This window comes from Saccopteryx bilineata, chromosome 1, assembly GCF_036850765.1.
Source record: "Saccopteryx bilineata isolate mSacBil1 chromosome 1, mSacBil1_pri_phased_curated, whole genome shotgun sequence".
Classification (NCBI taxonomy): Eukaryota; Metazoa; Chordata; class Mammalia; order Chiroptera; family Emballonuridae; genus Saccopteryx; species Saccopteryx bilineata.
Genome location: NC_089490.1, coordinates 308,265,609 through 308,537,625, shown reverse-complemented (window position 1 = coordinate 308,537,625; position 272,017 = coordinate 308,265,609). Strand labels below are relative to the sequence as shown.

General features: G+C 39.8%; 3 protein-coding genes and 2 non-coding genes across 12 annotated transcripts; 3 read left to right on the top strand and 2 right to left on the bottom strand.

Moving 5' to 3' along the window:
- The first annotated feature begins 1,455 nt into the window (after positions 1–1,455).
- Positions 1,456–22,526, top strand: LAYN (layilin). Of its 4 annotated transcripts, XM_066247056.1 has the most exons (8): positions 1,456–1,699; positions 2,286–2,309; positions 4,972–5,269; positions 11,586–11,743; positions 15,340–15,372; positions 16,591–16,674; positions 19,884–19,986; positions 21,648–22,526. In XM_066247056.1, exons 1-8 carry the CDS (start codon positions 1,615–1,617, stop codon positions 22,012–22,014), a joined length of 1,152 nt encoding a protein of 383 aa, XP_066103153.1. In that variant the 5' UTR covers positions 1,456–1,614; the 3' UTR covers positions 22,015–22,526. The 4 variants fall into 4 exon arrangements, with proteins under 4 accessions (XP_066103153.1, XP_066103162.1, XP_066103171.1 ...); XM_066247065.1 differs by lacking the exon at positions 2,286–2,309; XM_066247074.1 differs by lacking the exon at positions 15,340–15,372.
- Positions 22,527–104,643: 82,117 nt separating this feature from the next.
- Positions 104,644–269,229, bottom strand: ARHGEF12 (Rho guanine nucleotide exchange factor 12). 5 transcript variants are annotated; one of them, XM_066247014.1, is made up of 41 exons: positions 268,260–269,229; positions 203,143–203,166; positions 201,799–201,884; positions 200,174–200,230; positions 182,873–182,971; positions 182,200–182,249; positions 180,183–180,240; positions 177,991–178,169; positions 176,003–176,080; positions 175,696–175,815; positions 173,377–173,514; positions 166,594–166,668; positions 156,005–156,097; positions 153,694–153,804; positions 153,325–153,423; positions 150,121–150,163; positions 149,737–149,842; positions 149,205–149,342; positions 148,675–148,707; positions 148,223–148,337; positions 146,200–146,305; positions 143,736–143,948; positions 137,295–137,427; positions 136,961–136,996; positions 129,196–129,350; positions 128,135–128,281; positions 126,169–126,254; positions 124,490–124,615; positions 122,864–122,978; positions 121,187–121,287; positions 118,060–118,137; positions 116,542–116,617; positions 115,879–116,046; positions 114,567–114,654; positions 113,692–113,778; positions 113,476–113,555; positions 112,956–113,189; positions 111,513–111,983; positions 110,373–110,689; positions 109,234–109,303; positions 104,644–108,719 (listed from the first exon to the last, which is right to left on the bottom strand). In XM_066247014.1, the coding sequence occupies exons 1-41, from the start codon at positions 268,289–268,291 to the stop codon at positions 108,709–108,711; spliced, it is 4,632 nt and encodes a 1,543-aa protein (XP_066103111.1). In that variant the 5' UTR covers positions 268,292–269,229; the 3' UTR covers positions 104,644–108,708. The 5 variants fall into 5 exon arrangements, with proteins under 5 accessions (XP_066103111.1, XP_066103124.1, XP_066103114.1 ...); XM_066247027.1 differs by lacking the exon at positions 175,696–175,815; XM_066247017.1 differs by lacking the exon at positions 200,174–200,230.
- LOC136321126 (U7 small nuclear RNA) lies at positions 121,485–121,547 on the top strand. The gene has a single exon (XR_010728420.1). It is a non-coding gene; the product is annotated as a U7 small nuclear RNA (small nuclear RNA).
- On the bottom strand, positions 210,217–211,504 carry LOC136320467 (triosephosphate isomerase-like). Its single transcript, XM_066253647.1, is given in 2 exon segments — positions 210,217–211,443; positions 211,445–211,504. Coding segments are annotated over 2 exon segments (765 nt in total). The 5' UTR covers positions 211,469–211,504; the 3' UTR covers positions 210,217–210,702.
- On the top strand, positions 216,974–217,049 carry TRNAG-GCC (transfer RNA glycine (anticodon GCC)). Its single transcript has one exon. It is a non-coding gene; the product is annotated as a tRNA-Gly (tRNA).
- Positions 269,230–272,017: the final 2,788 nt, after the last annotated feature.

The window sequence follows — 272,017 nt, the reverse complement described above, 5'->3', positions numbered from 1 at the left end:
AGGGCACAATTCAATTAATTGGACCAAGGCAACAGCTTCTCTAAGTTGTAATAAATGTAATATTGGGAGTAAATCTTTTGCAATTGACATTAAGTGTCCAGCTTTCTACACACTTGAATATCTGTTTGCCTTATCAACCCTTCACAAAACTTTAAAGGCCACTTCTAGTGTTACCAAGATTTAATTGAAACTTAGGCAAAAAAATTAAAAAGAAATTCCTTCGCAAAGGCCATACAGACATTAAGTAAAGAAAAGCAGGACTGGAAACAGTATCAGATACCAACCCTGGGGCTGAGTTTCATCATAGCAGCTGATTGTTTGGAGAATAAGAAATTCCTAGAAAGACTGTATGTTGGATACAAGATATTCTAATTTGGAAATAAAAACTAGCTGTAAATGAAATTCCCATAAATTGCTGTTTTCTGCAGTAGCAGAGCTTCCCCATGTTATCAGCTGGTCCTGAAGCAGGCCACTCCCCTCACTGCCTCCACCGCCACCCCAGCCTGTACTCAGACCTGCTGGTCTAGAATTGCAGTGGCTCAAGCTGAGACCAAAGCCCAGAAGCGGGTAGCCCTGATAGAGCTTCTGGAGGAAGCTTTATGGAGGAGGACAAGGCAAGATCAGACCCACCTTTGGCCACTTAGTACCTTCGCTTTTACACAGGAGGCTAATGTTATTGTCGGGATATATTTGAGAACACTTTGCCTACTGTAAGAGGCAAATGTAAAACATAACTACTGTGAGAGTTTAGAAGAAGGAGCACACTTTGATGAGGCAAGCTTTTCCAGAGGACCTGGGATCACTCTGTGCTGGGGAAACAGTCATCTCCTATCACAAGTTCAGGGCTGAACAATCCCCCAGCCTCCCAACACGTGCCTTACAAAAGCAGTACAATAGTATTTCCTTGCTGAATTCAGGTGACTCTGAATTTAGTCTCTGGAGGAGATGCTCTCCTCTCAACCAGAATTCCAATTCTTCCTCCTTCTCTGGACGTCATCCACCCTGTCCCATAACTTGTCTGGCCAGTGGCACACGACCTACCTCAGCCTCTGCTCTCTGCATGCACCACGCCTTTCTCAGGAGTAGCCGCGTGCGCCTGCCTGCACCCCACCCTTCCCCCAGGTCTTCGTGCCTTGCCACTCCCATTGACCCACTCTGCAGCGCTGAGTGAATCTGGCTATGCCCCCAGAAGTGGGGCGAGATGAGTCCTGTTTTCAGCCACAGCGCTCTCTCCATCAGATTTCAGATAAGCCACACCGAGGGTTTCCCAGCCCTGAGTCCTAGGCAAACACAGGATCTCCCCGGGAAGCCCGTTGTGGGGCGGGGAGCTGGCTCCCTCCGCCAGCTCGTCTCTGGCGGGCGGGTTTCTGGCGCCGAACACGTTAGAGAAGGCGATGGGGGCGGGCCAGCCGGCGAGGCTGCCCTCCGCCTGGTGACGTCCCAGGGGGCGGAGAGCGACTGGCTGGCTCCGCGCCCGCCCAAGCCCGTCCGGTGCGGGGTCCGTCGGTCCGCCAGGGATGCTGCCGCCGCCGCTGCAGCTGTGCACAGCGCTGAAGGTTCGTCCGCTGCACCGCGGCAGCGCCCGGGCGGCCGAGGGCGCCCCAGAGCCGGGCCATGCGGCCGGGAGGCGCGCTGCCGGCCGTGCTGCTGGCGGCGCTGCTGGCGGGGCTCCGGGGCGCGGCGAGTCGCCTGCTAAGTGGTGAGTGCGCCGGACGGGGCGGGCTCGGCTGACCCCGCACTGCGCTTTCGGGGCCGCTGCGCTGCTTCTCTGGCCATTCGTGGCCTGAGCCCACCCTGCTAGCGGACTCGGCCGTCCCGCGCACGCAGCGTCTAGGGGAGCGGTAGCCCCGTGGCCGAGACCCGCGCCGGCTTCCTGCGTACCTGCCTCGCTCGCAGTGCGTTCCCGGCCCGAGGTTACGAGACTTCGGGGGACGTAGGCTGAGTGAGGCAGTGAGCACAGCTGCCTCAGTGGGCTCCCCCTCCACTAAGTGCCGCACGGCCGACCCCGGCACCCCCATACAGGTGGGACTCGCCAGCTCCCTTTTCCTGCCCCCCACCCGGGGAGGTCTCCTGACCCCAGAGACGGCGGGTACAATGGGAACTCTGGGTCCGCTGTGCCGTGGAAACCTAGCCTGTTACTCCTGGTCTTTTGGGGCGTGGGGGGAGGGATGGCTGAATCCCGTGCTTGGAAGATTGGGAAAAAAGCCTAGTTTGCGCGGGACGAGTCCCGCCTGACTCCAAGGAATGACTCTCTCTGCTTCCTTCCTCCTGCCGTGTCTCTGCAGCCTCGAACTTGGATCTCAAACGAGGTACAGTGCTTTGCTTCTCTCTCGCATGCGTTCTGCATGGCGTGCGTAGACGGACCGGGCCCCTTTCTCTCTCAGGTCCGCCTCGCGGCGACTGACTGGCCAAGAGGGATGGAAGAGAATGGGAACATGCGCTCTGTTATTGTGCTTGAGCGGCTGATTTTAAAAACCTGAAATTGGTTTCAGGCTGGAGTGGGGTGCTGGGCGGCAAAAAGGGAGGTACTGAATTGGGCTGCTTGGCTTCTGCCGTTGATCCTAGGAAACAGGAGGCCCTCCCCTGCCCGCCCCCTTTCCTGCAAATAAGAAGAGAAAGACACTTCCTGAAGGCAGGGGAACCAGATGTGCCCCTGGGCCACCTGCCAGCTCTGGCTCTCTCTCTGGCACTTGTCAGCTGACTTGGGATATGTGGCCAGGCTGGACCATACAGGAAACTCCTTTAAGGTGTTATATTTTCCCTTGATAATCCAACAGGGTTTAGCAGTGACTACCAGTAAATTCAACTGCAGTTTATGTTTTGCTGGTCACTTGTTTTGGGGTTCCTGGGGCTCATGCTTTGTCCTGTGCTGGCTCATGTGGAGTTGCCTGTAAGGACTCATAAAAGCTGGGCTGTCCCAGCCTTCTCCCCAGGGAGCAGCCCAGCCACAGCCTCTCTGGAATACCTCTTTAGCGACAATGCCCCACTTCTGAGGCCTCCTATTTCTCTGGCACTCCAGTCCTATTAGAGTTTATTTAACATAGCAGAATGACACAGAAATAAAGAAGATGCAAAAGTCTTATAACTTGTTGCTTATTGAGAATTTCTTTACCAATGCGATGAAAGAAGAAACAGAAAATAAAAGCACAGGTGCTCTCTGTACTATCTGGATGTGCTCTGTTCCCACTTAGCATGGAAAATGCAGTTAACTGGCCTTTGGCCCTGTATTCTGGGCAGGGTTGACAATAATAAATGCTATCTGGCTCCCTCTACAGCTACAAAACAAATTAGGAAAATGAGAACATTCCATAAGGTTTGGAAAGAGGTTCCCAAACCAAAATCCTTTACCCCTTGCTTATGGCAGCCATTCACACCCCCAGCCCACGAGTTGGCTCTCCTCTTGTTGAAATTTGGTTTTCATTTTGTACATCTGGATCCAGAAACCTACTCTGTCTGACCCTGAGGGCTAGGAACTGGCATTTGATTCCATCTTCCCAGCACTTGATCACAGTGCTAGGCATAGACTATGCAGTCAATACATGTTGATTAAACAAAGAAATAATGAGGCTGTTTCAGGTGCAGCAATGCTTCAGGTACCCAAATACTAGCTAGGGCAGTGAACAACTGGTTATTTGCTCCTCAGTAGAATTTCACTTCTGTCCAATGTACTCTTCCACCCTACAGGTGTCAGTCATATGAAACACATTACTGCGCTCCCAGTGCAACCCAAACCTGGGGGAGTGACCAATACAGTTCACTGGTTACTTGCATGCTTTTGTAATTAAATCTGGGCTCTGACTTAGGCAATGCTGCTGATAGCTGTGTGACCTTAGCCAAATTCTTTAATTTATCTAAGCCTCAGTTTTCTCATCTATAAAATGCGGCATAAGCAATATCTACATCATGGACTTACAATGAGAATTCAATGAGATAAATAATGTATATAAATATAAAACACCTTAGCATAGGTCATGGCACATACTGAGAGTTCAGTAAACCTGCGCTGTCTTTAGGCAAGATCAGCAGCAGAAAACCTCACGGATTTGATGCTCGTAGCTTCTGCTTATTAAACCATGGATTGGGTGAATTCTCATTCCAGCCACATAGGCAGAGAGATACAGGGTAGAAAAGCCCACACTCAATTTCAGAATGCCTGTCTTTTCTGAAGGGAGCATCAGAGATGACTCACCTAAAGCTCCAAGACTCCCTAATAGCATGAAAGTGATTTGTGTGCCTTTAAGTGAAACCTTAAGTTTTCACCTACCTCTCTTTTAAAGGATAGTCAAAAATGTCTGGCCCTGGCCGGTTGGCTCAGCGGTAGAGCGTTGGCCTAGCGTGCGGAAGACCCGGGTTCGATTCCCGGCCAGGGCACACAGGAGAAGCGCTCATTTGCTTCTCCACCCCTCCGCCGCGCCTTCCTCCCTGTCTCTCTCTTCCCCTCCCGCAGCCAAGGCTCCATTGGAGCAAAGATGGCCCGGGCGCTGGGGATGGCTCTGTGGCCTCTGCCTCAGGCGCTAGAGTGGCTCTGGTCGCAACATGGCGACGCCCAGGATGGGCAGAGCATCGCCCCCTGGTGGGCAGAGCATCGCCCCTGGTGGGCAGAGGGTCGCCCCTGGTGGGCGTGCCGGGTGGATCCCGGTCGGGCACATGCAGGAGTCTGTCTGACTGTCTCTCCCTGTTTCCAGCTTCAGAAAAATGAAAAAAAAAAAAAAAAAAGTCTGCTGTTCAAGAATCTGTAATGGAACAAACAAAACATGGAGTCCCTACACAATATAGTTTAACTCACTGCATCTTCATGCTGTCAGGGTTATGAATTTGCTCTGAGTACCCTAACTGACATTACAACAGTCCACAAATGAGTAATCAGAATTCTTGCCCTAGGGGATGGCTTCATTCACATGACTCCAAGCATCTTGCCCTGGTACCCTTTGGAGAACACTGAAATAAGTTGACTTTTTTTTTGTTCTCTAGGGCAGCCAGTCTGCCGGGGTGGAACACAGAGGCCTTGTTATAAAGTCATTTACTTCCATGATGCTTCTCGAAGACTGAACTTTGAGGAAGCCAGAGCAGCCTGCCAGAGGGATGGGGGCCAGCTAGTCAGCATCGAGTCTGAAGATGAACAGAGACTGATAGAAAAGTTCATTGAAAACCTCCTGGCATCTGATGGCGATTTCTGGATTGGGCTCAGGAGGCATGATGAGAAGCAAAGCAACAGCACAGCCTGTCAGGACCTCTACACTTGGACCGATGGCAGCATATCAACTTTCAGGTAAGTGTGTGGAACCCACAGTGGCTAACTCACCTGACTTAACTAAAAAAAGGAAGCAGGCGAGCTCCAGGGTGTTGGGGCATGAGGAAGAGGAGAAGGCCTACCCAGGCAGCAGGCCTGAAGAGATGACAGCACCAGAACAGCCTTGACAAAGCAGTGTGGTGAAGGTGGTGAGTCAGCCTCCATCTGGGCCGGACTCCTCCTATCCAGAGAGCCCTGCTCAGGAGGGTGTGGCCCGGAGCATTGTTTCAGTGGCGTGCAATGCTTCAAGCCAATGGCTCTGGCTATCTGGCTCTTCAGACTAGAACTCCAGTGAGAGATTGAATGTCTGGGGGGCTAAGATTTACGCTAGGACCTCAGACCACAGCAATCATAATGACGGGCAAGAAATCAGAGCCAAGACCTAATTCTACATATTGGCCAAGAGAGGACTTAAGGAAGCCGGGAGTTTGTAGAACCCTCCTAAACCCACAGCATCAAGACTGACTCATTTCACAACCCACCCTGGACTATGGCATTGCTATCGCCTCCCCACCCCCACACACCCCAAGAAATGCAGTGATAAGGACAAACATCAAAAAATATCAAATTAAAAGGCAAACACAAGGCTGGGGAAATGTTGTAATAAATTTAACAAGGAGTATCTGTTTTATGAGTTTATATAAGTCAATAAAACACTAAACATCTACTTAAGTTAATAAACCCCAAAGATAAAGAGTCAAAGGACCTAAGCAAACATTACAGAAAATACAAAATCTAACTGGCAAACAATCATATGGAAAAAGAAAAGTTTAAACTCAATCAAAAGAAGGAAGGTTAAAATATTATCTTTTTTTTACCTATTACATTTGAGACAGCATGTCAGCATCTACTAAAGTCTGGCCATTATGCTGATTAGATCCACATCCTCATCTAAGTTCCAGGAGTACCTCCTCCATGATTCTCATGGGCATTTCTTCCTGGGAGAAACTTAAAAAGGACGGTTAATAGACAGACTGCATTCTCCACCACTGCAGCTGGTTTCACGGCCACAGTGAGAGTTAGTCTTCTCTGCTGTCCATTCCTCATCCCCCTCACGCTCTGCTCAGGAAGTGGGAGGCCCAGTCACCTTGTACTTCTAAGGCTGCGGTGATGGCACTTTTCCATTAAACATCAAAATTGGGCACTTGAGTACCAACAGGTACCTGAGTAAATAACCTGAGTGCCAAACATATTTCTTTCTGCTCATAACGTGTAACAGCAGACATACTTCCTCCTCATGATCAAGGTCAGTTACCCTCTGCCAAGATAATGAATCCTACCTGCTGGTCCCTAGGCACAAGGATCCCAGAGTGCCCAAGTGGCAGCCATGGCTCATAATTAATAAGGTTCTTGTTATATTTTCTAATGAGCACCCTTTGGGTATCAGGACCTTTAAACTCAGAGAGCCCAGCATTGCAGAGACCAGAAGTACAGATTCCCCACCACTGCAGCTGGTCCCAGGGCCACAGCTGACATTTATCCATGTCCTTCCTCTACTGTCTGGTGACAGTAATAAAGCTATTGCTGCTTCTACCCCTAGGCTCCCAGACCCATGGATTCTTACTCTCGGGAACACAAGGTGATAACAAAGGTCACAGATGCAAAGTGTACACTGCATCTTGGAGGATGGTGCTCTGTTCTCACAAAGTCTTGCCCCTAAGCTAGTGCTTCAGCTGTGTTTTCAACAGCTCTGTCAAGCTGGCAGCTTCAGGAGAGTGTGATATATGATACGACTAGCAAATCCCACTCCTTTACTATAAAAGTAGACCCCTTGGTCTGATGAGATGGTACTTGGGATTCTGTGCTGGTAGATAAAATACTGTGTAAGCCTTTGGACAGAGATGCAGACTAAGGCCCTGAGGCAGAAAAGACAAACCCATACCCAGACTCTGTGTCTATTCCTGTCAGAGTGAATCACCGTAAGGTGTCCAATGGAGTGAACTTGCTACCAAGTGCCAGGCTGGGCTCCCAGGGTTGGAGCTTTTTCAGGAACTGAGCATCTGTCTCTATTGCTGACAGATTAGATGTTTAGCAGTTTCTAGATCATCCTTGGAGAGTAGAGACCAGTAATGTTGACTCCATGCATGGCTTCCATCCCTGCCACCATGGCTATTCTAGTAGATGTCCACTGCACCAGCACTGGGGCAGCTGGTAACAGGCTGGCTGACATCTACTAGCTGAGTCGTTGTGTCTCCCTCGTTGTTTAGGGCCTCTTCCATGACAGATGCTTTCTCATGGCCTTTACCATGTGACAGTCTCTTACTTTATGCCTATTTCCATCTTTCTTGTCATATCACTTTATCCAATAGCTCCTTATCCCCATACTTTTACTCTTTTTCCTTTTAGAAAAAAAAATTTTTTTTGATCATCTGGCCAAGCTCTCTGCTTAGTCTCTGAGTTCTTCTATAGTCTAACTTCTATTAACTACCACCTAAACTCTGGACATTGGGAGCATGTCCTCGTAACATTTGATCTTTCAAGATCACTTTTGAGTGGGGCTATGGTGCAGCTGTTGTCCATCTGAGCTGTACTCCATACTTGGCTGACCTAGCCACAAACCAAGCTTGGGCTGGCTCTGTCAACTAGATACCACATAAGGGATAGATACCACATAAGGGATCCTCTTATACAGCTACAGGTGTAAGCTGAGGAGGAGACTGTGGTGCAACAATGGGAGATGTCATGGCAGTCTGCTGTACCCTCTCATACAGTGCCCTGTGGTCCTACTCATACAATGCCCTCAGTCCTATATAAACCTTTTCCATCTTCTAATGGATTGCTTCAAGGCCTGCCTGACCTGTGACTATGTGTTTCTGATAGTTCCTCACTCATGATGGGCAAGTTGGATTAAATGGTCTCTTGGTGCTCCTTGCATAGTAGCAAGCCAAGTGATTCTCAGCTACAGATGGAATGGCTTTGCTACAAAATCCTAGGGGTTTGTGTTGTGATTCTCTTCGTTGGGGCTTTTCATAAACTCTGCATGGTATTATTTTTCCTACCACTGATACCTCTAAGAATAGGGTCTACTTGGTCATATGGTCCAACTGGCAAGTCTGTTGGAACCACAGCCCAGACGTGCTTCAGAGTCCTTTTCAGTCCAGGACCCCACTCAAAACCAGCTGTGTTTGTGTCATTTGGTTTTTTGGACCAGAGCTGTATTCCCTAGGTGTGAAAATGCTACATCTAGAACCTAAAGAGGCCAGCTAGGTGCCATGCTTCCTTCATCAAGTTATTGCAGGCTGCTTCAAATTACTGCATGAACTCCTTTAATTTGAAAGGTATGTTCTGGCATTCCCTAGATCACTAGACACCTATACATTTTCATGAAGTACCAGGTTTCTGAATCTTCATAAGGTTTATCTCCAACCTTTGGAGCACATGAGTCTTACTAAGGCCTCCAATATATTAAATGCTTCTTTTTTTCTTTTAATAATTTATTTATTGGTTTTAGAGAGAAGAGAGAAAGAGAAAGGGAGTGAGGAGGAGCAGGAAGCGTCGATTCATAGTAGTTGCTTCTTGTACATGCCTTGATTGGGCAAGCCCAGGGTTTCTAACCAGCAACGTCAGCATTACAGGTCAATACTTTATCCACTGCACCACCACAGGTCAGGCCCAACTGCTTCTTGCTCATCTGATTCAATGAGCATGGTGTCAGCAATATAGTGGGCCAGTGTGATTTTCTGCAAGATATCTAGGCAGTCTAAGTCTTTTCACATCATATTAGTGCAGGGGGCAGGAAAGTTTGTATAGTCCTGAGGGAAGACTATACATGTGTACTGTTGTCCACTCCAAATAAATGCAAACTGTTTCTGATTCATTTTCCTAATAAAGATGGGAAAGAATGTGTCCATTAAAGCTGCATACTAGGTGTTGCAAGCCAGTGTGACTCGTAATTATGCAGGTCTCCAGTAAGAATGGTGGAGGATTAGAAAATAAACACAGAGAAAAAAAGGATGAGATTGGGAGGACTCATTGCCATGACTGATGGTCTTCAAGAGTGAACCTGCACCCCCAAAGCACTTTATTTATAGTGCAGAGAGAAAAGCCATTTGCAAAACAAAGAGAGCTCAGACACAAAGTCACATTTCCAAGGTAAACCAAGAATTCTCACAAGTGTAGAACCCCCCCCCCCACCATGCATAACATCTTAACTTCATAAAACAAAGGGTAAAAAGAAAACTGCCTCCAGTATCTTAAGGGACATGGGGAATGAGACAAGTAGAAACCGTCAGCATTATAGCTAACATGGAGCTGTGATGAAGGGCATGTAGATTGCCTTTACCGACTTACTCAAACCATCAGAGGTTGTGGGGAAGAGCTTAGCCCTTTGGCTTAAACCTTAAACTGCGAGGACTTTTGTCAGCTTGCAGTCTCCCATACTAGGTACCAAGGGCATGTTAACCTGCTCTAGCAAAGATACCACGTAAGGTATAGCCACTGCAGTTGATCTTCTACTGGCTTCAGTATTATCACTGAGGATTTGCCTGTTTTGTTTTTTTGTTTGTTTGTTTGTTTTTTGCAGAAGGCAGACTAGTGAATTAAACAAAGATATGATAGAGAATATCACCTTTGCATTCTCTACTTTCTCTACTCACTATTTTCTGTCATCTCCCTCTGAATAAGACATTGTTTTTATTTACTCTCTTGAAGAGAGCGGGGAAGAGTGTAGTTTCAGAGGCTTCCACTTGGCCTTCTCCACTATTATAGCTCTTACCCTATAGGCTTTCAATTTATATATTTGAGGGCTTGGGAAGAACCACTCAATGCTGGGTCCAACTGTGTGCTGGTACCAGGCCAGGATTCCACTTGATACGTGCACCCAATATGATCCCACTCTAATGTGTAGCTTTGATGAAACCTCAAGTCTTTGGATATCAATGTCAACTTATACCTTGTGTCCAAGTCTTTATAATAATTGGGTTTTTTTTTTCTCAGTGCTTGGTTATTGGAGTAAGTGGCTATAGGTCCTTTTTGGAGAACAGGGGAAATTATGACCATATGCACTGCCATGGTGTTGCAGGGTCTTTCCTCCTTGGAACCTAGCCTCTCCTATCAGTGAGTTCCAAGCCTTAAAGCTGGCTCAAGTCCAGAAACCAAGTGCCAGCTGTAATAGTCCATGTATTCTATCATATGTGAAAAGAAATGACATAAAGCCATAGGCCAGTGGGAAGGAGAACAGACAAGTCAGTGTAGGAGGCCCACCAGTGGAGTTAGAAAATAGCCTGGAGGTAACTAACGAAGTGAAGAGGCCAGCCCCAGACGGGCGCCCACTGTCCAAGCATAGTGTCCAAGCAGTGTTGCAAAGTGAGCTGTTGTCCAGGCACAGAAAACCCAGGGGGTACAGCAGATGATGTTCCTTTTGGTAGATGTCAACATAGCACTCAAGCAGAGCCATAATGGGGTGCTATGAGGAGACCTGTTTCTTAGTTATCTCCTAAGGATGATCTCTGGCAAGAGTTATGCAGAGTAGCAGGGCTCAGCTAATAATTTGAGCATCAGGGCAAGATCTGAATGCTGGAAGGAAACAGCTTGGGTGGTAACAGACAGACTAGAGCCCAGCCTTGGGTCAATGTATGGCGTGGGTGCTCATAACACTTAGACTCTCTATGGAATCCAAAATCTGGCACCCAAATTTCCAGCTGGATGGCAGCACCATTTATTCCAAGTACCACTGGACTGTGGAGCCGAGGCTGCTAATGCAGCCCATCCAGGATCCAGGGAGACAAAGATGAGAACTATAGCAGTGGAGGCTGACAGAGGGGCTCATCTGTCTGATGAACTAAAAGCAACTAGACAAGGCTACATGGCCCCCTTCTCTCGTCCCTGTCCTTCCCTGCTTTGCCTGCCTCTACATTTTGGAAAGTCTTCCTAGGACTGGAAAAGTGTGAGGAGATAGGAGCAAGGTCAGTTCTGGATGAGATACAGCCTGCCTCTTCTCAGTGCATCTGATTTCTAAACAAACCCAGTTATGAAAAAGCAAGAAAGAAATAAGATATCCAGGCTGCACCGCTAGCTGCTTTTCCTCATAATTACTCTGCAGACATCATATGGTAATTTATTCCTCCCTCCCTACAAAGAAGTTGTGGCGCATGTCAGATGATTAGTTGTGATGTCCTTATTATAACACACGTGACTGTTCTCACTGGCAGTACTTCAGTTCCTCCCTCTCTCTGCATCGTGTTCTAAAGCAGAATCTTAAGTTCATGGCTCAGTGGAATCTGATGGGGAAACAAAGGCTTTGACGTCATGTGGTATCCTTCTCCAGTTGCCTCCACTTTTGACCCCTTTCCTACAGGAACTGGTATGTGGATGAGCCTTCCTGTGGCAGCGAGATCTGCGTCGTCATGTACCATCAGCCATCAGCACCCAAGGGCCTCGGGGGCCCCTATATGTTCCAGTGGAATGACGACCGATGCAACATAAAGAACAATTTCATTTGCAAATATTCTGATGGTATGAATCTTCTACCAAGTTATGTGCCTGAATCTCAGTTTTCTTTCCCATTTCTTTTTTTTTTTTTTTTTTTTTTTTTCATTTTTTCTGAAGCTGGAAACGGGGAGAGACAGTCAGACAGACTCCCGCATGCGCCCGACCGGGATCCACCCGGCATGCCCACCAGGGGCGACGCTCTGCCCACCAGGGGACGACAATCCGCCCATCCTGGGCGTCGCCATGTTGCGACCAGAGCCACTCTAGCGCCTGGGGCAGAGGCCACAGAGCCATCCCCAGCGCCCGGGCCATCTCCGCTCCAATGGAGCCTTGGCTGCGGGAGGGGAAGAGAGAGACAGAGAGGAAAGCGCGGCGGAGGGGTGGAGAAGCAAATGGGCGCTTCTCCTGTGTGCCCTGGCCAGGAATCGAACCCGGGTCCTCCGCATTCTTTCCCATTTCATTAGCAGCTGCTAGTTTCAAGAACTTACGTGGTCTCTGAGAAAGCTTCTTGCAAATGCCAGCAATATTAAACATTGGGGATTCTTGTAAAGGAAATGTAGTGCCCCTTCCTTATTGAGGAGTAATGTTAGCAAAGGAGAGGGGTGTCAGGTTCTAGGAGATGGGATGAAGAAAAGAAGGGGTCTAATTTAAGTATAATAAAGCAGAATTGTGAGAACTTCAGGAAACAAAAGAACCTCTACATGGACAATTGCAAACTCTTATTCTTTCCTCATGTGGTGTTGGCTGTAGGAGTTTGGAATAAAGAAAAAAAATATGAAAAGAAGCTGGCCATTGCTCCTATAAGTCTTCGAACAGCCATTTGAGATTATTTTCTGGGGCTTTAAGGAAACAATAATGATCAGACGTGATAGATGATAAAAAAATAACACCAATTTCACAGACTTTGAGCAAAGAGCAGAACATCAGTGAGCTCAGATTCCCAGGCCACCCCCTGTACACCTTGCAGATTCAACTGGCATTTGCTTCTAGATCTGTTAAGGGTTTTCACTGTAAGACTATAGTCTCATTCTGCTGGAGTTTCCCAAACTCCTGCACTATATCTGACTTGGATCTAAACTTGAAGGGATTTTTGGTCTGTCCTTGAAGTTTCTCTACTCCCTAAAGCCAACTGCTTGGCTCCAATTCTACATCCTTTCCTGACAGGAATAGAATGGCTTGTTTTATCTAGTTGGTTACTAAATATTTCTATCGTTTTTAAATTGTTTGAATTGGACTATGCTTTTGAGGCAATATTTGCTATGCAAATATTTCTACCCCCTAAAATGAATTCTTTGCTCTGGAGTCCTGGCCCTCCCCACTATACAGTTATCTTAGGCAGGGTGATTGCAAAGACAGAGGCTGTCTTAGTGGGTACCTTTCAGAGCAATAAAAAATGAGGAGGGGAGAGACTAAAGAGAACAATTGGCCCTGGCCGGTTCGCTCAGTGGTAGAGCATCAGCCTGGCTTGTGGAAGTCCCGGGTTCCATTCCTGGTCAGGGAACACAGGAGAAGCACCCGTCTGCTTCTCCACCCTTCCCCCTCTCCTTCCTCTCTGTCTCTCTCTTCCCCTCCTGCAGCCAAGGCTTCATTGGAGCAAAGTTGGCCTGGGTACTGAGGATGGCTCCATGGCCTCCACCTCAGGAGCTAGAATGGCTCTGGTTGCAACCGAGCAACAGCCTAGATGGGCAGAGCATCACCTCCTAGTGGGCATGCAGGAGTCTGTCTGTCTGCCAACCCACTTCTCACTTTGGAAAAATACAAAAAAAAAAAAAAGGACAATTAAATGAAATATAAAATGATAACATCTGGGTGGAGAATATATGAGAATTCTTTGTACTATTGCAAATTTTCATAAATCTGAAGTTATTTCAAAATAAGAAATTTTAAAAAAATTTCATCTGGAAAACCTTCCATTGCCTCTCAAAACTGCCTATTTACAAGTTTGTCCCCTTTACCACATGGTTGGCATGAGGTCTGAAACACATGTGTTTGGCCAGTTAATCCCTGCATGTGACCGATTCAGGGAAGGCTATTCAGAGTGGTTCAAACAGGATGGCACACTATCCATTATGCCAGAGTGGCAGGGACTGATTGAAACACCTAAAGCTAGATTTGACAGCACGGCCACAGAGTAGTAGGTGGCATACTAGCCAGCTCTGAACACTTGGTAACTTCTGGGGTAAGCTAAGGCATGGGCAGACCCAGTGAAAATCAGAGACAGGTTTTCAGAGGCGAGAGAATCAGAGACAGGTGGTCAGAGACGATGCCTTGCAGATATACTGTGGGACTAAAGGAAACACTGCGTTAATGTGCTGATTGCTGCAGCTTGCACAGTGAATTGGGCCATGGAAAAACAGGACAATGAGTAGATCATGTGATGTTATTGAATTACTTTGTATTGTAACATCAGCAAATCAGTATTTATCAATATTGTCCTGTATGTCCATATCTTATGGCCAAACTGTAGAGTATAAGAACCTTAGATGAATGGGGCCATTTCTCATTTGCTATTTCATCTTCATTAGCTAGCACAGAGTTTGTTTCCTTGTGATTTTAATTTTCATTTGAATTTATTTAATTCAAATCCCAATTCAGCTACTACTTAGTAGCTGATTCGAATGAGTTGTGCAACCTCCCTGTACCTTGGTTTCCTCATATACAAAATCAGAGTAGTAATAGCACCTACCTCATAGGCTGTTATCAGGATAACTTGTGTTTCTTTCCAGAAAACACTTGGAGCATGATGTTTCTGTCATATAACATGCGCTATAGAAATGTCTTTTTTAAAATAGATTAATAGATTTCCATTACTTCTACAAATTCATGAATATATGAGAAGATGATTAAAAGTTTTTTTCTCTCTGAATGGCTTTGGCATTCTGGGCTTAGAACTGTGAATTCTGAAATCTTGCCCTTCGTGACCCCATCCCTATAAATCCTAGAGCATCTGATTAGCATAAGAAAGTGACTGCCTATACAAGAAGTTGGCACACTCACGGCCAAAAGTAAAATCATTTGATATAGGCTGTCCATGCAACCTGACTTTCCTGAGGCTCTGAAATAGTTAAAATGACTCAGGGTTCTAGATCACCAGTCTCTACTTAGGGGTTGGCCAGTGGTCTGCTTAGCCCCTCAACTACTTCCATTGCTTGGAGTTCAGTGTTTGTTGCTTCCTAAAACATCCCAGTAAGAATAGTTAAAATGTCTTAAATTGCTTTAAAATAACTCAGGCCTTAGTGGAGTGGGGGAAGAGTAGAGGTTAGTGTTGAAACTAGAGTAGCCATCTGTTGATAAGAGTTGCCGCTGAGTGATGGATGACTTACTGAGTGAAGGTTCATTATACCAGTCTTTCTATTTTTGTGTATATTTGGAAATTTTCATATTTAAAAATTTCAAAATACTTTTTAAAAAATAAAAAACATGCCCAAGCAAAGCTGGGGAAAGCTGGCTTTGTGCACAAGTGATCACTTTGGTTTACTAACTTTCTTCCAGGCATCTAGTAAGACAAAGGCAGTTTATTGCGTAACTGAATGAGCAAATAAATGCATGCCAGGATCTGATTGGTTTCATTCAGATGGAAATTTAGTTATTATATTCATTTTTGTTTCCTTCTGCTACAGAGGAACCAACAGCTCCTTCCATGGGGCCAGGAGGTAAGCCTGTGTTTTGGTCTAATTCACAGCCCTTCTTCATAGGTTTAGAACCATATGGTCTTTCTGTTGGATGGTCTCTGGTGTTAACCCAGAACATGTAAACAGGCATTTGCCACATCAGCAGTGACAAGTAATTCATTAATCTTGCTCTCCAGCATCAAGTATTTCTCTCAAAGCTAAAGTGTAACAGTTGCAAATTTGGTTATGGATGTTACTTGTCATTATTGACAATATAAAGGGAATAACTTTGTCTAATGAAACAAATGAACCAAACTGATCAGTTATGGTCCCAGAAGTGAGTCCTCGACTCTTCCCCTAGTATCGTATGAGCCTTACTGCCAGCCTGATAACTTCATTCAGTCATGCAATAAACTACCTTTGTCTTACTAGATGCCTGGAAGAAAGTTAGTAAACCAAAGCGATCACTTGGGCACAAAGCCTAGCTTTTCCCCAGCTTTGCTTGGGCATTTTTTTATTTTTTAAAAAGTATTTTGAAATTTTTAAACATGAAAATTTCCAAATATACACAAAAATAGAAAGACTGGTATAATGAACCTCCATGTATCTTCCATCACTCAGTGGCAACTCTTACCAAGGCTTCGGTGCATGAATCTTGGCAGCAAGAGTCTCACCAGAAAGATAAAGACAGCTAAACCTCTAAGCCAACAAATCGTCCCCTTTGTTAGGTCGCCAAAGGAGGGACTCACAAGTCCTAATGAGTGTTATAAGAAATGTACTTATGCATCTGCAGAACAGATGGGCTGAGACCCTAGTGGCGTCAGCAGCCAGAGGAAGAGAAACCTCAGCCTATCTAGGATAGGGTTTGGCGGTATTTCCCACCGCAGGGGGAAGACTTCTATTACCTGTGGCAGTTAAACAATGGGGACGGGTGCTGACTAAGTAACTGAATGTTCAGAGAAGTGATGGGGGATGACTAACTGGCAGGATGTCCTGTCCTAGGGTCAGGCAGAGTTAAGATAGTAATCAGGATTGCTCAGGTGGAGAGTCACGAGAACTGCTCTGGCCCCCGGTCACCTAAAGTTCAACCTGGCTAGTTGAGGCTTTCGGTAAGGGGTCCTGGACCTGAACCTAACACCCTTTATTTTTCTATGTTTCTAAATGGCACTGGTCAAACTGCTTGAAACCGGTAGGACCTCAGGGAATATTTGGATTACGGTACCTTCCTCCAGGTTCTCAAGTTCGTGTGTCTGTCTTCAGGTGAAAGAACAGAGCTAGCCACACCCAAACTTCCAGAAGACACAGAGAAAGAAGATGCCAAAGAAACATTTAAAGAAAACAAAGGTTTGTACAGGACTCTCCAGGAAACATAGATCATGGGACTCTCTTGATCTAAAATTACCCACAATTGCATTCCTACTTTCTTTTTTTCCACAGCTACTTAAGAACGGAACTAGACAGGGCATTTGTGACTTCGCAAAAACTGCATGAAATGTTAGATGTTGTCACTGAAATATGCAAGTGGAACTATTCTAAGACAATGGGGAGATTAAACTACATGGGATAAAAAGTCTGCATGGAGATAGAGCCTTGGGAACCACCCAGAAGTCCTGGGAGGGGGATGGGCAGAGACTGAAAGAATAGCTGTAGAGAAATAAGAGCGGGCCCTGGCCAGTTGGCCCAATGGTAGAGTGTTGGTCTGGTGTATGGATGTCCGGGGTTTGATCCCTGGTCAGGGCACACAGAAGCAACCATCTGCTTCTCCACCCTTTCCCCTCCCCCTTCCCTCTCCCTCTCTTTCTTTCTCTCTCTCTCCCTCTTCTCCTCCCACAGCCATGGCTCAATTGGATCAAGAGCATTGGCCCTGGGTGCTGAGGATGGCTCCATGGAGACTGCCTCAGATGCTAAAAATATCTCAGTTGCCAGAATAGCCCCAGATGGGCAGAGTGTCAGGGTTGCCAGGTGGATCCTCATCAGAGCGCATGCAGGAGTCTATCTCTCTATCTCCCCTCCTCTCACTTGGAAAAAAAAAAAAGAAATAAGAGCAGAAGGACCCAGACCATGATGCATAATACACATAATTAATATTCATTTGTGAAACAAAAAGAGGAAATGGGCAAAAACATTTCAAAAGTTAAATCATAAAAGATAAAAATGAATGGGATGATAAACTGGAACACTAATGGACTTTCAACCTCGACTCTCACCTTGAGTTTCAAGAGGGAGATCCAGTTTTTGTCACTGGGCAACTATAAGAAAACCACTTAAGTTCTCGGTGCTTCAGTTTAATCATTTGCATAATGGAAGTAATAATATTTTTCTCACCTACCAGAGAAACTGTGTCCATAAAATAAAATAGGATATTGCAGTACTACAGTTAAATTCAGACACTAGCCACCCCAAATTAGCCCACACCCTACAAGGTTGAGGACTCAGACTCCAACAAGACTGCTTTCACATCAGACATCAGCCACAAGTTCTGGGATGCTTAGGCTACCTGCACATCTAACCAACTGACTGTAAATCCAGGGGGTGCCTGCAACCTCTTCTGGTTCAGTAATTCGGGAGAATAATTCTTAGGACTCAGGAAAATGCTATACTGATAACTACATTTTATAATAAAGAATACAAATCAGGATCAGCCAAATGAAAAATACATAAGGTAAGGTCTGAAAGGCTCCCAGTGGGGAACTTCTGTGTCCTCTCCCTATAGAATCTGGATGTGTTCACCAACTAGAAAGCTCTGTTGAGCTTTGGTGTACAGAAGTTTTATTGAGGTATCATTACTTTAGCATTATTGATTTGATCATTGGCCATGTAATAGAACTCAGTGTCGAGGTCCCATTTCCTCTCCACCTGCCCCCGACCTGAGACATCTCTGTCAGCATAAACTCTGATATGGTCTGAGGGGATCATGAATAACAGTCACTCTTATTATCTGAAAATTTCAAAGATTTAGAGCCCCTCCCTTCCAGGAACCAGGGACAAAGTCCTACCAAATTTGTTATTCCACAAAAGATAGTATGCAAAATTGTTTTGATAGAAGTACACAGTGCTCTGCAGGAGGTGGTTGGAATTTTTATTGCTCTTTGTTGTTATGGTGGTATTTAAAGTGGGTTTTATTTTGTGTGTAGGGGGGTTCAGCTTCACAGAAAAACAAAACAGCAGCCTCTGGATGGGTAGGAATCTTGGACCAGTAAGAGTAGGAAAGGGGTCTGCCCTCAATCCTCGATTCCTCCCAAAGCCCCTTGAAAGAAAATTTCTCTTGTTCTAGGACTTAAAGGACAAAAGAGGTCAGTAAAGCAGACTTTGAAGCAACTTCCACTCCTCCCCCCTCACTTCTCTTGGGCCCACTTGGACCCAGTTAGTCTCAGTCAAAAATGAGGGGAAGGTTCTATAGTCTGGTCCATGGGCTGCCTGTGACTTTCCCCTTCCTGGTAATAACCCTGAGACTCCTAACTTGCTTCTTTTACCCTCCCTGTCCTTCGCCCCACCTTGGGAACTACCATTTCTGTCTTTAGAGTCAAAGACTTCAACTGTGCCCAAGCAGTCCCTTCCTCATTAAGGGAGAGAAAGGATAAAGAGAAAGAATATCTTTTCTCTAGAATAAAAATTAATTAACAAAACTGCCCTTCTGATATTTTACATGAGATTCCAGAATTTAAAAAAAAAATTTTTTTTTAACAAGAGAGACAGACAGATAGGAAGGGAGAGAGATGAGAAGCATCAACTCATAGTTGTGGCACTTTAGTTGTTCATTGATTGATTTCTCATATGTGCCTTGATGGGGAGAGGGGGCCTCCAGCAGTGCAAGTGACTCCGTGTTCAAGGCAGTGACCTTTGGCTCAAGCCAGCAACCATGGGGTCATATCTATGATCCTATGTCAAGCCAGCGACCCCACACCCAAACTGGTGAGCCTACACTCAAGCCAGCAACCTCAGGGTTTCGAACCTGGGTCCACAGTATCCTAGTTTGATGTCCTATCCACTGCGCCACCACCTGGTTAGGCCAAAATTTAAATTTTTTTCTCTATTACCAAGGATAATAGGACAGGTAGAAAGTGCTCATTTTTTAAAGTAGATGCTCTTTGCCTGACCAGGCGGTGGCGCAGTGGATAGAGCATCAGACTGGGATGCAGAGGATCCAGGTTTGAGACCCCGAGGTCGCCAGCTTGAGTGTGTGCTCATCTGGTTTGAGCAAAAGCTCACCAGCTTGAACCCAAGGTCACTGGCTCGAGCAAGGGGTTACTCGGTCTGCTGAAAGCCCACGGTCAAGGCACATATGAGAAAGCAATCAATGAACAACTAAGGTGTTGCAACGCACAATGAAAAACTAATGATTGATGCTTCTCATCTCTCTCCATTCCTGTCTGTCTGTCCTTGTCTATCCCTCTCTCTGACTCTCTCTCTGTCTCTGTAAAAAAAATAATAAAAAAAAAATAATAAAGTAGATGCTCTTTGGAATACCCTGTGTTGATCATGTTGGTTATGCTTTTTCTTAAGCCTGTTTTGAAGTATGTAAAAGCATCACTAATGTGTGGTTTACTTTTCAGAAGCTACCTGGAATCTTACCTATATCTTAATCTCCTGTGTTCCCCTTCTCCTCCTCCTTGTGGTCACCACAGTTATATGCTGGGTTTGGATCTGGAAGAGGAGGCAAGTAAAACCTTCATCGGGTAATCCTTTGTGTCTTCTGCACTTTGAGATTTGGACATTGCCTCCTTCACTTAAATTAAAAGCCATGGCATGTCCCAGAAACCACCACTGCATATTTAAGAGTAAATTCTCTGCCATGCTCAGGACATTTATAAGTACCAAGATTTCTGCTTAGATGTGATTGAAAGTGATCTTGCACTCTTAACTCTTTTATATGATTTGAGGGGTAAAACTGTGTCATCTATATCAACTCACCCCTCAATGAAGTGCTCTCTTAAATGCATGCTCTCACTACAAAAAAATTTCGTTGGGTGAGTGAAGGAATGGATGGTGAGCCATAGGAAAAACATCTCTTTCAAAGCATTCTGGAAAACATATGAAACTAAATCCCTTTTATTCAAAATGAAATAGCCAAATGCTCTTAATTGATTTTTCTTTCCATTGGATACTTAATTAAAGATTGCTATAAAATAGCTATACCAATAGCTTAGCGCCACTCTGTGGTTCATGTGCTGAGATTATTTAAGTGCTCACAGCCTTTTAATTCCCCATTACTGTGGTACACATGGGAGAAGACTAGACTGGTATGCCCACTTTATAACTGGAGAACTAAGGTCCAATTTAAAATTTGATGCCCTTTGATGACCAATTTAAGATGAATTAGTCAGATTCCAATGTAGAACCTTCTTCATTTAATAACAACTTCCTTCTAGAATTATTGGTAATAAAGCAGTTAATACATGCAAAATGGGCATATAGTAAGCGCCCAAAACTGTTAGCTCTTACTATTTTAATCTGAAAATAGAATTCAGTTCAAAGAATTGCAGATATGTTTTACCTCTGTTTACTTTGCATTGGTTCTGGCCCCTCCTTACTCCGTCCGTTCAGCACCCGCCAGGACTTGGGGATAGTGACTCTGAAGCTGGGGTCTTATTTCAGAGGTTGTAACGTTTTTGTGCCACAGACCCCGGTAGCAGTCTGGTGATGTGTATGGACTCCTTCCCAACACAATATTTTTAAACGCATAAAATAAAAATACATTGAATTGCAAGGGAAGCAATTATACTAACATATAGTTGAGCAAAATATTTCCAGAAGTGAATGTGATATAGTAATACATGTGCCTCTTTATTAATGCTTCTTTATTTAGTGGTGGGTATAATGATCATAATTTTGAAGTAGAGGTAAATGTAAACTATTTTAAAGCATCTGTAATAACTGTGATATGATATGAAAATATCTATGATTTCTATTGTTCATCAAGTCGGGGATATTACTAATTCTACTCCGGCTTATTGCCTATATTTAGAATTGAAGAACATGCTTAATTTCACTGACAGGAGAAGTGGTATTTAATGTGATATTTCCCCCCATCATATTCTATTCATGGATCTTTTGGGGTTCTGAGGATCCCAGGATGAGCGCCTCTCTTCTGTGCTGTAGCAGCCAGCAGTGAATGGTGGTTATACAGTCACTTCAAACATAACAATACTGTCCTGTTTTGTCACCCTACTCTACCCAAAGCCCTGACCTGTTAAATTTAGATAGGTGAGCTGTGCAGCTTGTGACTGCCCAGGATGACTTCCTCCTATCTGACCAGGAGGCACAGGGGTACTCTCAGTCCCCTTGTCTAAAGTACTCAGCCCTGTTTTCTCTCCTAGGAAACGGGAGCAGCCAGGCCCCAGCACAAAGGAGCAGCATAGCATTTGGCCCTCTCCTTGCCAAGGGCACAGCCCAGACCTAGAGGTTTACAATGTCATACGAAAACAAAGTGAAGCTGATTTAGCCGAGACCCGGCCCGACCTGAAGAACATTTCATTCCGTGTGTGTTCGGGAGAAGCCACTCCTGATGACATGTCTTGTGACTATGACAACATGGCTGTGAACCCGTCTGAAAGTGGATTCGTCACTCTGGCAAGCATAGAGAGTGGCGGTTTTGTAACCAATGACATTTACGAGATCTCTTCAGACCAAATGGGGAGGAGCAAAGAGTCTGGATGGGTGGAAAATGAAATATATGGTTATTAAGACACAAGAAAAACACTTACACTGACAAGAACGGGAGAGAAAAGAGCAGCAAAATTCTTCTATTGTCTATAAGGTAAAACACTCAGAAGCACTATGAAAATGCTGTCAGGTCCTGAAGCCAACCCTGTGACCCTGTGATCCCTGTTAGCCCTCATTGAATCCCCAAAATGTGGCTTATCCTTATCCCAGTTTGTCCTTATGAGAGAGCACCTTGCCCAGGGTCTGGCACATGGTAGATAATAAGTGTCAGTCGCTTGGTGATAGCTGACTTGCAAGGGAAAGTGCTGTCATGGGCAGGGATGAGGCTGTGGCTGGGGGACTTCGGACACCCACTTCCCTCTAGGTTCTGCTTTTCTTCTGCATGCAGCAGCCCATGTTATCACAAAGGCGGAAACTACAGACGATTTCAAAGGCCACACATGCTAGCATTGGGCTGGCCTGCACATCAACAATTCTTATATCTCTTTTTGTCAGAGAATCAGAGCAAATAAAAAGCAGGATGCAGAATGTGACGGTGTGTCGACAGCCCTTCCTCTGCCTGTGGTCTCATGGAACCTTTTTAATTGATCCTGACATCCAAATTTGAAAATTCTTTAGAAACTAAAAATGATATTTGAGTCTTGGCTTGTAGGCTTATTTGTGTTCCCAGCCCTGACACTGCACGTTGTTCTGTCTGTGCATTTGTTTTAGTGCAACATTGACATAATATTACTAATAATGATAACAATTCTTCCTTTTTATTTTAGGAACTTGACTATTTCCAATATTTTTTTTACTCAAATCCAGAGAAAGGTTCGTGGCCTAACATCAGTCATTTACCCTTTGAAGGTCTGAAAGCCATTATAATTTTTTTTAAAGTGAGAGTTGGGAACATAGACTCCCACATGTACCCTGATCAGGATCCACCAGGTAACCCCCATCTGGGGCCAGTGCTTGTATCAACTGAGTGATCAGCACCTGAGGCCAATGTTTGGACCAACCAAGCTATCCTCAGCACCAGGGCAACACTCAAACCAATTGAGCCACTGTCTGCAAGAAGGAAAGAGGGAGAGAAAGGGTGTGGGGAGAGAAGCAGATGGTCACTTCTCATATGTGCCCTGACTGGGATTGAACCTGGGATGTTCGCATACTGTGCTGATGCTCTATTCACTGAGCAAACCAGCCAGGGCCCTGAAGGCCATTATTTAAATCACCAGCAACCTCCCTCTATCAGTTTACTAATCTTATTATTTTAACCATTTCTCATATATATTATTTTAAAGAGTTTAAAACTTTGATTCACATATAGAACCCCAAACTACATAAAGTTAACTAGTCTGGGTGAGAGCCGTATTGAATACAGTGGATTGGAACCACAGCCCAGTGACCTATCCTACTGGGACAAGGAACAAGATGTATACAAAAACATCATTTATGGTCCAACCAGGCGGTGGTGCAGTGGATAGAGCATTGACCTGGGTCGCTGAGAACCCAGGTTCAAAACCCCAACGTCATCAGCTTGAGCATGGGATCATCTAGCTTGAGCATGGGCTCACCAGCTTGAGTGCAGGGTGGCTGGCTTGAGCATGGGATCATAGACATGGGATCATGCCACGACTGCGAGTTGATGCTTCTCATCTCTCTCCCTTCCTATCTGTCTCTCTCTATCTCTCTTTCTTGCTTTAAAAAATAAATCATTTATGCCTGCTTCAAGGAAGTGAAATTTGTGGAATTACATTTCAAGCAAAAACAGTGACCACGTGGACTAAATGACTCATTCATTGCTCTGAATTATTGAAGTCCCTGTTTTGCTTCACACACCTTGGCTCTGTGCTCTGTCTCTTCCTCCTCTCCTGTACTCCTCGACCCTGGACACAATTAGGCTGAAAACGGCAGGTCTAGGGTCCTGCCTCCCTTTCAGCTTTGTACTTCCTGCACCACAGACAGCACCTCACACTGAGTGGACAATCCATCCTTGTTGACTGGATGAACAAGCCATCTTTCAGGCTGATTTAAAATAGTCTTAATATTTCAAAAGTTTGTAGGACCTGTTTTTACACTCCACCTGGTTTGGGAGGTAAGTGATTTAAGCACTCCCACTGCCTAGGAAGAAGGAAGAAGCTGGTAACTTGTGTTAACAACTTGCTTAAATTATGTCACTAAAACTTGAGATGAGGACCCATTCCTAAGGTTATGATCAGAGTGACCTCTTCAACAACTTCTCATTTCATTTGTGTGTTACCCACCCTGGGACCCACAAGCTTCTGCCCTCTGGTTTGCACGCAGCCAATCTTAGCTTGCTTTTAAATTATTCTATTTCTCTTTTCCTCCTCAGATTTACTAGCCTAAATTTATCCAACCCATTTCTATCTCTAATAATTGCACTTTATTAATTTAACAAACTTTTACTAAGTGTTTATGTTCAAATTGAACATTGGTTTATTTATCTAAATATCATTTAAAAATTTAGTAAATCTGTTTCATCATTTAAAACCATAGTTCCTTTTTCCCTGGCTGGATAGCTTAATTGGTTAGAGCTTCATCCCAAAGCGCAGATGTTGTTGGTTTGATTCTGGTTCAGGGCACATACAGGAAGAGGTTAGTGTTCCTCTCTCTCTCTCTCTCTCTCTCTCTCAATTTAATAAATAAAAATTGTTAAATAAATAAATAAGTCATAGTGCCCAGGGGTTTTTTCCCCCACTGTGACACACACAACAGATGAAATGTGTATATCAAACAATTCTTTGTGTCTATCCACTTCAAGAGAATTTATTGAATACCTATTATGCACCATACACTGTGCTAGATGTGACACACAGGCCAAGGCTTGGATAAATTGGGTTGTAGGTTATGTACATTTGTTAACATGCTAGCTACAAAGCTCTTTTTTCTCATGTTATTCATTCATTTATTCAAAAAGCTTAATCATTCCTACTCTGTGTCAGGAAATATGCTAAGTGCTAGGTATGAATGGTAAATGAGACAGACACAGGCTCATCTTATAGACCATACATTCTAATGAGGAAAGAAAATACACCAAAACATAAAAGAGTAGGTGGACCCTGGCCAGTTGGCTCAGTGGTAGAGCATCGGCCTGGCGTGCAGAAGTCCCGGGTTTGATTCCCGGCCAGGGCACACAGGAGAAGCGCCCATCTGCTTCTCCACCCCTCCCCCTCTCCTTCCTCTCTGTCTCTCTCTTCCCCTCCTGCAGCCAAGGCTCCATTGGAGCAAAGATGGCCCGGGCGCTGGGGATGGTTCCTTGGCCTCTGCCCCAGGCGCTAGAGTGGCTCTGGTCGCAACAGAGCGACGCCCTGGAGGGGCAGAGCATCGCCCCCTGGTGGGCGTGCCAGGTGGATCCCGGTCAGGCACATGTGGGAGTCTGTCTGACTGTCTCTTCCCGTTTCTGGCTTCAGAAAAATACAGAAAAAAAAAAAACATAAAAGAATAGGCTCTGGCCAGTTAGCTCAGTCAATTAAGAGTGTCGTCCTGAAACAACAGGTTGCTGGTTCTATCCCCAGTCAGGGCATACACGGGAAGTAACCAAAAGCTGCATGACTGAAATACTTCCCTTCTCCCTTGCTCTGTCTTTTTAAAAATCAATAAAAATTGCCTAACCAGGTGGTGGTGCAGTGGATAGAGCATCAACCTGGGACCCTGAGGACCCAAGTTCCAAAACCCCAAGGTCGCCAGATTGAGTGCAGGCTCACCTGGCTGGAGTGTGGGTTCACCAGCTTCAGTGCAGGGTTGCTGGCTTGAGCCTGGGATCATAGACATGATCACATGGTCTCTGGCTTGAGCCCAAAGGTCACTGGCTTGAGCAAGGGGTCACTGACTCTGCTGGAGCCCCCTGCCCCAGTCAAGGCACGTAGGAGAAGCAATCAATGAACAACTAAAGTGCTGCAACTATGAGTTGATGCTTCTTATCTCCCTTTTTGTCTCTTTCTTTCTCGCTAAAAAACAAAACAAATGGAAAAACATAAAAGAGTAGAGGAGACTTTGCTATAATTCATTTTTAATTCTGTACAACTCTTTCTATTCTCCTTCCCTTTCCCTTCCCTTTCCTTCCTCTCTGTTCCTAGAAACTTCAGTGCTAAAGCCATTAGTAGGTAAGTCAGAAGAGGTAGGTGAGGGGACTTGGTAGCTCATGATGGGGTGCCAGGCCTAAGCAGGGTGAGAAAGGCAACCATGCAGAGGTCAACCTGGCTCAGGGTGGCCCGAGTAGGTGAGGAGGCCATCAACACGGCGCTTGGGGCAGCCACATAGGGAGGTTGGTTACATTTGGGGGACTGAAGAATAAGTAAGTGTACTAAGGGAAAGAAGAGCCTGGTTTCTCACTTCAGAGACAAGAGTCTGCTGATACAAAAAGGGAGAAAACTGGAGTGGAATCTGTAGTATTAAACTGAAATTAGAAATATTGGTGTGACCTCATGGTTTTCAATATGGAGTATATATATATGCATATATATGTGTGTGTGTGTATATATATATATATGTGTGTGTGTGTGTGTATGGATATATATATATATATATATATATATATATATATATATATATCCAAATCTAGCATTCAGATTATGGCTTCAATGTAACATTCTCTATGAAAACAAGACAGAACTCCTTGAAAAAAACAGCTAACGCTCTGACTGGAACAGGAAAACTCCTGGATTATCTAAGAAAATAAGTTTGTGCCAGAAAGCAAGGAAGCTTTCAAGAATGATAGAAACATATCAATATATCACAGGCCAGCTTACAGTGGCCCATATTGGCAAAACATGGGACAGCAGCAAAATAATTATAGCAATGGATTAACCTATTGAATAAATAGAAAGCCATGAGTCCACATTGATATAAAAGAATAAGTTGAGGCTCTGGCCGATTGGCTCAGCAGTAGAGCATCAGCCCAGCATGTGAAAGTCCCAGATTCAATTCCCGGTCAGGACACACAGGAGAAGTGCCCATCTGCTTCTCCAACCCTCCCCCTCTCCTTTCTCTCTGTCTCTTCCCCTCCCATAGCCAAGACTCCATTGGAGCACAGTTGGCCCGGGCACTGAGTACAGCTCCATGGCCTCCACCTCAGGCACTAGAATGGCTCCAGCCACAACAGAGCAATGCCCCAGATGGGCAGAGCATTGCCCCACAGTGGGCATGCCAGGTGGATCCCAGTGAGGTGCATGCCGGAGTCTGTCTGACTGCCTCCCCACTTCTAATTTCAGAAAAATACAAAAAAAAAATTTTTTTAAAGAATAAATTGATATTTTGATGAGGTTTGGAATATTTACATAATTTCAAATTATTCCTTCCACAAAATTCTTACTCATTACAAAGGCAACACTGCATACAGACACCACCTTAAGTTAAATGATTAATGTGAACATTGTCAATAGTGGGAGAAATTGAAATTGCATACCATTTATCAGATATAATGAGATGAACACAGCATCACAGTTGTGATCTTTCTGCCAAAGATGCATAGTCTGAATCTAATTATGAGGAAACATCACGCGAAAACATTCTCTAAAATAACTGCAAAATTTACATCTCAAGGTAATGAGAGCAGAAAGCCTGAGGAATTTCTCTAGAGTGAAAATCACTAAAGAGTTGACAAAGGCACCAAAGGCACTGCTTGATTTTGAACGGAGTCCTTTGCTATTAAAAACGTTTTTAGAACATGTGGCAAAACTTGGGTGGGGTCTGAGGACTAGACAGCAGTACCGTTTTGGGTTTAGTTTCCTGATTTGTTGGCTATATTGAGGTTACTTGAGAAACAGAGGTGGATTAAGGTCAGTTGAGGCCTCAGGCGCAGAAGAAAATATTGGGTCCCTTAAAAAAAAGAGAGAGAGAGACAGGGAAAATAAATGTTAACCATATTTTTAAATAAATAAAAAAATATTATGTATTATTAAATGTTAAAGTTGGGGTTTTGCAGGGCCCTTCAGAAGTCAGAGCCCAGGGCGTACAGCCGGTGCGCCCGCCGTTAAATCTGCCTCTGCTGAGAAACTGTCCTTGTTTGTGGGAAACACACACTAGAGGATTAAGGGATGATGGAACATCAGGTTGGCAACTTACTCTTAGATGGTTCTGGGGCGGGAGAGAATTTCTTCATACTGTACTTACAGCTTTTCTCTTAGTTTGAATATGTTTGCGTAAAAGCATTTGCAAACATGGCACTGTAATTATGAGGAACATATTACAGGCAGGCTGCTGATGTTGTGGTTGAAATAATTTGATCCAAGACTGAAATGAATTGACTCTAAAGCTGTCCATCAGTAAGTACTCCCGCCTCAGGCTAAGGCCCACATCCCACATTGGTCGTGACCTAGCAGGTTACAGGGAGCCATGATGACTACTTTCTGATTAGAAACATTACCCTCCAAATGTCAATGCAGCCACCCCTTTCTTCTAAGCTTTCCCATAATTCCCTGTGAAAACACAAACAAGGTGTTATCTAGACTAGATAAGCCAGATGGTGTCTTCCAGCTCTAAAAGTAGTTGATTTCTTTTTTTTTATTTTTTATTTTTAATGGGGTGACATCAGTAAATCAAGATACATATATTCAAAGGTAATATGTCCAGGTTATCTTAAAGTTCAATTATGTTGCATACCCATCACCCAAAGTCAGATTGTCCTGTCACCCTCTATCTAGTTCTCTTTGTGCCCCTCCCCCTCCCCCTTCCCTCTCCCTCTCCCCCCTCCCCCCGTAACCACCACACTCTTGTCAATGTCTCTTGGTCTCAGTTTTATGTCCCATCTACGTATGGAAAAATGCAGTTCCTGGTTTTTTCTGATTTACTTATTTCACTCCGTATAATGTTGTCAAGATCCCACCATTTTGCTATAAATGATCCGATGTCATCATTTCTTATGGCTGAGTAGTATTCCATAGTGTATATGTGCCACATCTTCTTTATCCAGTCATCTATTGATGGGCTTTTTGGTTGTTTCCATGTCCTGGCCACTGTGAACAATGCTGCAATGAACATGGGGCTGCATGTGTCTTTACAAGTCAATGTTTCTGAGTTTTTGGGGTATATACCCAGTAGAGGGATTGCTGGGTCATAAGGTAGTTCTATTTGCAGGTTTTTGAGGAACCACCATACTTTCTTCCATAATGGTTGTACTACTTTACATTCCCACCAACAGTGGATGAGGGTTCCTTTTTCTCCACAACCTCTCCAACATTTGCTATTACCTGTCTTGTTAATAATAGCTAGTCTAACAGGTGTGAGGTGATATCTCATTGCAGTTTTGATTTGCATTTCTCTAATAACTAAAGAAGATGAGCATCTTTTCATATATCTGTTGGCCATTTGTATTTCTTCCTGGGAGAAGTGTCTGTTCATATCCTCTTCCCATTTTTTTATTGGATTGTTTGTTTGTTTGTCGTTGAGTTTTATGAGTTCTTTGTATATTTTGGATATTAGGCCCTTATCTGAGCAGGTGTTTAAAAATATCATTTCCCAATTAGTTGGCTGTATGTTTATCTTGTTATCAATTTCTCTTGCTGAACAAAAACTTCTTAGTCTGATGTAGTCTCATTCATTAATTTTTGCTTTCACTTCTCTTGCCTGTGGTGTCAAATTCATAAAATGCTCTTTAAAGCCCAGGTCCATGAGTTTGGTACCTATGTCTTCTTCTATGTACTTTATTGTTTCAGGTCTTATGTTTAGATCTTTGATCCATTTTGAGTTAATTTTAGTACAGGGGGACAAACTGTAGTCCAGCTTCATTCTTTTGCATGTGGCTTTCCAGTTTTCCCAGCACCATTTGTTGAAGAGGCTTTCTTTTCTCCATTGAGTGTTGTTGGCCCCTTTATCAAAAATTATTTGACTATATATATGTGGTTTTATTTCTGGACTTTCTATTCTGTTCCATTGGTCTGAGTGTCTATTTTTCTGCCAATACCATGTTGTTTTGATTGTCGTGGCCCTATAATAGAGTTTGAAGTCAGGTATTGTAATGCCCCCAGCTTCATTCCTTTTCTTTAGGATTGCTTTGGCTATTCGGGGCTTTTTATAGTTCCATATAAATCTGATTATTTTTTGCTCCATTTCTTTAAAAAATGTCATTGGAATTTTGATGGGAATTGCATTAAATTTGTATATAGCTTTGGGTAATATGGCCATCTTGATTATATTTATTCTACCTAACCAAGAACAAGGAATATTCTTCCATCTCATAATGTCTTTTTTGATTTCCCTTAACAATGGTTTATAGTTTTCATTCTATAAGTCCTTTACATTCTTTGTTATGTTTATTCCTAGGTATTTTATTTTTTTTGTTGCAATCGTGAAGGGGATTATTCTTTTGAGTTCACTCTCAAATGTTTCATTGTTGGCATATAGAAAGGCTATTGACTTCTGTATGTTAATTTTGTATCCTGCGACCTTACTGTATTGGCTTATTTTTTCTAGAAGTCTTTTTGTGGATTCTTTGGGGTTTTCCATGTATAGGATCATATCATCTGCAAAAAGTGATACCTTTACTTCTTCTTTTCCGATATGGATGCCTTTTATTTCTTTGTCTTGTCTGATTGCTGTGGCAAGAACCTCTAGTACCACATTAAATAAGAGTGGAGAGAGTGGACAACCCTGTCTTGTTCCTGATTTAAGGGGGAAAGCCTTCAGTTTTGTGCCATTTAGTATGATGTTAACTGATGGTTTATCATATATGGCCTTTATCATGTTGAGATATTTTCCTTCTATACCCATTTTGTTGAGAGTCTTAAACATAAAATTGTGTTGTATTTTATCAAAAGCCTTTTCTGCATCTATTGATAATATCATGTGGTTCTTGTTCTTTGTTTTGTTGATATGGTGTATTACGTTAACCGTTTTACATATGTTGAACCATCCTTGAGATTCTGGGATGAATCCCACTTGATCATGATGTATTATTTTTTTAATATGTTGTTGTATTCGATTTGCTAGTATTTTGTTTAGTATTTTAGCATCTGTATTCATTAGAAATATTGGTCTGTAGTTTTCTTTTTTTGTGCCATCCTTGCCTGGTTTTGGTATAAGGGTTATGTTTGCCTCATAAAATGTGTTTGGAAGTATTGCTTCTTCTTCAATTTTTTGGAAGACTCTCTGTAGAATAGGAACCAAGTCTTCTTTGAAGGTTTGATAAAATTCGCTGGTATAGCCGTCTGGGCCTGGACTTTTATTTTTGGGGAGATTTTTAATGGTTTTTTCTATTTCTTCTCTACTAATAGGTCTGTTTAGGCTTTCTGCTTCTTCTTGACTCAGTCTAGGAAGGTTGTATTGTTCTAGGAATTTATCCATTTCTTCTAGGTTGTTGAATTTAGTGGCATAAAGTTTTTCATAGTATTCTACAATAATTCTTTGTATATCTACGATGTCCGTGGTGATTTCTCCTCTTTCATTTTGGATTTTGTTTATATGAGTTCTTTCTCTTTTTTCCTTGGTAAGTCTTGCCAAGGGTTTGTCAATTTTGTTGATTTTTTCAAAGAACCAGCTCCTTGTTTTATTAATTTTTTCTATAGTTTTTCTGTTCTCTATTTCATTTATTTCTGCTCTGATTTTTATTATCTCCTTTCTTCGCCTGGTTTTGGGTTGTCTTTGTTCTTCATTTTCTAGTTCCTTAAGGTGTGAAGTTAAGTGGTTCACTTGGGCTCTCTCTTGTTTGTTCATATATGCCTGAAGTGATATGAACTTCCCTCTTATCACTGCTTTTGCTGCATCCCATAGATTCTGATATGTCGTATTATCATTTTCATTTGTCTGTATAAATCTTTTGATCTCTGCACTTATTTCTTCTTTGACCCATTCATTCTTTAAAAGTATGTTGTTTAGTTTCCACATTTTTGTGGGATTTTTTCCCTCTTTTTTGCTGTTGAATTCTAGTTTCAAGGCTTTATGATCAGAAAATATGCTTGGTACAACTTCAATTTTTCTGAATTTGCTGATGTTGTTTTTGTGGCCCAGCATATGGTCAGTTCTTGAGAATGATCCATGTACACTGGAGAAAAATGTATACTCAGTCACTTTGGGATGAAATGTCCTGTAGATGTCTATCATATCCAGGTGCTCTAGTGTTTTGTTTAAGGCCACTATGTCTTTGTTGATTCTCTGTTTGGATGACCGATCTAGAGCCGTCAGCGGTGTATTGAGGTCTCCAAGTATGATTGTATTTTTGTCAGTTTTTGTTTTAAGGTCAATAAGTAGCTGTCTTATATATTTTGGTGCTCCTTGGTTTGGTGCATATATATTAAGAATTGTTATGTCTTCTTGATTCAGTGTCCCCTTAGCCATTATGAAATGGCCATTTTTGTCTCTGAGTACTTTTCCTGTCTTGTAGTCAGCATTATCCGATATGAGTATTGCTACACCTGCTTTTTTTTGGATGTTATTTGCTTGGAGTATTGTTTTCCAGCCTTTCACTTTGAATTTGTTTTTATCCTTGTTACTTAGATGAGTTTCTTGTAGGCAGCATACAGTTGGATTTTCTTTTTTGATCCATTCGGCTACTCTGTGCCTTTTTATTGGTGAGTTTAATCCGTTTACATTTAGTGTAATTATTGACACTTGTGAGTTCCTCATTGCCATTTTATAGATTGCTTTCTGTTAGTTTTGTGCCTTGTTTGATTCTTCTCTTTCGTTTTTCTATCTTTTGTTTTTATTTGGTTGTGTTCCATACAACTTTCCTCTATTGCTATCTTTTTTAAATCATGTGCTTCTGTGGTGGTTTTTTCAATGGTGGTTACTATTAAGTAATGAAAAGGGTTCCTACCCTGTTCATTGTAGTGCACTATTTTGTGAGTACTTTTGCCCTCCATCGCCCTTTGCTACTGTTAATCTTCATCCTCTCCCCCCCTTTCTTATTGTTGTCACAGTTTAAAGTTGGTTTTGTTATGTTCTTCTTGGAGCTTTTACTTGTGGCTTTGTTGTTGTTGTTTTTTTATTCTTTGTATCTGATTGGAGAACCCCCTTTAGTATTTCCTGGAGTGGGGGTTTTCTGGTGATAAATTCTCTCATCTTTTCTGTATCTGTGAATGTTTTTATTTCTCCTTCATATTTGAAGGTTAGCTTTGATGGGTATAGTATTCGTGGCTGAAAGTTCCTCTCTTTCAAGACTTTAAATATTGGGGTCCACTCTCTTCTAGCTTATAGAGTTTCTGTTGAGAAATCTGATGATAATCTAATGGGCCTTCCTTTATATGTTGTATTCTTCTTTTCCCTGGCTGCCTTGAGAATTTTTTCTTTGCAGTTGGTTTGTGCCATTTTTATTATGATGTGCCTTGAAGTAGGTTTGTTGGGGTTAAGAAAACTTGGAGTTCTGTTTGCTTCTAGAATTTGAGGTTTTAGTTCTTTCCAGAGGCTTGGGAAGTTCTCATCTATTATTTGTTTGAGTATGTTCTCCATTCCATTTTTTCTCTCTTCTCCCTCTGATATACCTATTATTCTTATGTTATTCTTTTTGATGGAGTCAGATAATTCCTGTAGGGCTATTTCATTTTTTTTAATTTTTGAATCTCTTTCTTCTTCTCTTTGTTGAGCCTCAAGTTGCTTGTCTTCTATTTCGCTGATCCTCTCTTCTATCTGGCCTGTTCTATTAGCTAAGCTTGTTACCTCATTTTTCAGCTCATGAATTGAGTTTTTCATCTCTGTTTGATTTGTTTTTATAGTTTCAATTTCCTTGGAGATATACTCTTTGTGTTCATCGAGTTGTTTTCTGAGCTCCCTAAATTGCCTTTCTGTGTTTTCTTGTATATCTCTGAGTATTTTTAGAATTTCTATTTTAAATTCTCTGTCGTTTAACTCCAAGGTTTCCAATATCTTAAATTTTTTCTCCATAGATTTTTCCTCATCTCTCTGTGTTACTTCTCTATCGTTTGTATCCATGATATTCGATTTTCTCTTCTTTAATGGCATCTGAGGGTGATTTTCTTGATAGTATTAATGAGATTTTATAAGGAATAAAAGGATAAAAAAATAAAAATAAAAATAAAAAATTGCACTTTTTTTTAAAAAAATTAATCATTAAATAAAGAAAAATAAAATAAGATAAAAATTTGAGGGGAAAAAAGGGAATAATTCCTTCCCCTCCTTTTTTCCTCTCCTCTCCTCTCCCCTCTTTTTTGAGAAAATCTTGTGATGAACTGTGAATTATATTGTACTAAATAGAACAAACAATACCTGTAGTGGAGGGCCTGAATTGGGGAGAAGTAATATAGGGGTAAAGGAAAAAAAAAAGAAAAAGAAAAAAAAATACAAGAAAAAAATATTTATATATAAAAAAGGGGGGAGCAGTATAGACCCACAAAAAGCAAATTAGGAAAAAATTTGGGTCAAGAATAAAATGTTTTGCTTTTAGGTGTTGGCTGACTCAGAGATATGATGAGAGGAATAAGAGGGAAACAGGAAAAAAGGGTGGAAAATTAAAAAATTACTATTGTATTTAGTGGAACAAGAACTAGATAAAATGGAGAGCCAGGGATGGGAGCACTGCTAATGTGTTAAAAAGGTGAAGTAAAAACCCTCCAAAATGCCACAAACTTAAGTTTGAGTCCCAGATAAGATAATTTGTTCGTTATTGAAGTTTGAATGAGAGAAGACGTAAAGGAGAGAGGAAGAGACTAATATAGAGGGAGAAAAGAGAGAGAGAGAGAGAGAAAAGATGGAACCACTTAAAGAAGAAAAGAGAAAAAGGAGGAGAGAGAAAGAGAGAGTTAGGGGTTTTGGATTGCAACCCTCAAAGAGAGAAAGGAGGAGGAAAGAAAAGATAATGTGAGATGTAACACTTATGGGTAGTGTAGTTCAAAGAGAGGCGAGAGTAAGACTGAGAGAGAATTAAATGACCAAATTGGAGTAGAAAAAAAAATCAAGAATGAAGAAAAGAGACACAGACGAACAAATATAATAAGATGGGATAGGTTATAAAATCTGCAGATTATTCTTGATTTTGAGAGGTTGTCGTCTTGCTTTTTCTTTTCTGTCTTTCTGGTCGGTGACTTTGTACCCCGGGTTCTGCCCCTGTGGCACGCTCTGGAAGAGGTTTGCAGTTGATAATTCTCTATGGCAATGTCATGTATTGGGCTTCAGTCTCATTGGCAGCCAAGGTTCATTAGTGTTTATAGGCTCCAACAGAGAGGATCTCTCACTGTGAGAGTGTTCCTGGAGCCTCTCTCCTAGTCTTTCCTTCCACAATTAGAAGCCTGATAATCCAGTTATGGGGTTGCTGCTGCCTCTGCCTGGATAGTAAGAGTCTCAAAGAGCTGGCAACTCCCCACTCTGTTCCCACTCAGCACAGGGCTCTGAGTAAGGCTCAGTCAGTCAGACCTGCCAGCATAATCAGGCGTGGCTTCCTCTCACTCAAAGATCTCTGGCTCTGCCCCTCTGTGGGATAACTCGAGTGCCCACTCCTGAGGCGTTCGGAGGAATCTCTAGCCAGACAGGTCACACTTCGAGTGAAATCCCTACCCACACGGAAAAGATCGAGCTTTGGAATTGGCTTTCGCTCTATCCTCATGCGGCTTTCCCAAGGGGCTAGGGCTGCCTGAGATTCCGCTCCTGGCCCGCTCACAGACCTGCTCCTCTGTGGGAAAAACACGGGCGCCCACCTCTGAGGAGTTCGGAGGAATCTCCTGTTCACTCTTCCTGCGTGCGCACTGACCAGATTTTGAGGCTCAGGCGTCCGGGACGCCTCTCACTCCAAGAAAGCCCTCTGCCCACACGGAAAAGTTACTGGGTTGGAATTGGCTTTCGCTCTGTCCCCGTGCGGCTTTCCCAGGGCACTGGGGCTTCCGCTCCTGGCTTGCTCACGGGCCTCTGATTCTGCTCCTCTGAGGGAAAACACGAGCACCCACCCTTGAGGAGTTCGGAGGAATCTCCTGCCCCCTTTGCGTGCGTGCGCACTGACCAGATTATGAGGTTCACACGGGACGCCTCTCGCTCCGCAAAAGCCCTCCTCCCGCACAGAAAAGTTCCGCCATTGGAGTTGGCTCCAGCTCCCTCCCCGTGCCCGGTCCCCTCAGGGCGCTGGGGCTCCTAGGAGATGCTGCTTTTTGCCCACACAGAGGCCTCTGACTTTGCTTCTCTGTGGGTTAGCACGGGCGGCGCCCACCCCTGAAGTGTTCGTAGGAATCTTTTGCCCACTAACCACGCCAACCAGGAGATGCGGAAAATGGCTGCCCCACTTGTCTTTCTTTGTCTGGGTTTGGCGCGCGCGTGTTAGCTTGAATTGCCCAGGTTTTTCCACGGCTTGGATCTCCGTGCCACCGCCTGATTTGGCTGTACCGCAGCCTGGAACTATTCACTCCCTACGCCCGCCTTAGTTTCTATATTCTCAATTCTCAGTGAAAGCCATCCTGTTTGGATTAGAGAGGAAGGCGAAGCATTTCTTACTCCTTATTTCCCCCGAAGTTTGACCATATATTTAGCCAATCTTTCGCTTGATCCTACCTTCGGGTGTGTTGTGAAGCATCTGAAGACTCCAAGGATAGGTTTTTCTGTTTCTGGTTGAAGTACTTGTTGAGTTTATGGGGAGATTTCCGGTATCGCTTCCTACCGCGCCATCACTGTGACGTCCGAGGAGAGTTTAGTAGTTGATTTCAAAATGGTTTTTTCTTTAACTTATTGTTAAATATGGTATGCCACATTATTTGTGAATTTGTGGCATGACATACTGAATGTTAAATGCAAACTGTAGATAGAGGTGCCCAGCAAAGGCCTAGAGAATTGCACCTAGGAAAAGCAGCAAAACTAGTTTTTCCATACAGCCTCTCCTTGGTTCTTTTCAAAGAATGAAAGCTAATTAATCTTGAGGTGCTTTTGAATCCTGAGTTTGCATAGCAGAAGGAAATGTCTATAACAAGTCATCAGAGCAAGGGCATCAGGAGAAACCAGTTTATCAAAATAGAGTAAGATCAGTTTAGGTCCTGAAAATATACAGCTTTTGAAAATATAAAAGTGTTCAATATATATTATCACAAAACAGCTACTCACATTTTCTATGGTGGGTAACATTTTAATTAGCAAAATTTACATCCCTTAGGGGGCAGTAAAATTTAGATCCCTCCAGAACAACTCAAAATGTGTGTTCTGTTCTTATTTTCTCATATTACTTGTGTTTGCTTCAAAGCAGAATCAAATATAATTCATAATTGCTTGACAGTATTGGTGCTATTAGGAGGAAAGTGTTACCGGAACAGGCTGGATTTGAGGCAGCTGGTCATAATCAAAGAGATGAACCAGACTGAGTGTATAAGAGTGTCTTTAATTCAGAAATACCCTGAGAAGATAGGGGAGTCCAGTCCACCAAGCTGCCTTAACACTTTTCTGGTGCTGCCGGTATATATAGGGTTCAGAGGGGAAAGAAAAAATAATAAAAGTCCATGCGGTTCATCACATAACAATGTGCTAGAGGTGGGGTTCAGCTGCAGAAACACTTCCTCTGCAAGTTCTTCGGATGTAGCACAGATCCAATCAGCATGGTCCTATCTGGCATCCTTGGTAAATCTTCAAGACAGCCAGGGTCAGGTGTCTCCCAGGAACAGCTGGGATCTGGTGCCTCTCAGACCATCTGCCTCTGGGAACTGTCTGTGAAAAGACTCCCTGTTTTCTTAGGATACAAAGTAAAGATTTAAGATTAGTGAACGGAGTGTCTAATTAATATATAGGCCCTAACTTTTCACAGTAAATCCTGTGACTGGGCTTTTACAAACAACTATTGTGATTTAAACTCCTGTGATTATCAGGTCCTTCCCTAATGTAAGCTTTCTCCCACATTCCTGCAAAGGTAAACTTTTCATTACATTTCAATGTGAAAGCCAGGGAGCCATTAAAAGAGAAGAGCAAGTAGATTAACTATTTCCTAACCCTTACATATCTCCTATTAATTACAACTTAAAAGCTACTATTACCGAAGCCAAATTTCTCATGTGGGGGTTCCTCTTTTCAAAAGGCCAGCAAGCACTTCATGCAATGCAAATTTTACTGGCAAGTTAGAAATGGGTTTTAATAGTTTTCACCACCAGGTGTCAGTGTTAGAGTATCATAGAGATTACTGCTCAAGTTCATTAATTTCTAGCAAGTAACTTCTGCAGTTATAAGGGAAGGGGAAGTAAAAATGATATAAGCAGACATAATACATTATAAAGAAGTCGTTAAAATCCTGGGTTCTGGATTCAGTGTCTACATTCTAAATCCTGTTTCTGCCACTTACTGGCTGTGTAATAATGAACAAACTACTGAATTATTTAAGCTTGTTTCTTCAATTTCAAAATGAGGTAATATTACCTACGTTACCTACCTAAAAGTGTTGTTGTGAAAATAAAATCACAAAATATATGCAAAGTATTGGCACATGTTATGGGTTGAAGTCCATGTCATGTGTTGAAGTCCTAACCCCCAGTATGTCAGAATGCAATCTCACTTGGAGATTGGGTCAGATGTAAGTAGATAACGTGAATAAAGTCATTCCAGTGGCCCTAATCTAATATAACTGATGTTCTTAGGGCACAAGAGAGATAGCAAACAGGGAGAACATCTTGTGAAGGTAATGGAAGAGATTGGGAGGATGCTTTTACAAGCCAAGGAATACCTAAGATTGGTGGCAAACCATGAGAAACTAGCTGAGAAGCCAGAAACAGTCTCCTCTGCAGCCCTTGGAAGGATCTGACCCCGTTGGCATCTTGGTCTCAGATGTCTAGCCTCTAGAACTGTGAAAAAATACATTTCTGTTGTTAGAGCCACTCAGGCTATGGCACTTGGAAAAGCAGCCCTGGGAAATACAAAACACATGATAAGTACTAATTTATATCAGCTAGTATTAATGCTATACATATTAAATCTAATTGTATTGAGGCAACAAGACTCTACTGTAAATTAATATGCTATTTCCAGGTATTAGAGATTTATACCCCTACCCCCCAAAATTGTTATATTCTGTGGAGCAACAGAAGGCAAAACTGTCAACAGAGAGGGAGGTTTCAATGGAACTCAAGAAAATGCCTGCTATCAATGAGAATTATAAGGTCTCCCCTGAAAAGGGGCACACAGAGGCCACATGAGCCCTTAAAGGAATAGGATTTGGAGCCTCAACATGTGGTTTTGAATCACTTGGCCAACTGCTTACATAAGTGTTAGTTCTTATTATCAGAGAGGGCTCCTGCTGGTTAAAAGTTTAGATTTTATAACCTGTAACATCCCTCTTCATCTCAGAGTATATATTTCAGCCATTTTCCTTTAACTCTAAAGAAGCTGGAAATGGAAAAGAAGCAAAGAAGTTTGGTAGTGACTACTTTTTTTCTTCTTTGCTATGATATAGTATCTCTAACAGGTAATGCTATTAAAGACTATGTGCTTATAAAGGTGTCAAGTACAGCATTGTTTGGAATAACTTTTTTTAAAGGGAGAGGCCAGAGGTCTATCAATGGGGAAGATTTTAATAGATTTTTGTGTGTGTGTGTGTGTATTTTTCTGAAGTTGGAAACGGGAGGCAGTCAGACTCCCGCATGTGCCCAACCGGGATCCACCTGGCATGCCCACCAGGGGGCAATGCTCTGCCCATCTGGGGCGTCGCTCTGCCGCAATCAGAACCATTCTAGCACCTGAGGCAGAGGCCATAGAACCATCCTCAGCGCCTGGGCCAACTTTGCTCCAATGGAGCCTTGGTTGCAGGCGGGGAAGAGAGAGACAGAGGAAGGAGAGGGGGAGGGGTGGAGAAGCAGATGGGTGCTTCTTCTGTGTGCCCTGGCCGGGAATCGAACCCCGGGACTCCTGCACACCAGGCCGACGCTCTAACACTGAGCCAACTGGCCAGGGCTTAGATTTTTTTTTTTTATTTAGACAGTTAAATTTGACAGGGTGACATTGGTCAACCAGAGTACATAGATTTAGAGAAAATATCTCTACGTCACTTGGACAGTCGATTATGTTGTATACCCATCATCCAAAGTCAAATCATCCTCTATCACTCCATACATGCCCCTCTCCCTCCCCCACCCCCTCCCTCTCCTATCAACCCCTCTTCCTGGTAACCACTACACTGTTATGTCCATTAGTCTCAATTTTGTGTCCCCACCTAAGTATGGAATCATGCAATTCTTAGTTTTTTCTGATTTAGTTATTTCACTCAGTATAATATTATCTAGGTCTATCCATGTTGTCATAAATGATACTATGTCATCATCTCTTAAGGCTGAGTAGTATTCCATAGCATATATGAACTACATCTTCTTTATCCAATCCTTTATTGAAGGGCAGTTTGGTTGTTTTATGTCTTGGTCACCGTGAACAATGCTGTAATGAACATGGGGGTGCATGTGTCTTTATGTACCATTGTTTTCAAGCTTTGGTGGTATATACCCAGCAGGGGATTGCTGGGTCATATGGTAGTTCTATACTTAATTTTTCAAGGAAACACTCTACTTTCTTTCATAATGCTTGTACTAATTTACATTCCCACCAAGAGTGAATGAGGGTCCCTTTTTCTCCACAGCCTCTCCAACACTTGTTATTACCTGTCTTGTTGATAATAGCTAATCTAACAGGTGTGAGGTGGTATCTCATTGTACATTTGATTTGCATTTCTCTAATAGCTAGTGAAAATGAGCATCTTTTCATATATCTATTGGCCATTTGTATTTCTTTTTGGGAGAAGTGTCTGTTCATGTCCTCTTCCCATTTTTTTATTGGATTGTTTGTGTGTTTGTTGCTGAGTTTTGTGAGTTCTTTGTATATTTTGGATATTAGGCCCTTATCTGAGCTGTTGTTTGAAAATATCATGTCCCATTTAGTTGGCTGTTTTGTTGTCAGTTTCTTTTGTTGTGCAGAAGCTCCTTAGTCTGATGTAGTCCCATTCATTTATCTTTGCCTTTACTTCCCTTGCCTTTGGGGTCAAATTCATAAAATGTTCTCTACGGCCAAGGTCCATGAGATTAGTACCTGTTTTCTCCTATGTAATTTATTGTTTCAGATCTTATGTTTAGGTCTTTGATCCATTTTGAACTATTTTTTGTGCAAGGAGACAAACTTTAGTCAAGTTTCATTTTTTTGCAAGTGGCTTCCCAATTTTCCCAGCACCATTTATTGAAAAGGCTTTCTTTTCTCCATTGTGTGTTTTTGGCTCCTTTATCAAAAATGATTTGCCCATATATATGTGTTTTTGTTTCTGGGCTCTCAATTCTGTTTCATTGGTCTGTGTGTCTATTTTTCTGCCAATACAATGCTGTTTGATTATCATGGCTCTGTAGTATAATTTGAAGTCAGGTATTGTAATCCCTCCAGCTTTGTTTTATTTTCTTAGGATTACTTTGGCTATTCAGGGTTTTGTATGGTTCCATATAAACCTGATGATTTCTTGTTCCATTTCTTTAAAAAGTGACATTGGTATTTTGATGGCAATTGCATTAAATTTGTATATTGCTTTGGGTTATATGGCTATTTTAACTATATTTATTCTTCCTATCCAAGAACAAGAAATATTTTTCCATTTCATTGTCTTTTTTTATTTCCTTTAATAATGCTTTGTAGTTTTCATTATATAGGTTCTTTACATTCTTTGTTATTTTTATTCCTAGGTATTTTTTGTTGTTGTTGCAACTGTAAAAGGGTTTTTTTTTTTTAGTTCATTTTCCAAAGTTTCCTTGTTAGCATATAAGAAAGCAATAGACTTCTGTATATTAATTTTGTATCCTGCAACCTTACTGTATTGGTTTATTGTTTCTAATAGCCTTTTTGTGGAGTCTTTGGGGTTTTCTATATACAGGATTATGTCACCTGCAAAAAATGAAACTTTTGCTTCTTCTTTTCCAATATAAATTCCTTTTATTTCTTTCTCTTGTCTGATAACTCTGGCTAGAACTTCTAGCACTATGTTGAATAGGAGTGGAGAGAGTGGGCAACCCTGTCTTGTTTCTGATTTTAGAGGAAAAGTTTTCAGTTTTTTACCATTTAGTATGATGTTAGCTGATTATTTGTCATAAATGACCTTTATTATGTTGAGATATTTTCCTTCTATACCCATTTTGTTGAGTGTTTAAACATAAAAGGATGTTGTGTTTTATCAAATGTCTTTTCTGCATCTATTGATAGGATCACATGGTTTTTGTTCTTTGTTTTGTTGATATGGTGTATTACGTTAATCATTTTTATGTATGTTGAACCATCCCTGTGTATCTGGGATGAATCTCACTTGATGTGGTGAGTTATTTTTTAATGTGTTGTTTTATTCAATTTGCTAGTATTTTGTTTAGGATTTTTGCATCTGTATTCATTAGAGATATTGGTCTGTAGTTTTCTTTTTTGTGTTGTCCTTGCCAGGTTTTGGTATGAAGGTTATGTTGGCCTCATAAAATGTATTTGGAAGTATTGCTTCTTCTTCAATTTTTTGAAAGACTTTGAGAAGTACAGGAACTAAATCTTCTTTAAAAATTTGGTAGAATTCACTAGTATAGCCATCTGGCCCTAGAGTTTTATTTTGGGGGAGGTTTTTCATAGCTGTTTCTATTTCCTCCCTGCTTATGGGTCTGTTTAGGCTTTCTATTTCTTTGTGATTCAGTCTAGGAAGATTGTATTGTTCTAGGAATTCATCCATTTTTTTCTAGATTGTTGAATTTGGTGGCATATAGTTCTTCATAATATTCTACAATAATCCTTTGTATATCTGTGATATCTGTAGTAATTTCTCCTCTTTCATTTTGGATTTTGTTTATATGAGTCCTTTCTATTTTTTTCCTTAGTGAATTTTGCCAGGCATTTATCAATTATGTTGATCTTTTCAAAGAGCCAAATCTTTGTTGTATTGATATTTTTCTATAGTTTTTCTATTCTCTATTTCATTTATTTCTGCTCTAATCTTTTTTATTTCCTTTCTTCTGCTGGTTTTGGGTTGCCTTTGTTCTTCTTTTTCTAGTTCCTTAAGATGTGATGTTAAGTTGTTTACTTGGGCTCTCTCTTGTTTTTTTCATATAAGCCTGTAATGATATGAACTTCCCCCTTATTACTACTTTCGCTGCATCCCAGAGATTCTGATATGTCATGTTGCCATTTTTGTCTGTATATATTTTTTATCTGTTTTTATTTTTGCTTTGATCCAGTTATTTTTTAGAAGTATGTTGTTTAATTTCCACATTTTTGTGGGGTTGTTGCTTTTTTTGCAGTTGAATTCTAGTTTTAAAGCCTTATGGTCAGAGAACATGCTTGGTATAATTTCAATCTTTCCGAATTTGTTGATGTTAGTTTTGTGGCCAAATATATGGTCTATTCTTGAGAATGTTTCATGTACACTGGAGAAAAATGTATATTCTGATATTTTGGGATAAAATACCCTGTAGATGTTTATTATATTCAGTTGTTCTAGTGCAGGGGTCGGGAACCTATGGCTCGCGAGCCAGATGTGGCTCTTTTGATGGCTGCATCTGGTTCACAGACAAATCTTTAATAAAAATAATAATAACATTAAAAATATAAAACATTTTCATGTATATATTACAATCCATTCATTTCCTACCACTCATGTTCATGGTTGTGGGTGGCTGGAGCCAATCACAGCTGTCCTCTGGGACAACACCAAATTTTTATTGGATTATGTGTAAGGTACACAGGTGGTTATATGGCTCTCATGGAATTACATTTTAAAATATGTGGCATTCATGGCTCTCTCAGCCAAAAAGTTTCCCAACCCCTGTTCTAGTGTTTCATTTAAGGCCAATATTTCTTTGTTGATTTTCTGTTTGGATGAACAATCTAGAACCATCAGTGGTGTATTGAGATCTCCAAGTATGATTGTATTTTTATAGGTTTCTATTTTTAGATCAGTTAGTAGATGTCATATATCTATTTTGGTGCTCCTTGGTTTGGTGCATATATATTATGATGTGTTATGTCTTCTTGATACAATGTCCCCTTTATCATTATGAAATGACCATCTTTGTCTCTGGTTACCTTTGTCTTATAGTCAGCATTGTCAGATATGAGTATGACTATACCTGCTTTTCTTTGAATATTGTTTGCTTGGAGAATCGTTTTCCAACCTTTTACTTTGAATCTATTTTTATCCTTTTAGCTTAGATGTGTTTCTTGAAGGCAGCATACAGTTGGGTTTTGCTTTTTGATCCAATTTACTACTGTGTGCTTTTTTATTGGTGAGTTCAATCCATTTACATTTAATGTAATTATTAACACTTAAGGCAGTGGTAGTCAACCTGGTCCCTACCATCCACTAGTGGGCATTCCAGCTTTTATGGTGGGCAGTAGCGGAGCAACCAAAGTATAAATAAAGAGATAGATTAACTATAGTAAATTGTTTTATAAAGCTTTATTCTGCCAAACTTAGCAAAAATCCAACATAAAGTACTTGGTATGTAATTATTATTGTATGCTTTAACTTGCTGTAACTCTGCTTTATAAATTTTATAAAGTAACTTTCCTACTTTATTTTTTTATAGAGACAGAGTGAGAGTCAGAGAGAGGGATAGATAGGGACAGACAGACAAGAACAGAGAGAGATGAGAAGCATCAATTATTAGTTTTTTGTTGTGACACCTTAGTTGTTCATTGATTGCTTTCTCTTATGTGCCTTGACTGTGGAGCTACAGCAGACCGAGTAACCTCTTGCTCAAATAAGTGACCTTGGGTCCAAGCTGGTGAGCTTTGCTCAAACCAGATGAGCCCATGCTCAAGCTGGCAACCTCGGGGTCTCAAACCTGAGTCCTCAGTGTCCCAGTCCGACACTTTATCCACTGTGCCACTGCCTGGTCAGGCAACTTTCCTACTTTATAAATCACCATTACTGTGGAACCAGTAGGCAGTTAGAAAATTTTACTACTAACAGAGATACAAAAGTGTGTGGTAGGTATAAAAAGGTTGATTACCCCTGACTTAAGGGTTTCCTGTTGCCATTTTATATATAGCTTTCTGATCACTCTGTGTTTTGTTTGGTTCTTCTCTTTTGTTTTTCTGTCATTTGCTTTGTTTAGTGGTATTCCATACTTCTTTCCTCTGTTTCTTCTTTTTTTAAGCTGTGTTTCAGTAGTGGCATTTTCAAGGGTGGTTACCATTAGGTAATTAAAAATATATAAATATCATATTCATTATAGCCCATTATCTCATGAGTGCTTCGGCACACCATCCTCCCTTGCTACGGCTAATCATAGTCCTCTCCCCTTTTTTGTTTTTGTTGTCACAGATAATCCTTGTTTCTATTATAATCTTCTTGAAGCTTTTACTTATAGTTCTGCTTTGTTTTGTTCCTTATATCTGGTTAGACAACCCCCTTTAGTATTTCCTGAAGTGGGGTTTTCTGGTGATAAATTTCCTCATCTTCTCTATATCTGTGAATATTTTTATTTCCCCTTCATATTCGAAGGAAAGCTTTGATGGATATAGTATTCTTGGCTTGAAATTCCTCTCTTTTAGTTCTTTAAATATTAGGGTCCACTCTCTTCTGGTTTGCAGAGTTTCTGCTGAGAAATCTGATGATAACCTAATGGGCCTTCCTTTATATGATGTAGTCTTCTTTTCCCTGGCTGCCTTGAGAATTTTTTCTTTGTCATTGATTTGTGATCATTTCATTACGATGTTCCTTGAAGTAGGTCTATTTGGATTAAGGTAACTCAGTGTTCTGTTTGCTTCTTGGATTTGAGGCTCTAACTCTCTCTACAGGCTTGGGAAGTTCTCATTATTTGTTTGAATATGTTCTCCACAATTCTTGTGAGGCTTTCTCATTTTTTTAAATTTGTGAGTCTCTTCTTCTCTCTGTAGTATCTCTAGTTGCCTTTCTTCAATGTCACTAATTCTCTCCTTTATCTGGCCCGTTCTATAAGCTAAACTTGTTACCTCATTTTTCAGTTCATGTATTGAGTTTTTCATCTCTGTTTGGTTCCTTTTTATAGTTTCAATTTCTTTGGTGACATACTCTTTTTGTTCATTAAATTGTTTTTTGAGCTCACTAAATTGCATTTCAGTGTTTTCTTGTATCTTCTTAAGTATTTTTAGAACTTTAATTTTGAATTCACTGTAATTTAGCTCCAAGGTTTCCAAATAATTAGATTTTTTCTGGAGATTTTTCCTCATCTATCTGAGCTACATCTCTGTCTTTTATATCCATGATATTTGATTTCTTTTTCCTTGATGGAAATTGAGAGTAGTATTGCTAATAACACTAACAAAACATACCTAAAAAATAAAAATAATAATTGAAAAATACAGTGAAAAAATGAAAATTCTATAAATAATGATAAGTAGAACAAAAATCACAGAGAACAAGAAATAGCAACTGAGGAAAAATGAAAAGAAGAGAGAAAAAAAACAATCAAAATGCCACAAAGAAAAGTATGAGTCCAAAATATAATAATTTGATGAAAAATGACATTCAAATGAGGGCAAAAAAAAAAACAAAAAAGAAAAAAGGAAGGAGAAGAAAAGGGAAGAGAGAAAAAAAGAAATAAAAAAAAGAAGTAAAGGTTTCAGAAATGAAACTCTCACAAAAGACAAGAATAAAAAATACAACAACTATGAATGAAGTTCAAATGGAGAAAAAAAAGAAGAAAAAAATGTGAAAAAGCATTTAAAAAAAAACACCTTTTTTTCCCAGTTTTGTGAGGTAAATTTTTCCCACCAAATGGCACTGTACTACAAGTTTTGCCTCTGTGGGGCTCTTGGTCAGAGTTCTGCTGATGTGTCTCCAGTGTAATGACATAGGCAGGGCTTTAGCTGAGTTGGTAGGTGGGGCTTGTTAGGGCTTCGCAATTTTATGGCATTAACAATGGCAGCCTCGGTTCTCCAGGTGCCTCTCCCCACATCTGTCTACCTTTCACAGGAGCTAGCAGCCTGGAGACTTAGCTCTGGGAATCCACCACAATCACAGTTTGCACAGCAAGGGAGCAATACACAGCCGGGTCCTTCCTCCAGTATTGCTCAAAGCACAGTTCTGGGCAGGGATGTGACTACGGGTCACAGGGACCCGGGAACGGGAAGGGCAGGGCACAGATCAAATGCATCTCTGCTCTCTGCTACTTGCAGGCAAAACTGTGGGCCTACGAGCCCATCTAGCATGCCTCAGCTCCCAGCAGCCGATCTCCATCATTACTCGAACGCTGTTTGGGAGCCCACCATAGGCTATGTGTGCACCAAGCACCCACAAGCCCAGCGATATGGGCAGACACCCACACCAGTCCATGCCTGTGCCCCATGCCTGCAATCTCAGATGAAGCCCAGGGTGCAGACACATGTTCACACAATCCTGGCCAGCGCGCAGCACCCACGATCTCCCGCAGAGCGGTGCAGGCCGATGCTGGCACCAGGGTGTGCCAGCGCACAGTGCCCACAATCTCAGGTGGGTCAGCAGTGCAGTCCGACACTGGCGCCTGCCGTGCTCTCTCTTTTGTCTGAGTACTTGCCCCTCTATCTCTCAGTCTCTCCACTTCTCCCTGCTCCAAACAAAACCGCCCTTCCTCAGGTCAGTGAGGAAAGTGAAAAACTGTCCTCGGGTTTTTTTTCCTTCCTGAGCTGATTCTATCTTCAGCCGCCTTTTCACCCAATCATACGTTTATCTGGTGTGTGTATATTTCAGGTGCTCCTGAAATTTATTCTCTGTGTTTAGTTGTTGAATTTGTTAAAATTTTAAGGAGAAAGATCGGGAGTATCCCTCACACCACCATTTCTCTGATATCACTAGATTTGAATAAATTATTGCCCACCCATATATAAGGTGCTATGATTCTAACATTCAGTATTGCACATCAAGATAGGAAAGACATCCTTAATTTACAGTAAGTTGATAACTTGAAATATAAATATATTGCCTCATCTTTTAAAAGTGAGTTAAAGATACAGCTATATAGATATATTTATATAAAATGTACTGTGTGGTCTGCACCAAACTAGCCTATTCAATTAATTCACAGGATCAAAACTAGAGGAGTGTAGCAAAGAAATGACCTTTAAAAAATTTGTACTGTAAAAGACACTGTCCTTGAGAGTCAACATTTAGACAGGCTCCTCTGAGCCCTCTTCTTGAATAGGCCTCATCCTTGGGCCCTGCCCTCCACCTGACTTGCTCAGTTGTAGCAAGAATGTTACTGTAAGTTTAGTGAGAATCTCCACCTTCATATATGATCAAGTTCCTCATGACCCACACTTGATGAATAAATATTTGGCCCGTTTTTAGCAAGAACCCCCTATCCTGATGTCTCCTGTTAGTAATTTTTCATAAATAGCCTCCCTTACTCTGCTCCTTGACTATAAATCAACAGCTATCTTTCTTGTGCTTGAAATAAAAGTAAGTTCTATTCTGAAATCCCCTTGCCCTTTTACAATAGTACTGAGTAGAATCTATCTTTACAGCCAAAGAAATAAAATAAAAGATAAAATTTTTAAAAATAAAAAATGTTTGTTCTGTACGCCTGCATTCTTCATTCTTTGAATTGTTATAGTGAAGAGGCATTCCCCCTGTAATTTAGAAAAACAATTATTATTGTCAAACATAAAACAACCTATAAACTTTCCCAGACTTGGGAACCAGTGTTTCTCAACAAGTCTTCTGATGATCCCAAATCAAGACACAGCATAGCAGCTTCCCCCACCCAAAGTGTGGGAGCCAGCCTGACCTGATGCTGACCAGCACGGCCTCCCCAGGGCCTGATGGAAAGGTGCCTAGCTGACCAAGTTGCTAGGTTCATCCATCTCCTCCAAATGCCTGCTCTTGGCAGCAACTAAACTAGTGTTTCTCCACATCGATTCCCTCTTTCACAAGCCATGAAAGGTACTTTTCCAACAACAGTTTCTGTGGCCAAATACATTTGAGGAAATGATGCATATGCCCTCGGTTTCCTGAGAGTGACAAGCATGTTGGCATAGTCAAGGTTCTAGGAAGCCCTGTATGATATAGCAAGCTGTTTAACCTTGTTTCCCAAACTATGAAACTTTTCTCAAACAACCGTTTACTTCCAAAGTTATGTGTATTCTAATAAGAAAATCTCGCCCTGGCCTGTTGGCTCAGTGGTAGAACGTCGGCCTGGCGTGCGGGAGTCCCGGGTTCGATTCCCGGCCAGGGCACACAGGAGAAGCGCCCATCTGCTTCTCCACCCCTCTCCCTCTCCTTCCTCTCTGTCTCTCTCTTCCCCTCCTGCAGCCGAGGTTCCATTGGAGCAAAGATGGCCCAGGTGCTGGGGATGGCTCTGTGGCCTCTGCCTCAGGCGCTAGAATGGCTCTGATTGCGGCAGAGCAACACCCCAGATGGGCAGAGCATCGGCCCCTGGTGGGCATGCCAGGTGGATCCCATCGGGCACATGCGGGAGTCTGTCTGAGTGCCTCCCCATTTCCAACCTCAGAAAAATTTAAAAAAGAAAATCTCAATCTCAGGCTCTAAGACAGAGGTGGGAGAAAGAAGTCTGAACATTGGCAGCATTTTCTTGGTCCAGCTGTCTCCCTCTGTCTTAGTTGCTCTCATCATCTAAGTAGATAAAACTACATGATAAATTCTTTCTCCCTGGGGACTCACAGCACCTCGTGCAGGATTGAGCAAACAGCTGATGCTTAATAAATGCTTAGTGATGATTGATTCTTTACTCCTTCCAGGTAAGCAGGCATATTTTCTATCCTCCTTGTTCCTGATCCCTGTGGGCAGAAGAAGGCTATGGGTCTTGGAACTCTCAAGAAGGAGAGGGAGGCCCTGGCCGGTTGGCTCAGCGGTAGAGCGTCGGCCTAGCGTGCGGAGGACCCGGGTTCGATTCCTGGCCAGGGCACACAGGAGAAGCGCCCATTCGCTTCTCCACCCCTCCGCCGTGCTTTCCTCTCTGTCTCTCTCTTCCCTGCCTGCAGCCAAGGCTCCATTGGAGCAAAGATGGCCCGGGCGCTGGGGATGGCTCTGTAGCCTCTGCCTCAGGCGCTAGAGTGGCTCTGGTCGCAACATGGCGACGCCCAGGATGGGCAGAGCATCGCCCCCTGGTGGGCAGAGCGTTGCCCCTGGTGGGCGTGCCGGGTGGATCCCGGTCGGGCGCATGCGGGAGTCTGTCTGTCTCTCCCTGTTTCCAGCTTCAGAAAAATGAAAAAAAAAAAAAAAAAAGGAGAGGGATGTCAATTTGGGCAAGCAGAACCCAACCATGTCACAATATCCTTGAATTGAAACAGTAGGTGGGTCTATTCCTGAGGTTACAAGACAGCCCACCAAAGCCCAAGCCAGGCCAAGACTTACTATGGTCTCCTGCAGGTACTGTTCCTGGATCCCGGCTGTCAGCCCATGACCAGCATCTCAAGGCAAGTCCAGAGATGCAATCACATGATTGTCCAGGGTTGACAGGTGTGTTCTCATGGTGGACAGGCATCTGCTGTAGGCAGGGCCTGCCAGGGGGGAGGGGGGAAGAGTCATCATCCACCTCACAACCCTCCTTGCCTTGTGTCATGGAGTCTCCAGAGTGCTTATCACATCTTAGTGAGCCCTCATGACCCAACAAGTTCCCATCACCCCCCACGTAGAGGTCAGAAAGGCCAGGCTCAGAAGGGTGGAGTCACATGCTGGCCTGACTGCTTAACCCTTTGAGTAGTACAAATGTTCATGTACGTCCTCACTCAAAGGGTTAACAAAAAACTCACTACTCAAAGGGTTAACAGGTCTGTCACCTTGAGGAGGACCTATCACCTTTTCAACCTTGCAAGAGGCAGATGGCAGAATGTTTGTCATTGTGGGCTTATGAAATCTATGTTATTTCTAGGTGGTATTTTGCCAGGGCTCTGCCTGACTCCCACACCCTAAGATTTTTCCTGTTAGTTTCTCAATCTTCCCAAGTTTTGAGTTACCCATGGGGTCACTGTCCCAGGAATGCTGGGCCAAGTATCTGTAACAACCAGATGGAGCAGTGGGTAGGGCCAGGGCACAGGAACAGGACACATACTTCCTGATGCCAAGGGGACCTGGTGTCCTGCCTCTTCTCATAGTTCAGGTGTCCCACAAGTGGTTCATCAGCTCATTGGATACTACTTCAAGGTCATGACATCAGCCGACAGGTCCAGGGACAGGTACCCTGGCACAGCCTCTATGCCATCCCTCTGTAGAGAGAGAAAGACTCAGGCCTGTCATGGTACCAGAGTCCATAGTGAACATCAGGCATGGTCCATTGACTCAAAGACACATAACCAAAACCAAAAGGTTGAGTCATTCCCTACAAGGTCATGGCCATTTGGAACACCCTAAACCTTCTTAGAGGTGGCCATGCAAAGCAAAACCATTTGCAGCCAACCACCCAGGATGGGTTTTATAGATCCTGCTGTGAACTGCCCACCCCCAACACTTTCACACTCACGCTTCCCTCCTGAGGTCCAGGGGTCCTGCTGCAGGATGGAGCCTGGGGTTCTTTAGAATCGGGCAGGAGCTCTCTCCCTCTCAATATCACACTTTCCAAAGCAGAAGACATTTATCTACCATCAGGTTAGCCAGTCTATGGGAGGGAAACGTGGCAGCCGAGCTCTATGTCCTATCTCCTGGACACTTCCCACAAGCCCTCTCCAATACCCACAGTGTACTCCTCACCCGGCACCCTGACCCTCTGTCCTTTCAATCTGCCCTCAAAGTTTCTCACCTGCTCCTTTGTATCCAAGCGGAGAAGGGTGTCCCCAGGTCTCACCTGTAGAAGTGATGGTTCCTCCACCAAATTCACCTCAACATTACAGACTGACAGCTAACAGTGTGAGCATTGAGCGTGACTCAGGATCACACCCACGTCATTTCAGTTTAAACATCCAAGCCTGCAACTACAGCAGGGAGCTCTGCTGCAGTCTTTCATCCCTTTGTAATGTACATTTGTTCTTCACATTTTAATGGACCTGAAATGAGGGTGCATCTTAAAATCAGTAGGATCTCACTGGTATGATATCATTGTCATTGCCTGATCTCATGCAACCTCTGGTACAGCTGTTCATATGGTCAAATCAATTAAGTTTTGTGCATGGTGCTTACTGCACATGTGCAGTACAGGCGTTGTTTAAATGTCTTCATCCCTGGCTGGGTGGTCAGTTGGTTAATGTGTTGTCCTGATGCACCTAGAAAGTGGGTATGGTCGCTAGTGAGGGCACAAGGATCATCAATGAATGCATAAATAAGTGGGACAACAAATTTATCTCTATCTCTCTTGCTCTCTCTCTATCTAGCCTTTCTCTCCAAAAATAAGCATTAAATTAATAAAATAGAATAAAAATAAAATAAAATGTCTTCAAAAAGAATAGACTGGGATTCAGCTTTGAATTGAAAAGTTACTATGTATGCAGGATGGCCTGGAACAGAGCAATGGAGCCCTAATGTGATATTCACCATTGCCGGGATGCCACAAATCTAGACATTCTTGCAAACTAACAAACAAGTGCAGTGCTCGGAAAAAATGCTGCACTTTCCGTACTCTGGATCAGAGGTAACCAAGCTTTTTCTTTAAAGGGCCAGATGTGGATATTTTTGGTTTTTCAGCCAATACAGGGTCAGATACAACCATTCAACACTGCCATTGTAGCATGAAAGCAGCCATACACAACCTATAAACTAGAGAGTATGGCTGTGTTACAATAACACTTTATTTATAAAAACAGGTAGAAGGCTAAATTAGGCGCATGGGCTATAGTTTGTTGATCCTTTCTCTTGATAGAACAGAAAATGTATTTGGTGAAGAAATAAGGGCATGGAAGTTCCTAAGTCAACCATTATACAGAAAATTGGACCATGAAGTGTAAGTAGAATTAGGACTATCTTTACTAATGGATTTCAGTTATATTTTCCTTTGTTCATTCTTGAGAGTGTAATGTATTATTTTTTAAAACTCTATTTCCAAACCAATCTCAGAGCTCTTTCAAAAGTTATAAAATACAATTTTCAAGTTGTGAGAAAACATTGTATATAATTAAATGATCTTTTAAATGTCCTGATGGTTAAATAATGGTGCATCTTAAATCTATAGCTTCTTAGGTCTTGGGAAATAGTGAGTTATACCCATATCATGTGGACACTGAGACTCGGATGGAGCAGTGACTTGCGCAGGGTTTCCCAGTGATCATAACTGTGCCCACAGAGCTGGAGTGGCCAACCGCTCTCCCTCTGCTTCCTCTCAGTGAGTTCAAACACTGCGCTGACCCTGATGTTCCCAGGGAGGGGACAGCAAAGGAGATATCCCATGATGGTAGGGCCTTCATATGCTTTGCTCATCACCCGTCCCTGGGACCTGGCCAGGGCAGGGGTACAGAGGGTGACTGGTAAGTGGCACAGGCTGTGGCATCTGAAAGCCTGAATTCAAATAAGAACTCTGTCCTTTACTCCACCTGTCTGGGCCTCAGTGTTTTAATCTGTCGTGTGAGCATCTGCTTCAAATGGTGTTGTAAGGTTGAAATGAATTCATACAATTAAAAGCACTTATCATGATGTCTGATGCATAGAAAGTGCTTAATAAATATTAACTATGAGATAGTTTATCTTGCTATTCTAAGCATCTAGCACTTAGCAGGTTCTATATAAATGTTTCATGACTGAGTGATTAATGACAAGAGAGAATGAATGGATAATGAATATTCATGAGTGAACAGGTATAAGGACAGATGGAATAAAAAATAAATGGACAATGGATGGATGGGTGAATGAATATATAAATACAGGCAAATGGATGAAGAAATAGTGGGAAAAGCAGGAAGAGAGGGATGGTGGATACAGACACAGAAGGAGAAGTGACTGGCTTGCTGGCTGGAGATATTGGTGGGTAGATAAATGCATGGATAGATTCCATAGAAGAAAACATTGGCATCTGGATGAACAGATGGATAGCAGACATATTAGCAGATGAATGGATAGATGGAGGAGTAGGAGGATGGATGGATTGCTGAGTGAGCATGTGGAGCCAAAGGGAACTTCTTTATCACATGGAGCAGGACCCCAGTGTAATTCTGAGCCTAATGTGCACTCCCACTAGCTGAATGAGAACATTGTTCATGACACACTACAGGGTAGCCCGGGAGCTCCGGTGCAGGGACTCCACGTCGTCATGGGCAGAGAGCGATGGGCGGTCATCTCGTGCTGCCACTCGTATGATCCTCTGGATCTGGCAGAGTGAGGGGAGGTAGAGGATGAGGCCTGGAGTGACCTTCAAGGCCCCACTTCATTCCCTGCCCAACACCCAATGAGAAGCTCAGCCTAACTCTCCACAGAGCACCTTTGCCCACCCCACTCACTCAGAGGATGGGACGCTTAGGGCGAGTCTTGTTACTGGTGAAAACTGGATGCAGTGTCTCTGGATGAGCTTGGTGAGTGGGATCTGCTCAGAAGTGACCTGCCATCTTCATTTTGTTGTATCCCAGGACACAAGGCCCCGCTGCAGAGCAGATGGGGTTGGCACTGCTCAGTCCCAGAATGTTCACTCTCCTGTTTGCCACCAGATGGGCCACCCACTTCACTATCCCTCCAATCCAGGCAGCTAGAATGTCCCAGGGTCCTGCTAAGAAGGGGCCAGCACAAGACCCTCAGAGCAAGAGACAGAGAACAGATGATTTTGTAGGGGAGAGTGGTGGAGGGTAAGAGAGGCCTCGTGAGCCAGGAATAGATATTCAGATGATGCTCAGGGCACTGGGCCACTTACCCAATGAAGATGCAGGGATGGGACCACTCACAGAGTCCATGATAGCATCATTTTCCTAGTATTTACTATCGAGAAGAAAGGACATGCAGGTTTGGATTGTGACCAGCAGAGGGATCACAATCCATAATTGCCTGGTTGGTTGTTGTTGTTGTTTTTTAAGAGTTTATTTATTCATTTTTAGAGAAGAGAGAGAGAGAGAGAGAGAGAGAGAGAGAGAGAAAGAGAGAGAGAAGGAGGGTAGAGCTGGAAGCATCAAATCCCATATGTGCCATGACTAGGCAAGTCCCAGGTCTTGAACTGGCAATCTAAGCATTACAGGTTGATGCTTTATCCACTGTGTCACCACAGGTCAGGCCACTATTGCCTGATTGCTAAGAGCAGACAGAATGGGTTCAAGACTCCTCTGGTCACCTGATTGCCAATGTAAGCTTCAGCTGCCCCTTCTGTAAACTGAGGGTAATAATATGTCTGTAGAGCTGTTGGCAGGACTTTGAGAGAGACAACAGACAGAAGGCGCTTAATTTCCTATGGCGCTGGGCATGTAACTGCTTAATACGTGGCTCTAATAAAAGCCTTAATGAGGCCACAGGAATACTGCATCTTCCCTTCCAGACAGGAAGTCATGGAGAGGCATGATGATATCTACCCTTCTAATGTTATTGAGGCAACAAAATGCTTCTTAGCTGTGGTTGTCTCGAAAGGCTAATTAACAAGCCTTTCTGTCCACAAAATGAAAAGTGGACAGGGCTAGTGTGACGCACTCCACACCACCCCCTGGCGTCTGACTCCTCAAAATAACATGTGAAACCATCAATACTGCAATGTTTGCATTGAACAGTTTTGTTTTAGTTTGAGTTGTTGAGTAGTGGATCCTAAGTCTTTGCAAACGTCCTACAGTCTGGCAAGTAATAGATTTCAGAGTTGGAAAGGACCTGACCTCCTGAGTACTATCAGGCCGGAGTGGGTCAGTGACTTGCTGCAGGCCACCCAGAAGGTGGATGCAGGTGTGGGCTACACCCAGCTGGCATAGCTCTGCCCATCCTGCAGCCACGAGTGAAAGACAAGGGATCCAGAATCAGACAGACTGAGCGGGAGCCCAGCTCAGCCACTCCCTCCATTGCTGTTCGCCTGGGTGGGTGAGTACATTCTCCAAGCTTCAGTATATAGTGGGAAGAATGACAAACTCATCTGCCCAGATAGTGGGAGGATTAAATGATGACCTGTGAGAACAGAACATCACAGAGTCCAACACCTGGAAGTTTTCACTAAATGGCGGCAAAATCATTGAAGTCTATTTTGGTGTTGGATCTGAGGATGCTGCTTTGAGACATTTTCCATTTCACTATTTTGTTTTCCTTCCAAAAATCAGAAGTTCTGTAACCATAAGTCTTATAAATGCTGCCTTAAAAAAAACAGCAGAAAGTGTTGGGAGCAAGATGTGACTATAAAGGTTACCTGAGGGAGTCTCTTTGGGGTGATGAGTTTCTTTTGAACAGTTCTCCACCCTGAATGTGTTGTTTCTACAAAACAATACATGTATTAACATCCCATAGAACTGTACAGCAATGGAAACAATATATGTAAAGACTGGTGAAATCCAAATACACTTGCTGTGCAGCTAACAATATTGCACCCTTGGCAATACTTCCTGTTGTGACATGTACTCTGGTTGTGAAGAACGTCATCACTGGGGGGAGGCAAGGACTCTCTACCAATGTTACAACTTTTCTGTGGATCTAAAATTTAAAATAAAAAGTTAGGGTAAGCTACAGCATGCTGGCATTGCTGCTCAAATAACTACTAACACAATGTCAGACGCCAAAGGCAATAACTTCAGAGGCCCTGGACCCATAGCAGGTAAAGGACAGAGACACGTTACAGTTTACAAGAAGGTGAAAAGATTAACTGAAGCCCCAGAACCTGGATTTCTTTCTGGTCCTCTCCTGCCTTGAGGTCTTTGCACATGCTGTTCCCTCTGCTGGGAACACTCTTCCCCATCACTTCCCCTAGCTAATGCAGGCACACCCTTCAAGTGGAAGCTTAACTGTCAACCTTCCAAAACACTCTCCTGGACCACCAGCAGAAGATCAAACACCACCCCCCTGTCTTGGAACACTCATCACATATTATGACAATTTCTATTTGACTGCTTTTTTCTGCTACAATGTGAGATTCATGAGGGGAAGTACATTGCTTTGTATTTTCACTATATTTTACTAGCAAACAAGCAAAGAATAAAAGATAATAATACCCACTGGATGTAAAGATGCACTTTCGTATACCAAAAGGTGGGAAGAGTCTATTTCCTTCTCTCTCTGGAAAGAAGTGCTGGTCATTGGGAGTCTCAGTTTACAGATCCTGCATAATATGACAGGTAAGGCCAATGCATTCCCAACATTTCAGTTAGTGTCCTGCACATAATGGATGATCATTAAGTACTTATTGGTTAAATAAGCGAATACATGGATGAATGCTTGCTAAGAGGACTCAAACTGTAAAACTTTTACAGCAGAAGATTCTGAGCTAGAAAAGAAAATGTAAAAAGACTCACTGTGCACTTCCAAAATGTTGTGTACTCACTAACGCCCCTTCTCCTCTCTTCTCTGGAGTGGCAGCAATCCCTATTTAATTTACAAAAAGAGAAAATAAGGAACAGAGGACTGAAGTGATTTCCCTATGGTCTCATGGTTAGGGAGTAGACTGTGGGTAACTCACTGGAGAAGGAAGATCATCAAGATCTCAAGATCCTTATACCCCACTCCAAATGCGAGGACCCTGCATTGCTAATACACACCTGAATCTTCCCAAGGTTCTAAGCTAGGCTAGTTCAGATTCAAATATCCAGATGACCTGTATTTAATAACTTTAAAATCCAGTGCATATCCAGGGGAAAAGAGAAAGTGGCTTTGTGCTGAGGGGTGCATTCCCAGGGCTGCCAGCAGGTGGGAGCACAGGGCACCCAGGTGCTGGTCTTTCCCCTCACTGGCTGTTTTCTACAAGGTAATGTACAATATATCCAGGGCCCTCTCAAACAAGACCCTGCAAGTTTGCAGGTGCTTAATGGCAAGTGGAGTCAGGTTAGGCAGCTTTGGGGGTTCCACACATTCTCTGGGAGACCCTATCTGGTTTCACTTTTGAGAACAGTAAAGAAGGAGAAATGAATCTCAAAAAGGAAAATCCAACAGGACCAATATGCAAATGAACAAATGTCAACCTTTCTACAAAATAAAGAAATGGCAAATAAAATACCATATTTCTTTTGGCAAATAAGAGTTGAAAAAAATAATAATACCCACAGAGTGTGAAAATGTGGTAGAACATACAATTTCATAAACCCTGGATGGATAAGCCAGAACCTCATACTGATATCTCTCTCTCTGTGTGTCTCTCATTCTCTCTCTCTCCCAATCTCTCTCATGCCTTCTCTCTGCTGGAAAGAAGTGCTGGACACAGGGAGTCTTAGATTACAGATCTTTCAGTGACCCCTGACTGCCCTTGAGAAGCGAGCTCATCATGACAGGGTGCTCAGTGACTGTTGTCCTGTTCACCTCTCCATTCTCCCCTCCTTGCTGTCCTTTCTGACCCCATGATCTAGCCTAGGGGTCCCCAAACTTTTTACACAGGGGCCAGTTCACTGTCCTTCAGACCGTTGGAGGGCCAGACTGTAAAAAAAACTATGAACAAATCCCTATGCACACTGCACATATCTTATTTTAAAGTAAAAAAACAAAATGGGAACAAATACAATATTTAAAATAAAGAACAAGTAAATTTAAATCAACAAACTGACCAGTATTTCAATGGGAACTATGGGCCTGCTTTTGGCTAATGAGATGGTCAATGTCTAGTTCCATATCTGTCACTGCTAGCTGTAACAAGTGATATGACGTGCTTCCAGAGCCGTGAAGTGAGCTTCCCGCGTCACCGAAAGTAGTACTCTACGTGAACGCCGCAGCGCTTTGCCTCTCACTGACCACCAATGAAAGAGGTGCCCCTTCCAGAAGTGCAGCGGGGCCCGATAAATGGCTTCAAGGGGCCGCATGCGGCCCGCAGGCTGTAGTTTGGGGGCCCCTGATCTAGCCAGAGATGATCTGCAGATCCCTGAGGCTGCCCGGCTCTCACCTGAGGACTTCCCACAAGTCGCTGCTTCTTCCTGCTCTCCCTCCCCACGGCATTCCCGGGCTACCCCTTCTCAGTCTGTAGGTCTCAGTGAGGACATCCCCTCCTGCAGAAAGCCCTCTCACACCAGCCAGAGCTAGGGAGGAGCCCCTGCTCTGTGCCCCCTCAGACTCTGCAGCACAACTTCCTGCTCACTTTTCTGTTTCCCTCCATGCTGTGACCTTGAGGGCATGGACTAAGTGATTCCATTATGTTTCAAAATATAATACTTCCTGAGAGTCTATTATGAAGCAAGAATGGTTCTTCTTCATGTCTGTATCTCTAGGGCCTAGCACAGTGTCTGGCCTATCAGAGGGGCTCAGTATATATGTTCATAAATGAGTGAAGGCATGAATAGGTGAGTGGCTCTTATCAACCACCTGGAATGGGCATCTCCAATCCTTCCATTAACAAGTCCTTCTCAATATTATGGAATGCCCACAGAAAGCCATCCATTTAAGAAGTTATCAGCAACACCCGGGACTTTTTCAGATGGACTTAAAGACACCTGAAAGCCTGGTGGCAGAAGAGTCATATGCCATATGGGGGGGGGGTGGCAATGCCAACTCCAGTGCCTGCCCATCATGCATTCTGGCCAGCAGCCCTGAGCAGGCAGGACCTGAAGGTCAGGGAAAGGGCCATTTCTCATCCAGTGAGGTGGAGTGATCACCCACAGCAGTAATGGTGAACACATGGCATGCATGTCTCTCTCCCTTCCCTTCCCCATAACAGACATGGCTAATAAATCCCTGCAGTCTTTCCCAAGAGGCCTAATCACAGCTTTGGACTCTTTCACAACAAGGTCTTCTGGGCAGCCACCAGCACCAATGGAATTAAAACGTATTTGCCATCTCTGACTAGGCTCCAGTTTGGAGGTTTGGCTGTGCAGGTAGAACTCTGGAAGTGACTCTGGTGGGAAGTGCTTAGGTACAAACACTCAGGCCTTGAGCCTCCATCCAACACATATAATTGACCACCAGGATGAGCAAGTAAAACCACCTCTCCAATTTTGTGGTTGCTTCAATGTGAGTTTCAACAGGAGGCCCATGCAGAGAGAATATTGATTCTATTAAACTTTGCTCTTGCAACATTTAGAACAGACCTTGATTCAAAGGAGGCATTTGCTCATTTAACTCTTGTTTCTTGGGCATTCACCAGACATTAGGCTCTCCCGGATGCTGGAGGCATAGGAGGAATCACACAGATGCCGTCGACTGTCCTCGTGGAGTTCAGTCAAAAAAGAGGAGACAGACAACAATCAAGTAAATACTAAGCAAGTAAATAAATGAATAAGTATAAATAGTGGTAAAAATTGGGAAGAAAATAAGGTGATATGAAAAAGAAATGGGTGAGGGTAGAAATTTACCCTTAGCTAAGGGAAGGCCTGAATGATTACAGGGAACCAGCCATGAGACATGAGGGATGTGGATAGGTTGCAGAATACAGCAAGAGCAAAAGTCCTGGGGTAGAAAAGGGTCTGGCAGGTTGAGGAGCAGAAGGGGCAGTGAAAAGGTGGCTGGGAGGCAGGAGCTCTCACAGAGCCCAGGTGATGCATGGACCATCCGGGAAACCAGCCCAGCTGTGCCCCATGCTCTGCACTCACACGTTCTGCATCAGCTGCTCCAGGTCCTGGACCAGCGGCTCAGCTCTTCTGCAGGTGGGAAGCTCTTGCCCAGCTTCGTGAAGACAGCTGCCAACTTGTGCTGTGACAGACCGTGCAAGATCAAGGCCCACACAATCACTGCAGGAACATGATGGTCAGCAGGCCATGCCTGTGCTCGGCACCCAGCTCAGCTAGAGTTTCAGTCCCCAGAGAGCTGGGGACCCCAGAATCACAGATTTGTGATAACATCACAGGGCAAAGCACATATGCCCCTTTACCTTCTACCCCCTCAAAATGGAGAAAGAGAGCCCAGTGGTTACCCCACACTCACAGCCCAAAGTCAGACTATCTCTATTCACATCCTCTGCCAGCCCCTACCCACCTGTGTGACCTGGGCAATGACTTCCTCTTCCTGAGCCTGTTTCCTCATCTGTAAAACGGGGACAGTGTGAACATTAACCTCATAAGGTAGCTGTGAGGACGAGGTGGGAAAACGCATGGGAAGCATTTAGCACAGAGCTGTGTACATGCTGAGTGCTTTTCCACGTTCCCTGCTCCTCCCGGGAAGGGGGAGGGAGGCTGGACCACAGACTGCTGAGCTTTCACTGTGTTAAAGAATCACATCATCATCACTATTGTGATCCCAGGAACAGCTGACATTATGAATCTCATTGAGCCCCACTCCCACTAGGGAAAACCATTCCCATTTTTCAAATGTAGAAATAGGCTTGAGAGGTGGGACTGAACTGCCAGAGACCCCAGCACATAAATGATGGAGCCAGAATTCAACAAAGTCTGAGTTCAAAATGTGCACATCACACTTGTGACTACACAAAGGACCTCTGAAGGAGGATTCACATGTCGTCTTCCCATTTTTCTGGATACTCTGCCTAGTTCTGGGTGTAGCCTAGTTCTGGCACTAACTTGCTGTGTGAATCCAGGCAAATCACCCTCCCTCCCTGGGCTTCAATGTTCCATTATGGAAAAAGCCCTGTGCAGTCCATTCTGATGGCTCCTATCTTATTTATGGTCATTTCAAGAGCTCTCTATTAAGTCTGCTCTTTCCTTCTGTCTTACACAGCAGACTGGGAGCTCACCCTGGAATGCAGCAGGGGCAGAGTCAATGTTTATTGAAAAAAAGGAGCCACACTCTTTTTGAGAGTTACTCCTTCCTGTGCTCCTGTGGGGTGTCAGACCACTGTTAAGCTTTACCTTACCTAGTCCTGTGACAAACCCCAAAAGTGAATGTTCTACTCATTGTCTTGTGAGAGACTAAAATAAATGATGTCTTTGACTTCATCTTGTTCAAGCTTCTTTGATCCCACAGCCTTTAGCATAATATCGTCTTGCATATAGACGTGCTATCATTAAACAGATGCTGCTTGTAGCTTGAGTTTTACCAAAGCTGCCCCTTACCAGTAAGTGCCTCTCCTATGCAGCTAAGGGAAGTTATTACCATTTATCAAAAATCTGCAAGGACTGCCTGACCAGGCGGTGGCGCAGTGGATGGAGCGTCGGACTGGAACGCGGAGGACCCAGGTTCGAGACCCCGAGGTCGCCAGCTTGAGCGCAGGCTCATCTGGTTTGAGCAAAGCTCACCAGCTTGGACCCAAGGTCGCTGGCTCGAGCAAGGGGTTAGTTGGTCTGCTGAAGGCCCATGGTCAAGGCACATATGAGAAAGCAATCAATGAACAACTAAGGTTTCGCAACGAAAAACTGATGATTGATGCTTCTCATCTCTCTCCGTTCCTGTCTCTCTCCACTCCTGTCTGCCCTATCTATCCCTCTCTCTGACTGTCTGTCTCTGTAAAAAAAAAAAAAAAAATCTGCAAGGATGTCATGGTCATGACTACACTCACATCAACAAGGTCAACAGACTAAGCATGGTCCTCCTTCCTCTGGCCCCTGCTGGTGCCCAGATGTCCGTGGTCTGCCACCACCTCCTGTCACTCCCATTTCCCCTTCCCTTGACATAGAAGCTGAGCTCTGTACTCTCTTAAGATGGACTTAAGGGACCACTAGTTTTCCATCTTCTTAGTTGGCATATTCTTGATCAATAAACCTTGCTTAACTGTAAATTCTGATGTTTTAAGTTTTAGCTTTTCAAAACCTTGGGACGGTTAACAGTCTGAAGCCTGTTGAAAATTCTCTTTGTGCATACCAGAAACTTTTTACTTGCCCTTGAAGAACATGCCATTGACACCAAAGGGCTATATCACCAGGACACAACACTTCAGAAGATAACAGAATACAGTCATAGCAGCAAACAGCCACAACTAATGCAAAACCTTGTCCCATGGGCAATACTTTGCAAATGGTTACCAATGATACTGTCTCACCAATGCTATTTAACTTTCCCCTATTTTGAGATAGTTAGGTTGTTTCTTCCCCTCCTTCCCCCCCAAAAAAAAACGCCAGGCTGCACCTGCCCTCCTCGTGCCCTCGTGCCCCCATGCCCCCGGGCAGGCGCTGCAGGTCCATGCCTCCCCAGCCCAGGAGCGTCTTCAGCTGAGTGGGGCGACTTCCCACAAAGTCCCTCTGGAGCTCTGAAGCTTGGTGAGAGCTTCCCAGGGCGGCCACCACTGGTTATTGTTTTCATGACTTCCAGTGATGCTTTGTAGTCTGGGAAAAATTTCCTGAAAGAAAATATCTGGTCAGAAAAGTGCCCCCTTCGAGCTGAGGAGCTTGGGAAAGGACCACAGCACTCAGAGCGAGCGGGCGTGATCTCATGACCTGCCCACTGCAGCGTTCCCCACTTTACACCCAGACACATGGGGCCCAGGGGGCTTGGAACCACCCAAAGTCACACACACTTTAATTACCTGACGTTGTCAAAACATAAGGCATGTGCAGGCACAGGGATAACCTCATGGAATCCTCAGAACAGCTGCAAAGAAGGAAAATTTAAGTGGAACCATTAAAAAATTCTATATTTTGTGGGTCAAATGTGGTCTTGAAGTTCTTAGATAGTTCACCCAAGATCCCATTAGTAGTAAGTTAAATTCTGACATGAAGAGCCCTGTTTGAAAATGGTGCCAATCAGTTCAGACTCCAAAGCCCTCTTGCTTTGCCCTGGTGCATCCCAGAAGGTCAGAGAAGAATCTCCTCCTAGGGGTGGGTAGGCATCCATTCTCTGGGAGAAGTTCCTTTCCCCCAACAATAGGACATGGCAACACATTCATTTATGGAAAAACTGATCACCTAATTAGTTTCCACTTTCCCAAACCTCCTCTGAGGCCAGGCTGGTGGGAAGCCTCCAACTGGTTTGTCTGAACCCCACCCATGGCTGTTGTTACCAGGGCATCAAAAGCCGGAGGTACATCCACTCTGGTGACATCACTGCTCTCCCTGGCCTGGGCCTGGGAGGACAGGGAGCACGGGTCCCTGGTTCTCTCTGTGCTGGGCCACGAGGATGCTGTAGGCCAGGCTTTGCTACAGAGACCCAGTTTCTCCTCCATGATGCTGCTGATGGCCCCACGGAGCTCTGCCTGGACTTGGAAGCTGGAGAAGCAAGTCAGAAACAGGACCAAATCAATGCTGAACCTGCAGTCCAGCACTGACCCCTCCCAGAGGGCTGCCATGGGGAGGACAGTGCTGAGCTTCACGTTCCCTGATCTGAGGTCTTGAAGTGCGGGTGAAGCCAGGGAGGTCCTGTTAGGCTGGTTCCACAGGCCCTAAAAGGAGCCCTAGGTCTCCCTCAAACATGGAGGCTTTTGCTGTGGGTATTACAATAATTAAAAAAACAATTAAGCACACGGTACACAGTTGAAAGGACATCAATGAAATGGAAATCTCCATTGCACCCCAGACCCTAAACCCTTTCCCCAGAGGCGACCACAGTGAGCAGCCTCTTACACATCATTCCACAGACAGGGGATGCTTCCACCTATGCTATGTGGCCTAGTGGCCAAGAGACACAGGTGGCTATTTAAATTTAACTAAGATAATTACTTAAGTTAATGTTTGATGTCTTTCATTCTAGCAAAATGAGCAAGACCTAGACTTATGGTCAAGATACTTGATTTAGCATGATTTGTGAAAATTTGCATTTCAAATTAGTACTTTTCAAGGAGGAACCAACTATAAACGGGTCCTGAATTTTATTTATTTATTTATTTATTGAGAGGGAGAAGCAGGGAACAAAAGGCAGAGACCCAGGAATAGGGATGTGTTGGGGCATGTGCCCAGACTGGGAATCCAACTGGCAACCTCTGTGCTTCACGCTGATGCTCCAACCAACCAAGCAATCCGGCCAGGGCTTTATTTATTTTTTACTGATTGAACTTATTGATACAGAGAGAGGAAGGGACAGAGGGGAGAAGGAAAGGAAGCATTCATTTCTTATTCCACTCAGTTGGGCACTCCTTGGTTGCTTCTTGTGTGTGCCCTGTCCTGGGATAGAACCTGCCACCTTGTCATTTTGGGACGATGCTCCAGTTGACTGAGCTAACGAGCCAGGGCTATTGGGTGCTGAATTTCATGGTCAGCCTCTAAACATCCATTTAATCCTAATAATTGCTAGGTAGTTTCTAATATAACTATATTTTCTAGTGCTATTTTAGAAAATAATATAAATCACCTTTATGATTTTGGGGTAAAGTAGGTTTTCTTGAACAAAAAACAAAAGTATAACTATTGTAGAGACTTACTGTACACATTCCAGCTGCCTGTGGGACTCAGAGAGCTGGATCCCCAGCAGTAGCAGCAGTAATGCTGGTATTAGTGGCAGCAGCAGTAGCAGTAGTAATGCTGGTATTACTGGCAGCAGTAGCAATAGTGGCAGCAGCAGCAGTAGTAGAAGTAGTAGTGGCAGTAGCAGTAGTAATGCTGTTTTAGTGGCAGCAGTAGCAATAGTGGCAGCAGCAGTAGTAGCAGTAGTAATGCTGTTTTAGTGGCAGCAGTAGCAATAGTGGCAGCAGCAGTAGTAGAAGTAGTAGTGGCAGTAGCAGTAGTAATGCTGTTTTAGTGGCAGCAGTAGCAATAGTGGCAGCAGCAGCAGTAGTAGTAGTAGTGGCAGTAGCAGTAGTAATGCTGTATTAGTGGCAGCAGTAGCAATAGTGGCAGCAGCAGCAGTAGTAATGCTGTATTAGTGGCAGCAGTAGCAATAGTGGCAGCAGCAGCAGTAGCAGTAGTAATGCTGTTTTAGTGGCAGCAGTAGCAGTAGTAATGCTGTATTAGTGGCAGCAGTAGCAATAGTGGCAGCAGCAGCAGTAGTAGTAGTAGTAGTGGCAGTAGTAGTAGTGATGTAAAAATGCAATGTAATTATGAAAAAACTTCATGGCTAAAACACTATTTAAAAGGAAGGGTTTGTTGAGCATACGCTCCAGAGGAGGACCAGGTCCGGGGGCGTTAAGTCCACACTGGCAGCAGCATCCTTAGGTGGAAAGGACAAGCATGTCCCCAGTCCCGGCGCTGACGAGCGTGCTTACACGTGATGTCTTGGGGAAGGCAGGTGTATGCTGCTCTGACAGCACTTGCATTGGCTTCAGATAAGAGGGAAAAAGAAGGCAAAGCCGGTAGTTCTGTGATATGCGCATGGTCTGTAAGAAGAAACATTTACTCCTTTTGAGTGGTCAGAGGCAGCAGTCCTGACAGTTCTCGTGTGTGCCGGCAGGTGGACTCAGCCCCATGGCATCCAGGAATGTGCGCTGTCTCTTGTTAACTGGCCCGCAGATACTGACTGGTCCATGATTCCTGTCTCTCTCACTCTTTGGGCACTGTAATTTAAAACATCTCTGAATTCCCTCTTGCCATTAAGATAATTATTGTCGTTCCTCAGATCTATAGGATAAATGATTGTTTAAACACAATTTTCTACACTTTACATCATTCATTTCTTATAACAAATCCAGGATAAAGAGTGAGAGACTGAGGTGCGAAGAGATGAAATGACCCCTCCCTAAGGTCACACAGTTCCAAAGCAGCAGAGCTGAGATTCGAGCCCCCAGGGTCCCCATGCGCTCACACTCACCACCTTCACCACCCTAATATCTTGCTCTCCCACCAGCTTGTCCAACAAGCACTGGTCCCTCCAGAGCCGGTTGCTCTGCCAGGCACCTGGCTGCCCCATCCCAGGCCCACTGAGGCTGCAGGCTCTGCTCCACGAGGCATCCCTGCTGTCTGCTGGGCTCCCTCGCAGCTCCTGCAGGGCTCCTTCCCTGAAAGACCAGGCTGCCCCCTCCCAGGTCCACTGAGGCTGCAGGCTCTGCTCCACGAGGGCATCCCCGCTGTCTGCTGGGGTCCCTCACAGCTCCTGCAGGGCTCCTTCCCTCACTGAGGCTGCAGGCTCTGCTCCACGAGGCATCCCCGCTGTCTGCTGGGCTCCCTCGCAGCTCCTGCAGAGCTCCTTCCCTGAAAGACCAGGCTGCCTCCTCCCAGGTCCACTGAGGCTGCAGGCTCTGCTCCACGAGGGCATCCCCGCTGTCTGCTGGGGTCCCTCGCAGCTCCTGCAGGGCTCCTTCCCTCACTGAGGCTGCAGGCTCTGCTCCACGAGGCAGCCCCGCTGTCTGCTGGGGTCCCTCGCAGCCCCTGCAGGGCTCCTTCCCTCACTGAGGCTGCAGGCTCTGCTCCACGAGACAGCCCCGCTGTCTGCTGGGGTCCCTCACAGCTCCTGCAGGGCTCCTCCCCTGCGGACCAGGCTGCCCCCTGGAGGCCATCTGCTCGGCTTCTGCCCAGCCCTGCTAAGGCTAGCCCTGCCTTGGCCGCCATCAGCTCAGGACCAGCCTTCCTACCAGGTCCTCCCCACTCAGGCAGTGTTTGGAAACTGACCATGAGTTGGCAGAGCTGACTTTTCCTTTTCTGTTTAATGCTTTCAAAAATGGCTGGGAGCTGGGGATGAGCACCCCCTTGCTTCTCCTCACAGGTCTCCGTCTGAGGATTCCCTGTACCCTGGAGCAGGTCTTCCCCATGTCCCACTTCCTGTGGCCCAGAGAGAAGATTCCACCCTTTCTTGGAATAAGAATATTCTTGCCCCTGGGGTCAGGAGGTGCTGACTGATGACTGGGGGCGGGGGAGTGGGGACTTTGGCTGAGCCTGAGGAGTCCTGGGACCTGGGAATGGACAGAGCACTGTGTTTCTAAGATCAAAGGCAAACACACCTTGAATTGTTTTCTTCTTATACCCTGGTGAGCTTCTCCCTCATCTCCAATAATCCACAAGAAAGAGAAAGTCATTAAGAATTTTGACAGGTGGCTTTTTCAAAAATCTAATTTTGAACACCAAAGGATGATTTGGGGAAGACAGAATGGCCTTAGAGGATCTCAATTAAAGTGAGTTTTGGAGCCTAGAGTGCTGACACTGTGACATAACTGTCTCTGCTTCCGGGGACTGGACCCTGGCAGAGGAGGCCTCACTCCTCACTGCATGGTGAGGGAAAGAGAATGAGCCATGGCCCCATGATCTCGGGCAAGCTTCTCTAAGCTTCCATTTCTTTTTCCATCAAGTGGGAGGTAAAGACTGTGTATCATTTATCGATGGCTGTGTAAACAACCACCCCAAAGTACTAGCGGTTTAGAACAACATATGCTATTTAGCTCACCGCTCTGTGGGCTTCCTTGGCTGTGTGTTTGTTCTGTGTCTGCAGTCGGCTGGGAGGTCGTCTCATGGCTGGATGATTGAAGTGTCCCCACTCGCGGTTGCTGGCTGGGGTGATGAGGGGCTACTGGATCAAGAGACTCCCACCATCCAGCAGGACAACAGCAGCCTCGGAACAAAGTGTGAAAGGTCAGAAAGGGAAGATCCGTTTCTCCAACTCAACACAGGCTGTTTTTCTTCTTTTTTTTTTTTTAAATGAGAAGCAGGATGCAGACAGACAGGCTCCTGCATGTGCCCTGACTGGGATCCACTCAGCAAGCACCCTACCTGGCGATTCTCTGCCTGTCTTAGGCTGCTGCTCCATTGCTTGGCAACGAGCTATTTTAGTGCCAAAGGCAAGGTCATGCAGTCATCCTCAGTACCCAGGCTAACTTGCTCTAACCATTTGAGGCATGGCTGGAGGGAAAGAGAGAGAGATAAAGAGAGAAGAGGAGGGGTGGAGAAGCAGATGGTCGCTTTTCCTGTGTCCTCTGACCAGAAATTCAACCTGGGACTTCCACACACCTGGCTCTATCGCTGAGCCAACTGGTCAGGGCCAAGGCTGTTTGTTTCTAAGGCAAGGAATCGCCTGTAGTGATGCAAAAAGAACCAGTTTAAACCAGTTCAAGCCCAGATGGCAGGGGAGCTGGCCCCCACAGGCTGTCAACCCTCATGGTAATCTAATCCACATGCTGCATGACAAATCCAGCAGATCCGTGGTCACTGACAGCCATGACAATGACCGGAAGGGACCAGAAAAGAGGTTGAGGCCTGGTTCCAGGGAAATCCATCACCTTTTTCCAGAAAGACCATGAAAATTCCTCCTTCTCATCTGCATAGACCACCCTTCATTTCTAGACTCCTATCATGTATACAATCTGCTAGCCCCACGCCAAACGAGGTGTAGATTTGAGAGCTCCAACTCGGTCTTCTCCATTCTCCGGGCACTGAACAAAGTCTGTGCGGGAACGCTCTCTTGGGTTTTGTGATTGACTCCGTGACACCTCATATACAAAGACCCTGCGTTGGGGCTCCACCGAAGGGCTTATTGCTTCCATAAGGACTGGGTGGATGGCCAGAAGGTTTTATGGCCAACCAACCCTTGGGCAGATGACGAGCAGTCCCTAACAGCAGGCTTCTTCTTTGCTGTGCTGCAGGGGGTGGAGGCCGAGATGGACCCCCAACCAGAGGTAGCACTACTGGCAGTGGTGCTGCCCCCTTGGCTGGAGGGAAGGGCTTCTTCTTGGTTGCTCCTCTGTGGGTGGGACTTAAGCTGGAGGCCACAGTGTCCCCAAACACACGGTTGAGCCTAGTGCTGGGGCTTGTGGTCACTTTGGAGGTGCTCTGGTGAGGGTGTTTGCGGGTGCCCTGGTCCATGATTCCCCTAGGGCGGTGAGCAGTGCTGGGGGCCCCACTTTTCCCCGCTGTCATACTGAGTCCTGCAAAGGCCCCACTCAGGTCTGGGCTCACTGCTCTCCTCTTAGTGCCCACAGGTGCCCCCAAAAGCCCCAACCACATGTGGGCAGAGCTTATGCTGCCCAACTCTGGGCGGCACCATCCAACTTTAGTCCCAGCATTGGTACTGCCACTCTGCATGTGGGTTTTAGCTGCAGAGGCAGCGGCTGTGCCAGAGGACCCTGCTGCTCTGTAGACAAAATGGCTGGCCGTATGAGTAAATGGGTGCCCAGAGTTGACATTGTGGGTAAGGAGCGCCCATGAGCTCCCTGGATCATGTTGCCCAGGGCTGGCCGGCCTGGAGCAGAGGTTGGGGCCTGGCCTGGGGCTGGAGCTGCCTGTCTTCCACCCTGCACTGAGCTGGCAAGTCTGCCGGCTCTGAGCTGCTGCCCATGGGTGGCCGCCAGGATGGTCTGTGCGATGGCTCCAGGCTGCACTGGCAGTTTCAATGTCAAAGTGGCTCTCTGGAGACTCTGAGCAGGCAGGCTGGTGGTCCCTGCCACCAAGGCCTTGCTGCCACTGTAAGGCATCTGAAGAGCCCGGGCTGACTGGAATAAGCTCCCACTATGGCCAGAGGGATCTGCAGAGATGAGAGACCAGGGCCATGGGGGTGACCCCAATGTTTGAGACAGGATTGGGGGCCAAGCCTGCAGATGTGCCAGTAGACGGCCCAGCAATGATGCAGGGCAGCTTGGCCGGCCGGTCAGCAGATGGACACTAGAAATGCAAATTAAAATAACAATGAGATATGTTTACACATCTGCCCAAATGCCCAGCATAAAAATTAATGACAACACTAAGCCCTGGTGAGGATGCAGGTGTGCATCACTCATATATTGCTGGTGAGAATATAAAATGGTACACCACTGCAAAAGTTGGCAGTTTCCTATAAAACTTAGCATGCAAAACTACTCAGTTATTCATGTCTTATGAAACGAACCATATGACCCAGAAAGTACACTCTTGAGCATTAACCCCAGAAAAATGACGATTTATGCTCCCATGAAAACCTGTATGCGAACGTTCATCGCAGCTTTATTTGTAATAGCCCAAACACCTGGAAACAACCCATCTATCCACCAACAGGTGGAGAGATACACACTGTGGTACACCGACACCATGGAATACTACTCAGCCATAAAAATAATCAACTATTGGTACAGACACCAACTTGGATAGATATCCAGAGAATTATGCTGAGTGAAAAAAGTCAATTCCAAAAGAACAAATGAGTAGTTTCCAGGAGTGAGGGATGAGGGAGTGGGAGGCATGAGGATCATGGTAGCACCAGAAATATTCAGTATGTTGACTGCAGTGGTGACACACAAATCTACATATGTGATGAAATGGTAGGGAACTATTCACACACACAAATAGTGCAACAATGCAACCAAGAATGGGGCACAATGCAACCAAGAACGGGTTACTTCTGATTTATTTAGCACCCCAAGTAATTACAGATTCAAAGTTTGCATGTGCTAGTATCTACCTGGCCTGTGCACCAGCAATTCTTGTATTTGTGTGTGTGTGTGTATTTTTCTGAGGTTGGAAATGGGGAGGCAGTCAGACAGACTCCTGCATGCACTGGACCTGGATCCACCCGGCGTGCCCACCAGGGGGCGATGCTCTGCCCATCTGGGGCGTTGCTCTGCCACAATCAGAGCCATTCTAGTACCTGAGGCAGAGGCCACAGAGCCATCCTCAGCGCCCGGGCCAACATTGCTCCAATGGAGCCTTGGCTGCAGGAGGGGAAGAGAGAGACAGAGAGGAAGGGGGGGTGTGTGGAGAAGCAGATGGGCGCTTCTCCTGTGTACCCTGGCCAGAAATCGAACCCAGGACTCCCGCACGCCAGGCCGACGCTCCACCACTGACGCTCCAACCGGCCAGGGGCTGTATTTGTTTTTGTCAAGGAATCATTTCAAATGAAAAGCAGGAAGCGGAATGTTACTCTGTGTCTATATCCCTTTCTCTGCATGTGACCTAGGAGAATTTTTTTGTTTTTTTCTGACATCCAAACTTGAAAACATTTGAAAACCTGAAAATAAAATTAGTTTCTTGGGGAGGGTACTTGATTATTCACTCCCATCGCTTAGGAAGAAGAATGGTAACAAGTAAAACAATTAGATGAATTGTGTAAACAGTATGCTTGAATTATGTCACTAAAACTTGAGACGAGGACCCATTACTAAGGTTATGATCAGAGTGACCCCTTCAGCACTTTCCTGTTGTCATTTGTGTGCTACCTGCCTTGAGACCCACAGGCTTCTTCCTGGGGTCACTCAGTCCCTGGCAACTGCTGGGCGGCAGGAACAGCTGAGAGCACCTGAGCCCAGAAGGAACGCGGTGCAGGTCAGACGCCGCCCACTCCTCCCAACGCCGGAGTCAGCGCTGCTCGGGTCGCCGTGGTGACCCACCACCGGTCCGCCCGCCCCTGCAGCGCCCGGGACGTTAGCGCCGTTGTCCGCGACGTTCGTGGCTGAGCCTGCGGAGCTGGAAGGTCCCGTCGGAGGAGAGAGACCCGCACGGGTTTCCAAGCTAAGCGGCACCGCTGGTCCCCGAGCCGCTCTAGTCCCGTCCTCCGTGTCCCGCAGCCGGGGCCCCGCATAGTCGCGGCGATGGCTTGAGCACTTGCGGCGCGGGCGGGCGCGGTGGGGCTCCGACGTGCAGGGCACGCGGGGCAGGGCGAGCCTCGCGGTGGTGAGGCTGCGGCGCCGGATCCCGGGACGGAGGTGCAGCGGGCTCGGCGGGGCGTCCGCCGCGAGGGGTCGGCGCGGAGCTGCCCACCGGGAGGGCGGGGCAGGGGCCTGGCTCTGAGGACGGGCGGTGCCCGGGACCCGTGAGCGCCAGGGGGCGGGCCGGTCCTTGGACCCCAGAGCTGGGGGGTGGGAAACCCGACCAGCCGCGGCTCCGCCTGCCCTACGCCGTCCCCGGTGGCCACGTGGCTTTTGTCCAGAGTCTTCCACCGCCGTGACCTGGTCTGTGGCCTCGGCTGGGGAGCCCACGTTCGCGTCTTCCCCGCCGTCGCGGGGTTGGGTGGGAGGGGTGCTCGGTGCTCCTGGGCTGCGCGGGGGGCGACGTCGGCAGCCCCGGGAGGGGACTGCCTCCCCTGGGACGCGGGAGACCCGGCATCGCGCGGCCCCTGTGACTCGGCGACCCCACCGCCGGCGAGGAAGGGACCCTCGTGGCCGAGGTTGCCCGGGTGGCCCCTGTCCATCTTCTCCCCCACCTTTGCTAGGCAGTGGCTGATTTGGTGTCAAGCTAACTTCAGCTGGTGCCTGAGGCATTTTCATCTAACTCTCCAGACAGTGGGAGTGGTTAAAACGGTCACTCTGCATTTGCATGCTCGGTGACTTGCTCTTTCTTACCGTGGACTGTGCCTTTCCCAGGTGCGCCTTCTGGCTGTGAATCCGTGTTCCTCAAGCCGGGCAGATGCCGCTGTGTCCTGGTATAAAGCCTCACCTGCCTCCGACGGTGAGTCAGCACCCTCTCCACTGCACATCCTGGTGCCCCGCACACTTTTCCTCAGGAGTCTGTTCTCACCTAACCTGCCCCCTTCCTCTGCCTCAGGCCGCTCTCCTCAGGCTCTCTTACTTTAAGACGTGCAAATTAAATAATTCAGTAAAATGGGAGAAACACAACCGTTCTTTAGGATAAAACCTTATGTGTTTAACTTACTCTGCCTCATTGTGGGTGTTCTGGAATTGCAGCCTTTTTCAGCTTGTTTCTTTTCCCCAGTTTTCCACTTTTTCAGTTTTGTTCCCAGAGTAATGTGGAAGTACTCAAGTTTGAAAAGAGCATAACATAGGACCTTTTTATTTTTCAAAATGGCAGTGTAAGGTGAAGGGCATTTGAAAACTTGAGTGATTTTTATATCTGTTTTTCTTAGAAGTTTTGAGTAACTGTTTTTGCGAAGGAATCCATTTCCAAAAAGAAGGGGTGTATGTCACTGTCATCTTCACTTTTCACTCTCCCTTACTGTTCCTGAGTAATCCAAATATGACACACTTTCTTAGCATCAGGACCAAGGTCACAGTCACAGGTTTTCCTCTCACAATTTCCTAAGTGTTAGCAATTTAGTTTAAGTTTGTAATGATAAATAATGTGACAGTAGTGAGAGCAAACTGGCCAGGACCTAGTTCAATTTTTATGCATGTAAAAGAATACTAACATTTACCTTTTACTGCAACTGGATTTGGTTACCCACCATTACAATAATCAGATGAGTATTTGTTTTATTATATAAACTCTTATATTTTTAAAGTCAAATTTTAAATTGGAAAAACATTTAATTCTTAAAGAGTATCTAGGGAACTCTATGTTTATTTTACTACCTATTTTTACTGCTTTTATAAACACTTTCATTGTAGACTACTCAATCACATTCCCTGTTCAATTAAATGTTCTGGTTCCCCATGTGATTTGATATACAAACTTACAAGTGTATTTATCTTTTAACTTCAAAAATCTAATTGCCTGGTAAGGATAAATCTTGCTATTTAAGAGGGACAGGATAGAATTAGTGTGTTAGTAGAAAATAACACTGAGGCAGGTATTTCCCTATACAGTAAACATGTTAATCCCTTCTGATTTGCTACTAGAAAAATAGTTCTTGTTGTGTAAATTCCTTATAAAGTTCCTCAAAGCCACTTTTGTATGTGTGGTTTAAGTGTTTGTGATTAATATTTCTTTTATGAGAATTGACATAAATTATTTCTAAATTTACCAAAAAGGGGAACCATTAAATTACATTTTGAAATATAAAAATATTCCCTTTCTCCATCAGCTTAACAGTATTTGATTTCTGCTTTTACATTTTTAATCCTTGCCCTTCTATGCAAATTGTATTTTACATAGTTGTTATTTCTATATGTGTTGTTTTATACTTGATATTATTGGAAACATTTCTATATATATTAACTAATATTTAAATCTTATACCCATTTTATAGGAAATTTAGAAAATAAGAAAATGGAAATGATTACTATTTTACAGAGAAGTTAGCATATTTGATAAATATAAAACTCCATTTTTTTTCTAATTAGAAAAGTAGTCATGTCCTTCTAAGAAAAAATTGCACAGAACAGTATAATGCAAAATGATCATGATTTTTTTTTATATCTAATTTTATCTGGTCTTTTTCCTTATGTTGAAACTGCACTGATATCATGATTCTTTTTTTTTTTTTTTTTTTGACAGAGAGAGAGAGGGACAGATAGGGACAGACAGACAGGAAGGGAGAGAGATGAGAAGCATCAATTCTTTGTTGTAGCACCTTAGTTGCTCAATGACTGCTTTCTCATATGTGCCTTGACCAGGGAGGGGGGAGGTTGGGGGCTACAGCAAAGCGAGTGACTGCTTGCTCAAACCGCCGACCTTGGGCTCAAGCCAGTGACCTTGGGCTTAAGTCAGCGACCATGGGGTCATGTCTACGATCTTTCGCTCAAGCCAATGACCCCGTGCTCAAGCTGGTGAGCCAGTGCTCAAGCCAGTGACCTCGGGATTTTGAACCCAGGTCCTCCATGTCCCTGTCCAATGCTCTATTCTACTGTGCCACCATCTGATCAGGTGATAATCTAATTTTTAGTTTAGTATTTTAGTCTAAGCATTTCTTCATATTATTAAAAGGAACCATTTTAATAGCTGCACTAATAATCATAATATAAACTTACCATAATTCATGTAATTATTTCCCAGTTACTGTTTCTGATTTTTAATGTTATAAATAATACTCTATTGATTATATTTACACATAAATATTTATGACTATTTTAGATGATTTTTTGCAAATAGTTTCTCAGAGGTAGAATCCTTAGGCTAAATGGGATGGATGATCTTTAAGGTCAAATTACCCTCCAGAAAAACTATAATTATTTTATATTCCTAGCAGCGCAGCAACATAAAAAATTGGTCATCTCCCTGAACCTTAGCTCACGAGAATATGTATTTACTGTATAAGTTTTATAAATATGTGAAAATGTTACTTTTTTATATATAATTGCTGTATTAGGTATATTGTTGTTTTTAAGTTATGTTTTCCTATTTCTGATGTTAGAATATTCAGTGTTGCTACTTTACATGAGATTTATTTGATAGTAATCATTCTAGCTTATCCAGTACACCCTCCAAAATTATATAGGAAACTTCCTTTTCAACCCTCACATAAGGAATATTAATTTTCTATCTCCACTAAATTCATTGAAAGTTCTTCCCAAGATAATGCAAAGAATTAGAGAGTGGAATAATTTAGATGAACAACAACAAAAAAGGGATCCTTCCGTTTACAGAGTCCCTTGCCTGACTTTGTTACTACCTTGCAGACTTCATCTTAGGTATTATGTTCAGAACTAAGTAGAGAAGAAGTGCAGAGAGTTAAGTTCCCAGAAATCTAAATTCATAGTTTTCTTCAAAATGAACTATTAGAATACAATTCTTTTGTAAGCTGGGACTTGCGTACACCACGAGGGAAATCCCCAAATGCAGATCTTTTGTTGATAAAATTTGTTTTCCAAAATGTGTCCTGAGTGTTCTCACAAAGCTGTTAGGTTCCTTGAGGGTAGGAATCAGATCTCATTTTTGTATCCCGTGCATAATTCTGGGCACACACAGGTGCTCAGTAAATGTATAAATAATAGGCTCTTTGAAATAGTGAAAAAATTGAACTTGTAGTTAGAGGGCCTGCAGTTTTTTCCCATTAATTCACTTGAGCTATAGGATCTTTGTAAATTATGTAACATCTTTGACACAGTTTCATCAACTCATCAGTGTACTGCTTGTTTCCTTTACTAAAACATTGAGAAATAAATGAGATAAACTATGTTAAAATGTTAAAGTATTTTGTTAAATAGTGCTGTGCACTTGTGAAGGTTGTCATCATCATCATATTAATAAATAAAAATATAACAAGCATTTGGTATTATATTACCATTCCTAAACATGAATTACTCTTTAAAAATCTGAATCTTCCTTTTACAAGACATGGTTTACACTTAAAATGGGTCCAGTTTACTTTTACAAAAATTATACCTTTTGCTTTATTTAAAATGGCTTATTTACTTTAGCTGATAAAATGATCCAAAAAAAAAAATAGAAGATTTGGCTCTAGGTATTGGAGTGGTTTGGCTTCCTATGTAGTTATGACAGGAATAGGCCACTTTTTAAAAATCAATTTTTTTTAAGGAAGTCAAAATTTAGTGTAATTACTAACATCTGAGTTTTTGCACCTTGATTTTGAAAGCAAAATTTAATCCATTTGGTGTTTTGTCAAGTAGATGGGTATTTAATATTTTAGCTTGTTACCAGAAAGGTAGGTCTATATGTTTTAGAACCTATTACTTGTTTATCTAGAAAAATTTTAATTTATTACAATAGAAACTGTCTTCTGCTTGGCTCATTTTCAAGGTACTTTGTGGTAGGTTGATAACTAGTTGAAACTGCTGTGATTTTATTTATTTATAATGGAGAAAAAGGTATAATCCTTATATTGAAAGGAAAATATGTTTTAGTAAAGTAACTTTGTACAGTCATTCTTTTTTTTTTTTTTTTTTTTGTATTTTTCTGAAGTGAGAAGTGGGGAGGCAGAGAGACAGACTTCTGCATACCCCTGACTAGGATCCACCTGGCATGCCTACCAGGGGGTGAAGCTCCGTCCATCTGGGGCATTGCTCTGTTGCAACGGGAGCCATTCTAGCGCTGAGGCAGAGGTTATGGAGCCATCCCCAGTGCCCGGGCCAACTTTGCTCCAGTGGAGCCTTGGCTGAGGGTGGGGAAGAGAGAGAGAGGAAGGAGAAGGGGAAGGGTGGAGAAACAGATGGGTGCTTCTCCTCTGTGCCCTGACTGGGAATCGAACCCAGGACTTTCAAATACCAGGCCAATGCTCTACCACTGAATCAGTTGGCCAGGGCCTGTAGAGTTATTCTTCATAGCATACTGAAAACACTCCCAAACAAAATGTGCCAGTGTCTTGCACATGGTAAAAAATATTGTTGAATGAACAAATGGCATTGGATTGAAACCAGCCATCATAATTGTCATAGGAACCTACAGAAGAAGTGTCAGATGTCATTTATTTAAAAGATTCTAACTGGTTAATGTTAACCATTGTATGCTAATTGTCTTTGTATCTGTGTTGCAGGTGATGAAAATATTATAGCTAAATCTCAGCAGGATGCAGTGAACCTTGAGAAAATCTACTGAGAAGTACAAATAACGAAAAGGTTAGACCATTCTCAACTAAAATTTATCAGGTATGACTTAGCCTTACAACTCTCCATGCTTCTCACATTCAGTTCTGTATTTTGCATCATCATTTCTCTCTCTCTCTCTCTGTCTTTTTTTTTTTTTTTTTTTTTTTTTTTTAATGAGAGGAGAGTAGATAAACATTCTCGCATGCATGCTGACCCAGATCCACCTAGTACCCACTCTGGGACCAGTACTTGAATCAGCCATGCTATCCTCAGTGGCTGAGGACAATGCTCAGAACCAAGCCACTGACTGCGGAAGGGGAAGAGGAAGAGAGGGAGGGAAAGAGAAGCGGATGGTGACTACTCATGTTGCCCTGACCCGGGATTGCATCCAGGATGTCCGCATGCTGGGCTGACGCTGTATCCTCTGAGCAAACCGGCCAGGGCTTCATTTTTTTCTTTTGTGTTAGTTTATTTCAGTGTATAAAGAGGAAAGGATAATGTCATGGTTTTATTAAGCTGAGTACATCCATCTTTCTGTATTTAAATAAAAAATTAGAAAGTAAAAACTACTAGTTGCTTAATTTTAACTTGTCTCTCAGACTGTAAGTTATTTATTTAAAAAGCTTCTAGTTGTGCATTTTTGATTCCATACTGCTTCTACCTGCTGGATTTTGGTGGTGGGACCATTCATGAGGACGTGTGAATTTTACTTAAAGAATATGCTGCTGTTGTTTTATGAAATACAAAGGCAAAAAGTTGTATTTTACTCAGTACATACTTTGATAATACCTAGAGCCAAATCTTCTATTTTGTTTGGATCATTTTATCAGCTAAAGTAAATAAGCCATTTTATTTTATTTATTTCTTTATTTCTTTCTTTATTTATTTATTTTGTATTTTTCTGAAGCTGGAAACAGGGAGAGGCAGTCAGACAGACTCCTGCATGCGCCCGACCAGGATCCACCCGGCACGCCCACCAGGGGCTATGCTCTGCCCACCAGGGGGCAATGCTCTGTCCCTCTGGGGCATCGCGCCACTCTAGCACCTGGGGCAGAGGCCAAGGAGCCATCGCCAGCACCCGGGCCATCTTTGCTCCAATGGAGCCTCGGTTGCGGGAGGGGAAGAGAGAGACAGAGAGGAAGGAGAGGGGGAGGGGTGGAGAAGCAGATGGGCGCTTCTCCTGTGTGCCCTGGCCGGCAATCGAACCCGGGACTTCTGCACGCCAGGCCGACACTCCACTACTGAGCCAACCGGCCAGGACCTAAATAAGCCATTTTAAATAAAGCAAAAGGTATAATTTTTATAAAAGTAAACTGGACCCATTTTAAGTGTAAGCCATGTCTTATAAAAGGAAGATTCAGATTTTTAAAGAGTAATTCATGTTTAGGAATGGTAATATAATACCAAATGCTTGCTATATTTTTATTTATTAATATGTAGAGCTTTATATTGGAAAACTAGAATTAAACTAAAATGCTACAGCCTGCTTGCCTATGACGTTGATCTCCCAGGTATGCTGCGTGCACCGAGGGTGCGCTGGGCTCAGCCTGTGCTGGCTGGTGCGAGCTGACTGTTAACTTATCTGAGGTCCTGCAAGCTGGTTAACGTCATGTTAGTAGCTCAAAGTCAGCGATGGGAGGAGTATAGACACCACAGAAGCTGGTTTACAGTCAGGGCTTCGTTTTCCCCTCAGACCTGCACGAGTACACCACCCACTGTGTACACTGAAACGGTTAGCTAAGTGTCCATTGGGCTTTCAGAAAATATTAGGACTTCTAATTGCATTTACTTTTTAGATTTATCCTGTGTATTTTAAAATATATATAGTGTATTTATACAATGGCATAGGTATGTAGTTTGTTTCTATGCACGTATTTATAAATACACATACATGTACATGCATATGTACCTACATGTCTGTATTTGAGTAAACAAAAAGTTGTTACTGACAGAAATTTGAAATTAAACAGGTGTGGCGAACACTAGCATTACCATTAGCGAAAAGACTGTGGTGTGCCACTCAAAACAATTCCCAAAGTTCTAAAACTATAGAGGACCTCTTAGGTAAAATTTACACCAGAGTATTTCTTCCTTTAAATTTTTGACAGAGGCAGAGAGAGAGTCATAGAGAGGGGCAGATAAGGACAGACAGGAAGGGAGAGAGATGAGAAGCATCAATTCTTTGTTGCGGCTGCTTAGTTGTTTATTGATTGCGTTCTCATATGTGCCTTGACGGGGGTGGAGGGCTACAGCAGAGCAAGTTACCCCTTGCTCAAGCTAGCGACCTTGGGCTCAAGCCAGCAACATTCTTAGAAGTCTCTGATGAACTATAAGACAATCTGAGGTTGAAACTACTAGGCTTCACGTGGTAATTCAATTTTAATTTGAACTGAGTAATAACTTGATTTACTGTTTGACTTGTTTAGACTGTGATTGTACGTAGCTCTTAGCTTGCTGGCCCTATAGGGAATAGTCCTGCACCAAAGGTTAGAGCACGTTTGTTGTAGCCTTTCAGTAGACAGCAGTTCAATTTTATGCTGCCAGCAGGCACCAGTATAGAAAATGATAGTGTTACAGAGAGGCAATCTAAAATTTGTTCCTTTTAAACCTAATAAATAGATTTCCTCTCTGTTCAGTATAGTTTAAAAGAAAAAGTGTATATAGCAGTGGAGTTATGAAGAAGCTTTTGAACAATGTTTTAAAATGAAATGTTAACAATATCAAAGTATATAGTAGGAGGAATATCACATTGTGCCAGATTAGGTAGGCTGCAGGCCAGATAAACTGGACTGTATTGTATTATCCTTTTCTTGATTAGTCTCTGCCGTATAACATAACACTGGAAAAGCCAGTGAGCAGCTAGTAAAAAGTTGATCTTCAGAACCCCTGTTACGTGTATTAGTATTTTTCAAACTAAATGTGCATAATAATCACCTGGTGATTTTAATTGTTAAAATGTAAATTCTTTGAGCTGCTTTTTTCTGTGTAGCTCCCTCCTCTGCATTACTTTGTTCCCCATCTCCTGGCAATCTCAGGTATTCTGAGTTCTGATTTCTGTCTCTACTCAGCACCTCCCCACGCTCTGCTTGGGGGCTCTGTGCTGTGAAGCCCGAGTGCCTGCAGGTGTTCAGGCCGGAGGTCCGAGGCGCCCTCCTGTTTCCCCCTCAGGGATCACTGGTCTGTGTTGTCCACTGTCTCAACACAGCTGTTTTATATATTGTGTCCAGTTTTCTACTTGTTCTAAATGAAGGTACATCTGGTTCCACTTACTATAATATGGTTAGAAGTGGAAGTTGAATTTTAAATTCATACTGTGATGTAATTTAACTCTTAGAATATATTCATTTGTTGATCTTATTTTCTGCCTTAAATGATATTTATATTCCTTAAGTGCTTGCTCAAATAATATATGCATGTTTATAATTGAAATTCATTGCTAGATTCTCCCCACCCTCTCTTTATGCACCTGCTTGGGTGAAGGCTAAGACCTGCCATTGGAATTTTCAGTCAATTTTCCACAAGAGTAAAAGAGCAAGTAGAAAATATTTCTGTGCTAGATATCCCGGTGGCTGATCTACTGGGAATGAACACTTTCCTTTCTTTCTAGGTGTCATTGGCCACCGGGGACACTGCCCTATTTAAGAACTTACACTCATCACTCCCCCTGGGGTCTGTAAGGTATTTTTCCCTGTTGAGGAAGAAGGAAGGGGCCGTAGCCACAGAGTGTGGAATAGTAAAGGCTTTATTGAGTACAGTGCATCCCACCCAACTATGTTCCCTGGTCCCGGGGACAGAGGCCAGGGAAGTCGCATAGGGTGACCTGCGTGGGGGTATTTAAAGGGTCTCTAGGGTGGTTGAGCTAATATGACATGGTGAAATCTCACTGGCTGGCAGACGGTTGCTCTTTGCCAAGACTCCTGGGAAGTTCCTTTTGGCGCGCATGGTTGTGGGTGGCTCCAGCCAAAGTTTCCAGGTCTGGGTTCCTCACGTGACCTTCCCCCATTGCTGACCACCTTACATTCCTATCTTTTGTGTTAATTACGGGTGCCGCTTATTCATCTGGCTACTTCCTGTTGATTAGGGGCGTCATGGAGAGGGGGTGATCGGCAGGTGGTGGCTTTGAGGGGTGTCAGGAGGAACATCTGTTAGACTGTGACTGGAGAAACTTCGTGGATGCAGTTCTGTAAGGATTTTTAAAAAAAGGAGGAGTAATAGGGGGATCTGCAGGGTCCAGCCTTTTGGTGAGCCGGAGATGGGTAGGGGCCAGCAAACTTGAGGCAAAACTATATGTCAGGAGTGACGTACGAAGGGAAAAAACTGCATGTCAGGAGTGGCGTAAGAAGGGGAAAGGAAGGCGTCCCATCCACTCCCATAACCGAGACCCGTGAGGGAACTCGAGGTCCAGAGTGTGATGGCAAAACAGAGAAGGCAGCTCCCATGTCCACAAGAAATGAGATGGACTTACTCGTTCCTGCAGCATTACCCTGGGGTTTGGTGAGGATGATGGGGGTCTCTGAGTCCAGGCCGTGTCAGCCATCCATGATGTCTAGGAGTTCCAGCAGTGAGCCCGTCTGGCTAGCTTGGCCTCCCATCTGAGTGGCTTGTCCTCCACATAGAGATGCTGAGGATGAGCCTGCTGCCCAAAGGGGGCAATTGCTCCACCAGTGACTGGGCTGTTTGCAGTCAGGGCAGGGCTTAGTGGGCAACCGCGGGCAGGGGCCCTGCTGGGACCAGTGACCCTGCTTGCCACACTTAAAGCAAGCTGCTGGTGGGATTTCTCTTTGTGGCTTGAACTTGGATAGGGCACTTCCTTTGCTTTGCCCCTGTTGCTATGCCGGCGTCAGGGCTGCCACAAGAGTCTGGGTTTGGAGAGTTACCTTCTGCTGCATGCGGGCCTGGCAAACAGCCTTGGCCTGTTCCTACTAGCCACGACCATTGGAAACTTTAAATGCCATGTTCACAGGTCCCAGATAAGGGTTTGGGAGTTGAGAATAAGGGGGGGGGGCTCCTGGGGAGCCCAGCACCCAGATCCAGCCAGAAACGCTGGAGCCAGAGGCCAAACCGGCATAAGGGCCAATGGCTGGCTGAGAATGGCCTGATGGAGGAGGGGCTTAAGAACATAGTGGAGAAGGAAGGGGCCCCTGGCCAGCAGGGGAGGAGGAAGAGAGACTGGTATTTGCAGGAGAATGAGAAACAGGGTCCTGCTAAGGGAGGGGGGGGGCTCTTGGAGGGAAGAGACCCGAGCGAAGAGGTCTGCAGAGGGACCAGAGAGGGGTCCCGAGATAAGGGTGCCCCTGAGGGTCAGGCAGGAAGGGAAGAGAGTTGGGGGTCGGGCAAACAAGGAAAGATTAGGAATGGAGGGTTTAGGTGAGGTTTCTCTGGCCAAAAAGGGCCTGTGCTATGTAGCAGGCAGCACAGAGATTAGGACGAGAGCACAGATAACTAGAAGCCCTGAATGTAAGGGATCTCCAACCAGTTCCCAGTTCTTTTGGTGATAAATTGGTGAGGGTGTTAAAACCAAAAGTCCCTTCAGGAGGCTACCTGGTTTGATTATCCAGTGGGTTCTGTGGCCTGGCCACAGCAGAGAAGAAGAACAGTTTCTTCTTCTTTAGAGAGGGAGAGATTTTGGATAAGGCAACTCCAGGATTGTGTTTGGATTAGGTTTAGATTCCTGTGCCCCCACCGCCGCCCTCAGTCCTCGGAGTGGTCAGAGTTGAGCATTGGTGTCCCGTAACTCAAGCTCTGGCCACCAGATGGATAAGTAAAGTGGATGTGCTTGGGACGTCTTCACGGGCACACACGCACTCAGAATGGAACAGAAAAGACGTCCCTGATGCAGCTGTGGTTTTGGACAGGAATGTTAGCGGAAAGAACTGAGGGGAGGCCCTGGCTGGTTGGCTCAGTGATAGAGTGTCAGCCTGGCATGCAGGAGTCCCAGGTTCGATTCCTGGCCAGGGCACATAGGAGAGGCACCCATCTGCTTCTCCACCCCTTTCCCTCTCCTTCCTTTCTCTCTCTCTTCCCCTCCCACAGCCAAGGCTCCATTGGAGCAAAGTTGGCCCGGGTGCTGAGGATGGCTCTGTGGCCTCTGCCTCAGGCGCTAGAATGGCTCTGGTTGCAACAGAGCGATGCCCCAGATGGGCAGAGCATCGCCCCCTGGTGGGCATGCCGGGTGGATCCCGGTTGGGTGCATGCGGGAGTCTGTCAGACTGCCTCCCTGTTTCCAACTTCAGAAAAATACAAAAAAAAAAAAAAAAAGAGAGAGAGAGAGAGAACTGAGGGGAGGCTGGAGGCAGGGGATTTACTGCACCATGCAACAAAGTGGGTGGAAGTCGTAGGTCCTGGTTCTTTCTCAGAGGAAAAGGGGAGAGGAGTGGTCCTTGCAGACTTCTGACTCTTCCCAGGTTTCGGCATCAAATGTAAGGTATTTTTCCCCGCCGAGGAAGAAGGAAGGGGTCGTAGCCACAGAATGTGGAATAGTAAAGGCTTTATTGAGTACAGTGCATCCCACCCGATGAGGTTCCCTGGTCCCGGGGACAGAGGCCAGGGAAGTCGTATAGGGTGACCTGCGTAGGGGATATTTAAAGGGTCTCTACAGTGGTCGAGCTAATAATGACATGGTGAAATCTCACTGGCTGGCAGAGAGTTGCTCTTTTCCAAGACTCCTGGGAAGTTCCTTTTGGCGCGCATGGTTGTGGGCGGCTCCAGCCAAAGTTTCCAGGTCTGGATTCCTCATGTGACCTTCCCCCATTGCTGACCACCCTACAGGGTCATATACCCTCTCCCTGCCAGTGGTGGTGTGCAGGGGATGAACAGGGGCTGATCTGACTTAGCTGCAGCCAGTGTGGTGTTCCAACTAATCAGGCTGTTGTTGCGCCTTGGCCCTTTTCTGTTCCTGTCTGCCACCTTTGGGCATCGAGTATCTGACAGTTCTATTACCAGTTTTTGGGTCTGTTACCTCTGTTGATCCACGTGATCTTAGCCTGTGATTTCTCTCTTTAGTTTGATTTAGTCTGTTGTAGATAATTTGTGCTCTTTATAGTTCCATTGCTTTAATCCTAGTTTAGTCCCTTATTAATTTACTTCCAGATGGTGAGTAGCGTTGCAAGTGCTCTCTTGCCTCTAGTATTTCTGTTACCTTTCCTATGCACAATGGCCAGTTCAATCTAAAGCTAATTCATTCACATTCTCATGGTTTTGTCGGTTATAAAGGACCATTATCAGTTTGTGTATTTTCTACTCCACTGTGATTGTCTCTCAGGCAGGGTCTGTATCTAATTCACTTTTTATGCCTTCAGCAACCAGTTAAGTGTCTGGCACATAACAGGTGCTCTGTAGTTGAATGAATTAGGTAGGACTAGTTTTGCTCCTAAGGTCTATCCTGTTTTAAAATATAGTCAGATAATCATTACGAATGTATGACTAGATTTTATTTTTCAATTACAATTTTTGATAATAGACTAATAATTTTTGAATATTGGTTTTTCTGATTCACAACTAATATGACGTGGGCAAGTACCTTGAGAACAATGAGAAAAAACCCATCAGCATTACAGTCAAGCATTATACAGAGGTGGGCAAAGTAGGTTTATAGTTGAGAGTACATGAAACACAGTTTAGTTTGTGTTATTATTTAAATCCTATTATCCCAAAAGGAACTGAGAAAAAGGGACATTTTTTTCCTAACCTATTAACCAGATGGCATATATTTTATTTTCTAGTGAATCATCTCAGTATTTTTATTGCGGAAAACAATTATTTTTAGTGAATTTGGAAAATTCAAATTTGTTTAGAATGAGAAAAGTTGTGCTACATTCATCTGTTGATATACAGACATATTCTAAATGTATGCTATGTCTCATTCTGCAGAAGAGGAATCTGAAGAAGAGGAAAGCTATAAAAGACTCAGAAACTGTCACAAAGTTTTGCTTCTATGTGGTATGAGGAATTTGATTTTACAAATCTTGTGCTGCTTTTGACACTAGCATATTTAAAAGCTTTCTGAACCTCTTTTATTTTAATTGGAATACAGCTAACATGGCTGCAAAAAATTAGAAACCCAAAAAATTCGTTTTCATTTTTTGTTTCTATCTATTCTTGACTTAGCTGTTTTTCTCTGTTTTAAAAATTAAAACCTAATTTATGTACCATAAAGTACACAGATCTTAACATTTATAGCTTGATGGATTTTCTACGTATGTACCTCTTAGGTAGCCATCGCGTAGGACAGGATATAGAACATTTCCATCACCATTGAAAGCTCCCTCATGTTCCCTCTCACTCAGTATCCTCACAAAAGTAACCGTTATTCTTACCTCTGACACCATAGATGAGTTCTGAATATTTCTAAATTTCAGACTCATGGAATAATACTCTTTTGTGTTTACTTCTTTTATGTAACATTTTCTGTGAGAATCATCCATGTTATTATATATACACCATTGGTTCATTCTTTTTCATTAATTTTAAGTATTATATTTTAAAGTTTTCACAAAAGGAAATTATTGAAGAAATTTTGGAAAATATGTAAAAGGTGAAAGTGGGGAGAAATACCCCTTAGTGGCTTTAAGACAAATATGTCTTAACTTCTTGTTTGTTTTCTTTCACTTTTATTCTTTGTATATATACAGTATTCCATAGTAGGAATCATGATTAAGTTATTATATATCCATTTTTTATTACATAACATATAAGTACTTTTGGAGTCATTGAGCAACACCAGTCGTCCTGCTTAGCCCTGTTGATTTTATTAATGGGCTGGAATTTTCATTTATTAATTTAGTAGTTCAACAACTATTTGGTCACCCACAGTTGTGTGTCAGGAACCATTCCCATCACTGTTCTAGCTGTAAGGCATAAAATAATGGACAATGAGAGACCCTGCTCATATGGAAGTTAACAGTCTTCCACAGTCTTCACTGTGGAAATATGGACTTTAAACAAATAAAAGCAAATTTTTAGGTAGCAATGAGTGTTATGAAGATAAAACATAGATATGGAGCTTTAGGAGGTCTCATATACTATTGGTAGTATGTAAATTATTAAGTAAAGTCATAAATAAATATATGTGGCCCTGAAATTTCACTCTATTTTATGTACTTAGAAACTAAGACGTACTTAAAACAATCAATGTTCATAACAGTATGGTTTTTAATAGTCCTGAACTGGAAACACCAAAATGTCCACCAACAGTTGAATAAATACATTGTAATTATTCATACAGTGAAATACTGTACTGCAACAAAAACCAATGGACTATATCAGGAATGGTACTTAATATGTGTTGAGGGAATAAGAGACACAGAAGAACATATTCTATTTAGGTAAAATCCAAAACCATGCAGAAACTAAAGTATATCTTTATGGGATACATACTGTTTTTTCTTTTTTTTCCTTTTTTTTTTTTTTTTTTTTAGGTGAGAGGAGGGGAGATAGTGAGACACACTTCCAGCATCCATCTGGTTGGGGATTCATCTGTCAACCCTGCCTGAACCAGTGTTCTAGTACCAAGCTATTTTTAGCTTTCCTCGGTGCATAGGACCATGCTTGAACCAATCAGGCTACTGGCTATGGGAGGGGAAGATGGAGGTGCGGAGAAGCAGGTGGGCACTTCTCCTGTGTGCCTGACCAGGAATCAAACCCAGGACTTCGACATGCAGGGCAGATGCTCTACTGCTGAGTCAACAGACCAAGGCCAAGGCTGTATGTTTCTAAGGCAGGGAATTTCCTGTAGTGAGGCAAAAAGAACCAGTTTAAACCACTTCAAGCCCAGATGGCAGGGGAGCTGGCCCCCACAGGCTGTCAACCCTCATGGTAATCTAATTCACATGCTGCATGACAAATCCAGAGGGTCCATGGTCACTGACAGTCATGACAATGACCGGAAGGGACCAGAAAAGAACAGAAAAGAGGTAGAGGCCTAGTTCCAGGGAAACCCATCACCTTTTTCCAGAAAGACCATGAAAATTCCTCCCTCTCATCTGCATAGACCGCCCTTCATTTCTAGACTCCTATCATGTATACAATCTGCTAGCCCCACGCCAAACGAGGTGTAGATTTGAGAGCTCCAACTCGGTCTTCTCCATTCTCCGGGCACTGAACGAAGTCTGTGCGGGAACGCTCTCTTGGGTTTCATGATTGACTTTGCCACACCTCACTGAGAAAGGCCCTGTGTTGGGGCTCCACCGAGGGCTTAGTGCTTCCGTAAGGACTGGGTAGATGGCTAAATGCTTTTGTGGCCAACCAACCCCTGGGTAGACGACGAGCAGTCCCTACCAGGAGGCCTCTTGGCTGTGCCTGCAGCAGTGGCAGGGCTGCAGGGGGTGGAGGCCGAGACGGACCCCCCACCAAAGGTAGCACTACTGGCAGTGGTGCTGCCCCCATGACTGAATGGAGGGGCCTCTTCTTGGCTGTCCCTTCATGGATAGGACTTAAGCTGAAGGCCATAGTGTCCCCAGAACACAGGATTGGTCCTAGTGTTAGAGCCTGTGGTTACTTTGAACGTGCCCTGGTCCATGATTCCCCTAGGGTGGTGAGCAGTGCTGGGGGCCCCACTTTTCCCCACTGTCATACTGAGTCCTGCAAAGGCCCCGCTCAGGTCTGGGCTCACTGCTCTCCTCTTAGTGCCCACAGGTGCCCCCAAAAGCCCCAACCACATGTGGGCAGAGCTTGTACTGCCCAACTCTGGGCGGCACTGTCCAACTTTAGTCCCAGCATTGGTACCGTCACTCTGTATGTGGGTTGTAGCTGCAAAGGCAGAGGCAGCGGCTGTGCCAGAGGGCCCTGCTGCTCTGTAGACAAAATGGCTGGCGGGATGAGTAAATGGGTGCCCAGCATTGATATTGTGGGTAAGGAGCACCCATGAGTCCCCTGGATCATGCTGCCCAGGGCTGGCTGGCCTGGAGCAGAGGTTGGGGCCTGGCCTGGGGCTGGAGCTGCCTGTCTTCCACCCTGCACTGAGCTGGCAAGTCTGCCGGCTCTGAGCTGCTGCCCATGGGTGGCCCCCAGGATGGTCTGTGCGGTGGCTCCAGGCTGCACTGGCAGTATTAAAGCTTAAATGGTGCTGTGCAGACTCTGAGCAGGGAGGCCGGTGGTCCCTGCGACCAAGGTCGTGCTGCCACTGGAGGGCGCCTGAAGAGCCTGGGCCGACTGGAATAAGCTCCCACTAGGGCCAGATGGGGCCGCGGAGATGAGAGACCAGAGCAGTGGGCTGGTGTCCATGGGGGTGACCCCAGTGTTTGAGATGGGCTTGGGGACTAAGCCTGCAGATGCACCAGTAGACGGCCGGGCACTGACTGCAGGGAGGCTTGGCAGGCCAGTCAGCAGATGGACACTAGAAACAGTCACAGTTACGGGATCTTGGGTGGAGACTGAGCTGTCTGCTCCCATGGGGACGGGGGGCGGGGGGCTCCATTCTAAAGGTGCTGGGAGCAGCTGGGTCAACAGAACCAGCACCTCTGGCAGCTGTGATGGACTCTTTGGATTGAGATTGCGACAGGCATTTGCCACCCCCCCATACTTAGTGGGGACCCCAAGATAGGATTCAAAAAACAAGGGCATAGAGGATGCCCCAGCACCTGCAGGAGCAGGCCCCGGAGCAGTTGGGCTTTTGTTCTCTGTGCCCGTGCTGGGTGCGTGGAAGGAGCATGGGCGGATGGCTGTGGGGGACCCGCAGACTGGTCAGCCCTGCCGGCCTCTGCAGATGGACCGTCCGTCCGTCTCTTGTCCCAAAGCAGCGGTGATGCACTGGAACCTGGCCTGCCTGTCGGCGTTGAGGTCCTTGTCTGTGACCCGGAAACCCAGTTCCGGAGGTGGTGGCAGACGCAGGGGCTCCCCTCGCCTGCGTGGCAGCAGAGGAACCTTGCGTCTCCGTGGCCTGGAGCTGTCAGTTGCAGGTGAGGGTGAGCAGTCCCTCAGGGATCGTTTCTGCCCGCAGGTGGCCTCTTAGTCCTTTCCAGGCTGGCTTGTCCTCTGGGAAGTTACACAGCTGAGGAGGGAGCCTGAGGCCCCCCTGGCTCACAGTCTCCGGGGAGCTCTGGGGCAGGCTGGCATGGCCAATGGCCGGATCCCTCCTCCCCGCCCTGGCGGGAGACCTCGGGGGAGCTGTAGGAGCTGGTGATAGGGTTTCCCTGCTGGCAAGAGGTCAGCACGGAGACCTGGGACTTCCTGTGGCATGAGTCTGCTGGGCTACACAAGTTGAGGATTGTGTGCAGTGGCCCAGGCCTGGGCACAAAGGACAAGAGGCCTCCCTGGACCCCTAAGGGCCAAGTACCCACTGTCCTTCCCCAGATCCCTCAGGGCCCCTTCACTAGTCCGCCTGCCTCTCAGGGACTGTGGGGTCTTGCTCTGGCTTGACCGTCTTGTTCTTGCTCTCTCCACAGGCCCTCAAGACCACCTGCTCTGTGCAGGGATCTTGCTCATTTCTGGGTGTTGTGGGCAGAATGGGGGTGACTACCCGCTCCTGTGCCACACAGACCGTGTCACTGGTCCTTATAGAAACTGAGCTGCAGAACCGGGACTTGACAAGAGCCATCACCTCCTTCTTCTGATGGTCGCCATGCCTGCACCTTGAGGTCAGCATCCGCAGCAACAGGCACAGGGTCTGCAGCCTCCTCAAACATGGTCTCAGAGACGCTGAGATGCAGCGCTGAGGCTGACTTGGTCCATACTGGCACTGTGGCCTAAGACTGGGTGGCGGCACACAGGCAGCAAGGAGCTGCCGCCGGTGGACCACACAGCGGTTGCATATAATTTTGTGCTGGACCTAGGTACCTGGGCGGGGGGCAGGGGCAGGGGCAGCCCCGGTAATTGTCCATTGGGCACTTTAGTGGTGTCTGTTCTTAGACAGAGAGAAAACTTGCAAACAAGCTGCTTAGGCTACCAACAGTGCTGAGAGCCAAGAGCTAACTATAGGGTCCATTTCTAGGATACAGTGGGAACACGCCACTGCAGGTGGCGGGGGGGGGGGGGCTGGGGGGCGTGCATGGGCGCGTGCATGGGGCGCATACAGATGTGACAGCACCCAGCCAGTAGCCCTGCAGATCAGCCCCGCTGCTTTCTGGTCTGCTCAGGGTCGGTGGTGGTGGCTTGAGGGCCATGAGTACACTGACAGGAAGAAGCTCTTACTTCCCTGGCCAAACCTGCAGCCCTAGCAAAGGTATCAGGGCAGCCCTAAAGGTAGGGGTGTGACTTTCTGTCAAACTGAGGGGCATCTGTGGAGCAGAGGTCCTTGTCTAGCCACTCACAAATATGTATGTGTATGTATATACATACGTATATCCAAATCCAGCACCCAGATCTTGGCTTCTAAATAACATACTTCACAAAAATGAAGAGCTTCTAGAAAAGATGGCTGACTCCCTGGCTGGAACAGGAAAAAGACTGTATTAATTTGGAAAAAAATTTTGTGCCAGAATACAAAGCAGTTTTTAAAAATGCTGGGAACATGTCATATCACAGGCCACCTTATACTGGCCCACATGGTCAAATGTGGGACAGTTTAGCAGCAGAATAATTATAGTGATGGATTATATCCTACGGGGAAAACATTAAACCATATGTCCATACCAATATTAAAGATTAATAAACATATTTTGATAGGCTATGAAACTTTTCCATAATTTCAAAATGCTCACTTGTTATAAAGGCAACACTTTAAATGAATAAAATGAAATAAAAATTTTATTTATTTTGACCTATCTGTAATATTTTTTTCAAATGGCTGCTAAATTGTTAGGGTATAAATACTTATTAAGTGGCTTAAACTTAAATACTGGCTAAATGAAACTTTTGGCTTGAGGTGCCATGAACTGAGTGAGATAGTTGGAGAACCTCTACACTATACTAGGAATTGTTTTGGGTTCTTAAGTACACCCTCAAACTGAAGACGGCCTACATGCCCAACAACAGGGCTCACTCAGTAAGTTTTAGACAGTTACTTGAAGTATATCCTACATTCTTAAAAAGTGATTATATAGAAGAGAGTTTTAAAACTATTAAGTGAGCCTGACCAGGCAGTGGCATAGTGGATAGAGCATCGGACTGGGATGCAGAGGACCCAGGTTTGAGACCCTGAGGTCGCCAACTTGAGTGCGGGCTCATCTGGTCTGAGCAAAGCTCACCAGCTTGGACCCAGGGTTGCTGGCTCGAGCAAGGGGTTATTCGGTCTGCTGAGGGCCCATGGTCAAGGCAAATATGAGAAAGCAATCAATGAACAACTAAGGTGTCTGGTGATTGATGCTTCTCATCTCTCTCCGTTCCTGTCTGCCCCTATCTATCCCTCTCTCTGACTTGCTCTCTGTCTCTGGAAAAAAACTCCACAAAACTATTAAGTGAGGCAATAAACTACATATAGCAGGCTTCTTTGATGGTAATAACAAAAATATATATGACTAAAAAAGTCTGAATGAAAAAAGAATTAACCTACTAAATGCAATGTGGTTTCCTGGGTTGGATTCTGAAGCAGAAAAAGAGTATGGAGTAAAAACTGGGTGAAATAAAAAAGTGTAGTTTAGTTACTAGTGAGTAACATCAATGTTAATTTCTTAGATGTGACAAGTGTACTAAGATCAGTTAATACCTGGCCGGTTGGCTCAGTGGTAGAGCGTCGGCCTGGCGTGCAGAAGTCCCGGGTTCGATTCCCGGCCAGGGCACACAGGAGAAGCGCCCATCTGCTTCTCCACCCCTCCTCCTCTCCTTCCACTCTGTCTCTCTCTTCCCCTCCTGTAGCCGAGGCTCCATTGGAGCAAAGATGGCCCGGGTGCTGGGGATGGCTCCTTGGCCTCTGCCCCAGGCGCTAGAGTGGCTCTGGTCGCAACAGAGCGATGCCCCGGAGGGGCAGAGCATCGCCCCCTGGTGGGCAGACTGTCGCCCCCTGGTAGGCGTGCTGGGTGGATCCCGGTCGGGCACATGCGGGAGTCTGTCTGACTGTCTCTCCCCATTTCCAGCTTCAGAAAAAATACAAAAAAAAAAGATAACATAAATCAGAGGCAACTGCATGGTGTATTGCTTTTGCAACTTTATTGTACATCTACAATTTTTTTAAAATCGCTTATTAAAAAAATGTTTTGAGGGGAATAATGTTTCACAGATGGTTTTCTTTTGTTTTTTTCCAAACCTCCTTTAGTTTAACTGGGGTGGGGGGAGTTAAAGGAGGGTGTAGGGGGATAAATAGTGATGAACAAAATCATGACTTGAGGGTGGTGAACACAGTACGGTGTACAAATACGTGTTGTAGAATTGTGCACCTGAATATGTATAATTATGTTAAGCAGTAAAAAGCTATAGAAAGAAATTACCTCAACATAATAAAGGCCATATATTAACTTCAGCTAATACTATACAATGGTGAAAAAATGAAAGCTTGTCATCTAAGATCAATAACAAGACAAGAATTCCCACTTTCACCACTCTTATTCAACATAATACTGAACATCCTAGCCAAAGCAATCAGGAAACAGAAAGAAATAAAAGGCATTCAAATTGGGAGTGAAGTAAAAACGTCACTTTCTGCAGATGGCATGATTCTTTAGGCAGGAAACCTACAGATGCCACCATAAAATTATGAGAAACAATAAACAAATACAGTGGATACAAACTCAATGTGCAAAAATCCACTGCATTTTTATATACTAACAACACAATTTTAGAAAAAGAAATGAGAAAAATAGTTCCTTTTGCGATGCAATAAAAAGAATACAATACCTAGAAATAAACTTTATAAAAGATGTGAAGGACCTATATACTGAAAACTGTAAAACATTATTAAGAGATTGAGAAGACACAATGAAATGGAAAGATATTACAGGTTCATGGATTAGAACACTCAACCCAGCTAAAATGCCCATATTACCCAAACAATACAGGCAGTCCCCAAGTTATGAACAAGATAGATTCTGTAGGTTTTTTCTTTTTCCCCCTAATGTTTATTTTATTGATTTTAGAAAAAGAGAAAGGGAGAGAGAGAGAGACAAGTGCATCAGTCCTCTCCTGTATGTGCTGCCCTGACCAGGGGTGGAACCAGCCATCTCTGCCCTTTGGGACAATGCTTAACCAACTGAGCTATCTTCCCAGGGCTGTAGGTTGGTTCTTAAGTTGAATTTGTATGTAAGTTGAAATAGGTACATTTACCTGTTAAATGCAACTTTTGCAGATCTTTGTCTCAATATAGTATTTACTTTTACCTTTCAGTGCATAGAAATAATTAAACCTTTTCAAACCTACAGAACCTATTTCATTCATAACCTGGGACTGCCTGTATATAGATTAAATGGAATCCCCATCAAAATCTCAATGGCACTTTTAAAAGATATAGAACAAAAAGTCATCAGATTTGTATGGACCCACAAAAGGACCAAAAAAATAAAAGAATAAAGCCGGAAGTATTGCACTGAGCTCAAATTTTATTACAGAGTAACAATAATCTAAACAGCATGTATTTTGAAGAAAAATAGACACAGACCAATGAAACAGAATTGAGAATCCAGAAATAACACCACATGCATATAAGCAAATAATTTCAACAAAAGAGCAGAAAACATACAATGAAGAAAGAACACCTCTTCAATAAATGGTCCTGGGAAAACTAGAGAGCCACATGCAAAAGAATGAAATTAGACTGCTATTTGACCCCATGTACATAAATTAACTCAAAATGTTAAAAGATCTAAATAGAAGGAGGATCTGAAATAATAAATTACACAAAAGAAAACATAGGTACTAAACTTATGGGCCTTGGCCTCAGAGAAGAGTTTAAGAATTGGACCCCAAAAGATAGGGGAAGTAAAGGCAAAAATAAATGAAGGGGACTGTATCAAATTAAAAACCTCTGCACAGCAAAATAAACTGCCTCCAAAACAAAAGACCAACCTACTGAATGGGAGAAGATATTTGAAAACAACAACTCTGACAAGGGCTTACTAATCCAAAATATATAAAGAACTTATACACGTCAACACAATCTAACTTAAAATGGGCAGAGGACCTGAATAGACAACTACCCCAAGAAGGCATACAAATAAATGGCCAACAGATACATAAAAAGATGCTCAACCTTACTAGCTATTAGGGAAATACAAATCAAAACCACAATGAGATACCACCGCACACATATTAAAATGGGTATTATCAACAAGACAGTCTAAGTGTTGGAGAGACTGGAAAAAAAGGACCGCTCACTCACTGCTGGTGGGAATGTGAACCGGAACAGCTGCTAAGGAAAACAATATGGAGGTTCCACAGAAAAATAAGACTAGAGTAACCATGTGACCCAGAAACCCCTGGGCCTGCAGGGTAGGCCTTACTGAGGAGCTCTCAAGAAGTTTTTGTTGGGATGAAACAGTGCCAGGCTCTCTAGAAATGAGTCTGAGTTGTGAGGGTGGAGGAGTGGGTCCTCTATGAGCCTGAGCGGCACCTTCATTCCTGCGCAAAACCCTCTGTTCACAGGGCCAAATCTTGGTCTTTTTTCAGTCTGCCTAATTCTGCTGGTCTCATCTTGAGAACTACCTGACCCTGCCCAACCACAAAGACCTGCGGGTCCCAGGCAGGTAAGAGCTGGCCTCGGTGTACCCTTAGACTTTGACTGGGTGGTTTCAGACCCAGTGCTAACACCAAGTTTAAATCTGTATTAACCTGGTAAACACTCCTACCTTGCCCCAGCCTTTTTCTGAACTGTTCCAGGCACGGAGATGGCAGAAGCTAACCTTGGTAAACACCATGGCTTTTCCAGTGTGCACCAAGCCTAGTAGAGGCTGCCACAACTGGAGATTGCTTTGAAGCTCCAGACAGGTAGCCCAGGGCCAGTTATGGGCAGCCTTGGAAATTCACCTGAACCTGAGTCCAGAACCAGGACATATGATGAAGGGCGTCAGAATACATCAGAGAATGATCCAATAAACTCCACAAGTGGCACACACACAGGGAGATCCCAGCAGGATCCAGAACCTTCTAGGGGTAAACTCTGTTTGTGAAATAGCCCCTAAGAGTAGCTAGTATAATGAGTTGGGGTAATTTTTCATAGTCAGCCAACATAAGGTTCAACCCACCCACAGGCAAGCGAACTGCAATCAACACTCAACTACAATAGAAGGATTCAACTAACCTATACAAGGGACATTTCTACCCCACCTAGCTAAGGTGATAATGAGACCCCCCAAAACACTTACCACATAAGTCCACCCTACCAAGATGGGGAGACAGAGAAGATCTACCTAATATACAAAAATAAATACAGCCCTGGCTGGACAGCTTAGCTGGTTAAGAGAGTTGTCTGGAGCACAGAGGTTGCGGGTTCAATCCCTGGTCAGTGCACTTTCAGGAACAGACTGATGTTCCTGTTTCTCTCTCTCCCCCCTTCCTCTCTCACTAAAATCAATAATATTTTTATTTTAATTTTTTTTAGAGAGAGAGGAGAGAGAGAAAGGAGGGCTAGAAACAGAAAACATCAACTCACAGCAGTTGTTTCTTGTATGTGACTGGACTGGGCAAGCCCAGGGCTTTGAACCTGCAACCTCAGCATTCCAGGTCAATGCTCTATCCACTGTGCCACCATAGGTCAGGCAAAAAATAAAAATTAAAAACAAAAGAAAAAAATACAGAAGGTGAGCATTAAAATGTCCTTACTACCTGAAGCAACCCATAGATTCAGTGCAATTCTTATCAAAATAACAAAGCATTTTCCATAGAACTAGGATAAATAATTAAAAATTTTATATGGAACCACAATAGATCCTGAATAGCCACAGCATCTTGACAAAGCTGGAGGTGTCCTGCTACTTGATGTCAAACTATATTACTAGGCATAGTAATCAAAACAGCATGGTAGTGGCATAACAAACAGACATATAGATCAATGAAACAGAATAGAGAGCCCAGAAAAACCAACACCTATATGGTTAATTAATATTTGACAAAGAAGGCAAAAGCATACAATGGGATAAAGACAGTCTATTGATAAAGGGTGTTGGGAAAATTAGACAGATACATGCAAAAAACTGAAACCAGACCACCTTCTTACAATAATAAACTCAAAATAAATCAAACTTAATGGTAAGACCACAAACCATAGTACTGCTAGAAGAAAAAGGCAGTACAATGTTGGACATTTCTCTTAGCAATATTTTTTTCTGACATATCTCCGCAAGCAAAAGAAACAAAAGAAAAAATAAAATAAACTACGTAAATCAGACTAAAAAGTATTTTCACAGCAAGGAAAACTATCAGCAAAACAAAAAGACAACCTACTGAATGGGAGATCATTTTCACCAATGATACATCTGGTAAGGCTTGAATATGCACCCCCATGTTCATACTAGGTATGTAATCAACACAAGTGTCCAGCAATAGACAAGTGGACAAAAACACTGTGGTACATATATACAATGGAATATTACTCAGCCATTCCAAAAAGAATGTTATCTTACCACTTGTGGCAGTATAAATAGACTTATAGGATATTATGCTAAGTGAAATAAGCCAGACAAACACAAATAACAAATGATATGTTATATGTGAAATCTAAAGAATAATTCTTTGTCCTCTTCACAGAGAAAGAAACCCCAGTTACATCTGGATCAGTGTGCTTTTAGAATTAACTTAAAGAAATACAGTTCAATCTTGCTTAGTTTGACCATACCTAAGATTTCTTCTCTCAAAACCCCTTCCCAAAGAACTTTGGGCAACTTCAACGGACCTACAACTTGCATAAACCCTTCAATTTTTGTCCTTTTTCTAGAACGATTTTACTCTAGGACAAAATTATTCTCCTTTTCTTTAACAAAAACAAATTTTCATTATTTATTTTTATCAGCACACACATCTTGCTCTCCATATGCAATTATTTTCATTCACCATAACATCCCAATCAGGTTTTCATCACTAGTGTCTGGATCTTAATCTGAGGCTTTTTGTGCCCTTCCAGCCTTGCAAAATGAGACACTAAACTCTCCAAACTTACTTCCTGATTCTCATCTTGTCTGCCAGGCCTGAAGCTAGCAGAGAAGTAGGAAACAAATATCCTTAAGCTTGCTTTTATTTACTAAAGATTAATCCTAGATCACATGCACCTTAAAAGCAATTGGATTAGTTTCTGTTCTACCTCCAACTTCCATGAGCACTCATTTGTCTTAAGTCAATCGAGTAAGGTCCCTTTATAACTACCTTTTGCAATTACAATTTTAGCAGTACCTTCAGCATCATAAATATACCATATCTATAACATAGACATACAAAAACACACAATAACACAAAACAAAAAAACTGGATCTAAGTTGTTTTCTGGTAGGTGGATTAAGATAAGGTTTTGCTCAGAAGATCAAAGTTTTTGCATGCTGTGAGAATTCCTTTAAAGCTGTTGTTGTTTTTTTAAAAAATGTCTCTAAGAGGTCTGAAGTTTTCTCCTTTCAAAGTGCCCCTTAAGGTGAACTCATCGACAAACAAAACATATGGAAAGCAAGTGTGCACAATAAAGTAGGAAAGCCCAGAAAGCAGAGCAGCCTCAGAAGGCTTGGATATTTTCAAGTTCCCTTAGGCATTTTCTCGAATTTTAAAAATTAAATGTATTGAGGTGACATCAGTTCACAAAACCAAACAGGTTTCAAGTGCACAACTCAACAAAACATTATCTGCACCCTGCATTGTGTACCCATCACCCCAGAGAGGATAAGGACAGAAAGCCTGAATTTAAAAGGGGAAAGACTTCCCTTGACAAAGGCAGGTGGCACTGGAGGCTGAGCCTGAGCACAAATAGCTGTTGCCCACCTCCCTCCCCACTCCAACCACCCACAGGTAGAGAAGTTGGGGCGGGGAGAGACCTCAGAAGCCATTCAAAATATGCATAACACTCAGTTTGCTTTCCTATGGAGTTCTCAAAGTATTAGGTAAAAAGGGCTTCTCATTGTTTCCAGGAGGTGTACTATTTCCTTTGTTCTGAGAGTTCAAATAGACAAGCTCTGGGGTTACAAAGGAGCCTCATATTGATCAACAAAGCTTAAGATTGTTCCATGTGATTTTTATCCAGAGGTCTAGCCAGTTATGCTTCTCTGGACTGTAATATTTGTTGTACAAGTGAGCAAGCAAAGTCCCCACTGCTGCCACCTTGAGGTGGCTGATTAACAGAAATTTTAGAGCACAGGTTATCCATTTTGCAGTTCTCCTTATGGGCAGCATCCTCTACCCTCTGCACCTTTAGCACACGTCCCCACAAACCTTAAAAAAACAAACAAACAAAAAACAAACAACCTTATGAACAAGGCTGATTCCAACCTTTAGAAACCTTCCCAGGTACCTAAAGAAATGCAGTGAAGCTGAACCCAAATCATGTTTCTTGGTCCAAACATATGACCCAAAGTCACCAAATGAGGGCCCTCTACCTGAACTGAATAGTCTCCAAGACCTCAACCAAAAGCATAGGAGATCCTGGCCCTGAGAGGATTTCTCCAAACCTCTCAGAGCTGCCAGGAAGACAACTGAGCTAAAGGGGCTCACTCAGACACCCAAGTATTGGCTTAAGATGGCACTAGGAGAAAAGTCGAGCTGTCACTTCAGACCCCACCACTGCCACCTTGTACTGTGAATTGATGGTCATTGGCGCCAATTCAATGCCAACAGAAACCCCCAATTTGGAATGTGGTAGAGGGAGAGATTTATTCAATGCAAACAGCTCAACTGTGACACAGCTCAGCTGTAGAACAGCATGGCTGGAAGGCAGCCTGGGCACAAGGTGGCCCTGGACTAAGGCAGCTCTGGTGTTGCAGCTCAATGTTTCTTGGCCCTTCTCTGGTAAGATAGCTTCTGGTGAGACAGCTCCCCTCGGCTCCACTCCGCAAGCCATCTTCGGATTTCAGCTCCCGCCAGGGAAATGCAGTCTTCGGTGGAAACCAAGTGTGCTCCTGAGATAGAAGGGAGGCTACATATATAGTAAAGTCCTCACCCTGGTTGCATTTCAATCTTAGCAGCTTTATTATAAAGGTCAACTCAGGTGACAGGAGTGCAGTGCAGGAGGCTGGTCAGCCCCCTCTGGCTTTTCCCTGAATGCAGCATGCACAAGGGACCTCTGTAATCAATGACTGCTAGACTCCGATTATAAACTTGAGCCCAGTTAACCACAAGTCCTTTTGGACAGATCACTTTTCTCTGGGTCAACAAAGTAACCTATTTAGTAAAACTTGAGCCTTCAAGTTGTACTTTCTGATAGAAACCAGAAAATTATCCTTCAACTGTGGTTGTATTTTATTAAAAATTTTTAGCCCTGGCCGGTTGGCTCAGCGGTAGAGCGTCGGCCTAGCGTGCGGAGGACCCGGGTTCGATTCCCGGCCAGGGCACACAGGAGAAGCGCCTATTTGCTTCTCCACCCCTCCGCCGCGCTTTCCTCTCTGTCTCTCTCTTCCCCTCCCGCAGCCAAGGCTCCATTGGAGCAAAGATGGCCCGGGCGCTGGGGATGGCTCTGTGGCCTCTACCTCAGGCGCTAGAGTGGCTCTGGTCGCAACATGGCGACGCCCAGGATGGGCAGAGCATCGCCCCCTGGTGGGCAGAGCGTCGCCCCTGGTGGGCGTGCCGGGTGGATCCCGGTCGGGCGCATGCAGGAGTCTGTCTGACTGTCTCTCCCCGTTTCCAGCTTCAGAAAAATGGAAAAAAAAAAAAAAATTTTTTTTATTCATTTTAGATGGGGGGGGGATAGGGGAAGAGAAGCAGGAAGCATCAACTTCCATAGGTGCCTTGACAAGGCAAGCCTAGAGCTTCAAACCGGCAATCTGAGTTCCAGGTTGATGCTTTATCCACTGCACCCCCCCCCCACAGGTCAGGCTGTGGTTATATATATATATATATATATATATATATATATATATATATTCCCCCCCCCCCCCCCCCGAGACAGAGTCAGAGTCAGGAATAGACAAGGACAGACAGGAACGGAGAGATGAGAAACATCAATCATTTGTTTTTCGTTGCACATTGCGACATCTTAGTTCAGGGGTCCCCAAACTACGGCCTGCGGGCCACATGCGGCCCCCTGAGGCCATTTATCCGGCCCCCGCCGCACTTCTGGAAGAAGTACCTCTTTCATTGGTGGTCATTGAGAAGAGCACATTGACCATCTCATTAGCCAAAAGCAAACCCGTAGTTCCCATTGAAATACTGGTCAGTTTGTTGATTTAAATTTACTTGTTCTTCAGCAATGAGATACCACCTCACACCTGTTCGATTAGCTATTATTAGCAAGACAGGTAATAGCAAATGTTGGAGAGGCTGTGGAGAAAAAGGAACCCTTATACACTGTTGGTGGGAATGTAAAGTAGTACAACCATTATGGAAGAAAGTATGGTGGTTCCTCAAAAAACTGAAAATAGAACTACCTTATGACCCAGCAATCCCTCTACTGGGTATATACCCCAAAAACTCAGAAACATTGATACGTAAAGACACATGCAGCCCCATGTTTATTGCAGCATTGTTCACAGTGGCCAGGACATGGAAACAACCAAAAAGCCCATCAATAGATGACTGGATAAAGAAGATGTGGCACATATACACTATGGAATACTACTCAGCCATAAGAAATGATGACATCGGAACATTTACAGCAAAATGGTGGGATCTAGATAACATGATACGAAGCGAAATAAGTAAATCAGAAAAAACCAGGAACTGCATTATTCCATACGTAGGTGGGACATAAAAGTGAAACTAAGAGACATTGATAAGAGTGTGGTGGTTACGGGGGGGGGGGGGAGGGGGGAATGGGAGAGGGAAAGGGGGAGGGGGAGGGGCACAAAGAAAACAAGATAGAAGGTGACAGAGGACAATCTGACTTTGGGTGACGGGTATGCATCATAATTGAATGACAAGATACCCTGGTCTTGTTATCTTTGAATATATGTATCCTGATTTATTGATGTCACCCCATTAAAAAAATAAAATTATTTAAAAAAAATAAAATAAAATAAATTTACTTGTTCTTTATTTTAAATATTGTATTTGTTCCCGTTTTGTTTTTTTTACTTTAAAATAAGATATGTGCAGTGTGCATAGGGATTTGTTCATAGTTTTTTTTATAGTCCAGCCCTCCAACGGTCTGAGGGACAGTGAACTGGCCCCCTGTGTAAAAAGTTTGGGGACCCCTGCCTTAGTTGTTCATTGATTGCTTTCTCATATGTGCCATGACCGCGGGCCTTCAGCAGACCGAGTAACCCCTTGCTTGAGCCAGCAACCTTTGGTCCAAGCTGGTGAACTTTGCTCAAACCAGATGAGTCCGCGCTAGAGCTGGCGACCTCGGGGTCTCGAACCTGGGTCCTCTGCATCCCAGTCCGACGCTCTATCCACTGCGCCACCACCTGGTCAGGCTGTGGTTATATTTTAACTTCTGTTCTGTCGTTCTGATGTAATACACACACACACACACACACACACACACACACACCCTCTGAAGTACCAAGTGTTTAACTGAATAAAGCTATACCATTTCTTGTTTAGGTGAGCTACAATCTAAAATGGTGTTCCTCATCAAAGGCTTTTTCCTTGTAACTCAGTCAATCCACCAAATTGGTCCTTGGGCCCAATGAACAGACCAAACATTTTTTCCCAGAATGAAAAACAGGTGGGAACAAAATAGCTGAAAAACTTAACCTAAAAGCAAAAATTAAATCTTACTGATAAACTTAAATTCCAGTGTATTTTATTTATCTCCCTCTCATTTTGTGCCTTGTTTTATATGTCTCCTCCAAGTGCAGTTTAATGATTATTAACAAAATATTTGGAAAACATCCTCTAGGGCAGGGGTCTCAAACTCGCGGGCCGCGGGCCGCATGCGGCCCGCCGAACAATTTTGTGCGGCCCGCAGACTAATCCACGGGCTTACTTAATTTTATTCAAAATATTTTCAACTTCGTGGATTAGTCTGTGGGCCGCACAAAATTGTTCAGCGGGCCGCGAGTTTGAGACCCCTGCTCTAGGGTGACATACACAGTCCACTATACATTTTAAAGTCACCAGCGGTGAAACTAAACTTACTTGCATTCTAGATTTTTTTTTTTTTAAAGTGAGAGAGACAGAGAAAGGGACAGACAAGAAGGGAGAAAAGTGAGTAGCATCAACTTGCAGTTGCAGCACCTTAGTTGTTCATTGACTGCTTCTCATATATGCTTTGATCCGGGGAGCTCTAAGCCAAACCTGTGACCCTTTGCTCAAGCCAGCAGCCATGGGGTCATGTCTATGATCCCACAGTCAACCCTGCGCTCAGCCGATGAACACTGCGTCAAGCTGGCAACCTCCAGGTTTCGAAAATGGGCCCTCGGCATCCCAGGTGGATGCTATTATTGCACAACTACCTTGTCAGGAAAAAATTCACCCTTTTAAAGCATATAGTTCAGTGGATTTTAGAGTATCTGCTAGGTTGTGTTATGATCATCATTAACTAATTCCAAAACATTTTCATCACCACCAAAAAATTCCAGAATATTTTAACTACTCACACCTATTAGCATTCTCCATTCTGTCCAGACTCTGGCAATCAGTAATCTATTTTTGGTCTGTATAGATTTACCTATTCTAGATATTTCATATAAATGAATCATAAAATATGTGGTCTTTTCTTTGTAGCAACATACCACACTTTGTTTACCCATTCATCAGTTTATGGTCTCTTAAGAGTATTTTCAGCTTCTGAGATTTTTATGAACACAAGATGCCTGTTCTCATTCCAGCTAAGACAATTAATATGTACAACTCAATTCAGCTCCAGGGCAACGTCTGCTACTTCTTGGTGGACATCCCTAAGTTGACAAACTAAACTAATTCGACCCTCAAAGCCTCTCTCTCTCCCATGCTTCCCTACTTCTAAAAATGTCAATACTGAGCTCTCAGGTTCATGAAATGTTGTGTATTAACTTACACGCCAACATCTGTAAAGTCTACCTCAACTATATCATTTCCCTCCAATTTCTCACTTTATCAATTTTAAGCCTCTTGTTATTACAGTAGCCTTGTTATTCTCTCTCCTAACTTTCCTTTTATACTCTATCTTGCTCAGTATAATTCAGTTGCTGAATTAAAATGCAGATTTCTACATTTGTAGAATGTAAACTGCTATTTAGTCCAATGTAACTGCTATTTAGTAAGAAAGAAAGGTAGAAAAGTGATATTCATGCAATTGTCTTCACTATCTGATTGTAAACACTTTTAAGAGAAAAAATTATTTCCACAGCAGGGCAATAAAGACAAAGCTTTGGTGGAAGTTAGACCTTGTCTTAAATTCTGGCTGTTTCACTAGAAACACTGTAATCACCACTAGCTTCATTCAGTTACCTAATCTGTAAAGAAAGAAGAAAAACCACTTACCTCTCGAGGTGCTTTTAAAGATTAGAGGTAAAATACACAGAGGGCAGAGTACCTGATATGTAATTCATACTCAATCTATAGCTACTACTTTTCATACTCATCGTTGAGTCTTCCACAAGACACTACTCTGCAATATATACTCAAAAATGCTTACATTGCTAAGTGGAATGCTTACAATGCATAAGTCAGGTGCAGTGCCCCTATGTCAAAACCAATGTACAAACAGCCCCAAATCCAGTGAATCATCTGAGTTGAAATGAAATCGGTAACAGCATAGAAATGTTAGTACTTTAGGAATCCAGCACTGAGGATAAGAATGGTAATAAAGATATCATAGTTTCATTTAGGGTAGCGTTAAACAAAAGTTATCTTCAAATGAGTCATTAAAAACTGCTCTATTAATCTCACTAAATCATACACTTAAAAATAATTAAAAAGACAATTTTTATGTTATATATATTTTACAATTAAAAAATAGTGTAATATACCATGTCATTAAACTACATTTTACATGAGTGAACTGTGTGATAATTATATCTCAATAAAACTGTTTAAGAAAACAACAAAGTTGTCTTAAATGAAGTAATCCCAGCTGCTCGTGTCCTCATATAAGTTTACACATTACAGAGATCAGCTGGCTAGTCTCACTAGTAAAGATGCTCTGATAAGCATGAAGATGTTACTGTCACCGCCAGTAAGATTAAATATGGCCTCCTTGGCACTTCAACATTTCTAATATAATTGTATAAAACAAACCAATAAGAATACAAATAAAAAGTCACATACTTGGTTCCTTTAAACATATTTAATATTTGAACTCTCATTTTCTATTTTCCCAGGCCCCAGAAAAGAGAAAGATTTTAGATGACCAGTATTTTGTTCCAGAAACATACAGCCTTATCAGCTAATTCATAAAAGAGCTATTTTACAAAGGTACATATGGATAATTAGAACAATAAAGTCTTTTAGGTATTTCAAATGTGATCAGTAAAAATACATGATTATTATTAATACAGGTTTTTTGAAGATAGTTCCAGATTTTTTAAAAGTAATTTCTGTTAAAGAGTACATGATTGTATGGTGAACAAGGAAAATAAAAATGTTCTAAGAGGCTTATTAAAAATAACCAACAGTGTGCACATTACAGTTATTTTTGCAGGACATCTGCTTAGGTGTTGGCACTGTAAATGGCAGGGCTTCCTTGTAAGAGGTACATTTCCCCTACCAATTTACTATCAAAACCACCAGTACCAGTGGGGGAGGAATAAGGAATGAAGCAAAGAAACTCTTTTCTTGGGGAAAGAACAATTTTGCAGATCACTTTGAAAAGGGGTAGAAAAGACAGGAAAAAACACGACTTACAAAATAAAAACAGTGATACTAGGAGGGAAAAAAAAAACAGTAGAAAGAGGACTAGAAGGTCCTGCTAATTGTCTATTTCGAGGTCCTCTCTACCTAGTTCTCAGTGGTGCTTTCTGTGACATACAGGAAAGAAAATATTGACCAAAGCTCTAGTAGTTCAAAATAACACTACATTCAGAGAAAACAGCTTCCAGTTTGAAATATAGAAGCTCCATGTAAAGACCAAATTTACCAACATCAAAAAGAAAAAGAAACAGTAGGTGTGCTCTCCCTTCCAGGAGTATGCCCGTGCCTTTCCCTACCCCCTTTTACTTCTCTTCTTCCCCCAGGCATATACTCCTTGCTTCTTTCTCTTAAGCTCTAAGGGACCCCATGAGACGTGCAGGCAGGGGAGCAGTGGGCAGCGGCAGCTCCTCGCAGGCTAACCCCGCAACCTGTCTCTAAGGGCCCCTTTCCCCTAACTTCTTCCTGTGCAATCAACTCTTCCTTTACTTGTTGCAAAAACCAACCAACAAACAAAAAAGTATACAAATAAAAGACAACCCAGAAAGCACATTTTCTTTAGCTTCTAAAAATAAGTAAAAACAGACTTTTCTCCTCTATTGTCATATTAGCTCCCCTCAATCTCCTCCAAAATAAAATAAAAATTTTTTTCCCTTTGCGCCTAAAACTCTATTTTATTATATAGCATGGGAGGCATATTTCATTAAAAAGCCTCCCGTGCAGTATAACAGTTATAGTTTAGGTTCAAAAAGCCAAGATAACTAAAGCAGTCCAAATTAGCTGATTTTAAGGTATGTAAAATATGTAGCTTCTAGGGCAGTAATAAGTATTTTACATTAGTGCACTCAGTGCTTACTGATTTGCCTTGATTAACTCGTTTCCTGTTCTTACTTCAAATGTAATTTGCTACTTAATTGCAAAGGAACCATTAGGCCCTTAGGAGAGAGTACAAGGCCACAGAAAGTCACTTTAATAAATAAACCCTAGCTCTACTACTCTGGAAATGTTGCTTTGTCCACTACCTTTGGATTCTTCTGTATGAAGTAGTTTCCAACTTCTAGTCATGTCAATTTGAGAAGACAACTTTGATGGTATCCATTTCCACTTAAAGGCAGGATGAATTTCATCATCCTGAAAGGCAGATATAATATCAAAGCAAAATAAATGTGATTATAATGGCCTAAATAAAAAGAAAGATGTGGGAGGCCAGGCTAGGAGGGAGGGATGAACACTCAAAATTGTGGGATCTCTTCAAGATTACACTTCATTTTTGGGGTTTCATTTGAAAATCTAGATATAAATTTATTTGGAAGTACTAGAGCTATGGTCAAAGTATTTTTCCAGCTAGGCCTGTTATTCCAAGCTGCAGGAAAAAGAATAGCAAATAGTTACCAAGACAAGATGTTGGCTGAGCTAAAAGAGAAACCAAATTTTGCTAACTTACAAAGCTTCTTAAATGAGTTCTAGAGAATTGTGTGATTTCTCTGTAGTGTCTGAAGGTAAGATGAAAGTTCTGTTTATACTTTCCGTTCTGATTATCTGCCCAATGATGGTATTAGTGTCAAGTGGCTACACGTGAAACCCTTTGAGTGACTGCATTTTACCTCCAGCAGCACAATGTAATCATTTAGTTTCTACTTGCTTCTCAGAAAGTTCAAGTTCCACTTATGTATATATTAACTTCTGCTTCTAAAAGTTTTAATCCCATTTTGATTTAAATTATACTTGGTCTACAACTCAAAATATAATTCTAATTTATAAATGAGGGTCCAACAATCCAAGTTGGTCAGTCTGCTTAAAAACAGATCAATTCTGAAAAGACAGAAACAGGAATCTGGAGATAGATGAGCTTGTTAAGTTGTAGTGGTGTTTATATAAGTAACTGGGAATCCTTACCAGGGGGGTGATGAGTATATATATGTTTGGACTGCAGGGAAGAATAAAATTACATCTTGACTACCCACAGAGTTCTGAACTCTTTGCATGCTAATAGAATTTTAAGATTTGACAAATGATTTTGTTTTAGTTGGCAAAACTACTTCAAAACATACAAATACCTGATGCATAAAGAAAATCACAGAAAACCAATATAACTGAAGTTCTTGAGTTCCAATTCCTTTGGAGGGTGCTGCCAATACTATTAGGCATTCTAGAACAGGCAGTTACCAACACCTTGCCTGCAGTATCCAGTGTATGTTCTGGTCTGCAATGTTTAGGGGCAGTCAGGCACCAGTGTGGGAAAAGTTCCAGTAGGGAAGGCAGAGGAAGTGCTTCTGAAGCTGGTTTGAGCAGCTCTGCCTTCTCCACCTCATCTTTCTCCACTCCACTCTTGGCTCTCTTTTCAAAGAGCCCTTTGGCACCATCAGTGCAAAAATTAGAGTCAAACCTCCAGGTACTAAAATTTTACTGGCCATATAATCAGCAGTACCTGTGGCTAACGACAGCCATTGTTCAACTCAGTAGTGATTCAGTTACATAACCTTCCCAAACTTTTACCTGCTCCCATCCCACCCTTCCTCAGCAACCCCTACCCCTGGCACCATCTGAAGCATCTCCATTTTTTTTTTTACTTCCTGCTCAATATGCAGGAATAATTTTACACAAGTGCTGAAGTCTAATGTATAATTATAAAAATGAAACAATATTAAGAAAAACAAATTTATAGTCAAGAAAATAAAATTTCTTCTCATCTCCCAACCATCTATAGAAAACAATAGAAGAAAACACACCCACTTTCAAGTGCCCGGTATTTAGTACACTGAGGATTCCTGTTAATTGCAGGCTGACTCCAGCTGGAGAGGAGGCGCTTGCCTCCGAGAGGAGGAGCCCCCTCCTCCTTGCTCACGGAGTGCACACAGCTCGAGTCCTCGGCACGCAGGAGCCCCTGCACACTGTGCCCCTGAGGTGACCAGGGGAGAGGCAGCCTGCCGGACAGCTAAGGGCGTGGGGCACAGCTGAGAAGGCTCGGTGCGCTCACCCCTCTCACCTCCTTCTCTTCTTCACCTCTCCACTCATCTGAACGCTGTGCTTCAGGAGCACCTGATCCTTAAGTGTACTAAATATAAAAGGCCAAAACTCTCACTACTCAATTAAAATAAAATGCGGCAAAATAAAAGTTAAAATGTGCTTTCAAATAGGGAATGAAGTCAAATAAATACATCTGATTTTCTCATTTTCTTAAGTCTAAATAAAATTTCATATCCTACACCCAAAGCTCTAAACATTTGGTTTTTTGTTTTTGTTTTTTCTGAATCAAAGTGAATTTCTGATCGTGAGGAGAGCAGAGTGAGGAATGGATGTTTCCTCACTGACAGAGTAGTGCAGCTGCCAGACCGTGAAGAACTAAGTCCCGTGTGGGGACCTGGGACATGGCTAACCCAGGGGCATCACAGGCAGATCCTCTGTCACTCTCTCTTTGTCCACACTGGAGTCAGGGTGTGCAGATACAAGGCTGATGCTCAAAATCCAACAACCTCCAGGACACACAGCTCTAACTTTTATCTGTAAGAACAAAGATACGGATCAAATTAAGAACAAATCAACACTTGGCATACCTATGAATCTGTGCCATGGTATAGCTTTGTTTTTGGATCATAACAGCTTCATCCAAGAGCAAACACAAATTGCTGCATGGAACACTGACCCGCTTGCAGTAAGGGAGAGACACAGAAGCATAGCAAGACCCGAGGAGGACCAAGCTGCTACACCGGCACTGGCGACTCTCACAGGGAATGAGGTTCTCAGGCTACTGCCCTCTGTCTCTGCTTTGCAAAGATGAAGAAGACAAGTGGAGGGGATGGCCAGAACCAACAACCACAGCTCCTTTCAGAAAAAAGAGCCAAGTCAGCAGCTAATAGTCTCTGATGAATTTCTGATGTTTGGAAACAGTTTTTTAAAGACAACAAAGAAAAGGAATCTGGCAAGGTTTCTACTTTAAAGAGTAAGAAATCACTCCATCCAATCTATCTGTTCAGGAGAACGATTCTAGAGCCTGGGACGTTCAGCTTTCACATACCTGAGTGTTTGTCTGCAAGGGTGGACCCAGACAGTCTTCGGCAAAGAATGCTGTAACTCTCCTCCACCTTCTGGAAAACAAAACCCAGAGGTTTTTCATTTGAACATCTTAAAATTTTTTCTTTGAAAATAAAAAGTTTAAAAAATTATTACAGATATGCTTCTAAATTTCAATTTAATTAAAATTTTGTTTGTGGGGGAAAAAAAGTAAATTTAATTCTTTTTACCTGTTTCTGCCTTAAATTAACTTTAAATGTTCCCATGTAAAAAGGAGAGCAACTGGTAAAGGTAACTCTTCCCTCCAGGACTCACCCTGAAAATGGTCCTATATTTGCCACATGGGACATATTAGAGCCAATCTGTAGATAATGGCCTTAGAGCTATCTCCTCTCATCAATCCCAGGAGGAAACTACACATAATCATATGAAGAAGGGAAAACCTATCCTATGAAGTTAAAAGAAAAACTAAAGACCAGCCTTTAGCTAAAGGCTAAAAGCACTTGTAACACTGTCCCTGAAGCCTCCAAATGAAGAGGCAATGAAAAAGCATTTGGGTTCTAGCAGCTGTGTCAACTGATGGCAGACTTTAAAATAAAAATAAAGTCCTTTCCTCTGAAATGACCAAACAAGCCAGTTTTAAAAAGGAGGCTAGTACAGTGACATCTTCAATTACTAGTTTATAAACATCCCATTCATGCCCAGGTTTTTAGGTTACAGGACCCACAGAAGCCAATGTCTATCTTCATAGCATCTGGGAAACTACCAATATTACCGATAATTAACAAGTAACAGGACCTCCCAGCCTAGATTTGTAACTACACAGACCTCACTGATCCCAGCTATTTACTTATATCTTCTAACTGTGGCCAGTCAATCACCCACATATATTTAGGTTCTTAGAAACCCATACAAACATAATTTACACTGGTACAACCTCTCCTGTTCTTGTGATGTGTTACCAGATAAACAAGGCTGATACCAGTTTTTTCTCCAGACCCTTTCATGGATAACAGTCTAAGAAAATATACAAATTTAGAATCTAAACAAGTTTATTTACAGCAGCATTTCAATCATTCTGTACTTCCTCTCTTAAATGTGTTTTGTATAACCGATTCCTAAAGATGCTGAAGTCTGAGGTACCTTTAAGTGTTCAAGGTCAGCCTCTATCTTACGAATGTACTCCATGATCTGGCTTTGTGAATCTGCACAAGTGGAGGGACTCTGGATTTCAAAACAGGACTCCTCCATAGCTCCCCAGTGTTGCTGAACCAGGAATTCCTGCGTGAATGGTGAAACTGCCCCATCAGAAAGAGCATTCTGGGGAGAGTGTTGCTGCTGGTGGGGAAAGTCCACAGAGGGAAGGCTGGTCGTGGGCTGGGGGGGAAGTGAGGAAGCAACCTCCTCATCTGTGGAGCTCTCCTGCACTGCTCCATAGCCATCAAGGATCAGATAGTTTCCTATCGATAGAGAAAGACGGTTTTGTGAGATTAGCACTGCTATCAACACATCAGAAAACAGACATGGGGTGATATGCTGACAACTTTGAAAGCTATGAAAGAAAGAGGGGTGAAACTAAATTCCCAAATTTAGTTTTAAGTACATCAAAATTTTCTCACTTCAGGTTCAAGTTAAACTAAGCAAACTTTCACGGTACTTACTGAATAATTTCATAATAGCATTTTAAGTTAAAAGCTGAAAGCTACAAGAAAAAAAAAGAAAAAAAAGAAAAAAAAAGTTGAAAGCTACAAAGTCCTTGCCACCACTTCCCCTGCCAAGTACCTCTCTGCCTCATCTCCTAGCTGCCGCCTGGGTACCCTCCACCGTGAGGAGCACGCTCAGCTGCACAGCCCGTGTGCTCTTGCCTCGGCTGCCTCTGGGCACCGTGCAGCTCCTGTCCTCAGCCCTCTGCTCTCATCACCTCGTCTGCCCCATTATTCTTCATCACCTCGTCTGCCCCATTATTCTCTGCCGCACCTTGGTCTGACTGACTTTTCCTGCAAATACTTCTTATATCTAGTATCTATTTATTTGTTTACTTATTTATCATTACTCTTTCCCCTACTAGCATTTAAGCTTCATGATGATGGTTGATTTTTATGTTTATTCAATGCTATATCTCCCAGCACCTAGAAGAGATTCAATACTTATTTAGTGCAGTAAGAGAATAAATGACACACACACACACAATAATGCTTGTAAACAAACGCACACAACAACCATTTCAGCACATATGACAGTTAATGACAATCAAAGTCGAAGTTTAAATGTGAAAGAACTTGCCTGAGATGTGTAAATTAACATCCTTCACTTCCCTTTTAACTGCTCCTTCACCTTCTGATGGATTATCATCACTATGTACTTCACGGGCATCAAAAAAGTGCTCTCCACTCTCATCAAGACCTCCTTCTGGCTCTGCAGGAGGAATCCCTGGGCTCACAATCATGTGATCCGTTTCTAAAGCATTATTTGTCTGGCTATCTTGGAATGCCAGTCCCACTGAATCCCGTGGAGCGTAAGATTCAGTTGAAGTCCGTGGACTATAACAACTTGAAATGACACCAGTTCCAGTTCTAAAGGGCATCTGTCTTTCACCAGGTTGATAGGCCTTGATCATTTCAAAGTTCTGGGTGGCACTATCTGTCTGCACCCCTGGGGAGGCCGTCCTGTATCTTGAGAAATGTGGCCAATCTTCCTGAGTGCTCTTCTCAGTCCAACTCAGCTTTTCTACCAGCAACTGCTTCAACAAACCCACTGAAAGATTTAGGGGGGGGGGATGCACATTCACAACTATAACATCAGACTGCCAAAATTAAGGTAGTTGGAGGAATTAGCAATTATCTCTAAAAGTAAACACCTTTTTACTTAACAAATTATAAAAATATTAAGTTCATACAATCATTTTTTGTTTAGTTTAAAAAATAAAATAAAGCATCATTTACAAATAATTTACTATTAAACTAGACTTGAAAAGATCTTGATATTTGTAATGGGGAGCTACTCCTATTCAGAAATGCCAAATAACCGATACCATGTCTTCCTCTGTTTTTTTCTTCCATATAACTGGAATAATACATAGTACTCCTTAAAAGAATTTTGAAAAGCTGTGTTAAGCTAGACAAAGAAAAACTAAAAGTTCTATTTTTCCAGAAGCAGACACTACATACTTAGGCATTATTTTTTCTAACACACAGAAACATTTTTTTTTATAGAGACAGAGAGTCAGAGAGAGGGACAGACAGGGACAGACAGGAAGGGAGAGCGATGAAAAGCATCACCTCTTTGTTGCGGCACCTTAGTTGTTCACTGATTGCTTTCTCACATGTGCCTTGACCAGGGGACTACAGCAGAGCGAATTGACCCCATGCTCAAGCTAGTAACCATGGGGACAAGTCTATGATCCCACACTCAACCCAGCGACCCCTTGCTCAAGCCGGTAAGCCTGCACTCAAACCAGCGACCTTGGGGTTTTGAACCTGTGTCCTCCACATTCCAGTCCGCCGCTCTATCCACTGCGTCACCACCTGGTCAGGTGCAACCAGATCACTTTTGAGACAGTTGTATGGTATTGCTTATTTAAAAAGATGAGCAAAGTTTCTATCATCTTCCCAACTAGACTGAAAAATTCTTGCAGAAAAAAGTCAGTTTATATTTGTTTGGATTATCCCTAACTGAGTACACAGCATATTATACAAGTATTTGTAGTAACTTATGAATAAAACTTACAATTCCTTAGGGCATCCAACGCCCACCGTTCTTCTGAGATAGGCAAGTGTGGATCTGGGATTGCGATTTGATAATTGACTCCACCTTCCTTTAAAGTTCCGTCTGTACGCTGCTCCTTTGCAAACTGTCTCCCAGTCACAAAGAGATCATCTACCTCTGATTTACCAGAGGTACCCAGTGAATGAGACTGAGGTTTTGATGATAATAAGGGAGACTCTAGTCCCAAATCTCTGTCTATTCAATGGAACAAAAAAATAGAATATAGCTTTTAACTCTTAACATGAAGCATTCAGGAAATACTTGGAAAAAAATAACCCCATCAGCTACAGAGATTATAAGCTAAGTAAAACACACACTTAGAGCAGTGTTACAGTGGCACACAGAAGGCTCACAAGCAAAGTTTGTTAAAATAAATAGCTGATGCCAGAACCTGTATAAACCAAAAGAGTTCAAGTTTCTCTGTGTTTTAACAAGTATATATGGACTAAGTTCTTGCAGGTAAGCTAACAGGTATGTTTACCAGGACTCTGCAGACCAGTGACTGAAATGCCATGAGGTTCCACTTTTAATTTCGGAGGGTCATCTTCATCATTGTCTCCTCTACAGAACAAAGAAGACAATCTTTAAACTTCATGAGGTGCCTAAACATCATTGCAACAAATTGTAAAAGGGACCCATTTCTTTTCTGACCACACCCCAAAAGTCAGTCCCTCCTACAAGGTGAAGGCACACTCACTCGCAAGGTGGTGACTGTGGCAATGGAATTGGCTTTGTGGATTGCTCCTTCACTGACACAGCCATCCGACAGATTAGGTCCTGCCAGCTGTGAAATTTTAAAAAGAATCCAATATACAAAAGGAAAGGGAAAAGAAAGTCCTTTAAATACACAGAAAAAACAAAAATAAAAACAAACCAGAAACCAAAATAAACCACACCAACAAACTAAAAAACTCTACTTCTGCCAGAGAATATATTTATCTTGGCACTAACTATTAAGTAGAGATTATAAATATTCTATACCTTAAAGAAAAACCTAACAACATAATGGATACCCTACCCACTAAAAAACTTCATTCCACTCTTCAGGAATCTTTTCTTTAGAAAAGATACTTTCAGTAGAACAGAATCAAAATAAGAGACATCCATCTAAAAAGCAACAAGTTCTCAAGAGAACATATTTAAAAGAATACAGAGAACTTGCTTGATTTTTGGTTTTTAAAGTCCTATTGCAGAAACAAGTTAAGTTTGTGAAAGATTATATTCAGGATATTAAAAATATTAAAACACTAGAGGGTAGGGAGGTAGTAAAGGGTAAAGGGGGGGTCAAGTACAAGGTGGGGCAAAAGTCACTTTACAGTTGTTTGTACAAAAAACAATAAATAATAATACAAGAATAAATTCTGTGCTTTGTGTACTCACAACTGTAAACTAACTCCCCCCCCCATATATGCTCATGGAAGATCTGACTTTGGATAGTAAACACACAATGCAAATTACAGATGCTGTATCATAGAACTGTATACTTGGAAACCTATATAATTTTATTAACTAATGTCACCACAATAAATCACATTTAAAAATTACAGCAAGGTAGCTACATCGAATACATACACAGTCTTTTCAGAAACAGTCTGTGCCACCAGTTCATAAATTTGGGCTCCATTGTCTGACATGGAGATGACAAAAAAAGCTTTGTTATCTAGAAACAAAACAAAAAAAACCCAAAAATTACTCATAGTATGAACAACAGAGGACATTTCTAGGATCCTGGTATTATTCGGCATCTTAATCCAGATAAAGGTTATATGTGTTCCTTTGTAAAAATTCACTAAGCTATACACTTAAAATTTGTGCAACATATTGTACATTATTTTGAATTTATTATACTTCAATAAAGCAAAAATTAAAAAACTAGTACTGATTCCACAGTAATTTATTAGCAACAAGAAAGATGTCAAAGTATCTAAATTACTGACCTAAACAGAATAATTCATTTGTATTTATTTTGAATTGTCCTTTTGCTAAACAGTTAGTTGATAATATTCACTGTGTTACAGAAAAGCGGTCATAAATTGACCTTATCATTATGGAACTAATGAGTTTAAAAATGAATCTCGTTGTCAGTATAGTCTTAAACTGATTTCAAAAACCCAAATTAGCCCTGGCCGGTTGGCTCAGCGGTAGAGCGTCGGCCTGGCGTGCAGGAGTCCCGGGTTCGATTCCCAGCCAGGGCACACAGGAGAAGCGCCCATCTGCTTCTCCACCCCCCTCCCCTCTCCTTCCTCTCTGTTTCTCTCTTCCCCTCCCGCAGCCGAGGCTCCATTGGAGCAAAGATGGCCCGGGTGCTGGGGATGGCTCTGTGGCCTCTGCCTCAGGCGCTAGAATGGCTCTGGATGCAACAGAGCGATGCCCCAGAGGGGCAAGAACATCGCCCCCTGGTGGGCATGCCGGGTGGATCCTGGTCGGGCGCATGTGGGAGTCTGTCTGACTGCCTCCCCGTTTCCAGCTTCAGAAAAATGAAAAAAAACAAAAACAAAAAAACAAACAACCCAAATTACACCCAACACTTCAGGTTTCTTTTCCCACCAAATCAAAAACCATTCCATCCTAATGAAAGCCGTTCCATTAGGATTCTCTCTCAATCCACTATCTTCACTGATATCTATCAATGATTTGACATAGAATAAAGATCAAAGTAACATGCAGAAAACTCTCAAATGCAAAAAATTACTCAGAGTTTTAAGTATTTGGAAGTACAAACTCTTAATTTACTTTCAAAGCAGGAAATAAATTTCATTTTGTTTGTATAAGAATATAAAAAGAATAAACCATTATGCCACTTGTGCTATTTAAATAACACTGAGTAATCTTGTGCAACTTTATGATGAATATGGAGGTTAGCACATTCAGCAGACATGCTCACCTGTTGCCACTTGTCGAACCAACACTGTATTCAACTTAATGACTGGGCTAAATGTGTGCTTGCTATCAGCTGTAGATGCCAGAATCTTACTATGACATCTTAACACCAATCTATCATCCTGCTTTTGTAACAATACAAGAATGTCTTCTAGCAGCAATGTATATAGATCTAGAAAAAAACATACAGGAAAAAGTGGTACAGAAATTGAAATGTGTTTTATAAACTTTATAACAATTCAACAGAAACATTTTTTGTTAAATCTAGTATATTTTAAAATGAACTTGTCATTCTTTTTCAATAATTCATTTTTATTGTATTACACTGTTACACCCAAGTGTTAGTCTGACAAGAAAAAAACAATGGTCCTCAACATCACTTTTAGATTTAGTGATCTCAAAAAAGCTTAGTCTTATTCAAATACAACAATGATGGAGTTAGGTCTGAATCATGACAGTTTTCTGCTTCATCCCTAAATGAATAAGTAATACACTTTGAATATAACAAAATCACATAAGCGTATCTTCTGTAAATGCATAGATAACACAAAGTAGCACTGCTAATTGCTGTAACTGAAAACTGTGAATAGTTTTCTCTTCTTGTAAGAAACTTTCCCATTTTCTTCCTTTCTTCATTCTCCCCCAAATGGACAGATATTAGACGTACCAATAGTTTTATCTCTATTCACCTTCCAGACCAATGGCCCTTCGTGAATCATCTTCCTTTTTGTTAAATCCAAATTCTGTCACAATGAAAAGAATTATACACAAATTATTTTCAAGTACTTATTTCCCATAGTTTCTTTTCAAGAAATTCTTGATATAAAAATACCATTTATTTACATTCTCTAATATTGATTCTGCCAACTACTGAAAATGAAATAAAGAGCAAGTTAAAGTAAGCTGCATAAATTTTTCTAAAAAGGAAAGGTATCTTGAAAAATGTTCAGGAGCACTGTCTTCTAAATCTCACCGTAAACAGATGATAGTAGCTTATAAAAATAAAGCTGTAAACATTCAGCCATCAGATTCTGGACCCATCCCTTCATTTTTCTATAAATAACTAGATGAAGACAAGGCATAGCTTATTTGTAAGAGGCCCCTGGGTTCTAAGCTCTAGTTTTTTTTTTTGTTGTTTTTTTGTATTTTTCTTAAGTTAGAAATGGGGAGGCAGTCAGACAGACTCCTGCATGTGCCCGACTGGGATCCACTCGGCACGCCCACCAGGGGGCGATGCTCTGCCCCTCTGGAGTGTCGCTCTGTTGCAACCAGAGCCATTCTAGTGCCTGAGGCAGAGGCCATGGAGCCATCCTCAGCGCCCGGGCCAACTTTGTTCCAATGGAGCCTTGGCTGCAGGAGGGGAAGAGAGAGAGAGAGGAAGGAGAGGGGGAGGAGTGGAGAAGCAGATGGGCGCTTCTCCTGTGTGCCCTGGCCGGGAATTGAACCCGGGACTTCTGCATGCCAGGACGATGCTCTACCACTGAGCCAACTGGCCAGGGCCTCTAAGCTCTAGTTCTAAAGAAACTTCTAAGAAATAGCACTTATGAAAAGTCCAGGTAGTACTCAGGTTTGCTCTAAATATTAATAATTTAATAAGAGAATCATCTTTTAACTAGTATAAGTAGCTCTAGAAAAACCTCATTCTGTGCTTGCACATTAGCATACTTGTTGATAAACTCTGTTATGTGACACAGAAGTCTATTTTAACAGCCACCAAATCTATATGCCAAAACAACCATCAGGTGAAACAGTACAAGAAAGATTTAAAGTCCTACGTAGTTATTAACAGAAAAGCCTCATGTACTAAAAATGGCAATAAATTATTTTCATATCATTCCTAAGGGTTTCAACTTTTATGCTTCTGAAGAGCTTCATGGAAAAATAATTATCTGGAAAGTTCCCACAGTAAATAGCCCTATTCTTATTCAAACTATACAACACAATGAAATTAACATGCAATGTTCCTTAGTCTCTTACAAATCTGTCACAAAAAGTTAGTCTCATAGAAAATATTCCTTTAGTGAAAGACTAAAATAATCCTCACACAGACAAGATATTTAAAAGAAAGAACAGAATTATGATACAAGAACTCCATCAGGTGATGTATGTTCCCACTGAGATGTTAATTACCTGCCAGATCTTTAGTAAATTTTATTTTAAAAATTATTATTAGACTCTTTCTTACCCTGAGCTCTTCAACATTTGGGTACTCTGACAACTTCAGATTGGAGGTATCAAGGCGACGCTGATAATCTTCTAAACGCTGAAAATTAAGACAGGATAGAGCAAAAGTTACTGCTTGGGTATTAATGACCTCCCTCCCTGTTTCTAAATTAAATGGACATTTTTATCCTACATTTTACTGAGCAATCTGCAATATTAGACAAAACAGACAATTCACTCTTTCTTAAACCACTCCCTTCCCTTGGCTTTGAATACTCTCCTAGTTTTGTCTTATCTCTTTGGCTGTTCTTTCTCAATCTTTTCAAACCTACTAATCTCTAACTAGCTTGTGTTTATTTTCTGAACATGTAAATCATGTACATGGTACAGAATTCAGAAGGCTATGCAAAGCACACAATAAAAAGTAAGTCTTCCTCCAACCCTGTTCTCTTGCCTCTATACCCCTAATTTTCTCTGAAGAAATATCCATTTAGAGGATAGCCTATGAGAAAACTTCTAAGCAAACAGAATATATGTGTATGCTTATCTCTTCACATGTTGTGTATACATATTGTTCAACAAAAAAGATACAGTAGCATAATATATTTGTATACACATTTTTCTGTATATGTGTAACACTTATCAATCTATAGTGGAGACTATTCCACATTAGCATATATAGAAGAGACTTGCTTTTTTTTTTTTTTAATGGCTGCATGGTATTCAACTCTGAATGAACTATAGTTTATTTAACTACACCTTCCTGATGGACATGTAGGTTCAATAACTTATAATAAACAATACCACAATAAAATGGCCTCAAACATATACTTCTGTACATATGTGTAGAAATATCTGTACAATAAATTTCTAAAGGAGGAAGTGTTACATCAAAGGGAACATGCCCTGGCTGGACAGCTCAGTTGCTATGAGCATCGTTCAAATACACCAAGATTTAAGGTTCGATCCCAGATCAGGGCACATATAAAAATTAATCAATGAATGCATAAATAAGTAGAACAACAAATCAATGTTTTTCTCTCTCTCTCTAAAATCAAAAAGAAAAAAAATAAAAGCCATGTATAAAAAAATTTCAAACGCACAGAATGGATGTGGATAGTGAACACCCACCCATATGCCCACAACCTATATTCTACAATTAACATTGGCTATGTTTGTTTTGTCATATATCCATCATCCCTCTATCTATCCATTAATCTATCTTACATTTTGGATGCATTTCAAAAGAAGTTACAAACATAGCACACTTTACTGCTATACATTTTAGCATTCCTATAATTAACAACAGTTTAATATTTGTTTACAGTTCTTTTTATAAAAATTTACAAACACTGAAATTTTAAATGTACACAAGTTTTTACAAATGCATATATGCCTGTGCAATCAAACTCCTTTTAAGATATAAAATACTACCATCGTCCTCATACTTTTCCCTAATATGTCCTCACACAATCAGTGGCAACCAACCACTTCTCTTATTTTTTCCCTACCATAGATTAGGTTGGCCTGTTCCGTAAGTTCATATAAATAGAATTATACATAAATATTCTTCTGGGTCTGGCTGCTTTCGCTCAGCACCGTGTCTGTGAGACTCATCCATGTTGTTTCTATCAGGGGTCATTCCTCTTCATTGCTGGTAGTATTCTTGTTTAGGATTACGCAAACCACATTTGGTTTATGTTGTAAACATTCTGGTATAAGATTTGGCATATATTTCTATTTCTCTTGGTTAAATAACTAGGAACAGAACTGCCGGGTCAAAGAGTAGATGTATGAATGTGTATTTTAAATTTAGATAAATATTGCCAAATTGCCCTTTGGGGTTTCATTATTTTATACTCCAAACAATATACCTGGATGCATCTGTTTTCCTACAGCCTCGCTAACAGAGTTGTCATCATACTCAGTTCCTAAGAAATTATATCCAGAAATTATATCAGTAGGCCTCCATATGCTCACTAACTTATATTTTATCTTCAGTACAGTTCACTTTTAGAGGTGGGCCCCATGTAGCCAGCTGCTTACTGTACATTTTCACCTGATATCACAAACTGAACTCATAATCTTCCCCACAAATCTGGGACTTCTGCACTCATCTTGTTCACCCAAATGTGCAAGCCAGAGACCTTAGATTTATTCCTGACATCATTTATCTTCAAATCCTTCCTAAATCAGGCACCAAATCCTGTCAATTTTATCTTCTAAATTCTTTTCCAATTCTTGCACTTCTCTAAGCCACCATGTTCTATCCTGGACTGCTGCAAGACTAGTAATGAGCTCTTCCATTTGCTCTCTTCCTTCAACCCATTCTCCTAAGAGTGGATGAGTGCGACTTGTAAAGTGAAAAACCTGAATGTGCCACTCTCCTTAAAAGTTTATAGTGAATTCCTAGTGCTCCTAGAATAAAACTCAGAATCTTTAACATGGTCTCCAGGTCCCTGTCTGATTTGGTCCTAGCCTACTGTATCTCATTTCCTATCACTAGGACTCCATGCAGGCAAGGTAAACACTCATCTCATCTTTCATTCCTTAAACAGACCATGCTTTCTTTCTTTTTTACCCCTAGACTTATGTTGCTCCTTCTACCTGTAAGGTTGCTCTCTTTCATGTTGTTTTCTTTCATTTCCATTCATCTTTTAGAGGTTGGCATTCTTCAAGGAAGCTTTCTGTGATGGCCATCACCCAATATCCTCAAATCAGACTACTCCTGCCCCCCAAGTTATACTCTAGCACCCTGAAATTCTCCTTCACAGCAGCTATCAACACTGATACAAAATACTTGCACAATAATCTGTTTAATGCTGTTCTATCCTACTAGAAACAAGCTCAATGCGGGCAATTGTTGTACCCATTTTTTAAACCACTCTATACCCGACACTCAGCATAATAGATGCTCTTATTTGTTGAATGAAGAATGAGTGAGCAAGCAGCTAGAGATGCTCAAAAAAGTCAAACACAACTCTGATGTTCTATCATAAATTAATATAGACCCACCTACTACATGAGTAGTTAACAAATGCCCACCCTTCAATTATGTAATGATACTTTTAATTATTATTTCACAGATTCCAGGTAACACTAATTTAATCCTCACTATATCATCCTGTGTCTTGTTTTTCCTTTCTTACCTGCTTGTTTTCTGCCTCCTTGACAGCTTGATTGACATAATTTAAGATCTGACGACAGTGATCTGCAGCTTTCTTCACCTTCTCCCTCTCTGTTGGCCACTCTAAAGGGCAAGAAATCAAAATGTAAAATGGAGAAAATAAAAAAAAACTATACATGGTATCACTTTTTTTGAGCAGTTACAAGATCTTTGTATACCAGGCTAAAACCTATGGCAGAATCTCAATTCAGGTAGACAGGTGAAACTTATGACAGTACTTTAAAACGTAAATACTAATCTTTAAAAGTAAACCATAGTATAAGTGCTTACAGCTCTTTTTGAATTTGTCTAGTAGGTCTTCCAGTTTTTATCAGAAGCCCCCTCCCCCCAAAAAAGTAAACCATAGTATAGAAACCAAATTCAAGGAAATGATTTATTTCAAGCATCAAGCCCACTATGTCACTCACTCCAGGGAGCAGGTCTCATTCACAGTGTAAGCAATATAAATGGGACCCCTTCCTCCCGAGAATTTCACAGCGCACAGCCTATGTGATTATGTCCAATGCGCCTGTTAAGTAATATATTTTGAATGACAATTCAAAATAACTCAAAAGTTAGTTTCTTTGAATTTGAAATTATATTTAAAGAAAATAAAAAGATGAGAACATTCATATTAAAAGTTGAAATTTGCCACAACATGGTGAGGTTAAAGTGAGGTCTACAATATAAACACCAAAATCAGGATATTCAAAATTACAATCCTCCAAACATAGTCCAAATATAATGAAGATATATTAAAATATAAAAATTAATGTGTATGAGTGTTTTCAAATTCTCAGGCATAAGAAACAGAGACATTTGAGTGCATAGAATTATTATATATTTTCCTCAGGGTCTTTTTAAAAAATTATTAATGAGGGCTAAGTGTAAGAGCCTAAAGCTTAATTAAAAAGTTTAGATTTACTACATGTTTTAAAATAAGAGAGTTGGAATTATAATGTATCGATCAGTTGGGTTTAATGAGAGTACATATACGGATACAAAACATCTCTTCAACACAGTGCAAGCATTCTTCAAAGGAAATATGATATCTGCCAGAGGAAGAATTGGTGACTTTCTTCTATAAAGAGCCACTCATAAATATTTTATACTTTACAGGCCAAATGGTCTTTGTTCCAACTACTGACCTCTGCTGCTGTGGTGCAAAACAGAGACTATCTGTCAACAAATGAGCATGACTAGGTTCTAATTCACTTTACAAACACAGGTGATAAGCTAGACTTAACCCATGATCCACAGGTCACCAAACCCTGTGCTAGACCTATAGTGGAGTACATTAAATCAAATATCCTGAAGACTGGACTGAATCAGTTTTTAAAAAAATGTTATTTATTTATTGATGTGTGAGAGAAAAGGGTAGAAAGAGAGAAAGAGAAACACTGATTTGTTGTTCCATTTATTTATGCGTTCATTGGCTGATTCTTGTATGTGCCCTGACTAGGGATGAAACTGCAACCGTGGTGTATCAGGATAACACTCTTACCAACCGAGCACCTGGCCAGGGCCAAGACTGGATTGAATCTTATTAGAAAATTTTGCTCTACTATTTGGAAACCTCCAGGCACCAGAAAACTGAGAGAGAATTTTTTTTTGTTTTGATTTGTTCCTAAGCTTTTGAATTTCAGTGAAAATGCTGTACCTGTGTATTTGGCAATATTATCCAGTAGAAGAGGGTACTTAGTAAGCCTCTGCATTTGGGTAGGAATGATATCCTTTAGCTGCAGACGACGACATAGCGGATTACTCTCAGCATCCTAAAATAAAAGTGGAATAAGTGAATTTATAATTGTTACTGGGACTATACCTAACATGTACCATATATTCATCATATAAGTGTCTATAGCATCATGGTTCTGGTAATTAAATCAATACTTAAAACTTGCCAAGATATACCACTGTCACATTATACTTCTGCTTTCTTTTTATCACTAAACTTCTCTGTTATCTGTATAAACAAGGATTGAGAGCATGCATAATCACTCTAAGACTCACTTTCTTGCGATGAAACAGCTTTATCTTCACATATTCAGAAAATCTAGTTACATTTTCCTGTAATTGGCATTCCTACCAAAAACCATTCAGCTAATTTGCTGGCTGCTATTCCAAGTAGGCACAATGGGTCACCAGTCTGCACTTACCAGTTCATCAATAAAAGGGGTCTGCAAACTGTTCGGGAAAGTGCTAGATAGTAAATATTTTAGGTTTGCAAGCCATGCAGTTTCTGTCATAACTTCCAACTCTTATTTTAGAAAAACAGCCACATACAATATGTAAATGAACAAGTATCGCTTTGAGTATTAAAAAGTTCTAAGATGGCCCCCAAAATTCCCTCTTTGGTGTATACCCCTCTCCTTGCATGGGACAGAACCTGGAATATGATGGGATATCACTCCTATAATTAGGTTACTATCAGTTAACTTTTCAAGATTTTCCTAAGTGAGTCTAACTTAATCAGAGGATTCTTTAAGGGAAAGCTCTGTCAGGGAGATGCATTCCTACTAATTTGGAAGAAAGCAAACATGCATCTTATAAACTGCCTATAGGAATATGGCAAACAAATATGGACAATCTCTAGGAACCAAGAGCAGTTCGTAGCCAACCAGAGCAAGAAGACAAGGATCTTGGTTACACATTTATAATGACATAAATTCTGCTAATAACCAGAGAGCTTAGAAGAGGACCCTAAGTCTCAGATGAGCACTACACGGCTCCTGCTGACACCTTGATTTCAGCCTGGTGAAGCCAAGCCGTACCTGTATTCCTCAACCACAAAAAGCGTGACATAATAAATATGCATTATTTTAAGTTGCTATGCTTGTGGCAATTTATGATACGACAAACAAAAAACTACCATACTGTTTTCCAATAAAACTTTACTTACAAAACCAGTCAAGAGGCTGGATATGGCCCATGGGTTGTAATTTACTGATCCTTGATCTATATACCAACATATACCTCAATAAGTATGACTGTTGTTATATTCTTCCCTGGGCTTGATAGAACCCCATTCTCATGTTTTAACATTATTTTGACATTGTACATGAACCATTCCTGGACAATATCTCCATGGTAATATGAACTTCTATATATTCTTTATTTTTCATCACTCCAATATCAACTTTATACTGTTTAGTAATTTAAGAGAGCATTTATAGTTTTATAAAACATTAACATATATAAAAGACTTAGTCAGAATTCCCCAGTTTATTCTGTAGCTGATAAAAAATTTTATTATTTTTTCTCTTACAAGACAGACTCAACTTACTTGCACAAAAGTCTGGAATCTAGAATCCTTTTTCTGACGAGATTTGATCATTTCCAGGGCAAAGGGTTGGTTACTGCAAAAGGTAGCAGCAGCATGTTTCAACTTCTCCTCCCCTGGTCCACTGAACTGTGCCAAGAATGCAAAGAACACAATAGAGGATGGGATACTGAGCTGATCAGAGGCTAGACAACATGAGACAACCACGGTTCTTTCAATATTTCAGTAAGTATTCTCAAGAGACAAGAAACAAATACATATATATGTGGAACATTAATGTTTCTCTGTTATAAACATCTGACCCTGACACATCTGGACCTTTTCTAATTATATTCTAATGTTTTCTTCCTTGTAGCCTCTCACACTTATTACCTTTTCAGCCTATACCACTTCTGTATTATCTATAAAGGCTGACATAGGAAATTATGAGACGTAATACACTTAAAAGAGACTTTGGGTGGTGGCACACAATGCAATATACAGATGATGTATCAAACTGTACATTTTAACCCTAGATAATTTTATTAGCCAATGTCATCCCAATAAATTCAATTAAAATAAATTAAAAATAATATATAAAAGAAAAAAACAGATTAAAACTTAACTTTCTTAGAATCTGATACCTTCACAAATATGACTCTCTTATTGCTTGAGGAAGATTATGATTCCCTAATCCTGTTCTATGAGTCAAGTGGCTAAGAAGAGACTTACTACTAGATTGGTAGATTCTAGGCCATGAGCTCACCATCAATAAAAGGAGTTAAGATAAAGATTATTTTAGTGACCTACTAGTATTTAATCTTTAAAAAATTCATCTTCGTAGAATTACCAAAATCTTATGGCAGGCTACTACACATTAAAGTAAATTCCTATGGGCATGTCTAAACAATTCCTATTCAACCTGTGTTAAGATTTTGTGTACTACATGATGTCCTTTACAATTATCCACAGGTTTAACTGTAGAACTTTCTTTAAAAGTTTGAATTAAACCCCTTTTCCCATAGGAGGATTTTATGTATGTTCTAGTTTAAGTCTTCCAGCTATATATTCCCGTAACAATATGTATTCTCCTGTTCTTGTAACACTCATCAAACCTGAAATAACTAATTAGAAGCTTCATAAGGGAAGAAGCCAAATCTGGTTTTGATTGCCACTGTATCCCCAGCACAGTGCGTGGTACATAAATATATATTTTGGGGTATATACTGACAAAGAGTCAGAAAAAAATAATAAACACTTGATAAATAGCTACTATAATCTCTGAATCTTTTATTATACTATAATTAAGATCAAATAATTTTCACTTCTACTATTGTGATTCTAGTTCTGGATCTACAATTGTCTAATGTTGTGCCATATAATTCTGAGATTCGAACAATAGAAGATAGCTAAAATTCTGTATCAGTTAAACTATTTTTATGAAGATCCATTTTACTCTATTCTTTAAAACACAAAGAATATGTTTTAAACACAAATCTTTAATTTGATGGGAAAATAAAGAGCATTTAGTTTGAGCACTTAATAGAAGACATTAACCCAAAAGTATATACTCTGCACTCTTCTCATCTGTACATTAGCTTTGCAAATGGAGGAGGTATGCATATTTGGAAAGGTCAATTAGCCTTGAATCTGATCATCAAATATCTATAAAATTATTCAAATAGAATAGCTTATTTCCTTACCCAGGTCAGTAAATCTTCTCCAATTTGATCAATAACAGAGGTCTCATTCCTCTTTCGAACAGCTTTCATTTGCTCATTCAACCCAACTAAAGGGGAAAAAAATAAAATAGAAAAATTAAGCATATATGCATTTTAGGTTGAGTTCCAAGAACTTAAATTTTCAAAATAAAATAAATATCCAGAATAGTATAGCTACGTCTAATCTTAAATATAAATCTGGACACAATTCTTATACATCTATATATTTGTGAGCTCTATCTGAAAAATAGGTGATGAAGTATAAATCAAAGTGGACACTGGCAAACTGAATACAAGATATGAAGTTAAATATTCATTCAACTTCAAGACTCCATCTATAACCATGCTTAGGAAAACTTAAGTTTAAACAGTGCAGCCCTGGCTGGATAGCTCGGTTGGCTACAGCATCGTCCCAAAGCACAGAGGTTGCCAGTCTGATCCCCGATCAGGGCACATACAGGAACAGCTCAATGTTCCTGTCTCTCTTTCTATCCCCCTTACTCTCTTGTTAAAATCAGTAACTTAACATAAAAAATTAAATACTGCAGGTGATTCTGCCTACTGTTCCTCTCAAAATGCTTATGTTCACAGGCAACAGATATAATCAAGGCTGAATTTGTCAATGCATGCTGGTGAAACCTAAAATCATCCTCCTCAAAAAGTAAAAGGCATCAAATTGGTGGGCAGGTATTGAAATATAATGATGGGATCCCTGATAAAAGAAAGATGAAAAATTAAGGATCATAGAGAAACAGTAACTTATAAAGAGAGCAACAGAGGCCCCAGGCTGGTTAGCTTGCTTGATTAGTGTTGTCCTGAAATGATAAGGTTGCGGAAACTACCAATGAATGTGCAAGTGGAAAGCAACAAATGAATACTTATCACTCTCTCTCTCTCTCTCCTTGTTCTGTCTCTCTAAAATCATCAATTAAAAAAAAAACAAGAACCAATATTACTGACTACAAAGTCTGACATGAGTACAACTAGGGAAGTCAGCAAGAAAGAATTTTTTTTTGTCTTTTTGTGACAGGCACAGAGAAAGAGAGAGAGAGAGAGAGAAAGAGAGAGAGACTGAGAGAGGGACTGATAGGGACAGAGAGACAAGAAGGGATAGAGATGAGAAGCATCAATTCTTCATTGCAGCATCTTAGTTGTCTGTTGATTGCTTTCTCATATGTGCCTTGATGGGGGGACTACAGGAGACTGAGTGACCCCTTGTTCAAGCCAGAGACCTTGGGTTCAAGCCAGTAACCGTGGGGTCATGTCTATGATCCCATGCTCAAGCCAGCGACCCTGCGCTCAAGATGGTGAGCCCCCGCTCAAGCTGGATGAGCCTGTGGCTCAGCCTGCAACCTCTGGGTTTCAACACGGGTGCTCTGCATCCCAGTCCAACGCTCTATCCACTGTGCCACTGACTGGTCAGGCAAGAAAAAATTTTTCTATATTTATTAAAGCATTTCAAGTAAAACAAAACAAAACAATAAAATAATTTAATTCCTGAAAATGATACCATCACATTACTATTTTCAAAATGCACTTGCATGTTATATATGAAATATACTATATGGGGTGTGTGCGTGTGTGTGTGTGTGTGTATATATATATATGTATGTATATGTTTTAAAAACATATACACTGTAATTGATAGAAAATTTTCAAGGGTAGTTTCTACTACTCATAGACAGAGTAGAATTTTTACATAGTAGATATTGACATTAGAGTTTAAGTCCTGTGTTAACACTTTGTATGTAAAAGGCTGGTATGAAGTTGGGGGTAGTGGACATTCAAAGATCCAATCATTTATTTATGCTATGCTCATATATGTAATTTCAGGAAAGCTCACATGGATATATTTACAAGATTTTACTGTTATGGTACCTTTATATACTCATTATCTTTTTATCTATTGGAAATGTTAGGAACGAAGATCAGAGTCAATTTCTCTTACCGTGAAGTTGAAGAATATCTTCCAAGTTTGAAAAAATTTTCCGTAGTTCTGAAGGTGACAGGATGCCTTCTCTGGACACTCGCTGATAGAACACTTGATCAAGAACTTTTAATGTTCGAACATGAGCTCTTTCAGTATAAAACAATTCTAAACAGAAAAAAAGTAAATATAAAATGTTGCCTTACTTAGGAAACTTCATGAAAAGTCTAGTACCTATCTTACAGCATACATAGTCATAATATTATTGACTATATTCTAATAAGTTTTTACTGGAATTAACTAGCAAGTAAGTTATATAATTATTTATAGTTTAAAAAGGACCTAGTATATCTGTAGCTACTTTCTTGATTCCACAGAACTCGCTTACATATTGGCTCTAACAGTTTAACACTGGCAAAAAAGAAAAATATCATTCAAAACTATTTTGTTCTTAAAAGTTAACAGTGTACTTACTCCAAAACCTGTACTTAAAAGTTAACTGTATTCCAAAACTCACCTGTCTTTTTACAATAGCACTCACCAATCACAACTACAACAAGAGTCCAGCTTAGAAATAACCATACTTTTGGTTATCTAATTGCCTATAAACCCTCATTTTTGAGGTCAGACTTGTAATTTCACTATGTTATCAGGGACAAGAAGATAGTTCTTCATTCATAGCCTAAAGATAGCAAAGGATACAGCATCCATGTCAGATCTGTCACATGTATGCTTGGATAAATAAAGAACACTGCATTAGGATCAAGGAAGACCTGGATCTTACCTAGTTTTCTCCCTGTCACTTACCAGCTGTATGACCTTGATTCATTCAATCACCCTGAGCCTTAGCATTCTCACTTACAGTCTTTGCACAAAATGAACTCAGCTTGAAAGTAAAGTGATGAGGCTAATGTTGTCTTGATGATTTTTACAAGTTTTAAAGTTCAAGGATCAGCTTTATTTTTTAATTACCTCTTTGTTTAAAACAAAAGTTAAGCAGAAACTTTGAAGCAAACACCAAGGCTTTGGGTAATTTCTTGCTCTAATAAAAATATATGTAAACAAAAACTAATTAAACTCACCATTAATTACTTCCTGTCTTTTGATTTCACAAGGCTTAAGTCCCAATAACACTTCTCGACTAACGAGCTGCTGCCAGTTGGGTGGATCTGTCTCTAAGTCATTTTCAAACTGTTCATCCTCACTTTGACTTTCTCCAAAAGCTATGCTGTCAAACCTAATGAAGAAAAAATGATGATGAATTCCATTTGATAACATCAGGTAAATAATGGGAAATAGCAGAAGTCTTTACATTACAATAAATCAGTCGGATAGTATATAGTGTTTCTTTTAAAAAAATTTTATTTTTTAATTACAAGTGACATACAATATTAGTTTCAGGTGTCCAACATAGTGATTGGACGTTTATATAATGTATGAAGTAATCACCCTGGTAAATATAGCACCTTTCTTACACTATACAGTTATTATAATGTTATTGACTCTATTCCTTATGATGTACTTAAAATTTCCATGACAATTTTTATAACTGTCAATTTGTACTTTTTAACCCCTTCACCTTCTTTACCCATCACATCAACCCCACTCGCGGTTGGCAACTATTTGTTGTCCAAATCTATGGCTTCATTTTGGTTTTGTTTGTTCATTTATTTTGTTGTTTAGAATCCACATATAAATGAAATAATATGGTATTTGCCAATACTGTCTGGATCCGTCCATGTCACAAATGAAGACTGCATTTTTTATGGCTGAGTTAATATTCCATTGTATAAATGTTCCACATCCAACCTACCTATTTGTCTTACTGATGGACACAGGTTGCTTCCATATCTTGGCTGTTGTATATAATCCTATGCATATATCTTTTCTAATCAGTGTTTTGAATATCTTCAAGTAAAATACCAGGAAGTGAAATTACTGGGTAATCTGAGTTTTATATTTGATTGACAAACATCCACAATGTTTTCCTTAGTGCTTATCAGTACACAACGATTCCCTTTTGTCTACATCCTAAAATTTGTTTGATTTATTGATAGAAATTTTGAGAGGTAGAGTGGTATCTCATTTTTAGTTGGTATACTGATGATTACTGATGTTGAGCAACTTTTCATACATCAATTGGCCATCTGTATGTCCTCTTTGGAGAAATGTTTATTCAGGTCCTCCCCACATTTTTTCATTGAATTGTTAGTTTTTCTGGTGTTAAACTATATGATTTCTCTGCATATTTGGAAATTAACCCCTTATCAGATGTATCATTGGCAAATAAGTTCTACCATTCCATTAGTGTCTTTTTGTTCTGTTCATGGCTCCCTTCACTGTGCAAAACCTTTTTAGTTTCATGGAGTCCTATTTGCTTATTTTTAATTTTGTTTCCCTTGCCTGAGGAAACACATCCAAAAACCTATTACTAAGAGCAATGTCAAAGAGTTTACTACCCAAAAGTTTTATGATTTGTGATATTACATTTAAGCATTAAACTGTTTTAAGTTTATTCTTATATCCAGTTTTATCCTTTTGCACATATCTTTCCAGTTTTCCTAACACCATTTATTGAATAGATTATCTTTACACCATTGTAAAGTCGTGCCTCCTTTATCATAGATTAATTGACCATATAGGCAGAAGTTAATTTCTGGACTCTCTATTCTGTCCCATTGAGCTATGTGTCTGTTTTTACGTCAGTACCGCGCTGTTTTGATTACTACAGTCCAGTAATAGTTTGATAGCAGGTAATGTGATACCTCAAACTCTGTTCTTATTTCTTGAGACCTCTATTTGAGTTTGTGGTTTCATATAAATTTTAAGATTCTTTGTTCTGGCCAGGCACACAGGAGAAGCGCCCATCTGCTTCTCCACCCCTCCCCCTCTCCTTCCTCTCTGTCTCTCTCTTCCCCTCCTGCAGCCAAGGCTCCATTGGAGCAAAGTTGGCACGGGCGCTGAGGATGGCTCCATGGCCTCTGCCTCAGGCACTAGAATGGCTCTGGTTACAACAGAGCAACGCCCCAGATGGGCAGAGCATCGCCCCCTTGTGGGCGTGCCGGGTGGATCCCAGTCAGGCGCATGCGGGAGTCTGTTTGACTGCCTCCCCATTTCCAACTTCAGAAAAATACAAAAAAAAAAATTCTTTGTTTTATCTAGTTCTGTGAAAAAAGGTATTGGCATTTTGCACTGAGTCTGTAGATTTCTTTGAGAAGTGTAAACATTTTAATGATGTTCATTCTTCCTACCTATAAGGACAGTTTACGCTTAAATTTATTTGTATCTTCTTCAATATCTTAAGAGTTTTCCAAGTATAGGTCTTTTATCTCTTTGGTTCATTTTATTTCTAGGTATTTAATTTATTTTTGATGCAATTATAAATGGGATTGTTTTCTTAATTTAAGAAACAATGATATACGGAAAAGGTATACATAGGCAGATGGGGATCCTCAAACCCCTCAGTGAGATCTTCTGAGCTTGGCCTTTAAGTACCAAGAGGCAGAAAAAGCCCGATAGAGATCAGGTGAATTACCAACTTTTAGGATATGCCCTTAAAGGCTCCAATGCCCCAAAGAAGTCTCATAGGAATCCATCTGGGTCCTGCTTCAATAGTGAAAAGGAAGGTCATTGAGCTAAAGCCTGCCAGGCTTACATGCCTCTGCTGTGAGGAAACAGGGACACTGGAAGGTAGGCTTCCCCCTTGCTCCTCTAAGGGAGGGTTCAGTCTCTTCCAGGCCTGCTCCAGCCACCTATGACCTAACCTTGCCCAGAAAGCTGGGATTTGCCACTGAAGGCTGAAGGTGCCCAGGGTTGTCGGCCCCATCTACGACACTGTGGACGAGCCTAGGGTATTTCTTCCAAGAAGCAGGTAAACTGATCTCATTTGCACAAGGGCCACTTAAATATGTCTTGCCTGAATAGTCAGGTTTTTAATTCTTCCCACAAAGATCTCTGTTGTGGGTGTTGATAGTCCTATTTTCTGCTGCTTTGTTCAATATATAGTGTTTCCTTTATTCCTCCTACCTCATTGCCCCACTCATATTTCAGGCTGGGACCTGCTCCTAATTCAGAGCTCTCTCTCCCCCTTTTGCCAACTTCTATTGTGAATTTACCTTTGTCACCCAGCTTAGTGTATCCCAAGGTTCTCTTTACCAAGCCACAGTCGCAGAGCTCCAGGGAAAAGCACCCTGGTCTCATCTCTCCAGGCAGAGGAGAGCAGAGGCTCCATCTCCACACATGCTGCAGATGGCTTTTCCAGTCTACCTGAATCATTACCAGCTAGAAGCAGCAGTCATTGGGACTTGGACGTGAGCTGCAAAGTATAGAATTGTGACAACAATTCCAGTGCCATGCAGACTTTTCCTGGATGTGGACTTTTTCTGGACTCCTGCTCCTTGTGATAGCTCCTAACAGACTGAACTGGGGTTGGGTTGCATTTTTCAGGGATTTGGAATGGTGTTGGTGCCAACTTGGACCATATATATATATATATATATATATATATATATATATATATGACTGGATAAAGACAAAAAAAAGAAACAATGGTTCATTATCGTTGTATAAAAATGCAACTGCTTTTCTGAATATTAATTTTATATCGGCCCTGGCTGGTGAATAGAGCCTTTGTCCTGGCGTATGGACGTCCCAGGTTCAATTTGCGGTCAGGGCACACAGGAGAAGCAACAATCTGCTTCTCTCTCCCCGCTCCCCTCCTCCCATTCCAGCAACCAGTGGCTCAATTGGTTTGAGTGTTGCCCTAGGAACCTTTTTGGCTGAGAGAGCCATGAACGCCACATATTTTAAAATGTAATTCCGTGAGAGCCATACGACGACCCGTGTGCGGTTATGCATTATCCAATAAAAATTTGTTGTTGTCCTGGAGGACAGCTGTGATTGGCACCAGCCATCCGAAACCATAAACATGAGAGGTAGAAAACGAATGGATTGTAATACATGAGAATGTTTTATATTTTTAACGTTATTATTTTTTTTTATTAAAGATTTGTCTGCGAGCCAGATGCAGCCATCAAAAGAGCCACATCTGGCTCATGAGCCATTGGTTCCTGACCCCTGCCCTAGGTGCTGAGGATAGCTTGTTGGTCCCAGCATCAGTCTCAGGAGCTAAAAATAGTTCGGTTGATTCTAGCATTGGCCCCAGACAGGGTTTGCCCAGTGAAGCCCAGTTGAGGCACAAGAGGCCATCTGTCTCACTATCCCCCTCTTCTCACTTAAAAAAATTTATATTTTTCTATTCTACTGAATTTATTGATTAGCTCTAATTAATAAGTATTTTTTTGCCATAAGATTTAAGTTTCTTTATAAATAGTAACATGTCATCTGCAAATAATGACAGTTTTTCTTTCTAAATTGGATGCCTTTTATTTTTATTGTCTGATTGCGCTTGCTAGCAATTCCAATACAATGTTGAATAAAAATGGTGAAAGTGGGTATCCTTATTTTGCTCCCGATTTTTTTTTGTAGTGTTTGTCTGGTATCAGGGTAAAGCTGGTCTTGTAAAATAATTTTGGGCTTTCAATTTTTTTTTTTATTCATTTTAGAGAGAAGAGGGAGAGACAGAAAGAGGAGAGACAGAGAAAGGTGGAGGAGGAGCTGGAAGCATCAACTCCCATATGTGCCGTGACCAGGCAAGCCCAGGGTTTCGAACCGGCGACCTCAGCATTTCCAGGTCGACGCTTTATCCACTGCACCACCACAGGTCAGGCCAGGAGCTTTCAGTTTTTGATTTTACCTTTTGTTTGGTAAAATTTTCCTGTGAAGTCATGTGGTCCAGTACTTCTGTTTGTCAGGAGTTTTTTGATTACTAATTCAATTTCTTTAGTAATTATTGGTCTGTTCAGATTTTGTTTTTTCCTGATTTAACCTTGGAAGACTGTATGTTTCTAAAAATGTATCAATTTCTTCCAGGTTGTCCAATTTGTCACAATAAATCCATTCAGTGTTTCTTTTATAAACCTTTGTATTTCTGTGGTATTTGTTAGTTTCTTCTTTTTCATTTCTGATTTTATTGCAGTCCACTTCTTTTTTTTATTTTTGTTGTTGATGAGTTTGGCTAAGGATTTATCAACTTTTTTTTCAAAGAATTAAGTCTTGATTTTACTGCTTTTTTGTTTTAACTTGAATTTCATTTATTACAGCTCTGATCTTTACTTTTTCCTTCCTTATGCTCACTGTAGGCTTTGTTCCTTCTTTGTTTAGTTCCTTTAAGTGTACAGTTACATTGTTTGAGATTTTTTGTTTCTTAAGGTACACCTATATTGCTATAAATTACCCTCCTATAACTGTTTTGCCCATGCCACAGATTTTTGGTCATTGTGTTTTCATTTTCATTTGTCTTAAGGTATCTCTTGATTTATTAATCTCATTTTTAATACATTCACGGTTTAATTCATGCTAATTACCCTCCACAGGTTTCTGTTTTTCAGTTTTCTTCATTAATTTCTAGTTTCCTACCACTGTTATCAGAGAAAATAATTGATATTACTTCCTTCTTAAATTTGAGACTTGTTTTGTGGCCTAACATGTAGTTTGTCCTGAAAAATGTTTCATATGCATTTGAGAAGAATGCTGCTTTGGGCTATAATGTTGTAAACATATCAATTATGTACATTTGATCTAAAATGGGTCATTTAAGGCCACTATTTTCTTCACTGATTTTGCTGTCTATTATCTATCCATTGTGTCAATGGGATGTTAAGGTCCCCCTACTATTATTGCCTTACTATCAATCTGTTTACATCCATCACTGTGCTTTAATATTTAGATATTCTTACATTGGGTGCACAGATGTTTACAAGACTTGTATCTTCTTGTTGGATTGATCACTTTATCATTATAAAATGTTCTCTTTGTCTCTTGTTACAGCCCTTATTTTAAATTCTATTTTCTTTTTTCTTTTTTTGCGAGACAGAGAGAGGAACAGATATGGACAGACAGACAAGAAGGGAGAGAGATGAGAAGCATCAATTCTTTGTTGTGGCACCTTAGTTGTTCAATAATTGCTTATCTCAAGTGCCTTGACCAGGGGGCTACAGTAGAGCGAGTGACCCCTTGCTCAAGCCAGCAACCTTGGGCTCAAACCAGCGATCTTAAGCTTCAAGCCAGCAACCTTTGAGCTCGAACTAGCGACCACGGGGTAATGTTTATGATATCACATTCAAGCTAGCAACCCCACACTCAAGCTGCTGAGCCAGTATTCAAGTTGGATGAGCCCGTGTTCAAGTAGGCGACCTTGGGGTTTTGAACCTGGGTCCTCTGTGTCTCCAGTCTAATGCTCCATCCACTGTGCAACCTCCTGGTCAGGCTAAATTCTATTTTCTCTATTGCTATACCAGCTTTTTTTTTTTTTCATTTCCATTTGCAGGAAATGCCTTTCTCCATTCCTTTACTTTCATTCTGTGCGTTTTTAGATCTGATGAGTGTCTGTAGGCATTATATATACCACTATTATTTCTTTATCCAGTAAGCCACACAATGTGTTTTAATTGGGACATTTAGTACATTTACAGTCAAAGTTATTATTGATAGGTATGCAGTTATTGCCATATTAATGGTTTTCTGATTGTTTTTATAGTTCTTCTGTTCCTTTCTTATTCTCTTGCTCTCTTTTCTTATATGTTAATGACTTGTTCTACAGTGTTATATTTGGATTCTTTTATTTAGTCTATATCTCACATAGATTTTTGGTAGGTGGTTACCATGTGCTTCAAATATACCAAACTATGCTTATAGCAGTCTTTTAAGCCGATGGTGGCTTAAATTCTAACACATTCTAGTATCACTACAATTTCTACTACTACTTCCACAATAAATTTTTGTCACTTTTTTTTAGTTCTTTCATGAATCATGCAATTCCTGCTAATTTTCAAAGCCAGATGTTATGGGAACACAGAAGTCCCAGGTTGGGAATCCCAGTGTGGAGCTAGGACCCCTTAGGCCTCAGGGGAAACCTCCACTAAGCTGTCCCTTCTGGTCCTTAGTCACCACACTGTGGGTGTGGGACCTGCCCATTTCATGTCTCTACTCCGCCTATCAGTCTCAATGTGACTTCTTCTCTTTTTTTAATTTATCATGTTGACATGGTTTCAAGATCCCACTCAATATAATACCCTCTACACATAGCATCGTGGCCCCCTATGCCCCATGCAAAGTCTCTTTATATTATTAGTTATAGGATTTCTTAGTTTAGCTTGTCTTCAGGTGGTTCTCAATGACAGTTATTCTATAATTCAGTTGTAATTTGATGTGGTCATGGGAGGAGGCAAGCACAGCATTTACCTACCTCGCCATCTTGACCAAAAGTCCTGAGTCTCTTTTCTTTAAAATAAAATGTTAGTGGAAAATTGTATTTCTTAAAATATGCCTCTGTTAAAAGCTACTTTAAGATTACTTACTTTCAGCCCTGGCCGGTTGGCTCAGCGGTAGAGCGTCGGCCTAGCGTGCGGAGGACCCGGGTTCGATTCCCGGCCAGGGCACATAGGAGAAGCGCCCATTTGCTTCTCCACCCCTCCGCCGCGCTTTCCTCTCTGTCTCTCTCTTCCCCTCCCGCAGCCAAGGCTCCATTGGAGCAAAGATGGCCCAGGCGCTGGGGATGGCTCTGTGGCCTCTGCCTCAGGCGCTACAGTGGCTCTGGTCGCAACATGGCGACGCCCAGGATGGGCAGAGCATCGTCCCCTGGTGGGCAGAGCATCGCCCCATGGTGGGCGTGCCGGGTGGATCCCGGTCGGGCGCATGCGGGAGTCTGTCTGACTGTCTCTCCCCGTTTCCAGCTTCAGAAAAATGCAAAGAAAAAAAAAAAAAAAAAAAAAAAAAAAGATTACTTACTTTCGGAAAGGCTTTGGCGTCCCATGTTCAGTCATCCTAAAACAATGAAATACAGAGTCAACATAAAAACAATATGGTTCAAGAAATTTATACCAAAGATACTCAAAACTGGGTTAAACTACAGTGGCTGATAAATAATTCTTTTGGATATTGTAAGATTAGTATCAAACAAACTGAAAAACATTCAGTACCTATGTGATATTTATAACCAATACAATTTCTAGTTCCTTCCCAAACAACAAGTGGAAAAAACTCTGCAAAATATAGGGATACTATGTAACAAAAACACTTAAAACAATGTCCTAAACTTAAACCTAAGTTACCACTGAATTACCTCTCCACTTCCCATTCTTCCTCTTGCACCTGATCTAATGGAGGAGGCAGAAACTCAAAGATGGTATTGGAAGTACGAGGGGTGCCATCTAAGGAATCTCCAGATGCTGGTGTTTCTCCAACTTGCTTTGATACTGAAAAGATATGTCAGACATTTGACTCATGTTAATGCTTAACTTGATGATTACAAAACAAAGTATTAATCAGAAAAGAGTTTCAACCTAATCCACAGTAACATTTGTATTTAAACAATTGTCAGTTAGTTGGAAAGAAAATTCCAGCATAAAATTTTAAAGTACTCTAAAAAATAAACAGTAAAAATTTTAAGCACCTTTTAAAAGTCAACATAAGACATGGCAACAACTCAGAGAGCATATGAGAAAAAAAATCTCACCCTTTTCCACCCCCAAACTTTTTCATTCCAATTTCAGTTATTATGGTGATCTAACAAATAACTTCATACTTCTTTTTCATTATTATCTTTAGGTAGCATCTATTTCTTCCCTCTCTGAACATGTTGCTCATTTATGCTCCCTACCTTCACCCTCCCCCCATTTTTTCCCAATGTTTGATAATTATATGATATTATTACTAGTTGGGTACTGGTTATTATTTAAGTTGAAACAATATAATTATATTTTTGTTTCATCAAGATGTTAGTATATGGCCTGACCAGGCGGTGGCACAGTGGATAGAGCATCAGACTGGGACGCAGAGGACCCTGCTTCGAGACCCAGAAGTCGCCAGCTTGAGCACAGGTTCGTCTGGTTTGAGCAAAGCTCACCAGCTTACCCAAGGTTGCTGGCTTGAGAAAGGGGTCACTTGGTCTGCTGTAGCCCCACAGTCAAGGCACATATGAGAAAACAATCAATAAACAACTAAAGTGTCACAATGAAAAACTGATGCTTCTCATCTCTCGTCCTTCCTATCTGTCTGTCCCAATCTGTCCCTCTCTCTGACTCTCTCTCAGCTCTGTCAAAAAAAAAAGTTAGTATATGAACCCTCTTTTATGTCAGATTAGGTATTTAGTGTACATATCCTTCCTTTTACTTATATTTTTTTCCTCTAACCTTCATTTCTTTCACCTACAATTTTATTTTAATTAAGAGGATTTTTTACAATTCCATTCCAATCTGCACCAACTGCTATTCTCTGCTTTGCCTAATAGGCTGATTCTAAAAGATTAAAAACCAATCAAGTGCTTACTATGACAATATGTACATGCTGTCATATACAATATACATATTATTCCTGCCCAGGTTAAGAAGTATACTAATTAGAATTATGTTTTCTTTTTTACTGCTTCAATGATGCAATTTCTGGGCCACTTGAAATTAAATGTTTACTATATTAAAATCTTATACTTCATTAATTACTTTAAGATCATGCCACTTTTTATTTTGCTTCATATTTAAAATCATGACTTAATTTTCTGAAGCACTCTGTTTTCCTAAATGCTTTTCTATTATTATTGTCAAAGTAATATAATTTTATAATGTCTCATATTTTTCTATCTGTTACATCATACAGTAGTATGCTTAACTGCTTAAAATCCTCCTCTTGCTTATCTTGTTCCTGTGTTCCAGTGCAGAACAGCTGCTTCTTGGCCTGCGACACCATTATCCTAGAATTGCCCTTCTTCACCACCTTCTTGGGTTGTTTCCACTTTTTCCTGGTCTCATGACATTTTCTTTCTTAATATTTTTCTCACTTTCCTCAAGTGATATCTTCAAATAAATTTCAAGTAAAAGGTACATTTCAGTTAAACTCTTAATCCTGCTATATTTGAAAATGTCATAATATCTTTCTTTGTATTTTATAAATAGTCTGAATGAATACAGAATTCTAAGTTCAATACTCATTTTCTTTCAAGTTGAAGGCATTGTTCTTTGTGTTATAATGAGAAATGTCATGCAGCATAATTCCCATTTTCTTTCTCTTATAAGCTTTTAAAAGGATTTTTTGAAATTTCTGATATACCAAAATTTCTAGAGACATTTTAGGTACAGATCTTTTATTTTTATTACTATTCATTGTAGTTGGTTCCAAGTGAGCTCTTTCTGTCTGAAAATATGTATTCTTTTTCAACTCTGGAAAGCTTTCTTCTGTCATTTCTCTAACTGCCTCTTTTCCATTTCCTCTACTGATACCTTGTAAAAGAGACCACAGTAGTGGTTCTCCACATAATTCTTGTCTCATTAATTTCTATCTATTGACATTTACGATACATGTTCTGATATATTTCCTTGACTTTATTTTTAGGAACTATTTTTTGCTTTAAATATTGGCAGTGATAGCAGTTTGAAAATACAGTGTGTCCGTAAAGTCATGGTGCACTTTTGACTGGTCACAGGAAAGCAACAAAATACAATAAAAATGTGAAATCTGCACCAAATAAAAGATGGGAAAACCCTTCCAGTTTCTGTAGGACGATGTGGCAGCCCACAGCCATGCCAGTCGAGATGTGGATGGTACAGAGGAAAGTTCAGTGTGTTCTGTGGCTCGCTAATCCATGACCAAAGTGCAACGTGAATATCGGCGTGTTTATAACGAAGTGCCACCACATAGGAATAACATTACTCGGTGGGATAAGCAGTTGAAGGAAACTGGCAGTTTGGTGGAGAAACCCCTTTCTGGTAGGCCATCAGTCAGTGACGAATGAGTCTGTAGAGTCTATACGGGATAGCTACCTAAGGAGCCCTAAAAAAATCTGTGTGTGAGCCCACATCGAACTGCACTGAATAGGTGTGAAACTGGGAGAGTTTTCCTATTATTTGGTGCAGATTTCACATTTCGATCGTCTTTTGTTACTTTCCTGTGACTGGTCAAAAGTGCACCATGACTTTACGGACACACTGTATATCTACAAATTCTTTGATATTCCTCTCTTCAGAGGTGAAACCTAATTCTTTTATCCTTGAGTGTGGACTAGATTTAGTGACTTTCTTCTAACTTGCTGAGGAGATAGTGTGCACCCTTAGAAACTAAAGTCATAGAAGACATTGGGGTTCTTTCTTGCTGTCTCTTTTGCGTCACTCTGGGGAAAACCAACTGCCATGTTATGGAAAGCACACGTGGTAAGGAACTGAGGCTTTCAGCAAAGAACCAAGACCTTTCTACCACAAGCCACCTGCATGAGCATGGAAGCTGGTCTCCCATCCCCAGCTAAGCTTTCAAATAAACAGCTGACATCTTGTCTGCAATGTTATTAGAGGCCCTGGGCCAGAATGACCAAGCTACTAGAATTCCTCACCAACCAAAACATGTGAGATAATAAGTATTTTCTGTGGTAAACCATTAAGTTTTTTGTATAATTTATCACACAACAATTGATAAATACTAGAATAAGTATTGTATTATATGTAGTAGTTATATTAAAACTTTTTGGTCTCTGAATGCGCCTTTTTCATAGCATCCTATTATAACTTCTTTATTTCCCCTAGGTATATGATCTAATTTTAAAGAGGTATTTTTTTCAAGTTCTTGTCTATTAACAAAATTATTGTTTTCTGCATAGGGCAGTTTTTCTGTTCATTTTGGATTCTCTTTTTTTTTATACCACCATCTACTATGCTTGGAATTATGTATTATCTTAGATCTTGTTTTGCTGAAAGTGAGTAACACTGTTGATAATTAAGAATGCAAGGCCTGATGCATGATTTGGCTTTCTTTTGCTGCTCTGTGGAAGTAGATTCATTTCTGTTTGGAGTTCTCTGAACAGGGTGAGCCCCTTGCATGCCTACTGTCAGGCTTTAGACTCCCAAATATTAGAACTACAAGACAATTATAATGTGGAGAACTTAATTCTCACACAATTCATTCAACTTCCCTAAAACAGTACACTCAATTTCTTCTGGTACATAAATGACAAACAACCTATATTCTATAATGCAAGGATCAGAAGCTGCTGACATAATTGTTTTGATTACAGCCTTTCAATTCATTCATCGTTTTCAGCTTTCCTTCTTACTCACGTACACCAGAACACATGCCAGCTCTGAGCTTGAAATCTCTATAGCTTTCTAATAGGCAGACTGGCTCCCAACTTGGACTCCTTAAACAAATTATGGGCTTCAATTTCCTTTAGGTTATTTATCCATAAAACTATTCTTGTTCTCTCTCAATCTCCCAAAAATTAGTTGAAATCTCTTATTTGTTGATAACATCTTATTTTCCTCTACTTCCTTTCTCTTTATGGTTTTTGTTACCTACCACGTTTGTGTATCAATGAGACATTGGAGCCACAAATCCATGCATGTACATAATCTAACATCTAGAGAATTCTGTATCAGATAAAATCTCTAGACTTCTATCCAAGTATCACCCCTACTTCTTTGCCTTAAATAAAAACCTGACTATCCCATGGGAGGCTACTTCTTCTACAACAGCTCTCTCACTTAGGGACTTATGTTTCTGTCATATAGTGTGTACTTTAGGGTAGAGATGAGATGGATATTCTCCTTCCTCAGTACTATTTTTAGACCATTACTTTTCTTTCTTTTCCTTCCTTCCTTTCCTTCCTCCTCCCTCCCTCCTTTCCTCCCTTCTTCCTCCCTCCCTCTCTCCCTCATTTCTTTCCTCCCTCCCTTACCCTCCCCTCTTCTCCCTCCTTCCCTTCTTTTTTAGGTGAGAGGAAGGGAGATAGTGAGAGACTCCTGTTTGTGCCCTGATAGGGCTCCACCCAGAAAACCATGTCTGGAGCCGATGCTCAAATCAACTGAGCTATTTTTAGTACCTCAGACTGATATACTTTGACCAGCCGAGTTATCCTCAGCACCTGGGGCAATGCTGAAACCAATCAAGCCACTGGCTGCAGGAGGGAAAGAGAAAGAGAAAGAGGTGGGGAGAAGCAGATGGTCACTTTTCCTGTGTGCCCTGACCGGGAATAGCCCAGAATGTCCATACATTTGGCTGACGCCCTATCCAGTGAGCCACCAGCCAGGGCCTACCTTTTTTTCTTATAAAAATCCCCTTGTTTGGCCCCTCAGTTAGAGTATCACCCTAAAACAACAAGGTTGTGAGTTAGATCCCTAGTCAGGGCACACATGGGAAGCAATCAATGCATGAATGCGTGGAACAACAAATGAATGCTTCCTGTCTTCCTCCTCTCTCTTACTTCCTCTCTCTGTCTTCTCTAAAAATAAAAATCTATCACTCAATAAAAAATTACGCCCTGGCCAGATAGCTCGGTTGGAGCATCATCCGAAGTACAGAGGTTGCTGGTTCGATAAGTGGTCCAGGTACATACAAGAGCAGCTCAATATTTCTCTCTTTCTCCTTACTTCTCTCTTTAAAAAAATAAAAGAAAAAAATACTATTCTTGACTGGACGTTGATTTGGGTAATGTATGAACTTACAGTAACTTATTCTTTAATAGAAAATTTAAATGTTTATAAAATTGAAAAATGTTGTACCATTAAATATTCAGTGGTAAAAAAAAAACAAAGCCCTTGCTCTATAAGGCTCTCCTTCTCTGGATATGGTCACGTGTTCTCCATCCTCACAACAATCATCTAGTAACAACCGCTGGCTTTTGGCGGAAAGTTTTATTTTCCATTCTAATATCACACGACATGATCTCAAAACCTAGGTACATATTAATCTACTCAAACTCCTGTCTCCTGGGTTTCTTACCTTCTTCAACTCCAGCGCCCTCTTCTATGCCACCACCACTCCCACAGCTATAATTACTCTTGATCATGTCATGACCAAAAACTGAACTGTCTCCCAAATAACTAACATAGATAGGCATTCCCTTCTCTAAATATGATATAACCACCTATTCTCCCAGCTCATTCCCTTAAGAAACCTAATATAACAAGTATAAAAAAATATGGTAACAAGCTCTTTTCCCAATTAGCTATAATTATGTCTTAGTTTTCTTTACTAGTTAAATCTTTTTGTTCTTTTCACCCAGTCTCACTCTTAGGTAATAATCTTGTCTTTCAAATACACTCTGCATCTCATCTCCTTTTCAAACTTCGTTCTATTGGTTATAAGGTTTATCTTCTGCATCTTCAACCTCTTTCCCACAACTAGTTTCCTCTTAGTATTTAAAAAAACATGTCTAGTATCTCTCATTTCTAAAGTCTTCTTTAGACCTGCCAGATCGCCCCTAATCACTGATCAGTCCCACCAATACTCCCTTTACCCTTCCTCTACTGGACTTAGCAAAATTTGAATTTGTGTGTATGAATATCTTCCCATGAGACTAAGATGTACAAAGCAAGAATCTATGTATAATTATTGTATGCTAAGATATGGTATGAATGGATGAGAACTTAAAAATTATCATTCAGCATATTATCAGTAGTTATAAAATATTAAAACATTAAAACTAAATTTAACTGGAATTCAGTTTTGATTAAAATAATTTGCCACTCTATTTTTAATTAGTATGAGTGTTTTAAAATCTCGATAGTTAAGTTAAACTACAGCTCACCCATATCATTCTCTTTCCCTCCTTCCTGGGAAAGAGTGGCCACTGAAGTCACAGAGGAAACGGAATTGGCTGGCAGGGATCCAACATCTGCTCCTTCACTTGCTAGCCCACTCTGGCGCAACTTAGCAGAGTCCTGAGGTTCAGGGCTCACAGATGAGGGTATGGATAAGTGCTTAGGGTGGCGCTGCTTTTGTAGTTCCATGGCTCTGCCAACTGAATAGAAAAAAATAACCAAAAATTTCTGTTTCAAAACAGTTAAAATAAGATAATAAAAAAGATCTATCAGCGGTGGAGCGTCGGCCTAGCGTGCGGAGGACCCGGGTTCGATTCCCGGCCAGGGCACATAGGAGAAGCGCCCATTTGCTTCTCCACCCCTCCGCCGCGCTTTCCTCTCTGTCTCTCTCTTCCCCTCCCGCAGCCGAGGCTCCATTGGAGCAAAGATGGCCCGGGCGCTGGGGATGGCTCTGTGGCCTCTGCCTCAGGCGCTAGAGTGGCTCTGGTCGCAATATGGCGACGCCCAGGATGGGCAGAGCATCGCCCCCTGGGGGGCAGAGCACCGCCCCTGGTGGGCGTGCCGGGTGGATCCTGGTCGGGGCGCATGCGGGAGTCTGTCTGACTGTCTCTCCCTGTTTCCAGCTTCAGAAAAATGAAAAAACAAAAAAACAAAAAAACAAAAAAAAAAAGATCTGGAAAAATGTCTATAAAAAGGTAGGCCCTAGAAAATATAAGGTAAATTATTACAGAGAGGGGAGGGGAGGGGAGGGGAGGGGAGGGGAGGGGAGGGGAGGGGAGGGGAGGGGAGGGGAGGGGAGGGGAGGGGAGGGGAGGGGAGGGGAGGGGAGGGGAGGGGAGGGGAGGGGAGGGGAGGGGAGGGGAGGGGAGGGGAGGGGAGGGGAGTAAAAGGAGAAAAATGAGAGTGAAAGACAGAGTTAGATGGAGGAGGGAAGAAGGGGATGGAAGAGGGATAACAAGAAAAGGGAGAGACATAGTAGAAGATGAAAGAAGAGATGGGAGGTAGAAAAAGATGAGTCATGAGAAAAGGGGATGAGGAGAGCAATAGCAGATGGGGAAGAGGGGATGCTGAGAGACAAAGACAGATACACAGGGAGTTGTATTCAACTGTAGGAGTGAGGAAGCCTTTTAGCTCCGTGAGCTCTTAGAGCTCCCCCCTTCTCCTTAACACTCATGACTTCATTGTCACACTATATCTCAGAGACTACACAGACTAATCCCCATCCTGCCCATTACCCCTGTTCACATCAGGTCACCATGCTCCACAGAACATCCTCACATATCTCTATGTATCACTAATCCTAAAATCCTTCCTTAATTCCAAAAATTATTTTTCTGTCTCCCTTGGAACTCATGGTCAGTTTCTGTAAAATAACCTCCTCAACCTCTTTTCTAAAAATTTCCTTCATTTTCGCAGTGTTTCTCAACAAGGGCACTAATGGCATTTGAGTGAGCGTTCCTCACTGTGTAGGACATTTAGTAGCACTGCATCACAAGACTATCCCCACTCCAACCATGACAATGTATTCAAACATGGTATTAACTTATGAACCACTACATGAACTAGTTTCCTCCCCATAGTACCATATCCCTATTTCTTCTGCAGCCCTCTCTAGCTGGCTGCTCTTTCTCCATTACGCCTGAGGGTGGAGGGAGGTGAAAAAATAAAGCATAATGAAAAGGTGAAAAAACTGTACAATTATGGAAAGAGTGATATGTATAAAGAGATTAAACAAAGTATGGTGAAGAGATCCATGCACACTCTTTTACACTTGATCTTAGCCAAAAGGCTGAGAAGCAATAATGCACATTTTTAAAAACTTTAATATTTAGAACCTAAATACAAACAAAATTAGAGCAGGTAAATAAATTATATTATGGATAACTAATGGAATGCTCTAGTGCCATTAAAGAAAATGTTTATAACAATTATGTAGCCACATGGGGAATTTAGTTCAGATATAACCTTGAATGGAATCAAGGTACATTGGAAGTTCAGTCGAATCATGTCAAGAACACCTTTCTGCCTAACCAGGTGGTGGCGCAGTAGATAAAGCCTTGACCTGAAATGCTGAGGACCAGGTTTGACAACCCAAGGTCGCCAGCTTGAGCCGAGCTTATCCGGCTTCAGCATGGGATTTTAGACATGACCCCATGGTCACTGGCTTGAAGCCCAAGGTTGCTGGCTTGAGCAAGGGGTCAGTGGCTCAGCTATAGTCCCCCAGGGTCAAGGCACGTATGAGATGCAATCATTGAATAACTAAAGTGCCTCAACTACAAGTTGGATGTTTCACATCTTTCTCCCTTCATGTCTGTCACCCCCTCTCTCTAAAAAAACCAAAACAAACAAAAAACCCAAAAACTTTCTCCACCAATTCATTCTAGCTAAATGAACCTGTGATAAAAGGTACCATGAAATGGCAGGAATGCAGCATTTCAAACTGCAACATACTTGCATTGCTGTCATGACGGCTTGGCCTCCTAGGGGGTCCCAAGATGCTGGAGAATCCTCTACGCTTCCCTTTTTCTTCGCCTTCCTTATCTTTCTTCATACTTTGCTAGAGTTGAGGTAAAATCAAAGCAAAAAGAGAAAAATAACAGATTTCTTTTGTTGCTTTCAAAAATACAAATAAAATTCCTACAGTCATTTGAAAGAAACTGATTAAATGTGAATGAAAGACACACACACACACACACACACACACGATACTCATTAGAAATCTGCACAGTTACTATGTAAGGATCAAACTTAAGTTATTTGGGGGAGGTAGAAGAGGGTATATAGGGGGATAAATGTGATGGAGGGAGACAACTTAGTGTGGTGAACGCACAATAAAATATACAGATGATGTATTATACCAGTGGTCCCCAACCTTTTTTGGGCCATGGACCGGTTTAATGTCAGAAAATATTTTCACGGACTGGCCTTTAGGGTGGGACAGATAAATATATCACGTGACCGAGACAAGCGTCAAAAGTGAGTCTTGGATGTAACAGAGGGAATCTGGTCTTTTTTTAAAAATAAAACATCGTTCAGACTTAAATATAAATAAAATGGAAATAATGTAAGTTATTTATTCTTTCTCTGCGGACTGGTACCAAATGGCCCACGGACTGGGACCGGTCCGCGGCCCAGGGGTTGGGGACCACTGTATTATACACCTGAAACATGCATTTTATTAAACAATGTCACTGGCCCTGGCCGGCTGGCTTAGTGATAGAGCGTCAGCCTGGCGTGCAGGAGTCCCGGGTTCGATTCCCGGCTAGGGCACACAGGAGAAGTGCCCATCTGCTTCTCCACCCCTCCCTCTCTCCTTCCTCTCTGTCTCTCTCTTCCCCTCCCGCAGCCAAGGCTTCATTGGAGCAAAGTTGACCTGGGCGCTAAGGATGGCTCCATGGCCTCCGCCTCAGGAGCTAGAATGGCCCTGGTTGCAACAGAGCAATGCCCCAGATGGGCAAAGCATCGCTCTCTGGTGGGCGTGCCGGGTGGATCCCGGTCGGGCGCATGTGGGAGTGTCTGACTGCCTCCCCGTTTCCAGCTTCAGGAAAATAAAAAACAAAAAAAACAAAAAAAACCAAAAACGTCACCCCAACAAATCAGTAAAAACAAACAAAAAACTTAAGATATCTTTTCAAACTCTTTAAAGCTGATAATTTTGGAATATAACAAGGTAGTTTTATAACACACTTTCTGGGAGTATGTTCTAAACCAGGGGTCCACAAACTTTTTACACAGGGGCCAGTTCACTGTCCCTCAGATTGTTGGAGGGCCGGACTATAAAAAAAAACTATGAACAAATCCCTATGCACACTGCACATATCTTATTTTAAAGTAAAAAAAAAAAAAAAAAACGGGAACAAATATAATATTTAAAATAAATAACAAGTAAATTTAAATCAACAAACTGACCACTATTTCAATGGGAACTATGCTCCTCTCACTGACCACCAATGAAAGAAATGCTCCTTCTGGAAGTGCGGCGGGGGCCGGATAAATGGCCTCAGGGGGCCACATGTGGCCCGCAGGCCGTAGTTTGGGGACCCCTGTTCTAAACAGTTCATTTATCCATTGAACAAATATTTACTAAGCTCATAAAATGTGAAAGCATGATGCTAAAAGCTGGGGATACAATGATGCAGGAGCTCCTTACCCTCATAGAACTTTACAATCGAATTAAACAAAAGCATAAATAATTACAAACTGTGACGGGTACCATAAAAGAAAAGAACAGGCCACAGCAAAGCAGGGGATGGCACTCTGTGTAAATCGCTAATCTCGCTTTTCTTATTGTCTAGTAATTAGTTCATATGTCTGTACTTCTCAGATTTTGAGTTTGACAACAGGGGCCCTATCTTATACCTATTAGCATGCCTACCAATAATTTGCTGAAAAAGTATATACTAAGAAGGAAAGCACTGAACCAAATGTAAACAAGTATAGAGACCTAAACACACTGTTATTCTTACAGTCTTACCTTGATTTTCGGAAGGAATCCAATACGACCCCGCTTATGCTCTAAGTTTCGAGGTTCTTTCACTTTTACTCCCAAATGCTTCATGTACATGAAAATAACATATTGCATTGTCGAACTGGAGGAGAATGGATTAAGTGAAATAAGACTTTTGAGAAAGAAGAGTGAGTAAAATAAAGATAGCAAATGACTTCCAAAACCTCAGTGATGGAATTCTTAGAATTCATACATCAAGTAAAAAATACAAGGAATTAACTAGAAAAGGAGTCTACTCAAGATACCAGAATACTAGTTAAATAAAATATAGGCCACCAGAGGGAGACAGTTTATAGTTTTTTAAGTTAAAAGAAATAAAATATAATTTAAGACTGGCCAAAGAAAAAATAGTTTCTTCTTCTTCTTCTTCTTCTTATTATTATTATTATTAAAATTGTAGAGGAAAAAAGTTATATTACCTCTTTTCTTCTTCAATGGCCTGAGCAGTCATCCTAAAAACAAAAACATTAAAAAATGAAACATTAAAGTTTAATAGAAGCATTGCTATTAAACACAGATACCTGGAACCACAGAATAGAGTGAGGCTTTGGGAGCCATCTGAAAGCTCTGTCATGGAACAGAATTTAGAAAACTCTCTCATCCCAAAGGAACTACATGCTTTTCACTCTCATTTCATCAACTGTAAATATTTTATAACAAGAAACAGTTCCAAATACTATGAATTGAAACCAATAAAAGTATTCAACCTGTTTTTTATCAGTGAGAAATTTTGTAGTTACTCATTTTGCTAATACCCATGAAAAGAAACCAAGAACTTTATTTAAAATATCAGGAAAAGTAAAATATTCCAGTTTTTCAAATATTATGACAAAATAAATAGCTCCATATACCTAATCTGACACCCCTTCTAAATTTGTTCAGAATATACTTTCAGGGTAATTCACATCTCAGAAGAGGGGACATTCCTACATATAATTCTGTTACTTACAACACTTCTTCAATTTTGGCAACAATCTGTTCTGCACATGCCCGTTCCTTCTCCAGAGTGACCCGGTCCTTGTCTCGCTCTACATCGAGTTTAGTCAGTTCACTTTCAGCCAAGGTCAGCCCCATGCTCCGTTTCTGCCTAAAGGGAACAGGAGGAATTTCCTGAGGTAGCCTAGAGAAAAACTATCTCCCACATCAGAGCTTCCACAATTATGAGTTTCTAGAAACAGGCAAAATGTCAGTTTTTATTTCAGAATACCACATCACCTAGGACACCAGAGGAAAAATTTCTAGAGGCAGTCATTCAACAGAACATATATGCTGAAGAAAGATACTGAGAACAAAGTACTGAGCTCTAATGCTGAAATAATATGGAATGGGTGACATGAACTCTCTACCACTCCAACACTTTATTATGTTTCAATAACAGTGATCAAGATCATGTGATAAGCCAAGGATTTAATGTGTAACCTTTCCTACCTTAAAAAAAATGAATTCAGAATAACCATATCAGCTTATATCTTTAAGTTTACCGAAAATCTTCCAAGTGCCTCTGAATTTCTGGGTGGACTCTTTCTTGCATAGTTTGAATATAGTGGCGATGTAGATCCTCAGGAATAAGCTCAGGTCTTCTTTTTTCTGCAAAAAGGAAAGGGAAAAATTACTTGATTAATGGTATAGTCTGTGCATTAAAATGGCAACATATCAATGCTATTTGGTATAAACTTATCCTGGAATAAGACAAAGAGAAATTCTTCAATTCAGTTTATGTATTTCATCTCAGAATTCAGAGTTTATTTAACCTTTAATGCAGATTACCCACTAGTCACCACATGATACATGAAATCTTTAGAAATGAGCTGAGCTACATAACTATAGAGATATAATTTTCCAGGGTATTGGTACTCCAAACTTACCTAGATCTGCTGATATTTCTTCAGGAACAGAAACTTTCAGGTGCTAAAACAAAAATGCAAACAAAAAGTGATACATAATTATGGCCTTTTCAAGATGTATGTAGCACCTACATATAAAGTTAAGAGCTAGAATTTGGATACCTATTTTTCCAAGCATATTCATTTTATAAGCTCATTTACAGAGTTCCACCTATCCAAATTTCACAGCTCTGGTACATGCTACTGTTTAAGCCCTTTCCCAAGGAACATGCTACAAAGGAAATATCTATAGTATTTATTAGATGACTATCTGCTTTTGTGCCTTACTTATTTTTACTGGCTTTGGCTTTCTAGAATCGTTGGTTAATATACTGTCTTAGATCATTTGAATTAATATAGATAAAAACCTAAACTATGTGTATATATTATAATATGAAAAATTTACTTATAACCGTAATTTTTGTTCACTGTATTTGAGGTAGTACTTCCACTACAGACCATGATATTCCCAGTCATTTTCCTATGTAAAGAACACTTAAAATAGTCACACTTTTTTTTTTTTTTTTTTTAAATCAAGCTAGAGGCAGGGGGGTAGAGAGACAGACTACTGCATGCGCCTCAACCAGGATCCACATGGCAAGCAACCCCAAACTGGGGATAACGTTCTGCCCATCTGGGACCAATGCTCCATTACTTGCAACCAAGCCATTCTAGTGCCTGAGGCGAGGCCGTGGAGCCATCCTCAGCACCTGAGGCCAACTTGCTCATTCGAGTCATGGAGTGGGGGGGGGGGGGGGGGGAGAAAGAGAAAGAGAGAAAAAGAGAGAGAGAGAGAGAGAGAGAGAGAGGCGAGAGAGGCGAGAAAGGGGGGTGGAGAAGCAAATGGGTGCTTCACCCATGTGCTCTGACTGAAAATTGAACCCGGGACTTCTACACACCTGGCCGACACTCCACTGCTGAGTCAACCAACCAGAGCCAATAGTCACACTTCTAATGAGAAGGTATTGAATGTCAGTGTTGAGGGTTTGAAGTCTTATATCTCCAGTTACCATCTGTAGTACTTACACAATTGAACTAAAGTGACTATGTCATAGTTTATTTCTTCATAGCTAGGATTTTCTCCATAATAATTGCTGTTTCTGGTTCCATTACCAGAGAACTGTGTTTTCCTTCCCATCAATTTGGGAAATGTGTTTAAAAATAATGATTTTCCGCATTTACAGGAAATATCTTAATATAAGCATACTTACTTTGTATTGTATGTTTACTTAAGTCATCTACTTTCAGAATTTAAACAATTTCTATAAGACCTGAAGTTTTATACTGGAGGTCCCAACATACGATGTTTCAAGTTTACAATGCTCATTCCCTTAAAAGCTTTAAAAAATTGAGACCTGTTTTGGTTTACTCATCTTTTGTCATTTTTTTCTGTTACCACAGTAGCGTACAGTATATTTATGTCCTTTTCATTTTTCTGTGGCTTAGCTGTGTTTTATGTTCTAGATTATGATTTTTACAACTGTGTCAGGATAGGTAAGTGACTTAGGCTATAGTGTGTTTTGACTTACACCAAAATTCACGTTATGTCACTGTAGTAGGAACAGAACTGTGTCATAATCCCAGGATCCCCTTATTTGAAAATAAGTCACTGCTAAAAATTATGAGATCTCTAATATTCATTTAAAGAACAGGGAAACAGATTTCAAAGCTTTCTCAAACTGAAGTTGCCATGCTGTATGTCGCTCAAATCAACATTCCTAAAAGCATTTCTAGCACAAATGCAAAAAGTAAATGAATGTTTATTTTTGTATGTAGGTATTTATATGAAATAAATACCACCAGTGGCTTAAAAATAATTAGCATGATAATCAAGGTTCTTATAAACAAACAGTAAAATTAAGTTCTGTGGACAAAAATAACAGGAGAGCTACATAAAGTAAAAAGGATTAAATTTTAAGTATGTTGGTGCGGAAAAGCCTCAATGAGAAGGTAATTACCTGCTCACAAAATTAGGGGATCAGGGAATGTGCAGATATTCCATCCAATACATTCAGTCTTTTGTATAGTGCATTTTACCAGTGAAATAAAAGCTGGTTTTGCATCTCATTTGCATTAATTGAACAACTTTCTTTGACTTGTCGTTTGTTTTTCTGATGTTCGTTTAATAAAAAAAATCAAATGCTTCATTTTTTTATTGCTTCATATCCATTTTGAAATATCCCTTAATTTTTGTGAGCAGTATATATTCAGCAATCTGTGTACACAACCTTGTAAAGGAATACAAAGAAAATGGGGAGCTGGAGAAAGAACTGGAGCCAAAATGTCTCTGTCTGTGTTTATTTGCTTTAAGATAGAAGAGTTAAAAATGTTTGTACGCTAATGTAAATGATTACAAAACACAAAAAAACCTGATGATGCAGGATGGAAGGGAGATACTGGTAACACAGCATCTTTTAATAAGTATAAACACAACACACATGGTATGATGGAGGTAGAGGGATCTGTAGAAGTTCTCTTCTGTATACTACTTTAAATTTCTCAAAGAAACAGCCAGATCATCAGCTGTGAAAAGAATAGGAAAGGTAGTGATGGGAGTTTTAGAAGAAAGGATGAAACAGTTATCTCAGAGAATTGCAAATATGAAAGAACTAGGGGCATGCAGAATGATTATCCAGGAAGCATTAAGAGCTAACTCTTACCCTATAGCAAGGCTAATAATAAAGTTCTTAGTTTAAAAACTTGTTAAGATTTCTATTGGTAAAATAAAGCACTATGATCATTTACTATCATTTATGTGAAAAAGCTTTTTTCCACTGCTTTTTAGATAAAATTGTACCTATAAACTTCGAAGAGGCCAACCAGAGTTCAATTATGCAAGTATTATCCTTCAGATCCTAACATATACAAGTTTATCATTTGTGTCCTTTTTTCTCCTTCATCCTAGTCATATACATGTATATACACCCTAATCATATACATGTATACATCCTAATCATACACATGTATAAATGCAAACAAATATATATACTTATCTCATAAAACCTACTGTGACAATTCATATGCCTACAACTAATTTAGAAATGATAAAAAAGTCATGAATAATCAATAATTGATAGGTAATACAGATGTCACAAATAGGTCCAAAAACACAAGAGGAAAAACTGGAATTAGGAAGCCAATAATTCGATGTACCAGAACAAAGAGTTTAGTATTAACTTGACTTACTGCAGATCGATCCAGGAAGAACTGATGAAACTCAAGGAAGACACGACGAGTCTCCTTGGAATTGGTCTGTTTATACAAGTCTGAATAGAGATAACAGAGCTATAGGAAAAAAGAAAATGAAAAAGATAAAGTGAGAACTCAAAAATGTAATCTGTTAGATTCTTGTAGAGTATGAAAATTTAGAATGCGTAAGTCATTTATGTAGACACTACTATATAAAAATTGTTTAAAAAATAAATTAACATTTTAAGTATCTTTCATGTCTATCCTTTTATTTTTAGAAAACTAAAAGGAGTTTGTCTACTACTTATCATGAAGTAGTAAATCAAGGTAAGAACTCTGAATTGGCTAAATTGTAAAATACATTACCAAAGTTGCAGGGTCAAATTGTGAAACTACGTGGTGTAAAAATACAGCCAAGTGAGCGGGGCGAGACTTGAGCAGTTCAATGCTCTGGAAACAGCTGCACTGCCCATTGATCTAGGAAAGAAATAACTAAACATCAGTAACTCCAACACAAATGCAAAATGTAATGAATGTAAGCTCAACTAAACTAAACATAACTATTAAAAATTTACTCTGATCTACCCTAAAAAATTCAAGATTTAAAAAATTTCTGTAGAATTTATTAGCAACATAAGCTATGGAATCTCTTCCTCTGAAATGAGTAATCTCTTGGGGATAGGCTGGAAGAAAGACCATGTTGGGAGAATGCAAGTTTAGAAGATAATTATCAAGGAGTTGAGATATCTACAAATCAGTATGCAAAAAAAACTAACAACTCTTCTAAAAATGTAATAAAATGCTTCTTGCCTAATAATGAAATAGCTGTTTTCCATTTCTTTTGGGCTAATTGTAGAAATAGTGGTAGGAAATGGGGTTGTATGATTTTAAGTAAGACACCACCTAGAACAGTGGTCCCCAACCTTTTTTGGGCCACGGACCGGTTTAATGTCAGAAAATATTTTCACGGACCAGCCTTTAGGGTAGGACGAATAAATGTATCACGTGACCGAGACAAGCGTCAAGAGTGAGTCTTATTCGGATGTAACAGAGGGAATCTGGTCATTTTTTAAAAATAAAACATCATTCAGACTTAAATATAAATAAAACGGAAATAATGTAAGTTATTTATTCTTTCTCTGTGGACCGGTACCAAATGGCACATGGACTGGTACTGGTCCGCGGCCCAGGGGTTGGGGACCACTGACCTAGAATACTTGTACATTCCCTGCTTACACTGAAAACAGAAAATAGTAGTAGTTAAAGTTAAGGTAACCAGAATTATAATTTTCATATATTTTTTCAAATTTAAATAAAGTGAGACTAAAGTTAATCTAAACAAACAATAGCAATTCTGTACATCATTCAGAAAATACAAGGAGGTAACACTTCTTAATTAATTTTAAGATGCCAGCATTTTCCAACTATCAAAGCCAAACACAGAGGTCCTGGCCAGTTGGCTCAGCAGTAGAATGCTGGCCCAGCATGTGGAAGTCCCAGGTTCAATTCCTGGCCATGGCACACAGGAGAAGCGCCCATCTGCTTCTCTACCCTTCCCCCTCTTTCCTCTCTTTCTCTTCCCTTCCTATAGCCAAGGCTCCACTGGAGCAAAGTTGACCCGGGCACTGAGGATGGCTCTGTGTCCTCCGCCTCAGGCGCTAGAATGGCTCTGGCCACAAAAGAGCAATGCCCCAGATGGGCAGAGCATTGCCCCCTGGTGGGCATGCCCAGTGGATCCTGGTCAGGTGCATGCAGGAGTCTGACTGCCTTCACCTTCTAACTTTGGAAAAATACAAAGAAACAACAACAAACAAAGAAATTATACACCAATATCTCCCATAAACACAAAAATCCTCAGCAAAATAACAGCAAATTGAATCTAGCCATACGTAAAAAGAAAAATACATTATGACCAACAAGGGTTTATCCCTGGAATGTGATGCTGGCTCAACATACTATCAGTCCATATAATTTACCATATTAAGATGTTAATGTAATCATCTCATTCATTTAATAAAGTTCAATATCCATTCATTATAGAACAACCTCTTAGCAAACTAGGAATAGGAGGAAACTTCCTTAACAGGTTATACAAAGTATCTACAAAAAGCCCACCATTAACTTTATTACACTTTATGAAGGACTAATCATTCTTCCTAAGATCAGTAATAAAGCACTATCTCACCACTCTAACTTAACCCTATACTGGAATTCCTAATCAGTGCAATAAAGGTAGTAATAAGAAATAAAAGATAAACATATTGGAAACAAAAAAAAATTGTCTCTGTCCATAGACAACATGGCTGTCTAGGTAGAAATTCCCAAAATGTTATTTCAAAAAGCTTCAAGAAGTACCAACAGCAAAAATCAAGCTAATCATATTCCTATATACTATCAATAAACAACTAGAATTTCTGGGGAAAAAATACCTCTACAATAGCACCCCCTTTTCCCAAAATGAAGTACGCAGGTATAATCGATGACTTTTTATCACTTTTAAAAGTGAAGCCGTTTGTAGTAAAGCTAAAATAAGAAACTAACCCATACAATTAACGAATCAGTCTTCATCCTAAGATTTAGCTTTAAATCCTTAAAAAAATGTCTCCAGAAAGTGTTCATTTTCCTAACAATCAAACATCTCAGAAAATTTACGGTGTTTTAGAAAAAATATCATCACCTGTTCATGTTCAGTACCAAAATCATCATCTTCTGCTCCAATAATGTGAGGTGCTATACGGGTTGAGGGACTCCCAATAAGTGATTGAGTGTCCTGGTAATATTCAGAGAAAAGAAACAGAAAAATTACCTAGACATCAAATTCAGAGAAAGAATAAAGACAAACCATCAAAAAGATGTGCTTTACTAAATGAATGGGATTTCTTTTTATTTTATGTATTTTATTTTTAAAGAAGTAGTTCTCAAATTATCAAGGCCATGAACCACTGTAATAAAGAAAACTACAACATTATCAATTTTTTCTTGGGTTGGAAAAAATATTTCTCCTGGGAATAATAAACACTCTTTCCTCACTACATCCTTGGCTATCTGATTTCAAATACTCTCTGTCTACTTCACTTATTATTTTATACACATCTAGACCTTGTTATAGAAATAAAATTAGCTGATATAAATTGTTAAAAAATTTTAAAGTTAGAGTTTAAAAGTGAGTGAAGACAACAGGACAGGAAAAATAAGAGTAAAACTGACAAGTTAGCAAAGTTTAATAACAAATACGTTTAGTAATGTCATGTTGAAAGCTGTCACTAAACTTTATTTTTTCATTTTTAATTCTTTTTTTATTCCTTTTTATCCCTTTAGTGATTTTATTTAATGGGATGACAATGGTCCATAGGAACACACAGGTAACAGGTGTACATCTCCATTACACATGATGTGTTGTGCCTGTCACCGTAAGTCAAAATACCTTTTGTCACTGTGTATTTGGGCCCCTTTACCTCCCACTACTGCCTCTCCCTCTGATAACTATCTCATTTTTGTCTATGTCTGTGAGTCTCAATTTTATGACTCACACATGAATAAAATCATATAGTTCTTAACTTTATCTGACTTATTTCCCTTAGTATATTCTCAAGGTACATCCATGTTGTTGCAAATTGCAGTATTTCATCATTTCTTATGGCTGAGTAATATTCCACTGTATATATGTACCTTACCTTCTTTATCCAATCCTCGACTGAGGGACACTTTGGTTGTTTCCATGCTGTGGCCCCTGTGAATGATGCTGTGATGAACATGGGGGTGCATATGTCTTTGTGAACAAATCTGTTCAAGTTTTTTGGGTAGATACACAGTAAAGGGATGGATTACTGGGTCATAAGGTAAGTCTACTCTTAACTTTCTGAGGAACTGCCATACTGTTTTCCATTGTGGTTGTACCAGTTTACATTCCTACCAGTGGTGAATGAGAGTTCCTTTTCTTCACAACCTCTCCAACACTTTCTATGACCTGTCTTGTTGATAATACCCTAATCCAGGGGTCCCCAAACTTTTTACACAGGGGGCCAGTTCACTGTCTCTCAGACTGTTGGAGGGCCACCACATATATTTCTCCTCTCACTGACCACCAATGAAAGAGGTGCCCCTTCCGGAAGTGTGGCGGGGGCTGGATAAATGGTCTCGGGGCCACATGCGGCCCGTGGGCCGTAGTTTGGGGACGCCTGGCCTAATCTAACAAGTGTGATGTAGTATCTCATTGTAGTTTTAATTGGCATTTCTCTAATAGCTAGTGAAGATAAGCACCTTTTTGTGTATGTTTGATGTTTGTATATCTTAAGAGAGGTGTCTATTCAGGTCCTCTGCCCATTTTTTAACTAGATTGTGTTAAGTTTTATAAATTCCTCATATATTTTGGATATTAACTTCTTCTTGGAGCTGTCATTGGTAAATACCATCTCCTATTTGGTTGGCTGCCTTTTTGTTTTGCTGTTTCTTTTGCTGTGCAAAAAGTTTTTGGTTTGATATAGTTCCACTCTTTTACTTTTGCCTTTATTTCCCTTGTCTTTGGGGTCAAATTCATAAAATGTGCTCTATGGTCAAGGTCCATGGGTTTAGTACCTATATTTTCTTCTGAGTAATTTATTGTTTCAGATATTATATTTAGGTCTTTGATCCATTTTGAATGAATTTTTGTGCATGGGGACAAACTAGTCAAGTTTCAGACTTTTGAACGTGGCTATCCAATTTTCCCAGCACCATTTATTGAAGAGATTTTCTTTTCTCCACTGTGTGCTAATGGCTCCTTTGTCAAAGATGATTTGCCCATTTATATAATATATGGTTTTATTTCTAGACTCTTGATTCCGTTTCATTGGTCTGTGTATGTGTTTTTCTGCCAATACCATGCTATTCTGATGATCGTGGCTCTGTAGTATAATTTGAAGACAAGCAGTGTGATGTCTCCAGCTTCATTCTTTTTTTCCCAGGATTGCTTTGGCTATTCAGTCTTTCGTGGTTCCATACAAATCTGATAATTTTTTGTTCTATTTCCTTAAAATATGACATTGGAATTTTAATAGGGATTGCATTAAATCTGTATAAATGCTTTGAATAATATGGTCATTTTAAGTGATTATTCTTCCAATCCAGAAACACAGAATATCTTTCCATCTCATTGTATTTGATTTGCTAATATTTTGTTTAGGATTTTTGCATCTGTATTTATTAAGAGATACAGGTCTGTAGTTTTCTTGTTTTGTGTTGTCCTTGCCAGGTTTTGCTATCAGGGTTATATATTAGAAAGTATTGCCTCTTCAATTTTTGGAAAATTTTGAGGACTGATACCAAATCTTCTTTGAATGTTTGATAGAGTTTACTAGTGAAGCCATCTGGTCCTGGACTTTTATCTTTTGGGAAGTTTTTGATGGTTGTTTCAATTTTCTAACTATTCATTGGTCTATTTAGGTTTTTCACTTCTTCATGATTTAGTTGACAAAGATTGTGTAGTTCTGTCAACTTACCCATATCTTCCAGGTCATTGAATTTGATAGCATATAGTCTTTCACAGTATTCTAGCATGACCTTTAAATATCTATGATGTCTGTAATACCTTCTCTTTCATTTCTGATTTTATGTGATGCATTCCCACTTTTTCTTTAGTGAGTCTAGCCAGCTGTCTGTCAATTTTATTAATCTTTCCAAAGAACCAGCTCTTTGTTGTATTATTTTCTATATATTTTTTTGTTCTCTATTTCATTAAGTTCTGCTTTTATTATTATTTCCTTTCTTTTGCAGACTTTGAGTTGCCTTTGTTCTTCTTTAGTTCTTTAAGATGTAAATGATAGGCCCTGGCTGGTTGGCTCAGCAGTAGAGCGTCGGCCTGGCGTGTAGGAGTCCCGGGTTCGATTTCTGGCCAGGGCACACAGGAGAAGCGCCCATCTGCTTCTCCACCCCTCCCCCTCTCCTTCCTCTCTGTCTCTCTCTTCCCCTCCTGCAGCCAAGGTTCCACTGGAGCAAAGATGGCCTGGGCACTGAGGATGGCTCTGTGGCCTCTGCCTCAGGTGCTAGAGTGGCTCTGGATGCAACAGAGTGACGCCCCAGAGGGGTAGAGCATCGCCCCCTAGTGGGAATGCCAGGTGGATCTGGTCAAGCATATGTGGGAGTCTGTCTGACTGCCTCCCCGTTTCCAGTTTCGGAAAAATGAAAAAAAAAAAAAGATGTAAATGATAGGTTGTCTCTCTCATTCCTTCAGATAGGTTTATAATGATATAAACTTCCCTTTTATTGATTCTTTTACTGCATCCCAAAAGCTTGATATGTTGTGTTGCCATTCTCATTTTTCTCTCTATATATTTTTATCTCTGCTTTTATTTCTTCTTGGATCAAATCATTTTTAGTAGTATGTTATTTAATTTCCATATTTTTGTGAGTTTTTTCCTTTTTCTTTCTATTAAGTGAGAGGAGTGGAGATAGAGAAATTCCCACATGCACCCTGACCAGGGTCCACACGGCACTTTGGCGCTGATGCTCACCAAGCTATTTTTAGCACCTGAGGCTGATATGCTGGAACCAGCTGAGCTATCTTTAGCACCCTGGGCTGACACTTGAAACAATTGAGCCACAGGCTGCAGGAGGTGAAAAGGGAGAGAAGAGGTAGGAAGGGGAAAGAGGCAGGTGGTCACTTTGCTTGTGTGCCCTGACTGGGAATTGAAACTGGGGATCCATATGCTGGGCTGATCCTCTATCCACTGAGCCAACCTGCCAGGGCCCTTTGTATGTTTCATTACTTCCTTTTGCAGTTAAAATCTAATTTCCAAGTATTATGGCCGAGAACATGCTTGGTATAACTTAAATCTTCTTGACTTTCTTCAAGTCTAGTTTTGTGATGCAACCTACGGTCTATCCTTGAGAGTGTTCTATGTGTACAGGAGAAGAATGTATAATCTGATATTCTGGGATGAAAAATTCTGTAAATGTCAAATATGTACATGATACATTTGGTCTAATGTATCATTTAAAGCCAATATTTCTTAATTGATTCTGTTTGGATAATCTGTCAGTGGACTATTAAGGTCCCCAACTATGATTGTTTTTTTTTGTCTGTTTCTCCATTAAGTTCTGTTAGTAGTTGTTTAACATATTCAGTGCTCCTTGATTCAGTGCATATATATTAAGAAGTATTATGTTGCCCTGGCCAGTTGGCTCAGTGGTAGAGCATCAGCCTGGCGTGCAGGAGTCCGGGGTTCGATTCCCGGCCAGGGCACACAGGAGAAGCACCCATCTGCTTCTCTACCCTTCCCCATCTCCTTCCTCTCTGTCTCTTTCTTCCCCTCCCTCAGCCAAGGTTCCATTGGAGCAAAGTTGGCCTGAGCACTGAGGATGGTTCCATGGCCTCTGCCTCAGGAGCTAGAATGGCTCTGGTTGCAGCACAGCAATGCCCCAGATGGGCAGAGCATCGCCCCCTGGTGGGCATGCCGGGTAGATCCCGGTCAGGTGCATGTGGGAGTCTGTCTGACTGCCTCCGTTTCCAGCTTCGGAAAAAATACAAAAAAAAAAAAAAAAAGTATTATGTCTTCTTGATGTAGTGTCCTGTTCCCTTTATCATTATAAAAATGCCCCATCTTTGTCTCCTGTTAACTCTGTTGTCTTAAAATCAGTATGGCTACACCTGCTTTTCTTTGGATATTTGCTTGGAAAATCATTTCCACCCTTTTCCTTTTGAATCTAATTTTGTCTTTACAGCTTAGATATATATCTTGAAGGCAGCATATGGTTGGGTTATTTGGTTTTTATTTTGAATCCAATCTTCTACTCTGTGTCTCTTATTGGTGAGTTCTATCCATTTACATTTTTGGTAATTACTGATATATGTGGATTTCCTATAACTTTTATCTTTTGTTTTCTGGTAGCTCTGTGCCTCCATTGGTTCATTTCCTTTGTGTTTCTATCACCCTCCCCTTTTGTTTGTATTGTCACAAATTATCCCTATTTATGTTGTAAATTTGTCAGAAGATCTTACTCATATTTTCGTGGTTTTGTTCTTTGCATCAGGTAGAATAAGCCCCTTGACTATTTTCTGCAAAAGGGGTTTTCTAGTGATAAATTCCATCAGCTTCTATATATCTGGGAAAGTCTTTATTTCTCCTTCATATTTTAAAAATAACATTGATGGATATATTGTCCTTGGCTAGTAGTTCCACTCTTTCAGTACTTTGTAGGTTTTGGTCTACTCTTTTCTCAACTGAAGTTTCTGCTGAGAAGGCTGATGATAACCTGATAAGCTTTTCCTTTATATAATACTTTTTTCCCCCCTGGCTGCCTTGAAGAGTCTTTGTTATTAACTTTTAAGTTTCAATACAATGTGCCTTGCAGAAGGCCTCTTTGGGTTGTGGTTACTAGGTGTTCTGTTTGCTTCTTCAATTCAAGGATCTAGCTCTTTCCGTATGTTTGGGAAGTTCTCATCAATTATTTGTCTAAAAAGGCTGTCCGTCCATTCCCTTCTCCCTCTCTTCTTCTTCTGAACAAGTACTCTTCCTCTTTAATTCTTTTTTTTTTGGTAGCAGGGAGAGGCAGGGAGACAGAGACAGAGACAGGAACATCGACCTGTTCCTGTATGTACCCTGACTGGGGACTGTACCAGCAATATCTGTACTTTGGGATGATGCTCCAACCAATCGAGCTTTCTGGCCAGGGCATGAGTATTCTTCTTATACAGCTTTTTCTGATGGAGTCATATGATCCTTGGAAACTCTATCATTTATTATTGCAGTGGCACCTTGAGATACGAGCAGACCAACATACAATTTTTTTAAAATACAAGCTGAGACTTGGTCCATATTTTTGTTTGAGATCCGAGCAAAATTCCAATATGAGCCGTGATTCAGAAAGCTGCCGCAGTTTTAGTTTTGTTTAAAGAAAATGCAGTTTTAGTTTACATTTAGGGTTAAGAATGTACAGTTTTAGTTTACGTGTCTACAGTGCCTGCATCCCTTCCTCCTCCTCCTCCGCCATGCACCTCTGTTAGCCACACTCGTCAGTTTCCAAGGTAAGAATACAGTACTAAATAACAGTTTTCTTTTATTTCATATATTTTGTTATGCATTGGTAAAGTATGCATGTGTGTTTCTTAATTAAAATCATGTCTTTTTCATAATTTAGGATGGTTTGGGGATGTTTCACAAGGCTGGAATGGATTAAATCTATTTCAGTTATTTTAAATGTGAGAAATTTGTTTGATATATGAGTTGACTAACTTACGAGCTCGATTACAGAACAAATTAGACTCGTATCTCAAGGTACCACTGTATTATTCTTGAGTTTCTTCTTCCCTCTGCATTATCTCTAGGTGCCTATCTTTGATATCATTAGTTCTTTCTTTTATCTAATTGGCTCTATTAACTATGCTCACTAGTTCAATCTTCAGGTGGTTTATTGAGTTCTTCATCTCCAGAATTTGTTTGGTTCTTTTTTAAAGTTTCAATCTATTTGGTGAAGTATTTGTTTTGTTCATTAATCTGTTTTCTGAGTTCATTAAATTGTCTATCAGTGTTTTCTCACACTCATTGAGTCTTTTCAGGATTTCAATTTTGAATTCTCTGTCATTTATATCCATTTCCATGTGTTTTAAAGATTGCTTTCTGGTCTGACCAGATAGGTGGTTGCATGGTGGACAGAGTCAGACTGGGATGTGGAGGACTCAGGTTTGAAATGCCGAGGTCTCTGTCTTGAGTGCAGGCTCATCCGGCTTGAGCATGGGATCAGCAGCTTAAGCGTGGGGTTGCTGGCTTGAGCCCAAATGTCACTGGCTTTAAGCCCAAGGTCACTAGCTTGAGCCCAAGATGGCTGGCTTGAGCAAGGGGTCACTCGCTCTGCTGTAGACCTCCACTCAAAGCACATATGAGAAGGCAACTGATGAACATTTAAGGTGCCACAACAAAGAATTGATGCTTCTCATGTCTCTCCCTTCCTGTCTGTCTGTCCCTATCTATCTTTCTCTCTGTCTCTGTCAAAAAAAAAAAATAGATTGCTTTCTGGAGATTTTTTTCATTTTCTTTCTGAACTGCATCTCTTTCTTGGTTATTTATAGTATTCTGAGGACTCTTTCTCTGCCTAGGCATTTCTGAGTGGCTCTTTCTTAGTAGTTTACTTCTAAGAGGTTTTCCTATTCTTCTAGCTCTGAAACTTAGGTAGGTGCTAACCCTCATCACAATGTTGTCAGCTGCAATGTTGGGAGTGGGGTGGGCTGAGGGCACCTGGTCACCTTTGTTCTTCCTCCTGGCAATAATGATCTCTAGCCTCTGTGTGTTCTCCCCTGTGCCCCAACGGACCAGGGACCTGACATCAAGTACCCCTTTTACTCAGGGGAAAAAGTGGTTATGTGGAGTTAGTTCTCAGGTATGCCATTAATGTACCCTGCACCTCGACACCAAGAGTGAAGGGGGGCAGGTTCTGGGAGGTTGGGGGGTTGTGGCATTTTGCATCTCCATTTCTCTGTCTAAAGTGTAGGCCGTTGGCAGACTGAGGGTGAACTAGAAATGTCCCAGAGTTGTGTCTTCTGCCTAGGTGCCTGTACTCAGCCATTGCTTCAATTGTTCACTCCTGAGAGTGACTCCCCAAAATCTTTCTGCTCCTCCAGGCAAGAGGAAACCCAGACACAACCAAGTTTCTCCCCTCTTTGGAGCCCTACGGTGAGCTTTGGCAGGGATGTGTCCTTATCTTTTGCCCTCGTGGCCATTTCCTGCCCACCTTTAGTTGCTTCAGTGCACGGATCTTTCAGGTATGCCTGTGTGCCTGGCTAGGGTAGTTTGCTGAGTTATAGCTGTTCAAATAGTTGAAATTTCAAGGAGACAGATTCCAGGACCTCTCACTCTGCCATTCCTCTCTAATTCTTTTTCATAATGCATAATGCAGGTTTTTTTCAACCCTGGAACAATTTATATTTTTGCCAGATAATTCTTTGTTGTGGGAACTGTTGTATATTTTAAGGTATTTAGCAGCATTGCTGTCCTTTATCCACCCACTAGATGCCAGTAACAGCCTCTAAGTCATGACAATCAATATAACTTCCAGATGCTGCCAAATGTCTCCAGGGACAAAAAATCATTCCTGGCTTAAAAATCACTGGTATTATGCAAAATAAAGTTTAAAGTAGTCACATAAAACACTGCTATAGAAACAAAGATGACAAAATTACAAAAATAAAATTACAGATCACACTCCATGCAATAGATCATCCATTTGTCAACTCACAGAGTAATATTTAGCATGAAAAAGGCATTAATGCATAATTTAAAAAATATGAGATGCTTGAAGACCATAATTACTAAAATCAAAGACCACAGAGCATTAAGAGAAATAAAATTTTGTAAGAAATGGAAAGGAATAAATTTGGCTTAAATCTGACAGCAGTTGAACATGCAAAACCTATAGCTGAGCAGAGTGGGGTTGTAATTATTTGGTAGTCATCTGCAAAGCAGTTATAATTGAAATAATGTAAATGGATCTAACAAGTGATAAATTAAGAAAATGATATGTAACTATAGTTCTTCCTCCTTAAGTATTTTCCCAGCACCATGTATCTGCATCTCTTAAATTTGATTCAGTCCTTTTTACTACTCATTTTTTAAACTGTAATGCTTTAATAACTTAAGGAGAAAAATCTCAGGTGAAACTACAGAAATGTGTTTAGAGGAACAGTCAGACAACTCTGGATTTTATAGCTGATTTGATTTCTATGACTATTCAATGTGTAACTAATAATCAATGCCTTATAATATGTTGTCTTTTACTATAAAATTTTACCCAAGTCTAAGCCCTGGCTAGATAGCTCAGTTGATCAGAGCGTCGTCTCAAAGTGTTTAGGTTGCCAGTTTGATCCCTGGTCAAGGAACATACAGGAATAGGTCAATGTTCCTGTTTGTGTCTCTCTCCCTTTCTTGCTAATATCAATAAATAAATAAATACATTTAAAAAGCCTAATTAAACAAAATCAAAATGCTAAACGTATTCAGTTAAGAATATGCAAGATCCAGCAGTTCCACTTCTGGGTATATACCCAAAGAACTGAAAGATCCTTGAACAAACAATTGTACAGCCATGTTCACAGTAGCATTATTCACAATAGCCAAAAGATAGAAACAACTCAAGTGTTCTCTGACAAATGAATGGATAAACAGAATGTGGTGTATACATATAATGGTTTATTATTCAGAGTTAAAAAGAAAGAAAATTATGACACATGCTACGTGATGAATCTTGAAGACATTATGTTAAATGAAATACGCTAGTCAACAAAAGGACAAATATTGTATGATTCTACTTTTATGATGTTCCTAGGGTAGTCCAATTCACAGAAACAGAAAGTAGATCGTGGTTGCCAGGGGCTTGAGAGAGAAGACAATTTGGGCTCAGTGGTTAAAGGGTACTGAGTCTCAGCTGCAGGAACATGAAAAGTTCTAAAGATGAATGCTGTGATAGCGGCACAACATGACTGTAACTTATACAGTATGTCTGTAAAGTCATGGTGCACTTTTGACCAGTCACAGGAAAGCAACAAAAGACGACAGAAATGTAAAATCTGCACCAAATAAAAGATGGGAAAACTCTCTCAGTTTCTGTAGGATGATGTGGTAGCATGTGCGCATTCGCAGATGATGACGTAACACTGTGTATACAGCGGAGTAGCCCACGACCATGCCAGTCGAGATGTGGAGGGTACAGAGGAAAGTTCAGTGTGTTCTGTGGCTCGCTAAATTCAAATCCGGGACCAAAGTGCAACATGAATTTCAGCGCATTTATAACGAAGCGCCACCACATAGGAATAACATTACTCGGTGGGATAAGCAGTTGAAGGAAACCGGCAGTCTGGTGGAGAATTCCCATTCTGGTAGGCCATCAGTCAGTGATGAGTCTGTGTAGAGGCTATACGGGATAGCTACCTAAAGAGCCCTAAAACATCTGTGCATGAGCCCACATCGAACTGCACTGAATAGGTATGAAACTGGGAGAGTTTTCCTTTTATTTGGTGCAGATTTCACATTTCTATCGTCTTTTGTTGCTTTCCTGTGACTGGTCAAAAGTGCACCATGACTTTACGAACAGACTGTATTTTGCGACAATTAAAAAAACATTAAACCACTTAATAATACTAACTATTATTCAGAATAGCTCTCCATTTATCAAAAAAAATTATTAAATTCCTTCAGAGTTTAAGCTTTCTCTGAAAAACAATAAAAGCATATACAAATAGCAAATATATCATGACACTTTTAGTACAAAGAAAGCAGTATAATTCACAGATTTCGTACTCACAGTGTCCTGAATTACTTCATTTTTCTCTGGGTTTTCCTCTAGATAAATCCTCTCTTTCAGGCCACTCTTAGGACTCTAATTAAAAAAAAAAAAAAGGAAGGAAAGAAGGGAGGGAGGGAGGAAGGGAGGGAGCAAGGGAGGGAAAGAGGGAAGGAAGAAAAAATACTCACTTTATTTCAACAGGCTCACCAAAAAAGAGAGAAAAAGAATAGTGTGGAAAAATAGTCTTCTGAATTTCAAATATGTATTTGAAACTACTAAATATCTTTTATATTAATACTTGACTCTGCTACTTTCTTCCTGACTTAGGCAAATCACTTATTCTCTCAGCTTTCTAGTTTTATATTGATAAAACAATACAGAAACAATAGACTAGTTTTATTTCATCGCCAGGCCTGAGGGCATATTTCTACCAAATTACTGTAACTAGATATATTACATATCTCAAACACAGTATGTCAACATTTTATCTCTATGTTTATCCATCTCCTCTAATCCTCTCTGCCTCAAACTATTCTTTTTATCCACATTAATAGCATTTTGCACTATTTATATAAATGAAATTAAGCTTTTGTCTATTTTCCTGATACTAATTAGTTCATGGGAATCTCTCATCCAAGTACTAACCAGGCCCGACCATACTTAACTTTCGAGATCAGATGAGATCGGGAGTGTTCAGGGTGGTATGGCCGTAGACACGTGTGTCTGATATATGGATTTTTATAAAATTTACATGGTATGTCTGCAATGAATATAAAACAAACTATTTTATATGTAGAACTTCAATTCTGGGGAATAAGGAATACCCCAACGCAATGGGAGCTATTATAGAGAGCAGCTGAAAATGAGGCACAGGAGATTTTTGTGAATGCCAATAGGCAAGATTCATGCTAACTGTACATATACCAAAATACAGCGAGACAGAGAAAACGGTAAAGCTACCAAAGCAACTAAGGAAGCTCCACCAGCCAAAAAATGGTACAGTTTAAGCATCAAAAAGAATAATAATTGCAAGGGACTGAAACACACTAAGCAAGTATGTGAAAATCTATGAATTCAATATATCATACACATGCACAAGTGTATGTACACATCCACACACTGGTGACTTCTGGAGTTTGTTAGGGTACCAACTCTTCTGAAAACAGATACATAAAGGAAAACAATCAAGCATTTATCCCACATTTCCTGTATAAGCTGTATTTTAGGGTAATCTAAAAAAAATAAGGGAAAATTATTTTTTATAAAATAATTCCATCTAATATGTCCATCTAAAACTATCATACCATTTTGAAACAACTAATTAAATAATAAATATAAGCATGTTGACCATCAGTGGCAGGTAAAATCATGAGATAAAAGCTTTATGGGGAATTTTATAATAGAACAATCCTGCTGACATTATCTGAACATCTTACACTTAAGGTCACACACACAAAAAGCAAACAAAAACCCCAGATATGCACCACCTGATGTGATTTAATGGGATGTCCACTCTACCATCTGTGAATTGTTCTTAGCAAACAACTCAAACCTTAATCTGCTCAAGACTGCATCTCACTATCAGTTTTCAGAAAATATACAAGGAGTAACATGTTAACACCATGAAAATACAATTATTGGATATATGATTCAGTTTAACAAAACATGGCAACAAAATAAAGAGAACTATTAAAAAATTACAGACATATCAACCAAAGGTTGAAAAACTCTAAGTCCCAATTCAAATAAACCAACAGCAAAATGATCATTATAAAACAATTAGGTCAATCAAATTGCATATTAAAAACTATTAATTCTAAAGATTTAGTAATGGTAATATGGCTTAACTTTTAAGCCTTTTTTTCTCTTTAAGATGCATAGTCATGAAATAATGTCTTGGATTTTACTTAAAAATAATCCAGTATTTGGAGAGTAATATGGGGGCTATAGACAATACAAGTTTGAGCACCTGTTGATGACTGCCGAGGCTGGGTGATTAGGTACATGAGGGGGATCATTATATGCCAGTCTCTACTTTTGAATAGGTTTAAAATTTTCCAAAATCAGTTACAAACTGAAAATCAGAGAGGCATATATGCTCTAAATTTTAGATCATTATTTGTGATCAAGTAGCTTCTCTTGTGAGAACGAGGTATGCAGTTATTCCTTAAAATCATCTTTGAGGTAAACAAAAGCAGGGGATTTTACAATGATAATGACATTACATATACCACAAAGAAATTATTTTGTACAAATGAGCAGAAAGTGGAAAAGAATTAAAAGCACTGATTTAAAAGATTAAAAACACTGGTTGCTACATTCTTTTTTTTTTTAAGATTTATTGATTGAGAGAGAGAGAGATATATGGAGGCAGGGAGAGTGGGAAGCATCAGCTCAGAGTAGTTGTTTCTACAATGTGCCTTGACCAGGGACGCCCAGCGTTTCAAACCAGTGACATCAGCATTACACGCTGACACTTTATCTGCACCACCACAGGTTAGGCAGTTCCTACATTCTTTTTTTTTTTTAATATTTTATTTATTGATTTTTTAGAGAGAGAGGAGTGAGAGAGAGAGAGACAGAGAGAGAGAGAAGGGGGAGGAGCAGGAAGCATCAACTCCCATATGTGCCTTGACCAGGCAAGCCCAAGGTTTCAAAAAGGCGACGCTTTATCCCACTGCGCCACCACAGGTCAGGCCAGTTCCTACATTCTTAATACAGTACAACTGAAACAAACATGGAAATCCACAACTAAAAGCACATCTTAGCTTCAAATAGAAACATGGAGAACTTAAGCTAGTTTACCGATTCAGTAAATATCCCACTCTACACTGTACCACCTCTCACCTAGACTTCTACAATATTCATTTGTTTATTTGGTCTCAGTTCCCTCATCTATAAAATAATGATATTGCTTCTGGAAGATTATTATGAGAGCTAAAAAAGAGTATCTGTAAAATAATAAGTACAACTGCTGACAAAAAGCAGGTGTTCAATAAACAATAACTATCAGATATTCAACATACATTAGTTAAATTCCTAGTAAGCCATGCAGTGCTCTCTTCTTACAGGTCTCCCTGTCTCTTTCTTTACTCCACTTCATTTTCCACAGACATGTTTCAGATTATGCCTCTCTTTTGCATGCAAGACAAAGCCCAAACTCTTTAATCACTCATTTTTCTATTCATTCAAATACATAATAAACACCAATTACGTGTCAAACAGTCTATATTCACTGGAATGCCTCTTTCTACACTTGCCAATTCCCTCTATTTTAGAAGGTTATATACCTAAACCACAGATTTTACTGTAACACTCCTCTGAATACAATATAAAATTCAAATTTTTCTTAACACTTGCTCTAAATTCCTACAATCTGCCAGGGTTTGCAAACATACATGTAACTGAGATGGTTCCCATGCTCTCAGAAACTTTCCATCTAATGGTAGAAACAAGCCATGACAACAGAGAAAAGAAGTAGCAGTAAAACAAAACGGAGACCATGAGGATTCCCAAAAGCAATACCGCTAGAACAAGCTAAAGCCCTGCACTCCAAGTTGTTTCTAAGATAAACTATAGCCATTTCCTCCATAGCCTGTATATGCCAGTAAAATTTTTACTGTTTCCCCAAAATGTTATACATTTTCATACAAGAGTGCCTTCGCTTATATTTAGAGTGTTGGTACTTTCAAGGTAGGTAGAGGCAGATCACTTACTACCTGCGTAAGTTTGGCAAGTTAGTTAACTTCATTCGGCCTCAATTTTTTCTCCTATAAAATTATGATAATGTCTGAGCAGGCAGTGGTGCAGTGGGTAGGGTGTTGGATTGGGATGCATAGGACCCAGGTTCAATACCCCGAGGTTGCCAGCTTGAGCCCAAGGACATTGGCTTGAGCAAGCGGTCACTTGGTCTGCAGTAGCCCGCTGGTCAAGGCACATATAAAAAAGCAATCAATGAACAACTAAGGTGCCACAACAAAGAATTGATGCTTCTCATTTCTCTCCCTTCCTGTCTCTCTGTCTCTGTCTCACAAAAAAATTATGATAACAGTACTACATCACATGGCTGTTTTGAGAATTAACTAAGAAAAGGAATGTAAAACCCTTATATAATATGTATGCAGAATAAATATTAGGTCTAGCGGAAAGTTCTGTCCGTTTTTGGAATAAAACAAATAACAATTTTTTCTTACTGTCAATAAACTTTATTAAATAATATAATTGCCATTATTATTAATGATTTCTTGCCAGCGTGAGGGCAATATGTATATCCCATTTTTGAAAAATGTTTTATCTTTTGATGCAAAAAATTGAACCAGTGCTTGTTTGGTATCTTCTTCATTTTTGAATTTTTTGCCCTTCAAAAAATTTTGTAAGGACAAAAACAAGTGATAGTCGGAGGGTGCTAAGTCCTGGGAATACGGTGGATGCGACAGACATGCTTCTGTAGCATTTCTTCCTTGTTGAAATTCGTAAAAATTACAGTGGCGTAAATGAACTTTACCAGTAGCCATGGGTACACTATCGCTTCACACATAAGACTAACGTGAATCAACTCTGTTTTAGTTAATTTGCTACATCAGTATATATACATTAAGTGATAAAAATAAGAGGCACACGTGCGCCAAATAAACATGTGCTTACGTATCGAAACTTGTGATAGAAATGGACAGAACTTTCCGCTAGACCTAATATTAGCTTTTTTTTTTTTTTTTTAATTTTTTTTTTTTTAATTTTATTTATTCATTTTTAGAGAGGAGAGAGAGAGGGAGAGAGAGATACAGAGAGAGAGAAGGGGGGAGGAGCTGGAAGCATCAACTCCCATATGTGCCTTGACCAGGCAAGCCCAGGGTTTCGAACCGGCGACCTCAGCATTTCCAGGTCGACACTTTATCCACTGCGCCACCACAGGTCAGTAATATTAGCTTTTCTTGACTCAAAACTGAATTTTTCATTAAAACCTTTAACCTACCCAATCTTAAGACTCCAATCACATCTTAGAAAAAAGTCCTATTTTGTTTGCATAAGGAACTGAGTCATTGGGTCTAAGCCTCAAAAAGTAGTGGGAATAATGGCTTAGACCAGGAATTTTTATTTTTTACCACAACCTTTATCAAGAAAGAAATTTACATTGTTAATTAGCATGTGTGGGTGCATCTGTCTACGTGTGTGTACACACACATATATGCACACACGTGTGTATGCAACAAAAGTCACAAGAAGTAACACCACTTCTATACGTAAAGCACTCTTACATCCTATTCATTTTTTTTAATGCTGACTCCAACCAACTAAAATGATTTCACGAACTACAGTTTTAAAAACACTGGTTTAGACTACTTTCCTCATCACTTTTCAGAAGTGATCTATTTTTAAGTTATTATTCCTATCATTGCATACTACTTACAAAGTACTGCTGAGAGACCCTGAAATTAGCTTTTGAGCATTCATACGACTATGATGCCACATCATATTCAACTTAAAATATTTTCTTATCTTTTAACAAATATCATTGGTTCATTTGGCAATTTCTGAGTAAATCAAGGAAGTGTTACTAAACATGGGCTAAATCTCATCTAAAAGAACTAAGTCTTTTCCTCTTCGTAATGGCAAAGTACCCTATGATTCAACACTGAGTCACTCTGACCACAAATGGAATATTAACATGCTCTTAAAGATATCAACAGTTGGCTTCTTGGTTCAGTAAGAAAGCATTGGCATTATTGACTTTTTACCCTTTAACAAGATGCCTACTGGGAAATTCCATCTCCTCTAAAGAAACATTCAGCAATGGGTGTCCAAGGGAAAAAGTAAACACTGGAATTAAAAACTCATAAACAACAGTGTCTACAATTTCTGCTTATCAAATTGTTACACTAAAAATGGCAGTGATGCCTGATCAGGCAGTGGCGCAGTGGATAGAGCATCGGACTGGGACGCAGAGGACCCAGGTTCAAGACCCCCAGTTTGCCGACTTGAGCGCAGGCTCACCAGCTTGAGTGTGGAGTTGCTGGCTTGAGCATGGGATCATAGACATGACCCCATGGTCGCTGGCTTGAGCCCAAATGTCGCTGGCTTAAAGCCCAAGGCTCACCAGCTTGAGCCCAATGTCACTGGCTCGAGCAAGGGATCATTTGCTCTGCTGGAGCATCCTATTAAGGCACATATGAGAAAGCAATCAATGAACTAAAGAGCTGCAATGAAGAACTGATGCTTTTCATCTCTCTCCCTTCCTGTCTGTCTATTCCAATCTCTCCCTCGCTCTGTCTCTGTCAGAAAAAAAGTCAGCAATAACAAGATTTTAAGTAGTAAGAGAATATACTTCTAGCTCATGTAACTTAAAATAAAATCTCGAGTGAGGCTGTAAAGAAGAATCCAGGAAGATAAAGATGTAGAACATTGGCCCTGGCTGGTTGGCTCAGGGGTAGAGCGTTGGCCCAGTGTGTGGAAGTCTTGGGTTCGATTCCCAGTCAGGGCATTGAGGAGAAATGATCATCTGCTTCTTCACCCTCACCTCATTTCTCTCTTTCCCTCTCTCTCTCTCTCCCCTTCCCACATGCATGGTTTGAATAGGAGGAGCAAAGATGGCCTCACTTCAGGCACTAAAATAGCTTAGTTGTTGAGCAATGGAGCAATGCCCCAGGCAGGCAGAGCAATGCCCCAGACAGGCAGAGCATCGCTCAGTAGGGGGTTTGCTAAGAGGATCCCAGTAGGGGCACATGCAAGAATCTGTCTCCGTCTCCCTGCTTCTCACTTAATAATAAAATAAATAAATAAATAAATAAGATGTAGAACACTTACATCTGCATTGTCACTACTGGGCCAAGAAGTATCTCCACTGCTATAGTCAATTCTGCCTACTCCATCACCATCTGCTTCTACTTCACTGACCGTTGGTATGTCACCTAAGGGCTTGGAGGATGTCATTAAAGCTCCATCCTAAAACAGATTAAACATACACACAAATACATAAAAGAAAAAACCTTTCATTATTGATTGCATAAAGAAACAGAGTTGCACTACAATCTAAAGGAGACTGCTAAAGGTCAGCCAATTTGATGAGATCAATAATGCTTATAGATCTAAAAGTTAAAAACATAAATAACTACTAATTCTGTTGTTGTAAAATGGCAATGACCTTAGAGCCAGTTTAATAAGGAGGAAAAAAATTTGAACTGTCAAATAGAACATAAGGATAAAAGTTTGTCAAATTATATTGTTTATATTTCCTGCCCATTAGTAAAGATTTTTACACTATAATATCTGGTTCACTGCCTTTCAACATTTCAGAATTTCAGTAAATCATAAAGACCAGGACATAATGCTATAACATAATTTTAAGCTTTTAGATTAGGAACCACATTTTTACTATTCAAACAGAGTAAGATCATTGTCTTTGCTCAGTAGTAACAATAGAAAACTGTCAACTTTATACTGAGGTATAATTCTCAAAACTTCACATAAAGTTAATGGGACTGGCCCTGGCCGGTTGGCTCAGCGGTAGAGCGTCGGCCTAGCATGCGGAGGACCCGGGTTCGATTCCCGGCCAGGGCACACAGGAGAAGCACCCATTTGCTTCTCCACCCCTCCGCCGCGCTTTCCTCTCTGTCTCTCTCGTCCCCTCCCGCAGCCAAGGCTCCATAGGAGCAAAGATGGCCCGGGCGCTGGGGATGGCTCTGTGGCCTCTGCCCCAGGCGCTAGAGTGGCTCTGGTCGCAACATGGCGACGCCCAGGGTGGGCAGAGCTTCGCCCCTGGTGGGCGTGCCGGGTGGATCCCGGTCGGGCACATGCGGGAGTCTGTCTGACTGTCTCTCCCTGTTTCCAGCTTCAGAAAAATGAAAAGAAAAAAAAAAATAAATAAATAAAGTTAATGGGACTGAACATAATAAAAAAATAAATAATGTTTAACAAGAACACTAAACCAGCCAAGTCAGGAGACCTTATAACTGGGTGACCAGTTTAAGCTCTAGTTTTCACAACAATAGAATGATTTGTTAATCAGAGTAGCTCATATCTTAAAAAATCATTCTAGTTCCATGAATACAGCTTTCATTTACAGACCTAACTAAAGAAGAACAACAAATCAACAGCTTTAACTCATTTTAAATGGTACAGGCAATTTATCCATTTTGCTTTAAAATAAAGTAAAAAGAACTTTTCATATCTCAAATCTGAATATTACAGAATATAAGTTTGTTAAGGATAGAAATGCTGAGCTATTTTTTTCTAATGAGACCATCATCTCCATACTCATACCCATGTAGCAAATTTTGTTGAAATCTATTTTAAAATTACAATAAAAATACAGTCATTAAGAATAAGAATGTGGGCCCTGGCCAGTTGTCTCAGTGGACTGAATGTCAGCCTGGAGAATGGACGTCCCGGGTTCAGTCCCTGGTCAGGGCACATATGAGAAGCAACTATCTTATTTCTTTTCCCCTCCCTATCCTCCTTCTCTCCCTCTTCCTGTCTCACAGACAGTGGCTTGTTTGGTAAAGTGCCAACCCCAGGCACTGAGAATCACTTAGCTGATTCAAGCATTGACATCAAACAGGGGTTGCAGGGTGGATCCTGGTGAGGGCATATGCGGGAGTCTATCTCATCTCTTAATTAAAAAAAAGAATGTGAATGTACTTTGAATTAATCAGACTGGACTTAAATTCCAGTTCAGTTATTTTTGAGCTACCTTATCTCAGACAAACTATTTAATCTAAGTTTCTTTAAGTGTGTATATAAAATGGAGGGAGGGGGAACAACAGTTTCAGAGGATTGTTGTACATACTAAGAATATGCTTGTCAAAGTACTTAGCACAATGTCTGTCAGTTTGTAAAATCTTATAGCTCTACTTAAACAAAATTGCAGAATGTACCTCAAAAATATAAATATATATATATCTAAATGTATTTTACTAATTTATCACATCAAAGCAAAAGCACTCTTTTTAAAATTATTGTGAAACAAAGAAACATTAAATCACGAGTAAGCAAATTATTAGAAGCCCCCATTTCCTTTAGTTAATCATAACTTTCTAAAAAGGCAACTACAATATTCTCTTGACACATTCCCAAAAGAATATGCTCCAACAAAAAACTGGGTAGCACATTTAATAGTGATGCTACCTGAGCAGAGCCTGTGGCTCTGGATAACTGCTCTTGCAGCTGAGGAATGTGTTTCTTGGCCTCTTGGATCTCTTTTAGCAATCTTTGGGCAGGTGTTCGGTTGTAATCTTCCTGCAATAACTGAAAAGTTATAAAAATATTTGATAATTAATTACTTATGTCAAGAAAATATAGAAAAAATCTACTTTTAATCAAATAGCTGATGGCACTGATTGTAATACTGCTTGACTGTGAGTATAAACAACAACTCAACTACACCCATTCACATTTTGATGGCCCTGTAAACAGCCCTTTCCTAATTTAGTACCTGTAGCCGTTCCTGTTCTTTCTGTAACATTTTTCTCAGAATTTCTACTTTCTGGTTATGAACCACATTGTTTTCCTCCTAGAAAAAGATAAAAAAACAAACAAAAAAGAAACGGTACATGGAAAGTGAAGCTAAATAGGGAAAGAGAGACATACAATGTTATGCCCCAGCTCTAGTTTTCAGTACCTATTCAAATTTTCTTTATTTCTAACAATTGTAAGGACAGATCTTTGAACATGACACTAAGATCAAAGATTACAGGGAAATTTCAGCCCATTTAACTTTTATTAAACTGGGTTCAATAAACATTAGATATTGATATTAGTTGGAAAACACAGCTTCCTTAAGTGTTAAGACCACTACTACTACTGTCCCTTCTTTAGATCTTTCCTGTCAACCCCTGTACATGGCTCAAATTCCCTGTACTTCCTACCCGAAATATTAAGACAGCTTTCTTACTCAGCTTATGCCATCTCTCCTTGTTTCATCATCCTTTATCAAATTAGTCTGCCTAAAATTCTATTATAATTACATTACTATCTTGTTCAAAAGAAATTTTAATGGATCACACTGCCTACCTAGTTACATGTAGTTGTGATATTTTAAAATAAAGTCTTATTTTTTTCAAACTCATCTCCAACTACATAAATCCTTAACAGCCACCAAGCCAAACAAGAGTACTAGGTACTTTGCCCAAAAACACCAGGTGCTTTCTTGACTCTACTTCTTCTACTTGGGTTGCCTTCCTTTCCATTTCCACCACTTAAATGTTACCTGTTTTTCAAGGCTCAGTTGAAAACACAGCTTTCCACAAAGTTCTTCCTTATTACAATTGGATGTACTTTTTCCTTACTTTGAATTATTATATTAACTTAATATTTTTCCTTCATGTCACATTCTTTGTATTGTAATTACTTGTGTATTCTTTTTGTTTGTTTTTTTGTTACTTTTTTTTAGGTGAGGGAGAGGACACAGAGAAGCAGACTCCTGCATGTGCCCTAACTGGGCACGACCTGGCAACCGTATTTGGGTTGATGCTTGAGTAGTGAAATATTTTTCGTGCCGGAGGCTGATGCCCTTCTATGGAGTATCCAGGGCCGTGCTTGAACCAATTGAGCCACTGACTGTGAAAGGGGAAGAGGGCAAGAAGGAGGAGAAGCAGATGGTCACTTCTCCTCTGTGCCCTGACTGGGATTTGAAACTGGGACATTGATACACCAATGAAGGCCTTACTTGCATATTCTTGATTCAATCTCAAACAACAAAGGTTTATTAAACACCTACCACATGCCAAGCACTAGGTACCTTTTTTCAGGCACCTGAGACTCAACAATACATAAAACAAACAAACAAAATAAAACCTTGTCCTTTTAAAGATATATTCTTAGATAATAAGGACCTTGAACATAAGATATCTTAAATATTAGTTTTGTGAGTGGCAAACAGTTTTATATATGGCAGGTGTACTATTTATTAAATTAAATCTCCCATCCCAATATCAGTAATCATTCCAAATTACAGTTGATTCTTAAACAACATGGAGGCTAGGGGTACCAGTAATTTTGTAGGTGTTTGTAATTTTGGATCCCCAAAACTTAACCACTAATAGCCTATTATTGACTGAAAGCCTTATCAATTATATAAGCAGTCAATTAATCCATATTTTGTATGTTATATACATTATGTACTAAATTCCTACAATAAAGCAAGCTAGAGAAAAATGTTAAGAAAATCCTAATAAAGAAAATATTCAATACATTTACAGTTCTGTCTGTATTTACTGAAGAAAAAAAAATCCGTGTATAAGTGAACCTGCACAATCCAAACTCATGTTGTTCAAGGGTCAACTGTATTATGTAATTTTTATATTAGAAAGTTATTTTCTAGAATCCTGAACCTAAATTTATCAGCTCAATATTTCAAAACTCTGAATATAATACAAAAGTACTATGCAACTGAACATTTACAAAGAAGTTTCCCACTCTTACCCCCATAAGCACAGGACTAGTAATTCTGTCCATATTCCCAGATGCTCCAGGTGAATGAGGGGATGTCAGAATGGGAGACATATGTCCAATGACTGATGGCTCTACTTCAGAATCAGCAAGTGGAATCTGGGGCGACCCAGGTGGGCGTCCCTGAACAGTGAGAGCTACATAGGAGCCAGCTGGGAGGGAGGAGGTAAAAGAAAGGGAAGGGAAGGGAAAATAACATTGTAAGAAATATTTTTCAGCATTTCACCACTTAGTCTTTGACAGTAAGATTCAGTAATGTGACAAAGTTTCATCATCTGCTAAACACTTATCCACACTTAAAAAAAAATCCAATTTAGCCTGACCAAGAGGTGGCACAGTGAATAGAGCATCAGACTGGACAATGAGGACCCAGGTTCAAAACCCTAAGAGCGCAAGCTTGAGTGTGGGGTCACTGGCTTGAAGCCCAAGGTTCACCAGCTTGAGCCCAAGGTTGCTGGCTTGAGCAAGGGGTCACTTGCTCTGCTATAGCCCCCCAGTCAAGGTACATATGAGAAAGCAATCAATGAAATAAGGAGCTGCAACGAGAACTGATACTTCTCATCTCTCTCCCTTTCTGTCTGTTCTTTTTTTTGGGGGGGGGGGTTCTGAAGCTGGAAACGGGGAGAGATAGACAGACTCCTGCATGTGCTCGACCAGGATCCACCTGGCACGCCCACCAGGGGGTGACGCTCTGCCCACCAGGGGGCGATGCTCTGCCCCTCCGGGGTGTCGCTCTGCTGCAACCAGAGCCACTCTAGAGCCTGGGGCAGAGGCCAAGGAGCCATCCCCAGCGCCCGGGCCATCTTTGCTCCAATGGAGCCTTGGCTGTGGGTGGGGAAGAGAGAAACAGAGAGGAAGGAGAGGGAGAGGCATGGAGAAGCAGATGGGCGCTTCTCCTGTGTGCCCTGGCCAGGAATCAAACCCGGGACTTCTGCACGGCAGGCCGACGCTCTACCACTGAGCCAACCAGCCAGGGCCCTTTCTGTCTGTTCTTATCTGTCCCTCTCTCTGTCAAAAAAAAAAAAAAGATATTAGGCAGTTAAACTAATTTTCTGGACTATAATGATATAATTTCCAGTTTATCTCGGTCATTGTATCCAATTTCTCTATCTTCCTTCTCAGGTGGCTCAGACATTTCTTTTTCTTTTCTTTCTAATTTAGAGAGAGGCAGGGACACAGGAACATCAAGCTGTTCTTGTATGTGCACTGACAAGGGATTGAACCAGCAACCTCTCTCTGCACTTTGAGATAATGCTCCAACCAACTAAACTATCCCACTAGGGCTTAATTTTGTATTTATTGGTTGATTTTTAGAGAGACCAAGAATGGAAAGGAGTGCAAAGAGAGGAAAAAGGGAAGCATTCATTTGTTATTCCATTCAGTAGTGCATTCATTGGTTGCTTCCTGTGTGTGCCCTGACCAGATCAAACCACAACTTTGTCGTTTCAGGACGATGCTCTAACCAACTGAGCTAACTGCCCAGGGCCAATATTCTTTTAAATACATGCTTTCAATATTACCAAGATGACAATGATGTTACACTCAATCACATATGTGAAGTTGACAGAAGATAATTATTTAGTTAATAATTTTCAACTCAGGTTTTCATTTAATACAGGAGTCAGCAAACTCTAGCCATGGGGCTTACCCTATTCCACAGACTATTTTGGCAAACAAAGTTTTATTTTTAAAATTATTTATTTACTTATTTTAAGGGAGAGGAGGGGAGATAGAGAGGCAGACTCCCACATGCACCCTGACCAGGATCTACCCAGCAAACCCCATCTGGGGCTAATGCTCAAATCAACTGAGCCACTGGCTACAGGAGGGGAAGAGGAAAAGAAGGGGGAAAGAGTGGGGAGAGAAGCAGATGGTCACTTCTAATGTGTGCCCTCACCAGGTATCGAATCTGGATGTCCATACGCAGGCCAACACTCTATTCACTGGGCCAACCAGTCAGGGCCAACAAAGTTTTATTCAAACACAGACACACTCATTCACTTCCATATTATTTACAACTGTTTTCATGCTCCAATGACATAGTCAATTAATAAACCATACAGTCCACAAAGCCTAAAATGTTTACTATCCGGTCTATTATAGAAAATATTTGCTGATCTCTGCTTTAATGTTTCAGAACAACTAAAATAGTAACATTCACCTACATTTGATTAACTTGACTACCTCCAAATGGTTTGAATGAGTCACCAGAGTTCCATTCACCTGCAAAAGTGAAAATAGTGTATGTCAGATACATTTTATTGAGACAATGGGTAAACTGATTTCAGGAATTATTATACCTAGTATAACCAATTACAATAGAGTAAACAGAACTATGTATATATTAAAATATGTATATATTTGATTCAATATTCACTTTTACTACTATTCTGTAAGGTATAATCAACAACAAAATGAACCTGAATAGAAAACAAGGTCTTGATTTAAAGAGCATTACAATGCATTCACCATGACAGATGACAAAACATAAGATGCAACAGTGCAACAGATTTACAAATCCTTCACAGTGGAGGACTCTTGCAAACAGAAAACATCTCCTTGCTTTTAATTACAAATTCAGTGATTTGTCAAAATCGTAATGCATTTTTATATGATGAAAAAATAACTATTTCCAAAATAATATTCAACTTACTTTTAGTTTCCCAGTTGTGACTTAATCTTTACAAAGAAAATTAATTTTCAGAGAGGCTAAATGTAGGAAATGTTATCCAAAGTCTCCACTGAACAAAACAAATTAAGATAAAAATAGCAAAAATGGATCTAACATTAAAACTATTTTTTTCTGACACAGTAACACTGATTTTTATAAGTTTAACTATATTAGTGTATAAAATAGAAGTAAAAGTAAAAGTTTACTCATCATGTCCACCAGAGACAATCTCTGTTAACTATGATGTTTAATCTTTGAGATCTTATGCTAGCATATACATACCACATATACAGAAACATATAGACATTCTAATGCCTTCTTTCTGCAAATAAATAAATACTTTTTATTGTATTGTGGGTATCTTTCATTATAGATACACAAATTCTTTTTAAAAGCTGCAGATAAAAATGGATTTTATTTCTCTACCTCTCAGTTTATATATATTTAGGTTGTTTATAAGTTTTCAATATGATGAAGCTGAAATGAATTTCCCTGTACATGTATCCTAAAAGCAAAATTGCTGGTTAAAGCATATAACTTTTGATACATATTCACAAATTTCCACCCAAACAAATTTTACCTAATTTATACTCATGACAAGCTTATGAGAATAGCCATTTTACCATATCCAAACTATACCTGATATGTATTATCAACCTTTAAAATTTCTGACAACCAAAGATATTTTCACTTATCTTTTTAATTTATAAGTGAGGTTGGATATATCCATATTAATATTTTATTTACGATATTTCAATTACTTTGGAGAATTGCCTGATAAAGTTATTTGCCCATTTTTCTATTAGACTATTATTTTTATTTACTGATTTTAGAAAGTAAAAGCAAAAGAGAGAGAGAAACACTGATTTGCTGTTCCACTTATCTATGTATTCACTGATTCTTGTATATACCCTGACCAGGATTGAATCCCATAACATTCATGTATCGGGACGATGTTTTAACCAACTGAGCTAGCCAGCCAGAGCTGGATTAGTTTTTTCTTAGTAATTCCATTCTTTCCTTACTGACCAAAATTCAATTCCTGTTTCTGAACCCTCTACTGTGTTCTAATTATAGTTCTATATGTATAATAGAGTCACTTGCTTTAATTTATCAACACTATGTCATCTCACACAAATCCGTATAAATAACACTTTTTTCACTAGCTATTCTTATACCTTTACAAAGGTTATTTGAAACAATAGTCAGTTTGCTAAGTAATGTCACACCTCCCCAATTCTAAGTACATTTTGATGAGAATTTCTTGCTAAAATATTAATATGGAGAGAAATGATCTTCCTAACAGTGAGTCAACCATCTAGGAACATATATGACAATTTATTCGAGGCTTTTGTTATGCCTTTAAGTATAAGGTAATATTAATTTTAAAATGAAAAAAGTTTTTATAGTTCACAAATCCATTGTATACAATGTGCTTTTTATAAAAATCCAAGTGAAAAAAAAAATATGGCTAAATTTTAGCATAAATTCTATAATAGTCTTTTCCTTACCTTGATGATTCGATCACCTGTCTGTACTCCAGCCCGCATGGCTGCTCCATCTGTAAGAGAAATTAATTACTTAAAATGTAACTCATTTGTATTAATTGATAATCTTTCTTGAAAAAGAAGCAGCATAACAAAGTGCTTAAGAATATGGGCTGTAAAGTCAGACAGACTTAGGTTCAAAGCTGCCCCTGTACCTCACTGGCTGTGGGATCATGGACTGATTTTAGGGTTTTTTTACTCTAAGCCTCACTATCATCTATAAAATGGGGATTAAAAAATAGCTACCTCAAATTATAATACCCTATATAAAGAAAGTAGTCAAAAAGCAGTAAAAGATATAATTGTTGTTTTGGGGGGGAAAATGGATATTTTTGAGTCTATACTGTCTGTTTAATCGATCTCTAGCAAAATATCTCTGAAGAAATAATACTCCATAAACTTCTGTAAATGATGATGCATAAAGTATCATGACCAGAGAGTCCTGATTTCTAAAGCTATAAAATACAAAGAAAATCAACTGAGGAAAATCATGCCTAAAACTGTAAAGACAAACCTAGCAAAAGAAGCCATATAACCTGCAATGCATATGATTATTTTATTCTGGGCCATAGACTTTATTTAAGCTTTTTTATTCTTGCTGTTTGTTCTGAAAAGAGAGTCTAAAAAAATGCCTTGCCTTCTTTGACAGACTGTACAAAGACTGGATTGTCTCCACTGACCGTCAGCCCAAATCCATTGTCATCCTTCTGGATGATCACACAACGCTGTACAAGACCTGCACAAGAACCACAGGGTAGAGAGAAGGAAGAGAAAAACAAAGAGAAAAAAAGACAATAATTACATATTAGTAATGAACTGTATGTATTCTTTCTGGAGAAATACAAGGTAGCACATGGAACCCATATATAAAAAAGAACACTAACCCCATCAACAAAACAAACACAAGAATACAAAATCATCCATAGTGGTTTCTCACTGGAGAGGCAGAATAGATTTGCTCCAAGATTAAAAACAGCAATGGCAAACTGGAAAGGATGAAGTATTAGGGAGGAGACAGAAGAAAAGCCCACTAGCATCTATGCTGTTATTTGTAATACAAAATCCTCCCCTGCCACCTTGTGGTTTGGTACTCTTATTGGTGTTTAATTGCTACCCCCCACCCCAATTCAGAACACTGAAAAAATAGGCTAGAAAAAGCCCATAATAAACTCTAGAGAAATCCAATCTCACTCTCAAGAAAATACACTAGAAAAACATACTATATAAAGAAAGGAGATACTTGCAGAACACCTGCAGCTGTTCGCCCTCAGGACAGAAAAAGGAAGAAAGTCCAAAGAGTTTAAGAAAGGCCCTGGCTCAAAGAAAAAATAAACAAAAAGAAGAGAAAGTAGAAAATATAAATAAAGAATCTGTGAGCTCAATCAATTCTTTAAATCTCTTTTATATACTGACCTGATTCCTCCAGGAGAATTTATTTTCCTTCTAGTTAAACAGCAAACGAAAATTGTCAGGGCAAGGTGAGGGAAAGAGGACCCAAACAAAAATTAAAACAGATCATGGACCTAAATATACAGCTAAAGTCTTTCATGAGAAAACAGAAAAAAAATCTTCAAGATCAAAGGGATAGCCAGAGATTGTTTAGGAGGCAAAATTCACCAACTATAAAAGAAAAAAAATGGTAAGTTAAACTCTAAATTTAGAACATCTGCTCTTCTAAAAGTCACTAATAAAATGAAAAGGCAAGCCAAACAGCGGGGCAAAATATTCACAAAACAAATCCCCAATAATAAAAACATATCCAATTAAAAAAACAAAACAAAACCCTACACCCTTACTAGGTGGTGGTGCAGTGGATAGAGCATCAACCTAGGATGCTGAGGACACAGGTTTGAAACCCCAAGGTTACTGGCTTGAGCATGGGCTCATCCACCTTGCACATGGGCTCACCAGCATGAGCAAACTGGCCCAAGCATGAGATCATAGACATGACCCCATGGTCTCTGGCTTGAGCCCAAATCACTGACTTGAAGCCCAAGGTTGCTGACTTGAGCAAGGGGTCACTGGTTCAACTGGAATCCTGGTCAAGGCACATATAAGAAGCAATCGATGAACAACTAAAGTGCTGCAACTACGAGTTGATGTTTCTCATCTCTCTCCCTTCCAGTCTCTCTCTCACTTGCTTAAAAAAACAAACCAATAACAAATCTAAATAAAAAACAGCTCTACAATTCAAAGATAGATGACATTTTAAAAGGGGCAAAAGATTTCAGTAAACATATCACTAAGAAAGACACACCAATGGGTAAAAAGCACATGCAAAGGTGTTCAATATCTCCAGTCATCAAAAAAATGCAAATTAAAATCACATGGAGATGCTACTATATACTAACTGAAATGGCTAAAAAGATGACTGAAGTACCAAGTGTTGATATGGATGTGGAGCAACTGCAATGCTCATACACCCTGGTGGGAGTGTAAAATTGTACACTTTGAAAAACAATTTAGAAATTTCTTGGAAAGGTAAGTATACATTTACATTTAACCCAACAATTTCATACTCAAGAGAAATAAAAACTCATGGCCATGTAAAGACTGCAGACAAATGTTTATAGCAGTTTTTTGTTAATAAAGGCCCAAAACTAGAACATAAAACAAGAACTACTTATACATGCAACAAACCAAAATGAATCATAAAAATATGCTAAGCAAAAGACGGCAGATACAAAGCCAGCAATCATAATGAGTCCAATGCAAAATAGACAATACTAAACTAGTGACAAAAAACCAGATTAGTGGTTTCCTAGGGGCTGGGTAGAAAGAATGACTGCAAAGAACATTAAGGACTTTCTGGGGTGGTGCAAATGTCCTATATCTTAATTTAGGTAATGGTTATATGAGTATATTCATTTGTCAAAATTCCTTGAAATGCACACCTAAAATTTAGAGAGCATCTTATTTTACATAAATTTTACTTCAAGAAAGTTGATTTTCAACATTAAAAAATCAATGATTTCTAAATACAAAATAACACTTGAATTCACTGCTCCCACAAAAGTCAATTGTAATGAGGGCGAAGAAAAGATAACCCATCAGAATTCAACCTTTTTCCTTTGCTAAATGTTGTTTCCTTCAAGTAATTAGGAAAAACTCTAAATGAAATAGGTCTGAATACATAAAATAAAGAAAAAAGGCATTTTTTATAAATTTCTAGTATATAATACAATGAATATGTGAATCAGAGAACCTCAAAATAAATCAAGAGCAATGTTTCACTGGAATCTTTTTAAAATCCTGGTTTTGAAAACATAAATATCTGATGTCCTCCTTTACAGAGTTATTTGAGATTTCAAAATGAATTAGATACTGTTACTTTAAAATAAAACTCAAGACAACTAAAACATTGAATATATATATTTCTCATAGCATATGCATCCCTCCCAGTTCTCCCAAGAGCTGAAAATCAGTGAATTAAAGGTTTCCAATAGTGGTGCTTGTTGTGCTAAGCCACTGAGCAGACAAAACTTTTCGGGTCGCTTTAGAGAATAAAGTGCTTGTAATAAAATGAGGAAGAGGAGTAGTGAGGGTTTAAGAGTTTACACGTTTGGCCTGACCAGGCGCTGGCGCAGTAGATAGAGCATTGAGGACTGGGACACAGAGGACCCAGGTTCAAAACCTCGAGGTCACTGGCTTGAGTGCGGGCTCATCTGGTTTGAGCAGGCTCACTAGCTTGAGCCCAAGGTCATTGGCTTGAGCAAGGGGTCATTCAGTCTGCTGTAGCCTTTCCCCCATCAAGGCACATATGAGAAAGCAGTCAATGAACTACTAAGATGCCGCAATGAAGAACTGATGCTTCTCATCTCTCTCCCTTTCTATCTGTCCCTCTCTCTGTCTCTCAAAAAAAGTTTGTTTAATCAAAACGGCAATGAGATACCACCTCACACCTGTTAGATTAGCTATTATTAGCAAGACAGGTAATAGCAAATGTTGGAGAGGCTGTGGAGAAAAAGGAACCCTCATCCACTGTTGGTGGGAATGTAAAGTAGTACAACCATTATGGAAGAAAGTATGGTGGTTCCTCAAAAAACTGAAAATAGAACTACCTTATGACCCAGCAATCCCTCTACTGGGTATATATCCCAAAAACTCAGAAACATTGATACGTAAAGACACATGCAGCCCCATGTTTATTGCAGCATTGTTCACAGTGGCCAGGACATGGAAACAACCAAAAAGCCCATCAATAGATAACTAGATAAAGAAGATGTGGCACATATACACTATGGAATACTACTCAGCCATAAGAAATGATGACATTGGAACATTTACAGCAAAATGGTGGGATCTTGATAACATGATACGAAGCGAAATAAGTAAATCAGAAAAAACCAGGAACTATATTATTCCATACGTAGGTGGGACGTAATAGTGAAACTAAGAGACATTGATAAGAGTGTGGTGGTTACGGGGGGGAGGGGGGAATGGGAGAGGGAAAAGGGGTGGGGAGGGGCACAAAGAAAACAAGATAGAAGGTGACAGAGAACAATCTGACTTTGGGTGGGTGGGTATGCAACATAATTGAACGACAAGATAACCTGGACTTGTTATCTTTGAACATATGTATCCTGATTTATTGATGTCACCCCATTAAAAAAATAAAATTATAAAAAAAAAAGAAAAAAGAAATACCACCATCAAAAAAAAAAAAAAAGTTTGTATATTTCATTAGTGAAAACTGACACATACCAAGGGCTTATAAATGTTAAATATTATTTTATTATGATTGAGAGTAGGCTACCCTTGAATTTTCCTCATCAGAAATATATTACTCATCTATCACCTGACCAGGTAGGCAGTGGCGCAATGGATAGAGCGTCGAACTGGGACACAAAGGGCTCAAGTTCCAAACCCCAAGAGGTCGCTAGCTTGAGTGTGGGCTCACCCAGCTTGAGTGGGGACTCACCAGCTTGAGTGCAGGGTCGCTGGCTTGAGCGTGAGATCATAGACTTAACCCCATGGTCACTGGCTTGAGCAAAGGGTCACTCGCTCTGCTGTAGCCCCCAACAGGTCAAGGCACATATGAGAAAGCAATCAATGAACAACTAAGGAGACTAAGGAGCCACAATAAAGAATTGATGATTCTCATCTCTCTCCCTTCTTGCCTGTCTGTCTCTATCTGTTCCTCTCTCTGTCTCTCTGTCACACACACAAAAAAAGAAAAAGATATATATATTACTCATTATCAGTTAAAAATTAAAAAGACTTCTGTGTTAACAAACTCCTATTGTTTTTGCAAATCCTCCTTTGAAAGGATCAATTCTCATTTATGTCTTTGTCTAAATTTTGTTTTAAAGACAGCAAATTAGTTTTAAATGGGGCAGGAAGAGAAAAGGAAAATTTAACACAGCAGGGCTTTTGGTGATAGGTAACTTCAGAAGATGAGAAACAGGAAAGCCTCAGAAATGAATCATGTCCTCTTGCAAGCTCTTCCTGGATTACCAGACTGGATTAGGTAGTCCTTACAGACTCCACTGCACTCTTTACTTACTTCATAGTGCCGTTTGAGTCGTACTGGTTTTTATCCTTTTGTAAATTATATGCTCCCAGAGTATCGGAGCTCTATCTTGTTTAAAATCTTATCTCAGGGCCTGACATATATGTTCTGGCACAGAAAAAACTTTAAAGAAAATCGCTAATAAATAAAAATTGGAAAAGTAGAGGAGTCTAGGGATAGATAGAATCTCAAAAGAGGTGATCTAAGAAAAAGAAATCATCATACACAGTGAACTTCAGCAAATATGCCTAGGGTCCTAAAAGACAGTTAAGGATTGATTAAATATAATAGGATTCACTCAAAATACTGCAAACATGTTTTCTCCAATTCAAAATTTTCCATTTTAATTCTATATCAGAAGTAGAAAATGTGGAACAAAGTATAAAGAGGAAAAGGAGAAAGAACTATGTGTACAGCCTACTAACTTTATTCCTCTCCCCAACCCCGCTATATTGTCCATTTATTATTATTCTGTATGCTCATATGAGAATCTGATGTACCTTTCCATGTAAGAATTACAAGACTAATACAAAAAAAAATACACAAAAAACCCCCACCTTACATATACAGCCAATTCAGAATCTATGGAATTCAAATTAACCATACCATTCTGTCTTATGAATCTATGCCACCTGCATAAAACAAGATAATTAACTGAAAATGAAGCTGACATATCATTCAAAATTCAGAGTCAGTCTTTCAAATGCTTGGATCTATTGTGTTCCTTCCAATTCAAAATCCAATAAAATGTTTTTCTTTGTTTTGAGTGAAGTTCTACTTGCAGACCAGAAGCTTTTTTTTAAACCACCAGAGAGAATAAATTCCACCCTTAACACTGAAATCACCAATACTGACTAAATTATATCTTTAAACTGTCCTTTTTGACAAAAAACCACTTCTTTGTTTTAGCAATTTATAAATTCGTATTGATCATCCATCTACTAATTATTTAACACTGCAGTCCATACCTGTTGTGAGGAATACAAAACTACTAGATGACTGCTCTCAAAGAACTTAAAAACTTGACTGGGAATAACAATCAAGAAAGAAAAAGGGAAACACTAATAGTGTCCTTCTAAGAATCAGAGTATGGTATAGATAACAGGCCCTATGTTATAAAAGAAAGGAAAAATAAAAGTGGACTCCTCACTCTAAAAGAGCCATTTCACATTTCATTTTTTACCTTTTCTGATTTTAACAAAAACACATATAGTCTATGGTTTGTTGGTTTGTTTTGCTAAATCCCTCATTGTCTGGTACAAAAATTATTAACTATAGTTACCATACAAATGTGTTTATCTCTCAATATGAATTTTTATAAGGTCACAAAATTACATTACTATGAACTGTACTGAAGCACTCTGCAAGAAGACAGGCAGAAAAAATATTCAACAAGTAAGACAATAAAGCTTATACTTCCCTGAGACAGTCATAGTAATACTTCTTCATTCTCATTGTTCTTAATGCTCTATAAAGATTTTCTCCACAACTATCTATTTTTAAGTACAAGTAAAGTATTAGTAAACTAGTGTAGATCTCTATTACTGTACTTACAAAAATGTATTACAATTCTATTGTGATCTTCCAGAAACCAGGGAACAGTCTCCTATCTTTGTATCCCTATCACTCATAGTTCATGGCATATAAATAGCTTAATGAATATTTACTAAGTAAATTTAAATTTATTTGCATAAATTTTAAATAAATCATACCCAATCACTTTTATAGAAAAAGTAAAATCACAGATCTCAAAACTATGCAAATTAAAAGAATGAAACTGGACTACAGTCTCTCTCCCTGTACAAAAATTAACTCAAAATGGATCAAAGATCTAAACATAAGACCTGAAACAATTAAGTACATAGAAGAAGACATAGGTACTCAACTCATGGACCTGGGTTTTAAAGAGCATTTTATGAATTTGACTCCAATGGCAAGAGAAGTGAAGGCAAAAATTAATGAATGGGACTACATCAGACTAAGAAGTTTTTGCTCAGCAAGAGAAACTGATAACAAAATAAACAGAAAGCCAACTAAATGGGAAATGATATTTTCAAACAACAGCTCAGATAAGGGTCTAATATCCAAAATATACAAAGAACTCATAAAACTCAACAACAAACAAACAAACAATCCAATAAAAAAATGGGAAGAGGATATGAATAGACACTTCTCCCAGGAAGAAATACAAATGGCCAACAGATATATGAAAAGATGCTCATCTTCTTTAGCTATTAGAGAAATGCAAATCAAAACGGCAATGAGATACCACCTCACACCTGTTAGATTAGCTGTTATTAGCAAGTCAGGTAATAGCAAATGTTGGAGAGGCTGTGGAGAAAAAGGAACCCTCATACACTGTTGGTGGGAATGTAAGGTAGTACAACCATTATGGAAGAAAGTATGGTGGTTCCTCAAAAAACTGAAAATAGAACTACCTTATGACCCAGCAATCCCTCTACTGGGTATATATCCCCAAAACTCAGAAACATTGATACGTAAAGACACATGCAGCCCCATGTTTATTGCAGCATTGTTCACAGTGGCCAGGACATGGAAACAACCAAAAAGCCCATCAATAGATGACTGGATAAAGAAGATGTGGCACATATACACTATGGAATACTACTCAGCCATAAGAAATGATGACATCGGAACATTTACAGCAAAATGGTGGGATCTTGATAACATGATACGAAGCGAAATAAGTAAATCAGAAAAAACCAGGAACTGTATTATTCCATACGTAGGTGGGACATAATACTGAAACTAAGAGACATTGACAAGAGTGTGGTGGTTACGGGGGGGAGGGGGGAATGGGAGAGGGATAGGGGGTGGGGAGGGGCACAAAGAAAACAAGATAGAAGGTAACAGAGGACAATCTGACTTTGGGTGGTGGGTATGCAACATAATTGAACGACAAGATAACCTGGACTTGTTATCTTTGAATATATGTATCCTGATTTATTGATGTCACCCCATTAAAAAAATAAAATTATAAAAAAAAAACACAAAAAAACAAAAAAAACAAAACAAAACAAACAAACAAAAAAAAAACTATGCAAATTAGATAAATATTTCTTTTTTTTTAATTTTTTAAAAAGATTTTATTTGTTCATTATGGGGGGGAGAGAGAGAGAGAGAGAGAGGGAGAGTGTGTAGAGCAAGAAGCATCAACTCCCATATGTGCCTTGACCAGGCAAGCCCAAGGTTTTGAACAGGCAACCTCAGCGTTTCCAGGTTGACGCTTTATCCACTGCGCCACCACAGGTCAGGCCTAGATAAATATTTCTATTAGGACACTAACCATCTGCCCTAGATTCTAACTAAAATAATTTGATTCCTGCCTACTCTAAAATAACTCCTCTAGTTACAAACACATTTTTATTTCCTATTTTTAAAGATTATGGTATTCCACCTGGAAACTGATAATAGCTATCAGGCTTCATGCCATCAATGAAATAAATATGTTCTATCAAACTCATATAAACACTATCCTTTCCTAAACTGTATTTTCTCTTTCTAACAAAGGACCTTTTATCCCCTTTATAATGATGTAGTATGTAAAACCAACATAAAAAGATCATTTCTTACTCAAAAGACAATTACTAAGAATTGTATTTTAAAAATGAAAAAATTAGGTCTTTGTAATGTTTTGGAGTATGGAAGACAGGCAGTCATAAAAAGATATTCATGAAAGGGGAGAAAGTTTCACTATAATACATTCCTGGAAAAAACCAACAACTATACTGCCAAAAAGCAAATTACTGAAAATGAGTGGTTAACTATGGAAGGCAACGTGCTAACCCTTACACACCACACTTACTTTAGTGAAAGCACGTTAGTCTTTTTTAACCTTTGCTTTTATTGTATGATCAAGCTTCTCTAAGTCTCATGTCTTAAGAATTAGCTTCAGGGAAGGGTGTGGAGAAAGACTAAGCACAACCTCATAAATACAGCTCATTTTAAAACTGCTGCCAGACATACATGTTTTATGAGTAAGACCTCAGATAATCCTTTGATTAAGAACCTTATTGATTCTAAATGTACAATGCTGTAGGCGAGAGGTGCCTTAAGTTCCAAGTATGCAGATTTCATTCTTTTGACTAATATTACCAACAGTAAGTCTCTTTTCTAAGTTATATTTTCTTCTCTCTTAAATCTTTTCAGAAGAAAAATCCAATTAAGGTGAGTCAACATTTTGTTCCACCAATTCTCTTTAATAAAAAACTCATCCTAATCTCATCAACCATTTGATCAAATCTGAATAAGTACCTCCAGTGTGTCAACAATACAGGATACGCGAAGACAAATATAAGTACAAAAACTAGATACAAAGCAGGATGTCAAAGCTCAAACAACACTAGTAGCTGGGCAAATCTAGAAAGCCCTATGAAGGAGGCCATATTTGATCTGGGCTTGGAAAGACTAGGAGGATTCTAACAGAAAGTTATGGGAGGTAAACCTTTCGAGGCAATGGGAATGGTGTGAAGAAAGAATATCACGCCATATTCTGGAAATGAAAATTTAGAAGAGTCTGGCATATTTAGAAAGGAAAATTAAAGGTAGAAAGATAAACTGGAAACAAATTATGGCATCTTTATTATATGCGGCTTAAGTGTCTGTTTGTCGCCGATAGCTTATTAGTTGCTTGCGTAACTGTACTAGCCAATGGGGTGAAGTTGCCACGGCTGAACACAAATTGAGCGGGTCAGGGGGAAGGTGAACATTTGTTTGCATTGGCAATCATCTGTTTTACATAAAAACTACGTCTTAACGTAATTTCTTTTAAGAATGCCTCCTAGAAAATACAGCACTGAAGAGGAGAGAAAAGGAGCTAAAGCTGCACAAAAACGGCTTTCTCGACAAAAAGAAACCACTGAGCAGAGAAAGACAAGGCTTGCTTCAGTCGCAGAGCAAACGCGTCTTTCTCAGCAAAATGAGACTGATGAACATAGAGAAATAAGGCTTGCCTCAGATGCAAGACAAAAAAGCCTGTCTCGACAAAATGAGTCCCTTGAACAAAGGCAGGAGAGAAATGCAAAAATACGACAGAGTAATGCTGACCGAAACGCAAAAAGGATTAAAACAGTTTCAAACAGAGAAACTTTAATTTTTGAGCATTCCTCTGGTGACATGAATATTAAATGTGAACACTGTCAGTCCTTAAACTTCAAGTTTGAAACTAATCGATTTAACCGTGGCAAGAAAGGATTTTCTCAATGTTGCAAGTATGGAAACATTGTAGTTCCACTAATTGAGAATTATCCACCACTCTTGAATAAATTATTGACTAATCAGCATCCAAATAGCAAGTGGTGGCTCTTAAGAAATGTACCGCCAGTGGTTTCCTTCATTGCACTCTACTTTAAGCAATTAAGCAAGTAGAAGGGGGAAACCCCATGGGGCACTAAGCAAAGGGGTGTCCTGGCCACCTGCCCTGGGTAATTCAGTTTGAATTAGCAGACACCTTTGCACAAATCATTTTAATTACAATTTATAATATCTAGAACTGCGGTCATTTCGTATGACCGCCGGGCTTTCTAGTATCTTAATAACTATTTGTACTTCTAGCAAATGAATGCCCAAATCCTTACTTCAGCAATACTAACCTGACAAACTATACAAGAATGAAGAATAGGAAGTCAATCAATATAAAATCAAAGTAAAAAAAAGTTAGGAGCCTGACCAGGTGGTGGCACAGTGGATAGAGCGTCGGACTGGGATGCAGAGGACCCAGGTTCGAGACCCCGAGGTCTACAGCTTGAGCGCAGGCTCATCTGGTTTGAGCAAAAAGCTCACCAGCTTAGACCCAAGGTCGCTGGCTCGAGCAAGGGGTCACTCGGTCTGCTGAAGGCCTGTGGTCAAGGCACATATGAGAAAGCAATCAATGAACAACTAAGGTGTCGCAACGAGAAACTGATGATTGATGCTTCTCATCTCTCTCCATTCTTGTCTGTCTGTCCCTATCTATCCCTCTCTCTGACTCTCTCTCTGTCCCTGTAAAAAAAAAAGAAAGAAAGAAAGAAAGAAAGTTATGAGCCTATTAAAATAGTCCAATGAAATGATGAAAAACTGAACGAAGTGGTGGCAATGGAACCAAATAATGAGGGATAAAAAATAATGTGATAATAGAATCAATGAGATCTTGTAAACAGCTGACTATAGAGGAAAAGTAAGAGGAGAAGTAAAAGATAACTATAAAAAAGTAAGATTAGGTTAATGGAAGAATAATACTACCACTAGAAGAATCAAGAAAATCAAGAGGAAGATTGATTTCTAACCACAGGGAACAATGACAAATTTCAGATTGGTCATTCTGAATTCGAAGGACAGTTACAGTGAAAGTATTTAGCAAACAGTTAAAAAATATAAAACTAGAAAAAGAAATATCAGGGGCAGAAAATCGGTCATGTCTACATTTGTAAATGGGAAAAGCGATAAACACAAGACGAAACAATTATAAAGAGAAAAGAACCAGGTTGATACAATATTGTAGAAACCAAAGGGCATCAGCATTGTCAAATAGTTCAGAGAGAAGGAAAGAAATGAAAAAAGTTCATAGATATTCAAGTCAAATATTTCGGTTTACTTTCCCAATAGCACGTGTTCAGATGTCAGATTTCAACAAATTAAAATGTGAATGATTGATAAGGACATAGAAGGTTGATATTGTAGAATGCTTTTTGCAAAGTTGAAGAAGAAAACAGAATAACAACTTGGTGAAAGTAAGAATAAAACCAACCTTCTTTTTACAGATATAAGAAGCTTAAATAAGAAAAAAGAATTATGGGTGTTTGGGAGGTAGAAGAGGATAAAGGGGGGATAAATAGTGGTAGGAGACTTGACTTGGGGTGGTGAACTCACAATACAATACACAGATGATATATTACAGAATTGTACACCTGAAATCTGTATAATTTTATTAACCAATGTCACCTCAATAAAAAGTACATTTAAAAAAAGAAAAATATATGAATTTTTAAAACACACACTCTGAAGTATCCAAGTACTAACAGTTTGCCTCTGTTCTGGACTGTATCTTTATGTTCCCAAAAAAATTCATGTTAAGTGAGTGTTCTTCTCTCTCTACTCCCCTGACCTTCCGTTCCTCTCTCTTCCCCTCTCTCTCTCTCTCTCTCTCTTCCTATGTGCTTGCACCAAGAAAGACCATGTGAGCCAAAGCAAGCCAGGAGAAGAGCTCTCACCAGAACCCAATCATGCTGGTAGCCTGAGTTCATACTTCTAGCCTCCAAAACTGTTAGAAAAATAATTAAATTTCTGTTATTTAAGCCCAGTCTCTAGTACTTCGTTATAGCAGTCCAGCAGACTAAGACAGCTTTAAAAAGGCATGACAGCCCTGGCCGGTTGGCTCAGCGGTAGAGCGTCGGCCTAGCGTGCGGAGGACCCGGGTTCGATTCCCGGCCAGGGCACACAGGAGAAGCGCCCATTTGCTTCTCCACCCCTCCGCCGCGCTTTCCTCTCTGTCTCTCTCGTCCCCTCCCGCAGCCAAGGCTCCATTGGAGCAAAGATGGCCCAGGCGCTGGGGATGGCTCTGTGGCCTCTGCCTCAGGCGCTAGAGTGGCTCTGGTCGCAACATGGCGACGCCCAGGATGGGCAGAGCATCGCCCCCTGGTGGGCAGAGCGTCGCCCCTGGTGGGCGTGCCGGGTGGATCCCGGTCGGGCGCATGCGGGAGTCTGTCTGACTGTCTCTCCCCGTTTCCAGCTTCAGAAAAGTGAAAAATGGAAAAAAAAAAAAAAAAAGGCATGGCTTATTTCTTGTACAAAATGTTACCAGCTGGAATCTCTTCATGAAACCAAGACAGAGATTAGGAAGAAGTAATCTAATTCAAAATTCCCTTGTTAAATCTCTTATAGCCCTAAAAAACCACAAAATTTCTCCATTTCAGTATCAGCAAGAAAAATAGAAAATTAAGTATCATTAAAATTCCATAGCAAATAATATATCTGTATATGATGAGAAGACTCCAAAAGGTGCAGAGGTAAAGTAAGTGGATATGGAATAAATACTGACCTATTACATCAGATAGAAAATAGACAAAAACATTCACTATAAAACAAGCATTTGGTTTCCTTTTAAAATGAGCAAAGTAGGCCCTGGCCGGTTGGCTCAGCGGTAGAGCATCGGCCTGGCGTGCGGGGGAGCCGGGTTCGATTCCCGGCCAGGGCACATAGGAGAAGCGCCTATTTGCTTCTCCACCCCCACCCCCTCCTTCCTCTCTGTCTGTCTCTTCCCCTCCCGCAGCCAAGGTTCCATTGGAGCAAAGATGGCCCGGGCACTGGGGATGGCTCCTTGGCCTCTGCCCCAGGCACTAGAGTGGCTCTGGTTGTGGCAGAGCGAGGCCCCAGAGGGGCAGAGCATCGCCCCCTGGTGGGCAGAGTGTCGCCCCTGGCAGGGGCGTGCCGGGTGGATCCCGGTCGGGCGCATGCGGGAGTCTGTCTGTCTCTCCCCGTTTTCAGCTTCAGAAAAATACAAAAAAAAAAAAAAAGAAAAATAAAATAAAATGAGCAAAGTAAATTTACCTGATAAAACAGCTCTAAAATGGCTAAGAAAGTTTTAATAATTTATAAGTGAATAACTGGCATTTGTGTTAAGTATTCAGCTAATGAATTTTACTCTAAGACAATATAATCTCAAAAATTAGAAGACAGCTTGTTAAGAGACCCAACACTAAAGCAATGTCACTAGGTGCTTTGATTCTACTCTCATATTTCAGTATGTCCGAACTTTCTTGGCTCCTTAGAGATTAGAGATTCTTTCTCAGCCATACAAGCTACACACAGTCTGAGGAAGTCTATTCACACAGATGATAAAATACCTGTAATGCCAAAGAGATTTAAGTTAAAATGCTAACTGTTCTGATAAACTCATCCCTCTGTAAGTGCTTTATGAAGACTCAGGCTCAGTTCCTTCCAAAAAAGCAATTTCAAGAAACAAACACAGAGAATTCGGAACTTACTTCCCTATTACCACTTAAAATGTTCTATTATACCAAGCCAATGGCATGTCTGAACTAGTGCTAATTCACTGGAATATTACCATCCAAATCAAACAGCAAGCTTTCATATATGCCTATTATCTTATCATTCAAAGCAAACATCCTATCAGCTTAAGCAAACATCTAGGAAAATAGTGGGGGTGATAAAATACAACATTGTAAAGGCTACTCCAAATTAAAGGGGCTATAAAGATAGTGCTCTCATTCCTAAGGACAGAATAAGCCCTAAGAAACTATACTGCTCACAAAAATTAGCCCTTTGAGTAGTACGAATGTTCATGTATGCCTTTGTGCCTCCTGACCATCCAGAGTATGATCATAAAAAAACTTTTATTTTTAAACTGTGTAAGGCAACATTAAAAAAAGGCAAATGGGCCCTGGCCGGTTGGCTCAGTGGTAGAGCGTCGGCCTGGCGCGTGGGGGACCCGGGTTCGATTCCCGGCCAGGGCACATAGGAGAGGCGCCCATTTGCTTCTCCACCCCACCTCCTCCTTCCTCTCTGTCTCTCTCTTCCCCTCCTGCAGCCAATGCTTCATTGGAGCAAAGATGGCCCGGACGCTGGGGATGGCTCCTTGGCCTCTGCCCCAGGCGCTAGAGTGGCTCTGGTCCCGGCAGAGCGACGCCCTGGAGGGGCAGAGCATCGCCCCCTGGTGGGCAGAGCATCGCCCCTGGTGGGCGTGCCAGGTGGATCCCGGTTGGGCGCATGCGGGAATCTGTCTGACTGCCTCTCCCTGTTTCCAGCTTCAGAAAAATACAAAAAAAAAAAAAAAAGGCAAATGTAGGCCCTGGCCGGTTGGCTCAGTGGTGGAGCGTCAGCCTGGAGTGCAGAAGTCCCGGGTTCGATTCCCGACCAGGGCACACAGGAGAGGCGCCCATCTGCTTCTCCACCCCTCCCCCTCTCCTTCCTCTCTGTCTCTCTCTTCCCCTCCCGCAGCCAAGGCTCCATTGGAGCAAGGATGGCCCAGGCGCTGGGGATGGCTCCTTGGCCTCTGCCCCAGGCGCTAGAGTGGCTCTGGTCTCGGCAGAGCGACTCCCCGGAGGGGCAGAGCATCGCCCCCTGGTGGGCACGCCGGGTGGATCCCAGTCGGGCGCATGCGGGAGTCTGACTGTCTCTCCCCGTTTCCAGCTTCAGAAAGATTAAAAAAAAAAAAAAAAGGGCAAATGTATGTTCTCCTTGTTTCCATAAATTGGTTATCAAACAAACATGATTTAATAAAACTGTAACTGAAACTAATTTTATTTTTTGAAAAAAACTCACTCTCGGGGTTCAGCAAGCATGAAAAAAACTCATTACTCAAAGGGTTAGGGGATATTTTATCGCTTCATATTCATTTTAAAATTTTTGTGAGCAGTATATACAGAACAGAAAAAGAGTCTTGAGAAATTCATAAGCTACTTCTTACTTATGTGGAACCAAATAATTTGGAAGGAAAAACATAAACTTTGGCATGGTATATACATTTTCTGTTGAACTAAATAGAAAAAGGACTGGTTACAAAACCCACGCAAAGAACTATATATATGTATATAACAGAGAAGTATTTATTGTTTTATAAGCAAACACTGAGGCTTCATAATATTAAAAAGTATCTGATATTATGGGCTGAGTGTCAGGGGATATAAATTATAAAATGTCTTAAAAGGGTTAGGGACATTTTCATATTTCATTTTCCTTTCATGAATATCAAGCTAGAAAACAGTTATAACTGGGTAAACTTCTACTTGATAGACTTTTGGCTCCATTATAGAAGACACAGTTTTCCTTTGATGCCAAATTTGGAATCATCTGAAAAGAAAATAACTTCTCAGTCTTTCAGAGATTATTTTTAAACTCTTGATTCCAGGCCCTGCTTCTCCTATTCACTTTTCTCAAAAACCTAATTAGATGTCAAAACAAGGAAATGGGGAAGGTAAAACTGCAAGGAAAAGAAAAAATAAGGGCCTTAGCCAGTTGGCCTAGCAGTAGAACATCGGCTCAGCATATGGAAGTCCCGGGTTCAATTCCCGGTCAGGGCACACAGAAGAAGTGACCATCTACTCCAACCCTCCCCCTTCTCTATCTTTCTCACTTCCCTTCTGCCAGGGCTCAAATGGTTCAAGCAAGTTGGCCCTGGGCGCTGAGGACAGCTCCATGGCCTTACCTCAGGCGCCAAAATAGCTCGGCTGCGAAGCAACGGAGCAGAGGCCCCAGATGGGCAGAGTATCACCCCATAGGGGGCTTGCCAGGTGGATCTGGGTCAGGGCGCATGTGGGAGCCTGTCTGTCTGAGGAGGGGAGGGGAGGAGAGAAAAAAGAGAGGAGGGGAGGGGAAAAAAGAAAAAACATGTATGAGTTTCACAAATATGGTTTCCATTGTCTTTGGAAGACAGGCTACAATTTGGAAATAGTGTCTCAATCTTCTGTTACAAAAATTGACCATTCTGGTTAATCTGCTCTTTGTAAAGATTTTTAAAAAGTGTCATTTTGAGCCTGACCAGGCAGTGGCGCAGTGGAGAGAGCGTCGGACTGGGATGCTGAGGACCCAGGTTCAAGACCCTGAGGTTGCCAGGTTGAGTTCAGGCTCATCTGGTTTGAGCTAAAGCTCACCAGCTTGGATCCAAGGTTGCCTGCTTGAGCAAAAGGTTACTCGGTCTACTGAAGGCCCACAGTCTAGGCACATATGAGAAAGCAATCAATGAACAACTAAGGTGTCGCAATGAAAAACTGATGATTGATGCTTCTCATCTCTCTCTGTTCCTGTCTATCTGTCCCTACCCATCCCTCTCTCTGACTCTCTCTGTAAAAAAAAAAAAAAAAAGTGTCATTTTGAAATTTTCCCATTCAGAATAAGGTTTGGGAAAACTTATAAAAGACACAGACAAAATTCTTCAAGTTACAAAAATAAAATACTTAAGGTATTTTTGCTGTTGTGCATGAATCATACAAGAATATTTCCAGAAGATGAGGCAATTAAAAATAAACAAATTTTAAAAAATTTCAAAGAACTGCTAACACACATTAAATTACAGCAGCACTATATTTAGAGGAAAAGATTGATAACACTAATAAAATTCTACATGATCCAAACACTTCAAATGGGACATGGGAAGAAGATAACAAGAATTCAACGCCCATTCACATTATACGGAGGAACCTGACCCAAGCATATTGGAGACAATCACTTTCCTAACATGAACAAAATGAAAGAGAAGATGAATAATGTGGCCTATTCTTACTCTACAATGTTAATTTCTAGCAACCTTAAGCTTCCACTTCATAGTCACACTGAAACCCCAGGCTCTTTTTCCCTGCGGTAGTAGATCATGCCATGCAGAACAGACACAGAAAGACTGTAGTTATTTTTTAAAAGGAAACAGCATGAAGCAAGCTCCAAAGGTGCAAGGCTGAATTGGCTATATAAGCTTACCATATATCTCGGATCTACTCTCCTCTGAACTAGACTTTGTCTTCTTGGAGGAGCTATCTGCACAAGAGCGGGAGAAAAGGAGAGAGATATAGCAAATATGGAGACCAATGTAAGGGGAAAAATTCATGGGGGAAAAAAGGATGAATCATGATCAAGTTAAATCGTGCAAACACAAAGTATGAACATCACAGGTGACAGCACTTAGAATAGTCACGAGCAGCATAGGTAATGACATATTTTAAAGATTTACCAAAGAAAAGACAGTGCAATAAAAATATGTTCAAACAAAACAACACATGAATAGTCTACAGAATATATCAGCTGACAATTTTACAGATAGCAAAAGCACTAAAAACAATAATAATCTCATTATGAAGCACTGCATATCGCATTGCTAAATCTGTCTCTGGAGATGGTCACAGCATAGATGAACAATATAGAATAAGTCAGTTTAACAAGACCATAATACTTTTATGAATACAGGGCAGAAACTTGTGAACCTCATTAGCAAGACAACAGCAGGTCATATAAATAAAATCCCTGAGCCTCATGATGTAAAATTAGGTAACAAAAATAAAGAATTATTTTTTAATGGAGATCCAAAGTTACATGTTACATACTCCCACCACCAAAACTTTCTAAATTGATGACCGGGGTTTCATTTTTACCTACTACCCATTATGCAGGTAAATTATTAGCTATTTGCTTTCTATTCTTTCCTTCTTAAATACTTATAATATTTTTCAAAATAAAAGAGCAGTTTATACTAAAAGCATGAAGCATCTTAATTAGACACAAAAATATACTTACTATTAAAAATTAAAAATGTATTTCTAAATAAAAATATCTAAAAATAGATACATTTATGAATCTGGGAACCTCAGTACTTACTCACGTTACCTTTTGTCATAGGAACATACAATTGAATAAAATTGTATACAAAGAATATATATCAGTTTAAAATGTAGAAAGCAAAATTATAGAGCAATTTTTATAAATCAGAGAATTTACAAAGAGAAAGCAAGAGTTCAAATTATATGTATAAAAATAAAAAATATATAGTCAAAAATCTACTAACATGAAAACTCTAGAAAAGAGCAACACTACTGAGGTAGAAAGACAGCTCTGCGTTCAAAATACTTCTCGAATGAAGAAAAAGGATCTTTTCACCTGCTTACTCTAAAATGAGACGATAAGTAATTTTGAAGTTGTATTTTATCTACTCCAGACCTGAATTTTTAAATGACTAAAGAAACTGGTAGTTGTTATAGACTTGATTTTATCACACACTACTGGTTTAGACCCATAATTTATCTTAAACTAAGTCCTTGCTTGGTCTTATTACCCAATTATGATATAAAAACTATTTCTATTATCATCACTATATTCAAAATAATACACTCTACAGTGATGCTCCCATAGTGGAATTCATAGTATTGAAAGTTAAAAATGTTAGTATTTCTCCTGAATGCAAAGGTTTTATATTACATAATTATAGAGGAAGGAGAGTTCTAAACAGAAGTCCTACTTCTGAAACAGGTGTTTTAGGTAGGTAAGTAGCTTAAGCTATAGTATTCTGAAGTTTACTTCTCTCAATATTCTTTAGAAGAAAAAAAGTGTTTTACCTGTAGGGTCAAAATCATGTGATGCACTGCGTTCAACTTTCTGCTTCTTATCTGTTGTTGACTCTCGATTCAAAATACTTCCATGCCTAAATTAAATCAAAGCAATCAAATATTTACTACAAAAAAGTGATTAGAATAAAAAGCTCTATTTAAATATCTCATATGTCTTACAAAGAGAAACCAAGAAAGCAGTTTACCTTAGTCTCATAAACCACTCTAATTTATATTTTTTAAAAGTTTTAAAATTCAGTCTCGGTTACAAAAAGTGTTTAAAAAAATTATAAAAGTAGTATTCAGTAATAAAGTCTGTTTTATTCTTAGAAATAACTGCTTAAATTCTTTTAGTGGTTTTCAAAGGCTGATCATTATTATTTTCATTTAATAAGTAAAAAAAAACATGCCTACAAGTAATTTAACACATTTCTCAAACCTACATATAACATGGTCAAGTTCAAAATCACTATGTAAATATAGCACTGATGACAGCAGTTGGAAAAAAATAATCTCGGGGAAGCCTCACTTAAAGTCTGCCTATAGTTCTAACACAGGACTCTTAGCCAAGCCCAGATAACACTAGAATTATTACTTTTTATATGGCCTACCAAATTCACTGATAAGATAATGGCTAGGCAGTAAATAAGACCTATAACTATAATACATAACTATAATACATACACTACTAATTAATTGAAATGCCAAGATTAGCATCAGTATACTAGATTATGGTATCACTAAAAATGATAAATATACTATTAATAATTAGGAATGGCACACTACTGACATTTTAAATAATATTTATGAGAATATGACAGACAGATGTTGAAGAACAAGTGTTGAAAAAGAAGCATTTAATCTCTGGAAATTAATAAATATGGAGATATGGATATAGATACAGACATTTGAACATTCTGGATATTTTCCTTACTGTCTTAAAGTAATTAAGACTGATCCAGTTTGCCAAAGTTCATTTACTAAAGGCAGTTACAGCTACCCAGATGATGAAAGACATCAAAAACTGGTAATCCATTTATACTCCCAGAGCTATTCACAATTAAAATCAGTCACAATAGATTTTAAAATTAAATCTCTTCATCAGGAGTGACATTAAATATCGATTTGAGCAAACTTTTAAAATGTATATATTAAAAACATTAAAAATATATTTAAAAAGTCATCTTTCAGAAAAAATAGAAACACCTGTTACATTTTAAATTTGTAAAACATTTTGAAATTTTAAAATAAAATCTACATTTTCAAACACCACAAAAAAACCATCATAATTTCAAAGGAAGACTTCCAGATAAAATTTAACCTAAATGTATAGAGTGCAACTAAACAACTTACCTTACAGGTTTTTTGAGGGGAAACCTGAAACAAAGTTAAAAAAAAAAGGATAAAGGTAATTATTTCAGTTGTAAGACAGTCATTAAATTTATTGCATTCTACTAAACCAGAATAAAGGATTTAAATTTTATGCTAACTTTCCCAAAACAATTCAACAAATAGGTGAAATAAGAAGCTGGATACCATTTTTAATACCTTAAATACTTTGTTAAATCTTAAATTGCAGGTGTACTGACCATCAACTGTCTCTGAGTATGGGTTTCCTTTTGAAAAATCCAAATAAAAATAGCAACAGCTAAATTTATTGAGGGCTTACCAAATGTTTACATATATTATCATATTTAATCCTAAAAAAATAACCATGAAGATATTATTTCCATTTTACAAGTTAAAAACAAACGAACAAACAAAAAACCAAGGCAAAGAGAATATATAAATATTTAGAGAGAGACAGACAGAAAAGGAGAAAGAGAGGGGGAAGGGGGAGATGAGAAGCATCAACTTATAGTTGGTTCACTTTAGTTGTTTACTGAGTGCTTCTCATATGTGTCTTGAACAAGGGGCTCAAGTCCAACCAGTAACCCCTTTCCCAAGCCAGTGACCTTGGGATCATGTTGATGATCCCATGCTCAAGCCAGCAATCCTGTGCTCAAGCCAAAAGAGCCAATCAATGCTCAGGCCAGGGACTTCGGAATTTTGAACCTGGAGCCTCAGTGTCCCAAGTCAACTGCACCACTCCTGGTCAGGCTCCTCTGCCAGAGCTATTATAAATTGAATATTGGTTATTTCTGAACTGAGAAAAGTAGTTCACAATAAAAATAATTTATCAAAGGCTTTTATTTCCAACTTGACAAACTGGGACATTATCACTTTTTTTAATATATCCTATACAGTTTCTAAAATAACTTCCTTTGAGGCCATCATTAAATTATACAGTACGGTTTTAGATTTTATTTATTTTTAATTGAATTTATTGGGGCAACACTGATTAACAAAATTATACAGGTTTCAAGTACACAATCCCAGTGTCTTTTTAGACTTTCAACTATTCACTTCCAAAAACCAAGCAGAGAACTGTCACAGAAAAAATTGAGACTCTCAAACTAAAGTATTCTCATCCCCCTGAATACCATCCAAACCATCAAATCCATGTTTATATAAGATAGTAACATCATTAAACAAATATAAGCAATAAACTGGACTCTATAATATAAATTCAGCATTTATAAAATAGGGATCATACATGTTTTTAATTTGATAGGGATTGAACGCTTGACCTTGTTTCAAGTATCTGTTATAGAATACATATGTGAAATAATAAAAATAAGAGGGGATAAAAGTCCTCTTAATCTGGGATGAATATATTTTCCAAAAAATTTTACATAAAACACATTGTAATTAAATGTTCAAATGTTATAAATTAAAATAAGAATTGCACAAAATTTGTTGGACACACTGCTTTCTGCAAATTTGCCAAAAGATACAATCACACTTCTGAAAAAGTATAAAGTCTTAGGTAACTTTCACCTTTTGCATTGAGGTGTCACTGAGATAAGCTCCAGCATTAATCTGAATTTTGGAATATTTCTATCAAGTACCAACATAATTACAGGGATAGTCTTTTATTTCTAAACTCTTAGGAGAAGGAAAAACAAAACTATAAAATATCAAGTACCAACATAATTACAGGGATAGTCTTTTATTTCTAAACTCTTAGGAGAAGGAAAAACAAAACTATAAAAACTCCCAAATCATAGATTATTTATTAATGATATCTGCTTACCAGAGTATGTTATGCATTCATCCCCTGAATACAAAACTTGAATCACAGCCTATCTGTACTACAAAGCTAAACAGACAAGGATTTCCCCCAAACTCACAATACAAGGAAACAGTTGTCCATATGGCAAATATAACCAATAAATTATACAAGAATAAACTCTGTTTCGCATATATACAACTGTAAACCTACTTTTGCCCCTCCTTGAATATGTGTATATGTATGTATGTATGTATATATATATACAATGTGCCCTCTCATCAATAATAAGGAGGTATACAATATCAACATGACTATTCACTAGTAATGTTAACCTTAGTCATTTGGTTAAGGTACTGTTGGCCAGATTTCTCCCTATAAAGTTATTTTTTTTCTCTTTCCATACTCTACATTTTAGAAGTCAGCAACTAAATCCAACCCATACTAGGATCTGGAAAGATTAACCTCCACCACATGGAGGAGGAAGAATTGACACATATGCTTTGGAATTTTTCTGTAAGGAGGATTTGTGTCTTCTCTACTTATTTATTACACCATCATTTATATCAGTATGAACTCATGTATATTTATTTTATATCTTAAGTTATAATCCAATACTATATTATTTTCTTGCTCTAACTGTTCCAGCTTAAGCACTGAGAGTTCTTTCAGATTAGCACCGTGTTCACTTAACACCCTTATCCTTTAGTTTTTGAGTACTTTCTTGTTTCTGGGCCTATAAGGTGCTCTAGCTCATCTTGTATATTCCCTACTCCAGCCCTAGCATAAATCATTTTTCCAAGGAGACATTTTACTGCAGAATGGTATTTAGAAACAAAGATCATGGTGCTGGGTGAGCTTGCTATTATTACTAGGCCCTATCACTGTCTGTAAGCCCTATCAGCTTGGAAATTTACATACATCTCTAAATGTTTCTATATCTATCCCTGTGTATATATATGTTAAGCTAAACATGAGTTTATAGTGAAGTCTCTGATTCTAATCCAGTACCACAGGGTTTATTCATCTTCCCTCCTAGCTAAACTCACCTTTCTGATAATGCCAAATTTAGCTCCCACGAAATTTTTACTCCTGGAAGAAACGGCACTTGACAATGATGTAGTGTTCTTTTTATGTTTATGAATACATATGTAAATATACACACAAATAAATATACAAATGTTCTTATTTATATACATAATATATAGTTATATAAACTTATATATTTATATATTGTTAGAATTTATAGAACTCCATATTTCAATCTAAACTGTTAAATTTATAGGCATAAAGCTATTCATAATATTATCTTATTATTCTCTTAATAATTACAAGTGTTGTGATGTCATCTCTTTCATTCCTGAGTCTGGTAATGTTTATCTTCTAAGTTGATGTCACTGATTTTAGATCTTCTTTCTCTTTTTCTAATGAGTGTTTAGTGCTAGAACTTTCTAAATAACGTTTCAGTGGCATCAAATGAATTCTGATATATTAAGTTTTCATTTGGCACAAAATAATTTCCTATTTCCTTTATGATTTCTACTTTGATCTATAGATTATTTAGAATTGTGTTATTTAATTGCCAAATATTTGGGGATTTTCCAGAGATTTTGCTTTTATTGACTTCTAATTTAATTCCATTGTGGTCAGAGAACATAATTAAATTTAGTTTTTTTAAGTATGACTAAACTTTTTAATTTATTAAAACTTATTTTATGGCCCAGAATATGTTCTATCTTAGTAAATATTTCATGTGCACTATCAAAAAAAGGCTTATTGTGTTGTTGGTTAGAATATTCTATAAATGCAATTTGATCGAATTGGACAGTTGTTAAATATTCTACATATATCCTTGATGATTTTCTATCTACTTTCAATTATCAAGAGATACTATAATCACTGATGATTGTGCATTTGTCTATTTATTCCTGCAGTTATGTCAGTTTTTGTTTCATGAATTTTGAAACTATGTTACTAGATAGATGCATAAAAATTTAGAATTGCTACATGTTCTTTTTTCTTTTTTAAGTGAGAAGAGGAGATAGTGAGACAGACTCCCACATGTGCACCAACCAGAATCCATCCAGCAACCCCATCCGGGGCCAATGTTCCAATCAACTGAGCTATCCTCAGCATTTAGGGCCACACTCAAACCAACTGAATGACTGGCTACGAGTGGAGAAGAGAGAGAGAAGGAAGAGTGGGAGGAGGAGAGAAGAAGATGGTCACTTCCGCTGTGTGTCCTGACCCGAGATCGAATTCATAATGTCCATACACAGGGCCGACACTCCATCCAATGAGCCACAGTCCAGGGCCTATGTGTTCTTTCTAAATTAAGCCCTTTATCACTATAAAATGACTTTTTTTTATCCCTGGTATTACTTTGTAATGTAGTCACTTAGCTTTCCTTTGATTGTTAGTATGGCCTATCTTTTTCCATCCTTTTACTTTTAAACTATGTGTTTTTATTTTTAAGGCATGTCTCTTGAAGGTAGCATATAGTTGGGCTTTGCTGTTTTATCCAATCTGATAATATCTGCCCTTTAACTGGCATATTTAGACCCTTTACCTTTAATGTGATTACTGATATGAATAGGGGTTAAGTCTGTCGTCTTGCTATTTGCTTTTTATTTGTCTCATCTGGTCTTTGTTTCCCATTTTCACTTTTAATGCCTTTTTAGATTGAATTATTTTAATCAACTGATTTTTAAAACAATTTTAATATCCTATTAAAGGTTGAGGTATATAGCAAAAAAAGACCAAAAATAAATAAATAAATAAACCTCACGGAAATGGACAACAGTGCCTGGGATTGGAGGGTGGGAGGATATAGGGGATTAAATGGTGATGGACAAAGACTTGACTTGGGTGGTGAACAAATAATTTGGTGTATATTGATGTGTTACGGAATTGGGCATCTGAAACATGTATAATTACATTAACCAGTGTCACCCCGATAAAATTCAATTTTAAAAAACCCATATTATCTGAAGGTAAGTACTATGTTCTGATTGTGTATTCTAATTAACCAGTATAGTGCTAAGATATACTTCACAATTCATGTTTGCTAAATGAATTCATTAATTCAAAAATATTTTCTTTCAAATTATAGAGGTTAGAGGATATAAGAACTTCTCATTCCAGAAACCGCACCCTTCTAAGAAAACCCCAACTTTATTCAGTTACCTACTACTTTCCTCAGAGCTCAGCTGACCCCATATGCAGCAACAGAGATGGGCTATTTTGGCCAATGCTAATTCCTTTCTTGGGTAAATGATTTACAGAAAAAGACAATGAGAATGGAACAAAATTTACTGGAAGCATCTGTGAAAGTGTTTCTTACTCTTAAGAGAACCAAAAGAACTTCTTTCCATCTCTCCCACTAGATGTAAATGAGGAAGTAGTCCTGCTACTTAGAATCCATCCTTAGAACCAGTGTAAGATGAAGCTGATACTGATGACAAAGAGTGGGAAAATGGAACGAAACTGTGCCTTTGACAGTTAAACCATTAAGTCAAGAATCTCCTACCTTTAGACTTTTTTATGTGAGCCAGTAAATGTCCTTACTGCTTGTCAATTTGTCTTAGGTTTCCTGTTACAGACAGCCAAATGCACAGGGTTACACAAACAGCAAGCTAGCTGTGCCAAGCACTGTTCTAGACACTGAAAATTACCTCACTGAACAAATAAGGCCTCAGCTCTCAAGAAGCTTACATTCTACAAGACAGACTAAACAAACAAATAGTTGTACCAAATAATTTCAGATAGAGCAGAGATAAGTGCTATGAGAAAAATAACAGAGATGTGTGCGACTGCGACTAAATGAGTGAATTTAGTTTGTTCAAAGATCCCTAAGGCCTTAGATCTGACACCTAAATGAGGTAAAGGAGCCAGCCATGAAAAGCATTATAAGCAAGGGAACAGATAGTACAAAGGTCATAAGGGAGAAGCTTAGTGTGTTTGAAAAATACAGAGTTTACTGTACTTGAGCATAGAGAATGACCAAAAGAATACTGCCGAAATGAGCAACAGATGCAGCCAGAGAATTTAAAAATGTTAGCCATGTAAACAAATTTGGGTTTTATTCAAAATACAACGGAACACCACTGGCAGGTGACATTAAGTCATGACCTGATTTATGTCTTAAAGGGGCACTCTGATGAATAAATAAACCTTTATATTCCATAATTTAAATACTAAGAAAGTTAAATTCATTCTATGTTTACACTTAACATCAACTATTTATGGCGTACCTAATATGTGGAGAACACTATAAAAGTTTATAATGCTGATATATTCTATCCTCACCAAGCATGAATTCCACATTATCTTGAGTTTATATTTTATTTAGGAAAAAATGAAAGTAAAAAAGATAAACTAGCAAAAAGTGGAAGGGAAGGCTATTAAATTGTTCTTTCTATCCTAACTTCTCCAGATGTCTGAAACTTGTAGATTTTTTTTAAGCATAACATGACTGAGAGGCAATTTAGAACTATAGTTCAGCCATTTAATCTCTGCCCAGGCAAGTGCTTCAGCCCTACCCTAACACAAGTATTTGGATTTTCAAGGGCTGATGTCAGGATTTTTTCACAGAAGCAGAACAGCATTTACAGGCCAGAGAAGGAAAAAACGGTCTTCTCCAGCAATTATACTCAATGTGGCCTTTGTACTGTTCTATTGGCTAAGGGCAGGAAGACCCTATAGATAAAACTACATAGTTCCTGAAACAAATTCTACCTTGGAGTGTGTGTGTGTGCATTTGTGTGTGTACGTGTGTGCCCACATTACTCATAAAGGGAACCCAACTCTGCTTTCTATCAGTTTTCAAACCCAAATTTAAATGGGCTCATCATGAGAACAAAGGTTTCTGAATTCTTCTGAAAAAAGTTAATCCTGATGAACTTGTATATAAAGAGGAGGTAAACTGGCTAAAAATCAGCATAAATTAGAGAGGTAAAGAATGACACAGTAAGCTGTTCCATATTTCCTGGTGTTGGATTCCTGAAAAATACTCATTTAGGAAGAATGGCTGAGGAATACTCAATACTTTGAGTTACATTTGGTAGTCAAAAATGATGCTAGGCAGATTGATCCAAATATATGTCCTCCATTATCCATGACAACAATGATTAACAATTAAAGTCATGATAATAATAGATAAAAGTTATTTGAGTAGTTTTACTTGTTTACTTACCATTGCCAGTCTCTGTATTGAATATTTTATATATACATATATAGTTAATTTAATTTTAACAATAACTTTTAAACATATAATATTTTAGCTTCTGTTTTGTTTTTTTTTTAGGGCCACGTGTTTATTCCCCCCTTCACCCACCTAGTGGGACTCCTCACATACACACCTTACACAGGCATTGGCACCAGAGATGAGCGAAGTGCCCCTGGCCTCTGACGGGAGGACAGGGCTCTCTCCCAGCCCTTGGCTCCATGGTGCGAGATGGGAGAGGGGAGGATAGCTTCTCTTTCCTGCCTGCACTGGGGACTGAGGGACCCATAAGCAAACTCCACCCCTTCCACCTCTCAGCCAAGAAAAACCCACCTTGGTGAGATGTTTCATTCCAATGATTATAGTAAGTGAAGAAGGGATTGGCCTGGTCCCAACCATTACAGGGTAACGTGTAAATGGTAAGGAGAGGTACAGTATGGATTAGGCCACAGGAGGAGCAGGTGATACCATCAGGAGCATGTGCAGGGGAGTGGGGGGCGCAGGGAAGAGCAGTGATTGGGCTTCTGAGCTTCATACTCCTTTACATAGCAGGAAGGGTAGGGGAGATGGATGGGGCTTATTGTTTGGAATTGATGATGTCCACAAATTCAGGCTTGAGGGATGCACCACCCACAAGGAAGCCATCCACATCAGGTTGGCTTGCCAGCTCCTTGCAGGTTGCCCCAGTCACAGAACCTTCATAAATGATACGGGTGCTTTGAGCCACTGCATCAGAGACATTGGACTTAAGCCATCCCCGGAGTTTCACATGTACTTCCTGGGCCTGTTGGGGTGTTGCAGTCTTGCCTGTATCGATGGCCCACACAGGCTCATAAGCCAGAACAACCTTATTCCAGTCCTTCACGTTATCTGCGATGACCTTGGTTTGTTCAAAAACGACCTTCTCAGTGATACCGGCTTCCCTCTCATCTAGCTTCTCTCCAATGCAGGCAATCACTCCAAGTCCCTCCGCCAGGGCATGGGCCACTTTCTGCCCAATCAGCTCATATGATTCCCCAAAGACGTGCCTTCTCTCTGAGTGCCCCAGGACAACCCATGTGGCTCCACAATCTTTGATCATGCCAGGGCTGATCTCCCCAGTAAAGGCCCCATTAGTCACTTTGTAGCAGTTCTGGGCAGCCACGGCAATCTTAGGATCTAGCTCCTGCCTGGCGAAGTCAATGTAGGCGGTGGGGGGTGCACAAACCACCTTGGTGTCGGCTGGCACCTTGGCCGCGTTCAGTGTGCTGATGAGTTCCCCCAGAGTCGTCTTCCGCCCATTCATCTTCCAGTCGTCCCCCCCCCCCCCCCCCCCGCCCAAAAAACTGCCTGGAGGGCGCCATGGTGCTGGAGCCGACACACTGAAGGTCAGGATCACCCAGCTTCTCTGTTTTATAAATATTTTATTTACTGGTTTTAGAGAAAAGTGGTAGGGGTGGAAGGAAGCAGGAAGTATCAACCTTGCTTCTTCTATATGCCTTGAATAGGCAAGCCTGGGGTTTCCAATAGGTGACCTCAGCATTCCAGGTTTTCATCCCATGCACTGTACCACCACAGATCAGGCTTTAAACACCAATATTTTTAAAGCTTTTTGTTTATTAATTTTAGAGAGAGGAGAGAAATGTGAGGTTCAAAGAAGTAACTTACACCTTTTATATAACTAGATGAAAAACCTTTGATTCAAACCCTCCCAGTATAACACAGTCTAAGTAGAGCCTCTGCTCTCAACCTCTAGATTACTGCCTTAAAAACATCATCTTTCCTGCATATAGTTTTTACAGTTAGCTTAAAGTTTTCACATGGGACTCAGAAAATTAGATTTGGTACAACTGCAAAATATTTAGCTAGAAAGTTATTCAGACCCTTTATATAGTTTTAGGCAAAGATAAGCCAATATAAACTTGGTTATAAAAGAACTTCCAATTCTACAGAATCTTTCTCTCCAAATCCCAAAGCTCAGTGAATTCAGTTAATACCTATATATTTGCTATATGGGTGACTTGCCAGTTACACCTAAAGATTGCCACCTGAATGTGTTCTTCATGTCAGCATTCTCATAAATCATTCATTCTTCAAAAAATATGCATTAAATTCCAGGAAAAGATAAAAGAAAGAAGACAAAAGCAGTTTTATTCTACTAGCCTTCCTCAACACTAATTGAAAAAAAATATTCATCTTCCATGAAAGAAGGACATGATTACAACCTTAACACACTAACTACAAAATATACTTGCTAGATTTGTTAAATTCTGGGACCCAACATACCAATGAAGACTTGATAGACTTGAACAGAAAATTTCCCTAAACATAAGGATCACAGATATGAAATGCAGATCTAATTATCCTTTCATTAGAAAGGCAATATCCAAATGAATGGATAAAATAAGGAAGTAGGGGACTCTGCAGAGACCCAGAACAGCAGAAGGAAATAAAATTAAAGAAAAAAAAATGCTGATGCTTTCTTATGTTTAGGGTACTGCCAGAGGTATAGTAGAAATAATGATAGCAAGACAGAACAAATGTCACCAGAACACAACAAAGAGAACTCTGTGGCTTCCAGAACTTTTCTGTAAGCAACAGCCTTTTGAACATTGACAGAAACATACAGCGAGTAACAGAAAAATGGAACAGTTAACAATTAATACTGTGCATGTAATGTATGCTAGTAACTGTTGTAACTGCATTAAATATATTAACTAATTTAATTCTTAGTATATATATACTATACTGCTCACAAAAATTAAGGGATATTTTATCGCTTCCTATTCGCTTTGAAATATCCCCTAATTTTTGTGAGCAGTATTTTATTATCCCTGCTTTATAGATGAAACACTAAGGCACAGAAAGATTAATGAACTTAACCAAGGTCAGGCAATAAGCAGAGAAGCTGAAGACGTAAACCCAGACCTTACAGTTCCAGAGCCTTGTCCTTAATCATTATGCTTCACAGGAATAAAGAGTATTTTTAAAATGCTAGAAAAAGTTATGAAAAATACAGAATAATTTGAATCTAAAGACAGAAAGAGCACACCGTACCCTATAAAAACAGACACAAAATAATCAACACCAACACATACACTGTTAAAATTATAAAAATTTAAGAGTTTAAAATAAAAAGCTATATAAGCACCTAGCCAAAACAATTCTCATGTATAGGTGGGAAAGATTAAATCAACCTCAAGGTTTCTCCATAATAAGAGTCCACATGCCAGAAGATATGACTCAATGTGAGACAATTACTAAAATTTCAAGTTTTTATGCACACTGGAAATAGAGCCATAAAGAATGTTTAGAGAAAAAAATGAAATAAAAGCCCCTACAAGCCATTCTTGGAGAGGGAAAAAACTATTCAAAGACAATCCATCCAAGAAAAATACAATCAAAATAAAATACTCAGGAATGTAGAAACTTAAAATAACTGAAGGTAAGCACTGAATCAATTAACATACAGAAACTAGTAGATACAGCTGACCTGTAAACAAAGGCGTTAGGCATCAACATCTCTGTATAACTTTTGACCTTTGGGAATTAGTTCCAGAACCCCACAGACACCAAAATCCATAGATGTTCAAGTCCCTTACATAAAATGGTGTAGCCAGACCAGGCAGTGGCACAGTGGATTGAGTGTTGGCCTGGGATGCTGAGGATCCAGGTTCGAAATCCCGAGGTCACTGCCTTGAAGCCCAAGGTCTCTGGCTTGAACCCAAGGTCTCTGGCTTGGTTGGAGCTCCCCGGTCAATGCACGTATGAGAAAACAATGAACAGCTAAAGTGCAGAAACAAAGAATGATACTTCTCATCTCTCTCCCTATCTGTCTGCTCTTCTGTCTCTCTAAAAAGAAAGGGAAGGAAGAAAAGGAGGGAGGGAGGTACGGAGGGAGGGGTGGAGGGAGGTACGGAGGGAGGAGGGAAGAGAGTAAATGATGTAGAACAATGTAGGACAGTCAGCTCTCTACCTCCAGGAATTTCCAACTATGGACTGAAAATACTGATTCAATCACTGAATCCAAGGATGTGAAACCAGAGAATACACAGGGTCAACTGTATATTTACTAAAAAAAAAAAAAAAAAAAAAATCTGCCTATAAGTGGACCTGCACAATTTTAACCCATGATAGTCAAGGGTCAACTGTACTTGTAATAAAAGCCACCATCCCCCACTACCATCCACTACCAATTAGTGTTAGCTCAATAGTGATTTTGTCTTCAGTTTGTTCCCTCACTATACCTCAGATGGTACTTCTCTGTATAGTACTCAACAAATAAATGCTTTTTAAAAAATGATAATTTGATATGTCACCTGCCCAACCCCCAACCTGAAGGAATATAAACTCTTTGATGGTAGGATCCCTGGCTCACTGTTGAATCCCAGGAGAGTGCTCAGCATACAGTGATACTCAATAAATATTTATCTAATGAAAGAACAAATATCAGACACGGACATATGGACTACTCTATTTTCTGGGCTGTAACCAATTGCCATCTGGGCATATTCACTGAGATATTCCACTGGCATTTCAAATTCAATAAATCCAAAACTAAATTTGTACTTTGCCTCTCAACCTAGTCAACACCTTCTTCTCCCTCAGGCCTCACATCCAAAACATCCAACTCTCCGTCCATCCAACAAAAATTCTGAGCATTTATTATATACCAGGCACTGCTATAAAGGCTGAGACATAAAATTAAAAAAAAAAAATCCCCATTTTCATGAAGTTAACATCCATCATTGCACTCTACTATATCTCAAATTTGTCTACTTCTGACCTCTGCCAATTCCAGCTTAGAGCTAGCCACCTGATTCATCTCAAGCTTAGTCCATTACAGTAATTTACTAGGTCTTGCAACTTCTCTTGCACACATCCTCCAATCCATCTTCCCATATAACAACTCTAATTTTGAAACACACATCTTAGTGTGTCCTTCCCCTGCTTAAATTCTATCAGTAGAATTACCACTGCATTTAGGGGGGAAAAATCCAAACACTAAACATGACATGCATGCCCAAATTTAAAATATAGTTTTTATTGCCTTTCTGATCTCAGTTACTCACTATGCTCTCACCAGTGGCCTACTTTCAGCACTTCACATGCATGCTTCCCCCAGAATGGGATTATCCTGCATGCCGCTCTTGCTATCTAGAACACTCTTTCCATTAACCCAACTCATAATTACTATACTTCAGGTCTTTGCTTTAAAAGTGCTACCTTAGAAAGGTCTTTCTTGACTTCTGTTTCTCCATCTAAATTAGGTCCCTCCTGTTACTATCTCCCATAATTACCACGTTCTCTTTTTTAACCATTTGCCTCATTATTATTATTTGTATTTAACGGTAGTCCATATTATTAGACAGCTCCATAACTACATAGTAAATCCAGTACCTGGCACAGTTTCTCAAAGTGTTCATGAATTAATAATTAAACTAAGGAAAAGAGCCAAGTGGAAAAATTCTAATCAAGGGAAGAATCGTACGCTGATGTATTTGGGAAAAAATGCAAGTAGCTAAGTAATGCTGAAGCAGAGATTGCGTGGGCATTAGTAATGATGTCTGAAGAGGTAAGACATCAATGGAGGTCTAGAAACCATACACAGGAACACAAACTTTGGTCTGCAGACAGAAAGGTTTTTCACCCAGGTTTCAGCTTTTATGGGTATTGAATATTTTGAGATAAGGGAATGTCTAGAGGTAGATGTGCAAAAGAGGTCCATAACATTCCTCCTCCAACGAACCCCCATACTGGAAACAATGCAGGAACACTGAATATCACCTTGCAAACAGCATGGAAAACAGACAAGAAAGGTATGAAACTGAGGGCTGGGAAACCAATTAGAAAACTCTAATAACATATTATTTAAATAATGAGGATCTAATTGAGTACAACATCAAAGGCAATGAAGAAAAAGGAATAAATACCAAAAATATTATTACAGAAGTAAGTACTGAACCTTCAGCATACTTAAAAAAGAAAGAAATGGAACTCCCAGGATTTTGGCTTAGATGATAAAACATCAGTGTCACTTGCCATGGAAAAAAATGCAAGAGCAGGTTTGGGACAAAAGCAATTTTATGTTTGTCAAGGTACCTGCAGCACACCATAACAGAAGTGTCTACTAAGGACTTGAATTCAGAGAAGAAACTGATCCGGAAATCCAGATTTGCATGACATCAACATGATAACAGAAATCATGAAAGTAGACAAAAATTCCCCAGCAAAACATTTAACATCATCTGTAAAATATGAGTTAGACTAAATCTGAAATATACTTAAATATTATTTTATTCATTATTACTGACTTTTATAAAAGTAAAACACCTATAAACCCATGAAAAAGTTTATTAAAATTCGTATTATATATATAGCGTCTACTTCCTATGTTCTGATAATATATGTAAATTCAAATTTATGTCACAACAATTTCATAGAAAAGAAAATACTAAAAATGTTTAATATAACTTCCTTTGCAATACCAGAAAATTGACAGTGGTAGAATTCACCTGTTAAAAAGAGTATTATCCTGAAAAATACTCTGAAGGCCTTTCTTTAAAAATATGTGATCTTGCCTGACCTGTGGTGGCGCAGTGGATAAAGCGTCAACCTGGAAACACTGAGGTTGCCGATTCAAAACCCTGGCTTGCCTGGTCAAGGCACATATGAGAGTTGATGCTTCCTGCTCCTCCCCCTTCTCTCTCTCTCCCCCCCTCCTTTCTAAAATGAATAAATAAAAATAAATTAAAAAAATATATGATCTTTTAGATTGTTTAAAAGTTTTTACTTAATTTGAATAGTAGTATTATCAATTATATTTCTAGTTCTTATAGCAATAAACACTCATAAAAAGTCTAACCTAGGCCCTGGCCGGTTGGCTCAGTGGTAGAGCGTCGGCCTGCCGTGCAGAAGTCCCGGGTTCGATTCCCGACCAGGGCACACAGGAGAAGCGCCCATCTGCTTCTCCACCCCTCCCCCTCTCCTTCCTCTCTGTCTCTCTCTTCCCCTCCCGCAGCCGAGGCTCCACTGGAGCAAAGATGGCCCGGGCGCTGGGGATGGCTCCTTGGCCTCTGCCCCAGGCGCTAGAGTGGCTCTGGTCGCAACAGAGCGATGCCCCGGAGGGGCAGAGCATCGCCCCCTGGTGGGCAGAGCGTCCCCCCCTTGGTGGGCTTGCCAGGTGGATCCCGGTCAGGCGCATACGGGAGTCTGTCTGACTGTCTCTCCCCGTTTCCGGCTTCAGAAAAATATAGAAGAAAAAAAAAAGAAGAAGGAAAAAAAAAAGTCTAACCTAATAATGGCATCTACAAAAAAAACTATAGCTAACATCAGATTTAGTGGTAAAAAAACAAAATGCTTTCCCTAGGATCAGGAACAGGACAGGGGTATCCCCACTCACCACTTTTACTCAACACTGTACTATTTTAGCCAGTGCAGTATGACAAGAAAAATATATAAAAGGTATCCAGATTGGAGAAGCAAAATGGTCTTTATTCACTGACTACATGATGATCTATGTAGAAAACTCTATGTAGAAATCAATAAAAGAGCTCCCAGAACTAATTAATAAGCTAACAAGGTTGACGAATTAAAAATCAATAATGACTTGTATTTCTGTATTTTGTACTAAAAATGAACAGTCAGAAATTGAAACTGAAAAGACAATACCATTTATGATAGCTTTAAAATATTAAACACTTAGGTTAAATCTGGCAAAAGATGTACAAGACCTATAAAACGGAAAACTAGAAAACATGGCTCAGCGAAACTAAGACTTAAATAAATGGACCAATATGTCATATTCATAGATTACAAAACTCAGTATTGTTAACATAACATTTATATATAAAGTGATGTATAGATTCATGGCAATTCTATACAAAATTCTAACAGGACTTTTTCCAGAAAGGGATAAACTAATTCTAAAAATCCTATGTAAATGCAAAGAATACAGAAGAGCCAACAACTTTAAAAAAGAAGAACAAAGCTGGAGGACTAGCAAGACAGTATGGTAACTGGGTTAAGACAGACAAAAAGAACAAGGGAACAGACTAGAGACTCCACCCCCATGTACATGGACAACTGATTTGTGACAAAGATACAAAGGCGATTCAGTGGAGAAAAAAGTCTTTTTAACAAATGGTACTAGGATATGTAGCTATCCATATGCAAAAAAATACATATTATAATCTATACCTCATATCCTATTAAAATGTATCAGAGCCTAAAAGTAAACTTAAAACTTCTAAAAGTAAACCTAGGAGAAAATATTTGTTAGGCAAATACTTCTTGGATATACCAATGAACAATCCATAAAAGAAAAAAATGACAGATTGGAATTCAAGTTAAAACTTCTAAACTTCAAAATGCAAAACAAGCTCAATAAATTTGTTTTTATTAAAAAGAGAGAAAATACTAAGAGAATGAAAGGACAAGTTTCAGACTGGGATAAAATACTTCCAAATAACTTATCTAGTAAAGGACATACCCAGAATATATAATGAAATCTTACAACTTAATAATAAAAGGACAGTGTAATTACAAACAAGATTTAAAAAGGCAATGAATGAGAGAAGACACATGGATGATAAACACATGAAAAGATGTTCAACATTACTAGGCTTTAGATGAAATGCAAATAAAAACTATAATATACCATTCATACCCACTCACTAAAATGACTAAAATTAAAAAGGTTAACAATACCAAGTATTGGTGAGAGTGTGAAGTAACTGGAATATTGCTGATAGGGAATGTGAGACAATACAGCCACTTCAGAAAAGTTAGGCAATTTAAATACAATCCTACCACATGATCCAACCACCCACTCTTCGGTAAAATTAAAACGTATGCCTGTACAAAAACTTGTATGTCCAAAGAAAGCTTTTACTTAGTAGTCCAAAATCTGAAACAACACAAATGTCCATCAATGCATAAATGAACAAGTTGGCACACCCATATACTGAAATATCACTAGCAATAAAAGGTATGAACTATTGATACATACAAAGACAAATCTTAAAATGATTATACAGAATAAAAGAAGTCAAGAAGAGCATACATTGTAAGATTCCAATTATATAAAACTCAAGAAAACGCAAATTCTGTAATTTTGTCTTAATTCTGTAAGACAAAAAGTGAGAAAATTAAAGCTAATCTATAATGACAGTGTCAGTGAGTACCTGGGGATAGGTGGAGAAGGTTGGGGAGAAAGAATTACAAAAGGCAAAAAGAAACTTTTGAGGAAACAGATATATTTATATTTATTATCTTGATTGTATTCAAAAGCTTTCCAGTTGTGTGTGTGTATCAAAATCTATCAAATTGCATATTTTAAACATATCCAATTTATTCTATACCAATTATACCTCAATAAAGCTCCTAAAATCTCAAAAAGCCTAAGTAATGTTCAAATGAACCAAAACTACCAGTGAACATTTTATCAAACATCATTAACTATCTTTTAAATAAAAGATTCAATGGGCTTAATATTTTCTACTCCTTGTAAACAGCATTTCAGAGGATAACTTTGTTACTGTTTTTCTTTGTATGTGGAAAAAGCAGCTAATAAAGCTTTAATAATTTTGAAATAGAATATTGGATAAACCTACAGTTATCAAGTTCTATAATAGCAATTATTTTTTATGAAAAAATTCTAGCAAACTTAAGTTTACTTGCTTAGATTTAATTATTAGGTAGGTTTTCTGACTTTCATGATTCTCACACTAATTAGTTCCTTTAAGGATCATTTTAACAGCAAAGTGAATAATTTTAGACCCCAAAGAATCTTTTAGTATTAAAAGTTATGAAGTCATTTATATATTTTATCAATGTACAAGTGTTATCATTCATGAACATACTATATCGGGCACTCGTCTAAGTCCTTGTGATATATATGGAGAAGAGAGAAGAGGGAGAGAACAGATAATAATGATCTTAATAAATAAGTATATACTGTAATACAGTAGTAGGTGATATGCCTTATAGGCATACACCCCCCCCCCCCAGGAAAAAACGGTAAAGCAGAATATGAAGAATCAGGAATGGAAACTAAATATAATTATAAAAACTTCAAAGTAATGACACTTGTTTCTATAAGCCACGTATGAAAATCTGTGACTCTGAATAGAATCATGTAATATTAGAACTGACCTAATCCAACCTTCAGACTTTACAGATGATGTTAAAATACTCAGTTTTGGGCAGAGATTAGTATCCCTATCTCCTGTTCATTTTATTGGCATCACTCTTTGTGATGTCAAATAATTATGATAAAATGTTTTAATCTGGTGATTATGGAAACGGGCAAGAGTTTTAAAGTCTGACTAGCTGGGCTTCACTTCATGGTTTTGTTACTTACGGTAAATTACTTAACCAGTCGAAATACAAATTTTATCATCTCTAAAAGAGGGATAGTGATAATTTTGTTACTGAGTTGTTAAGATTAAATATAGTAGTTTATGGATTTTACATTGTTAGTATATAAGTATATAACCAATACTGTATACTAGCACCAGAAATAGTATGTCATAGTCGTAAGTACTTCATATCCTCTAATTAAGACTATAAACCTCGTATATATCTAAAGTACTAAATATTATGTAAATGCTAAATAAGCATTCATTAATTTGTCAATATTCTGAGCAGTCAACCTGCTTGCAAAATGTTGTAAACATGGTAAGTCATCACTAAGATGGAGAAAATCAAATTAACTGAAAGCTTCAAAGTATGCTTAAAAATATTTTTGATCTATCTTTTCTAAACAGAGAAGTCCGTAGCACTATACACTTTTCAGTTTCATAAACTATGGTCTGGGTCTTTCTGTCCACAAGAAAATAAATTCCACCATGAAAAACACCTTAGGAAGAAAACAAAAAAGCTTACAGTATTTTATAACATGTCTACTTTTCATAGTCATGCCTCTGGTCCTGTATTTACATATATGAATAAAAAATAAAAAAGCAGAATGTAATTCCAATGCCATCACATAGTCTGGCAGCTTTTTCATATTTACAACCATTATTCTATCTGACAAAAGCAAAATAACCACAAATGAATAAAAAATAAAAGAACTCAAACAGATAAAAGGGTTTGATGCCATACCTACCACCTTTTCCATTTGACTATTCAAATTGAGTTTCAAATAAAAAGCAATCATGATAATTGCTTTGTAAAAATATTCCCTTCCCCCACGATAGGATTAATCCCTGCCCTCAACCCCTAATATCCCATCCAATGTCCCTTGAGTATAAAAGAGGGGGGGGAAAAACCCATCCTGAAGCTTCAGATAATTAAATCAAAACAGAATAATAAATCAAAGTCACTAGCTAAGATTAAAGAGAAGCTAACTGAATTCAGTTCTAAAAGGGTAGAAGAAGAGTGCTGCTTCCTATCCTTCTGAATAAAAACTATACCTGCAACACTGGATATTAAAGCCTTTGTTCTCAAGCTAAGTAGTTAAAGCATATGTTTTCAAAACAAGCAAATTTCTTCCTTGAGGTCAAATTAAGCTTTTTATAACATGAAGAAACCTTAAAAGCTTTGTAAAAATAATAAACAATGCAAAAACACCCTTTTCTTTTTTTATTCTATTCCTCTGTAATAGGTACATCCCTTTCACTGAAGCTATTTTTCTACCATTTTGCTACATTTCACACACCACGGAGAAAACAAAGGCTGCTACAGATTACCTGCATCACTAAACAAATCAGCCAAGAAATAACAGCTCACAAAATTTTCCTTTCCGTGGAGTAGAAGAGAGTGAAATCCTCACCAAAGCGCCACTCCTTAAGGATCCTAGGCTTTTCCTATATACATTTGAGATCCTTGGAAAGGCAGTTGTCTGATGATACCGCTGACCACAAGAGGGATATCATGAAGAAACCCCACCTCTTCTCCCACCCCCCAATCATCTACCATCATTAAATGAAGCCCAACACTGCACTGTTAATGGAAAGGCAAAGAACAGCATCCATGTACATTACTCTAAGAAGACTACACTGTGAAAATAATAAATGATAAAGCAAAGATTTAGCTGATGATTTTCTAAAAGAGCAAGCCAAAAGCTTCTACAAAAAGACCCAATTATAGAGCCACAAAATATTAATTTTTGTCAGAATTTCCTAAATAAAGTATGATTTTAGAAAAACATATAGTATCTCTACCAAAAATGGAGGTCCCCAAATATCTTAAAATTTTGTTGTTGCTACTGCTCCTTTCCTTAAAGCCAAATAAACCAAATTAATTGATATTTACCAAAAAAGACTCCTTTCGTTGGTAGTGTGACCCTTTCAAAGACAATCTGAGATGGGAGGTGGGGATGGAGAAACAGATTAAAACAATAAAGAGGAAAAACATTTTCTGCCCCAATAAGCCTAATTAAATTTGTGACCGAGCCTGGGAGGATTGAAATTTCTTTATGCTATTCTGTCAGTTTGTGTTTGATTTTGGTAAATCTTCCCTCATTGCTAACTATGCCCCAGGCATTCTGATGTCTGGCATTCTGTTAACTAGTATCCCTGCCACTTACAATAAAATGAGGGTCATACTCATTCAATCTGATCCCCCGAAGCCCTGTGATTTGCTAAAATAGAAATTTGCTTCAAACACTACTCTCTAACAAATGCACTGCCATATGAAGACTCATTTAGTCTCTACTTTGCTATCCTGAAGCATCAACCCAACTCAACAATTTGCACACACGTAATTTCTGGGATCAATATATCAGTAATAATGAAAACCATATTCTTTGCTTTATAAAACATATCCTCTAGCCTTGGTCGGTTGGCTCAGTGGTAGAGCGTCAGCCTGGCATGCAGGAGTCCTGGGTTCAATTCCCAGCCAGGGCACACAGGAGAGGCGCCCATCTGCTTCTCTACCCCTCCCCCTCTCCTTCCTCTCTGTCTCTCTCTTCCCCTCCTGCAGCCAAGGCTCCACTGGAGCAAAGTTGGCCCGGGCGCTGAGGATGGCTCCATGGCCTCTGCCTCGGGTGCTAGAATGGCTCTGGTTGCAACAGAGCAATGTCCCAGATGGGCAGAGCATCGCCCCCTGGTGGGCATGCCGGATGGATCCCGGTCGGGCGCATGCGGGAGTCTGTCTGACTGCCTCCCCGTTTCCAACTTTAGAAAAAAATACAAAAAAAAAAAAAAGCCTCTAAACATTTTACTGTATTTAATTTTAAGTTAAAACTCAAAATCATTTTACTCACACAAACTAAAGCCCAGGGTTCTGGGAAAATTCACAGAATCTCAGAACCATAGTTAGTGATTTATGATGAATCTGCTTCTAAGGAGTCACAAAATGGTAAATGTAGCTTGTAAAAAAAAAAAAAAAAAAAAAAAAAAGAACCAAAGGACAGATGAGTAGATTTTGTAGTAGACTCTTCTAAACTAGAAACCAATGAGTGTAATGCTCTTCTTGGACAATATTAACAAACTAATTTACTGAATTAATGGTTTATAAGTACTTACAAGAGAAGAACTAGTGATATAACTTATACAACCATATGACCCAGAAATTGCCATTTTAGGTATTTATACAAGTGATCTGAAAATTTATGTCCACACAAAACCTGCCCTTGGGTGTTTATAGCAGCTTTACTCATAATTGCTAAAAACTAGAAGTAACCAATATGTCTTACGATGGGGGAATGAATAAAGAAATTATGATTCATCCATAAAATGGAACACTACTTAATAATTTTTAAAAATAAACTATCAATTCACACAACAATATAGATAAATCTTAAATGCATTTTGCTATGTTAAAGAAGGCAGTTGCAAAGTACAAAGATTTTCATACTATTCTATTCATGACACTTTGGAAAATGCAAAATTAAAAAACAGATTAGGGTTACTAGAAACTGGAAAGGGGAGAGTAGCTGCCTACAAATGGGACACACAAGTAAACATTTAGAGAGCAAGATCTGTTCTGAGTGATACTAGGGTTAGGGTGGTGGATACAGTTTTTGACTCTTAGGTCAGAACCCACAGAACATTACAAAGAGTGAACTTAACTTCAATAAATGCTGACCAAACAACCACCAAAAAACCACCAACCTATACTATAGCTGGAAAATTTGTCTCTCATGGGTATATGAGTTAACAGTTTTCAAATAGCTCCTCATGCACACTTGAGTTGAACAAATAGGTAAATGGATACTACATGGTTGGAGCAAGGTTTCTCACTGTCAGATTGTGAAGTCATGTATAAACAAGGAAAAGGTACCTGTGTTACTGGATTAAAATCAGAGACATCAGTATGACCTCATATTTAATTTAATATATATACCAATGAATACAGCAACAATTATAGGTATGTGGGTATACATGGGTTTATACACACATACTACTTAGTTCTATCCTTTGAGAAGGCATATAAGTAATTGCACCTCAATAACAATGAGCACACCCATTTTGGTTTCTAATTCCCCAACAAAAGGAATCATACAGTTCCTTGGAAAAAGGCTTACTCTACAACTAGAGTGAAGAAAATAGAAGATGAGTCTGAAGCATCTTATAGTTCCAGAAAGTAAAGAAGTGCTCAAAAAACAAAAGGATGAGGCAAGTACCAACCTGAAAGCTTTTCCAGTGGCCAAAGTTGAAAAAATATGAGCAACAAATATAGTACTTGATTAGAACTCAAAGTATAAAATAAGTATACAGTAATCCATACTGATATAAATAATTGAATAGAAGAAAACACAAATCTTCCTTATAGAAAAATTCCGAATCATATATGTAGATACTTCCTCCTCCCCTAAGTGTGGATGGGACTTAAGTCACTTGGTTCTAAAAGATAAGAGTATAGAAAGAAAACCAAAAAACAGTAACTTTAGAAGGGAGAAACCTGTTAATTACTACCTAGCCAAGTGGTCAAGGTTAATATATCACATGGATGTCACATACACATCACATACTTCTGATATGATGAAATGAAAGGGGCACTTTCCCTTTGTTGTATTCTTTCCAAAAATAACCCTAATAATGAGAAACAGCAGCAAATTCCAACTACCGGATACTCTAAAACATATCTGGCCAGTACTCCTCAAGGCTGTCAAGGTCATGAAAAACAAACTAAAACTGAAAAACTGCCACAAACCAGAAGAGACTGGGAAAACATAAAACTAAATGCAATGTAGTATCTTGAATAGGATCCTAAAACAGAAAGAGACCATTAATGGAAAACCTGGTTAAACACAAATAAATTTAAAGTAGTTTAGTTAATACCAATGTCAATGTCTTAGTTTTGACAGATATACCACAGTAATGTAAGATATTAGCAACGAGGAAAACTAGGTGTACAATATATTCTCTATACTATTTTTGTAACTTTCTGTATATCTAAAATTATTCCAAAATGAGAAAGTTGTTGAGTAGTCTATGATGCTGAAAGTCAGAATAGTCAGTACTCTTGGATAGTGACATCAATTGGTTAAAAGCATTTACATAAAAACAAACAACAGGAAACCACCACCCACTCCAGGCTCAGGTGACATCACTGGTGAATTCTTGCAAACATTTAAAGAACAAGATAATAACATCCTACACACAGTCTTTATAAAAACAAAGAAGAGTTCCCAACTCATTTTCTAAGACCAACATTTCCTGGATATCAAAACTAGGTAATGATATACAAGAAAATGAAAACCCAAATCCCTCGTAGACACAGATGTAAAATTTGCATCAATTTATTATCAAACTGATTTCATCACTATATATAAAGAATAATAAATAACTAAGTGGGGTTTATCCCAGGAGTTTATGTTGGCTCAATAGTCAAAATTCAATTAAATTCATCATTGCCACCAGTTTTGGGGGGGGGGGGAATCATCTCAATAGAGACAGAAACAGTATTTTACAAAATTCAATACCTATTAATGATAAAATCTCTCACAAACTAAGACAGAAGATAATTTTCCCATAACATCATACTTAATAGTAATAAATTGAATGCCTTTCCCCTGAAATCAAGAACAAAGCAATGATGTCTACATGTCTTCTCTCACAAATGCTATTTAACATGTTAGCCAGAGGAGTAAGGCAATAAATATAAAAGGCTTATAGACTGAAAAGAAAAAATAGTACAACTGTCTTTAACCACAGATAACATGATCATTTATATAAAAGAAAATCCAAAGGAATCTACATAAAAAACTAGAACTAGTAAGTTTAGCAAGGTAAAAGTACACAAGATCAATATACAAAAAGCAATTGTATTTCTATATGCCAGCAACAAATTAAAAATTGTAAACCTCAAAGCACATGAAATACATAGAGATGAAGTAAAACTCCTCCAAGACCTATATGCTAAAAACTGTAGAATTTTTTGAGAGAAACTGAGGACCTCAAAAAATGGAGTGTGAGATAGTTTCATGGATCAGAAGACTCACACTGTTGAGATGTTGCTTCTCCCCAAACTGATTGAGATTCAAAAAATTGTACTCAAAATCACAGCATGCTTTTTTAAACAGAAATTAACATGCTGACTCAAAAAATTCATATGGAAATACAAGGTAACTAAAAGAATCAAAACTTCTAGGAAAAAAATAAAGTTGGAGACTTATACTACTGTATTTAAAGTAATCAAATCATAAGGATAAGCGTATTGAGCAAAAGAACATAACAGAGAAGGGACCCATTGCATAGATAGACGATATTTTAACATAGATGCCAAGGTAACTAACTCAACAGGGAAAGAATAGTCTTTTCTACAAACAATACTGAAACATGTCAAAACACAGACACACAAACGTTAACTCTTACCTCACACCATACACAAATGTAAACTTGTGGGGACCCAGGGAAAGAAGATACCTACTAAAAAGGGCTCCCTCCTGGTGGCTAACTGGGTCAAATTTTAAAAAACAGAGCCCAACAGCCATTTCTACATAGGGCGTTCCCACACAAACTGCACCTCATGGAGAAGTTTGCATTAAACTGCCAGTCTGTGTTAGGGATCCAAGCCAATCCTTATAAAGGAATTTCTGGAATCCTATTTCAACCAGTGGGACTGAGGCTTTCCCATCAAATTGGAGCTGTGCAGCTATATCACAATCACTGACCAATCAGAGCAGCTCCATTCTTACCAATCAGGAAAGCGCCTTTGGGACCAACCAAACTGCAAGGATTTGAAATCCTCATTTGCATAAGGACAGACCAATCAGGAATAAGTTTATATTAGCCAGCTCCCCTGTGTCCGGGATTACTACTTGCCCTTTCCACTGAACACTGAATATGGTAGTTAGGTGAAACACTGGAGATGTCTTGCCAGAGCAGAGCAGGCCAGAACAGACTGGCACAGAACAGAATAGACAGAACACAGCAGAGCAGACTGGTAAGGAGCAGAGCAGAGCAGTCTAGCCTCACAGCTATGCTGTTTTCACAGTCTGTGCGGTATCACAATTAAGCTGTTTTCCACTGAATAAACTTTCCTTCTTTACTACACACCATATTGGGGATTTCTGTTGGTGCTAAATTGTACAATGACCATCAGTTGTCATTTGGTATGTATCATAGGCCTAAACATAAAAGCTAAACTTCTAAAGGTCTAAAAACATAAGGATTAATTTCTTGAGAATTTAGGTTATGCCAAGATTTTTCAGATAAAACCCAAAATGTAAAAACATAAAAGAAAAAGTTGATAAACTGCACTTCCTCAAAATTAAAAAAACAAAGCAAAAAACTTCTGTTCTTTGAAAGATACTTTTAAGGAAATTAAGGGACAAGTTGCAAATTGAGAAAAAAATGCAAAACACATAACTGATAAAGGACTCATGTCTTACCTTGCTTTTCTTTTCTTTTCAAGTTAGAGGAGGGGAGAGAGAGAGACAGACAGACAGACAGACTCCCATATGCACCCCAACCAGGATCTACCTGGCAACCCCCATCTGGGGCCAATGCTCAAATCAACCGAGATATCCTCAGCACCTGAGGCTGATGCTTGGACCAACTGAACTATCCTTAGCACGTGGGACCAACATTTGAACCAATCGAGCCACTGGCTGTGAGAGAAGAAGAGAGAGAAAAGGGAGAGGGGGAGGGGGTAAGAAGCAGAGAGTGGCTTCTCCTGTGTGCCCTGATCGGGTTCCTGGGACAGAAAAAGGACAACAGGTAAAAACTAAGGAAATCAGAATAAATTTTGGACTTTAGTTAATAAAGTTTAGTTTAATGTATTAAAACTCATTTATTAATTGTTAACAAATGTAGCACACTAATATAATATAGAATATGAGAGCAAGTACAGGGTACTTGTTTCTTTACTAGCTTTTGAATTTTTAAAATAAATTTAACCCTGTTCTAAAAACCAAACTCTATAAACACCTCATCCTCCATCTCATCAAATAAAAAAATCCATCTTATCAAAACTTAAGAACTTAGAACACTACAGGAAAAGACACAAGGGGAAAAGAGTAAAACAAATAACTGTATGGATACTAATTTAAAGAACATCATTACAGCTTTCATAGAAAATTATAAGCACACCCCCTCCCCATTTTTTCTTACTGTTTGGTGATAGAAGAGAAAGCGTAAAAGGAAAGGTCAAAAGATGATCTAACAGGAACTTTAAAAATACTCTTCCCATTTGCTTATACAGCTGTACTGGCGTTTTGACGTCAATCTCAAGACTCACAGGAACAATTCAGTCTTTGGTGTTTGATGCATCAGTTTCAAAACAGAACCAGTCCTTAATGAATGTTCAACATTTCCATAATGAGAGGACTAACACTGCTTAAAATCTGAGAAACACTGAGACTGTGGGGAAAGGGGGACAAAAACGGAGTAGGTCATTCTGAGCATGTTTATTTGGATTTAAATTAAGTTTTCTCTCTTAGATGTTTGTCATTTATCTTCTCATTCTTAATCTTCATTGGAAAACTAAAGTGAAATATCAATCTCTTTTATTACTTTTTTTTTTTTAAGTGAGAGAAGGGGAGACAGAGAGACAGACCTCCCCCACACGTACACCGACAGGAACCACCTGGCAACCCCTGTCTGGAGCCAATGCTCAAATCAACCAAGCTATCCTCAGTGCCTGAGGCCCATGCTTGGACCAACCCAAGTATCCTCAGCACTGGCGGCCGACTCTCAAACCAATCAAGTCACTGGCTGCGAGAGAGGAAGAAAGAGAGAAGGGGGAAAAGGAGGAAAAGAGAAGCAGATGGACTCTTTTCATGTGTGACCCAACCAGGGATTGAACCCAGGATGTCGACATGCTGGGCTAACGCTCTATCCACTGAACCAACTGGCCTGAGCCTTTTATTTCCTTTACAAACTTGAAAAGGATTTTATGGGTAAAAGCAAATTATTAGTGTCCTTCAAAAATGAAAGGTGGTATTAAAATTTTTTTTAAATTTCAAAGTTCAGAATAGCCGTACTTTGTACAATAGATTTAACTTAATAGTGAAGTTAGTAATTTTTGAAGCACAAATCTGTGTGATTCAATATATAGCTGGCTCTTGAACAACATATTCAATAGGTTTGAGCTGTGTGGGTCCACTTTCCAATAAATACACAGCCGGCCCTCCATATCCCTGGGTTTTGTATTCACATATTCAACCAACAATGGATCCAAAATAGTATTTTCAGTCTGCAGCTGGGAATCAGTAGATGCAGAGGGTTGACTGTATTCATTGTTCCATGCCATTTTATATAAGAAACTTGAGCATACACAGAATTTGGTACCTGTGGGGGTCCTAAAACCAGTCCCCTCCAGATACGGAGAAATGATTGTACTTAAGTTTTTGGGGAGTCAAAAGTAAAAGTTAGATGTGGATTTTTGACTGCGTGGGCATTATTCAAGGGTCAGCTATAATTACTTTATTCATAAAAGCATATTCTTTGCTAAAATCATCATATAAATTCTCTACTATTCAAAGATGCCAGACCAGGCGGTGGTGCAGTGGATAGAGCGTCAGACTGGGATGTGGAGGACCCAGGTTCGAGACCCCGAGGTCATCAGCTTGAGCACAGGCTCATCTGGATTGAGCAAAAGCTCACCAGCTTGGACCCAAGGTCGCTGGCTCGAGCAAGGGGTTACTCGGTCTGCTGAAGGCCCACGGTCAAGGCACATATGAGAAAGCAATCAATGAACTAAGGTGTCGCAACGAAAAACTGATGATTGATGCTTCTCAACTCTCCGTTCCTGTCTGTCCCTATCTATCCCTCTCTTTAACTCTCTGTCTCTGTAAAAAAAAAAAAAAAAAAATCTTTACTATTCAAAGAGAAATGTGCTTTATAAATTTTATCTAAATCTGCAACTACATGAGGACTGAGATCATTATACAAAAATACACAAGGTTAATTTTGCATAATAGAAAAGAATTTCTGCTATGCTGTATATGTTGCATTCTTGAATTAAGAAGCTTAATTCAAGAGTATACTTATTCTTGGCCTGACCTGTGGTGACGCCATGGATAAAGCACCAACCTGGAAAGCTGAGGTCGCGGGGGTTCAAAACCCTGGGCTTGCCAGGTCAAGGCACATATGGGAGTTGATGCTTCCTGCTCCTCCTCTCTAGTGTCTCCTCTCTCTCTCTCTCCCTCTCTCTCTCTCTCTCTCTCCTCTCTCTCAAATAAATAAAATCTCTAAAAAAAATTTTTTTAAAAAAGAGTAAACTTATTCTTAGCACTATAAATCTTTGGAGCTGAGCAGGAAAATCAGCTAGAGATGTTCAGTAGCTCAATGAAGTTATTTTTATCAGATATCATAATGTTCACACACATATTTAGCAATAAACAATAATTCATCTTTATTTCCAGAAGTACCTCCCTATTCTTTATAGGTGAATAAGTCAGAAGAAATTAATGTTTCTTCTCTACTCAAGAATAAAATACCCTGGCAATGTTAAAATTGCTGAACTGAGACATTTTTAAAAAAAGAACTATACAATTCATGAGAAAAATCCTATCTAAAAGTCATAGCATCTCTCCTACAATGAACAATGAATGGTTACACTCTGAAATGATTATAGGAGAAGAACATAGGAGAGAAGCATCATGCAGGAAGAGTTGGATAATGTGCAATTAGAGTATATGTAAAGGAAGCACAATACTTGTATAGCAAAGACACAACTTATCAGTACCCATAAAAATATATTTCTCATATTTTAATTTTGTCCTCAAAATAATTTTATTTCCACTATTATCAAAAAAACAGTTGTTCATTAAAAAAAATATGGAAAAAAAAACAAGGAAACATAAGCCTAAAGTCTTACTAAGTCTTACTAGCCATTATTGTTCTACTAGTTAGGTATATTATACAACTATACATAGAATATTGCAGTTACAGAGCATAGAAAGGATCACATAAAAATAAAAAGTATTTTCAATGTATTGCTAAATGAAAATTTCCAGCAACAAATTAGTACATATAGGATGATTTCATTTGAGTAAAGAAACTTAACAGTGGCTACCTCTGATAGATTAGGCAAGTAAGAAAAACAGGAAACTCGCCACTTTTTACCTTTTTCTTGAGAAAGATTAAACTGTATTTTTATTACTCAAGTTGATAATATTCTATAAAGGTTTATTATGCTATTCTAATTTTAATGTATGTTTGAAATTTTATGCAGTAAAATTGTGTAAAAGTATACTTGACGTATATTTTTTAAAAAACTACTTCTGGTCCTGGCCAGTTGGCTCAGTGGACAATTGTCCCAGGTTCAATTCCTGGTCAGGGCACACAAGTAGCAACAACCATCTGCTTCTCTCCCTTCTCTTTCCCCCTTCTTTTCCTCTTCTGCACCTTCAGCCAGGGGCTTGAAGGTTCAAGTGTTGGACTGGTTTGCTGAGGATAGCTCAGTTGGTCTGGCACTAAGGATAACTTGGTTGATTCCAGCATAGGCCCCAGACGGGGATTACCAGGTGGATCTCAGTCAGGGCACATGCGGGAGTCTGTCTCACTATCTCCCCTCCTCTCACTTAAAAAAAAAAACTTTTAAGAAAAAATTTTTGTTGAGACTATATTCATCCTGAATAGCCTTTTGTTTGTGTCTGGATTTATTTTTAATTCTAGAGGTAAGTATACCTCAGCTAGATTGCCCTTGAACAAAAAATTATCAACCAGCTACAATTTAACAATTAAAAAATAATGTTTAAAATCCTTTAAATTAGGCATTATTGTAGATATTACAGAAAATGAGACAAACGCTAAATTATACCGGCAAAGTAACTTTCTAAAGGTCACTTCAGCTAACAAACAGCAAAGACAAGATTTGAACCCAAACTAACCTGATTCCAAATCCTGCCTGTTTCTACAAAAAGTTGGAAAATTTTATGTGGGGAAAAACAGTAAAATTGAGCACCTGTCTTACCTCTAAAAAAACAAACTTTAGTTTTCCATAAATAAATCTTTCAAGTACAAAGAGTTAACCAAGAAAAGATCCCTACACTTGCCGAGGGAAGATCAAGACATGTTTGAGAGCAGAGAGCCCTGCCAAACAAACTGATTAATACACTAGGAGAAAGGTCTCCCAGAAAAAAACTTTGTACTGTATATATAACACAGTGCTTAGTGAAGTACAAATAACTATAATTCAGAGGTATTAAGTACTATCAAACCAATTTTAAAGATGGTATACTATTAGAACATATAAGAACTTCTTGATTTTAAAAAAATGATCAAAGCAGACCAGACAAGTAAGCAGTTTTTACTAAAACCCAGACTAAAGTCCTTGTAGTAACGGGATAAGTTCATGTGAAATTTTTTAAACATTCTTTACCGTAGTAGTGTTTACACTGCTGTTACTACTACTTATCTAGAGTTCTCTTAAGTTCTAGTGTTTTTAAGGATGCCTCCAAAATTTCCAATTTTCAAAAATTAATTCAATTTTTTGATCGAAAATCAAAAGTTAAATTATAAAATACGTAACAGTAGCTTAGTCCACTCAAAGAATGAGTTTTGGTGAATTATCCTTTATGCTATTCCCTCAGTTTTTTTACTAATGGTCATTAAAAAAACATTAAAAAAATTGCTTATAACTTGTTATGAAACTGTTGTGGGTGGTACTGTCCCTAGTATTATCTTAAACCCACATGAATAATAGTTTTTATAAATTTTATAACATCTTAATAAACTTTTTATGATTTTTAAAATGAATTTTAAAAGTTTGGCTTCCTTGTTACAAAGGAAAACACACCAACTAAGAGCCAAATCGTATATATATATTTTCCCCAGAACCTTCTGAAAGCAGAGAGGATTACTCACAACGGCTGTATAAACTCTCAGAATTGTCATATTTGCATTTACCTCACTGTAATAATGTGATTTTCTATTTTAATTTTAATGTCTTCAAGTGGAATATGTGTGCATACGTGCATGTGTTCTTTTTTTATAAACCACCTCACATTCTTTTTGGGGGAGTGGGATATAAGCATATTTTCAGATATTTTTCCTTAGTAATTAAGTTTTTGTTTTTTTGTTTTTTTACAGGGACAGAAAGAGTCAGAGAGAGGGATAGATAAGGACAGACAGGAACGAAGAGAGACAAGAAGCATTAATCATCAGTTTTTCGTTGCGACACTTTAGTTGTTCATTGATTACTTTCTCATATGTGCCTTGACCGCGGGCCTTCAGCAGACTGAGTGACCCCTTGCTCAAGCCAGCGACCTTGGGTCCAAGCTGGTGAGCTTTTGCTCAAACCAGATGAGCCCACACTCAAGCTGGCAACCTCGGGGTCTCGAACCTAGGTCCTCTGCATCCCAGTCCGACGCTCTCTCCACTGCGCCACCGCCTGGTCAGGCAGTAATTAAGTATTTTTAAAATTAATGTTTTTAGAGACACAGAGAAAGAAGGAGAGAGTTGTATTCATTTGTTATACCACTTACTTGTGCATTCATTCATTGTATCCTGTTATGTGCCCTGACCGTTGACTGAACTTGCAACCTTTGTGTTTCCGCATGACGCTCTGACTGAGAGAACTGGCCAGAGCTTAGTAATTACTGATTTCAATAAATACTGAGTCTGGTTTTGGAGAATTGGACTCCCTGACAGAACATAACTCTTTTCATTGATTTTTTAAATTAAGAAAATATAAAATCTCATTTGATCCTGTGTGATAGATAAATATAAAAGTAAACATTATTCTCCCTAAGATTAGAAGAGTTAAACTCAAAATAAAACAAAAAGTTGACTTAATTGTCACGCCAATCTTGAGTGACAAATCTATCATTCATTTCTAGCAATTCTGATTCTGATATGCTTTCCTCTATACCACACTACCTTAAATAGAACTTTCATCCAAGACAACAGTAAAGTAAAACATTGGGTATAAATAAGCCAGGAAGGGAAGGAAAGAAGGAAGGAGATAGGAATAAAGGAGGTAAAAGAGGGAGGAAAGGAAGGAGGGAGGGGGGAGGGGAGTGGAGGGGAGAGAAGGGAAAGGGTAGACCAACTGACAACTGTTCAAAACAGCAATGAAAATCATAAAGTATGTACAGATAAACTTAGCAAAAACTGTTTTATTCAACTATTGTTGAATAACAGAGAAACTGAAATTTCTGAAGAAATACCATATTCATGTATAGGAAAAAAATATCAAAAAAGGTCCATTTTCCCCAAACTAAACTAAATATTTAATATAATTAAAATAAAAACCAAACAAACCACCACAGGACTTCTTATGGACCCTGATAAGCTGATCCCAAAATGCATATGAATGGAAAAAAGCAAAGAATTGCAAGATAAATTTTGAAAAACTGTGTTGAGACTCTGCTTACAGAGCTAAAGTAATTTGGACAGCTTTAGTGTAAGTATACAAACAAATAAACCAATGAAAGAGAACAGATAGCTCAGAACAAACCCACAAAATATGAAAACATGACATATGACAAAAGAACTGCAATTCAATAGGTAAAAGGTAGAATGCACACAAATGGGGCAAGACACCTGGTTATCCATAAGGAAAAAATAAAAATCTCTACCTCGTACTATATTCATAGTATTTTTTTTTAATTAAGTGAGAGGCAGGGAAGCAGAGAGATAGACTCCAGCATGCCACCCAACTAGGATCCACTTGACAAGCCCCCTACAGAGCCATGCTTTGCCCATCTGAGGCTGCTGTTCCATAGCTCAGAAACAGCTATTTGAGTATCTGAGGCGAGGCCATGGAGCCATCCTCAACACACAGGGCCAACTTGTTTAAACCATTCAAGCCATGGCTGGAGGAGAAAGAGATAAGGGAAAGGGGGCCAGAGAAGCAGATGGTCTGTTCCCTTGTGTACCCTGACTGGGAAGCGAACCCAGGATCTTCACATGCCAGGCTGATGCTCTACTACTGAGCCAACCTTCCAGGGCCTTCACAGTATTTTATTAATTTAAAAATACCTGTCACAGAAATATATACAATATAAATACAATGTTCTGTGTATTTTTTTTCCGAAGTTAGAAGCAGGGAGGGCAGTCAGACTCCCACATGCGCCCAACCAGAATCCACCCAGCATGCCCACCAGGGGGCGATGCTCTGCCCATCTGGGCCGTTGCAGTCGGAGCTATTCTAGCACCTGAGGCAGAGGCCATGGAGCCATCCTCAGCGCTCGGGCCAACTTTGCTCCAATGGAACCTTGGCTGCAGGAGGGGAAGAGAGAGATAGAAAGGAGAGGGGGAAGGGTGGAGAAGCAGATGGGCACTTTTCCTGTGTGCCCTGACCAGGTATAGAACCCGGGACTTCCACATGCCAGGCCCACGCTCTACTGCTGAGCCAACCAACCAGGGCCTAAATACAATATTTATAAAGTGAAAAAAATAATCTATCCAAAAACTCTATAATGTTTGATGATATATAACTATGTAGCAAAAATATAAAAACATGTACAAGAGAAATAAAACACTGAATTTATCATTGTGTTTACTTATATAAAGGAAGAGAATAGGATCAGCAAAGAGTATGGAGTAAAGTCCCAAGTTTATCTGTAATATTTATTTCTTCCCTTTACCCCAAAAATGATACTGGTAGGTATTAGGTACATGAATGATGCCCATTAGATTATTTTCTTTAAAAAAAAGAATTCTGGCCTGACCAAGTGGTGGCGCAGTGGATAGAGCGTCGGACTGGGATGTGGAAGGACCCAGGTTCGAGACCCCGAGGTCGCCAGCTTGAGCGCGGGCTCATCTGGCTTGAGCAAAGAGCTCACCAGCTTGGACCCAAGGTCGCTGGCTCCAGCAGGGGGTTACTTGGTCTGCTGAAGGCCCACGGTCAAGGCACATATGAGAAAGCAATCAATGAACAACTAAGAAGTCACAACGCGCAACGAGAAACTGATGATTGATGCTTCTCATCTCTCTCCGTTCCTGTCTCTCTGTCCCTGTCTATCTCTGCCTCTGTAAAAAATAAATAAATAAATAAATAAATAAAGATTCAATCCTTCATAAAAAAAAAAAGAATTCTGCTTGAAATATTTCACAATGAAGTAAAGGATGAGAAAATGAAAATTTAAAAATAAGATGTTGCAGCTAAGTGAGACATACACCACTGAGAAAGCATAGCCCCCCTCCTTTAAATTTAGGATTAATTCATTTAAAGAATAAAATATTCATATATACCTCCACACAAGCACCATGCGTCACTCAGGTCCCACTAGAGACTTTCCCAAAATCCCATAAGGGTCCAAAAACACCAAAAAAGCACTGACTGCTCCCAGAGCGTCTTGTACCTCTTGCTAAGTGGCCTCAAGCCTGATTTTTATGATTTTTATATGTCATTATATGACAACTAACTTCACTTTGCACTGGAATTCCAAACAGGTGGCCCAAGATAGTCATAAGCAGCAGCCAGTCTTAACTAGAAATGTTGATTCTACTAAGCAACCATCTGCCCAACACAAGTGGCAGCTAGCCTCAGCTCACATCATGATGCCCAAATAAATATAATAATAAATGAAAGATGAGAAGTGACTGACAGCACAGAAATACAAAGGATAATTGAAGAATTCTATGAACAATTAATTATATACCAACACACAGAACTAAAATAAATAAATTTCTAAAAACTTCCAATCTTCCAAAGCTGAATCAGGAAGAAATAAAAAAATCTGAACAGAACAATTTTACTAAAATTGCATTGGTAATAAAAAAATGTCCAACAAACAAAGGCCCTGGCCCAGAGGACCTCACAGACACACTTCATCTAACATTCAAAGAAGAAGTAATACCAACTCTTCCAAAAAACTGAAGAGGAGGGTAGACTCCCAAACTCATTTTGTGTGAAGCCAGCATTATCCTTATAACAAAACCAAACAGACACTACAAAGAAAGAGAACTGGGCCAATATCACTGATGAACACAGATGCAAAAATTCTTGACAAAATATTAGTAAAAAAAAATTTTTTTTTAAATCATGCTACATGATCAAGTGGATTTATTCCTGGGATGCAAGGTTGGTCCAATGTTAATCAATTAGTATGATACACCACATAAACAAAATGAAGAATAAAAATCACATGGTCATATCAATACATGCAGAAAAAGTATTTGACAAAATCCAACATCAACTTATGATTAAAAACTCTCAGCAAAGTGGGGATACAGAGAACATACCTCAACAGAATAAAGGTCATATATGACAAACCCACAGCTAACATCATACTCAACAGAGAAAAGCTGAAAGCTTTTTTTCTCTTGAAGATCAGGAACAAAACAAGAGTGTCCACTTGCACCACTTTTATTCAACATTGTACAGAAGTCCAAGCCACAGCAATCAGACAATAAAAATAAATGAAAGGCATTCAATTTGAAAAGGAAGAAGTAAAACTGTCATTATTACAGATGACATAATACTATATAAAAAACCCCAAAGACTCGCCTAAAAGCTATCAGAAATAATAAATGAATTCAGTAAAGTAGAATACAAAATTAATATTCAGACATTAGTTGCAATTTTATACACCAATAACAAATGATCAGAAAGAGAAACTGAGAAACAATCACATATACGAATGCAACAAAAAGAATAAAATACCTAATAATAAATTTAACCGAGGAGTTAAAAGATCTATACTCAAAAAACTGTAAGACACTGAAGAAAAAAATTGAAGATATAAATAAATGGATGCATACACTGTGCTGATAGAGACAAAGACTTTATATCAGCGGTTCTCAACCTGTGGGTCGACCCACAGGTTGAGAACCGCTGATTTATATCATTAAAATGTCCACACTACCCAAAGCAACGCACAGATTCACTGTAATCTCTACCAAAATATCAATGACATTTATCATAGAACGAAAACAAATAATTCTAACTTTATATGGAAATACAAAAGATCCCAAATAGCTAAAGCAATATTGAGAAAGAAGAACAAAGTTGGAAGTATCACATTACTTGATATCAACCTACAAGCTATAATAATCAAAATGGCATGTTAATGGCCATTATATTTCTTCCTGATTGAATGAATGAATATCAGGAAGAATGATGAATATAAATGAATATAAAATGAATATAAAAATACAGCATATAAAAATGAATATAAAAAATACAGCATATAAAAATAGACAAATATTCAATAGATCAATGGAACAGAATAGAGAGCCTAGAAATAAACCCATGCCTATACGATCAATTAACCTATGACAAAGGAGGCAAAACAATATAATGGAGTAAAGGCAGTTTCTTCAATAAATGGTATTGGGAAAACCAAACATACACATACAAAAAAATGACACTAACCTATTTTGTCATACCATTTACAAAGTTAAACTTCAAATGAATTAAAGATTTAAATGTAAGATCTGAAATCATAACTTCTAGAAGAAAACATAGGCAGAAGACTATTTTACATGGCTCTTGGCAATATTTTTTTGGATATGTCTTCCTGAGCAAGGGTAACAAAAGAAAAAATAAACAAATGGGACCACATCTAACTAAAAAGTATTTTCACTGGAAGAAAACCATCAACAAAATAAAATGAGAGCCTACTGAATGGGAGAAAACATTCACCAATGATACATCTAATAAGGGGTTAATATCCAAAATATACGAGAAAGTCATACAACTGAAAACCAAAGAACAAAAATTACGATTAGGTCTGAACAGGCAGTGGTGCAGTGGATAAAGCATTGGCCTGGGATGCTGAGGACCAGGTTCAAGACCCCAAAGTCGCCGGTGAGCCCCTGGGGTAAGGCACATATGAGAAAGCAATCAATGAACAACTAAAATACCGCAAGGAAGAATTGATGCTTCCCATCTCTCCCTTCCTGTCTGTCTGTGCCTCCCTCACACGCTAAAAAAAAAAAAAAAAAAAAAAAAAAAAAAAGGGCAGACGACCTGAACAAACATTTCTCTAAAGAGGACATACAGATGGATAATAGACATAGAAAAACATCACCAATCATATGCAAATTAAAATCACAATGACCTATCACCTCACAGCTTTCAGAATGGATATCATAAATACATCAACAAACAAGTGTTGGTAAGGATGTGGGAAAAAAGGGAACCCTTTGCACTATTGGTGAAATTGCAAATTGATGCAGAAATTATGGAAAACAGTATGGAGATTTCTAAAAAAATTAAAACTAAAACTGCCAGATGACTGAGCAATTACCTTTCTGGGTATGTGAAGAAATCCAAAATTCTAATTTGAAAAGATATATGCACCACAATGTTCACTGAAGCATTATGTACAATAGCCAAGATATGGAAGCAACTAAGAGCCCACTGATAAAGATTATGTGCAACATAAATACAATGGAATATTTTTCAGCCATAAAAAAAGAATGACATCTTACCATTTGTGACAACATAGAAAGACCAAGAAGGTACTACACTAAGTGCAGTAAGCTAGAGAAAGACAAATACCATCTGATTTCACTGATCTGTAGAATCTAAAATAACAAAATAAATGAACAAACAAAACAGAAACAAACTCATAGTTACAGAGAACAAATTTATGGTTGCTAGATGAGAGGGGGCTTTAGGGGATAGGTGAAAAGGTAAAGGGATTAAGAAGTAAAAACTGCCAAATATTAATCATCACAAGCATATAAAGTACAGCATAGAGAATATAGTCAGTAATACTGTAATAACTATGTATGCTGTCAGATAAGTATTCGACTTACCGGATGATCACATTATGAAGTATATAAATGTCTAACCACTATGTTGTATGCCTGAATCTAATATAATACTGTAGTCAACTATAATTTTTAAAAATTATTTCAAAGAACAAAGTGAAAGAGATTAAGAAATACAAATTACCAGTTATAAAAATAGTCATGGGGATGTAAAGTATAGCATAAGGAATATAATCAATAACATTGTAATAACTATGTATATTATCAGATGGGTACTAGTTAGGATGATCACTTCATATGGTATACAAATGTCTAATCACTATGTTATACAACTGAAACTAATATGTCAGCTATTTCTGAAAAATAAATGTTAAAAAATACAATGTAAGGAAAGCATTCTTGGAAACATGAACACTAACAGCACACCTGCAACACGGTCATTATAGCAGCCTCAAAAAAGAGGCATTTCATGTTTCCTTCTTTTCAAATCTCTGAAAGTTCTAACATGCCTTTAACCACACAGTAAAAACTGTCCTATTAAATTCATTGGTACCAGTGATTGGTCATGTAATACAGTGGTCCCCAACCCCCGGGCCGCAGACCGATACCAGTCCACAGAGAAAGAATAAATAACTTACATTATTTCTTTTATTATTTATATTTAAGTCTAAACGATGTTTCATTTTTTAAAAATGACCAGATTCCCTCTGTTACATCCGTCTAAGACTCACTCTTGATGCTTGTCTCGTAAGTTTGACAATTATATTTAAAAATACCAGTTTTAGGCCCTGGCCGGTTGGCTCAGTGGTAGAGAGTCGGCCTGGCGTGCGGAAGTCCCAGGTTTGATTCCTGGCCAGGGCACACAGGAGAAGCGCCCATCTGCTTCTCCACCCCTCCCCCTCTCCTTCCTCTCTGTCTCTCTCTTCCCCTCCTGCAGCTGAGGCTCCATTGGAGCAAAGATGGCCCAGGCGCTGGGGATGGCTCCATGGCCTCTGCCTCAGGCACTAGAGTGGCTCTGGTTGCAATAGAGCGACCCCCCTCCCGGATGGGCAGAGCATTGCCCCCTGGTGGGCGTGCCGGGTGGATCCCAGTCAGGCGCATGCAGGAGTCTGTCTGACTGCCTCCCAGTTTCCAGCTTCAGAAAAATACAAATAAATAAATAAATAAAAATTTAAAAAATAATAAAAATACCACAGTATTTACGCCAGTCGCATAATTTTATTTTGTGCATTTATCCGACCCACCCTAAAGGCCAGTCCGTGAAAATATTTTCTGACATTAAACCGGTCTGTGGCCCAAAAAAGGTTGGGGACCACTGATGAAATAGAAAAGACCAGTTAAAGTAAAAAACTTTTACTGTCGAAAAAAAAAACCACCACCACTCATATATACCTTAAACTTCAATTCAAAATTTCAATTTCAATTTAAAATGATTAAGTGTACATTTATTTGCCAATTTTAAAATGTAGGATTGTGGGGTTTTTTAAATTATTTTTTTATTTATTCATTTTTAGAGAGGAGAGAGAGAGACAGAGAGGGATAGAGAGGAGAGAGAAGGAGCAGGAAGCATCAACTCCCATATGTGCCTTGACCAGGCAAGCCCAGGGTTTCAAACCGGCAACCTCAGCATTTCCAGGTCGACGCTTTATCCACTGCGCCACCACAGGTCAGGCCGGATTGTGGTTTTTAAAGATGTGCTGTTGGTTAGAATGTCCTATGTTTTCTTGTATAACACTAAGGAACAAAACTTTTGTTGCATCCACAAAAACACTTGTCCTTACCTAACTCAAGTGTGCTGATTTCAAATCTGACATTAGTTTTTCTCTGTAAGCTACAGGTTTTTTGCAATTCAAGATTTTAGGTTTTCATCTTATTGTAAAATTTTCAACAATTAGTTTAACATTATGAAGTAGAATGTCTTCTTGGGTATCATCTTTGTGAAAATATATAATTTATATAATGCAATGAATACACTAATACACTGTCTACAATTTCAAAATAGAACATATTAAAGCACTTATTTTAATCATAAAATTTGCGCAAAACTTAAATTCTATTCAGGCATAAATTTGCATTTGTAGCTCTTGTGTTTATGTACTTGTTGAGGACAATCTCGTTTGGATGCTCCAGCAGTAGTCTGCTCATCACTAACAGCTCCAAGATTTTCAGGAAACTTATCAAGGTGACTGTTCAGGAAGTGAATCTTAAACATCATGTTATATCCAATGTTGCGGAAAGCCAACAGCATCCTTTGAACCAGAAGTTCATAGTTTTCTGCTTTTTTTGTTGCCAAGGAAGTTCTTTATAACTGCCACAAAAGACTGCCATGCTGCTTTCTCCTCCTTATTCATCTTTCTGGCAAATTCTTCGTCACATATGAGGGTTCAAATTTGAGGTCCATCAAATACACCTGTTTTTATCTTCTCAAAAGACAAGGCAGGAAAAGCAGAAATATGTTGAAAGCATTCACTTTCTCTATTCAAAGCCTGAACAAACTGCTTCATTAAGCCAAGTTTGATGTGAAGTGGGGGGAAAATTATCCTGTCTCAATTAACTACAGGTTTATTCACAATAGCTTCACGTTTCGGACTCTCCTTCTATGTCCAGTGTTTCTCCCGAGTTCGGCTGTCCCACAAACACAGAAAGCAAGGATACTTTACGAAACCTCTCTTTTGTCCTAGCAGGAAATTTACCATTTTAAGATCCACACAAATGATCCAGTAATGCTCCTCATACTTCAGTAAGTCGAGGACAATTTTTATGTCGTCATAATCTTCTTGCAGATGAGTTGAATAACCAATTGGAACCACTGCATAAACATTACCATTGTGTAGAACACATTTCAGACTCTGTTTAGAGCTGTCAAGAAATAGCCGCCATTCTGTTGAACTGTAAGTGCTAACACCCAACTGGCTGAGAAGACTACTGATATCATGACAGTAAACAAAGTGTGTGTCTTCAGAAAAAAAGTCCACAAAAATTTGTTCATGCTTCCTGAAATGGGATACTTTAGCTGACTGCTGACATACATTCTTTTCTTGAAGCCTGGAGGCTAATAACTCAGCTGCTTTCTTGATAGGCCCAAATATCTTACTAAGTCACTCAATTCGGGTTGGCTAAACTGCTGAGGGGTTAATGACTGCTTGGCATCAGAAGAAGACTCTTCAGATTCTACAACCATTTCCTCATGCATCTTATCAAAATACACTTGATCACCATGTTTCACTTTCTTCATCCTTAGAAGAAATAAAACCATTGAAAACTGTGGGAGTGTCTCAGAGTGTGGGATAGGTCGTATTGCTAAAGGAATATTAGGATATGCGATCATACACCGTTTTTTCTTGCCGATGCCCTTCGTATGGATCAGACAGAAATAGCAGTCACTGCTGTGGTCCTTAGGTTCACGCCAAACCATGGGAATACCAAAAGACATTCCTTTGTGTTTTCCTTTTGTCCAGTCAAGAAGTATTTTCTCACAATTATGACACACAATATGAGAAGCCCAATTCTTGTCTTGATCGCCATGGGGAACTTGAAAATAGGCAATATATACACGTGTCACAAATGATGAAATACTGCGCCTTTGATGTTGAGTGTGTAACAGCCACATATATAACAGAAGGTGTCAGGACTATTCTTACATTTATGCCTACTCAAAGAAGCCATGATTCAATCTTAAAACAAAATAAGAGGGTGTTTTTATCAGATAATTTTTTACATTTAAAAACAACTACAATTATGTAAAAGTGATGTTTGTAAAACATTAATTGTCTTGTGGTTATGTTCAATCCAAGAGTCGTTGCCCTTTAACTCCAATTTAAAAACCAATGCATGCCATTAACTGTAACAAAAAGAAATTAAAATTGCATAAAATCTAGAGCATGCACCAAAAAATGGATTTCAGATTTGGAATCAGTGATGCAGAAACAGTTCTAAAACCTCATATAACAGAAAATGAAAAAAAATGTGTTCCCTAGTGTAATTAATTTAATTACTGTTTTAGCTTCTTTACAGTAGAGCAAGAAACTAAAGATACTCATCACTTTACTTTGTCCTAAATAGCTAATATTTGTTTTTCATCCACATCTAATTTGACAAATTTCTTTAGTGTAATGACTCTGTATGTTCAAAGCACATACAACTCAGTTTTCACAGAAATACTTTTCTCTTTTATGCTCGTATTTCATTGGTTTTCATAATATTTAACTAAACTACATAATTCCAATACCAGTACAACAGGTTGTGATTATACAGTTCCAATGAAAGAAGTATTCAGATATACTGTAAAGCTGTCTGAGACAAGCCTCCCAGACACAAGCTTTTAGTCCACTGTGGGTAAAAGTCATGGAGTCCATTAAATTGAGGTTAACTAAGAAAAAGAAACTTCAACTATTCTTTCTTCCCTCCCTACTCCTAAATATACTGGCCACAATTCAAGACTTAATAGTGTTTAGCTCCCCTTGATATTTTACAGAACTTCACGAATTCCTAATGTAACATATCTTTACTACATGTTTCCTCTAGTAGCTCCTTACATGTACTTGGTCACCTTGATACACTGTAAAACTTTAACATCAGGAATGATACACTGTCTTGGAACTTTTGCAGCATCCTTAACACTATTATTTGCAAGCTTTTTGCCTGCCATTATATTCAAACTATTCATTAAAAATTTTATAGGCCCTGCCGGCTGACTCAGCAGCAGAGCATCAGCCAGACATGTGGCAGTCCTGGGTTCGATTACCGGTCAGGGCACACAGGAGAAGCGCCCATCTGCTTCTCCACCCTTCCCTCTGTCCCTTCCCTCTATCTCTCTCTTCCTCTCCCGTAGCCAAGGCTCCATTAGAGCAAAAGTTGGTCTGGGCGCTGAGGATGGCTCCATGGCCTCCGCCTCAGGCACTAGAATGGCTCTAGCTGCAACAGAGCAACGCCCCAGATGGGCAAACATTGCGCCCTGGTGGGCATGCCAAGTGGATTCCAGTCAGGTGCTTGCAGGAGTCTGTCTGTCTACCTCCCGCTTCTCACTTCAGAAAAATACCAAAAGAAAAAAAACTTGTAAAAATATTCCCTATTTTAACTTCCAAATTGGAACTACACATTGAGGTTGGCAGAAAAAGTAGAAAAGTCCTCACATCCAATTGAGTTACAGAAAGAATTTCAAGTATTTCTGGAAGAAATCTTCAATTTGTAAGATCATATATGCATGACTGGGACAAGCTTTGTAAATAAGCACATTTTGACAAATACATTTGTTCATGGGAACTTAAATTTATTCTGACAACTTTATTCCAAGTACAAAACAAGTGAACAAGGTTATTGCAAAACTGGAAATACAAGATATGTAAGTAAATTGGATTCTCCTTTCTCTCTAAAAAGGACTACTTAAGAACTCCTCTGAATATATTCTGAATATCTGAAGAGGTACTTGAAAGATCTGATCATTTTTCACAAGAACTTTTTCAAACTGTGTAACAGCAAAATGTAGATGAAAAAAAACCCTTTCCACTTTATAAACATCAACAATAATGATTTGACACACTCAGGAGAGATTCATTTTTTGTAAATTTTTAAACTTTTTTTAATGTTTATTTTATTGATTTTAGAGATAGAAGGGGGGAATAGAGAGAGACAGGAACAACAATCTGTTCCTGTATATGCCCTGACTGTGGATCGAACCGGTAGCCTCTGCTCTTCGGGGTGATACTCTAACTAACAGAGCAATCCAGGCAGGGCCAGAGGAGAGATTCTAAAGATTACTTTAGATGGTTTCTTGAAACACAAGGCCTAAATTGACCATTAAGTATCTTCTGATCTTTCTAACTACTAATATTTGAGAGTTAGAATTCTTGGTGCTTGTGGACATCAAAATATTTAAACATAACTGTCAATATATCTTTAAAAATCTCAGCATAGTTATTCACCAAGCAATGTCCAAACAAATATACCTTTACTGATGACTAAAAATACTTGAGGAACTGAGTTTCAAGCAGACATTTTTATAAATCAAATGATGCATTACTGTACTTCACTTAAAAATTTTAAAATGAAATGTTTGCCTTCTCTATGTAGCAAAATTACTGGTTTTCTATTTATAATAATGAAATAAGTTTTTTTGAAAATGAAGTTTTAACTTAAAAAATGTTAAAAAATTAGGTAACTGATGGTTCAGGAATTATAAGACTCTGGTAAATCATTAAAAGTAATATCCAACAATAGCCTACAAAATATAGGCAAGTTCCTCAACATGCACTCAACACCACTGTAACTCTCCTTCTAGTCTCTTTTCTCACCACTTTCCCTCATCACAAACCAGCAGTATCTCATACAACAAACTAAAGTCTAGTTCTATTATCCACATCACTACCTCCACCATCACCATCACCTACACACACACACATTCTCTCTCTCTCTCACACACACCACTTTACTTTTTAAAGAGGTTCTATACAATGGTACTACCTTCCTCCAAGAAATCTTCCCTAACCAGGTCTCCTTAAGATTGTTTTATAAATTACTAAAGACTTATTCATCTATGTATCTTATTCATCTATGTATCTTTCTCTGTTTACCACCACATTTAGTCTATAAATTATTTTTGGAAAAATGACTCTTAAATTTTACTCTTACCTAACTACTTTGTATCATTTAGCAATGTTAATTATATTCTTTCAACTTTTATACCTTCATGAAGCTTCTTTTATCATGTACTCTCCTGGTACTCCTCCTACTTCTTGATAACTTTTTCTCAATAGCCTTTGAGAACACTTCTGTCATTTCCCAAAAACATGACCCAAGATGCTATACTGGCTATACTTCTGGTGTAATTCCATTATTATTGAACTCGCCTGTTCAAATCACTTCAACTACCATAAAAAACACAGTAACAATAGCCATGATCTCACTACTATATATCCAGTTGCCTACTGGATAGTTGTACCTGGATATTTCAGAAGTACTGTGATGGGCAGTCTCTGAAATAACCCCATGTGAATCTTGCCTCCTGGAATTCATGTCCTTATAGTTTCCTCTAACACTGTGCAACCAAAAGAATCTATCAAAAATGAGTGACTTCTGAGGTCAACTCATAGAAGTTATTATGACTTCCACCTTGCTCTTTATAATCTTGCTCTAGGTACAGCTCGATGACTCAAACACCCCTATGGATTAGGCCCACCTGATGAGGAAGTGAGGCCTCCTACTAACAACCAATACTCATTGTGAGTGAGTTACTCTGAAAGTGCATCCACCAGTTCCAGTCAAATTCTCAAATCAACTACAGCCTCATTAAAGACCTTGAACTGAAAACCACCCAACTAAGTTGCTCCCAAATTCCTGATCACAGTAAACTGTAATGAAAATGAATGTTTAGCAGGACTGTCTGAGTAAGAACTTTTTTTCCTTTTATTAACTTTTATTTATTTTTAAATTGAATGTACTGGGGTAACACTGGCTGATAAAATTATATAGGTTTTGAGGTGTATAATTCTATAATACATCATCTGTATATTGGATTGTGTGTTCACCACCCCAAGTCAAGTCTCCTTCCATCACCATCATTTATCTCCCCTATCCTCTCCTTCCACATCCCCCTTCCCTGTGGAAATCACCATGCTGTTGTCCATGTGCCTATGAAATTTTTCTGCAATAATTAAAATGTTTTACATCCAATGTCCAATACAAGAGCCACTGGCTATATGTGGATACTGAACACTTATGTGGTTAGTGAGACTGAGGAACTACATTTTCAATTTTAATTAATTTTAACTAATTTAAATTTAAATACCTACATGGCTTGTAGCTACTATGTTGGATAATGCAAGTTGATTGTTTTTGGAATAATCTATTATGTAGCAATAGATAACTAATACAGTACCTTAAACTAAATCTTTCCCTTACTATAGTCAACCAAACAAAAATAACAAAATCATGCCTACTTCCTTTCATATTCTCCATGTGAATATTTATTTCACTTAGTAAATGGTACTGACACTCACCCATATATTCAAGCCAGAAAGGCCTTCACTTTCACCATCTGCCCTTTTCATACTATTGGTATTCTTAATATATTACTTTGTCTCCTAATAGCTCTATCTATTCTACAACAAATTATTACAACAAACTGTATTTTTACAACTTCAATTTAGTTTTTCATCATTTTTCATCTAGATTACTAAAAAATGTCTCCCTATCTTTCTACTCCTAAAAGTGTCTCAAGACTATTAATACATTCTTCACACTGCCACTGAATAATTAATTGTTCTATAACGTAAGATCATAGACACTGATCTTAATACCTGTCTGATTAAAAGTTTTCAGTGACTCCCCACAATCCAGAGGATAAAACATAAACTTCTCAGATCACTATAAAAACAATATGGTGCCTCTTATTACTGCAACTTTACCAATTGTTGTGCCCATTATCAACCTCCATGATTTAAGCACACAACTATGTATATGCATTCCTAGAAAATGTGAGCTAGCTCACCTGTGCCTTTTGTTCATATTGCTTCTTCTATCCGAAATGTTCTTCTATCCCACACTTGTCTGGTAACTACATCACATCTTTCAGAATTCAAAGGAAGTATTCATCCCCTCTACGAAGCTGTTTCTTATCTATCTGGAAAGTATTCATTCTTCTCCTTTGAATCCCCACTGCACCCTGTGCATTCAGCTGCCTACACATCTGTCTCCCTCTTTTAGACTACAAGTTCCTAAAAAGGCAGAAACAAAAAGAAACCATCAACAAAACAAAAAGGCAACCAACCAAATAGAAGAAGATATTTGCAAACAACATCTCTGATATGGGGTTACTATCCAAAATATATAAAAAATGCATACACATCAGGGTTAGGGTTAAGGTTTAGGGTTTAGGGGTTAGGGTTAGGGTTAAAAATAAGAAAAAAAAATTCATACACATCAACATACAATTCAATTAAAATATGGGCAGAGGACCTGAACAGACATTTCTCTCAAGAACAGATATAAATGGCCAACAGATACATGAAATGATGCTCAACTTCACTAGCTATTAGGGAAATGCAATGAGGTTCCACTTTCACCTGTTAGAATGGCTATCATCAACAAGACAAGTAACAGTAAGTATACATATTAGAGAAGCGGTGAAGAAAAAGGAACCATCATTAATGGCTGGTGGGAATGGTAACTGGCACAGCCACTATAGAAAACAGTACAGAAGTTCTTCAAAATTAATAGAGCTACCATATGACCCAGAAACTCCTCTTATGGGTTATCTACCTGAAAAATTTGAAAACATTTATTCGTAAAGATATACACACTCCTAGGTTCATTAGAGCGTTATTCAGTGGCAAAGACATAGAAATAACCAGTGTCCTTTCATATATGAGTAGATAAAGACATGGTACATATATACCAGAGGTTGGGAATCTTTTGGCTAAGAGAGCCATGAATGCCACATATTTTAAAATGTAATTCCATGAAAGCCATAAAACGACCCATGTGCATTACACATTATCCAATAAAAATTTGGTATTGTCCCATAGGACAGCTGTAATTGGCTCCAGCCACCTGCAACCATGAACGTGAGCGGTAGAAAATGAATGAATTGTACTACATGAGAATGTTTTATATTTTTAATGTTATTATTTTTTTATTAAAAATTTGCAAGCTAGATGCAGCCATCAAAAGAGCCACATCTAGCTCACAAGCCATAGGTTCCCGATCCCTGATATATACATTGGAATACTACTCAACCATAAGAAAAGATGAAATAGTGTCATTTGCAACAATATGGATGGATCTTGAGAATATCATGCTAAGCAAAATAAGTCAATGGAAAAAGTCAAGAAACATATAATGTCACTTATGTGAAAACTGAAACATGAAACATAAAAACAGTATGATAGAGCCTGACCAGGTGGTGGCGCAGTGGATAGAGTGTCGGACTGGGACACAGAGGATCCAGGTTCGGGACCCCGAGGTCACCAGCTTGAGTGTGGGCTCATGCGGTTTGAGCAAGGCTCACCCATGGTCACTGGCTCGAGCAAGGGGTCACTTGGTCTGCTGTAGCCCCCATGGTCAAGGCACATATGAGAAAGCAATCAATGAACTAAAGTAACACAACTACGATCAAGGCTTCTCATCTCTCTCCCTTCCTGTCTGTCTCTGTCTCTCTCTCACTTAAAAAAAAAAAGACAAGAGACTAACTAAATAACTTTCTTTAGCTGAAACTCTCTCATTTGAATTTTATACTTTCTACTTATATTTGGATTCTAACTTCAAAGAAATGATAGCTACCCATAATCAGGTACAGTAGCAAATGCAATGAACTGAGGAGAGCTAAAGACCTAGAATTTAAACCTAGTTCCAAAAATGTGCTTACTAGCTGGGAAATACTAGACTAGTCAATGAATGTCTTTGAATCTAAGTTTTTCTTCATTTGTAAAATGGAAATAGTATCTGTCTTGTAGTGTTGTTTTAAGTATTAAATAGAGTGCCTGTAAAGCCCCTAGAATAATGCTTAATAAATAGAAGCTGTTTATTCTTACTAAATGAAAGCACAGTTATAAAAGTATAGTAAATGCGAATGTAAATTACTAGTAGTATTATACAAATAAATACATTAAAGTGCCAATAATTTGGCTTATTAGATGTGACATGACTGAAGTGAATTACACTGTTTGTGTGGTAACAATCTTATTTGTAAATAGTTCCATGGGCAACTATTTCTATAATTATCAAATTATTTATGAACTGTGAATTGATTGTTTACCTCCTCATTATTTTTTCTAATCTGGTAGTTTAACTTCATCAACCCTCAAAAACAACAGAACATTCTTCAGACTACTCACATCAATAATAGTAAACTTTTAGAATTGGATAAGCAAAGATTGCCTTATTGCTTACAGTGTGAGGAAGAAACACTAGCTAAAATGAGATGCGGTAAATATTTATGCAAAATTAACAGACCTTTACCCCACAGGGAGGAGCAAGTATGGGAAAACACAGCTTCCCAGAACTCAGAATAGCGGATGTCTGTAGAACTCCCAGGGGCAATATAAAGTCTCTGCACCCATAAGAATGCTTCACAGGGCACTGCCTTTTTGCATATAGCCTCTTTCTAATTCTAAAACCTAGTAAAAGTTTCAAATTATAATTCTCTAGTCTTTCTCTACCAAGAAACAGTAATTATTCAATAAAAGCTTTAATGTGAGTTTCTTGAAACCAACGATCTGACTATATCACTCTTACAGATAAATTTCTTAATCCTTAAATATAAATCAGCAGGTAACGGGAGCTTAAAATAACTTTGCCAAATCTACAATATCTACAACTATATCTGTTGTAGATACTCTGGGGTTGTTTAGAAAATGCAAGAAAAGAATTCATAGTTAAAGGGTTAAGTTAAAAAATTACACAGTTAAATATCTCTTAAACAAATTTTCTTTCCAATATTACAGTGTAAAAAGTGGCTAGACTAAAATTCATACTACAGAATTTTAGGAACAGAAAAATAATTTACAAAGAAATGAAGATTAAAAGTAACAATGTTTTATGATTCAGAAGATGACTCTAGCTAGAGTTAGAATAAACTATTATTTAAATGGTAGAAAATATAAACTAAATGATAAAAGAAAGATCACTATTATACCAAGAAATCTTTAAAGAGAAAACATCTTCATTGCCAATTAAGCAGACTCTTGCTAAGAAAAAAGTTAAACCCCATTTGTTTAAATCATTTATGTTTCACAAAGGCCTGATCACTTATTATTAAAATCATTCGTTTGCTACCTTTTCTTCCTCTTACATACTCAATATAACAATTTTTGAGTCATTTCTTACTGTACTTTATCTGCCTATACTACAAACAAAAAACCCAAAAACTCCACAAAACTTACATTAGATGTGCTTTCAACTTAAGAGAACTTACTAGTTATAATAGAATAGTTATACTGTAATAGAAAATGATTTATAAACATACATTAGACTTCAAAAAAGGTCCGATGTTTACAGGTGTATATCTAAAACAATGAGTAAGAATCCAAATCACAATGTAGCTATTCTTTAGAGGAAGTGAGGCAAAATCCCTTATGTCAGAAATCTTGAAAAGGGAATAGGTAAATAAATGATGAAGAATAGAATAGAACATAGTTATAATATTATTTTATGAAGGTAACATTTAAATGGCATTGCTGAAGACAAAATTTACTTTCTAAGTTTCATCTAATTGATTGAAAAGATCAACTGAACCAATCTTAGAGTATAAGCAGACCCTAAAGAACACAGACAGTGGAGTCATAATCCCAACTCTTCTCTTTAGAAACTATACTGCTCACAAAAATTAGGGGATATTTTATAGCATTATATTTATTTTGAAATATCCCCTAATTTTTGTGAGCAGTTGTATGTGACCTTAAGCAAGTTAGGTCATCTCTTAAAGTCTCATTTTTCTGTTTTAAAATGAGGACAGTATTTAACTTACACAGCTGAGATTTAAAAAGACAAAGCACAGAAAATTCCTAGGACAGTGCCCAGAAGTTAGTATGTATTCAATAAATATAACATCCTTTACCACATCCCAAATTTCTTTATAACATTACATTTCACTTATTTTAAAATGCTCCTTTTCACCTACATTCATCTTGCCACCTTCCTGAAGTATAGAATACTAGAGAAACAAATTATCTTTATTTAACGGTTGTTCTACTGTAATTTTCAGAATCCTTCTCTGATCAAATCATCACTGTATCACTAGATGCACAAATTGGCTTAATGGGTTCCTACCTCCAAAGAGGTAGCTAAAGAGTAGACACGTTCTCTTTCAATTAAAAGCAATGCGTATTCAACAAAATGTGATTTCTTCTATTCAAAAGCAAAGAACACTTAAAATTTATTAAATTTCAACTTACACCACATTCTTCTCTTTTCGGTTTAGGTAACTAACCAAAATATAATTAAAAGAAAAAAAATAGTACATGATAGGAAGTAACATTAACTTTTTAACTTGGAAAAGATATATTCAATCATTAATTAGAATCTCATACCACTACTTTCCCAAAATACATGTCTTCTCATCTTAATCTTCAGCACTAATCAATAAATATCATCACTCTTACAGATAAATTTCTTAATCCTTAAATATAAATCAGCAGGTAACGGGAGCTTAAAATAACTTTGCCAAAACAATGACCTACACAGGACAGCCATTAAACACTGAGTAAAGAAACAAACTTATGTTGTAAAGATAAAACTGGACAAATTCTGAGTGATTGAAGGCAGGTTAAAAGCTGACTGCCTATCTCTTTCCTCCTTTTGCCAACTTGTATTATGAATTTACCTTTGCCACCCAGCTTAGTGTATCCCAAGGTTCTCTTTACCAGGCCACAGTCACAGAGCTCCAGGGAAAAGCAACCTGGTCTCAACTCTCCAGGCAGAGGAGAACAGAAGCTCCATATCCACGCATGCTGCAAATGGCTTTTTCCAGTCTGCCTGAATCATTACCAGCTAGAAGCAGCGGTCATTGGGACTTGGACATGAGCTGCAAAGTATAGAATGGTGACAACAATTCCAGTGCCATGCGGACTTTTCCTGTGGGGAACTTTCCTGGACTCCTGCTCCCTGTGACAGCTCCTAACAGACTGAACTGTGGTTGGGTTGCATTTTTCAGGGATTTGGCATGGTGATGGGGCCAACTTGGACTTGGGGAACATGTTAAGGACACTACTCATTCATGGATTCTTGCTGTATTGGCCAAGAGTTTGCTTAAAGGCTGTTAATCACTGTAAAAAAAAATAGAGGACTGGATGAAGAAGATGGGGCACATATACACCATGGTATATTATTCAGCTAGGAGAAAGGGTGACATCGGATCACTTATAGCGGAATGGTGGAGTCTTGGTAGCATTGTGCGGGGTGAAATAAGTGAATCAGAAAAAAACAGGAACTGCAGGATTCCATACATTGGTGGGACATAAAAGCGAGGCTAAGAGGCATGAACAGGAGTGTGGTGGCTATGGGGGGTGGGGGGAGGGAAGGAGGGAGAGGGGGAGGGGGAGGGTTACAGAGAGAACTGGATGGAGGGTGGCGGAGGACAATCTCTCTTCGGGTGATGGGTATGCAACAGAACTAAATGACAAGATAACCTGGAAATGTTTTCTTTGAATGTATGTACCGGATTTATTGATGTCACCCCATTAAAATAAAAATTTATTTATTAAAAAAAAAAAAAAAAAAGCTGACTGCCTAAAAATCTTACCAATTCTGCAACTAGACATGTTATTGTTTCACAGTCTGAATTGAAATAACTGTATCTCTTAAGTCTGTTCTTCACCTCCAAACACATCTTAATTTAAAAGACAGCCTACAATTAAAAATATAAAGAATAAGGAATTTTATTACAAGGAAACAAGTCACAATAACAGCAAGTACATATGAATTTAAAATCATTTTATATGCACAGATCAAAGTTTTAGAAAAACATAACTAATTTCTGAGGTTTAAACAATAACAGCTACAGTTTACTGACTTTTAATGTGCTAGCTATTAAGTACATCCTCATTTAACCTTCCTGACAACTCTGCAGATTAGGTATTATTATTCCCATTTTAACAGATGAGAAAACTAAGCTGCTTGTTCAGAGAGGTAAATTTGCCTAAGGACTCTCAGCTAGTAAGGAGCAGATCAAGTCTGACACACAAAACCCAAGCTGTTTTTTCTACATCATCCTCATTCATTTCCCTTCTACTGCTCCTCTCTCACAAAAACTACAAAAAAAAAATATATAGAAAATTAAGAGCGGAAATGACTTTTCCTTTAAAAACTACTCTTCATTTCTGACAAACAGGACAGTCTCAAAAACCATTTTGCCACGAGAGTAAAAGCTAATTACTAATATTTACCCATGTAATATTTTGCATAATTACCATTTTTGGAAACAAAATTATTAGCTTGTATCCAATTGAGCAATAATTGCATAGTGACATGCTTTTTTTTTTTTTACTATTCACATCCAGGCAACATATCCAATTTAAATTTACCTTTAAACACTGTCAAGAGCAAGGGTCCCCAAACTACGGCCTGCGGCCGCATGCGGCCCCCTGAGGTCATTTATCCGCCCCCACCGCACTTCCACTTCGGGAAGGGGCACCTCTTTCATTGGTGGTCAGCTAGAGGAGCATAGTTCCCACTGAAATACTGGTCAGTTTGTTGATTTAAATTTACTTGTTCTTTATTTTAAATATTGTATTTGTTCCCGTTTTTTTTTTTTTTTACTTTAAAATAAGATATATGCAGTGTGCATAGGGATTTATTCATAGTTTTTTTTATAGTCTGGCCCTCCAACGGTCTGAGGGACAGTGAACTGGCCCCCTGTGAAAAAAGTTTGGGGACCCCTGGTCTAGAGAATTCTGATCACATAAGGGCTTTAGGTAAATACACTAACTGAAACCATAAACCTTTCCCCAAATTGTGCAACTAGAATGCAACCAAAATACAAGTATATTATTCCAGTTACGACAAACTATCTTTAAAAATAAGTGTGTTTCAATCATAATACAATAGAAAAATAACATAAACAATGGCAAGTCAAAGAGTTATGCTCCATGGGAAAAAAATTATTTACATTTTAAACAGACTACTGTTCCAAGCAACGGAAGCCAAAATCAATTCAATGCCAAGAAAAACTCAAATTAAATACAAATTTTATTTATAAGTCAAAGATAGCCATTTTTCAACTGCAGTTACATGGATTCTGAAATAAGGTTAAATAACGCAACTTAAAACTAAAACTATCTAGATATCTACAAAGACTACTTTAAGTGTCTCTATAAACAGTGAAAGAAGCCAGTTAAAAAAACAAAATTAGATAGTTGTATTATACTAATAAACTATTTTCATGTTATATACAATTCACTAGCTTGTATAAATCCACTCTGATCATCTCATTGTCACCTCCAATCAATCTACAAACTAAAGAAGGGATTAGTCTGCTTTAAACACAGGATTAGTCTGTTTTATTTGCTTCCCCCTGTTGATTATATAACAATCCCTCCCCAAAGAATGTCCTGTGAAACAGATAAACCTAGATCCATAATGTAATGCCTATTACTCTTTATAAGCATAGAAATGACAGGTAAACTTATTGTATTACATTGCATGCTAATAAAATCTGTCAAATGGAGTCAAAATAGAGGCTTAATAAACTAACATGAGCAGCTAAAAGTAGCTTTAATTATTCCTAATCTAAAATTAGATATTCATTTCCTTACTTTTATATCATTCTAGAGATCTCCTTAAAGATTTGATAAAGCCTTTCTTTGCACAGCAAATAGCATAGGTGAATAAAGGATTTTTATAAATGACTCCAATGTTTTTCTCTAGAGTAAATAACATCACTGACTGGGAACTCCCAGAAGACTTATAGAGTCATTAAGGGCTGGGATTCCTTTCAAATGGCATCATTTCAACAGAGGCTCAGTGAGAAATGAAACTGCCTGCAAATCAAATCTGCTGGAGTGTTATTTTTTTCCAGAGGCTTATTACCTGCTTCTCTACACACCCTCTCTCCCGATCCCTCTGCCGAGAGAAAAGATGATGCTGGAAAAATAGGTGACATTTTTCTGTAAGCCTCCTCCTGAAATACTCAAAATGAAACAAAACAAGTTTTTGGCTGTCAAATTCTACATATACTCCATGAACATCCTCTCTTACTTGACACCTATTAGTCTACAGTGCTAGTTCCTTAACCTATTGGACAGTAAGAAATTCACTAAAAGAAGTCATACTTTCAGACATTATCTTTCAGATAGTGGAATATTTATGGATAAAATGATATCAAGAGCTTCAAAATATTCCAGTGGAGAAGCAGAGCAAGGAAACAGATGAACCAAGACTGTTCATGCACTGACAATTACTAAAGCTAATGATAGGAACATAGGGGTTCACTATACTATGCTCTATATATTTTTTTAAGTGAGAGGGGGGGAGATAGTGAGACAAGACTCCCACTTGTGCCCCAACAGGAATCCACCTGACAACCTCCATGTCTGGGTCCAATGCTCAAATCAACTGAACTATCAAAAGGCCTGGGGTTAACGCTAAGAGAGAGGAAGAAAGAAAGAAGGGGAAGAGGGAGGGGGAGAGAAGTAGATGGTCATTTTTCATGTGTGCCCTGACCAAGGATAAAACCCAGGACATCCACACACCTATCTACTGAGCCAACCAACCAGGGCTATTCTCTATACTTTTGTATGTGTTTGAAATATTCTATTAAAATAATGTTCACAGATTAAAACAATGCATTTATCAAGTATTTATTGAGCATGTCACGTGGTAAACTATATTACTGTTCCTAGTTATTCATTCTTCTCTTCCTTTCCACATGAGGATTATATAGACTTACCCATTATGGTGTGACTTGCAATGCTACCCCTGGCCCACTGACAATGAGCCTGACCATACAACTTACTTTGGTCAATGACATGTAAGCTGATGTGATTGATGTATACCATGACTGAATAGAAACGTTAAGAGCCATCCCATGTTTGCATTAGTTTGCCTCTAACAGGATAATGGCAAACCAGAGAAGGGTTGCTCTTTCATCCAGAGTTCCAAAAATGCTACAGACAATCCACAGCTGACAAGAAATGTAAGCAAGAAATAAATCACTGTTGTAAGCCACTGAAATTTGAAGGTGTTGCTATGATAGCATAACCTAGCAAAAGCTGACAGATATACCTACAATGGGCTAGGTACAAAGAATGTTAAAATAAAAGCTAGTACATTTATAAGACTGTTTTGGAAGGTAGACAAAATTTTAACTATGGTTGCCTCTGAGTGGACAGTTTAAAAACCAGTGAGTGTTTAGGAATAAGGGTAAAATGAGAGGGAGACTTTACTTATATTGTCACATATCATTTGAATTTTTTGTGTATGTTTTTTGTTTTTGTTTTTGTTTTTTTCCTGAAGCTGGAAACGGGGAGAGACAGTCAGACAGACTCCTGCATGCAACCGACCGGGATCCACCCGGCACGCCCACCAGGGGCGAGCTCTGCCCAGCAGGGGGCGTCGCTCTGCCACGACCAGAGCCGCTCTAGCGCCTGGGGCAGAGGCCAAGGAGCCATCCCCAGCGCCCAAGCCATCTTTGCTCCAATGGAGCCTTGGCTGCGGGAGGGGAAGAGAGAGACAGAGAGGAAGGGGGGGTGGAGAAGCAAAGGGGTGCTTCTCCTGTGTGCCCTGGCCGGGAATCGAACCCGGGACTTCTACACGCCAGGCCGACGCTCTACCACTGAGCCAACCGGCCAGGGCCTGTGTATGTTTTTTAAACATAAACATCATCTAGGTACTTGGATAATTTGGTTATTTTTTTCTTAAGATTTTTACTATTAAAAAAGAAAAATAATAATTACTTAAAAATGGTTAAGAACTATCCTCCTACCCTTGAGAAACTAAAAATTAGTTGAGCCTGACCTGTGGTAGCACATTGGATAGTGTGTTGACCTGGAAGGCTAAGTTCACCAGTTCAAAACTCTGGGCATGCTGGGTCAAGGCACATACAAGGCACGTACCAGAAGCTACTACAAGTTGATGGTTTCACTCCTTCCCACACACCTTCTCTCTCTCTCTAAAATCAATAAATAACATCTTTCAAAAAACTGGTTGACAATTTAGCTTTAAAAACAAAAACAAAGCCTCTCGTCCCCCCCTCCCCAAAATTTCACTTCTTCATTTTCTTTTCTTTTTTTTTCGTGTGAGAGAGAGAGTAAGAGAGAGGGAAGAAGGGACAGACGGGGAAGGACAGGCTGGAAGGCAGAAAGATGAGAAGCATCAATTCTTCATTGTGGCATCTTAGTTTTTCATCAGTTACTTTCTCATATGTGCCTTAACCAGAGGGGCTCCCGCACAGTGAGTGATCCCTTGCTCAAGCCAGTGACCTTTAACTCAAGCCAGTGACCTTAGCATTCAAGCCAGCAACCTTTGGGCTCACGCCAGCAACCATGGGGTCATGTCTATGACCCCACACTCAAGCTGGTAAGCCTGTGCTCAAACCAGATAAGTTGGCGCTCAAATCACTGACCTTGGGGTTTTGAACCTAGTTCCTCAGCATCCCAGTCCCACGTCCTATCCACTGTGTCACCGCCCAGTTGGGCACTGTTAAATTTTTAAAGGGGCAAAGGCTGAATGCAACAAAAAAGGGGGGGGTATAACATAGGTTTCAACAAAGTTAGGGTTTTTGTATATGGGTGGTGCAGCTACTTGATCTCATAAAAAATTCTCTCAATTATATTATTTTAGTATGCTAGTTAAACTGATGAAGAATCTTGCTCTAGGCATTAAGTTTTGTGAACAAGCCTTAACCAGTACTACCACAAACACGGTATTTACGAAGTTAGGCCATGTAGGTTAAAGTTATAAAAAAAAGTTGGAGGAAAAAATCCTAACCATGACTCTTGCAGTAATTCAACACACCTGGCCCAGCCGGTTGGCTCAATGGTAGAGCATTAGCCCAGCATGTGGAAGTCCTGGGTTCGATTTCAGCCAGGGCACACAGGAGAAGCGCCCATCTGCTTCTCTACCCTTCTCCCTCCCTCTCCTTCCTCTCTATCTCTCTCTTCCCCTCCTGCAGCCAAGGCTCCATTGGAGCAAAGTTGGCCCAGGCACTGAGGATGGCTCCATGGCCTCTGCCTCAGGTGTTAGAATGGCTCCAGTTGCAACGGAGCAATGCCCCAGATGAGCAGAGCATCACCCCAAATGGGCTTGCCAGGTGGATCCCGGTTGGGCGCATGCGAGAGTCTGTCTCTCTGCCTCCCCACTTCTCACTTCAGAATAAAAATAAATAAAAAAATAAAAAAACAAAAAAAAATTCCACTTAGTGGTTACAGAAGTCAAATTCTGTAGGGTAAGACTTTATAAACATATTTTTACTTAAATTTGAACAATATTTGAACATAGCAGTATCTTGCAAATATGATTAGGAACAGGTCTTCACTTTTCAGACTAGCATCTTAAAGCACTTGACAAACATTAATCCTTATTACACAACATTATAATCATCTATCCTTTCACTACAAAATATTTAAATACCCCTTCAGCAGTACTTACCCTGAGAAGGTTGTGCCCAAACAGCCAATAAAACAGGAAATAAGCTGACAGTGCATGTGCCATCAACAATATTAAAAAAGATCAGAACTTCACCCACAAGAACCACTTCCTCCGAATAAACCACAAAGACTGTACAGGGCAAACCACAACATATCAGCTTCAGTCTGGAACACAGATAAATCTATAGGAGAATATGTCTAAGAACCTTCACAAGATTTCCCATATGTTTTTACATGTATTTTGAGGACTTTGTACTCTTCCAGACAAGGTACAACCACCTTCTGCATTACATGATAAATTTCACCTAGAATTTCTTCAGATGCCAATGAAGTCTTCAGTTTTTCTACAATAGAATAATGTACATTTTCTGAATCTACAGAAGATCTACAAAATCCTCTCTAATGTCTTGGATATGAATCTAAAATCAGCATTTAAATATAGTATTTGACCAAAACCATAGTCTCAAAGCAGTATTTTTAAATGACAATAGACTTTTTAATATCAAAAGAAAAAACAGTGTGAAAAGTGACTAACTGTAAAGATTGACTAAACCAGATTTTCTTATATATTTCCAATGTCATAAATTGTTACTCATAGTCCCAAGACAGGAAATCTAATTTTTAGCCATTAGATTTGCATGTTTCTCAAAACTATGAACCCAGTACAAATCTAAACTGTCAGTTGCACTGATGCATGTTAATTCAATTAAGGTAAACAATGTACAAATATTGACTGACTTACAACCTATGCAAGTTACGACCATTCGACATTACGACCACAATAGCTAGCCATGACTGCTCCAAGTCTGGCAGCACAAGCATTGCCTAGCTGAGCGTATGACAGTGTGGACCAGCTTCCAGCACCACTACCATCTCCGCGTGCACCATTTCAACTGTTATCCTAGACTCAGTACAGCAATTTGTGTTGTGTCTTGGATATTTTTCATCAAACCCCTCCCAAGATGTCTACCAAGAGGAAATTATCTTTGCAAATATTAAACCAGTTGTACTGGTAATGCATTGTTTTACTTAAACCTGACGAATGTAAAAATAAGAAACAAAATGGTGTAGAGATGATACAAATGGCATAAAATGAACAAAGAAAGTTATGATATAAAACAATAATGAAAGAAAATTATAATAAAATATGACTTAAAGATTTTTATAACATCATTTCACAGTACTGTACATATAGCCTACTCAACTTACAACCAAATCATGTTACAACTTGGGTCTGTCAGAACCAATCGTGGTCATAAGTCGAGCACTAGCTGTATCTCTTTATTAAAAATCAATAATGTATGCTTATGCAATTTTGGTAAAATCTCTGACCTTTTCGCACCATCATGTATGACCTCTGCAGAAGCAAAAAGGAAAAACTGCTCTAGCTATTAGGTTCATGGGCTTTTCTTGGAAGCTACATCAGAAGCTGTCTTACAAATACAAACTTTTTACATATATATATGTCTATATTGGTACTCTAGATATTCTACGTTGAAATAGTAAAATGCCCTAAATTTGGCATGTTTCCAAAATTTTAAACTTTGAGGAAACATTCACTAACAAATATAAAAGTACAAAGACATCTAATTAATTTTAAACTAAATATCAATGAAAAAGGTCTACTAATATTCAAGATTTCTGTATCTTTTATAATAATTTAAATATGCACCTTCTGTTACTGTCTCTTATTATTAGTAATAATTCTTGTAAATTCATTGGCAAGAAAGTAAAATGTTATTTTGATTTTTAACAATAGTGATTTTTACTGAAAAAAAAAGCACTGTTATGCCTTGTAAGTCTATTTCTTTTGACTAATACGTGGAAATAACAGAAGAAACTAAAGCAAAATGAAAAAACTTAAGGGAAAATTGAAAACTCACTGCAAAAGAAAAGAGAGGGGCTACAACTTCCAGATTATCTCATTGCACCACAAGATTTTTATTTTAAAGTTACAATCACATCTCTTCATTTACTTTTAAGTTCAGAGATGTTTTATCTTCACCTCTCACTGATTTTCAACAAAGAATGGCTTCCAACACTTATTATTTGTTTGCTACCCCTTTGCTGATTAATTAATATTTGCTACAGTAGAGGCACTCATATTTGGAAGAATCACTTTGTAGAGAAGCCTTTATAACATGAGTAATTGCTTAATTAGTCAATTTGGTAATTATGCTGTTTGTATAAATTTGTTTACTGTTTTATGATTGTGACATCTCTCGCATCCATTCTAAAAACTAAAATAAAAGGAAATTAAAATGATCTTGAGAATCTCTTTACCTCCAATTTTGGGCTATGCTTGGGAGAATACTGAAGACCACCTGAATTACAATAAAGCTAAACTTGGAACTTGCTGCACTAGAATATAGATAAAGATAAAATACAGAATATTACATTTTGTACTAGAAGACCATCTAAGGGAAAAACACATTTTGCATTAGGAAAGCAACTGGGAAAAAGCTAAGAGGAACAGGTTGATTCTAAGACAATGAATCAACAGAATATATGCAATTTGGTTAAGCAAAGAATAAGGATGTGGGGAAAGGGTGGTAGATAACTGAACCATTTAGAGCAGTGGTAGTCAACCTGGTCCCTACCGCCCACTGGTGGGCGTTCCAGCTTTCATGGTGGGCGGTAGCGGAGCAACCAAAGTATAAATAAAAAGATAGATTTAACTATAGTAAGTTGTTTTATAAAGATTTATTCTGCCAAAATTAGCAAAAATCCGACATAAAGTACTTGGTAAGTAATTATTATTATATGCTTTAACTTGCTGTAACTCTGCTTTATAAATTTTATAAAGTAAAGTTACTTCCCTACTTTATAAATCACCACCATTAATGTGGAACCAGTGGGCGGTTAGAAAATATTACTACTAACAAAGATACAAAAGTGGGCGGTAGGTATAAAAAGGTTGACTACCCCTGATTTAGAGTCATATAAACAAAAAATGGGAAAAGATTATTCAGCCTGGTAAAGCAAATTTATACAAGTAACAAGATAATTTAAAAGATAAGTTTGAGCTAAAGATCAGCTAAAACTTCATTATAAGATCTAGCAGACTGCTATTCAGTCTCCTGAGACAGTGATGAGTAGTTAGTTACTCTACAGATACTTACAATTAGAATACATAAGGTACTAAAAAGCATCCTGTAAGACAGTGGTCCCCAACCCCCGGGCCGCGGACCGATGTCGGTCCGCAGAGAAAGAATAAATAACTTACATTATTTCTGTTTTATTTATATTTAAGTCTGAACGATGTTTTATTTTTTAAAAATGACCAGATTCCCTGTTACATCCAAGACTCACTCTTGACGCTTGTCTCCGTCATGTGATACATTTATCCGTCCCACCCTAAAGGCCGGTCTGTGGCCCAAAAAAGGTTAGGGGCCACTGCTGTAAGAGACAAAATCCCACTCAGACTTGGTCAGATTGGAAAGTTATTAAAGCAAAGTAGGAAAGAAAAAATAATGTATAGAGAAAGATAATAATAATTTAAAGTAAAAAAGTGTGGGATTTGAGAACCAAAATATCTAGGTTAAAATTTTGGGTCTGACCTTTCCAGTTTTATAATCTTGACTTAAACTCTGAAAATGGATATTTGCCCTATGCTTAGTCGATAACATTGCAAATGCTAAAGAATTAAAGGATATCAGTACATGAATGAAGGTCTTTTATTCAAAAGGAGACAAAATATTTATAATTTTGTGATTTTATAACTTTAGTTTAGATGACATTATTTTGAAGACTCTTAATTATTAAAAGGTAAAGGATCATGTCTTCAAATGAAAATTTAAAACACCATCAAGGCCATGTTTTAACAGAAGAGACCAAATAAAGTTAAACTCGCTATTTCTGAATATATGGTATGGTTAATTTCTAAGAGATAAGAAACATATCTAATAACTGTCAGACAACTATGATGTTAAAAGAGTTTCTCCGATTACTTCTGGGGGGAAAAAAAACCATTAAAATATCTTGCTGTTTCTGTGACCCGTATCAGTTTAGTAGGCAATTCATATCCATTTCTAGCTGGCTTTTAGAAGAGGCAAGCATAGTTGATTACACAAAGATTTCCAACTGTCTTTCCTGGAACCACAACGCTCCACAGAAAAATATGTGAAACCCACCACGTATAAATTCCATCAATGTTTGCCTCAAATTTCAATTTTTAAACTGAAAATTCAAACTTAGATTTTAAAAACTCCTACATGTTAACTCAATGTTATATACTACATCGTAACAACTGGAAACGACAGATGTATTAAGTGGTAATGCCAGGTTAACATATATTTGTATTGATTCAAATAAAGTTTGTCTTGTCATGTTATTAAATAAATATGAACATCTTACAAATGTGCCATTTGTCAGGAAGACAAGAACTCTGTATTTTTTAAAATTTACTTTAGACTGTACATGTTTCTCATGTAAAACTGAACAAGTGAATGTACCTGTATGAATCAGGGTTTTACAGTGAACTATTAGAAGAAAGGAAAACATAACTAGAATCCTAATTTCCAATTTCAATTTTGTATTTATCAAATGACTGACTTTGTAAGTAAATATTACAAATAAGTTCACCTGGCAGATGACTTGGGAAACCTTCAAAAGAGCACACTTAGAGTAGTTTACTGTATTGTTTTTTAATCAAAAGCATTTTATGGCAATTTTGGCAGAAAATATATTATGAATGAAAATACTAATTACTATGTATACAGATAGAAAGTCACAGGTTTCCAAATACACTTTTACAGTTTACTTAAACAAGCTGAACTCAGTGCTAAGAAAATGCCAATATATCAAAAAACCTTTATCTATAAATCAAAACAAAATCTTTAAGTTCAAGACAAGATAAAGATCTGTTTATTTCCAAATCCTTACAACAAAATCCCACCTGTATTGTCCCTAAAAATTCACTGTTCTATATGTAATCAAGCCTGAAATTATTTACTAAGTCCACTGAAAGATCATTCTCTTCTACTTCTCAGAAGAAAATCCAATTGCCATAGGACCTCTAAATTCTTGGGGACAGAAGAAAAGCACCTAGGATGAGATATGTTTTACGACTGAATGTGGTAATCAATGCAAACTGAAAAGCAGCAATCAGATCTACCAGTTTTTAAGTGCTTATTCCTATAGTTAAAAACTAGAATCTCCAGGTCTCACAGAAATTACAAAGCAAGAGACTAGAAGGTAAGCTGCTTATTTATTTTTTTAAGCTGTTCAGATATATTACAGAAAAACAGCAGCTACCATAAAACATAGTTTGGGTTTTGATGATGACTATGCCTTTTAAAAAGGGGGGTAGGAGGTTTGGGGAGTAGATGAAGAGGAAAAAGAGAGTAAATGTGTTCATTTAACTGCAAAATAATAATAGGATATTAGTTCTGAGTATCCAAAGTGACCAATCAGAGCCTAAACAGAGCTGAATTCCATCCCTGTCCCAGCACGTCCCTAACACAAGAATAAAACCTTATCTTGTTCAGCCATGTGTCCCCTGCCACAAACTGCAAAACAGAACAACGCCCAAATCCAGCTAGTCTGACTTCAACTATGGACAAACTATGTAGTCAGAAGCACAATGAAAGAACTCTAACTCACACAGCTGGCTCTACATACTTAACAGTAGTACTTCAAACTTGAAAGGATCTTTAAAAAGCTACAGTAGCACCATTAATTTGCCAACAGTTCTAGAGTCAGTAAGATACATACATTCAGTACATTGCAGTTAATGAGAAAAGAGGATGAGGCTGGCAGGGCTGACAGAAGCTACCAACTATTCTTTAAGTTTGTTCAGGCATCTGGCACAGAGATAATACTATATCAGTATTTCACCCCAATGTATGTTCAAATCAGCGACAGTTACTCTCTCCTAAAGAGCAAATGGATGCTTGATATTTATGGAACATGTTTAAAGAAAAAGTAATGGTCACATAAGAATAATTCTTATTTAAAAAACTCTTAGGTCCTGGCTGAGTAGCTCAGCTGGTTACAGCATCTTCCAGGTAGGCCGCGGTTGCAGGTTAGAGCCTCAGTCGGCAAATGCAAGAATCACCCCATGAATGCATAAATAATTGGAACAACAAATCAATGTCTCCCTCTTCCACCCCTTTAAAAATCAATAAATAAAAAAACCCACCTTTTTAAAACTATTTTAAAAAAGATTAGTAAATTCCATACTGTCTCAACAGTGCTTATTAAGTGAAATTTTAAAGGTTTTTTTCTTTTAAAAAATACATAAAATCAGGCAACACTTGAACCAATTCAAGGATATTAATACTCAAGCCAATTTGCAGATTCATCTTATACTTAGAACCCTTATCTTTTAATACTTTGGGTCTAGCACATTACCTGGCAAAGAATAGGCATTCACTCACCGCATGCTTATTGTATATTTATATCCCATCTACAAAATGAAAAGGACACAAATCTCAAGGTTTTATTTCCAAGATAATGAAAAAAGTAAAAAAATGTCTCTGAGAAGCAAGGAGAAAGAAAGGTGATACTTGGGGGTGGGGGGAGCTTGTAGATGATTTTCATATGGAATCAGTTGATGACTAAATTGTTTCTACAAAATTCAACACCCCTATTATCAAAATGAAAACTACCAACACCAGATTAATTCCTAATAAGACTTCTTGTCTACAGATTCAACAGAGTGGAAGGAAACTGAATAAACCAGAATAACAATTACAACAATTACCCACATACCCATGAAAGAGATTTCTCAAGAGTAAAACACCCAGAAAAAAAAAGGAATGAGGATAACTAGAAGAAATCAAGATAAGCATTGTTTCTCCTCATGTTAAGTGTACTCTCAAAAATGTTGAAAAGTATTTCATTTCACTGAAAACTAAAACGTGTTTTTTAAAATATGCAATCAAAAACTGAATACAGTTTAAGTATTTCATGGTATCTTTTTAGGTAAACATTCACTTGACACTGGAAAGCATCAACAGGAAGAGGAAGTTCTGTTTTTGGAATAGCTGTTATGGTATGATAATAGAATCTGGCCCTTTTAAAATCAACAAATGAGTCTTACAACTAGATGAAACTCTTATTAGGAAATTCAGCTATTTTCTACAGGAGCACTATTGTTGCACTTTTTATCAAAGAACTTTCTTTGGCCCCCTAATTCAGTTATTTGAGCCTTTTAAAAATAATGTAATAGCTTGAAGGTTGACTGAAAAAAATAAGCTGAAAACTGGGACAAGGATACAATGCCATAATTAAATTGAGAAATAAAATGTAGTAAAAGAATATGCTTTTATCGCTTAATCTAATATTCAAAACAATAACTATTTAAGAGGGAACTCTACTTAAACCACAAATGATCTAGCTCAATTTACCCAACACCACCAGGCAACATAAATCCACCTGCCATGCTTGTACTACATCATTCGCTTGGGGTCTGTATCCCTTAAATGCAAATGTTTCTGGAAGCTAAAATGCTAAAAATGCAACAATTAAAATCAAGCCCCATGATTTCCCCTCACTTTTTTTTCTTTAAGCTCCTTGATATTTCCACCGGTAAGAGCCTATGATTTACTGGTAACTTCAACATTCTGGAAAGTTATTTGATAAACACTGCGCAGGGCAATACTTAAAAGAGATCAAGTTCATAAACCATCATGCAGCAGTCTCAAAATGAGGTTCACAAACAGCAACTTACTAGAGTGTCTAAAGAACTACAGGACAGAATTAAAACTGATGATGCACCGAACCCAGCCAACTTTGGGCACTGACCTTCACCCAAAATTAACTTCCCCTGGTTCCTAGACAAGCACAGAATCCTAATGAACGCTACAGACAGAAAGCCACATCATGGTTTTACCTACCCCTTCTGACAATCTGGAGAGAAGTTCCTCTCCAGAAAAAAACTACATTACCAAATTCAATCATCCAAGTAACCTGGCAGCAACTCTAGACTAACTGCAGAGCTCCTAAAAAACCCTTTTTCTCCTACGCCTGTCAACTTCAATGGTCAAAGGCAATCACTGACTCAATCTTCTGCTAGGTCGGGCCAAATCCGAGGAGGATAAGCGCAGGTGGAGGTTCATACAAACCTGTCAGTGATAGTAGACTGTGTGCCACTCATTGGGGCCCTTGGCGCGAGGTCCTCCTTTTATCCAACTTGCATTTTACAGCAACACCTCCAACCCCCACTGCTTTGGGTTTAGGCCCGACTCCGTAAGGAGCAAGAAAGTCCAACTCAAAACTCCATTCAGTCATCTAGAACGTCCGACTGGAAGGTGTCCAAGGAGGGGGATGTTATCTCCCAAAACAGACAGAGAAGGCCTGCCAAAAGGCCAGTTCTAGAGCTAGAGGTCAGTCCTCAAGAAGGCACAGGGGGAAAATTTCGTCACGGAGGGAAGTCGGCGAGCCGCAGGGAAGGGGCTCAGGAATCCGTCCGGGGCCAGAGAAGGATCAGCTCGGGCCGGGTGTCCGCTCCTCGGGAGGAGGAGGGACTGCCTGCAAGTGGCCGCCGCCGCCGCAGAGCCGGCCCGTCGGTAGCCTGCTCTCTCTATCTGGGGCTGGCAGGCGCTCGTGGCCGCAGCCTCCGCCGCGTCTCGGGCCGTCCCGCGCCAGGCTCGCGCGGCCCCATGTCCCCAGGCCAGGAAATCCCTGATACCTTCCTCGCCACCCCCACCAAGCTTCGGGCGCTGGGACGATCAGGGATTCCGGCGTAGGGGGTCCCGTAACCAGGAGTGACAGGAACCTGGCTCTCAGCGCCGCGGACGGCTGCCCATCCTTCGGGGGCCGGGATTCTTCCGCAGTCTGCAGAGGCGGCGGCGGCTCCTCCCAATCAAGCCGGTAGGCGGCGATTCCCGCGAGAAGCGGGAGGTTCCCGTCCGGTCCGGCCTGGAAGCGGCGGCCCCGGAGCCCGGCAGCGGCGGCGATAACTGGTTCGCTGGTCCGACCCCCCAGATCCTGATGCCCTCGCAGGAGCTCGCGTGGCGGGAGCAGGGGGCTGCCGGCGACAGTCAGGGTTGGAGGAGGATGGCTGGCGACTATCGCCGGCGCGCGCACGGGTTCGGGTTCCGGTTCCGGTTCTGTCTCCGCCGCGTCCAGCGCGAGCGAGCGTGCCCCCTCCCCTGCCGACGTTTTTGGCCTCCTCCCTCAGCCTCCGGGAAGGCGCCTCACCCGGGATCCCTCCGCCGCGCGGCTGCCACTGTTCAGCTCAGCCGTCTGTCTCTTGCCCCCTTTGCGGCTGCGCGGACGCCTCCGCCCGACTCTTGTTTGGGGGAGCGAAAAAGTAGTTCAAAGGGGCAGAGGAAAGTGGGCATCATCGGCCCTGGGAGCCCCACCCATCGACCCACTGTCGTCCCTGAGGCCCCAGCAATGGCTGAGGCCTGTATTCTAAGTCTAGCTTTAACCAAGGACCACGTAAGTGCAGTCCCCAATACCGAGAATTTCAGGATGGGAGATTCCTGCCCTAGAAACTTTTGTTCCTTATTAAGGGTATGTGCTTGTTCTACTTACTTTCTGATAACACATATAGACTACACAGACTGCTTTTGACCAATGGAAACGACCTGAAGTCCAGGTATCTGGGCACCGTTTTCTGCTCTGAAGCAAACACCAGCAAAGAGGTTTTGGGCCATAGCCACCTCACCTGGGGCACCTGCTGGCCTCGTCCCCTGACAGTGCAAGTCCTTGCTTTGGGGGAGGGTAGGAGGACGGAGGTATGTAGGGTTAGGGAGAATGAAAATTGGCAATTGGAGTCAGGATTTCTTGGGAAAAGTATTGCTCTGGGCTGCTTCTGTTTTGGCAAAACGAAATGCATCATTTGCTAAATTAGGAAAGCATATTGCTTTCCACAATGACTTAACAAGCTTGCTGGGAAGAGAAAATAAAGTATATTTAATAAATAAATAGCAATACAGTTCTCTCTGAAGCATTCACAAATTTTTTTCGATTTTTTTCTCCTTACCGGTAGAGTTAGATAATCATCTAGTTTTGTGATTGAATAATTAGGCATGGTAACAATTTAAGTACCACATACAATATATGTATGTAATACGCTTGTAAACATCTAAAATGGCTATACTTTTATCCAGATTTTTTCAAACTTTTCCATTTAAACCTGTGCTGATAGGTACGGACTTCAACCTTTCTGTGGAAATCAATTGGCAAAGCAAATCTATTGAACAGTAGACGGAGAGGAGAAACAACTACCTCTCAACAATGCTGTTTCTAAAAGTCAGTCCCCAACAGTTCATGAAAGGATCATTATCCCTGAATAAGAAAGATGTGTGAACTAAGGCTGAGGTTAGAAGGGTTAAAAAAAGAAGAAGAAAAAAGGGGGAGGATAAACAGAGGCCAAGAATGACTCTTTATTGCTTTTTTTTTTTTTTTTTTTTTTAAGTTCAGGGCACAGCCAGCTAATTTTATAATGTTTATTCTGGGAAAGAATAGAAGGGATTTAGGGTTCCAAGCCACTTTCCTAATGATCAGACCAGGACACATTGCCACCTGCTGCCACACCTTAGTATGACAACTCTATCCTGAAAACACTTTTAATTAAATTGCTTATTTTCTACATATAACTGGAAAGAGTTCCATCTATCTGTATACAATGACCAAAATGCAAACCATATCCCCAAATTTAAATCTTTCTTACATGTACTAAATACCTTTTTTGGCCCTGTCCTAATAATTTTACAGTGCAGGTATCACGTGGACCCAATGACTCATCAAATCATGCATTTTAAAAATGAGTTCCTTTCTTCCCTTCAAGAATGCCTCAGTACTTGAGCTTCAGGAATAAAACAAACTGGGAAAGTTTCCTGATCCACCTTATTTTCCTTGCATACAAAACCTCTTGGCAGACTGCTTTCAAGATCTTTCCAAAGTTAAATAGACCCAAAGTTCTAGCTGTGAGCAAAGAAGGCCTTTGCTGTGGGAAAGTTTCAGAAGCAAAGGATTTAATTAAGCCAGTCATTCATTCCAGAACTTTTTTTTTTAATGATGAAAATCTATATTCACCCGCCAAGGTCTAATGGTAAAAAATGTTCCTGAAAGCTTCTTTACAGGTTTTGGTAGCTCTAGACTGTTCTAAAGGCTCCATTTATAGAATTCCTTCAAAAAGTCATAACACACTCCCCTGAGTCATTGATCCTTTATCTGGAAAAATGAGAGTGGTGACCCAATTCATTGTACATGCCCTTTGAGGTTTTGCAATGGGTCTATTCTAAACCACATTCTCCTCCCCTCATCCATTCTTTCAGCATGCTTACTGAGCACCTACTATGTGTCTAACACTGTTCTAGGCATTGGAAGTACAGTTCTGAAGAAGACCGAAGGCCCTGTTTGCATGGAGCCCACTTAATATTATTCTCAAGGCAACTACCCAAACAGGGAAAAATAAGAAAGAAATTAAGTTCTTCCTCTTTCTGTAGCCAAACTGTTTCCTGTATGTAGATTGCTGCTTCCCAAAGTGAAGAATATTAGGAATGGTTGGTGATAAGCAGCAGATAAAAGGTATTGCACTGATAAGTATAAACATGGATCAACAAAAGACTTTATTTTTTTTAACCTTTTGGCAAAACCACAACAAAGATATAAAGGCAGGCTCTAAATCGATAAAAAGTTATTTATTTTTATAAAACAGTACAAATCTTATTGAAATATAAAGCCTCTTGAGGAGTGTTAATTATCCCATAGTAAACCAAGTGTGAATGAGGGCTTCATTTTATCTGACCATTCCATGTGGTAATTAGCCCTTCATTTACCTGTGATGCAAAAACTCATCAGCATCATAACTGCTGGTCATCTTCATTTCACATTTTTCTCTCAGAGAAGTTCCTTCATAGTTAGTTAT

Bases quoted from the DNA above. Each gene is read 5' to 3' on its own strand.
- LAYN (XM_066247056.1), top strand. From the start codon at position 1,615: ATGCGGCCGGGAGGCGCGCTGCCGGCCGTGCTGCTGGCGGCGCTGCTG. The intron at 11,744-15,339 runs GTATGAATCTTC...CTTCTGCTACAG, and splicing joins CATTTGCAAATATTCTGATG to AGGAACCAACAGCTCCTTCC. The intron at 19,987-21,647 runs GCAAGTAAAACC...TTTCTCTCCTAG, and splicing joins GTTTGGATCTGGAAGAGGAG to GAAACGGGAGCAGCCAGGCC.
- ARHGEF12 (XM_066247014.1), bottom strand. From the start codon at position 268,291: ATGAGTGGCACACAGTCTACTATCACTGACAG. The intron at 148,338-148,674 runs GTAATATAACTT...ATTCTCCTCCAG, and splicing joins GCCATTGAAGAAGAAAAGAG to TTCGACAATGCAATATGTTA. The intron at 113,190-113,475 runs GTAAACATACCT...TCCATTGAATAG, and splicing joins CACTGGTCTGCAGAGTCCTG to ACAGAGATTTGGGACTAGAG.